We start from the raw sequence: 288,358 nt of genomic DNA on the forward strand, positions 1-288,358 counted from the left end.
AACTCTTAGCAGCCTTCACAAACTACGCTTTGGGAGAAGCCACGGCTGTTGAAAGTGGAATCAATGTATAGTGTGAATGTGGCCAACATATATTACTGGGCACAAAATTCAGCTTCCTGAAAATCTCATCTTTCATTCTCTGGAGGGAAGCAAAGTTTCTAGCCCATATGGTTAAAGAAATGTTTGGACTTAATTGGGTAATGCTCCTCAGCTGCTGAATAGGATCTTCAGAAGGCAGGGTTTCAGTGCCCTTTATATCTCCTTGCTCATCCACAAGCTGAATAGATGCAGAACGCATTATGCAAAACACAGAAAGCAGAGAGTAGGAATAAACGGACAGTTCTCCCAATGGAGGGCTGTAGAAAGTGGAGTCCCTCAAAGATTGGTATTGGGACCTGTACTTTTCAACTTGTTCATTAATGACCTAGAATTAGTAGTGAGCAGTGAAGTGGCCAAGTTTGCTGATGACACTAAATTGTTCAGGGTTGTTAAAACAAAAAGGGATTGCGAAGAGCTCCAAAAAGACCTCTCCAAACTGAGTGAATGGGTGGAAAAATGGCAAATGCAATTCAATATAAACAAGTGTAAAATTATGCATATTGGAGCAAAAAATCTTAATTTCACATATACGCTCATGGGGTCTGAACTGGCAGTGACCGACCAGGAGGGAGACCTCGGGGTTGTAGTGGACAGCACGATGAAAATGTCAACCCAGTGTGCGGCAGCTGTGAAAAAGGCAAATTCCATGCTAGCGATAATTAGGAAAGGTATTGAAAATAAAACAGCCGATATCATAATGCCGTTGTATAAGTCTATGGTGCGGCCGCATTTGGAATACTGTGTACAGTTCTGGTCGCCTCATCTCAAAAAGGATATTATAGAGTTGGAAAAGGTTCAGAAGAGGGCAACCAGAATGATCAAGGGGATGCATCGACTCCCTTACGAGGAAAGGTTGCAGCATTTGGGGCTTTTTAGTTTAGAGAAAAGGCGGGTCAGAGGAGACATGATAGAACTGTATAAAATTATGCATGGCATTGAGAAAGTGGATAGAGAAAAGTTCTTCTCCCTCTCTCATAATACTAGAACTCGTGGACATTCAAAGAAGCTGAATGTTGGAAGATTCAGGACAGACAAAAGGAAGTACTTCTTTACTCAGCGCATAGTTAAACTATGGAATTTGCTCCCACAAGATGCAGTAATGGCCACCAGCTTGGATGGCTTTAAAAGAAGATTAGACAAATTCATGGAGGACAGGGCTATCAATGGCTACTAGCCGTGATGGCTGTGCTCTGCCACCCTAGTCAGAGGCAGCATGCTTCTGAAAACCAGTTGCCGGAAGCCTCAGGAGGGGAGAGTGTTCTTGCACTCGGGTCCTGCTTGCGGGCTTCCCCCGGGCACCTGGTTGGTCGCTGTGAGAACAGGATGCTGGACTAGATGGGCCACTGGCCTGATCCAGCAGGCTCTTCTTATGTTCACGTCAAAATCATGCACATTTTCTCAATCTGCATAATTTATATAAGTAACAGAATTCAGATCCTCTTGTTTGAGTTTAGATTGTCTTTTTTTTTTAAAGAGAGACCTCATAATATGACACAGCACCGCCTCATTCTAGTATGTACTGCAGTGCTTATGAAAAATTGTACGTTTGGGGGAGACTCAAATTGTACTGATCTCAGCAATATTCCTGGCATTGATGGCAGCCTAATGAATACATGTGACAGAACAGAAGTTGGTACATCAGACAGGGGAGCAGGTATGGGAACCTACCCCACCCCCAAGGCTTTGTAGCAAAGCAAAACCATATGCTTTCTACCGAGGCACCCATGAGAAAACATAGACTTTGAGCTATGTTGATTAAGTGTGATAAAACAATGACACAGCCAGGGATGTATGGAGGATTGTATGAAGCAGAGTGCTCAAACCTGTCAAGCTATGGATCCCCTACACAGATCTTTAGTGTTTCTACATCTGTTCTTCGTTTATGTCATCGGCTCCCTACATTTGACACAACGTCTGCGAAGGATAGGCTCTCAAAGCTATGTCAGGTGGTGGTCATTTACCGGGTTAGTATGGGCTAAAGTCTGGTTATGAAGTTATTTTTGAGACAAGACACATTTTGTGTGTTTTCTGTGGATTTAGGCCTAAAATCAGAGACAGAGGCCTAACTCTGGAATGAGGAACCTGTGGTTCTTCATCTCCTGTCACCCCTATTGGGCATGCTGGCTGGGGCCAATAGGATGGCCACAGATTCCCTCCAAGTCTCTGACATGGTTTACAATGTGAGGCTACTTCAAATGCTGCTTGCAGGATTCTGAAGAACTGAGAGTTGTTGGTTTTGTTAAAGCAGAGTAATGTACTTTTTTTAAAAAATGAAGCTTTTAACAATTTTTTTTTTAAAAAAAACCCACCACTGCTGTGCTTTAACCAAAAACAAACCAGGGTTGTCCAGCACTCCTGAGGCAACATTTTGGACAGGCTCACTTCTTGCAAAGCCCACGAACCTAGAGAAACAGAGGGGTATACAGCACAGAAACAGGAAGATAGAGACAAGGCTTTAGTGCCCTGATTCATTTCAGAGGAGAGGTAGGATTGTTGTCATATTTTGACATTGTACACCCCTAGTATTTACACTCAGAGCAGTACATACTTATATAAATATTATCCCAGAGTAAGAAATTTTGCAAAATATGTGCAATATAGTTCCAGTTGGATATCATCCCCAGCTCGTAAGAGCATTATGGTGAATAATCAAAAAAAATTGGAGCCCCTTTGGCCTATGTTTATAGCAGCGCATATTTAGTAACCTCAGCCTTGTTAAGTGCAGCTTTTGTCTTTGAAATCATAGGCTCCTGGATGACGAATATACCCTGGGTGTATTCTGAGTGGGGAATGGAGTAAGCGCAAATGAGTCACAGGTGCTTATGAATCATGTCACCATTTTGCACAGGGCAGGCCTTAGAAGGAAGGGGTGATCATTTTAGTAGTTAATTCTGTTGTTTATTTGGTAACCAGGGAGAAACTCCAGGCAAGTTGAATGGTTTGTCTGGTGATCCTAAAGGATCAAACTACATTTTATGTACCATGGACATCACAAGCCATAAAGGACACTGATCGTGAGCCAGTGCAATTCACGAGCAGAATGTGGTGCTTGGCAAATGGTCATCTGTGGTCCTCCATCATTAGCAAGGAGCTACAGCTTGAAATATTCTGCAACATGTTCTATTTTAGGGGGCAAGGATATGGCACCTCTGGCCCTACAGATGTTGTTGGGCTACAACACCCTTTGACCCTGACCAGTGGCCATGCTGGTTGATGGGAGTTTGAGTCCAACAACATTTTGAGGGTCACAGGATCCCCATCTCTATGTTAGGGCAACAAACCTGTGATGACCTGGATTGAATTAGTAGTATTCAATGGGAGGAATCTAATACTGTGGAGGACAAAATGCTAGACTAAATGGGTTTTTGTTGAGATCCAGCAGGGTTCCTCTTGTGTTCTGATGTTTGAGAAGATTTGCCTTTCTACCACTGGAAAGCAATGGAGCAAAGGCAGAAGGAGAGCATGGAAAGAAAGGGGAATGGCTAACCATGTTCATCCCTTGATAACTGCAGGATCAAGGGATTACTGGCATGTGTGAATGGGCCATCATTGCTGGAACTCTTAACTACAAATTAGGGTTGCCAGGTTCATGGCTTGAGACTGATCCTGTATCTTTAGGAGAAGAGAAAGTCAGCCAAGTGCAGGTGTTCTTGCAACACGGTAATGGGAAAAACTACAAGGTGGAATTCTCCCTTCCCCCTGCACAACTTTTAAAGATACAGAAGACCTCTTGGAGGTTGGGCCTGGCAACAAAGAGGTCTTCTGTATCTTTAAAAGTTGCGTGGGGGAAGGGAGAATTCCCCCTTGTGTTCTTTTCTATTACAGTGTTGCAAGAACACCTGCACTTGGCTGACTTTCTCTTCTCCTAAAGATACAGGATCAGTCTCAGGCCATGAACCTGGCAACCCTGCTACAAATAGAACTCTTAACTGCTTCACCTTGCTTCCTTTAAAACACAAAGATTTGCAATGGTGCCAGTTCACACATTTGGCTGAGGCATTAAGTGTTGAGGATCTCAGTACAGTGAAATCAAGCAACACATAGATATGTGTGAATCAACCCTCTGAGTAGTGCGTGCCACTGTGGGCTCCTTCTGGGAGGAAGGGAGGGATATAAATCTAATACATAAATAATAAATAATGTAGAAATGCATGAATCAGTCAGTTTTGGTTTCTCCCCCTTTCTCAGGTTTCCAACCTTAAATTCAGTTTGCCACGTTTCCAAATCAGTTTGCAGATTTTTTAAACAGTCTTCATGAAAATTTGGTCAGCACTTCAATGCACATGTTTCCTAATATACACGTTTGCAAAATTCCCTAATGTAATGCATTTTTGTATGTTATTTTTCCACGGATATGTGCATTTCTGTGCACCCTTCCCCCTAATATATGCATTTCTTTGGTTGGAGAACTGCATTGCAAAACTAGGAGAAGTAAGAATTTTGAAGAATACCTGCATTTTGGTCCACTTGGGAAACGCCAGTTAGGTAGGTTTTCATCAAAATGCAAACCAAATCAAATTCCCCTTCTGTCTCTGAGTGCATTTATGAATAAGGACTATTGTAATTCACAGTGGAGGCAGGAAGGGTAAGGAAGAATTGGAATGATGGATGTTCAAGGATCCACGCTGGCAGAACTGAGTCAGTACATGCAAGGGACTATTGGAAAGGTGTGGGGTCACTTGATGAGGTAGAGACTTGACCCCTGTTCCTACAACCCCCCTGTAAATGTGTGGGGGGGAGTGGGACTGCACCTACCACACCACCAGTTACAGAGTGTGCTGTAAGGAGAGAAGGATCAGGGAAAGCTTTAAGGAGGGATTCTCTGGCAGAGCAAGCAGCCTGTTTTATTGTCACGGAAAGAACTCCAAGCCCACTGGTAAGGAAGAAAAGATCTGTTAATTTCAGTTATCACCGTTCCTCATTTTTCCAATCTAAAATTCAGTTCTCCACATTTCTGCAGCAATTTGCAAATTGTTTTTTTTTAAATAAACCCTCATGAAAATTCTCCAGCATTTTAATGAGAATTTTTCCTAATAAATATTTTTTTGGAAGCGGTTTTGACCAATGAACACATTTGTGCAAGCAATTCCTCGTCACATAATGCATTTTTGTTTGTTAATTTCATTTATAGATTCATTTGAATGCACACTTTCCCCTAACGTATGCACTTTTGTAAACATTTTTTGTTTGGCGATCTGTGCTGCAAAATTTGATTAAGTGCAAACTTCGAAGGATAGCTGTGCGTTTCAGTTCTTGCATTGTTTCGGAAAGTGCAGATTGGATAGATGCAGCTTCAAATGTGAAGTGAATCGAATATCTCTCCCATCCCTATCCACTGGGGAAAGAGTTCAAGAAGGGAGTGAATGCCACCTTAGATTTCCAGGCAAGATGCCACTGTAGAGTAATTTTCTGTGGCAGTTACCACAGGGAAAAGTGTAGGAGTGGTGTGAGGCCAGGCCTTAAAAGAGGACCCTTTCTGAGTGAGTAGTGGAGAAGGCCGGCAGCAGGCCACAACCAGATGACCTGTGAGACTGAGCTCCAGAAATAGGAAAGAAGCTCTGCCAGAAGGTGTTTAGAATTTGGAGGTACTCAGGAGAAACACAAGTCGATCCCTACTCCCTTACTCCTATGTAAAAAGAAGAAGAAGCATATCTATCATTCTGCTTGATCCCAGGGCAAGGAGGAGTGGCAAGCAACAATTCTCACGTGTAGTCTGTGCATGCAATAATTCTTGCATGTGTACAAACATGCATGAGTCTTTGTAGGGGGCAGCAGCATTGCCCCCGACATCATGCCTGCACCAGGCCCCATGAACCCTCAGCAAAGCTGAACACAGGGGCGGAGCAAAGGCACTCCTCACTCACGACTCTATAAAATCTTAGGGCCGGCCCTGCCAGACACTCATGTTAGGTATGAAGACATTTTTTTGCATTTTGGTCTTAAATGTCTCACACTGTAAAGTGATTGATGAAAGGCTAGTGGGATGAATTAGGTCCCCAAACGAGATACTAAGTCAAGCACATGCTTTACAAAGCATGCTCAAAAATGGCAGTGCTCTCTGTTTAGCAAAATATCTTTTTACAAGGTAAGCCCTCTAGTCCCTAAAAATGTTGAGATTTTCTTCCCTCCCTCTAAAAAATCCCAGGATTTCCCCTCCCACCCCAAGTTTTGCCTTGGCAAAACTTTGGCCCTAATTTTTGTAATAACAGCTGAATAAAACTTGTAGAATTTGGGGGTGGTAATTGGAAGAAAAGACACAATCTGGACAATATTTTTTCCAGTTTTCAGTATTACAAATACTATGCATGGTTATAGGGTTGCCAGGTTCAGAGCCTGAGACTGATCCTGTATCTGCAGGTGTTCTTGCAACACGGTAATGGGAAAAACCACAAGGTGGAATTCTCCCTTCCCCCTGCACAACTTTTAAAGATACAGAAGACCTCTTGGTTGCCAGGCCCAGCCTCCAAGAGGCCATCTGTATCTTTAAAAGTTGTGCAGGGAGAAGGGAGAATTCCACCTTGTGGTTTTTCCCATTACCGTGTTGCAAGAATACCTGCACTTGGCTGACTTTCTCTTCTCCTAAAGATACAGGATCAGCCTCAGGCTCTGAACCTGGCAACCCTATGCATGAAACACAGCCTAGCTTAAGTTATAACATTTCAAGTGCCATTAATCTCAGTGAGCAAATTAAACAATTGCTTAATTTTGAATAGAGTCTGGTCCCTGGTGCACAGTATTTTTGTTTTTCAAAATAAAGACTTAAAAAAAAGTCTCTCATCTGGTTAGAAACAAGCTTTTCTTTTATCTCCATCCATGTCAGCTTCCTATTGCTACAACAAGGAACTTCCTTGTACAGCATATGTTACACACCTGCAAATTATGGGCTGCTCATTTAATTCCCATAAAGTGACTTCTGCACTACCCTCTCCACATTCTAATTAAATTAAAAATCAAAGCAGTGTCAACGCCTTGGATTGGGTCTGGTGAGAAAGCTAACTGGGAAACAAATCTGTTAGTGCAGCTGTGGGCTAGATTGGTGAGACACATCCCCCAGCAAACAGTAGAAGTGCAAAGATTCATGGGTATTCAGTAGACCAGCTGAGAATGGCAATAGAAGCAACAAACAGAATCAGTCACAAGAAGTCAAATACCTATTAGCATCATGGAAGCTGCAGAAGCCAAGCTACAGAAATTAGAAAAGGTAAGTGATGGGTGGGATAGGAAATAACAAGTGGAGGAGTGTAGTCACCCAGGGTTTGGGGGGTGTCTCAGACCCCTTAATGTTTTGGGAGCAGGGTCCCAGTGTCTCCAGCATCCTATGAGACAAGCAGAATGAAAGGGGAGTGTGTTAGCCACTGAGAAGAGTATTCTAACATGTTTCCTTTACCTTTCCTGCTGATTGGAGCCAATCAGAGTGAAAGGAGGTGAGTCAGCCACTGAGAAGACTCTTCTCAGCTGCTAACACTCTCCCCTTTCATGCTTATTGGATCCTAGGGATGTTTGTTGTTGTGGGAGAAGGCATTAGCAAGGGTTTCATTCTCAACGCAGCAGCAAAAAAGTGGGCCGTGACTGTCATTATCATGAAGAGACCCTGTACTTCTGAATTTGCCATTACACTACTGAAGTGGGACCTGCAACAAAAATGTTGCAGTGTGGATTGCTGCTGTTCAGTGTTCCAGCCCCTCTTCTATGCATTAGGATGGATGGAGCACTGCCCCAACATCCTCTCTTTGCCCTCAGCCAGCCCACACCTGCCTGCCTTCTTGCTTATAACCAATCCAAGGGGTGACCCTACCTGTCACCTTCCTCCTGCTTCATCTCAGGGTTGCTCTTGTAGACCTCTGACAAGAGGAGGATGGGGACAAAGCTAGAATTAGTTGGCTCCACCTAGCATTGGCTCTGGTTCTGCTGACTGTTGGCCTCTCTGCCTTCCACCGTGCCAGTCCCTGTGGGTGCCAGCCCCCACAACTTCTAGGACACTGCATTCCATGCCTCCTCCCATCCAGGTTTTCCTCCCTTCCCCACAACATACATTTATATTCTATGATCACTGAGACTATTCACTGGGCTGTTTGGGGGATATTTTGCCTCCTAAGTGTTTTCTTCTTCTTCTAAGGAATATTTTGTATTTTGGCAAAGCTTGGGGTTCTGATATCTTCCTCTCTCAGAGAACAGGTGTATTTGGAGAAGTGATTACCTTGCCTGTGCTTTGCAGGTCTCAGTGAGCCTATCAAGTGGAGCCAAGCATCACTCCTGGACCTGACACTGCTCTTTGGGAAACAGTTACAAAGAATACATTCTTCCAGCATTGGCTGAGGCTTTCCCTTCTTCTAAACAGCTCAGACCTTGCCATGCTGATCCATGCTTCTGTAACATCCAGGCTTGATTACTGCAGTGTACTGTATGTGGGGCTGCCCTTGAAGTTCACAGAATCATAGAGTTGGAAGGGGGCTATAAGGACATTGAGTCCAACCCCCTGCCCAATGCAGGAATCCAAATGAAAGCACTCCCAACAGATGGCTGTCCAACTGCCTCTTGAATGTCTCCAGTGTTGGAGAGCCCACCACCTCCCTAGGTCATTGGTTCCAAGATGGCATGGCAGGTTCAGTTTGTAGGGAATAATGCAACACAACTCCTAACAGGTATTGAGAGGTGGGCAAGAAACATCCAACTTGTTCTCTATGTTGATTGTGCTTCTGGGCCCAATTCATGGTCCTGGCTTTAATCTTTAAAGCCTCACGTGGCCTGGGACCATCATACTTTAAGGGCCACCCTTCCTCATATGAGCCCACTTTCCAGTTGGTGACTAATGGCTCCATCCCTGCAACAAGTTCAGCTGGGCTTTTGCTTTGATTGCCCTACAACAACGTTGTAGCCTCCTTTCTGAAGAAGTGAAGATGGGTGGTAAAGAGGTGGTGCAGAACCAACTTCTTTTCTTAGCCATTTGGCTGAGAAATTTTCTGTGGCTACTCCTATACTGATGGTCTTGTTAATTTATGTAAACTGCTTTGAGCCCCCTGCACACTGACACTCATACTGGCCACACCATAAGCGGCTGCACATTTGGCCTTACTGCAAAAGGGCCTTACAAACACGTTGATGCACATGTGTACATGCTCCTACCCATGAGCAGAAGGAACCTTGGCTAATCCCTAGGGATGCCCATCTAAACCAGGTGTGGGGAACCTTTTGTTAGCAGAGTGACTGGAAGAGTCCAGAGAGAAAAGAAACTGATAACATTTTAATATCTAAAAGAGTACTTTCCCCACTATCAACCATCTCAGACCCTATGATAAAAGGCAACGCCTTGTTGGTGTGGTGCTGCTGCCACCGAGTGCTGGCTGGTTGACAGGGTCTTTTCAGTGGTGGTTCCCCTTTTGTGGAATGCCTTCCCCAGTGAGGTGTGTCTGTCTCCATCACTACGAACTTTGAAAACATTCCTGTTCACCCAGGCATTTGATGGCTGGACAATATCATCAACAACAATAATGTAAACTGAGCAAGAACTGCTTATATATAATATGAGGAAAAATAAAACAGAGAGGTTTGTCTTTCTTAGGTTAGGCCTACACAGGGGAAAAACTCCTTCACAGTCACTTTCCCTCCAGCTGTCAGATCTCAATAGCCTTCCTCACTGACAGCTAAATCCCAACTGACTAGAACCTCCAGCCAATCTGAGTCTACTGCCTGCCAGACCAATAGCAAAATTAACCCCTTAAGCTACTGATTGAATGGTCCCTGCTGTTGCACCTCCAACACCCTCTGGCCCTCCAGATGTTGCTGAACTACGACTCCCATCAGCCCCAGCCAGCATGGCCAATGATCAAGGATGATGGGAGCTGTAGTTCAGCCACAACTGGAGGGACAAAGGTTCCCCACGCCTGATCTCAGCCCTTCACACTGATGCCAAATGTGTGGCTGATGGGGAGGGCATGGATGGCACATGCTTCAAGATCAGAGTTGTGAGGGCGTGAGGCCAACATCAATGAATAAATGAACATCACAACTTTTTTGTTGTTGAAAAATCACTGGAAAGGGGAGGAGTTTATTGCCAGCATGCGTAGAAAGCGTGAGTAGTTTTGGCTCCATTCTAGTGAACAAGCCACATTCACATTTTTTTTCCCTACACAGAAATGCTTTCTGTATTGGAAATTTGTAATGCTTGAAAAAAGTAACAAGCATGAGGATCACTCAAAGTAATCTCTGGTCTATGACAGATGCATGATGAGATTTAGGGATTTCAGGAGACAGATTTGGGGAAATAAAGTGGTCTGCCTACATTGTAAAGTTGATGAAAATAGCTGGCAAAAGCTCTACAGTAAGCATTGAATGTTTAACTGTGTACACATCAGGGGTGAGGCATGCCAGCTATAGGCGGGGCCAAAGGCGAACGGTGGGTGGAGCAACATATATAGCTCTCACCTTTACATGCCGGCCATGCAAAAGTCAGAGGTTTCTACGTACAGATCTCTCAATCATCCATCCAGGCAAGCAGGGTACATCATTACATTTCAAGTGGTTAGAGTGCTGGACTAGGACCCAAGAGACCAGGGTTTGAATCTCCACTCAGCCATGGGGCTCACTGAGGGATGTTGGGCCAGTCACCTACCTGACAGGGTTGTTGTGTGGATAAAATGGAGAAGAGGGAGAACCATGGAGGAGAAGGTGTGGCCTGCAACAGGAGCCCAGGGGCAGATAGAGAGGCCTGGAGCGGTGAATTGGTTTATATCTTAAGACTTCCCAGCCAACTGGCTAAAATAATGCATTTGGTTTGAGAGAGGCAGGGGGTGAGTAAGAATGCTGGCATCTCTCCATTTTCCCCACGCTCAATGAACCATTAAAATGCATTTTTATTACTGAATTTCTTTTTAGCTGCTGCTCTAGACAACTATATTGAAATCAATAAAATATAATCAAATGTCTTCCCTGCAAATACCCTGCTGCAGATAAAAGACATTCGTTTCATTACCAAGTCACTTGAGTGCACTAATTGAAAGTCTCTCTAGAACCTGAAAGCAAAATTGTACAGGTAATCAGCATTAGGGATGCATAGGCTCCCCGGAGAAATTTGGCTGGTTTTATTGAAATTCTTTTTTTTTAAGCTTCCATGTCATTCTTCTGGTGTTTCAGCTGAGGAAGGGACTGCAAAGGTTCTTCAAAATTTTACTCTGTGCTACCTTTGGTGACAACTTGGTGAACAGGGAGAGGCACCCACCAGAAAAGAGTGCTTTGCTCTCAGCTGGTGCCCATTGCAACTGGTGGGGCGGAAGGCAGGGAGCCCAAAAGTAGGTGGCGCCAGAGTCAATGAGAGGCAGAGCCATCTAATTATAGTTTTGTCCCCATCCTCCTCCCTCCTGAGTTCTGTAAGTGCAACACTGAGGCTAAGGAAGAGGAAGTTGAGAGTGCCACCATCACCTGGACTGGTTGTAAGTAAGAAGGCAGACAGGTGAGGACTCGTTAGGGCAGACTGATGTTGGTGGAGCAGCACCCCACTTGCCCTTATGGACCAGCCTTCGTTGCCCAAGCAGCAGACTCCAGATATACCTTTAAAATTGTTAGGGCTGTCATTCAATTAAAGAAAAACTACAGGACTGTCTTACATGTGGTTTCTCAGAAATAACTCTCATCATGTCCACCTTACTCCCTAATAAGGTGGGCAGATGGAAGCGCTTCACCTGGTGAGATGGCTCCAGAGCAATAGCCTTCCACCAGCAGTGCCCCCCCACTTATTAGGGTGCTGAGGGGGTAAGGTGTGGTGGCAATAGGGTCAGAGCTGTGCTCCAGTGGAGCCAATCAGGCACTCCCACTGGTGAGGTGGCGCAATCCCAAGCTCATCACTGCTTAGGGATGTGAGAGATGGACATGGGAGCAGAAATTGCCAAAATGTACATGTTTGCCCAAGGTCAGGGACAGAAATCACACAAGCAAATAAGAGTAGTATTTGCTATTGTTGTTTCTTTAGTTGGCAAACACTACATAACTATTTTGTGCATTTTTTTGCCATAGCAGACTGCAAGAAGAAGAAGGTAGGTTTTGGCAGAAGCTGAACTCTGGTGGAACAGAAACAGCATGAAGCGCTGATTGTGACAAACACAGGATGGGATGGAATTCACTGCCTCCTTACATTTCTACTGCCGCCTCTCTTCTCCTCCTCACTATCCTGGTAAGAGATATGATAGCACCGTTCAAGAAGTTGAAAGGTTGCCACATGGGGACGGTCAGGATCTCTTCTCGATCACCCCAGAGTGGAGGACATGGAATAATGGGCTCAAGTGACAGGAAGCCAGATTTTGACTGAACATCTGGAAAAACTTCCTGACTTTTAGAGCTGTACGGCAATGGAACCAGTGACCTAGGGAGTTGGTGGGCTCTCCAACACTGGAGGCATTCAAGAGGCAGCCAGGCAGCCACCTGTTGGGGATGCTTTAATCTGGATTTCTGCATTGAGCAGGGTGTTGGACTCGATGGCCTTATAGGCCCCTTCCAACTCTATGATTCTATGAGGGAGTGATGCTGCAGCTAAGAGGCTATTAATGCCGCTTCACCCAACTAAGCAAGCTACTCCTGTGGGCAGATAAATCCTCTGCACATTTACTTGGAGATAAGACCCACTACCTTCAATAGTAAGCTCAATATGAACTTAATAATTCTGTAATTCACACATCGTTCTCCATCCAAGCGAGAGGCATTATCATTATCAAGGGCAAATATTTAATTTATTATGATTGTATTTTTAGGTCTCCCAGGGACAGGCAGTTGTGGAATCCTTTGTTTTAGATACCTTGGGTACTATGCATCTTGATTTGTTGGGGTATGGAGCACTGGACCAGGCCAAAGGCCCATCTAGTCCAGCACTCTGTTCTCACAGTGGCCAATCAGATGCTTATGGGAAGCCCACAAGCAGAACCTGAGGGCAAAGAGCACTCTCCCCACTTCTAATTCTCAACAACTAGTATTCAAAACATGGTACAGCAGGACATAAGAACAGGTGTGGGGAACCTTTGGCCCTCCAGATGTTGCTGAACTACATCAGCCCTAGCAAGTGTGGCCAATGGCCAGAGATGCCATTGGGAGTTGTGGATCAGCAACATCTGGAGGGCCAAAGGTACCCCATTGCCACACCCGATAAGAGCCCTGTTGGATCAGGCCAATGTCCATTTAGTCCCACATCCTGCTCTTACAGTAGCCAACCAAATGCTTATGGGAACCTCACAAGCAGGACATGAGGACAATAGCCTTCTCCCCACTTGTAATTCCCAGCAATTGGCATTCTGAGTGGTGTAGGTAGAACATAGCCATCATGACTAACAGCCATCGGTAGCCTCATCCTTTGTGAATTTGTTTAATTTAATCCTGTTTTAAAACCACCCAAGTTGGTGGCCATCACTACATCTTGCAGGTATGAATTCCATAGTTTAACTATGCTCTGTTGTGAAAATGACGTTCCTGTAAGGGGCGTAATTTGCCTTCACCCTATTTAAGGAAGACGCGGGAAGGTTCTCGAAAGTAAGGCAGGGCACCACGTGAGATCGATCATCCAATGGTAAGGGCGCAGGAGCAGCAGTTATAAAGCTGCTCCTTCCCCCAAGTGCGTGCCTTTTTCGCCTTGCGGCATCTGCGACTTGTCCTCGCTTACCGTGGCTCCGTTGGCGTGTTGAGTGACCGTTCCCACTCCCACCCTACCCACCCTGTTTTCGTTTTATTACCTTTAGTTGCTTTTCCAGATTCCCTTTCATCGGTTGGGTGGTGGGCGTCCGCCCACGCGCACAGCGGATCTTTGTGGGCGGCGTTTTATTTTTTTTTACTGTGTCCTTGCAGTCTTCGAAGCCTTTGCTTCTCCCCGCCGCTCAGCTGGGCTTCGGGCGTCCGCTCACGTGCTCAGCTGCGGCTTGCCGGCTCATCTGCTGTTCATTTCTTTACTGTGCCCCGTTTGCGGTTTAAAGCCGTTGCCTTTTTGTTGTGCATTTAAAGATTTCTTTTGAGGGTTGGAGTTAGTGGGTTCCCTGTTCCTTTATTAATTTTTGAAATTATTGTTGTTCATTGTTCTCTTTCATTTGGTATCGTTAATCAGCCGCTACTTAAACCACCCCCCCTATTTTTCCTTAGGCGTAATTTAAGTTGGTTATTTGATTCGGTTTTGTCTGTTTAAATCACCCCCCACTAATATTTTCAACCTTCCCACCCCCTCCTCATTTATTGCATAATTATAGTTTGCTAGTGTTTCAGTGTTAGCTGTTTGTTATTTATTTCATTCATAGCTAGATTTTTACGTGGAATAAATTTAGTTTTTGCTTACTGTGCTTTAATTGTTAAGGTGTTATATTGATTATATAAGTAAAATACGGTTGGTTAATTTTAAATTTAATTGATTAGATATAACATCAACCCCCCCAACCCTTCCCATTTTCTTACCCCCCCCTTTTTATATAAAAAATAAAAATAAATAAAATTAAAAATAACGATCTAAATATAGTTAGTGCTGGTTATAGTTCATAGTTGTTATATTCTGGGTGATTATTATTACTGGAGAATTTATAGTAGTTGCTTATTCAAATTGAGATTGATTCTGACTTCATTTGCTAACTGTTTATTGGTGTTTATATATATCTGAACATGCCGCCCAAGAAGGTCCAGCAGAAAAAAGGGGTTCGGGTGGTGAAGCAAGCTGCCAAGCGCCCTCCATTGCAGCACATTTCATCTTCTGATGAAGAGGAGGATATGGGGACTATCCGTGCTTTGGTGGCCAGAGTTGAGGTGTTGGAAAAAGAATGCAGGCAGCCATTGGATGTAGAGGCGGGCTCTAGTTCGGCCCCTGCAGGTAAGAAATCTGCTCGTTTGGCGGCCAGAGTCCCTAAATCTAGTATTCTTGCTGATTTGGTTTCCAGGATTGGAGTTTTAGAAGCTGCTGCACCCTTTGAGGAGCCGGTAGTTGCTGCGCCTCCAGCTGGTTTGCCTGCGGTTACAGCTTCCATTTCTTCTCCCGTGGGTCCAGTCTTACCTGCAGTTGGCTCCCTTCAAGCACAACTGCCGTCTCAGCCACCAGCGACCATGGCTACACCTGCTGGAGCTTCAGGATTAGTGGCACCCCCAGTGGTTGCCACTCCAGCTGCGTATGCGGGTGAGCAATTCGTACATTCACAAGCTCTGAACACACAGGTTCAGGATTCCAGTGCTCCTCTTTGGGACACTACAATGGCGGGTTCTCAGTTGTCTGGTGATACTACCCACCTGGTGGTATTTATGTGTGGTGTGTTGGTTCCACAGCAACCCCAGTTACCTTGGCCGACGGCTGCCGTGACTCCTTGGCAGCCGCCTGCGGCTTCCCATGCTCACCCTCCTGCTTATTTGCCTCTCCCTCAAGGAGTTTATCCACATGGTGATATCTCCGTCCCGCTGGGTGACCATTTACTGTTAGCTCCTAAAGAAAAAATTTGGCGTGGAGAGTATATTGACCTGTTCACTCTCCTGTTTCGTGAAAATGAGATAAAGCCCAAGGAAGGTCAGGATATAAGGGAGCGTGAGGCAGCCATGAAAAAGAAGGTGGATTGTGTTTGGCCTAATTGGTTGAGCGCCTATACTATATATATGGGCGTTATGACTCAAGCTTACCCGTCTAGGGGTTTGTCCATGATTAAATATCAGGACATTGTTCATCGTGCCTTCCGTGAATTTTCTGGGACTGCTTGGTTGCTTTACGATGAAAATTTTAGGCAGAGGGCGGCGTTGGACCCCACCCTTCGCTGGGATACTGAGCACGCAGGCCTATGGCTCCGCTCTATGACTCCCGCCAGGCCCACTTCAGGTGATAGAGCTGATAGTGGACACATATTAGCACGCGCGCAGACTTCCGCCTCTGGCTCTGGCCAAGGCGGGCGGTGGGTTCAATCCCAGCATGTCTGCTGGACATTTAATAGCATGGGCCGTTGCCTTAGAAGGCCATGTAAGTTCAGACACGTCTGTGGTTCATGTGGAGGCAACCACCCCAGCTCATCCTGCCAGCGAGCGCGTACAGCTCGACAAGGTACAGGTGAACATCAACAGCCCAAACGAGGCTCTGGCAATAGCGGTGGTACGTTGCAAGGCCAGTAGCCCAATCAAGTTAATTCCTTTGGCTGGGTGGTTGAGGTTTTACCCCAATAGGCAAGCTGCTAGTTTTTTGCTTCATGGTTTTACGGATGGATTCCGTATTCCATTTGAGGGTCCTAGGATTGCTACTTCCTCAGCAAATCCGCCCTCTCTTAGCAGCATGGATTCGGTAGTGTTAGCGAAACTCAATAAGGAGATAATTGCGGACCGGATATCTGGTCCATTTTCTGTTCCTCCCTTAAAAAATTTGAGGATCTCTCCTATTGGTATTATTCCCAAGAAACAGCCTGGGGAATATCGTTTAATCCATAATTTGTCATTCCCAAAAGGCGCCTCTGTTAACGATGGGATTGCTCAGTTACATGCCTCAGTCAGTTATACGTCCTTTGATGAGGCAGTGAGAGTAGTTCGCAAGGCCGGTAGGGGCGCTTTAATGGCTAAGTGTGACATAAAATCCGCTTTTCGCCTCCTACCAGTTCATCCTGAGGACGTGGACTTGTTGGGTTTTAAATTTCAAGGTCAGTTTTATGTAGATAGGGCTATGCCAATGGGATGTTCTGTGTCGTGTGCTGCTTTTGAAGCATTCAGCACATTTCTGGAATGGGCATTGCGGAAGAAAGTCTCCTCTTCCTTCTCAGCTCATTATCTAGATGATTTTTTGTTTATTGGGCTAGCTGGGTCTTCACATTGCCTCTATCTGATGCAATCATTTGTAGATTTAACTAAAGAACTGGGGATACCTTTAGCTCCAGAAAAGTCTGAGGGTCCTTACTTCTCTTATTTTTTTTAGGGATCCAGTTAGATACTGTGTCTCAGTCTTCCAGTTTGCCACAAGAAAAGTTGCTTGCCCTTCGGCAACGGCTTTGCGAGGTTTTAGGACTAAAGAAGATTACATTGGCTCAGTTGCAGGAATTTGTGGGTCATTTAGTATTTGCATCAAAGGTTATTTCCCCTGGGCGAGCATTCCTTAGGCGTCTTTGTGACGCCATGAAGGGAGTTCGCTCTCGCTTCCATCTTGTCAGAATTACTTCCGGTATGAGATCTGATTTATATTTGTGGCTTGAGTTTCTGACAGAATTTAATGGCCTCTTTATTTGGCGTGAGGAATTATTATTGGAAGCTGAATTACAGGTGCATTCTGATGCTGCTGGAGGCCATGGATTCAGAGTAATTTTTAGATCCCAGTGGTGCGCTGCAAGATGGCCTTCCAAGTGGCAGGCCTCCGGGATTACTTCTGATTTGACATTTTTGGAATTTTTTCCAATAGTGGTGGCGGTTTATATCTGGCCGTTGGTATTTCAAAATCACACAGTGCGTTTCTGGTGTGACAATTTAGCCACTGTCAGCGTTATCAATGCTCAGACTTCCAAGTCTCCTCGCGTTATGCGCTTGGTGCGAGCCTTTGTCTTGCAATGCTTGCGTTTTAATATTTTATTCCTAGCCAGGCACGTTCCAGGTTTACAGAATTGCATTGCTGATGCTCTTTCCCGCTTACAGATGGCGCGTGTGAGGCGTCCTTCCCTGGCTCTCCCTGTCAGGCTCCTACCTGCTCGTGGTTACTGCCTGTCTCTAGGCACCACCAGGGACTCCACCAGTCCGGACCGTCCTCTCTTATGGTTTCTCTCCCCGCTCTAGCACAGATCTCAACAGATCCCCCTGCTAGGCAGCACCACCAGTCACGTCCTATAACCAGTATTCCCAGAGACTCTGCCTGAGTCTCCCTCAATCTGGTTACCTCTGTGACTGAGTGCTTAAGCTGTCCCCAATCCCTTTGATTTACTCAGACTGCTTATAATTCTGGTTTGCTCTGAATACTTGTGGTGTTATTCTTCCCTTCCCCGCTGCCACCATATTATCCTTCAGCCTTGGTATTTACCTCACCCTCCCTTCTGGTCTGTGAAACCCCAGCCAAGGATCAGGCCTTTGGTAAACCAAATTAAGTATTTATTAAATAACACAGATAACAAGCTAACAAGATTAACAAGATTTCTTCTTAAGGCACATAAGCATATGGTTTTACTCAATACTAATCCGAACTCCACCCCCCTCCTTCTCCACTCTCTCCTGGCAAACAACTCTCTCAAACCCCACCAAGCAACCCACTCTTTCTCTTCTCCCCTCAGATTCCACTCTCACTCTTCCTTTTATACGTTCAGCCATTTTAAACACTCAGCCAATCATCTCGCATTCTACTGCCCATTCACTCCCCCTCCTCTTTCACTCCACTTACCATGTATCTTCTAAACAACTAACACTTACCATATATACATTAATATAGGAACATCACATTTCCCCCCCCTTAAACAACGGCAGAGTATTATTCCTGTTCCAGGATTTATACGTCGCGTTAACAATATAAACAAGTCTCTATGGGGAAAATGTCTTTCTTTGTCTCTCCGTCTGGTCACGTCACTGCAGTCCCAGCCACTTGCCTGGAAAGTCCATCGGCCAGTACATTGTCCTTGCCTTTTATGAACTGGAAGTCCACTTGATAGTCCTGTAGGGCCCAGGACCACCTCTGCAGCATAGTGTTATGGTTTTTCATAGTCTGCAACCATAACAAGCCCCGATGATCTGTAGTCACTGTGAATCTTCGTCCCCACACGTATGGGCGCAACTTGTTCAGTCCCCACACGACCGCTAGGCACTCCTTCTGGACCGACGAATAGTTTTTCTCCCTCAGCGTCAGCTTGCGACTCAGGTACGCCACTGGATGTCTGGTGCCTTCTCTCTCCTGTAGCAAGACGACTCCCAGCACCAGGTCCGACACATCTGTAGCCACGATGAATGGTTTCTCATAGTCTGGTGCTATTAATATGGGTCCTTGGCACAAGGCTTGCTTCAGTAGATCAAAAGCCTTCTGACATTCATCTGTCCATACCACATGCTCAGAACACTTCTTTGTTAATTCATGCAAGGGGATAGACCACAATTGCACTGCCTCTACCTTGCTCCATAAGGGGGTGACTTTCCCACTCCCCACCTCATGTTCTACACAGATTACTTCACTCACAACTTTCCCATTCACACGGTACGGAACAGATCTGATTGGGGCATGATCTCCAGTATCAATGGAATGTATAACTATACTGGTTCGGCCAGGTTTGTTGCTAAAGAGATTCCTATAAGTTTTCAAAACTCTCAGAATCTCTTCTTTTACTTCCTCCTTCACCTCCTCTGACCATTCCACTTGATCTACCCCTCCTTTGTCTTTGCTTTCCTGTACCAAATCTGGAAGTTCAGGCCCACTTCCCTCAGGGAATAAGGTAACTTGCAACACCTGTACATCCCTGGTATGGTAAGGCTTCAACATATTTACATGAACCACTTTGCTTTTGGTTAATTGGTCTGTGGTGATTACATACGTCACTGTGTCAAGCCTTTCTCTGATGGTATATGGTTCTTCCCAGTTAGCCTGTAATTTGTCATGTTTCCTGGGTATGAACGCCATAACCATATCTCCCACGAATACACTGCCTTGATCCATCAGCACTTCATGAGGAAAACCCAGCCTCATAAAGATTTTTAATAAAGCCTCTGCCACTACAGGGGCTTCTACAGATCTTAGTGCTTCTGCGTCTGGGTACCTGGTGGCAAAATCCACCACTACCAATAGATATTTCTTGCCATGCCTTGTGGGTTTGGAAAAAGGGCCCACCAAATCTATTCCCACTCTATAAAAGGGTTGTCCAATTATAGGAAGGGGCTTTAAGGGTGACTTAGTCTTTACTCCACTTTTTCCCACCTTTTGGCATATTCCACAAGATAGACAATGTTGTTTTACATCTTTGGAGATGTTTGGCCAATAATAGTGTGCCGCCAATCTCCTCTTGGTCTTTTTTATTCCCAGATGTCCTGCACATGGGACATCGTGGGCTACCTCTAGCAATCTGGTTCTGTATTTGCTAGATACTATCAATTGCTTCACTGGTTCACATTCATCCTTTCTCTCAGCGGGCATCCACAGTCTATATAAAATCCCATTCTCACACACAACTTGATTCCTCAGTTTGTCAGTGAAAGGAATCTGTTGGGTCAGAGCTTGTTCCTTTATCTGCTTCAAACTTATATCTTTATGCAGCTCTTCTCTGAATTGCTCTGCTTCTTTCTTATCAGAGACCACTTGATACAGTTTGTCTCCTTCAGCAGGCCTGCTAGTGGTTGCTATGGTGACCTGAGGCTGGTTAACAGATTCCACCCTGTTTGTTTCAGCCCCCCTTAATATGGCTTCTTTTTCTCTGCCAATTTGCTGTCTGGTCACTACATAGATCTTTCCTTGGGCTCCCATTACATCTCTTCCCAGTATTACTGGTTCTTGTTGCTGGGCATTAATGCCTACTTTATATCGGCCCTCTCGGCCTCTCCAAGTCATTTCCACCAGGGCCACAGGCAAACTTTCTGGTTGACCCCTCACTCCTTGGATAGTCACAGTTTCCTGAGGTAATATTACCTCAGCTTTTATTAAATCTTGCCTCAGTAATGTCTGAGCGGCACCAGTATCAAGCAATGCCCAATAATTTGCCACTTGTACACTCACTTACTCTCTCAGACTTGAATCAAGGTCTGTTGCTTCTGTCCAGTTTATCTGGCAGAACTGAACCTTTTTCGCTGTTTCTAAAGCCTTGGGCTCTGTTTTCACTGCCCTTGTCTGAGCAGGATTACTAATGGGGTTGGCAACCTCACATTGAAAACGTAGGTGCCCCGGTCTACCACATTTGTAGCATAATTTCTCCTCACTTTTAGGGTACACAGATCCACTCTGGGGTGTCCTGTGCCCTTCAGATTTTACTGGAGGACTCACTTGCTGTGGTACCACATCCCTTCTGCCAGCATTATATGGCCTGGGTTTAAAATTTCTTGATGTTTTCCCCACCCAGCCAGTTCTGTTGGAGGCGAAGTGATCTGCCATCTCTGCGGCCTCCTGCACCGATGTAGGGGAACGGTCTTTGACCAGGAGCCTTATTTCTGGTGGTAACTGATGGTATAATTGATCCAATATCATGAGGTTTTTCACCTCCTCCACAGACTGAGCTTTTGCACTTGTCAGCCATTTCCCAAATATGTCCATCAGTTTTGCCCCCAGCTCCACGAAAGACCTCCCTGTCTGTATCTGGCAGTTTCTGAAAAGCTTTCTAAAATAATCAGGCCCCAGTCTGAATCTTTTAAACACTGCTTCTTTGAATTCAGCATAGGTGACGGGCCTGTCTGAGGGGAAATATTGGTATACCTCAGCCAATTCCCCTTTAATCAGGTTTGATAAATACTGCATGTATTTATCTTCAGGTAGCCCCCACAACTGAGCTGCTTTTTCAAAGGTGCTGAGGTAAATTTGAGGATCTTGACCAGGCTCATAGACAGCAAAGTCCTTTGGAGTAATTTTTATTTTTGCTCCATCTCTGTCCTTTCTTGTTTCATCAGAATGAAACTTCTCTCTTTCAAATTTTAACTTTTCTACTTGTAATTCGGCATCCACTGCTCGTTGCTTCTCCCTCTCCTCAAACCCCATTGTCATTCTCTCAGTTTCCATCTTCAACTTCTCAGTTTCCAACTCCCTCTGCTTGTCTTTTTCCTCAGCCTCCCATCTTAACTTCTCTCTCAAGTACTCTATATAAGCGGGATTGCTTAAGTATCCTTCTGGGGTCTCTTCTCTGACAGGTTGTTTTTGCTGGGCAGTAGCAAATCCTATAAGTGCTACCCTCAATTCATCTACCCCTTTACCCTCGTGAGGTAAATTGAATGTTATGCACTTCTCCACCAGCTCCTCTCTTTTCATTTTTATGTATTCAGCCATGGTGTTTGAGTTCACTCACTCTTTGCCACACACTCTTTGCCAGTCACTCTCACAAGTAATCTTGTTTTGTTATTTCTGTTTGCCACACCACTGTTCGGGATTCTGTAGTATTCGTACCGCCGCTACAGCCAACACCTGTGACGTAGTCTCCTTTGTCACCACGTGTCTTTGGGACTCTCTTTGGTTCGTATCTGGATTCTCTGTTGTTTGTATCCCACCGCTACCACCACCTGTGAGGCGTCCTTCCCTGGCTCTCCCTGTCAGGCTCCTACCTGCTCGTGGTTACTGCCTGTCTCTAGGCACCACCAGGGACTCCACCAGTCCGGAGTGGTTTCTCTCCCCGCTCTAGCACAGATCTCAACAGATCCCCCTGCTAGGCAGCACCACCAGTCACGTCCTATAACCAGTATTTCCAGAGACTCTGCCTGAGTCTCCCTCAATCTGGTTACCTCTGTGACTGAGTGCTTAAGCTGTCCCCAATCCCTTTGATTTACTCAGACTGCTTATAATTCTGGTTTGCTCTGAATACTTGTGGTGTTATTCTTCCCTTCCCCGCTGCCACCATATTATCCTTCAGCCTTGGTATTTACCTCACCCTCCCTTCTGGTCTGTGAAACCCCAGCCAAGGATCAGGCCTTTGGTAAACCAAATTAAGTATTTATTAAATAACACAGATAACAAGCTAACAAGATTAACAAGATTTCTTCTTAAGGCACATAAGCATATGGTTTTACTCAATACTAATCTGAACTCCACCCCCCTCCTTCTCCACTCTCTCCTGGCAAACAACTCTCTCAAACCCCACCAAGCAACCCACTCTTTCTCTTCTCCCCTCAGATTCCACTCTCACTCTTCCTTTTATACGTTCAGCCATTTTAAACACTCAGCCAATCATCTCGCATTCTACTGCCCATTCACTCCCCCTCCTCTTTCACTCCACTTACCATGTATCTTCTAAACAACCAACACTTACCATATATACATTAATATAGGAACATCACAGCGCGCTTTCAGGAGCTTGCACCTGGAGCGGAACTGGATCCAGTCCCGGTCCCACCGTTCCTGTGGAACCTTGGCAATTAGAAGTCGGGGCCGCTATTGCAGCGGCCCTTGCTCCCAGTACTCAAAAAGCGTATGAGCGTTCTTTTGCGAAGTTCCAGCATTTTCGCACCATTTCTGAATTGCCTATGGCGTGGCCTATTCCTGTTTTGCATTTATTGCAATTTATGATACTTTTAAAAGGGCATAATAATTCTGTTTCTACTATCGCTGGGCACCTTTCAGCGCTGGCCTTTATCTCTAAGGCACGGGGACTGCCGGATCATTCTGTAGATTTTAGGGTCAGAAAGGTCCTTGAGGGTTGGTTGCGTTCCGCTCCCAGGCCCGCTGACCGGAGGAGGCCAGTCACTCCCGATGTCCTCCTCCAGATCCTGGCATTGTTTCATTTTTATGCTCATCTCAGTATGAGTCGCACCTGTTCGCCGCAGTAACTCTGACGATGTTCTATGGTGCTTTTCGCCCTAGTGAAGTATTGGTCCCCTCTAAGCGCGATGTAGCCTATAGAGCCTTATGCTTTTGCGATTGCACGCTAGGTGCCGATATTGTGAGGTTTTCCCTACGAGTCTCTAAGACTGATCAAAAGGGCCGTGGCAGTATTGTGTCTTTGAGCACTTGCCAGGTCCCTGAATTATGCCCTGTCTCTGCAATGCGGCAATTCTTATCTATTCGGCCAGCGGGCCAGCGTTATCTGTTCATACATGCAGATGGTACAGCCCTGACTCAATTTCAATTTTGGGCCGTTGTTCGGCGGGCCTTGTTGGCCAGTGGTCGCGATGCGGGAGTCTATGGGCTGCATTCATTTCGGATTGGTGCGGCTACGGCCGCGGCCCTCGGGGGCTTGAGCGTTAGCGATATCCAAGCGATTGGCAGGTGGCGCTCCGATGCATTTAAGTCTTATGTCAGGTTTTAATTATAATGCATTGTGTTTTTGTTTCCGTTAGGTGTATTGAGCCTCCCAGTTCCAGTGCGGATCATCTTGTGTGGCCACTCAATCTTGTTTTGGGTGCACCGGCGTGCCTCTTCGTCGATACCTGGAACACAGCTGCAGCTTTCGGCCATAGCTATAATTCGATGGGAAGCCCGTAGGGGCATGCTATGGGATGCGCTGTTGCCTTCAGTTTGCCGGATTATGTCTTCGGCGGATCAGCCTCATGTCTTGTTGATTCATTTGGGGGAAAATGACTTGGTGCAGCATCCAGGGATGGACCTGCTTCTCAAGATCATTCGTGATCTCATGTGGCTTAGTCGTTCATTTCCCAACCTCTTACTGGTGTGGTCGGATATGCTAGTTAGGAGAGTGTGGAGGGGCGTGTTTCATCCTAACAGGATCGACAGATCCAGGAAATGGGTGAATAGGAAAGTCAGGGCGCTGGTCTTATCTCTTGGAGGGGCATACATTCCTTATTATAGGATCAGATTCCATACCCCGCAATTGTTTCGTGATGATGGGGTTCATCTTTCAGAGCAGGGGTGTGATTTCTTTTTAGAGGATTTGATGTTGGGATTAAGGGGTTTGTTAATTTCTTTGGGTTGAGTGGACCAAGCTTTAGCTGATCCCCTCTTGTGGCATAGAATTCGGGCAGGTGAGGTATTCGGGGGTTAAATTGAGGTGATTAAGGCAGTCTGGAAAAGGGACACACCCTAAGGAACCATCAGGGCTTCAGGTCTGGTGGGGATCTGGGTAGTGTCCTTGTGGGACCGGCTTGTAAATCATGGTGAACGCCTATACGGTGGGGCCATGGTGTGGAGGTTGGAACCACATAACTGGCTCTAAGAGCAAGGAGGGAGGAATTCACCCATGCCCTTAACTCTGGAGTTACAGATTGAGGAGAATTGTTGCCTTTAGATGGCGAGGGTGTAATCTCTCATAGTTAGGCTTAGCCTCACCTGCCCGAAGTATTTTGAGATGAATAATTGGATGTATTCCATTTGATTTAGTATGTTATATTTAATAAATATAACATTATTCCAGTTTTGTGTCACGAGTCTTCCTTGGTGTGGGGGCAAAAGTTATTTCTTTTCTCTGTCCTGAAGCTTTCAACATTCAGCTTCGTTAAACTGCCCTGAGTTCTAGCACTGCTATGCCACCTTTGGTTATGGTTTCTTTTCACTGAGATCTCGAAAGAAATGTTCCTTTGTGATTTCCATAGGATACTACGGAAACATCAGCATCAGAGCTAGTATATCATCAAGCCCTTTATAAATTTAAAGAGCTCAAGTCTGGTGAGATTTTTTTTAAAAAATCTTAGTTGGATTGTTTGCTCCCAGTTGGATCCCTAATAATGAAATCCTGCGACAGTCGAAGTCAGAGACAAGCAAACAGCATTTGTTGCAGAATATAAACTCCCAGTAATATTGTTGGGCTGCCATTTTGTTTCTCAAAGTGAGAAACTGCAGGAGCTGTTGAAAATGAGGGCTCCAGGCCCTGGCTTGAACTCCCGTGACCCCTTTATATATTCTGATGGCATAGGGCAACCAACCGTTTTCAAAATAACAGAGAAAAGGTATAAAGCTGCTTCACTCTGGGAGATAAAACAAAATACACAGAATAATAACAAAAGAGCTGAACAGAATATTTCAGGAGGGCTTTCTTTTTTTCTTTTTCAGCAAATATCTGTTTAACCTGGATCTTCTGGTTCAAGGGGCTGAAGATCAAAAAATATATGAGAGAAATAAATCTTCACAGGAGAGGGAGAAAAGCTATCTCTGTAATGGCTTAATTTTCAAAGGAGCTTTGTTAACGGGTAGATCATTCTTTAACTGGGGTGTCTGTCACCTCCTTTCTTTGATACTGACTTTAGAAATAAACAACAACCAGAAGCAGGATATGAATCTGTCTGTCTGTCTGTCTGTCTGTCTGTCTGTCTGTCTGTCTGTCTGTCTGTCTAATCTGGGGCTGTGCCGCTGCTTGCTTCGCTTGCCAACCTTGCCTACCTCCATCTCCCCTTGCCACCTACTCCCTCCTTTTACAGGTTCACAAAAAACACCCTTCCTCCCTTTACACCTCCCTGCCTGTCTCCCTCCGTCTCCTTCCTCTGCTGGGCCAGCAGCACCCAGAAGTATGTCATCACAGCGTAGTTCACAGCATCACCTGTCAGCAGCCAAGTGAATTGCTGCATGATGGCAACCTTAGGCAAATATATTATAGCAGATATATCCGAAAATCCATTGTCATGTCTTTCAAATGTGTATGCATCCATTCCCTTCACAACAGATAATGAAGCCTTTATTATTTATTTATTTATTCATTTATTTAATTTGTATCCCACCCTTCCTCCCAGCAGGAGCCCAGGGCGGCAAACGAAGCACCAAAAAACTTTTAAACATCATAACAACAGATCTTAAAATACATTAAAACAAAACAGCATTAAAAACATTTAAAAAAAACAACCTTAAAAAGGGTTAAAAACATACTTAAAAACCATATTTATGCATGACCCATAGCCCTAGTGGCAGCCATTTTGAAATGTCAGCTATGTGGGTCTCTTAACTTCCTCGTCATGGTAAATGGCTCTTGTTCTAAATGTAGACTTAGACATTGCAAGTCAGGCACGGCGGAGAAGGAGGTAACACAATTTGCAATCCGTATGCCTTTCCCTATTCCTATTGGTCTTGGGTGACCTTTGACCTACAGTCTTTCAGCCTAACCTACCTTACAGGGATGTTGTGAGGATAAAATGGGAAGGGGAGAACCATGTACATCATCTTGAGCTGGGATTTGAATGGAAGTAATATGTACATAAATAATGAATATCTAAAGATTGTCTAAAGCTGAGTTCAGGCATAAATGACAAGTTTTTTTAAATTTAACAAGATTTATGTTCCACTCAAGCTGCATACACACCATACATTTAAAACACACTCCCCTGCCAATAAAAATCCTGGGAACTATAGTGTTGTGCGCCTCCCCAATCTCCAAGTGGTGAAATTTCTGGGATCGCTGCGCTCCTCCAGGGTTTGGTTTCCTTGGAAAGAAGGTCAGCAGAGACTGTGGTGTCTTTATGGTTTGTTTATTTACACACATTCCAACCTGAGCTTAAGATGGAGGGGTTCAAGGCATGAGCAGTCCAATATCCAGCTTTTCTATCAGGGTTACAGGAGGCACCCCAAAGCCATGGTGCAGAGAGCCAGTCTCTCTGCCTGCCTCCAGTTCCCAGCCTTTCTCAGACACACTAAAAACACAAGCCTCTCCTTGGCCCCGGGGGGGGGAGGCTCTCCTGAAGAGTTTCAATGACAAAATGATCTCCCTGGCCCATTCACCAGTTGATGGGCACCTGATAGACCCATTCTCCTACCTGGCCACTCTATTAGCTTAACAAAACTCCCGCAGAGCCCGCCCCTCACCCCAAGGCATAGGATTCTAAATCAGAGGCTGGAAAGGAGACCCACAGGGATCACCCATTCCAGCCCCCATGCTTATAACAATAGTTTTAAAGGGTGCTGGAAATTGTAGCTCTGCGAGGGATACAGTTCTCAGAATTCTTTGGAGGCAAATGCATGGTGTGTATGGAGCTTTAATCATAATTTAAAAAAAAAATCTAAGCAGTTCACCTAACATGGCACGAAACATTTATGAAGCACAGCAATAAAAACAGACATTAAAAACAGTAGACATAATAACATTACCAAAATATGGATAAAAATCAATAGATTTTAAAAACAAAGGTACACAGTGAAATTTCATGTCTAAATAGGCTTGCTTAAGCAAAAAGGTGCTTGCCTAATATCAATAGGCAGGGAGTTCCAGAGAATAGGTGCTGCCACACTAAAAGATCAATTTCTGTTTTTACTTTTTTCTTCTCTTACTCTGTTACTTATGTCACTCTGTAAAACAGCATGTACAGAACGGCACCCCACAAAGAAGATGTTATCCAAACAGAGAAACTGAATGCTGCCCTCTCCACCAGGGAGTTGGGGGAAGTGAAGTGGATGGGGAGATATATGTGAATCCAGCTTTGATTGTAGAGGAAGTCTAAACTGCCCTGACACATTTGCCACAACTAGATTCAGCATTTTGCACTCCACTGCTTAATCCATATTGGAGAAAAGCTCATACAGCTGGTATGCAGACCTTCAGGCTCAGCATGAAGCAAATTAAGTCGCATGCGCAGTTTGGAAATGCACCACTGAAGTAGAAGGAGCAGCTAGAGATAAAAATTAAATACCATGCACGAACAAGGCACACTCGCTAAATGACTGAAGCTGCAATCTGATGCCCACTTACCTGGGACTCAACCACACTGAACTCAGTGGCAGTTACTTCTGAGCAGACATTATGAGAGTGCACTGTAAATGTCTGAACTGCATAAGAGAAGAGATAAATGGCTCATCATCTTTACACATCAGTTTCATTTTAGCACCTTTTCTGAAATCAGTTTGCTAGTGTCTTGAGATCTTCCACTGAAGCTTTATTTCAGGTATCTCTTTAATTGTGGGAGTTGCACTGACTGCCAATCTGCTACTGAGCCAAGTTCAAGGTTTTGGTATTAAGAATTCCCAGAGTGGTTGTACAATCAGTCCTTCTTCCCAGGGAACCGGTAGTATAGTGGTAAATTCAGAAGTGCAGGGTTCCTTCATAACAGTCACAGCCATACCCCCTCACAGCCACACACCCTTATTATCTTTTTATACAAGATAATAATTAGATTATACAACCTTCTAAGATTACAGAATAATCTGGCCAGGCTTGAATACTGCTTTCTGCTTCTTTGTCACTGTCACCATTTGACTGTCCTTTCTCACTGTCAGAGATATTGCTTGCATGACTGAATTCAGCATCTACACATTTATTGCCTGCTGCTACCAAACTGAGTGATGACGTAGATGGGATGTTATCATCAGGATTCACTGCCTTTTCTTCTGCAGTTACAGAATTCTCACTCTCCACAGTTTGGCTTTTTGAAGTAGGAACGAATAGGAACTCCTTTCACTCTGACTGGCTCCAGTCAGCAAGAAAAGACAAGGAAGCAAGTTAGAAGACTCTTCTTGGTGGCTATCACTCTTCCTTTTCATGCTGATTGGCTCATAGGATACTGGAGACATAGGGACCCTTCTAGGCCAGGCTCCCCAAAAAAGTAAGGCTCCCAAAAAAAAGACAGCTCCCCCGAGACCCTGGACAATTGCACTGCTGCAGGGAACTCTGGGAATTGTAGCTCTATGCAGGGAATAGGCTGTCCTAAGAACTCTCAGACCACAAACTGAAATTCCAAGGATTCTTTGGAGGAAGCCATAATTGTTAAAATGTTATAATAGTCCGTTAAATGTATGGTACAGATGTGGCCTCTCTCTCTCTCATATGGCAAGCATATGAAAAGAGCCTCATGGGTCCAATGTGTATGTCAAAAAGATATACAAATGACTATATAAGAACATATCTTCTTTTATATCTTATACCCTTATATATTCAAGTGAGGTCTAGCTTGCTGTTTTCTCTTTTATCCAACTGAAACAACAGACAGCACAAAGCAGAGACGTTTCTGAGCTGGCCCTGCTCCAATGAAAGCCTCTTTCTAGAGAACATAGGTTGGCCCCTTCCCTCTGCGGCCCTCCCCATCTCCTTTTTATTGTGAATTCAGGATTATTTGTGCTCATGATGGTATCGTGGCAGTGCTACACACTCCCACCTTTAATGCCATTTGTGCCTGCAGCAATAAGCTCTCCTTGTATGGTTAGAGGCAATATCCAGTTGCTGGAAACCACAAAAGGGAAGAGTGGTCTTGTGCTGAGGTCCTTCCTATAGGCTTCTGGTTGGCCACTGTGAGAGCAGGATGCTTTTGGTGTGATTCAGCAGGCTCTTCTTATGTAAGCTAAGTTGAAGATGTTAATTTCGGTCTTCACAGCCCCAAACAGCTAGGACCGGGTTTTCTGAGGGTCCACCTGATCCCATATAGATAGCTCAGGTCACTGCAGTTCGTGGCTGAGGCTGTCCTGACTGTATGGCACCCTTCAGTGTAGGGTTGCCAGGCTCAGGGCCTGATCCTGATCCTGTATCTTTAGGGGAAGAGAAAGTCAGCCAAGTGCAGGTGTTCTTGCAACTTTGTAATGGGAAAAACCACAAGGTGGAATTCTCCCTTCCCTCTGCACAACTTACAAAGATATAGAAGACATCTTGGTTGCCAGGCCCAAGAGGATCTTTAAAAGTTGTGCAGGGGGAAGGGAGAATTCCACCTTGTGGTTTTTCCCATTACAGCATTGCAAGAACACCTGCACTTGGCTGACTTTCTCTTCTCCTAAAGATACAGGATCAGGATCAGGCCCTGAGCCTGGCAGCCCTACTTCAGTGGTACATTTATGGAAATAGAGAGGAGGGCTTTCCTTTTTCATAAATGATCAAGAGTTGGAGTGAATGCTGTTGTGCTCAAGTCCTGCTTTCAGGCTTCCCATGGGCATCTGGTTGGCCACTGTGAGAACAGGATGCTGGGCCAGATGGGTCATTGGCCTCATCCAGCAGGCTCTTGTGTTCTTAGCTTTGGGAGAGTCATACTGGGAGAGTCAGTCAGTTTATGTCCCATTGCTTTTGCTGATACCTTGTAACTTTTCACACTACTAATGTTTTGGATTTTTGTTTATTCTGATTCTGTTGAGCTCTATAGAGGAGCAAGGATGGAGGAGAACTTTGATTCAGTTCACAAAATTTAAGGCGAACTTACCTAAATCACATTTTCCATAACAATATGCAAACCGAAATGCAGCCACCCTTCGAAATTCGCACTTCTCTGAATTTTGCCAATTTCTTCAGCCAAGTAATAGGTGCAACAATGCACATACGAGGGGACAGCATGCATAAAAATGTATAAATTAGTGAAAATAAAACTTGTGTATATTAGGAGAAATTCCTACTAAAATGCATAGGGATTTTCACAAGGAAAATTTAAAAAGAAATTGTAAACTGATGTGGAAATATCGAGAACTGAACTTAACACTGGAAAAATAAGAACCTTAGACAAACTGAAATTAGCAAATTCACCTGTCTCTGAATTGGAGCTCTCAAGGCAGCAGTAATGCTTAACCTGGAGAAGCATCGCAGAACAATGAATAAAGTGGAATGACGTGTGGATGGTCAAGTATAAATGCACCACTAATGCACTGTTATTGTGTCTGCGTCTGTGCTGGAATTGCTTTTAATATTTTTTTAAAACCTTTTTTCCCCTAAACAATATGTTTTTTTTAACCCTTTTTATTTAAGAAGTTTTTAAAGCTTTTTTAAATTATGTTTTTAAAGTTGTTTTGTTTTAATGTATTTTAAGGTCTGTTTTTATGATGTTTTAAACTGTTTTTACTGCTTTTGTTTGCCGCCCTGGGCTCCTGCTGGGAGGAAGGGCGGGATATCAATTAAGTAATAAATAAATAAATAAATAAAATGTGGCAGAATACATCTGCAACCCCCCCCCCAAAAAAAGGCAAAACAAACTACCAGCCTGCAGGGACCCTGTGTCTTCCATTGGTAGCTTAATACAGTCCACTTCTTCCAGGCATTTGCTCAGAAGTACGTGCTGATTTGTGTACTATTTGATATGGTTTTAAAATAGCGTCGGTTTTTAAAAATCATTTTGACCTTACTTTGCGAGGCCACCGGGCTGGAAAAGGGATTAAGAAGTAGCATAAGTAAATAAATAGCTACATTGCGACTTCACTAAAGCATTAGTGGCTTTTCTCTAAGAATAGCCTTCCCTCTCCTCCCCCAAATCTGTCATATAAATGTTCCAAGCTCTATAGTGGAAGAGTTATGTATCTGCAGCTTTTCCTCCTCCATATGGTTTAATGACAGTGTTCATTCATTGTCAGATGACATTTCCCTTTGATACTGTCAAAAATCCTGCTCTTAAAAAGTCAGAATGTTGGAATTTATGGGTACTTTATAAAGAGAGTAAACCCCAAGGAGTGACATATTCTCATCTCTTTGCACGTTACTGTGTGTACCGAGAGACCCCATAGCACATCTCAAAAGTGGTGTGCAAGTGTGTAGTAATGTCATCTCAATTAAGCACATTTTTAGTAATTATTAAGATATTTATTACGGATTAAGCTTTAAGAACATCAGGCCAGTGACCCATCTAATCCAGCGTTCCATTCTCATAGTGGGAAAACAGATGGCTATTGGAAACTCACAAGAAGGACCTGAGCACAACAGTGGTCTCTCCTCCTGCAGTTTTCAGCAACTGGTATTCAGAAGCGTACTACCTCTGGCCATGGAGGCAGAGCATAGCCATCAGTGTTAGTAGCCCTTTGAAAGCTAACAGTTCACATCATTGTTTGCTCCTCATGAGTTCTAGAAACTTGTTTACTTATACACTGCTTGGGACCACAATACCTGATGGAACACCTCTCCCAACACGAACCCACCCGTACACTAAGCTCAACATCAAAGGCTCTCCTCTGGGTGCCTACTCCGAGGGAAGCTGGGAGGATGGCAACAAGGGAGAGGGCCTTCTCAGTGGTGGCCCCCAAATTATGGAATGATCTTTCATACGAGGTGCGCCTGGTGCCAACACTGTTATCTTTTTGGCATCAGGTCAAGACTTTCCTCTTTTCCCAGGCATTTTAGTATGTGTTTTTAAATTGTTTTTTAAAAATGTGTTTTAAATTTGTATATTTGTTTTTAATGCTTACTGAGGATTCAAAGATGGCGGCGTAGGTAGAGGAGCTTGTGTTTGGAGTTCTGCTGTTTATCCATTTTAACATCTATTTTAACATCTTTTAAACATTTTAAACACTGTGTGGGCTCGTGTGTAGGTTCACGTTGGGATTGTGTGAGTGAGCGAATGTCCTTTTTTCCCTCCCCAGTGTTGCTACCCACCTTCCCTTGCCCTGGTAATTTTGGTGCGGTGATTGAGATGTGGGTGGCGACGGCTAGAACCGGAAGACGCAGACATTGAAGCTGGGGTTGAGTGTGGCCTCTTACCTTCTCCGCTGTTGTCATCGCTGTCATCGCTGCGCTCCGTGCTGTGGATTGTGTCTTTTGTTGCCGCTGTTGCTGGGTTCTGTGCTCTTTGTTGCGGCCTGGGTTGTCCTTGCGCCCCGCTGCTGCCGTGACCTGTGCTCTCGGGGTGGCTGTGCCTTCTCTGTTGCCGCTGCTGCTTGCGGCGTGCGCTCTTCACGCTCTGTGCTTCTCTGTCACCATTGCAGCCGTGCCCTTTGGCGCCGCGGCTTGTGTCGTCTGCTGTTGCTGTGCCCTGCGCCTCTTGTCGTGGCTTGCGCCTCCTGCCGCTGAGGCCTGTGTTCTTCGCTGCGGCCCTGTTCGTTTTGCGGCCTTGTTGCTGCTGCTGCGGCCTGCACTCCCCACTGCAGTTGGTGCCTTCCATCGCTGCTGGTGCGGCCTGTGCTTTTCCACCACGGCTTGTGCCTCTTCACCATTGCCGTCGCTTGGCGTCTCCGAGGGTGGCATTTCTTTTTGGCAATTTTGGGGCGTTTTCTGGTCTGGCGAGGAAGCAGCTAGCGGCGGGTGCGACGCGTTATCCATTGTGCCTCGGCATTTCGACTGTAGTGGAGAGAGGGGAGAGGACGTGACACCAACGATCTGGTCTGTGGCCACGACGTAGGGGCAAGATTCGAGAAGGGGAAGTTAACAAGGCGCTTTGGCTGTTCCCTGCTGGCGATGATGCTGCCTGCTTTATAGAGATTATTTGACACATCTCTAACATCTTTAATATCATCAGACGACGAGGTGCTTTCATTGGGTGAAGAGAGGCTCTGGCGTCGGTGCCTGCCTGTATAGAGTGTGGGACTGTGCTGGTGTGTTTGGTTTTGAATGAATCTTGGTGTGTATATGTGATTGTGTTTGATGTGAGTGAGTACATGTGTCTGTATATAAGTTTTATTATGTGCCTGGGAAAGAGGCTTTTTTACCAATCGGGGGGACTTGAGGGGCCCCCAATTAGTGTAGTGACGGGCAGAGGGAGGTATGGCGTTGTGCGAAGGACGTGCCAGGTAAGGGGAACGCGGCCCAGACATGTAGTGGCTGTGCCTTGTTCCAGTCTTTCTCACACCCGCAGGGTTGTTGGTTGTCCTCCCAGCCAACTCTTGGATCTCCAGTTGCTGCTTTTAAATGCCAGATCGGTACATAATAAAACCTTCCCCATCCATGATTTGATTGTGGACGAGGCAGCCTATCTGGCATGTATAACCGAGACCTGGGTGGGTGAGCAGGGAGGAGTTAGTCTTTCCCAGCTTTGCCCACCGGGGTACTTGGTTCAGCATCATGGTAGATTCGAGGGTCGGGGAGGGGGGGTCGCTGTGGTCTATAAGAGTTCCATCTCACTCATCAAGCACCATGTCCATGTAGTTACTGGCCTGGAGTGTTTGCACCTTGTGTTGGGTCAGAGGGACAGACTGGGAATCCTGTTGGTGTACCGCCCACCTTGCTGCCCAACGGCTTCCCTAACTGAGCTGACGGAAGTGGTCTTGGAGGTACTGTTGAGATCCCCCAGACTATTAGTACTGGGAGATCTCAACATTCATGCTGAGGCTACTTTATCCGGGGCAGCTCAGGACTTCATGGCTTCCATGACAACCATGGGGCTGTCCCAATATGTTAGTGGCCCAACACATGTGTCGGTGCACACTCTAGATCTTATTTTCACTACTGGACATGGACATGGTGATCTGGATGTGGGGAGTTTTACATCTCTCCCTTTGTCATGGACAGATCACCACTTGCTGAAGTTTAGACTTACAGTGGCTTTTCCCCTCTGCAAGGGTGGGGGACTTATTAAAATGGTCCACCCCCGGAGACTAATGAATCCTGAAGGTTTTCAAAGGGCTCTGGGGGATTTTCCGGCTGATAAGACTGGCACTCCTGTCGAAGCCCTGGTCGAACTGTGGAATGCAGAGATGACCCGGGCTGTTGACACGATTGCTCCTGCACACCCTCTCCTGTGTAGAGCTCATACAGCTCCTTGGTACACTCCAGAGCTGAGAGCGATGAAACAAGATAGGAGGCGGCTCGAGCAGAGGTGGAGGCGAACTCCCGACGGATGCAATTATGCACTGGTAAGTGCTTCTACTAAGCTGTACTTAGGAGCGGTGAGGGTGGTGAAAAAACAACATTTTGCTGCCACTATTAAGGCATCTCTTTGCCGCCCAGCGGAGCTTTTTAGAGTTGTCCGAGGGTTACTTCATTCTGGCCCTCAGGACATGGTAGAGTCATCGGTGGCCTGCTGTAATGAGTTTGTTGGACACTTCCAGAATAAGATCTCATGCATCCGCCGGGACTTAGACTCCCAGTTTATAGCAGCTGATCCTAATGAGATGTCCGGAGCACAGTCTTGTCATGTTTTATTGGATGAGTTTCAGTTGGTTCAGCTCGAGGACTTGGACAAGGTGCTTGGACAGGTACGTGCAACCATTTCGGTACTAGATCCTGCCCCTCTTGGCTAATAAAAACCAGCAGGGATGGAACAGTTGGCTGGGCCAGGGAAGTGATAAACGCCTCTTTACGAGAGGGAGTGGTCCCTGGCTGTCTGAAAGAGGCGGCAGTGAGACCACTTCTGAAAAAACCTTCCTTGGACCCAGAAAATCTCAACAGCTACAGACCAGTAGCGAATGTTCCATTCCTGGGCAAGATCTTGGAATGAGTGGTTGCTGGCCAGCTCCAGGCGCTATTGGATGAAACCGATTATCTAGATCCATTTCAATCGGGTTTTAGGCCCGGTTTTGGCACCGAGACAGCCTTGGTTGCCCTGTACGATGACCTATGTCGGGAGAGGGATGGAGGGAGTGTAACTCTGTTGATTCTCCTTGATCTCTCAGCAGCTTTTGATACCATCGACCATGGTATCCTTCTGGAGAAGCTTGCGGAGTTGGAAGTTGGAGGTACTGCTTGGCAGTGGTTCCGCTCCTACTTGGCGGGTCATCTCCAGAAGGTAGTGCTTGGGGAACATTGCTCGACACCGTGGGTTCTCCAATGTGGAGTCCCGCAGGGTTCGGTTCTGTCTCCCATGCTTTTTAACATCTACATGAAGCCGTTGGGTGCGGTCATCAGGAGTTTTGGAGTGCGTTGCCATCAGTACGCTGATGACACGCAGCTCTACTTCTCCTTTTCATCTTCTTCAGGTGAGGCTGTCAATGTGCTCAGCCGTTGCCTGGCCATGATAATGGACTGGATGAGAGCTAACAAACTGAGGCTCAATCCAGACAAAACTGAGATGCTGTTGGTGGGTGGTTTCTCTGATCAGATGGTGGACATACACCCTGTCCTGGATGGGGGTTACACTCCTCCTAAAGGAGCGGGTTCGTAGTCTGGGAGTCTGTTTAGATCCTTCCCTGTCACTTGAGGCTCAAGTAGCCTCGGTGGCACGGAATGCGTTCTACCAACTTCAGTTGGTAGCCCAGCTACGTCCCTATCTGAGCAGGGAGGACCTCACATCAGTTGTACATGCTCTAGTAACCTCGTGATTGGATTACTGCAATGCGCTCTACGTAGGGCTGCCTTTGAAGACAGTTCGGAAGCTACAGCTCGTGCAAAACACGGCAGCCAGATTGATAACGAGGACCAAGCGGTCTGAACACATAACACCTGTTCTGGCTCGCTTGCACTGGCTACCAATATGCTTCCGGGCCAGATTCAAAGTGTTGGTTTTAACCTATAAAGCCTTATACGGCATGGGACCACAATACCTGTTGGAATGCCTCTCCCGATATGAACCTGCCCGTACACTGCGTTCTACATCGAAGACCCTCCTCCGAGTACCGACTCATAGAGAAGCTTGGAGGGTGGTAACAAGAACTAGGGCCTTCTCAGTGGTGGCCCCCGAACTGTGGAATAGTCTTCCCGATGAGGTGCGCTTGGCGCTGACATTGCTGTCTTTTCGGCGCCAAGTTAAAACCTTCCTCTTTTCTAAGGCATTTTAATCTAATTTTAATTTAGTTTTTAAGTTTGCTGTAACTGATTTTAGATTCCTTATTTTTTATATATGTTTTTGTGGTATTATATTATGGAATTCTATTGTATATATTTGTATTTTTGTTGTACACTGCCCAGAGAGCTATGCTAGTGGGGCGGTATAAAAATTTAACAAATAATAAATAATAAATAAATAATAATGTTTTTAGTTGTTGTGAACTGCCCAGAGAGCTTCGGCTATGGGGCAGTATACAAATGTAATAATAATAATGATAATAATGATGATGATGATGATGATGATTTTATTGCAGAATTCTGTGGTGGAACTTGAGGATCACATGCAACTGCATACCTAAGCATCCTCTGTGACATCAGGAGGGATGTGCTGGCTCATCTTTTGGACCATCTTGTGCAGCTCTGCTCAGGACAGAAAATGTCTTGGGCCAGCCCTGAACAGAAGCACAGTAATCACCACAGATATGCCACAAGTGTTGTGTTTGACTTATAGAGTCCAGATGCTGTTGGAATCCAGTTCCCATCAGCCCCAGCGAGCATGGCCAATAGTTAGGGATCCTGACTTGGAGTGGACAGATAGGGCCTTTTCTGTGGTGGTGACTAGGGATGGAAAGATCAGTTTCAGTTCTCTCAGTTTCTCATTTTTCCAATCTTAAATTCAATTCTCCACATCTATGTTTTTAATTCTCATGAAAACTCTCCAGCATTATAGTGTGGATTTCTCCTAATGAACACATTTTTGTAGGCAGTTTTGACCAATGTACACATTTTTACAAGCAATTTCTTGTCAAATAATGCACTTTTGATTGTTATTTCATTTTTATGAACACTTTCCCCTAACCTACACATTTTTGTAAACATTGTTTGGTTGCCAAACTGTATTGCAAAATTCCAATACAGTAAGTGTGAATTTTGAAGGATGGCTATGTTTCGGTTCTCATTGTTTCAGAAAGTGCAAATTTAATAGATTTGGCTTCAAATGAGAACTGAACAGAATTTCTTGCCCACCTCTAGTGGTAACCCAGCTGCAGACCACCTACCCCAGAACAATTCTTCAAAGCCCACCTCTATTAGTAATAAAGTGCCACGTTAGAAGGTTGCACTTTCCTCCAGGGATATGGGAGTCTCAGGTTGATTAAATCTGCTAATTCCTTTACGCTAGTGGACATTTTCTTTGTGATATTTGATGATTTTTTTGTGATATTTTTTTGATAATTACTCAGGCAGTCTCCCATCTAGGCAATGATGTGGCCAATACCTGCTTTGCTACAGCAAGGTTGCTGCATCACAGGACTTCAGATCATACCTTTTGATTCGTAAGCCATTCTGAAAACCTTATTATTGAAAGTTGGAGAAAGCTGAACAAACAATCAAACACTCATTTGAGCCTTGTGTGCAGAGGCCTGGGATTCATAGAAATAAGAATGTGGACTAAGGCTATGCTTCTTAGATAAAGAGGTTTGTTTTAGAGTATTTTTCTTCCTTGCATATAGACTGGTGTTCTTTCTTCCACAGTTCTCTGTAATTTCTGGGGTAGACTGGTCTATGCTTAAACCAGAGCATTCTGGAATCCTGGTCTGGATCAAGGCATGGATCTGCCATAGGCATTGCAATTACCTCCACATACACCTTCCACAGTGTTTGCCTCCAGTTCTGTAACTCTTTGAAAATACACCTGCATAGCCATCTAAGAGCCATAGCTCAATTGTAGAACATACATTTTGCACTCAAAGCACCCAAAGTCAGTCCCAACTTCTCCATTTTACAAGGAGATGCCTGTGACTCCCAGAGAACTGCTGCCAGTCTGAGTAAACGATACTGGGCTAGACAGACAAATAGTCTAACCTGGCATGAGGCAGTTTCCTATGTTCCTGTTCTGTAACCCACCAAGCTGAGCACAGCGTAAAAGCTACATATCATCAGGTGCTTAGCCGTCTGGAGGGTTTTCTAAAAAAACATTTAGAATTGTTTTAATTGTAATTGTGTTTTGTTGTTGTTATGTGCTTTCAAGTCAATTACGAGTTATGGCGACCCTATGAATCAGTGACCTCCAAGAGCATCTGTCATAAACCACCCTGTTCAGATCTTGTAAGTTCAGGTCTGTGCTTCCTTTAGGGAATCAAATGGTAACTGTGCTTTGGGATGCTTTTAACTGTTTTTAGAATGCTTTTCTTTTTGTTGTTGTTGTTGTTAAATTGTTATATTGATATGTTTGCCAGCTAGGGCTCTTTGGGGAGGAAGGGAGGGATATACACTTTATTCATCACCATCATCATCATCATCCAAGGCAGGCTGGCAGCCAAAGGAGAAAGTTGTTCTTCTAGCAGGCCATCACACTTAGCTGGCGGGCTGTGTTTGGACTGATGGCTCAGCAGCACCATAGGTCTAGGCTTACTTGCTCGTCTGTTAGCACTCTGCCATGCCCAGTGATGTGGTGGTGATAGCAAGACCAAGATTAAAAAACATGTTTTTAACTTTTTTCTTTTTTTAAGGTGTCTTCAAAGCTTTTTTTAAACATTTTTTAAAGATGTTTTCTTTTAATGTATTTTAAAGTCTGCTTGTATGATGTTTAAAAGTGTTTTTAGTGCTTTTGGTGTCTCCTGGGTGTCAAGAGCCAGCTAAAGATCACCCCCACAGTGAGTGGCTCAGGGGTTACGTGCCCTGCCACCTGTGCAGCCGTGGGCAAGCTGCAGAGTCCCAAGGACCCCAGTTGCCCCCTGGCTGGCAGTTGCGGACAAGGAAGGGGCTGGCTTGTGCAGCTGTGGCAAGCTGAGCAGGCCCTAGCCAGCTGGGGAGGACTAGCCTCAGAGGGAGGCAATGGAAAACCCCCTCTGAATACCACTTACCATGAAATCCCTATTCATAGGGTCGCCATAAATTGGGAACGACTTGAAGGCAGTCCATTTCCATTTTGTTTGCCCTCCCTGGGCTCCTGCTGGGAGGAAGGGCGGGATACAAATAAAATAATAAATAAATAAATAAGACCTGCACCTTAATGACTGGTGGACTCTGTGAATACGTGGCCTTGTGTCCTACCCAACATAGGACAGTCCTCTGTTTGAAAGTGTCCTCTATTTGAAAGGCTGTTTGACCAGTTAAAGATAAAGAACAAAAAAAAAAAAGGGAGACCAGGAAGTGCCTTGGAGTTGTTCATCTACACCTAATGGTCACATGGTCATAGTCTTCCACACTATGATGTGATGCACCATATTCCTATTTAAATTATCGTAATTATTTCAAACTTTGCACACATAAATTAGCACATGCACATTTTATGCAAATCGATGTCCTCTTTTGTCTGTTTTTGGGGGGGCTATGCATTTCCTCTTTTTTCATTCACTTTGCAAGTGGCTGCTCTGCTGTTGATCCACACTTTGTGCAGACCATTCCATTAACGCAAGAGCTGTGCATATGAGGCCACTCTTGGTGACTCTGCAGCTGCCTTGCCTCTACAAAGATGGTATGAAGTAGCTGGAAAACACCTGCAGTACTAAAGTGGGGCAAAGAATTCTGAGCAGCGTAGGCAAAGCGTTTTGCAATCTGGTGCAATTCAAGCTGTTCTAACATTTATTTTTAGATGTATGTGAAAGGTACTCTGTGAAGAACAGTTGTTAGTTAGGGCTGTCAGTGTCTCTACAAGGGGAACTCAAGGGTTACTGCCGCTTGGAAATTGAGACTTTCACATCCGGCACATTGCTAAGCCTGAGGACAGTGATTCTGAGAAAACAGGACATGCAGCTCAGTCGACTGACCTTCTATCTGCCATAGAGGGACAGGCATGCAAGACTTCCAATATACCCATGTTGCACAACATGGATGAATGGGCTGCTATCTATGGCAGAAAGGAAGTGGTGGCAGACTTGAGTTGATAAGTGCAAATGGGAAATTTGTGAATGTTCAAGGCTGTGTTGAACAAAATTAACCTGAAGATTAACTTTGTGCTGCTCTCTAAAAGTCAAGTTCAATGCTTTCTGTCCTGTAACGCAAAGGACAAACAAGCTGATAAGTGATTACTGGGCAAGCAGGGAATCATAGAAAGAGAGACATAAACAGAGTCAAAGCTGAGTAGGCCGTCCAGTCTGCAAGGCTACCAGATGATATCTGCATTCAGTTGCAGAAACAAATTGGGCATTGCTTTGAATTGTGCATGTGAGAATTGCCCTTGCTTCTGTATAACTGCTGTGAGTATAAGGGGGGAAATGGTGTGTGAATTGCAGACATATGAACACCACCTCTGGCCAGATCTGTTATGCCCTGATGTGCATCCTAGGATGTGGATCCAGCTGTGATTAAGAACTACATGCCAGCCATTGATGGCCTGCATCTCTGTCATTCGTGTACAACATTATAACATACTTTTATTTATTATTCATTTAACAAAATGTATATACCACTCAAATGTAAAGTGGTAAATGTAAAGACCTCTAAGTGCTTTACAAAAAACATTAAAATTGTCAATACACAGTTTAAAACAATTAAAACAGCTACTTACTAAACATTTTTTAAAACAGATCCACATTTATGTGTCTGGATAGGCTTGCCTAAACAAAAATGTTTCAAGCAGGTGCTGAAAGGAATACAGTGAAGGTGCCTGCCTGATGTCAATAGGCAGGGAGTTCCAAAGAGCAGGTGCTGCCACACTAAAAGAACCATTTCTTACAAGCGCAGAATTAGTATTATGTGACATCTGTAACAGTTCCTGTTCCACAGATCAAAGTGCTTGAGTAGGCACATATAGTTTAGGCGGTCTCATGAGTAAACTGGTCCTAAGCTGTTAAGGGCTTTATATACCAGTAGTAACACTTGAATTGGCTCTGTAACAAACGGGAAACCAGTACAGATCTCTGAGCAGAGATGTTATATGCTGAAGAGATTAGAGTTATTTCCCATGACACTCTTCAAAATAACACTTCAACTCAGTGGTAGGAGAGGGACGAGATGGTTAAGGTGATGTCATGCATATGAGACGCTAGGGAGTAGAAATGTTACCATTATGCTAAAGAAGACTGCCTTGGGCACTATATAGCAGAAGGGTGGGATAAAAAACATTGCCCTATGGAGGAATCCTACCAATGGTTTGTAGAGTTCATAAGTGGCATGGGACCCATGTATGGATCTGTTGGCAATTCATGTGTAGCATCTGTAGTGGCTGCTACTTTCAGCACCTGCTACAGGTGCCCACATCTGAAGCACCTTCTTCCAACTTTTCATTCTTGACAAGGCTGGGATGGAGCACCTCCTTCTAGACCACTCTTGCCCCGCAACCTCAGCAAAGAGTGAAATGCCAGATTTATTTCCTCTCACTGACACAGAAGTCTTCCTCTTTCTGCATGGGGCTGCTGTTAAAGATGCCAGGGAAGCTTTAATGGAGGCAGACTGTGGCAGAAAGAACACTTGTAGGAGCTAGACACTTGAATTGTATTACACCTACTATGTGTCAGTTTTGCTAGCCTCTAGGAGAGACTTTCAGACTTTTTAAAAATTCTAGTCCCCGTTTGAGTAATTTCATAATGCTGAGTTGTAACAATTGTTCTGCTTCTATTATCTTTGAGCATCATGTTTATTATGTTTATAATCTGAATTTTAGTATATTGTTGTTTGTTCTATGATTCTTTTTCTGGGCCCAATTTAAGGTGCTGGCATTAACCTTTAAAGCACTAAATGGTTTGGGACCAGACTACAGCCATATGAACCTACCCAAGCTTTAAGGTTGACATCTGAGGCTCTGCTCTCTGGTCTACTGGAAAGAGCTGCCAGGTTGATGAGTAGCCCTGGATGGTGTTTTTGCTCTGGTGGTCTGGCATTCGTGCAACGCCCTCCCCAGGGAAACACAGATGGCCCCTTCTCTATGATTTTATGAGAGTCAGTACCCTCAATCGGCGGTAGCCAATGAGGTTGGACTCCCATCTCCCATCAGACCTAGCAAGCATGGTCAATAGTCAGATATGATGTGAACTGGAGTCCAGCAACCTCTGCAAGACACCGAGTTGGCTACCTTTGCCCTAAAAGTTGATTAAAAAACCTATTTAACAAATAGATGAAGCAATACATAAAATCTAGCTAGAATGAATAAGGAGGTAAATGCCCAGTCTTCTTTTTTTCTGGCATTAGCAGCTCTCCAACTTCCCTGGCTGCAGGCAAAACCAGCGGCGGTTGCAGGAAACTGAGGACAAAGACCAAGAAAACAATAGAATGCTGTAGGGATGGGGAATGTGTGGCCCTCTAGAGGTTGTTGGACTCCCAGCGCTCACCAGCCCTAGGGTTGGGTGGGAATTTCAACTAGGTTCATATTTCAAGCCAAATCTATCACATGCACAATTTCTGAAAGCATATGAGATCTGAAACACAGCCATCCTTTGAAATTTGCACTTATTTGAATTTTGTGATGCAGTTCGCAAAACAATGTTTACAAATATACATATATTAAGGAAATGTGTGCATACCAATGAATATATGAGTGGAAATAACATGCAAAAATGCATTGCATGATGAGGAAATGCTTGCAAAAACATGTACACTAGTCAAAACTGTCTACAAAGATATGTTTTTAGGAGAAATTTGCACTAAAATGCTAGAGACTTTCATGAGGATTTTTTTTAAAAAATTGCAAATTGCTGCAGAAATGTGAAGAACTGAATTTAAGATTGGGAAAATGAGAAACTGAGAGAACCAAAGATGACAGATCTTTCTATTCTCCACATTTCTGCAACAATTTGTGATTTTTTTGCAATCCATTTCTTGTCACATAATGCATTTTGCATGTTATTTTCCTTCATATATTCATTTTTATGCTCGCTTTTCCCTAACATGGGATGGCAAACTGCATCACAAAATTCAGATAAGTGCAAAGTTTGAAGGATGGCTGTGTTTCGGTTCTCAGATTGTTTTGCAAAGTGTGAATTTAATAGATTTGGCTTGAAATTAGAACTGAACTGAAACTCTCCCGCATCCCTAGCTGGGAGAGGCTCCTGACTGAAACCCTGGAGAGCTGCTGCCGGTCAATGGACCAATGGTCTGACTTGGTATAAGGCAGCTTCCTAGGTTCCTAAATGGTTGCTGTGGGGGTATGGGATAACACAAAATGGCTACTGTAAGGGTCTGGCAGAATGGCTGACACATCTAAAAGATTGGAAATAGAGATGGGACCACAAAATGCCCCATCAGTGGAGAGATAGGCACATCAGCCACTGCCACACTCGGTCACAAATAATGTGTTTGCCTCTATTCAGAACAGATGGGAGGGTGGGTGTCCAATCCTGGCTTCCAATGAAATGTGAGCATGTTTAAGGGGGCCTGTTCAATGTAAGAAAAGCTGGGCTACTACAAACAGAAACTGAGCAGAAAGAGCGAACAGTACCTCATGCATGTTTTTAGAGATATATATTTTAAAGTCTGTTTTTATGATATTTTAGAGTGTTTTTAGTGTTTTGGTTTGCTGCCCTGGGCTCCTACTGGGAGGAAGGGGGATATAAATTAAATTGATGAATAAAGAGTGCATTATGAATTTTTGAGGAGATATCTACTGATAGTGTGGCATGGTGGTTAAGGTGTTGGACTACAACCTGGGAGACCAAGGTTTGAATCCCCACACAGCCATGAAACTCACTGGGTGACCTTGGGCCAGTCACTGCCTCTCAGCCTCATGAAAACCCTATTCATAGGGTCGCCATAAGTTGGAATCGACTTGAAGGCAGTACATTTACATTTATCTACTGAGACTTTTCATGGCCACCATAGGAGGTATGGCAGTCACCATATTGGCAACCCCTAGACTATCAGAACTGGTGATTTTCTTAACCTCACTTACCCAGTTTTCAGCTGAAAAGTGTTCTGTTTCTCTTAATTATGTTTTTAAATAAAATATACAGGATAAATATACTTCTGTACAATGACCTGAGGAATATGTTTTATACAGAGTTATATAATTTTGTTCCTGACGTTCTTGTTTGAAAAAGATAGGGGTTGGGTCCCTCCGCCCTCCAACACCATTTATTTCTGGATTTCTCCTTCACAATTACTTCTTAATTGACTTTTGATAAGCAAGTCGAACACTTAATGTTACACTGTCATTAGCACGTTTATTATTCATCTAAATCATACAATTACGTCAATTAAACTGGTTGCCTTTTTAAGCACTTGGTTCATTGATCTTTAATTAGACTTCTTGGAACTGAATTGGACCTGAAAGGTGCTAAGTGCCACAATTTTAGTGAGAGGGATTTTTTTTTCCTTTTCCTTTTGAACTGCCTCACGCATGTTATGGAAACATTTTAGATAAATGGGACTTATGGTACAAGCTGTCACATTTGTAACATTATCAGGTTACCAGGGGATTCAGGGATCATTTAAGACAGTGTGCAAGGCAAGCCAGTATGAAATCCTCTAATTTTAAAGGATCATGTTAAAAAAGATTGTATAATTGGACATTCTGAGCCAGTAGCCAATATGGAAGAAGATACGCAGCACAATCCTATACATACTGACTGAGAAAATGGAAATGGACTGCCTTCAAATTGATCCTGACTTATGGCAACCCTATGAAAGGGTTTTCATGGTAAGCGGTATTCAGAGGGGGTTTACCATTGCCTTCCTCTGAGGCTGAGAGGCAGTGACTGGCCCAAGGTCACCCAGTGAGCTTCATGGCTGTGTGGGGATTCGAACCCTGGTCTCGCAGGTCATAGTCCAACACTCTATCCACTATGCAACACTGGCTGTCATTGACTGAGAAGTAACCCTTACTGAGTTTAGTGGTGCTTACGTCCAAGTAGGGATGGGTGAGAATTTCAATTCAGATTGCATTTCAAGCAGAATTTGCACTTTCGAAACCAATGTGAGAACTGAAACACAGCCATGCTTCGAAATTCGCATTTATCAGAATTTTGGGATGCAGTTTGCCAACTAAACAATATTTACAAAAATGCATATACTAGGGGAAAGTGTGCATAAAGATGAAAATATGAGTGAAAATAACAGGCAAAAAGGCATGATGTGATGAGAAATGAATGAATCTTTATTTTTACCCCGCCCTTTTTCCAAAACTGGAACTCAGAGCGGCTTACAAATAAAAACTACACATAGGTAAAAAAACATACAAAAATATACAATTAGAATTAAACTATTTGCGACATTAAAACCATAAAATATACACTTAAGATACTAAGACAATTTAAAACATTAAGAATAGGACCATAGAACAATACAACAGACCTTATGAGGTCCTATCTTAAACATCTTCTAGTCCAAAAGCCTGTCGGAATAAAAAAAAGTCTTTGCCTGCCGACGGAAGGATAGCAAGGAAGGGGCCATTCGTGCTTCCCTAGGAAGAGAGTTCCAAAACCTGGGGGCAGCCACCAAGAAGGCCCTATCTCGCGTCCCCACCAATTGCGCTTGCGAAGGTGTTGGGACTGAGAGAAGGGCCTCTCCTGAGGATCTCAATGCCCGAAATGGCTTGCACAAATATGTACCTTTGTCAAAACTGCCTACAAAAATGTGTTTAGTTGGAAAAATGATGGAGAATTTTCATGAGGATTTTTTTAAATCCCAGGCTGACATAGCTGAATATAAAAACAGGTGTGAGGAACCTTTGGCCCTCCAGATGTTGCTGAATTACAACTCCCATCAGCCCTAGCAAGTGTGGCCAATGGCCCGGGATGATAAGAGCTGTAGTTCAGCAACATCTGGCAGGCCAAAGGTTACCTATCTCCACACCTGCTAAGAACATAAGAAGAGTGAAGAGCCCTGCTGGATCAGGCCGAAGGCCCATCTAGTCCAGCATCCCACAAGATGCAGTAATGGCCACCAGCTTGGATGGCTTTAAAAGAAGATTAGACAAATTCATGGAGGACAAGACTATCAATGGCTACTAGCCATGATGGCTGTGCTCTGCCACCCTAGTCAGAGGCAGCATGCTTCTGAAAACCAGTTGCCGGAAGCCTCAGGAGGGGAGAGTGTTCTTGCACTCGGGTCCTGCTTGCGGGCTTCCCCCAGGCACCTGGTCGGCCACTGTGAGAACAGGATGCTGGACTAGATGGGCCTCTGGCCTGATCTAGCAGGCTGTTCTTATGTTCTTATCCTCTTCTCACGGTGGCCAACCAAATACCTATGGGAAGCCCACAATCAGGACCTGAGTGCAAGAGTCCCCTCCCCACTACTGATTCCCAGGAACTGGTATTCAGAGGTATACTGCCTCTGACAGTGGAGGAAGAGCATAGCCATCATGGCAAGTAGCCACTGGTAGCCTTGTCTACCAGTGAATTTGTCTAAAACTCTTTTAAAGCCATCCAGGTTGGTGGGCATCACTGTTTCTGAGGGGTCCCAAGCAATACTGGCTCCAAGGCTACTAATACCCTGCACTAAAACACCCTGTTTCAGGACTTTCTGCTTGCAACTACCAGCAGGGGAACCACCAATAATAATTTCCCACTTCCTCAGGTGTAGCTGGACCCTCCCCTGCAATGGAGCCCCACCTCCCAGCAGCAGTGCTCCTACCCCACTCCAGCCATCAACACTGGGGTGGAGATGAGGATTGCACTTTAGGTCATTTCAAGTGGAATTGAAACGATGGTGAGTGACCTTTCTCAGTTACATCAATTTAATTTTCCAAAATTTCACAAATCTATCCAGAGTTTCACTACTCTATAGCATTTGCTTAACTAGGGAAATTTCAAAAAGCTAATTCCTGAATTGAAGCGAGTGCATGCGGCTGCAATGCTCAGTTCATTTGCATGTCCCCTCCCCACATTCACATTGTAGATGTGCACACTGAGAAACAAAAAATGAGAACACCCCTCCTGCAGGCCTATTCTTGGATGGATCGTATGCATGATAGTGCCAACGTTTTCTGTATGCAGCATTTTACTGACATGAACATGTGCCCTAAGGAAATGTGGTTAGGATCAGGCTGTGAAGATTACGGTGCATATCAGTGCCAGATTGGGCAACATTGCTGGGAAGCACACACAACCAGTGGAGGCTGGTCCATTAGGGCGAATGGAGCGCTGCCCTACCAACCTCAGCCTGCTGTCAGCCAGCCTCCATCTGCCTGCCTTCTTACTTACAACCAGTCCAGGTACTAGCACTGGCTGTAGCCTTCCTCCTCCTTCCTCAGTGTTCTCTCTGTAGAACTGAACAGGGATGAGGATGGGAGCCAAACCAGAATGAGTCAGCTCTGTCTCCCATTGGTTCTGGCTCTCCCTTCTGTTGGCCCTCCTCCCTTCCACCCTATGGGCATTAGCCGCCACTGACACACACAAAACCGTTCGCTTACTCCACCTGATTTCTATGTATTTTCTGAATGCTGGAAGATGAATTTCTGCATGTTTTTGCAAGGAACATCAGAACAGAAACCAGCTATTGCAGTCATCTGGAGACTTTGGATTCATATCTTCTGCACTGTGTTTTATGACTATCGTATAAGTATTTGTCCATCATCCCATGTGAAAGGATAACTAATGTGTTTCAGTTTCAGCCATTTTGGCAACATTCTTCCTCCCCTCAAAAGGGGAGGGGGTGTAATATGATAAGATTCAATTAAAAATATGCTAATTTGGCAGGAAGGAAGATTGCATTTTTTGGATGCAGTGCTGTCGCTTACGAAATTACTTTGGCTTCCCTTTGAAAAAAGTTTCATTGTGCTTATCACTGTTTATTTAAGACTTCTCAATCATTCCAGTGGAATAATGAAAAAGAGGAGAAATTCTCTGTGCTGCATAGCTCATCATTTGCTTCACCTAATATTGCTGTCGGTCACATTCGTATCCCACCCTTCCTCCATGGACCTCGGAACAGTGCGTATGGAAGTTGGCTATTTTATCCTCACAAAAATAAAACAAAAACCTGAAGTATTTAGGCAATGAGATAATGACTTTGTCCAAGGCCAGAGAGAACCTAAACTTCCTCACCCCGAGTCCAGTTCAGTATCTACTACAACACACTAGTTCTCATGAAGCAAGGTCCAATAGTAAATTGTGTGGAAACGTGGAGAGTGGCCAGCTGTGAAACTGAGAGAAACCCATAATTGCTCAGCCCTACCTATGAGGAACTGTTGAAAGAGCTGAGTATATTTTTGCCTGGAGAAGAGATAGCTCCCTTCAAATATCTGCCTCAAAGATGGAGAAGATGGAACAGGACTTTCCTCTTTTGCTCCAGAGGGCATGGCTGAAACCACTGGAGGGAAATGGCAAGGAAGCAAGTTTCAGTGAAACTCCAGGGTGGGAGACAGTAGAATAGGCTGCCTGAGGAGGTGATAAGATCTCCTTTGCTGAAGCTTTCTAAGCACAGGCTGGACAGCTCCGTATCAGAGATACTATAATTGCATCCTGCATTGTAGATCCTGCATTGAGGACGGTGTTGGACTAGATGACCCCCAAGGGTCCTTGTGAATCTCCAGTTCTATGAAAGGCTGACTAACTGAGCTCTGCCTTTGGCTGATCGCAGCCCACTTACTTTGCTGCCCAGAACTTAATGAAAAGCATTGAAAAATCAACCCTGCTGTTACCTGCAAAGGATCTGAAAGCCGTGGCAAAGTGCATATACACCAATGCTTTGGGCAAAATTCAGTATGTAAAAGAGAGGATAGAGCTGTCTCGCAAAGAGCTCCTCATCCCCTTCCCAAAGCTGCCTTTTATTGAGTCATATCTTTGGCCCATCTAGCCTAGTCCTGTTTTCTCCATCTGGCATCAGCTCTCCAAGGAGCCAGGCAGACATCTTTGCAAGCCTTGCCAAAGACTGAAACAGGGGGGTTCTGCATGCAAAGCACTGTGCTTTAACCCCTCTCACAAGCCAGCTCCTTAGATCTAAATTTCTGCCAGCCCTCAGTAGATGGAGCTTGACATGAGCAGGACTTGACAGCAAGACACCCGTCTATTCCATTTCGAAGAATACATCATTGATTTCCCCCATCCTCTTGTCTGCCGTTTAACTTCCTGTGTTTTCGTGTTTTGTAAGTTGTTGCTAATAAGGCTTTTGCCTCTCCCCTCTTGACAACCAGAGGATTCACATGCCTTCTCTCCAGCTTCAAACCACTGTAGCCTCTGAGAGCTAGATCCATGAAATTTTAGATGTACATTTCCCATTTCCTAAGATGATTTTCTGTGTGCAAAATACATTAACAGAATTTTAGTGTCATGGCTTTGATACTGTAAGGTTTGAAACAAAAGGATATCCTCCACTGGAAGAGTTCCGAGGTAGTTCAGACAGTTATATGATGTTTTTCTTGGATACTTTCCTACCTTAATCAGCCCACAAAAATGAAAAACAAGGTGAATGGCTCCTTAGAAAGTTTCTAAATCCATTTTGTCCTAGAGGTTTAGAACTCTGTTTGAAGAATAAAGTCGTACAGCAGCTCTTGGCAACAGGAAATTTGCATGGCTTTTTATTTTGTATCTTATTCATTGTACCAGAATAAGTTTTTAGTTATGTGTGATGTGATACAGTGACTCTCCAGGGCCATTATTGGTATCTCATTTTGCAAATTCCGATACAAACTGATCTGAACCACACCTCCTGAACTAATGTATGGCTCACAACTTAGCTATCTATCGCCTTTCCCATTTTCCAAATGTTCTGATGCAGTTCTCTGCTAAAAAGAATGTATCAAACTACATTTAGAAATACATATTTTGATAGAAAATATATTTAAAATACATATGTAAATGTGATTTTAGAAAATGATCACACATTCATGCAGAAACAAGTTGGAATGGACTTGTGGGTGGGCACATGCAAACAGAGACTGATTTGCTTATTTCTAGGCTCCTAGGAGATATGATCACTGAAAGTACTGCCATCACTAAATAGCTGTGTCAGCAGTTGCTAAGTACTTTGGCAGAAAGTAAGGGAAATCATGAGCTCCTACGGTACTATAGCCTTCATACAGCCATTTCAACAATTGCTAAAGCACTCTGGCAGAAGAGTAGAGCAGAGCAGTTATTGAGAATAGGAATGTGCATAATTCTTTGTCTACGTTCTGGACCTGACCTGACCAACCAGAAGACATTTCAATTATTATATGTTGGGGGCACTTAGGTCATTTGTATATATATGTATACTTGAGCAGATGGCATTGATGTTATACTTTGCTTTGTATTCCTTTTACTTAAGATTATGGTACATGGGATGGTTTTATTTTTTGCCTTGTTTGTGGTCTGTTGACTGTAACAAATTGATAATGATAATGATGAGTTATTTCATGTGTAGTGTGATGTGGCTCTCCTGAGCCATATCTTTTGTGAGAGTAAATATTCTATTAAACATTCATGAGTTTTCATTTTAGAAAAAGGAAGCTGTTACAATCAAATTTGCTAGCACGCTTAGCTTCAGGAATCAGTACAGGATTGCAGGTGATTCTAGAAAAATGGAAGGATAGGGTACATGTCTCAGTGGTAGACTGCATGCTTTGCAGAGGGTCCCATCTTAAATCTTTGGCATCTCCAGTCAAAAGGATCAGGATCAGGTAGTAGGTAATGCAAAAATTCTCATCTGCCTGAGATTCTGGGGAGCTACTGCCAGAGTAGACCAGGGACAGCCAAAGTGGTGCCCACTAAATGTTGTTAGACTGTAATTCCCATCATCCTTGACCACAGACCATGCTGGCTGCAGATGATTGAGTTATAGTCCAAGAACAACTAGAGGGCACCACATTGGCTACTCCTGGAATAGACAATAATGGGCAAGGCAGGCAGGTAATCTGATGTGTTAAAATGCAGCCTTCTCTGTACTTAGGAATACAACTTGTGGGGAATGTGTAATTGGGGACAGGAAACTCAAGAAGAGTGTCCATACTTTCATTTGTAGAATGAGACCTAGGCTGTGGTCTGAAGGCACATGAGGCCAGTATCCTACTGAAGCTAAGCAGTGTCAGGTTTGGTCAGTGCCTGGATGGGAGACCGCTTGGGAACCATATGTAAGCCGCCTTGGATTTCTATCATGAAAAGAAAGGCGGGGTATAAATATAATAAATAAATAAATAATAACTATGGAAGTGTGTATGAGGAGGGCAGGCAGTTTTAATATTGTGGTTTTTTACATTGTTACATCCCCTGCCCAAGGACCTTATCATGGTCAGGTAAAAATCTATAATCATAATAATTGTAATAATCATAACAATTTGAAAAAAAGAAAAGAGATTTGAAGTGAACATGATTAAAAGGTGAGGGACATCACAGAAACATTCAGCAGCATTTAGCATGAAGAATGAAAGTTCTTAATGTTTCATGTGACTTTTATTTTTGTAGATTTGCCATCACTCTGTTTTTATGATCTACAGGATGCAACAGGATGTCATCAGACTCCATGCCTGGTGAAGTTATATAAATTACAAATGATAAACTTACTGTTACTGAAATGTGTGCATGCCCACATGGGGACTTTTGGGGAAGGGTCATAGCTCAGTAGAAGCTTCCTCTGTTCCTGGGGTCCATGATTATGTTGTATATCTTTTTTCTATCAAGAAACAAATAGGGCATATCGAATTCATGAGCAGAATTTACTTCTATTAATTATTCTTTGAATTTAGTTTTTTTTAAAAAACATATTAATATTGACATGAACTTCAGCTTCTATGGTTCAGCAATTCAGTAGTTAATACAGCTCATGTAATATTTTAACGGTTTGCTTAACTGGACGTGCAGCTTTGGCTGTTCAGTAAGATCTACTTAGAAATTAGGTTTGATTGGGCTTACTCCTAGGTAAGTATTTATAGGACTGCAGCCTTAGTTTATTGCATTTATTTAATCATGAAGTACTAGATTTAATCATATTGTTAAACATTGTTAAATAAGTAATATTGCTAAATAAGCACCGGGAAAAAATGTTTCCCAGTGCTCTTCAAACTATCCTATGTAGCGCCTGGGAGAGTTTTATAAAAATTTTATTGCCATTTGCAAAGCATACACACTCATTTGGGGACATTATGGGGGCACCTGAAAGACATGTAATGTTTTTTTGGGGGGTCTCCCTGTTGATGTTTTTAATGATATGTTACTGTGCATCAAAGCATTTTTAACAAGCACTGATGCACAGTGGTGAAGTTTTAAATATGAATGTTTGGACATCAATGCAAAGTGAAACACTTAAAGAAGCGTGTTAATTCTGAAAAGGCTTTTCACAACCAGGCCTTTGTTCACATTTTGTTTATGTATGTTTGCATTAGGGATAGGCAACTTGCAGAGCAACCCTAATCTCTCAATCATCTGGCCAGAAGGAATAAACTATGAAACAGTCCTGACTCTCCATTGGCAGAGAAGAGCTTCTTCAACTGAGAAGCACATGGATAGTTCCACTGAAAGTGGCTCTTTTGCCAATGATAGCTGGCATTTGGACCTGAAACGGGGCATTCCGGGGTGGAACAGGGCAGGCTGGATATAGCCTTGGCCCCTTTGTTCATCAGAGAGGCCCCAGGATTGCCCCCCTTTATGCCACCAATATCCCTCTGTCTTAAACAATAGTGAGGGGAGTTAGATCCACTCTCTACACCTTATTTCCTGGCTGCTGCAAGCTGACATTGCTCTGGAAGAAGAGGTTGACCCACCTCATTACACCCCTCACACCCTACTTTGGATTGCAGTATTTATTTATAGTGCATGTCACTTTTGCATGTGCTCACCCATGGGTCAATTATGTGCAATTTCTGCTAGTTTTTTAAATGACAGTTCACAATTAAATACATATTCAAATACACATTTTTAAACATATGTTTTCTTAAAATACACATTTCTAAACACATTTGGATACTCTGTTGAGTTGAGAACTGCATCAGGGCATTGTAGAAGTGGTTACACATTTACTACACATGATATGCTTCACGGTGACACACTTTTGGAAAGACCTATCCAGAGCTAACATAGAATATTGGTATAAGCTGGCATGGAATGAAGCATTGTGGGTCAGGCAGGTGGTTTCAGTCCTTACCATCCTTACCAGGGATTTCGGATGAATCAAGAGTCAGCAACCTGGGGGAGCAAGCAAGCAAGCAAGCAAGCACCGAGATGCTCAAGTACTCACTCCCAGGTAGGGTTACCAGATCTCCGGTTTTTGCCCAGAGACTCCTGATTTTTGGGGTCCTCTCTGGGTGAGTCACCTCAATCTCCGGACTCTCAGCTTTCATTTTTTAAAAACCAGACGTCTCTACGTGGCCTGGGTCAAGAGATATACACCAAAACGTCAGCCCTAACCCCACCCTTGCAGTTTTGTAACCAATAAGCAGTGGTGTAGTGGCAAATTTAGAAGGCCAGGGTCCCTTCATGCATCATCAGGATTGGCCTCACAGGCCAAATTTGACAGGTGACTTGGGGCACCCACCTGTCAATCAGATTAGATCATTATCCAACCCACTTATCAAAACCCCTTGCAGGCCACAACATCCTGCTGGCAATCAGGTGCTTGGAAATTGCTGCACATGGGGTATTGCTAGCTCTGTGCTCGGTGCTTCCCAAAGCACCAAACACAGAGTTAGCAAAGTGGTTGTTTCTCACCTCCCCACGAGGGGTGGAGACAAAGAAGCTGGTAATTTACAGGCATTGCTGCCTGTAAGAAAGGTCCCTCTCGCAGCTGATGTGCAAACAGCAGGTTTCTTCCCCCTGCGTTTTGCATATCAGCTGAGAGAAGGACTTCTCTCTTGCACGTGATGCCTGTAAAATACAAGGGGCATTGCTTGACAAGTGTCTCTTTCTCCTTGCATGACTAACTGCACCCAAACCGGAGAAGGAGAAAAGGTTTAAGAAGAGTGGGTGGAGAGTGAGGCGAGGTGGCATTTCCTCACAAAGAAGGGGGGCAAAGGAAGACTGAAGAAAGGGAGAAGGAAGGTTGCATTTAAAATACAAGGGGAATTGCTTGTAAAGCATTTATTTTCCCCTCAATTGTGCTTTTGCAGATTGTCTGTGAGGAAGTGGGGGGAGCAAGAGAGATACTCATAGAGTGTTATGCTTTTCTATTTGTGAGGGGTAAAATAACTTTACATTTTCCAGGGCTGTTGAAGAGGGCAGTGTTTTGAAACCCTTCCCAATATGAAGCTTTAATCCTGTGCTCACTTTTCTGGGAGTAAAGCTGCAGTACTAATCCCACATACTGGGAGTAAACCACATTGAATTCAATAGGACTTATTTTTGAGTAGACATGGCTAGGATTGTGCTGTAAATCAATAGGACTTTTGAGTGAACATAGCAAAGAATTGTGTTTGTGTTGTAAATCTTGTGTTGGCGAATACCCAGACTGGAGTTTTACTATGCTGCCAATCAATTGGCTCACCTCATTCCCTTTATGGAAAGAGATTCCCTAAAAAGCTGGGTGTCATAGAATCAGTAGAAGTGGAGGGAGTTCCTATGAATGTATATCCCTTCTGGAAGCAAAATTCCATTCGCTAGGGTGGATTAAAAACCCCTTTACCTTAACAATGTTTAAAACTTGGAATATATGGGCAGGCACTCTGACTCCAGAATTTTCACCAGCAATCCCCATTGCCTATCATCCCCTCCTGCTTGTAAAATACACCCTGGAGGAGGCAGAGAATTGGAAATGTAAAGGCCTATACTGACTATGTGATTTTTACAAATCTAATGAAAAGGTCCTCAAATGCAAATGCACATTTGAAATGTGGTGCTGGAGGAGAGCTTTGCGGATACCATGGACTGCAAAAAAGACAAATAATTGGGTGTTAGAACAAATTAATCCAGAACAATCATTAGAAGCTAAAATGATGAAACTGAGGTTATCATCCTTTGGACACAATGAGAAGACATGATTCACTAGAAAAGACAATAATACTGGGAAAAACAGAAGGGAGTAGAAAAAGAGGAAGGCCAAACAAGAGATGGATTGATTCCATCAAGGAAGCCACAGACCTGAACTTACAAGATCTGAACAGGGTGGTTTATAACAGATGCTCTTGGAGGTCATAGGGTCGCCGTAAGTCATAGTCGACTTGAAGGCCCATAACAACAACAACAATAGATTGATAACACAAGAGGACATGAGGGGAAGATTGGATCCACATCGCCCTAAGTGGATGATGCGGACACAACTCCGCTTGGTACTGATGAAGCAGCAGACAGCTGAAGGTGCTTCTAGGCAATTAACCGGGTTTGAAAGGGCAACTATACACTAGAATGGGACAACAAAAGGGATGGTGTCCACAATATATGGGTGGCTGAGGGATTCAGGAACTAATCCCACAGCCACCTTAAAAATGGTATGGGGAAATGTCCTGGAAATAGAAACAGAACCGGAGGACTGGGACTAAATGTGGTCTCAATGTGGTCAAAAACCCCATCTCAGCTGGGATTAGGGAACAATCCTTAAAACTTCTTCACAAATGGTACCTTACTCCAAGGAGACTTTCACTCATAAATCCCCAGATTTCCCCACTCTGTTGGAGAGGATGTGGAGCGATTGGGACATATGAACACATTTGGTGGTCCTGCCCTCGAGTGCGAGAGTTCTGGGCAAAGGTCTTTCAGGGGGCAAGCACAGTCATGAGCGAATGGGTTCACCCATCAGCACAAATGGCCCTCCTCGGACTGTTCATAGATTCAGACTTGGATCTGAATCATAAAGAGATCTTTATGCTCTCTGCAGCTAGGTCAGTGATTGCCCAGAACTGGAAAGAGTTTCAAACAGCCACCCTAGATTCTTGGTACCAGAGGAGCTGGCAGGTGGCCTTACTAGAGAAACTTACATAGAAGATAAAAGAAAGAAAGAGACAAGAAGAAAAAAAGCCACTTTCCTTGAAGTTTGGAATAAATTTATTGATTATGCTAATGAAGCAGAGACAGAGTGTTCCCCTCCTGCACCATATACCCATTTGTGGTTGTCATAGAGTGCATGGGGTAGCAGAGACTTATTCCTATAAAGAAAAGAGAAAGGAGAACATTTGAAATATGATCCTTAAAATGTGGGTAGTCTGCCTTAAATAGTTATACTTATCTGGATTTGTCCTATCACCATCCTTTCTTGAAGTTAAAGATGAAATTCTGACAAGCTGTTTGTAAAAAAACTGACTGTTTTGATGAAGAGTTCAAATGTATATGAATTACTGTGAATGTCAATCCTTGGGGGGGGTGAGGGGAGGGAGGGGGTTAAGTAAAGTGGGATTAAGTAAAGTGGTTTCCTTTATGTATAGTATGAAAAGTTTAATAAAAAGTCAAAGTTAAAAATTTCTCTCACCCTCCAATCCTATTGTTTAAAATAATTAGGCAGGGCTTACTTAGGTGCCACTCTTTTATTATGTAGGAAACTAATATTGATTTTTTAAAAATGTTCTGCAATGACCAACTGGTTTTGACAATAAACTATTATATGGGGTGCATTTATTATACATCTCCAGTGTTTGTGTACATGGAGTCTTTCCAACATCCCTCTGAGGTAGTGCTGCCGATTGGAAACCAAGGCAGCTCACAACAAGAAATAAATCCCTTTAAAATCCAATAACCATAAAAACAAGTATAAACCAGTTGCAAAATGGCTTAAAGTAGCATGATTCTGAATTTTGGGTTGGGTTGAGTGAAGTTCCTTAAAACTTGAGATTGCAGTTCTGTGCATGCTTCTCTGTCTGAGTAAGCCCCATTGAAACCATTGGGACTTGCTTGTGAGTAAACATACATAGGATTGCACTATTTATTTATTTATTATTGCATTTGTATACCGGCCCATAGCCGAAGCTCTCTGGGAGGTTTACAACAATTAAAAACATTAAAAACAAATATATAAATTTAAAAACACATTTTTTTAAAAAGCAATTTATAGGTAAAAAGCAATTTACAGGTTGTGTAAATAATAAATATATTTGACAGTCATGCTTATATAAAAATTTCTTCATACTATGTCCCAAGAGGAAGAGGAAGGCCAAAGAAGAGATGGATTGATTCCACTAAGGAAGCCACAGACCTGAACTTACAAGACCTGAACAAGGTGGTTCATGACAGATGCTATTGGAGGTCATTGACTGCCTGTTTATTTCACTCATATATTCATTGTTATGCACACTTTCCCACACTAATATATGCATTTTTATAAATATTGTTTAGTTGCCAAACTGCATCCCAAAATTCTAATAAATGCAAATTTTGAAGGATGGTTGTGTTTCATTTCCCATATTGTTTTGGAAATTGCAAATTTGATAAATTGTGCTTGAAATGCAAACGGAATCAAAATTCTCATCCCTACCCACCACTGGCATAGGACCATTGGAACGTTGCCGATGGAACATTGCCCACAAGGGAATGTGGTGCTCAGTTTCTCTCTCCCTGTCCTAAAAAGAAATGAACTTCACTGTTTTCTCAGCACTTGTCTCTGTGTAGAGATCAGTCTCTGCGCTGCGATTGTTGGCTATTGAAACTGATTTGTTAACCATTAAACATTTCAACAATGTGAACATGCTGCTGCTGAGAAGCAGCAAAGAAGAAATCTTATCATGCGATAATCATCCAAGGGTATAATGCAGTCAAAAGGAAATCATGTCTTCTCGCATGAATTACCAAGCAGTCCTAAAGTAGCAATAACTAAAACTTCATATTCTTATTTTGCATTTAAAAAAAAAAAAATCAAACAATCGCTTCAAAGCATTTGGGCTGGGATCTTTAAAGGTTTCTTCCTAAACCTGTCAGATATTGGGGTGTCAGATATCGGGGTGGTGGAATAATAATAATAATAATAATAATAATAATTTAATTTATGTGTCGCCTATCTGGCCAGTGGCCACTCTAGGCGACGTACAACTCAGTTACAATAAAATACATCATAATAATACAATACAAACGATAAAAATTATAAAACAATGACAGTTCAGAGTAATAGGCAATTAGTCATAGAGATTAACTTAGTGCTGATAGTGGAACTAAAACCAATACATTAAAAAAAGACGTTTCAGGAATGATATTTTCATGATATTTTTGATGCGTTGACAGGTGTGCATTTAGCCTCCTTGACAACGGGTATTCTGTTTATTTCCATCAACTGACTGACAGCAGGTTCAAGGAAAGACAGATGGCAGCACTTCACATGATACTGAAATAACTGATAGAATTCAGGGCTACAAGACACAGTACATTTAAAGCAGGTTGTAAACAGCCACGGCTTCCTCCCAGAGAATTCTGAGAACTGTAGTTTAAGGGTGCTAAGAGTTGCCTAGAGACCCCTATTCTCCTCACAAACCTACTGTTCCTAGAGTTCCCTGGGAAGAGGGATTGATTGTTAAACCACTCTCTTTAAGCAAGCTGGCTTGTTTAAACAAACCATTTGTTACTTTTATGTGCCTTCAAGTAAATTACGACTTATGGCGACCCTATGAATCAGCAACTTCCAATAGCATCTGTGATAAACCACCCTGTTCAGATCTTGTAAGTTCAGGTCTGTAGCTTCCTTGATGGAATCAATCCATCTCTGGTTTGGTCTTCCTCTTTTTCTACTCCCTTCTGTCTTTCCCAGCAATATTGTCTTTTCTAGTGAATCATGTATTCTCATTATGTTCCAGACAAACTGGAAGAGGTTCAGAGGAGGGCAACAAGGATGATCAGGGGACTGGAAACAAAGCCCTATGAGGAGAGACTGAAAGAACTGGGCATGTTTAGCCTGGAGAAGAGAAGACTGAGGGGAGATATGATAGCATTATTCAAGTACATGAGAGGTTGTCACATAGAGGAAGGCTGGGATCTCCTCTCGATCGTTCCAGAGTGCAGGACACGGAATAATGGGCTCAAGTTGCATAAGCCAGATTTTGACTGAACATCAGGAAAAACTTCCTAACTGTTAGAGCCATACGACAATGGAACCAATGACCTAGAGAGGTAGTGGGCTCTCCAACACTGGAGGCATTCAAGAGGCAGCTGGACAGCCATCTGTCAGGAATGCTTTGATTTGGATTCCTGCATTGAGGAGGAGGTTGGACTTGATGGCCTTATAGGCCCCTTCCAACTCTACTATTCTATGATTCTATGATTCTATGATTCTATGTGTCCAAAGTATGATAACCTCAGTTTCATCATTTTAGCTTCTAATGATAGTTCTGGTTTAATTTGTTCTAACACACAATTATTTGTCTTTTTCGCGGTCCGTGGTATGCACAAAGCTATCCTCCAACACCACATTTCAAATGAGTTGATTTTTCTGTTATCCACTTTTTTCACTGTCCAACTTTCACATCCATACCTTACCATTAATCACAGTGTTGGTTTCAGATGTAACTTCTGAACTCTCCCTTATGGCCACACTGAAGGAGCAGAAGGAGAAGCTACAGGTCTAAGGGTTGCCTGGGTTTCTTCACATCACACTAAACCATTTTTCACTTTTCTACCTTAATTCCATTCTGATCTGAATTAGATGCATCACATAAAGGTCATGCGCATGCTTTACCACACCCCTTTGTTGTATCTCAATGCAACTTCACAACTTTGCACTATATATGCAATATGTAACTAGATCGTCACTGGCAGTGACTCTGTAAATGTGAAGCGAATTAAAATCTGAGTCTATACTATGCAGAGAAGCCGTCACATTATTTTTGTACCATGTAACGGATTAACGGCAAACATAAAACTAATTTGGGAAAACATTCTGAAGCAAATCCCTTCCATTTGAAAGTGACATTTTTATAATTTAAATGTTTTTGAATGCTGTAATGTGAGGTGGAGGCTTTTGCAAAGATGCGTAGTGTTAAAAAGAAAACCCACCACTGGATTTAGCAAGTTGATGGTTCATGTCATTATGTTAAAATCCACGAAGGCTCAAAAGTCCAAGTGATTTTTTTTTAAGGATCACTCAAAGTCCAAGTTCAAAAGTAAAATGTTAAGCTTTTAAACAAAGGCTGGAGTTCTGAGATGTTCATTTTGTGTTTAATCTGTGCTTAATCCCCACCCTGTTTTTGATGTTGGGAGCACAAAATAGGCGCAGTCTAAAAAGAGAGGGAGCTATTAATTTCCCTGACTCTTAAAAGGAAGGATATGTCCCTTACAGATTTGCCTCCTGACTAGTTTGTTGCGGGACATTCTTTCTTTTAGCGCTGATGATCAGAAAGGCAAAACTGCAGAGCCAATCTCCCATGGGAGTACCAAACATACACAATAATCATAATTGAAAATAACTCACAATTTGCTATCCTTTCATGATCCCCATGAGGCAGCCACCTCACTCTGCCTGAGGCCCCGTGGGCCCTGCACATATAAAGCAGCATTATACCATTTTAAACAGTCATGGCTTCCCACAAAGAACTGTAGTTTGTAAAGGTTGCTGAGAATTGTTAGGAGACCCATGTTCCCCTCACAGAGCTACAATCAGGGGTGTAGTCATCTGGGATCATGTGTGTGTGTGTGTGTCATAGACCCCTTACTTTTTTGGGAGTAGGGTCCTAGCAGGGTCCCTATGTACAAGGCAATTAACATGAAAGGGGGAGCATGTTAGCCACTGAGGAGAGTCTTTTCACTTGGCTAACAGCATGCTTCCTTGTCCTTTCATGCTGATTTGTGCTAATCAGAGTGAAAGAACGCGAGACAGTCACTGAGAACACTCTTCTCAGTAGCTAAGACACATCTCCCCTTTCACGCTGATCGGTTCCTAGGGTAAGTGAGAAGCAAGCTTCGTGGGAAAGTACCTTGGTCTCCCAAAACCTAGTCTCAAACTTAGTTTCATTTCAGAACGCTTAAAATAAAAAACACTTCTGGCTACATTTAGCCCCCAAAGAGAGAGAGAGATTGAGTGGTAGTTTTATTCTGGTTCTATAATTCTGTAATTGCAGAAGAGACTGTGAATCCTGAGGCTGTGGCTGTGAGGAGATGTGGTGTGACTATCATCAAGGGACCCTGCTCATCTGAATTTGCCACTACACTACTGGTGGCAACTCCAGAGTTCCCTGGGAAGAGGGATTGCTTGTTAAACTACTCTGTGAACTGGAGCTCTGTAAGAGGAACAGGGGTTAACTTATAGTGCAGATGGGGCCTAATGATAAGGGCCAGTCCTGTGTGCACCTTAGGTAAACAGCCAGCTTTCCTACAGAGCTGCATCTACCAGAGTTGCGGCATTCCACTCACTGACTCTACCCTGGGATCTGCTATGAGCTTCCCCGACCCAGAAAGTTGTGCCTCTAAGTCCCTCCCGTTTATCTGGAGTATTTTTTTAAAAAAATCAAAAGTTGGCAACTCTAGGCTATCTCTGTATGATTTGTTTTAGGGTGGGTTTTTTTGGCAGGGGTCCAGATCATACAACATGTCGGTTAGGTGCTGAAGAGCCAATGAATTTGTGGGTGTTGGGGGGGTGAGGCCTGATAAGGGACTGGGGAGGAATTCAATTCCGTTTGCATTTATAGGCATGCACAGGTTCCCAAACACAGCCATTTTTTGAAATTTGCCCTTCTCTGAATTTTGCGATGCAGTTTTTCAGCCGCATTCCATGCATGACAATGCAAATACTAGGGTCAAGTGTGCATAACAATGCATATATGAGTGAAAATGGCATATAAAGTGCATTATATGAGGGGAAATTGCTTTGCAAAAATGTATGTATTGGGCAAATTTGCAGGCAAAGAAGTGTACATTAGGAGAAATTTGCAGTAGAGTGCTGCTGAATTTTCATGAGGACTTCTTTGTTTTTTAAATGCAAACTGATGTGCAAATGTAGAGAACTGAACATAAGAGTGGAAAAATGAGAAACGGAGAGAAACTGAATTTGACAGACTCACCCATCCCTGGGTCTGATGCCATGATCCTGCTCTCCCCTTCCATGAGTGCAACATCCCCTCTTGAGTTGCATGAAAGGGCTAAAGTTAATCCAACCTTTTAAAGAGAGTTCTTATATTAATAAACAAGGACTGCAGTATTTAAGCTCCAGTGCAGGGGTGTAGTCATGGGGGGGTCTCAGGGGGTCTTAAACCCTTTACTTTCTTGGGAGCAGGGTCCCAGCAGGGTCCCTATGTCTCCAGCATCCTATGAGCCAATTAGCATGAAAGGGGAGTGCGTTAGCCACTGAGAAGAGTCTTCTAACATGCTTCCTTGTCCTTTCCTGCTGATTGGAGGCAGCCACAGTGAAAGGAGGTGGGTCAAACTCTGAGAAAAATCTTCTTAGGGCTAACACTCTCCTATTTCATGCTTATTGGTTCCTAGGCATTAACAAGGATCTCATTTTCAACGCAGTAGCAAAAAAAGTGGGGAGAGAGCATAGCTGTGGCTAAAATGAAGGGATCCTGTGCTTCTGAATTTGCCACTACACTACTGCTCCAGCGTTTTGTCAGCATTTTGAAATGTGATCGGAGGGAGATAAAGAAAAAGAGTTAATTAAATGACCTTTAGTCTTTATCAGAATCAGAAATGAGTATTTGGGGAGGGTTTTGGAAATGCGAAGTTGCCACTCTCTAGCTTGATTTGCTGTAGCTTTGGGGAAAACTGACATAAGGAAGATGTGTGTTTAACATGCCCGCAGTCAGCATTCTTGATGTTCCCTCTGCTCCTGCTTTTATTAACAACGGAAGTCAAGCTGCAGCTTTCTGCAACACATACTTTTGCCACTCCGCAAATTTTGAAGGGCGAATATAGAAACATGTGGTGCTTTGCACAAGAAAAGCCATAAATGGAGAGTCATAGGGCTGTATACAGTTATGGGTTTGGGGGAAGGCTCAAGGCTCAAGGGTAGAGCGCTTGCTTTGTGTGCAAAAGATCCCAGAATCAATCCCCAGCATCTCCAGGTAGGGCTGGATTCCTAGAGAGCTACTTCAGGTCAGTGTTGATTGGTAGATCTTTTTAAATTGAAGACTTGCCTTTAGCTCAGACATGCAGCTGGGGACCCACTTTTTAACAAAACCATAACTTTGTATGATGATTATGCTGCTGCAGTGACCTGCCTGAGGTCAGGCTATGATCCAGATCCTGACCCACCAGCTGAGGACCAATGGTATAAACAGCTCTGAGTTAGATGGACCAATCGCCAGACTCCCTATGCTCCAATGGTTCCCCCCAAATAAACTGAATTCTGCAACTTGTATTCATGATGCAAGTGAATAATGAATAACAGCCATGATCATTTTAGCTTGTCTAGAATCAATGACAATATGAAAAGATCAGAAAAAGAATGCAGGAGTAGTAAATAGATGAAGCCTCGTAATTTAGGGTTCAATTCCAAACCCCACCACCACCAATGCCAACACCAGGTTGGTGGAACTTTGTGGAGTGGCAGAACCACAGCTGCATCTGCCGCCCAGCCAATCCCAGTGATGGAAGCAGAATGTGGGTAGGATAAGTTGGTTGGGCCTGATTCTGACACCATTAATTTCAGTGGGTCTGTTCTGAGTAGGACTTAACTGAATACAACCCAATGTTTACAAAAATGCATATATTGGAGAAAGTGTGCGTAAAAATGAATATATTAGTGAAAATAACATAAAATGCATTATAATGGGGAAAACTGCTTGCAAAACTGTGTAAATGTGGCAAAACTACATACAGAAATGTGTTTATTAGGAGTAATTTGCACGAAAATGCATTGGGTTTCTGTGAGGATTTTTTTTTCCTGCAGAAATGTGGAATTCTAGATTTAAGACTGGAAAAAGTGTAAAAATTAAATTAACAGATTCTTCCATCCCTAGTTGACATCAACACACCACAGAATTATAGTATCTATTAAAACAGTTTTGACAGGCACCTAAAAAGATGCTAATGTTGGCATCTCCTTAATTTGTCTTGGGAAGACATTCCAGAAATAGGACACCATAAATGAAAGGCCAGCCCCCCCAAGTTACCACTTTTTAAAAAATCCTTTCTAAATCACGTCAGAGCCATACTTGGAAAGAGAACGTGAACTTTCTTCCCTCATTGTAGCCATGCTGACAGAGTTCAAGGCAGAAGGAGGAGGATCTTCAACAGAAGATGTCAAAGGGGTGCAGATAGGAAACCTGATTGCACAGGGCTTTTGATCATGTGGAAGAGGTTCTATGTATACAGCTGAACACGAGTACAGCCCCTTTCATTTTTTCATGTGTGGACTCTGGAGGTGAGGCCAGTAGGCATAATTTTCCCCTTCCAACAGGAACACTGAATGGATGAACAAGGGTATGATTGTCATGATGTCATCATGTTGTATGTATCCCTCCCCTCAGTGCTGACAGACAATAATGTGAGATAGGGGTGAAGATTATTGGACAGGTCATCTGTTCCAATGCTGTTCAACCTTGGGTCCCCAGATGTTGGACTAGAGCTTCCAGGATCCCTGACCATTGGCTGGGGATAATAGGGGTTGTAGTCCAATAACATCTGGGAACTGAAAGGCTGAAGAACACTCATCTAGTCCAACCTTCTTTTCAGGGAAGATTTGAAGAACTGAAGCCCTGCCCCTCCTTAATCTTCTCCGGGGGAAACTTATCCAACTCTTTCAAGTGTTCCTCCTAGGACGTAGCGCCTCGTATCATGGCTGGTTCTCCTCCATTTCTATTTTTGTTCTTTGCTTTTAAGAACATAAGAACATAAGAACATAAGAAGAGCCTGCTGGATCAGGCCAGTGGCCCATCTAGTCCAGCATCCTGTTCTCACAGTGGCCAACCAGGTGCCTGGGGGAAGCCCGCAAGCAGGACCCGAGTGCAAGAACACTCTCCCCTCCTGAGGCTTCCGGCAACTGGTTTTCAGAAGCATGCTGCCTCTGACTAGGGTGGCACAGCACAGCCATCATGGCTAGTAGCCATTGATAGCCCTGTCCTCCATGAATTTGTCTAATCTTCTTTTAAAGCCATCCAAGCTGGTGGCCATTACTGCATCTGGTGGGAGCAAATTCCATAGTTTAACTATGCGCTGAGTAAAGAAGTACTTCCTTTTGTCTGTCCTGAATCTTCCAACATTCAGCTTCTTTGAATGTCCACGAGTTCTAGTATTATGAGAGAGGGAGAAGAACTTTTCTCTATCCACTTTCTCAATGCCATGCATAATTTTATACACTTCTATCATGTCTCCTCTGACCCGCCTTTTCTCTAAACTAAAAAGCCCCAAATGCTGCAACCTTTCCTCGTAAGGGAGTCGCTCCATCCCCTTGATCATTCTGGTTGCCCTCTTCTGAACCTTTTCCAACTCTATAATATCCTTTTTGAGATGAGGCGACCAGAACTGTACACAGTATTCCAAATGCGGCCGCACCATAGATTTATACAACGGCATTATGATATCGGCTGTTTTATTTTCAATACCTTTCCTAATTATCGCTAGCATGGAATTTGCCTTTTTCACAGCTGCCGCACACTGGGTCGACATTTTCATCATGCTGTCCACTACAACCCCGAGGTCTCTCTCCTGGTCGGTCACCGCCAGTTCAGACCCCATGAGCGTATATGTGAAATTCAGATTTTTTGCTCCAATATGCATAATTTTACACTTGTTTATATTGAATTGCATTTGCCATTTTTCCGCCCATTCACTCAGTTTGGAGAGGTCTTTTTGGAGCTCTTCGCAATCCCTTTTTGTTTTAGCAACCCTGAACAATTTAGTGTCATCAGCAAACTTGGCCACTTCACTGCTCACTCCTAATTCTAGGTCATTAATGAACAAGTTGAAAAGTACAGGTCCCAATACCGATCCTTGAGGGACTCCACTTTCTACAGCCCTCCATTGGGAGAACTGTCCGTTGATTCCTACTCTCTGCTTTCTGCTTCTTAACCAATTCCTTATCCACAAAAGGACCTCTCCTCTTATTCCATGACTGCTAAGCTTCCTCAGAAGCCTTTGGTGAGGTACCTTGTCAAACGCTTTTTGAAAGTCTAAGTACACTATGTCCACTGGATCACCTCTATCTATATGCTTGTTGACACTCTCAAAGAATTCTAATAGGTTACTGAGACAGGACTTTCCCTTGCAGAAGCCATGCTGGCTCTGCTTCAGCAAGGCTTGTTCTTCTATGTGCTTAGTTAATCTAGCTTTAATCATACTTTCTACCAGTTTTCCAGGGACAGAAGTTAAGCTAACTGGCCTGTAATTTCCGGAATCCCCTCTGGATCCCTTTTTGAAGATTGGCGTTACATTTGCCACTTTCCAGTCCTCAGGCACGGAGGAGGACCCAAGGGACAAGTTACATATTTTAGTTAGCAGATCAGCAATTTCACCTTCGAGTTCTTTGAGAACTCTCGGGTGGATGCCATCCAGGCCCGGTGATTTGTCAGTTTTTATATTGTCCATTAAGCTTAGAACTTCCTCTCTCATTACCACTATTTGTCTCAGTTCCTCAGAATCCCTTCCTGCAAATGTTAGTTCAGGTTCAGGGATCTGCCCTATATCTTGTCCATTAAGCTTGGAACTTCCTCTTTAGACCTAAAAGAATGCAAGCCAAGTAACAAAAATCAAAGCAATCTGTTTTCTTTTTCTCGAGTGTGATGCTCAGATCTTTAATTGTATCAGTGGATAGGGGAAATCACAATGCCCAGAGCCAGCAATCAGCTCTTCTAGGTAATATTTTTAAAAAGAGAAGTCTTTTCAAGAGCCAACCGTGCTCTAATTGTGTGAGCCCAACAAGCAGTGACAAATTATTTGTATTATTTCCAAGAGAAACTGTTGGCATTTGCTTGGTGCAGTGCCTTTGTTACTCTATGAATAAGAAATGCAGTTAATATATTATACACCATGTGTCTTCCAACTCTACCCGGAACCTAATTACACTTTATGGGAAGTTAAGTAGGCAGTAAACTACGTGCTATGGAAAGTGCATGCAGTAAAAAAACAACAACCAAACACAACATAAAAAACCCTCTACTGGCTACCAACACTGAACAGTTGTTTTCATCCTTACACTTCAGAGAACTTCATAATTATACATTTAGTGCCACTGAGAGATCTGCTGCGTAATTATACAGCTCAACTATAATGGCCTCAGTTCCTGTGCAGTTACAAGGCGTACTACAAATGAAAGTGAATTTAGGACTAAACAGGATTGGAAGGAATGTGAGGTCTCTCTCTCTCTCTCCCCCCTCTCTTTCATATGGTCTAATGAAAGCTTAGCTATTTGGAAATCAAATCAAAATAATGTAATCATATAAACTGTATTGTGCTTCCAGAGGTAAAGCCTGTGGCACTGAAGGTGCATCTTCTATGAGGGAAGGAAAAGCTGTTAGTTTGGTTGAGATGAAAATCTCACCCGGGGCAGGCTGAGGAGTGTAGTGGAACTACGGAACAGAAATTTAGGATTAAACAAGATTGGAAGGAACATTAGATCTCTCTCTCTCTCTCTCTCTCTCTCTCTCTTTCTCTCTCTCAGATGAATGGAAACTGTAAACTTCTGTCCCTGCTTATTCATTTGGAATTAAAATTTAGGGACAACCTGGGATTTGCTAACCATTGCAGGGAAATGAACTGATCACAATTCCATCTCTGCCTTCTGTCCCTACCTTCATGGCCAACAGATGGTCACCTTTGTCTCAGCAGTTGTTCTTTTTGATTGTTCTCCCAATGGCTAACTGTTCTAGTCAGCTATGGAGGGAGTCTAGGATTCCACGAGATGGACAGACAATTCCTCCTTTTTTTAAAAAAAACCTTCTTGAGGAGTAATCCAGAGAAAATTGATTAATTTCACAGACATCCTCTAGACCAGGGATTCCCAAGCTGTGGTCAGTGAGCTTCATCCAGGCGTTCTATGGCATGTCTGTGGATTTGTAGTCAAAGGTGGTAGGTGGCACATCCATCACATTAAATATTAACATTGATTTTCATGGTATTTTTATTGCTTCTCTTGTTTCTTATGTTGTACTTCATTGTAATACAGTTCCATAGAATTCAAATTGTAATACAACAAAGTACAATACATAGGAAACAAAAGAAGCAAAAGAAATGCAATTAAAATAATCCAGTATCTATTGTGCATTGCAATGGCTACAATAAGCAGAAAAAACATTAAGTGGTCTGCCAAGACCCTCAGTAATTTGGAAGTGGTCTGTGGGGGGAAAGGTTTGGGAACTACTGCCCTAGACAGATGGACAATAAATCTTGATTCTGGATTATGTTGACAGGAGGCTCCTAGGCTGGATTATACTGACGACATCATCATAGACCTGGAGGTCCTCCTGCCACACCACCCCCTACTTTCTGTTGGCTTGTGTGTTGTTGTGTGAAACAGCATACATTACGTTGGAGTTAAGTTGAGCAAGAAAACGTCTTCAGAGCATGTTAAGAGTCTTTATTAAGACATTAAGGCCAGAGGCTTAAGAGTAAATACATGTAGAGATTCTTCAGTCACCCCCTCTTCTGGTACATCTCTCTCCATAGCTAAACACAAAAGACAGCCTCTCAGCTCAGAGGCATTACTCAGAAGAGCAACAACTCACATAGACTCTGTTACAACTTTCCCAGCTGTTATCAGATGGCTACCATAGCAACGACCCTGGCAGTCCGTTCCCAGACAGAACATAGACATAATTCCCCCTTAACCACAGTTACGTCTTCACACTTGCAGGCTTCATGGAAAACTACTAGAGACAGTAATGCCTACTGGTCACCAGCCCAACACTTTCTTCTGCTTAATGTTTGTGGAAGGGGGAGAAGAGACAGTCAGGAAGCAGGCATGATGTCAGCACCCAACATACTAGGACAGTTTCCTGGCCCCATGTACCCTGGCAAGGCCCACCCATCTGGCCAAGGTTTGTCTGGACCTCTACCACCATCCTCCTCTGGTATTGCTGCTGGGTTTCACCTGAACATGGGCCTCTGGTAGCAAATACACCGAATCTGGTGGCACTGCAGCCCCAGCTCGCCCTCACCCCATGGCTTACCTGTCAATGGCCCTGAAATGGGATGAGAGCAAAGCGAGAGGTCCGCTTTGCTAAGTATTGAGCAACCACCATGTTTTATCATACAGAAATTCAGGAGAATGCTGTGCATTGCATTGGACAGTGGACATTGCATTGCAAGGTAATTGGCATTGCATTGTAGGAAATAAAACATGATGGTTGCCCATTGCCAACTGGCTCGAGCTCAGCGTCAGAGGAGGAGGAGCCAGCCAAGTCTTGGCTGCTGTCCCAACAAGTGGGGAATTTGAGCAGGCTCCTGTTGCTGGTGCTTCAGAGCCACCAGAGACCAAGGCTGGTGGTTTGGAACCTATGGAACATGAACCGGAGCCTGCAGAGCCTGAGCTGGCACCCTCACGGATGCCATCCCCTGAACCTGATCTGTCAAAGAAATCAAGTGCTTTCCATGCTGCCACACCTGCACAATGGCACAGGTAACAGGCTAGGTGGGAGGCCAGAGAAAAGCAAAGAAGGGCTTGTTTGCAGCCCAGAGTGTTGGCCCCACAGTCTTTAGGGCAAGGGTTTCATATTTAGGAAATGTGGACCAGAGGAAGGGTCTTATAAAACCTTATTTTTCCTCTGGCCTAAGTTGGAGCAAGTTGCTCATTTGGAACTATCGTGGTACTGAAACCACTGGCCTGCCATGTCCCCATGGGTACCTGGTACAGATAGATCAGAAACATGGCTGCCAAACACAAACTGGAACCACTTAGCTCCAACCCTATTATGGCACAATTGGCCAGACAAACTTGTACAGGGTGACAGGGTGACTGGTAACTATAGTGGTGCTCAGGGGCCTATTGATGACATTCAAGTCTGGTGCCAGTACTGCCAGGAGGTCACCATTTATACTACAAATTATCCAGGCTTCTTTCAGGTCCTGGGTGCATTCTGCATGCCTGGCAGTGTGCTTCATGGAAGTATTCCAAAAATGTAGCCCATATAGATCTTTATAGCTAAGACAAGTATTCAGAGAGGCAGACATCTTCATAGGCATGTCCATCCTGCAGTGCTGTCTGTCAGCTGAAATTCTCTTAACACCATTTACTACAGCATTCCATTTTGAGCGTGCACAATTTGTTTAAAATTGATCTAGATTGATTGGGAAATGTCTTCCTTGCCTCCAAAATGCCCCCCAAGGTGACTTCAAGATTTTTTTTTTTAAAAAAAGCAATATAAATAATGATAAAACCATCCATTAAATCATTAAAACAGCAGCAAGATAGGGACATAAAGCCACTGGACCCATTTAAAAATACCTTGCCAGAGTAGGAGATTAAAACAGGTTGAATGCATGGTGGAATTTTTTAAAAAGCATTTGCTGCCCTCCTAAAACTCAAGAGACTGTGGAGGATGAAGTTCTTCTGGGACTGGAAAGGCCTTCCCTGTGACCAAGTACACTTCTGAAGGTGATGGAATATGGAGCAGTTGCTCAGATGTTGAACACAGTATGCAATCAGGGTGTTTTTTTTTTTCCTGTGAACCTTTTAGAACTCTGTGGGCAATAAGAGTGAAGTAGAACACAGTTTGGTCTCCATTTGCATGCCATGAGGCTTTCTCCAATGTGGAGAAGGGGCAGTGTAGACCCTTCTTCTTCCAGGCCTTGCACCCAAACCACATTTTATTTCATTCTATGTATATTAAGAGTTAGCTGCTCGAATCCATACTGATTTGGTCATTATAAATTGGCCTGAAAATTCAGAATGGAACTTTGGTTGTGCGCAACATGTAAGTTTGAGGGAAATAATTGGGCAAATCCACCTTCAGCTACATTGCAAGGTACACTCCTATAAATATGTATCGAAGCCGAGACTTCTGTTTCTTTATGAAATAAGTGACATTCTAATTCTTTTAAGGGAAGTGATTATTATTTATTATTATTATTATTATTATTATTATTTATTAAATTTATATACCGCCCGACTAGCAATAGCTCTTAATGGAATGATTAATTCCATTAAGAAAGCAATGGTGTTTATTTAATTAATTTATTTATATTTTATTAATTAAAACTACCCTTCCTCCCAAAGAAGCCCAAGGGAGCATATTGTCAGAGTGTCTAAAAGCTTGGCAGCCAAAGAGCTTGCCAGGCCTCTTGACTGGTCTCCTAAGAATCCCCCATCCTTGTGTCCCTTCTTAAATGCTTTGAAGGCCTCCTCTCTGACTCAGTTTCCTGGCCACCTGGGCCCCTTTTGTCAAGCTCAATCCATCCCCTACTCTACACCCTTCTTTCAGGCCTTGCCTCTGGGACTTCCTGTTCCTTAGTTTCCCTACACTCCTCAGCCTGTCCCTGTGTCAGGTTTTCATTTCACCCAAACTAACAGCTTTTCCTTCCCTCACAGAAGATTATTTTATTTATTTATTTATTACATTTATACCCCACCTTTCTTTTCATGATAGAAACCCAAGGCAGCTTACATATGGTTCCCAGGTGGTCTCCCATCCAGGCACTGACCAGACCAGACCCTACTTAGCTTCAGCAGGGTGCTGGCCTCATGTGCCTTCAGACCATAGCCATGCAACCTCAGGCTTCGCTTCTGGAAGTACAATAGAATTTATGTATTTGTTTGTTTATTTGTTTATTAGATTTATATTCCTCCCAGTAGGTTTATATGATTTTGATTTGATTTCCAAATAGCTAAGCTTTCATTACACCATGTTGGGGGGGGGGAGATGTTAATAAAATTAGTGGCAATATTGCACTGTTTGCTCATTTTTGTGCAGTTATTTTAATTTTTTGTTGGTGTTTGATGTACTCACCGTTTAAATACCAACTGGCTGAGCAATTCATAAATAACAAGGCAGTGTAATTGAAATTCTATTATAGCAATTCTTCCACGGTTACACCAACCACTCACTGGCATTTGGTTCACCTGTATTTTTTAAATTTGTCAAGAAATATGGAAAACTAAACAATGGCCCACAGACTGGAAGCGTTCAAAATACATTGCAATTCCAGAGAAAGGGGAGCCCAGGGAATGCAGTAATTATCGAACTATTGCCTTAATATCCCATGAAAGTAAAGTAATGCTCAAGATTCTACAACAAAGGCTCTTACCATATATGGAGTGAGAAATGCCAGATGTCCAAGCTGGATTTAGAAAGGGAAGAGGCACCAGAGATCACATCACAAACATATGGTGGATAATGGAACAAACCAAGGAATTTCAGAAGAAAATCACCCTGTGCTTTATAGATTACAGCAAAGCCTTTGATAGTGTAGATCATGAAAAACTATGGAATGCTTTAAAAGAAATGGGGGTGCCACAGGATCTGACTGTCCTGATGAGCAACCTATACTCTGGACAAGAGGTTACTATAAGGACAGAATATGGAGAAACTGATTGGTTCCCCATCGGAAAGGGTGTGAGAGAGGGGTGTATTTTATCACCGTATTTGTTTAATCTATATGCAGAACATATCATACGGAAAGCAGAATTGGACCAAGATGAAGGAGGTGTGAAAACTGGAGGGAGAAATATCAATAATTTAAGATATGCAGGCAATACCATACTACTAGAAGAAACCAGTAATGATCTGAAATGAATGCTGATGAAAGTTAAAGAGGAAAGCACAAAAGCAGGACTACAGCTGAATGTCAAAAAAGACTAAAGTAATGACAACAGAAGATTTATGTAACTTTAAAGTTGACAATCAGGACATTGAACCTATCAAGGATCATCAATACCTAGGCACAGTCATTAACCAAAATAGAGACAATAGTCAAGAAATCAGAAGGCTAGGACTGGGGAGGGCAGCTCTGTAGCACTGAACACTAAAGTCATTCAGACCATGGTATTCCCAATCTCTATGTATGGATGTGAAAGTTGGACAGTGAAAAAAGCAGGTAAGAGAAAAATCAACTCATTTGAAATGTGGTGCTGGAGGAGAGCTTTGCGCATACCATGGACCACGAAAAAGACAAATAACTGGGTGTTAGAACAAATTAAAGCAGAATAGTCACTAGAAGCTAAAATGATGAAACTGAGGTTATCATACTTTGGACACTTAATGAGAAGACATGATTCACTAGAAAAGACAATAATGCTGGGGAAAACAGAAGGGAGTAGAAAAAAAGGAAGGCCAAACAAGAGATGGATTGATTCCATAAAAGAAGCCACAGACCTGAACTTAGAAGATCTGAAAAGGGTGGTCCGTGACAGATGCTGTTGGAGGTCACTGATTCATAGGGTCACCATAAGTCGTAATTGACTTGAAGGCATATAACAACAACAACAACAACAATCCTGCAGTTCGTTGGAAAGGAGCCCAAAGAGGCAAACCCATAAACAATAAAAACATCTAAAAGCATCTAAAACAATTCCAGTACAGACACAGACTGGGAAAGATCTCTACTTATAAGGTTTGTTGGGAGAGGAAGGTCTTCAGCAGGTGCTGAAAAGACAACAGAGGCAGTGCCTGTATAACATTTGAGAGAATTCCAAAGGGTAGGTGCCACACTACTAAAGGCCTGATTCCTATATTGTGCAAAATTGACATTCTGGTGAGATGGTATCTGCAGGAGGCCCTCCCTTGTGGAGCACAGTGATCGACTGGGTATAAAAAGGGTAAAACAATCTTTTAGATATCCTGGTCCCAAGCTGTATAAGGCTTTATACACCAAAACCAGCACCTTGAACTTGGCCTGGATAGAAGTTCTATGCAGAGAGGACTAGAGTAAAAATATTTTTGGAAAGGCAGGCAATACATCTGAATATAAACAAAATTATATTTCCCTATAAAATTAGCTATGGCTGCCCTTATTTAGTAGATCACATGCTGAACATTAATACATTATACAGCAGAATCCTACCCATGTTTACACACAAGTAAGCTCCATTATGAGCAATGGAGTTTATTCCCAAGAATATGTGTTTAAAATAGAGATGGGTGAGAAATTCAGCTTGGTCCACTTTTTAATATACCAAATTCACACCTCCTAAAACAATATGCAAACCAAGGGACACATATGCAGCTGTCCTTCAAAATCCAAACTTCTCTGAATTTTGTGATGCAGTTATCCAGCAACAAAATATGTCCAATGCAGAATGCGGCTGCCCAACTGTTCAAGGAGCAGATCATATAACACAATTTTGCCTATACACTTTTGAGCTGTTTTTGACCTATAGAGCTCTTTACAGCTCAGGGCCCCATTATCTTCTGGAACACCACTCCCAATATGAACCTACCAAGACCCTTAGATCTTCTTCTGAGGCCCTTCTCCAAGTCCCTGGAAGGCTTGGAAGGGAGAGGGTCTTTACAGTTGTTGCTTCCCATCCGTGGAACATGTCTGCCTGGCGCCTTCACTGACATATTTTCAGAACAAAGTAAGGATTTACCTTTCTTACCAGGCCTTTGATGGAGTAAGATGAAGTTGTTTTGTTATTAGTGTGTTGCCAAGCTTCCCATAGCTGCTATAGGGCCTGTTTTTATGGTGTAATGTATTTATATTTATGTTTTTAAATGTGTTGTAAGATAAGAACAATACACATTTTTGCAAAAAGAAAAATGCATAAAATGCATATATTAGTGAAAATATGTTGATGAATTTTCATGAGGACTTTTTAAAAAATTGCAAACCGGTGCAAAATGTAGCAAACTAAACTATAAGACTGGAAAAATGAGAAGCCAGGAGAAGCTGATTTGTCCATCCCTAGTTTAAGATGGCAGCCTTGTAGCATTGCTGAATCATTTTGAGGAAGAATCCAGACAACCTAGGTATAAAGTGTTCTTAGTAACAGCAAAACAGGCATAAAAAAATTGGTAACAGTTCTTTTTGACAATGTGGCAATGGAGATAGAAACCCTTTGTGATTTCAGAAACTGATAAATTAACAGGGTTGAAATCCCACCATTAGTACAGAAGGAAGGGCTACACACACACACACACACACACACAGACTCTTTTAATGGAAGCTAAAATCATGCCAGGCAATTAACAGGCAAAAAGGGGGTGAGGAGGGTGAACTGAATCCAGCCCTTCCTCTCTGCTTCTCAGTCAATGGATTGTGGAGATTTTAGCACCCTTTAGAGAGCCAGTGTGGTGTAGTGGTTAAGGTGCTGGACTACAACCTGGGAGGCCATGGTTCAAATCCCCACACAGCTGTGAAGCTCACTGGGTGACCTTGGGCCAGTCACTGCCTCTCAGCCTCAGAGGAAGGCAATGGTAAACCCGCTCTGAATACCACTTACCATGAAAACCCTATTCATAGGGTCGCCATAAGTCGGAATCGACTTGAAGGCAGTACGTTTACATTTTTTTAAAGGCTACACACATGCAACCCTCACAGTTGGATGAGGCTGGAGAATCACATTTGCAGCACCAGTAGTGGTGTGCGTGGTGAGGCAGAGTGGCACCCTGCATTCCTGGATGGGGCTCAGGCAGGGCAGGATCATGACAAGTTTGGGGCCAGGTGGGTACACCAGTGGGATTGCTCTATTGGTTCCACCAGTGTGCTCACATGGACTGGATGTCACCGCCACCCTGCCCCATCCCCATCCAGATAAGCAGCCACAGTGCCGCTGCTGGCCAGATGGCCACACTCCACCACTACTGTGCAGCACCCAACATGTGATGTTTTCTAACTAGTTAGGAGTACATTCATGGAAGTCTGCTTTCACATACATAACTTGGCTCATAACTGGACTGGGCCCAAATGAATTGGTGGTTGCAGACAAGCCGGGGGGAAATTGACTCTGATTTAAATTAATGCAACATTCCCATTTTGCCACCTTGCATGGGTGGGACAGCAGAGTGCATGTGCCATGTACTTGCCAGAGGAGGGGCTGACACAAATAGGGATGGAAGGATCTGTCAGTTTTGGTTTTCTTGGTTTCTCATTTTCCCAGTCTTAAATTCAGTTCTCCACATTTTTGCAGCATTTTTTGATTTTTTTCAAAAAAAATCGTCATGGAAATTCTTCAGTGTGAATTTTTCCTAATAAACACATTTTTGTATGTAGTTTTGACTAATGTACACATTATTGCAAGCAGTTTCTCCTAATATAATGCCCTTTTGTATTATATTTTCATCAATATATTCATTTTTACGCACACTTCCCCCTGCTATATGCATTTTTACAAACATTGCTTGGTTAGAGAACTGCAGCACAAAATTTGGATAAGTGCACATTTCAAAGGATGGCTGTGGTTCTGTTCTCATGTTGTTTTGGAAAGTGTGAATTTGATCAATCTGGCTTTAAATGAAAACTGAATTGAATTTCTCATCCATCCCTAGGCACAAGAAGCCTCCGTCCCTTTCCTGGCCTGTTTACATTCCAGCTCCCACCCTCCTCCCCTGTATTCATTGCATCCTTTGTTGGTCACTGTTGGGGTCAAGGAGAGGGTTTTTTGGTTTTCTGTTTTGCCTGGTAATGAACTGGACCACGTGATACATATATGGGTTGGCAAGTAACCAGGAGTGGAAATGATTAAACAAGTTAATTTGGTCACCTTTGACAGGTAGATGAGAGAATTTATTAGGCAGTATAGGTTTGAGAAGCACTCTTAGGCATCTGGAAGTATAGTCTTGAGACTTGCCCTCAGAGCTATGTGGGAAGTCTCTGGAAGGGGAGGGAGCCCCTTTGAGGCCAACCTGCATCAGTCTGCCCAGAGTTGTGGGGCTCTGAGAGGAGATGAATCAGGAAAGCCTCCTTACTCACCTGAGAAAGTGGAGCCTACAGGACGGGGTAGGTTTAAACTGTACCTCTTCCTTAGCAGGGGTGGCTCACCCACACTTGTTACATTCTAGTTCGCTTTCTGCACGGTCCTCACCACAGGATCCTGGAGGCTGGTCTGTTAGGGCAAATGGGGCACTGACCCACAAAATTGAGTCTGCCCTTAGACAGCCCCTGCCTGCCTTCTTACTTACATCCAGGGCTGGTGCCAAAGTGCAGCCAGTTCAGGCCTTGGCCAAGACCCTTGAAGGGCCCCTCCTTAGGGTGTGGGGGTAGCGCTCCCCTTCTGCGATCCTCGGCAGGGTGGACTCCCCACCCTGCCACAGATCACAGAGACGTAGCTCCCAGCCCCCTTCCCCTACAGACCGTGTGGGCCCATGGTGCCTGCCCACTCCACCTACCTCTCCTCCCTTTCTGTGAATGCCCTGTGAACTGTGTGTGTAGCTGCCATCAACCAAGATGGCAGCAGAGGCTTCTCTAAGGAGCTGATGCCCCTACCACCATCTTGATTGATGGCAGGCATGTGTGGGCATGCAGCATAGCATGCATGTGTGCCATCATCGAAGATGGTGGCAAGGGTATCAGTCCCTTAGAGAAGCCTCCACCACCATCTTGGTTAATGGCAGTGACCTGCATTGCAGGGCATTCACAGAAAGAGAGAAGAAATAGGTTGAGCTGCCCCACACAGTCTATAGGGGGGGTTGGGAGCAGGGGGCCAGGGGCAGGCTGGTGCCCAAGGGCCCAGTCACACCTGGTGCCAGCCCTGCTTACATCCGGTGCAGAGAGTGATTGTGGCTGTCTGTTTCCTTCTCCTTAATCTCAATGTTGCCATTATAGTGGAGTGAAGGGCTGGGGCAAAAAGTAACATTAGTTGGCTTTCCCTGCCATTCATTTACTGTTGGCCTCTCTGACTTCTGCCCCATCAGTCCTAAGGGGTCCCGGACAACATTGCCAATGGAGAGTGGTTTGGTTAAATCAATACATTCACCCAGTTTTTGTGTCTTATCTCCGTATTTCGCTGTTATGGTTGAAATAATTCTACACATATCAGATTAGAGGGAAATTTATTTTGCAACTTTGAAAACTTTAAATAAGAATATTTTAAGATAGATTTGGGGGCAATTAAAAAGCAATTTGGAAAGGTTCAGACACCCTTTCCTTTCATATGTTTCTTTGCAGCTGCACCTGGGAGGTGGAGGGGGGGGACATACGCACAGGCACACGCAAAACCTAACCAAGCAGATCAAAGCCACTTTCCAGGGAATGGACAATTTTCTCTCAAGATTTTGAAATCGTTAGATTGCCAGTTTAAAGAAGCCTCTCCTTTTTATTCTTCTACTTCCCTGTTTGCTCAATTGTATACCTGAATGACGCAGGTATAATTTTATACCTGAATGGATGCACTGTCACAATCCAACAACTGCTCTTTAAAAAAAGAAATCACCACAAGATGTGGCCACATACCACTAACCAGTTAATCAAAAGTCAATGAACTGTACATGATGAGTGCTGTTCCATACTTTCTAAAGGTGCCACATCCATTGTGATTGCCGAGGGCTTGTTTTCCAACTGTATTAATGCATTATTTTTAGAATGTATCAAATCCACCCTGGGCTCATTCAGGTGGGAGGGAGGGATATAAATTGAATAAATAATAATAATTTCTTCATAAGGAAATGCCTCTTTTGACAGTCAATATTCCTGTTTGGCAAAATATTGTCTCGCTGCATATACATCCAACCTAAAAGATCATTTCAGTCCTTATATACTCAACTGATCACTGTGCTCTGCAAGAAGGGGACTCTTGGAGATGCCATCTCATCAGGAGGCTTTCTCCATACATTGGAACTGGGCCTTTACTGTTGTGGCACCTACTCTTTGGAACTCCCTCCCAGTATATTTCAGATAGGCACCATCTCTATTGTCTTTTTGGCAGCTACTGAAGATCAGGTGGTTGAAGACTGGTGTAGATCAGTGGTTCCCAAACTCCCCCCCCCATACTGCTGGGAAATGGCTAATGGCCTTGATGGACCATGATTTCTCTGTCTGTTGGAGCAACTGTAGTGCATTATGTTAGATGCTATATGATTTTTAATTGCATTTTATTGCTTCTTTTATTTCTTATTGTTTTAGTTTCGGTGGCCGCCCCTAGGCTATGGAACTCCCTCCCGAGTGAGGTGCGATTAGCTCCCTCCTTGCCGTCTTGCCGTCGACAAGTAAAGACTGTTTTATTTCAACGGGCATTTGGGATAGAGAACGACTAGGATTAAGTGTCCTAGGATTGGTGACTACATTATATGGTCTTGTTATTTTAAATTGCCTGCTGCTTTTAACGTATGTTTTATGGTTTTAATTTTTCTTAACGTTTAATTCTACTTTTAAGTGTATACTTTGTATGTTTTAATGGTGTGTTGTTTGTAGTTGTAAGCCGCTCTGAGTCCTATTGGAAAAAGGGCAGGGTAGAAATAAAAATTATTATTATTATTATTATTATTATTATACAATTTGTATTCCATGGCATTCAAATTGCAATGCAGGAAAATACAATATAAAAAATAAAAGTAGCAATAAAAATATAGTGAAAAATCTAATACAGACACGCTGCGGACCACCTGAATGAAGCTCACAGACCACTGGCGGTCCACCAACCACAGTTTGGGAACCCCTGGTCTAGATTGAAGAGAGGTCATCAATCCATCAGAGGGCAGTAACATTTGTCTTTGTTTCGGTGTAGGGCCTTTTTCAAATGTTTTTCAAGGAACTTCATACAGGGCAGTGACTTCCCAAACATAGCCACAGCTGTATCCCTGGAGTGCACTATAATCTCTTCAAAGAGATGTAAATATGAGATCTTTTAACATTCTCCGCTACCTGGAATTAGGGATGGGGAAGAAATTCAATTTGGTTTGCACTTAAAGGTGAACATATCTAATTCCCACATTCCGAAACAATACAAGGACCAAAGCACAGCCATCTATTGAAATTCAGTGCAATAAGTTCTCCAGTGAAATAAGGTGTATAAACATACGTATACTAGGGCCTATACAAATGCATACATTAGTGAACATACAAAAATGCATTATATATGCAAAAATGCTCAGCAAAAAAAGTATATCAAGCAAAATTGGAGGCAAAATGTGTATCGTAGGAAAAAATCACACTAAAATGCTGATGAATTTTCATGAGGACTTTTAAAGAAAAATTCACAAACAGTGGTGGTAAAACGGAGAACTGAATTTAAGACTGGAAAAATGAGACACTGCAAGAATTACAAATTGACAGATTTGCTCATCCCTACCTGGCAGTGAGGTGCAAGCCACTGGAGTCCTCAGAAAGTTCATTGACTGACCTGAATGTCCATATAGATTCTGGTCCATGAATATTTCCCTTGGACTGGTTCCATGGCACTTATTTATGTTCCTTCTGAAGGTTTCCACTATTTGCTTCCTTGATTATATGTTGAAAGTCTATTGCAAGCTTCCCTTTTCAGCCCAACCCTTCCCCAAGTCTGGAACAAAGTGGAGATTTACCAGCCATGTCATCTAAACAAGAGCTCCTTGAGGTTTACTTTACCAAGCTATAAGTCTCAAATCCCAAATCAACATCATTCTGCCACATTCCTTCTGCTCCTAACATAAAAAGGTCTGATGATTTCTGCCAAGGAAACAGGATAAAATACTGCTATAAATATGATCCACTAAATTCTTGCCTCTACCCCTTACTACATTATGGTGGGGGCATTCACCATGTAGTAATACTAACTGCTTAGACTTACTGGCGAGCGATAGAATTTCATGCTTGCACAGAAAGACTAGGGAAGTTCTGAAATTCTGAAATTCTCATGTGAATTTCTTTCTCCGTTCCAGACGTCTGAATTGCATTATCTGGTTTCTTAAGCGGAACTAATTGTGGACTGTGCATCCTCCACTGTAACATAATAACATGCCCCATTACAGATTTTCTTTCTTCAATCAATAAAGTTGTGTTCCCTTCTTAATCCAAAATACTTGCATCGTGCCTTTTTATTCTGTCATCTATGTGTAATAGTATCAACCAGAAGCTGTAAAGAAAAGTTGATAGGCTTTTTTCCCCAATTAAGTATATCTTCTAGAGCTGAAATAGATCAATACAAATATTAAACATTTGCCATACTTTAAAATATTTCCATTCAAATTTCCAATGCAAATGCTAAATTTTAAATAAGAATGTAATTTGCTCTCACACAAATTTTGAGTGCTCTAGATATTTTGACATCTCAGCTGTTTTGATTTTGTATGCATCAGATCAGAAGCTTCATGATAATCCATTTTAAGTATTGCCAAAAGAATAGGCACCATTGCTTAACAGCTATATATGCATTTGAATGTTCAGGGATAAATATTCAGAGATGTCCCCCAGCTGTGGCTAGACTACAACTCCCATAATCCCTAACCATTGACCGTGGCGGCTGAGGCTGATGGGAGTTGTAGTCCAACAACATCTGGAGGGCCACAGGTTCCCTATATTACAGGAATGGGAAACATCAGGTCTGGGGGGCTGAATGAAGCCCTCTGGGACTCTGTCTGGCCCTTGGAACTCTCCACAGTTCATGGCCCTCTCTGGACGACATCTAGCCCTGCTCTGTGCCCTCCTTGAGTGCTTTTGCCTGGTTGGAATGTATCATTGAACTGTGATAATGCCTTTTGTTTTCCTGGATGGAGGATGGAGGTATGTCTGTGTTTGAAGAAACCTCTGACTTTGGTGTAGCCCACTCTACAAAGGTAAGAGTCACACCCACTGATCTGCTCACTTTTGCCTCTGGTGCCACACACCTTTGCACCTGGCCCTATACATCCCTGGCATGTGGCCCTTGTAAGGTTCCACACAAGGGAATGTGGCTTTGAGCTGAAAAAGATTTCCCACTGCTACTATATTAAATACTATTGCATGCCAGCTATGTCATACTGGCCAGGATCAAAAGAATCATGCAGCTAGGTACACCTGGGGTGGGTGGGTTTCAGCATGTTTCTTGAAGAGCTCTTTCTTATGCCACATGGCAAACTATGAGGGCTGGCACCAGAAGGCAGCCAAGTCAGGCTCTGGCCAAGGGCCCCTGGGGCCCAGAGGAGCCCATGAAGGGGCCCTCCTTAGGGTGGGTAGGTAGCACTCCCATTCTGCAATCCACAGAAGCATTGGCTCCCAACCCTATTACCGATCACAGAGAGGGAGCTCCCAGGCATCCCCCTACACTAGTGCAGGCCTGAAACGGCCACCTGCATGCCCCACCAACCTCTCCCATTGTGGTGAATGCTTGCTGTGTGGCGTACATGCATGCCATCAACCCAGATGGCATTGGAGACATCAGCCTCTTATTTATTTGTTTGTTTGTTTATATCCTGTCCTTCCTCCCTGTAGGAGCCCAGAGTGGCTTATGGAAGCATCAGCCACCATCTTACCACAGCGTGGTGAGCATTTACCGCAGCGGGAGAGGGAAGTGCAGGCGGGTGACTTGTGTCAGGGTTAGGCTGGTGCTCAAGGGCCCAGTCATGCCTGGTGCTGGCTCTGCAAACTACTTTTCATCCGTGGAGGACTTTGGTGATATATTAGGCTGGGTAGTTCGATATTCAGTATCGAAAATTCCACCAGGCATCCTCAAGCCTTTGAACATCTCTATTACAGTTCTTTGGCCCCTGAAAAATAATACATATTGCATGCCAGTAAATATTGCAAAATATTGATTACCATTGTATGCCCATTATCAAATATTCCCAAATCTAAATAAAACTTAACTTCCTGTCAGCTATCCAGTACTGCTAAATCCAAACACTATTGCATATCAGCTATCCAGTTCTAATTGCCAATGTATTCCAACTACCACAAATTGCCAAATATACACCTATATTAGGTGCCAAATCACCCAAAACTAAATCCCATCAAATGCCACCCAATACTAATACCATTGCATGTCAGGTGTTAAACGTCAACCATCAAATATTAAATATATGGAATTAGCCATCAAAATTAAATATATTCAAATTAATTATCATTGGATGTCAAATACAGTTACCAGGGACTTGACAATTCGGAGAATATTTGGCAAATATGTAACATCCACATTTGCTGAGGAGAGGTTTGAGAAAAAAATATGGGAACAAATTTGTTGCAGATCTCTCATATCCATTCAGTGTTACACATGTTAGCGCCTGCATTATGAATAGCCAAAGAAGCAGCAACTATTTCTGCTTCTTGAATAACTAAGCAAGCACAAATGATAGGTGGCCTAGGAGACAAAGAAGCTGGATTTTGCAATTATCACATCTGAGAAGCTGGTTATAAAATTAAATAAAATCTTTGAATGGCAGCCAGTCTACTCCATTTTTCGACTCTGTGGGGATCAGTGATGAACAGCTGCAAGGCACCACCTCCCACCAGGCAAAACAAGACAGGTATGATGAGAACACATGTGAGAATAATTATACTAAACACATTTCCCTCCAAGAAGCTGCTACAAACAACATCAGGATTCTAATCTCTGTGGCTAGAGACAGATACAATTTTAAAAAAGAGAGCTGAAGTTAGCATGAAATATGGGCCTTCGACAATAGGGGTAGCCAATGTGGTGCCTTCCAGATGTGGTGGACTAAAACTCCCACCAGTTCCAGTCAGTAGCCAGGGATGATGGGAGTTATAGTTCAAAGCATTTGGAGGGCACCATGTTGGCTACCCTCCTTCTGCATGCAAGAGCATGTGCTTTACTGTAGTGCTGCAGAGACCTCTGTCTGAGGCTCTGGAGAGTAGTTACAAATCAGGGTAAACAACATTACGCTAGGCACATCAACAGTCTGACTCCATATAAGCCTAAGATAGGTCCATGTGTTCCTCAAGAGGTAGATTGAACTTAATAATGACATGAAATGAATTTTTATTGCTCTGAGCCATAGGCTACCACAGTTGAACACATGCAAAAGGAAAATACAAAATACATATTAAAATACAAGTCATATTTCAACAAAACACCGTTCAAAACTTAATAATGTAAGAACTCCTCCCTGGATCAGCCAAAGGCCCATTTAGTCTAGCACTCTGTTCTCACTGTGGCCATTCAGATGCCCATTCCAGCAAGGAGAATGTGGATAATATGCACATGGAGATGTATTATTTATTTTCTTTATAAGTGACTGTGAACAGGACTTGTAGATCTGCTTTCAAGGACAGATCCAGACCAGAAGCCTTCAGCTGGCCAACTCTCCGCTAACTGGATCACTGATTTTCTTACTGAGGAGCTTGGCCGTACTACAATTTTAAATATGTGCCTAGCATCTTGGTGCTAAGAAACTCCATCTTGTCTGGAAAAGAAGTAAGTGGAGGCTTAGGGAACCAGGAGAACATCTATCTTCCTCTGTCTCCAAGGGTGACTGTTGCCAGTTATGCAAAGAAGCGTGAGAACTGCAGAAAATGCAAATGCCTCCTTCTACACCTGGCCTCATAACATCAAGTCTCCTAAGGCATTCCTGCTGTTATTTGGCCATTTCAAGGTCTGTGACAGAGGAGTCTCCATGCCTGAGGCACTGTGAAACCCAATGGGAAACACATTATAAAGATTCTTAGTCAGACATCGGTGACACCCATTAGCAGTCATCAAGGTTAAGAACCACTTCCCAAATTATGCACATCAGGACCCCTTTTGCACCATCAATTTTATACTCAGCACCCATGGTGGGAAAAACTGGGTCCTCTTCTTCTCCCTCTGATTCAGGAAAACTCCTCTCTGCATAATCAAACTTTTAAAAACAGTTCACCACTGAAAGTATGCACAGTCCTTTGAGGACCTTCCTTTCCCTGTGCTTCCCTCAATTCCCCCTCCCCACTTCTGTCTTTCTACTCACTTTAATCAGGGTTGTAAAAGGATGCCTTCCCTCTCCAAGCCTCTGTCCTCCAGGGAAACCTCTGTGGGAAGGGTTTATTTATTATTTATTTATTATTTGATTTATATCCCGTCCTTCAGCCCAGCAGGTTGGGATGTAACTCAGCTTGTTGGGGTTTCCATGGGGTTAAGGGAGATAGAGAGGGGAACCTCCAACCTTCCTAAACTGTCTCACTGTCCTTTGATCTCTATGATGACCTTCAGGTGTAAACTGATACTCTTAGGGTTGGTGACCTCATTCCCAGCTCCTCCCTTTTTTCTTTGTCTGCCCTTGGAAGAGAAGGCATCTTTCCTTTCTCTCTCTCCAGCAGCAAGACAGCAAAGAGCAAATGTGGCTCTTTGCATTTCCGACTTAGCTAGAACTAGGAACCCTTTTCTATCAAGCACATATTTCCTGTAACAAACCAAACTTCCTTCTTTTTATTTATTTATTAATTATTTAATTTATATCCCGCCCTTCCTCCCAGCAGGAGCTGAGGGCGGCAAACAAAAGCAGTAAAAACACTTTAAAACATCATAAAAACAGACCTTAAAATACATTAAAACAAAACAACGTTAAAAACATTCTTTAAAAAAGCTTTATAAACATCTTAAATAAAAAGGGTTAAAAAACATATTATTTAGAAAAAAAGATTTTTTTAAAAGCATATGCATTAAAAGCAATTTCAACACAGATGCAGACTGGGATAGGACTTAACTTAAAAGGCTTGTTGAAAGAGGAAAGTCTTCAATAGGCGCCGAAAAGATAACAGAGATGGCGCCTGCCTAATATTTAAGAGGAGGAAGTTCCACAGGGTAGGTGCTACCACACTAAACGTCCATTTCCTATGTTGTGCAGAACGGACCTCCTGATAAGATGGTATCTGCAGGAGGCCCTCACCCGCAGAGTGCAGTGATCAACTGGGTATATAAGGGGTAAGATGGTCTTTCAGGTATCCTGGTTCCAAGCTGTACAGGGCTTTGTACACCAAAACTAGAACCTTGAACTTGGCCCGGTAACAAATGGGCAGCCAGTGCAATTCTTTCAGCAGCAGGGTGACATGTTGGCGATACCCTGCCCCAGTGAGCAGTCTTGCTGCCACATTTTGCACCAGCTGCAACTTCCAGACTAACCTCAAGGGAAGCCCCACATAGAGTGCATTACAGTAATCCAACTTTTTCCTAAAGCCTAGAAAAAACTAAAACCGGTGTGATTATATCCAGGGAAAGAGTGGCTGCTTCAGGGAGATTCACACAAATACAACTCAGCTGCTGGTGCTGTTTTGCTGCTCTGCCAACAGCCTCTAACCACCCAAGGCTTCAGGAACCTGCAAGGCTTCATTTGAACATAGGGCTCGTTCACACAGTGACTTACTGTGAGATTGGTGCTACTTGCATCCCTGTTTAATTTGCATAGTTCACATGATTTTGCAGGCAAGCAGAAGCTATCACACAGTTTCCCCCTTTAAATCTGTATTAACCCGATCCGCTGAAAATGCAAAAAGTGAAGGAAAAACTGTCTTTGCTTTGCTGCATTCCTCCATGTAGGCACTTTGCTTCAATGTTTTTTGCTGGGCGGGTGGATTGCCACTTTCAGATACTCCCCTTTCTCACCCACTAAACTCTCCATGAATTCCATTTTGTTTCCGACAGCTTAACCAGCCACTTCGGCTTGCTCTGTCCTCTAATCAGTTTCATGTCAATTGCACCCCTATGCTCGGAGCGGGAGAGGCATGCAATTGACAAGAAACAATGAAACTGACAAAAGACCCTCCCTTTCTCCAATAGCAAAATCAATACTCCGGAGGGAGTAAACATGTAAAATTGGGGGTGGGACCACAAGGAAACAGTGATATTAAACCTTTCCAGAGGAATGCCAACTAGTATGAATGGATTTGATGGTAGGAAGTGTAAGCCTTGCAAATCTATCGCAGTGACAAAAGCTGCATCTTTACTATGAAGTTCAGTTTCCATATGAATGAACCCCCAGTTCCTCATCACAGATAACCAACATGGCTTGGCATCTAGGACAATCCACATGCATTTCTTCTTCTTGAAGAAGAAGACTCACTTCCTCCCTGACTCTCTTACCCCCAGTATGCTCTAAGAAAAGTAATACTGTAAAGAGGTATGTATAAAGTGGGGGTTTTATTCTCAGATTTATCTCAATGGATCAGAGGATAAGAATCTATAATTTGGATGACCTCTATAATACAGGCCCAGTATTGACCTCAAATTTCAGGATGGTTAGAACTGGTTTGCTGATCTCAAGAAAACATGTACCAACAGAGTTAACATGGAGAGTTCCAAATTCCAGGTTTGCTCAGGAATAATCCCTTTAGCTAAACAATAGTCTGTTCCCAGGTTAAAGCTCAAGTCAGCTGAAACTCACACAAGGTAAGGTTTAGATTTAATTAATTCGTATACAATTTTTCTGGAGGCTGGAAGTAAAACTCCGGTAGGTGGAACAATTGTATCATAGGAAATTCTGTCATGTACTGAATTGCTCACTCAGATCCCCCCTCCCAATTTACATTCAGTGCAATGAAGGGTTCAAAATATATTTAATCCTAGTATTTTCAGGGAGTCGGTAGGACCTCTCAGGGCTCTTCCGCCCTCTACAGAATGCACTCTAGGAACAACATCAAGCTTTCATGGGAACCACAAGAACTAAGGAAGGGTGAGATCTTTTATATCTGGCGAAGGTTACAGTAAGGGCAGAGCTTTGGCTCATGGCTAGATGATGTGAAAGTTTCGTTCTGACCTAGAGCCTCACTGCATTCTTCAGAAAAGGTATATTCACCCCCCAACTTTTTCTCTTTTTCTCTGTGTATGACTTGGTGCAACTTTGAACCTGATTAGGTTTAGGGTCTTGCCTTCTTCTATTAATAAAGTTAGGGAACAAATAACTGGATAAGGTTAGATGCTGCTTGCATTAATTGCAATTGTAAATGCTACATTTTTCCTGTTTCCTTTTCCAGTAAACCAGCCTTTGTTTTACTCTTTGTGTGCTTTATTGGGGTTAAGGGTAAGGTTATACATGCCTATGAGTGGTGTGCGGGTTTAATTCCAACAAAAGGCTCTGCTACACTCTCAGGGGTGGCGTTTGAATTCCCAATGGGTATATACATATGTGAGAATTCACATGTACACATGTAACAATTCCTGCACTCTGATTTTCTCTTTCTTACCTTGCCTCTCTGTTTCTTCTTTTCCAGTTTCCCAAGCAAGTTGGCCATACTATTACCAGCATTGTTTGGCTCCTCCTTCTGCTCAGTTAGGGTCTCCATGTGTCTGTCCTTCATCTATTGCCCTCCAATCTCCTTATTTGGTACCAGAGGTGTGGGGGGGAATTTGGTTCAGTTTGGACCAATTCACACTTCCCAAAACAATGGAAATGGCAAGGGACTGCCTTCAAGTTGATTCTGACTTATGGCGACCTTATGAATAGGGTTTTCATGGTAAGTGGTATTCAGGGGGGGTTTACCATTGCCTTCCTCTGAGGCTGGGAGGCAGTGACTGGCTGAAGGTCACCCAGTGAGCTTCATGCCTGAGTGGGGATTTGAACCCTGGTCTCCCAGGTCATAGTCCAACACACTAACCACTATACCACACAAACCCAAATACAGCTATCCTTTGGAAATTCATGCATCTCCAAATTTTATGATGCAGTCATCCAACCAAAAAATGTGCACAGAAATGCTTAGATTAGGTGAAAGTATGTGTTAAAATGAGTATATTCATGAAAATAACATATAAACTGCATTGTATGTGTGTTATGAGGACTTTTTAAAAAAAGAAAAAAAGGCAAACTGATGCAGAAGTGTGGCAAACTGAGAGAAACCAACATAGACAGATTTGTCTGTCCCTATTTGATACTAGGTCTCTCCTTGGGCTGAATTCAACTAAGTTATAAGAGTAGACTCAATGACATTAATTGACTTAAGTTAGTCATGTCCATTTATTTTAATGGCTCTCCCTGAGTATGAGTATCAACCAAGTAATTGGTTCAGGGAATGCTTATCAAATTTGCAGATGATACAAAATTGGGAGGGGTAGCTAATACTCTGGAAGATAGAAGCAAGATTCAAAGTGATCTTGATAGATCAGAAGGGAATTTCACAGGGATAAGTGCAAAGTTCTATACCCAAGAAAAAGAAACCAGTTATAAGACGGGGGATACTTGGATCAGCAATACTACATGCAGAAGGATCTTGGAATTGTTGTTGATCACAAGCTGAACATGAGCCAACACTGTTATGTGACTGTAAAAAGGCAGATGCTATGTTAGGCTGCATTAACAGAAGTATAATGTCCAAAGCATGTGAAGTACTAATTCCCCTCTATTTGGCACTGGTTAGGCCTCATCTGGAGTACTGTGTCCAGTTCAGGACACTTTAAGAAGAATACCTACAAAGTGGAACAGGTTCAGAGGAGGGCAACAAAGACGTGCTGTGAGGCTGATCGGGCATGAGTAAAACATCATAACCATGTCTACTGTGTGGTGGTGAGGGCATTGAAGAAGGCCCACTTCTCTGCCTCCATTTCATCCTCAAGTAGCCGTCCGATGGAGCTTTTCTGTATTGTCAGGAGTCTGTTGACATCAACTCCAGGAAATGGAGTTTTAGACCCTTCGGAGGCCCACTGTGAATTGTTGGCTAGGCACTTTGAGGGTAAAGTTGCTCACCTTCGTAGCAGTCTTGATGCCCCATCCACATCTACTGTAGTCCCCAATGAGGTGTCCAGTGCAAAGTCTGCTGCAACTTCTTGGGAACGGTTTCAGTTGATGCGGCCTGATGACATGGACAAGGTGCTTGTGATGATGTGGCCAGCAATGTTTCCTCTCGACCCTTGCCCTTCTTGGATTATTAAAGCTTGCCGAGGGGGTTTGACCGAGTGGATCCTGAGTGTGGTCAACACGTCATTGCAGGAGGGAGTCATTCCAGGTGCCTTGAAGGAGGTGGTGATCCGACCACTCCTGAAAAAGCCCACCCTGGACCCATTGGTTTATGACAACTACCAACCGGTTGCAAATACCCACTTTTTAGGGAAGGTGATTGAGAGGGTTCTGGCGCAGCAATTGCAAGTACTCTTGGATGAAACAGATTATCTTGACCCATCCCAGTCTGGGTTCAGGCCTGGTTATGGCACTCAATCGGCCTTGGTCACCCTGATGGATGACCTTTATCAGGAGAAGGACAGGGGGAATGTGACCCTGTTATTCTTACTTGATCTCTCAGCGGCTTTTGATACCATTGACCATGGGATCCTTCTGGGCCGACTTGGTGAGCTGGGTATTGGAGGCACTGTTTTACAGTGGTTCCGATCCTATCTTCAAGGTCGCTCTCAGAGGATAGCATTGGGTGACTGTCTTTTGGCCCCCTGGAAGTTGTGCTGTGGGGTGCCACATGGTACCATCTTGTTCCCCATGCTGTTTAACATCTATATGAAGCCCTTGGGAGCAGTCATCAGGAGATTTCAGGTGAGGTGTCAGCAGTATGCTGATGACACCCAGCTCTATTTGTTTATAACATCTGAATCCGGAGAGGCCGTGCAAGCCCTGGACCAGTGCTTGGACTCGATGGTGGGCTGGATGAGGGCCAATAAACTGAGTCTGAATCCTAGTAAGACGGAGGCGCTGTGGGTTGGTGGTTTCCGAGTTTGGATAATTGGTCAGTTGCCTGCTTTGGATGGGGTTGTACTCCCTCTGAAAGAGCAGGTCCATAGTCTGGGGGTGCTGCTGTATCCATCTTTGTTGCTAGAGGCCGAGGTGTCCTCAGTGGCTAGGAGTGCCTTTTACCAGCTTCAGCTGGTGAGACAGCTGCGGCTGTTTCTGGACCGAGATAGCCTGACCACTGTTGTCCATGCACTGGTAGCCTCTAGGCTGGATTACTGTTATGAACTCTATGTGGGGCTGCCCTTGAGGTTGGTCTGGAAGCTGCAGCTAGTGCAAAATGCAGTGGCGAGACTGCTCACTGGGGCAGGGTATTGCCAACATGTCACCCCACTTCTGAAAGAACTGCACTGGCTGCCCATTTGCTACCGGGCCAAGTTCAAGGTTCTAGTTTTGGTGTACAAAGCGCTATACAGCTCGGGACCAGGATACCTGAAAGACTGTCTTACCCCTTTTATACCCAGTCGATCACTGCGCTCTGCAGGTGAGGGCCTCCTGCAGATACCATCTTATCAGGAGGTTCGTTCTATACAATATAGGAAACAGACCTTTAGTGTGGTGGCACCTACCCTGTGGAATTCCCTCCCTTTGAATATTACACAGGTGCCATCTCTGTTATCTTTTCGGCGCCTTTTGAAGACTTTCCTCTTCCAACAAGCCTTTTAAGTTGAGACCTATCCCAGTCTGCATCTGTGTTAGAATTGCTTTTAGTATGTCTTTTAATATTTTTAACCCTTTTTTAAAAAAAAAAATATGTTTTCAATTTTTTAAAAATATGTTTTTAATGTTGTTTTGTTTTAATGTGTTTTAAGGTCTTTTTATGATGTTTTAAAGTGTTTTTAGTGTTTCTGTTTGCCACCCTGGGCTCCTGCTGGGAGGAAGGGCGGGGTATAAATAAAATAATAAATAAATAAATAAATAAATAAATAAATAAATAAATAAATAAATAATAAACAAGGATGATCAGGGTACTGGAAACCAAACCCTACGTGGAGAGACTGAAAGAACTGGGCATGTTTAGCCTTGAGAAGAGAAGACTGAGAGAAGATAATGATAGCACTCTTCAAGTACTTGCAAGGTTGCCACACAGAGGAGGGCCAGGATCTCTTCTCGATCTTCCCAGAGTACAGGACACAGAATAATGGGCTCAAGTTACAGGAAGACAGCTGAACCTCAGGAAAAACGTCCTAATTATGAGAGTGGTACAACAATGGGACCAATGACCTAGGGAGGTGGTGGTCTCTCCTAGAGACATTCAAGAGGCCGCTGGACAGCCACCTGTTGGGTATGCTTGAACTTGGATTCCTGCACTAAGCAGGAGGTTGAACTCAATGCCCTTACAGGCCTTATAGGCCCCCTCCAACTCTATGATTCTATGAAGTACCAGTCCAGTCTGGATACACTCCATGTAATTAGTTTATTCTTCTGATTTTTCTAATAAACGACATACCCCTTTACTCTTAATTCTGGGTTGATGCTTGAGTTTTAGCTCCGTCTGATTTAACGACAAGTTGCCCTGTGTCACACCATGACTCTTCGCTAAAGACCCACATACATACATGGGCCAGGTACATGTGCACATTTATGTGCATGTGTATATGCGGAGATGCCATAATAACTCTTTTAAATGTTTTCTTTGGAGGCGGAAACAGACAGGCATGCACAGACAGGTAGAGTGACTAATCGCAGTGATTGCATGATGTTCTGATTCCTCTCTCTGTCTAGTGGAAAAAGGAAGCCAGTGGGGAATTCAACATTAGATCCTGTTGTTTCCTGCAGTTTTGAGCCTCAGCCCCAGGTGTGTGTGTGCTTCTGATTAGCAGGGAAGCATTCAATAACCTGTCCAGCACGATACACGGGAATTCAGCAACAGTGCATTTCCAATGGAGACCACTGCACACTGAACTGAAATCTTATCCCCCCAATTATAACTGGATGTTTGTTTGAAATACTTTAAGCTGTTGTTGAGCGTACAGAATTGAAACACTGTATTCATCTCTCTCTCTCTCTCTCTCTCTCAAATTATTTTTGGTCTATATTTGGAGTCTTGTTGTTATTGTTGTTGTTGTTACCCAAGACATTCTGCATGCAATGTGGAATGATGCAATCATACAGTAAAAAACATATTGCTTTGAAGTCACGATGCCTACAAAGATTCTTAACTTATTTCATTAGGCTTTCAACCATATGGTCCACACTGGCCACATTAACACTGTGGAGCTGTATGGCATTCTGCTTCCTTAACTGCACAATATGAGAAGTGCCATTTTTCTTCATTATGAATCACTGTAAGCTGTACTGATGATGATGATGATGATGATAACAATAACCACAAAAATCATACTGAGAGAGAGAGAGAGAGAGAGAGAGATTCACCTTGCATCTGTGCATGCTAAAAAATTCCAATCAGTTTCTGATTGGCGCTCTCTCCACTTCAGTCTGTAATTTGGGCACTGAGCTTCTCTATATAAAACAAAGCTCTGTGTTCACCATTCATTATAATGGGGAATCTGAACATGGATATAACATTTTCCTCTTTTAGCCAGAGTGGATAAAATTCACTGACACAGGAGCCTCTCCAGAGTGGATTAAACCAGCCTAATTGCAGACAAATAAGTCCAAGGGTTTTTTGGGAAGTAGAAGGGGATTTCTTACCTCCATAATCACTTGGGAGGGGAGCATGGGGTTATCTCTTGCTCTTTCTTACCTTAAAATAATTAAGAGGTGACCAAGTGATAGGTATGTATTTATGTATGTATGTATTTTTAAATTTATATTAGTTATTTATTTTATTATTTGATTTATAACCCGCCCTTCCTCCCAGTAGAAGGCCAGGGCGGCAAACAAAAACACTAAAAACTCTAAAATGTCTTCAAAACAGACTTTAAAATATATTAAAACATCTTTAAAAAGATCTTTAAAAAAAAAGCTTTAAAAACATCGTTAAAAGCAATTCCAACACAGACGCAGACTGGGATAAGGTCTCTACTTAAAAGGCTTGTTGAAACGAGGAAGGTCTTCAGTAGGCGCCGAAAAGATGGCAGAGATGGCTCCTGTCTAATATTTAAGAGGAGGGAATTCCACAGAGTAGGTGCCACCATGCTAAAGGTCCGTTTCCTATATTGTACAGAACGGACCTCCTGATAAGATGGTATGTGCAGGAGGCCCTCACCTGCAGAGCGCAATGATGAACTGGGTATATACGGGATAAGACGGTCTTTCAGGTATCCTGGTCCCAAGCTGTATAGGGCTTTGTACACCAAAACCAGAACCTTGAACTTAGCCTGGTATGCAGGTATTCTTGTTTGCATATTTTTTAAAAAAAACTTTGCAGGTTCACACTGGCCTTTTCCTTCTTGTCCTTGAGTCCTCCAACAGGCCTTACAACATGATGTTCTCCAAATGCTGCCTGAGGAGTTTATGAAGACATCTGTTTTTTGTTTTTGTTTTTTGTTAAAGCAGAGGAATATGGGATTTTTTTAAAAAAAACCTTAAGCTTTTAATTTTTTTTTTAAAAAAATCCATTGCTGTGATTTAACAAAAATAAAATTCAGAGCTGTTCAATACTCTGCAAGCAACATTTTGGAAAGTGTCACTTTTTGCAAAATCCATGGAAGAGAAGCATAGAAATACAAGAAGGTGCACAGCTAGGTACAGAAACAACAGAGTGACAATACAAAATGAGGTTTTATGGGAGCCCTGATCCAACTCAAGGGAGCATTGAACCCATTATTTAACTTGGGAGAGTGGAAGATCCCCCATTTTACCTCATTATTTAGCCCCCCACAGGACCAATGCACACACACATTGTATTCAGTGCATGCCCATGGTGGCAGTACAGGTATGGAGTGTGGCATTTGCCAGGGAACTTTGCATCCTGAATATTTCAGCTTTCATTTCAAAAATAAACAAGTTTGTCACTCTTGGTGCAGAGTGAAACTTGATCACGTACAGGTACCATCTGATGAAGACATCGTTCATGAAGATCTGGGAAGGCATTCCAGTAATCAAGTCTAGTGGATCTGCTCTGTTCCTGCAGCCTGTTCCCCAGATGTCTGCTACTTTTTCATGCTGCTTGGCAAACACATCCTGGTGATAATGTCACAGTAGTCCTGTAAAGTTGCATAGGTAAGAATCATGAATAAGGAGTGAATGAAGATGAAATTCAGCTTAGATAAATGTTAAGTCCTAGACTTAGGTACAAAGAATCAAAGTCACAAGTACAGGATAGGGGGAGACCCAGTTTGACAGCAGCACACAGGAAAAAGATCTAGGTGTCTTTGTTGATCATAAATGGAATGTGAGCCAGCCTTCTGATGCAGTTTAATAAGATCATGCAATCTGATGCTGTATAAACAGAAGCAGAGTGTCCAGATGGCAATAGTTCTGCTCAATTCTGCACTGGGCAGGCCACATGTGGAGTACTGCGCATGGAGACTAGTGCCTGTGATGTCAGTAAGGCTCTGGGTTTTAGTCTTCCCAAAATAGGTTCAGCACCTTGGACAACTCCCAGACTAAAACCTGGAGCAGATTCACTGCCCCACTGACATCAGAGCCTCTAGCCCCCACTGGGACTGTGCCCAGTTCTGAGCACCACATTTTCAGAAGGACATTGATAAACTGGAGTGTGTCCAGAGGAGGGCAGGCAGGATGGCCAAGGTCTGAAACCAAGTCCTAATGAGAAATGGTTGAAAGAGCTGCATTTGCTTAGCCTGAGTAAGGAGAGACAAGCTAACTTCAAATATCTGAAGAGCTGTCAGAAGGTGGAGCACACATGTTGCTTCAAATGATGGAAATTGCAGAGAATAGCACTTGCATAGACTCCCATGTGTCTATTTCTTTGAAGAGACAAATCTCTAGCTTAGGTTCAGCACTCTGCCATCGACGGCCATCCAGATACAGGTAGTAAAATTGGAACTAAACACAGCATAGGATACTATACTATAGCTGTATTGCCTAAATATCATGGTCCTTAGCACGGCCCTTAACACCTATAATTTCCCAGCATATTGGACCTTGAGTGAACATGGAAGGCCCTTACCCAGCATGTTAATGTGAAAGTAGGGACGGTGGAGAAATTTGGTTCAATTCACATTCACAAGAGGATCTGTGCCAAGATGGTGGAGCAGGAGGGTGTAATGTGTGGAGCTCCGCCGTCTTTGGAAATTTAACATCTTTAACATCACTGGGGGGCTGGATGAAATCTTCCACCCCTTTTATTCTATCTATCTGGCCACCCCTTGTTGTCTCCTACAACTTGGTGAGGTAGGTGAAGACGTGAAGACTTGCTGGCAATAAGAACGCTGACCCCAGGAATGCCGCAGACTTACCTGGTGCTGTGAGGCTCAGAGGGAGATGGGTGAGGTGGGCGCTGATGTCTGACTGGTGCCTTCTGCTGCTGGCGCGTTCCCCCCCCTCCCTTTTGTTGCGGTTGTTGAGGCTTGTCACTTGTGGCTTCTGGTGCCTTGCTACCGCTGCTGAGGCCTGTGGCTCTGCCGTTGCTTCTCTGCCACGGCTTGTGTTCTCACCGCGGCTCGAGGGTTTCTGCTGCCGTTTTCCGCCACTGCCGTTGCTGCAACTGCGGCCTGCTTTGCCGTGGCCTGTGTTTTTGGACGTCGTCGCTGCTGTGGCTGTGCTCCCTGCTGCGGCTGTGCTTTTTGCTGCTGCTGCCTTCCTTTGCCGTCGCTGTCTGCTTGCTGCGGCTTGTGCTCCGTCGCTGCCCGGCGCTGCCTGCTGCGGCTGTGTTTTCTTGCCGCTTTTGCGGCCCTCCATCTCTGCGGGCTGTGCTCCTGTTGCGGACTGGGCCTCATCGGCTGTCGTTGCTGGGGCCTCCCGTTGCCGCCGCTGTGGCCTACATTTTTCCCCGCGGCAGTTTGCTGCTTCTCGGGTGGGCCGGTGTCCCCTTGGGTTGGCGACCGGCACGGATGTGGTGCGGGGACTCGGGTTGTGGAGTCAGAGGCGAGGGTGGAGCGCTGGCGGTGCTGGAGAGGCAGCGGGGGAACGGAGACAGCAGTGAGGAGATCCGAGAAGCAAGAGATCCGAGAAGCAAGAGGGCAGAGACTTTTTCCAACTGTGGGAGATCTGGCTGCAGGTGAAACCAGCCTCACAACACGAAACAGGAAGGACACTTTTACTTATATTTGTTGGGGGTGGTGGGCCTGCCTGAGCGATAGACAGGGGGGAGGGCATGTGTAAACCAGGGGGAAAGTTGTGGGAGGAGTGGGAAGCCACTATATCAAACGGCTGGGTGGCAGATCCTGGATGGGGGGTGGCAGGCCATGCCAATCTAGGGGAACAAGGGATAGATACGTTATACCCATCCCTTGTTCCGGGCCTGTTCACAACCAGACAAAAACTGGGGGATGCAGGACTCCATCCAATCTTCGACTGCTGTTATGTAATGCCAGGTCTGTGGTACAGAAGACATCTCTCATCCATGATATGATCTTGGATGAGGACGCAGACCTGGCATGTATTATGGAAACCTGGCTGGACGAGGCCTCAGCTCCCATACTTGAGGCCATGTGTCCAGCTGGGTTCCGATATGCACAGCAGCCGAGGATTGGTAGGCGGGGAGGGGGGGTGGCAGTTATCTATCGGGAGTCCTTGATTTTTGCCAGACCTCCCCTCCACGAGACCAAGTTTGTTGATTGCATGTACTGGAGGTTGGGCCCAAAGGGCAGTTTAGGGATTCTACTTGTGTACCGCCCACCCCGCTGCACAGCAGACTCCCTGGCCGAGATGGTTGAGGTGGTCTCGGCTGTGCGGTTGTTCTCCCCCAATTTATTGGTTTTTGGAGATTTCAACGTGCATGCTGAGACCACTCTCATGGGAGCCCCTCGGGATTTCATTGAAACCATGACTTCTTGGGAACTGCACCTTAGTAATATAGGGCCCACCCATGTAGCCGGTCATGCTCTTGACCTTGTGTTTATCTCGGGATGCATCCTTAGAAAAGGGTGCAATGCCATCAGCCCTCAAGGAGGCAGTGATAAGGCCCATCTTGAAAAAGCCCTCCTTGGATCCCCAAGAGTTGAAGAACTTTTGCCCAGTTTCTAATTTACCATTCTTAGGCAAGGTGAGAGAGCGAGTGGTGGCTAAACAACTACAGACGCACTTGGATGAAGCGGATTATTTAGATCCATTCCAGTCGGGCTTCAGGACTGGACATGGAACTGAAACAGACTTGGTCGCCCTGGTAGATGATATGAGGAGGGCGTTGGATAGGGGAGAATATACCTTCCTCGTCCTCCTGGATCTCTCAGCGGCTTTTGATACCGTCGACCACGGTATCTTGTTGAGCTGCCTAGAGGGACTGGGGATGAGGGGCACCGTTCTACGGTGGTTCCGTTCCTATCTCTCAGGCAGGTATCAACGGGTAGCATTGGGGGATGAGGTTTCGGACCCTTGGCCTCTCACTTGTGGAGTGCCACAGGGTTCTATCCTCTCCCCCATGCTATTTAACATCTATATGAAGCCGCTGGGAGCCATCATCAGGAGTTTTGGGCTGCAGTGTCACCAATATGCGGATGACACTCAGCTCTATCTCTCATTTAAGTCCTCACCAGAGGTGGCTGTGGAGACCATGTCCAAGTGCCTGGAGTCCGTTAGTGGATGGATGGGCGAGAACAGGCTGAAGCTAAATCCTGATAAGACCGAGGTGTTACTCGTGGGTGATAGGAGAAGGTTAGGAGACATCGACTTGGTGTTTAACGGGGTAAGATTGCCCCTAAAGGATCAGGTCCGCAGCCTCGGGGTCATTCTTGACTCCCAGCTGTCCATGGAAGCTCAAGTTTCGGCAGTGAGCCGGGCAGCTTGGTATCAATTACATCTGATACAGAGGCTGTGACCCTACCTTCCTGTACAGCTTCTCCCGCGAGTGATACATGCCCTGGTCTCCTCTCGCTTAGACTATTGTAATGCGCTCTACGTGGGGTTACCCTTGAAGACGGTCCGGAAACTTCAGCTGGTGCAGAATGCGGCGGCACGCTTGATTACACATAGCCATCGCCGGGAACACATCACCCCGGTGTTGATAGATCTTCACTGGCTACCAGTGGTTTACCAGGCCCAATTCAAGGTGTTGGTATTGACCTTTAAAACCCTATACGGTTTCAGCCCGGTTTATCTAAAGGACCGCCTCCAGTATCACCAATTGAGCCGCCTTACAAGATCAGCCACGCAGGATCTCCTCTCGGTCCCACTGGCCAAAACAGCTCGGCTGGTGCGGACCAGAGAGAGGGTGTTCTCAGTAGTGGCTGCCACCCTCTGGAATTCCCTCCCCTACGATCTTCGACATGCCTCCTCCCTGATGAGCTTTCGACGAGCGTTAAAGACCTGGCTCTTCAGGCAGGCCTACAGGAATTCGAGCTAGATTAGTTGTAATGTTTTAACTGATGTTTTGATGCTAGTTTTAAATTGATGAATATGGTTATTTATTGTAGTGTGTAATGTATTTATTGAATTGTATATTGTATTTGTTGCTGCTGTAAGTCGCCTAGAGTGTCCAAAAATTGGACAGATAGGCGACTAACAAATTAAAGTAGTTTATTATTATTATAAAGGCGAACCTACCCAATTCACACTTTCTGAAACAATTATGAGCATCACAACTCAACCATCCTTTGAAATTCACACTTCTCTAAGCTTTGCGATGTAGTTCTGCAACCAAACAGTGTTTACAAAAATGCATATACTAGGGTAAATGTGCATAAGAATGCATGCATTGGTGAAAATAGCAAAGAAAATGGATTGTATTAGGGAAAAATGACTTGTAAATTGTATATATGAGACAAAAGCGTACACAGCGATTCAGGGGCTGGCACCAGACTGCAGCAGGTCCTCGAAGGTGGTGCTGATGGTGACAAGGCAGCAGTACCGTTGCAGCTTGAGGTTTAAATAGGCCTGGTCACATCAATGCCCTAGTGCACTGTGCGCACACACCTACTGTCACTCAAGATGATGGCAGGGGTGTGTGGATGCTCCACTGCCATCTTGGATGATGTCAAGCATGTTTGTGTGCTGTACAGTAGCTCACTGATGTAGCAATGTGGAAAGTGGCGCAGCCAGCCTGTTCTAGCAGTGGGGATGACTGTGTTGCCTGGGAGAGTGGGTTCCACTGCACGATCCGCACCAATGTCAGGTCACAGGGGGCATGCTCAGAGACCTCGTGCTAGCATGACTCATGGAACAGAAGTTATATCCACCCAGCTCCAGCAGCAGGGGCCCTCTCAGCTGCAGGGGCCTTCACCCAGTGCTTAACTTGGCCACCTGTTGGTGCCAGGCCTGCAAAGATGTGTCTGTTAAGAAAATTCCACACTAAAAGGCTGCATTTTCATAAGGACTTATTTATGAAAAATTTGCAAACTGATGTGGAAGACTGAACTTACAGGTGGATAAACTGGGAGAAATTCAAACTGATAGGCTTGCCCATCTCTATATGAAAGGTCTCTTGTTAAGTGAATATTCCATAACTGTGTTGCCCCTATTGCCAAAGCGGAACTGCTTGACCACGTACAGAATTTAGAAAGCAGAGAACCATGGTTCAGTAGCAGAGCACTTCCTTTCCATGTAAAGGGTGTCCCAGGTTTAGTCTCCAGATAGGGCTGTCTGAACCATGGAGAGCCATACCCAGTCAGTGAAGAGGAGAGTACTGAGCTGGATGGACAAATGATCTGGTCCAACAGAAGCCAGTTCCCTGTTCTCATGTTCTGCCTTGATCAATGTGACTACCACAAATCAAGCAGCCATCATAATTATGATCTTCACCCCTCTTTCTTTCCTCAGCTGTAAAAGTGCTTTCCTTTTAATACAGATTAGTTCCTCAGCCACCGTTTGGATCAGGATGCTTAGGAAATTTGCTTAACGTTACGGCATCACAGGGATGCTGACAGAACTCATTAATGCAAAGGACTAAACACATTAAGAACATAAGAACATAAGAAGAGCCTGCTGGATCAGGCCAGTGGCCCATCTAGTCCAGCATCCTGTTCTCACAGTGGCCAACCAGGTGCCTGGGGGAAGCCCGCAAGCAGGACCCGAGTGCAAGAACACTCTACCCTCCTGAGGCTTCCAGCAACTGGTTTTCAGAAGCATGCTGCCTCTGACTAGGGTGGCAGAGGACAGCCATCATGGCCAGTAGCCACTGATAGCCCTGTCCTCCATGAATTCATCAAATCTTCTTTTAAAGCCATCCAAGCTGGTGGCCATGACTGCATCTTGTGGGAGCAAATTCCATAGTTTAGCTATGCGCTGAGTAAAGAAGTACTTCCTTTTGTCTGTCCTGAATCTTCCAACATTCAGCTTCTTCTTCAGTCCTTCCATGGTCTGATAACATGTGACTTTATCTTGGATTGTGTTCCCTTATTTGATTATCCATGGATTGGGAAAATCCTTATATTCCCAGTTGATTGCTGAGCTCTGCTGGTGAGGGCCTCCTGCAGACACCATCCCACCAGGAGGTCCATTCCACACAACATAGGAAGTGGACCTTTAGTGTGGCGGCACTGACCCTTTGGAATTCCCTCCCCTTAAAGCCCAGTACCTCTCACATGTTGTGTGATTGGAGCCCACATAGATTGCATATATGAGCTGCTGTTAACACACTATATTTTGTATATTTGTTGGCGTTATGACTTCCTTGAATGCTTTGGGAACAGATTAGCATGACTAGTGAAAGGAAATATGATGGTAATTCCCTAGCCAAGGAGCTAATGTTTAATTGGGGAGAGCTGTGAGATACTGAGAGCTTAGAGCAGCTTTCCCCAATCTGGTGCCCTCCAAATGTCTTGGACTACAACTCCCATCAGCCTCCTGCCAGCATAGCCAATAATCCAGAAGGGTGGGCGTTGTTGTCCAGCAATACATGCTGTGGGATCCCACAGGGTCCATTCTGTCTTCTATGCTATTTAACATCTATATCAAACCATTGGGAGGTGTAACCCAAGGATTTGGTGTATTTATTATTTATTTATAAATTTATATCCCTCCTTTGCTCCTAGAAAGAGCTCAGGGCACCAAACTGACAAAACTCTAAAAAATCTATAAAATACCATAAAAATGAAACATCTAAAAAAAACTCTTAAAAAAGCAGCTTTAAAAAATCTTAAAAGAAACTTTAAAAAAATGTGTTAAAAACATTTTAAAAAGCAATTCCAACAGACGCAGATTGGGATAAGGTCTCTACTTAAAAGGCTTGTTTCATTCAAAACATTGTTTCATGCATCTGCTTTATATGCAGACGTTGACTATCACCTGGTTGGGAAATGTGAAGGGCTTATTGACTGGCGAAGGTGAATAATTTATCCCATCTGGATGTGATGGAAGTTGAGTTGCCTCTTGAGCAAATGAGATGGAGAGCGGTGGAATCTGTGCTGAAGCAGAAAGGATAAAATTCACAAAGATGAGCCGCATGAGAGTCTTCCATTCCAAGTTATAAAATCTACAAAAGCTCTTGCCACAATAAACTACTTTCCCTCTGAAGCCATGGTTTTCGAACTGTGTTCAAAGGAAATCCTGAAATTTCTTCTCAGTGTTCTTTTTAAAGACAAGGGTGGGGAACCAGTGGCCCTCCAGATATTGCTGGACTACAACTTCCATCATTCCTGATAACTGGACTTGCTCGCTGGGGCTGATGGGAGGTGGAATCAAAAAATATCTGGATTGCTGCCCTTTCGGGCTCAACCTCACTCTCCAAAATTTCTCTTGGAGAATAGCAGCACTGGTTGGCAAATGGAGGCACCACACTGATCTCACTGATCAGCGCTAGTGAGACTGTGGGGAATGGGTTGATTTACTGATACCAAGGAAGCTCTGGGTGCATCCGCTATTCATTTCATTTATTTTATTTTACAAATTTATAAACCACTTCATAGCCTGAAGCCATCAAAGTGGTATACAACAAGATAAAAATAAGACAAAGTGCAAAACCTACAAATTCTAAAAACAAATATTCAAAAAATTAAAACTATTTGTACAAATTCCAGAAACAGTAAAACCATTTCTACAGATGTAGAGCTAATATTCCATAACATGGCAAGGTCAAAATATCTTCAGTAAGTGCCGAAACATTATGATGCTGGATGCCTGTCTAATTTCAGCTGGTAATTGATTCCAGAGGGCTGGAATTCCAATACCAAAGGCCGGTTTCTGGTACAAACTGAGTGCACTTCTCGGGCATGGGATAGTCTCGGTAGTGCCCCATCTGCCAATCCCTTGTGAAACTTGATGTATGTGTAATCTTGTGTTCAGTCACTCTGATTAGAAGCAACCCAAAGCTTTGCCCATTTGTTTCTTCCAATAATCAATTCAATGAGATTAATCTGCCAATAACTAATGTGGAATTAGATCCACATTTCCCATAATAGACAGCAACAATCATAAGCTAATGAGCTAGCTCCAGAAAGTGCCAGAGCAAAACTAAATGTAGATGAACCCAGAGCATGCTGGGCTGCTGCAAAGAAATATGAAGCTGCCAATAGATGCTACCACGATGTGGAAATGCTCAGCGCGTTTAACTGGAAGGGAATGTTGGAAACAAATTGGCATAATTTTGTCAGTTCTTTGAGATTTAACTCCTTTCGGTTTCAAGGGAAAGGATCTCCACATTGAACTAATCTCCCATTGAACTAATCAGGACTTCTTTTTTTTAGCCTACCTTTAACCGGATTGTGCCCATTGATTCTTCTGGCTACAACGCCCTTTATTTAATGAATTTCTATGATAAACAAGATGCTTAATCAATTTATTCGTTACATTGATTACAAGCTTTTTGATTCATCCTGTTCTCAAAGAGGCCAAGCAAATGCCTCAGTGGGAAGCCTGCAAGCAAGACTTGAGCAGAAGAGCACTCTCTCATACCATTTAACAACTCAGATTGCATTCACTGGGTGACAACTTAGGGATCTTTACAGGGTAAATTGGCAGGCAATGTGTCAAAATGGCATAATGCGAGGCAAGGTTGGTTCAAGGCAAGTGGGCAAAAGTCTAGTGCCCAGTGGGCAGGGTGCCACTGCAGACCTGGCCTCTTGGTATTGGCATCACTGCCACTTACCAGGATGGTATGGGGAAGGGTGACAGTGACTTTTGGGCGGTGTGGGGGCACAGGTGGGAGTGCCAGATTGGGTCTTCTGGTGCACCTGCACCGCCCTAACCATGCCACTACATCCTGGTATGTGGCAGCAATGCTGCTGCCGGGAGGCCTGGGCCATGGCGCCTTCCCTCCCCACCAGTCACTCCTGGTCTAGGCAAAGGGGATAACTAACCAGAAGGCAGCTTCTCTGGAAGCCAGTTGCTCAAATCAAAGAACCAGAGGAGTCTTGAGGGAGGCTGGTCTATAAGACAAAGTGAAACCCCATCAGCTCTATTCATTGACAAACGATAGAGTCAGACTGAGAATGTCAGATAAAATACTTCAGTACGTTAAGTGCATCAGATTTCAAAGTGCCTTACTTTGACTGGATCATGCCAAATAATTTAACAAATTATTTCATCATTTAACTATAATAATGATGATGATGATGATGATGAAAATGGACTGCCTTGAAGTCGATCTCTACTTATGATGACCCTATGAATAAGGTTTTCATGGTAAGCAGTATTCAGAGGGGGTTTACCATTGCCTCCCTCTGAGGCTGAGAGGCTGTGACTGGCCCAAGGTCACCCAGTGAGCTTCATGGCTGTGTGGGGATTCGAACCCTGGTCTCCCAGGTCGTAGTCCAATTCTCTAACCATTACTAATAATTATAATCATATAATAATAATAATTTCCCCACCATTTCCCATTATTCTCTTTCCTGTATGTTTTGTTCTCCCCCCATTACTACCACCACCCATCCACATTTTAATGGCTCCTCCCATTCCCCCTTGCTGCTTGTTGTGCCTGGAATACCCTCCCAGAATACCTATGCAAAGCTACCCTTCGTTATTCCTTCAAATCACACCTTAAAACCCACTTTAACCCCCCCCCAAAGTCTTTGACTTAGGAATAGAGGAGACTGCCTTATACCAAATCGAATCATGGGTTCACCTCACTCAGTATTGTCTACAGCAGTGTTCCCCAACCTGACGCCCTCCAGATGTTTTTGACTACAATTTCCATCAGCACCTGTCAGAACTCACCCCAACGTGGTGCCCTCCAGATGTTTCAGACTAGCCCCCACACACACATTCAGCATGGCTGTGTTAGCTGGGGCTGATGAGAGCTGTAGTCTAAAACTTCTGGAGGGCACTAGGTTGGGGAAGGCTGGTCTACACTCACTGGTAGGAGCTCTCAAGGGTTTCAGATGGGAGTTTTCCCCAGCCCTACCTGGATATGTTGGGGACGGAACCTGGGACTGTTTGCATGCAAAGCATGCGCCCCACCACTCAGCCGTGGTCCTTCTTCATTTAATTCCTTAGGCTTCATTCCTTAGTCCCCTAAGTGAAATGAAACACAAGTACATGTACTGATCTCCTTCCTCCCTTCAATCCCTTTCTTGTCTTCCCGTGTTGCAATTTAGGTTGTAAGCTCCATAGGATAGCACTTTATGTTGTTTTTCTGTGCCTGTCACTCTAGAATGTGTCATGAACATGGATGGATGGTGTAACACATACACACAGGGTTGTGTTGTTGTTTTTGGTGATAGTATTCACTGGTATGAACTACTGGCACCTCTTTTTCCCCTTTTTTCTTTTGCTACCCATGGCTGGCATTTTGTATTGGCACCCAGAGCATTTTTCTCAGGATATGAGTACCACCACCTCATTTTTTTTAACAAAAAAACACTGCGTGCACATGACTAAGGTAAAGGTAGAGGTGTCCCCGCACTTGTAGCGTGAGTCATTTCTGACTCTTAGGGTGACGTCTTGCAACGTTTGCTAGGCAGACCGTATATATGGGGTGGGATTGCCAGTTCCTTCCCCGGCCTTTCTTTACCCCCCAGCGTATGCCGGGTACTCATTTTACCGACTACGGATGGATGGAAGGCTGAGTGGACCTCGACCCCTTTTACCGGCGATTCGATGTCCTCCTTCCGTTGGAATCGAACTCTGGCCTTGAGCAGAGCTTCGGCTGCGTTACCGCCGCTTACCACTCTGCCCCACTGAGGGTCTATGCACATGACTACATACATACAAATCCATGCGTGCAAAGTTTTGCAAAGGGGATAATATTCAAGCTCAGCTTTATCAGACTTGTGGAGGGGTTCAGGTGCTACAGTATCATACCTTTACCCTTTGAAAGAGGTTGCAAAAGGTCAGTGAGCCTTCTAGACAGGACAATATCTCAGAAAGGTTACGTTGACTCCATGCCTCAAAGCAGATGTACTCTTTTTCCCCCCTTGTAACAATGGTGCATTATGGTAGCTTTCAAACTGCACACTTTGATATATTCCTGTCGTCAAACCAGACATAAGGGTAATTTTGTTAACTACAGACATAATGAAATACACTCATGGATTTGGACTCTTTGCAACTGGGAAATAGCGTTGCTTCCATGAAGTCTGGAAATGATTTTCCATCGGTAATTAGGTTCTGGTTTATAAGAGAACTTCTTCTCTTTAAAGGTGTGTTTACTCTCCCTAGGATTTCAAGAATTTTGGACTATATCCCCCCAATCAATTTTTGTTACCAGACAAATTTTTTTAAAAATGCAGTGTTTGCATGTTGTTTAATGAAAGGAGACAGACAGGAAGCACCTTGTCCAAAGGTAATAGACACCACCTAAATGTGTTCCTGCATTAGAAACAGAGGGGGAATGGAATCAGATTGCTACAACTGGATGGTGCAGAGGAGGGCATGGCTGCTGACCAGCTGACAGTGGGGTGGGCATGAGATACTGACTGAGAGAGAAGGCAAGGACTAGACATGATGGCTATGCTCTGCCTCCATAGGCGGAGGCAATATGCTTCCAAATACCAGTTGCTGGAAACCGTGGAGGGGAGAGTGCTGTTGCACTCCGGTCCTGCTTGTGGGCTTACCATGGGCACCTGGTTGGCCACTGTGAGAACAGGATGCTGAACTAGATGAGTCTCTTCTTTCATTATCCTTTGAACCATTTATCTCCTTCTCTTTTGTCCTCCAAGAGGGACTAGCAGAAAGTGGATGGAAGACGAGACAAAACGGAACTCCTAAATTTTTGATTACCATCCCAGGGAAATTGGAAAGTCAGCCTGTACTGGACAGGATAACAGTCCCGCTTGGGAGAGCAGGTACACAGCTTCAGGATACTCTCGGTACTAAACTCTTTTTAGAGGCACAGGTGGCCTCAGTGGTAAGGAGTGCTAACGCCCAGCTATGGCCATTCCTGGACTGAGAGAGCTTGGCTTCAGTGATCCATGCCCCACTAACCTCCCAGATAAGATGACTGCAATGCACTCCACATGGGGCTTCCCTTATAGATGGATCAAAAGCTGCAGATAGTGTAGAATGATGCTGCCCATTTATTGCATGGTTCTGCAAGAGAGGGTCATATCACTTCTCTCCTCAGGGCACTGCCCTGGCTACCAGGCCCAGTTCAAGGTGTTAGTAGCAGAGTTGAACTACAACTCCCATCAGCCCAATCCAGTGGCCATGCTGGCTGGGGCTGATGGGAGCTGTAGTTCAAAAAAGTAACTTTTCCAAGCTCTGGTTAGTAGTGTACATAGCCCCAAATGAATTTGGACCCAAGTATTTGGAAAAATGCCTTCCTTAGTACCTTCCAACCTGAAATTTGAAAATTGGGGGAGAGACCCTATTCCTGGTCCCACCAGTAGGAATAGGACAAAGAACAATGATCCACAATGGGGCCTTCTTAGTAGTGGCAATCTGACTATAGTGACCCGGCTATGGAACTCCTTCTGAAAGGAAATTAGGCAGTCCCTCTACTTGCCTGCATTCAGGAGGGATGTAAAGACTTTTGTTTTAAAAACCAAATCCAGTCTTTTGAACTTTTATGAAGTTTTTATAGTGCTGGTTTTAACTGCTCTCTGTAATATATTATAATGTTGTTTTCATTTTGAAATAAGTATTATTATTAGCGGTACTATTATTGTCAGTAAGTAAGCATCTATTTATTTATTTATTTAATTTATATCCCACCCTTCCTCCCAGAAGACCCCAGGGCAGCAAATAAAAACACTAAAACACATCAAAACATCTTAAAGACAAAAGACTGGTGCCTGTCTAATATTTAAGGGGAGGGAATTCCAAAATGTTGGTGCCACAACACTAAAGGGCCACTACCTATGCCATGCGAAAAGGATGTCCTGTTAAGATGGCACCAGCAGGAGGCCCTCACCTGCAGAGTGCAGTGATCGACTGGGTATATAAGGGTATATAAATATGACCACATTCACACCATACATTTATTCCATCATTATTCCATTGTATAACAGTCATGGCTTCCACCAAAGAATCCTGGGAAGGGTAGTTTGTGAAGAGTGCTGAGAGTTGTTAGAAGACTCCTATCTCCCCACAGAGCTACAATTGCCAGAGTGGTTTAACCGTCAGTCCCTCTTCCCAGGAAACTCTACACTTCCAAAGATTCTTTGGGGGAAGCCATGACTGTTTAAAGTGGAATGATAGTGGAATAAATGTATGGTGTGAATGCGACCCAAATAAATAAAGACAGAGAAAACCTTTTCATTTTCTGGAGTGGTCATTTCTTGGTTCCCACTGAGATGCTATTTTGAAATGTCCCACAAGGAAGTAAGTAAGAGCTGCTCATAGGAAGCTATGGAGAAGCCCAAGCTTTTAAATTAGCAAGGGTTGGGCATCAGTTTCCAAATTAGGAGAGGTTATTTTATTTCCCCACCAAGTTTGTTTGATGAACTTTATCAGCTTCTGTTTTCAAATGATATGAAACTTCCCATCTGTCAGATGGACGTGAACAGGGATAAACCCTAGAGTATATGAAGGCTCCATAGTGCCACCCATTAACAGTATCAAACTTGAAGCTGCCGTGAATAAACAGCTGGATTTCAACATCAGCTTCCTTTTGTGTGTATGTGCCACATTTTCTGTTCCCAACAATACTCACAAATGAAGAGCCCTGCTAGATCAGGCCAATGGCCCATTTACTTCAGCTTCCTGTTCTCACGGTGACCAACCAGATGCCTATGGGAAGCCTGCAAGCAGGACCGGAGCTTAACAACACTCTCTCCACTTGTGATTCCCCAGCAACTGAAATCCAGAGGCATGCTGCCTCCAAAAGTGAAGGTAGGACATAGCCATCATGGCTAGTAACTATCAATCACAAAGACAGATATATACACAGATAGGTTACAACAAAAGCAGCTACTACAGTGACAGGGCTTCATCAACCAAATGCCTATCAGGATTTTTGATGTTTGGATTGCAATACACGCAAGGCCAAATGCTAGACAGAGTGCCATAAATCCTCTGGCTTCAGATAAGAAGAGAGTTACGATCTCCTACAGATCTTTGGCTCTCCTAACTGGAAGAGGCTCCCTCTCTCTGTTTCTCTTCATTGTCATAAAACTGTTACATTCCAAACAAAGAGGCCTCTTGTGCCTGTGATTTATGGCAAATTATCAGGTCTTAAAAACTCCTTTTGATTCAATATTCTCTTGGTCCCCTCTATGTGTACTTTTAACTGGGGCCCCTGTTGTTTAAAGAAGACAATGTTTTTTGGAACAAATGGGTTTGACACCCTTCCAGGAAGCTGTGATGCAGAAGCCATTCCCGAGTCTCCTCAGGGAGGTCATTCCCACAGCCTTATGCCATTACTCTAGAAACATAGTGAAGGGACTTGGAGCAGGGCCCGACCTACAGAATGCAGACAGAAGGGATTTATAGGTAAGTGCCAGCAGTTGGGCCTGGAAGCAAACCAGCAATTGCTGCAAGGCTGGTTGAATATGTACTCACCTTCCTGAATCCCAGTAGCATTTTGCAGCAACTGTAACTTCTGCACTGTCTTCAAGGGGAGCCCCACCTAAAGCACACAGCAGTAGTCAATCCTAGAAGTTACAGAAGTATGCATGCACCTCTTTAACCTGGCCTTTGACACCTGAGATGTCAAAGCACTCACCCTATTTCTGTGACTGTAATTAGTTTCAGCTATTCTTAATACTGGATTTTAGATTGCTGTAACCTGCCTTGGGATCTAGAATCATCACCATCATGATCACTCTTCTTCTTCTTCTTCTTCTTCTTCTTCTTCTTCTTCTTCTTCTTCTTCTTCTTCTTCTTCTTCTTCTTGTAAAGTCCCTCCTCTCCAGAGCTTGCTGAGCAATTGTAGCTATGAAAGGCAGTTGTCCACTTCCACTATATGTTTATCCAGGGGAGCACTCCCAGACTCTAGACCTGGTAGATGACAAAATTGCTACCCATATTTATCATAGAGCATTGGAATTTCCTCACCAGTGCCACTTCCATCTTGTCTGAATTTGGTTCAGACCATTGTTTAACCCTAATTCATTTGCCCATCACAGTTTCAAACAGGGGTTTAAAACTCAGAAGGCCTGTCTTGAGTGCTTAGTTATACAAAATAGGTCATCAAAAAGAGGGTCATTAACATGTTGATGACACCCAACCTGGTAGATCAGGACAACCTCTATGAGATTGTGAATGGCACTAGAAGTAGATTTTTAGATTCCTAGTGATATTGAACTTGGAGTGAAGACCTTCCTCTTTCAACAAGCCTTTGAAGTAGAGAACTTATCCCAGTGCATTTGTGTTGGAATTGGTGTTTAAGTTGCTTTTAAAGCTTTTTTGAAAAGATGTTTTTTAAAATGTTTTGTTTTAATATATTTTAATGTCTGTTTTTATGATGTTTTAGGGTGTTTTTGTTTGCCACCCTGGGCTCCAACTGGGGGGAAGGGTGGGATATAATAATAATAATAATAATATAGTTTAATTTAATTTAATGTAATTATTATTGGCATTTCAATGGACCTATCCTGTAACACAATATTTTCTAGGCAACTTACAATTAAAAAATGTAAATATATAATCAAACTTAAAAGCATAACATCAAACCTAAATAAATACACAGAAAAGCAGAGCACACAACACCCCTAAAATCTTTTAAAAAGCAAACCACCAGATTTCAATTTGTGGTTCAGTGCCTGCTCATAATTTTGCTGAGGTTATCTATGTCTGATTATCTTAGTTTAGTAATTTTGCTTGTGACAGCAATGCAAGGCTGTGATGTGAAACCAGTTTCTGCATACCTTTCTTAAAATACAAAATAATAATAATAACAATAATAATAAATTGCTGATTCCATACAGCATGAAAACTTTACATAGAAATAAGTTAATCTAGTACACCTAATTAAGCATTATATATTGAAGCTACGCACCACTGAGCAGAATTACATCAATGGACCTTTCCATTTATTGAGTCTGACACTCTGAAGTTCGTAACTACAGTGATAAATGGCTTCCCTTCCCAGGATTGATACTTCACCTTGGCAGTTGCTTTCTCTCCCCCCCTGCCCCCCCACCATCATACACACTTTCCTTAATGTTTTGAAAGCAACTTCACATGACAGTTCATAAACATTTTTAAGAAGCATTCTTCCACTTGGTCAGCCTCAATAGCACATCTGTTTCATTAAGTCTTCTGAGGTTATCTGAAAAGGAAACATTTTCCTTTGTAGTTCATGGTTGGTGGCTCCGATGTCATTCATCCACCGGTGAATCCGCTCCGGGTTTTAGTCCAGTCTTTCAAGGAGCTGTCCAAGGTGCTTTCAGTTTAGACTAACACCTGGAGTGGATTCACTGCCCCACTGTCCTTGGGGCCACTAGTCTCCACTGTTTACCATCACAATAGACTTGTCAATAGAATGCCGTGATAGCCCACTATTCTCCTTCTGTGTCTAAAAATTGTGGTGCACGTGGCTCTTTGATTATACAAAGTGGCCTTTGATTCAGGAATGCCCGGGGAGGGGGGAAAGCTCAGCTCCGGAGACTGAATATTGTCCTCCCTGACTTGCTATCTGGCCCTTGAGACTTTCAGCAGGCCAGGCCCCTTTACCAACTTGGCTCTCAGCTCTGTGTACTTCCCTGGAATGGTTTTGCCTGGCTGGAATGTATCACTGAACCATAACAATGCCTCTCCCTTTCCAGGATGGAGAAAGGTATGTGCATGCATATAAATCCCTGACTTTTTGGATGGCTGGAATGTAACCTATTTTACGAAGACATTACTGTTGCTCTGGCCACATTTGACCCCAAACCCATCCATTCTTTGACTCCAGACTCACCCACCACTAGAATGTGGCCTTCGCATAGGGATGCCCACAAGGGAATTTGGCATTTGGTCTGAAAAAGACACCCTTCAAATGCCGTTAGTCAAAAAGCTTGCTTACTTACTCAGATTGCCCTGAAGGACAACTGTCTTTTTATATTCATTGGATTTTAATGAACTCATTTTTGAGATTTATTTCTCTCTTGTCATACATAATGCCTTCTTTCCTTGCTTCTAACTCTGCTCTCTGTAGCTTGGCATTTGATGGTGAACAGTAAGATTAACAATTAAAATAACAAGAGCCAGTGTGGCCTAGTGGTTAAAGTGTTGGACTATGACCTGACAGACCAGGGTTCAAATCCCCACACAGCCATGAAGCTCACTGTATATTTCAAAGAATAGCTGTGTTTCAGTTCATATGTTGTTTTGGGGAGTCTGAAGTAGGTAGATTTGCACCATCTCTGTTACCTTTCTGGTGCCTACTGAAGACCTTCCTCTTTCAACAAGCCTTTTAAGTAGAGACCTTATTATACAGCCACGAGAGTGGCTGTATACTATAGTCAGCAGGGATTTTTCGTGTTCTACCGTGTTAAATGAAAATACCCCCCTCACCCCTTTCTGGTGCTTTGTATAGTCCCAATTCAAAACAAACACTTACATGTCTTATACTGCTGGATTCAGAATTGCTTGCTCTACAACTCTGGAAGTTTTCTTGGTGATACACAACCCCCCTACGGAGAATCCACAGGTTAAAGTGAAAAACAGGAGGAAAAAAAACTAGAAGCCGTTTGGACTTTTTTTTGAGAAATTGACATAATCTGTTGAAATTCATTAAAAATCAGAGATGACTGTAAGGTATCCCTAATCAAATCCCTGAGCTTGCCCCATACACAGTACTTCATCTGTAGTAGGTTTAAATTTAAAAAGTGGCATGGTTTATTTTTAATCAATTTTTTAAAAATGCATTGTAGTGGGTTATAACATACCGCATGCATAGAAGAGTTCTTTCTTTCACTCCCCCTCCCCCTCCCCCTCCAGTTACTTGGAGGAAGCAGGGGAAGTCTGCTCCTGTGATTGGTGGGCAACAGACATGTGACTCACACCGGCCTTCTGCTGAGCTTGCTCTGTGTGAGGAAGCAAGAGAGAGAAAATGGTCGATGGAGGGAGAAAGCAGCAGCAGAATGGAGGTGTATGGGAAAGTTTAGAATATTTTTTTCCAGTCTGATGTGCTTCAGAGTGAACAAACAAGAAGACCTAGAGCCCAGCTAAGTCTTGCCAGCTGGATCCTCCAGAAGGTCACATTAACCTGCTTTTCTGATTCTGCCTTGTGTAATTATAAGCGTTAAACAGTGCTGTGCTTCTATAGCTAGAATAAATTTCCAGTGTAACATAAGATTGGTTTGGAGAAATGTACTGGTTTCCAAAGTAAACTCTCATGACACCTACAGGCTTCTTTTTAAAACATCAAAGCTTCAGCTATGGGGCAGTATATAAATACAATAAATAAATAAAATAAATAAATCAAGTAAGGAAAATTGTGGATTCCCATGTTAACAGGTTTAAGTAATTGGGATACACCTATAAATCATACCAGCAACAGAGGATACTGTGTTTTAGCTTGCATATTGTTTTGGAAAGAGCAAATTAGGTACATTTCCTTTTAAATGTGAACTGAATCAAATTTCTCCCCCATTCCTAGCTGAACTGTGGTCTTTGCATGATTTGTCTTTCTTGTGAATATACACACCTTTAGCCCTTCCCATGTTAGACACAGATACTTATTTAGCTGTGTTTAGGCATTCCCCTTAACACATGAAGGGTTAAACCAGGGATGGGGTCAGGAACACGCCTGCAAGCACAGATGCAACCCAATATATCTGGGTGCAGCAGCTACCGTATATTCCGGCGTATAAGACGACTGGGCGTATAAGACGACCCCCAACTTTTCCAGTTAAAATATAGAGTTTGGGATATACTCGCCCTGTCGTTTTATACATAAATGTGTGCAACTCAACTAAGGGAAAAATGCAGAAACAGAAAGTATTTCCCCCCTAAGCATAGAAGATAGGGTTTTATTTTTCCAAAGATACAGTTCAAGCAACTATTATATGTAAACGGACAAAGAAAGGGGGGAGAGATCAACAAAGAAACATAGCTATGCCGATGCCTTGCTTGCAAGGTAAATCCTGAGGTCAAGAGAGATGTGCAAGGCAATCCTAAACAAATTTATTAGAGAGTATCCCCACACACTGAACTTAATGGGACTTACTTCTGAGTAAACATGCATAAGATTGCACTGTCAAGGGCCTGCCTAATTCTCCCATTACAATCAAAAGGACATAAAAGTGGATTGTGCCCATATTTTAAGATTATGGGTGCAATCTGAGAATAATTTACCCCCGTTTCTTAGTAGGAAAGGATGGGCGGGGGGAGGCTGCTGTCCTTCAGGCGTGCATAAAGGAGTAGTCCGGTACTATGCATCCAAGGTAGGTCCCAGTAAATTCAGGGAAGTTTTCTCCTAGGTAAATGTCCTTAGGATAGCCGCGCGGGGGGAGGAGCAGCCTCGAGGACGAGCAAAGGGCGCCCTCGGGCGAGAAGACTACTCTGTGGCTGGCAGGAGGAGGAGGGAGGCAGGCTGCCGCTGCCGCCGCTCCCGCTCACTCCTCCAGTCTGGCGTCTTTCGGCAGCAGGATATGGACTGGGGGGGCACAAAGAAAAGCGGAGCCTGGAAGCTGGCATCACTCTACACTTTCAGTGCCTCTGCGGCGAAAGACCCCGGAAGGAACGGAAGCTGGAAGCTGTTCTACCTTTCCCTCTGGGGAAGGAAGGCGCCGCTCGCCCCGCCCCTCCTGGCTTGAAGCTCCTATTGGGTGGCCCGCTGCCCCGGAAGTGCTGGCCTGCGCTCGCCCTCGCTTCCGGAGAAGAGGGATGTCTGCGGAGTACGACGCCGTCCAGCGGGGTCCTCTGCGCCTGAAGGGCGACGCCGGAGTGGCGCCCGCAGGGAAGCGGTAAGGGGTGTGCGGTGGAGCCCCGATGTTCTATCGGTGACGCTGAGACGCCGTTTAGATAGTCCTAGAAGGGAAACTTCCTGTATGCGGAGGCAGGAGTTCCTGATACTCTTGATGCATTTGTCTTCCTTTGAGTGGCAGGCGGGTGTTCAGCATTTATAAATGCTCGTTCGATCTCTCTGGACCACGACACTCTCTCTGGACGGCGGCTGCGACTGCTTCCACTCCCGCTGCAGCTTTTTTTTTTACTTAATTTTCCCGCTCTTTTTCAGCACCCGGTGTATAAGACGACCCCCGACTTTGGAGAAGATTTTCCGGGGTTAAAAAGTCATCTTATACGCCGGAATATACGGTACATTTTAGATTTTTGTGCAATTATTGTGAAAGTTTTTAAAGCTAAATTGATTGCACATGATTTTGAAGGGAAGGAGGAAAAAGTCTACTCAGAAGTAAATCACACTGAGTTCAGTGGGACTTACTCCCAGGTAAGTGGAGCAGAGCATGTGTGTGCTAGCAATGAGCTTCAGGGAAGGAAGGAGGAAAATTGTCTATTCAGAAGTAAATCCCATTGAGTTCAGTGGGGCTTACTCCCAGGTAAGTGGAGCAGAGCTTCTGAATAGACTTTTAAAAAATCGCAGAGTCCTTCAAAGCTCCCCCCCCATTTTTTGACTCTTTCCTTCCCGCAAGCTAGACTCAGCGAGTGGGGAAGGCAGGCAGTGGGAGAGAGTGTAGGTGGGGGCAGGGCGATTGAGCCAATGGAAAGGGCAGGCTGTGGGAGACAGCGGGGGTGGGAACACACATATACACACACATCACCACTGAGTTTATTCCACTGAGTTTATTGCAGCTTACTCCTGAAGTGAAAGTGAACATAGAATTACAGCCTTTAACTTCTAAATTCAGTCCTTTCCTTTAAATACTAGGTGATTTATCAATAAATATTATAAAATTTATGTCTGTTAAATGTTCAGTGTGTCATCATGTGACTCTTACTGTTGTTTGTTAAACACATGCTCTTCAGGATAGTGCCACAAATAGATTCCAAAAAGTCTGCTTTAAATTGCTCCAACCCCCCTGTGGCATGTAATGAATGTTCCAGTTTGTCTGCATCCTTCTTGAAGTGCGGAGACCAGAACTGGAGGCAGTATTCAAGATGAGGTGTAACCAGTGCTGAATAGAGGGGAACTAATACTTTACGCGATTTGGAAACTATACCTCTGTTAATGCAGCCTAAAATTGCATTTGCGTTATTTGCAGCCACATCACACTATTGGCTCATATTCTGCTTGTGATCAATGACAATTCCAAGATCCTTCTTGCAAGTATCCCCCATCTTATAACTGCATTTGATTTCTTTTTCCCAAGTGTAGAACTTTGCATTTATCCTGGTTGAATTTCATTCTGTTGTTTTCAGCCCAATGCTCCAGCCTATCAAGGTCCCTTTGTTTGTCTTCCACGGTATTCACAAGGTTTTCCCAAGGTTTTCCATTTGGAAAGGAAAGGGGGTTCCCCTCTGCCCAGTGCCCACCCACCCAATATCCTCCCCTCCCCCTACTCTTCCCCTCCCTGCCCCTCCCCTGGGTCAGTGTTGAACTATGAACTGGGAGACTGGGGTTCGAATCCCCACACAGCCATGAAGCTGACTGGGTGACCTTGGGCCAGTCACTGCCTCTCAGCGTCAGAGGAAGGCAAAGGTAAAACCACCTCTGAATACCATTTACCATGAAAACCCTATTCAAAGGTTCACCATAAGTCTGGTCAACTTGAAGGCAGTCCATTTCCATTATCAAATATGATTGCATAGAAATAAATCCCACTGAACTCAAGAAGTATGCAAATGATCAAACCCAACCTCCCTTCTCCTCCCTCCTATCCTCTCCCTCTTGCCCCTTTGCCCCTCACTTCCCATTCCCATCCCCTTCCAATCCCCTCCTCCCCCTCCCCCTCCCCTCCCCTTCCTCCTCCCCTCCCCTTCCTCCTCCCCCTCCCCTTCCTCCTCCCCTCCCCCTCCCCCTCCTCCTCCCTTCCCCCTCCCCCTCCCCTTCCTCCTCCCCCTCCCCTTCCACATGTTACCAAATTCTTCCAAGCTACACAGCAAGTGGATTGGACTGTGAAAGACCAACCGAAATGGTGTTTGCATTTTGACCAGTTTGTAGGGCAGTCCAATATCTCAGAGAGGAGGTCAGGTCTCCTGCTCCCCTGGTGCATTCACTATAGCTGCCCGATTTCCCTGCTTTTTAAAGTTTGATAGAAATAGCTGTTGGCTATAGGTACATTCTTAAACCGCAAGGTTTTTTGCCTATTAGTGAATCCCAGTCTGCATCTGCGTTGGAATTGCCTTTAAATGTGTTTTGAAAGCTTTTTTTTTTTTTAAAGATGTTTCTAAAGATGTTTTGTCCTAATATGTTTTTAAGGATGTTTTGTTTTAATGTATTTTGAAGTATGTTTTTATGATGTTTTAGAGTGTTTTTAGCACTTTTGTTTGCCACCCTGGGCTCCTACTGGGAGGAAGGGTAGGATATAAATAAATAAATAAATTTCTCCCCCATCCCTAGTGGCAAGGAAGGAGGGGCAGGGAAGCGGCTCAAGTTGGGGAGGGAGGAAAAGGGATAGGTGAAAAATTTGATTCTATTTGCATATAAAGGCAAATCTACTTAATTCACCCTTTCCAAAACAATACACAAACTGAAATTCAGCCATTCATCAAAATCCACACTTCTCCGAATTTTGCAGTGCAGTTCTCCAGCCCAGTAATGTGTACAAAAATGCACACAGTAGGGTAAAGGGTGCACATGAATGCATGTATTAATGACAACAGCACACACAAGTGCAATATATTAGGGGAAGTTGCTTGGCAAAAGCGTGCATATGAGGCATGTATATGTTGTGGGGGAGAATCACACTAAAATGCTGAATTTTCATGAGGATTTTTTTTAAAGCTGCAAAAGGATGTGGAAAAGTGGTAAACTGAACTTAAGACTGGAACAATGAGAAATGGCGAGAAGCTAAAATTGACAGAATCACTTATTCCTAGCGTCAGCCTCATCTTAGTTTGATTCTCATACAGCCCCTAGCAACTTACTGCCAAGGGAATGTAGCCCTCGACAGAAAAAAGGTTGTCTCAAACCCCATTTTAGGCAATGTGTGAGTGTTTCACCTTTCCCACCCTACATATTTTTGCACTGGTGGCAGAAATAAATGGTGGACTGAATATTTGCTGGATGCAGGTGTCTGGTTTCAAACATTTCTTTACAACCTTTTTCTAATTTTTTCCTCCATACTTTTAACTACAATGCTTTCATTGATCTCAGTTTTGTGCCTTTCAATTTTCATATTATCTTGCTTTGCTTGCTTTTTTTAAAAAAAGTGTGAGTCCTCCTGAGAATGTTTATATTGAGGTGCAGCATAACAGAAATATATTAAACAAGTAGTAAGGACTAGAGAGTTGGAAAAGAAAGCAAAGATTCTAGACTGTTCCGTTTATCAGATACCACACATAATTCCACCTGGGCATATGCATGGTTAATCACCACCATTCTCCATATTTCCTAAAAGAAAGTGGTAAAAGTTTGTCAACTACCTGCCCAGGCATGGTGCCAGGGATGAACGGGCCCTTGGACACCAACCACCCCATGAAGCTGTAGTTCCAGGTTTAATTGGCCCAGCCACCCCACCTCACTTCAACACAAGAAGTGGCAATGAAGGATGTGGGGCTGCACCAGGTGGATGTCTGGGAGGGTGGAGCTCCCACTCTGTGATCGGAGCCAGCATCGGGTTGTGGGATGTGATTTGCAGCACACATCAACCCCCTACCCCAGGCCACAAATCACAACCCGCTATCCGCTACTGGCACCCTCCGAGACCCAGCCTATAGATTTAGGCAGGGGACCTTCTAAGATGCAGGAGCACTTGGGCCTGTGCCTGACATGGCCATCTGCTGGCACTGGGCCTCTAGCAGCCCATGTTTTGTTTCATATTTAAAGTGGCTTTGTTTCCTGCCATATATTTGTATGGGGAGGGGGAACCCCAGTCTTCTGGCAAAACTTGAATTTTATGCTATAAACTGTCCTTCGCAGAAGAGCAGTTAGAGAAATGTGGAATTCCCTTTGATGTAAAAGATGAACGAGGCATCCGCTAACCTCAGGAACAGTCTATATGTAATTGCAGAAGAAGAGGCAGTGAATCCTGATATAGCATCCCATCTACATCATCAAGCAGCTTGGTAGCAGCAGCAGATAAAATGTGTAGACCCTGAATTGAGTAATTCAAGCCATATCTCTGACAGCGAGAAAAGACAGTCAAATGGTGACAGTGACAGAGAAGCAGAAAGCAGTATTCAAGCCAGGCCAGATTCATCTTAGAAGGCTGTATAATCTTAGAAAGGACCCTGCACTTCTGAATTTGCCACTGCACTACTGTCTGGAGGGCTACATTTGGTTTCCAGGCCTGAGGCTCCTTTCCGGAGGTGCTGCTTTTACTGCTCACTTGCTTTTTAGGATTGCTTGGGTTTTGTAAGCTGCCTTTAATTTCATTACTATAAAACAAACAGTTTTTTTTTATATAGATGATGTAATGCTATCTCCGACCCATTTCCCCTGGTTTCTGCAACAATCCACTAAGAAGCAATGGCTTGCCCTACGGCCTTGACCCCTGTCATTCCTCTTACGCTTGTCCCATACCTATTTCCCACCCGCGCCACACCATGACTGCAAAACGGTCGAAACACAACCCCGTCCCCTCTGACTGAAATTGCTAGCATTAAATTGCTGGCATTGTAGTTCTGCGCTAGGGGAGATGGGGAAAGAGCTCTTGGGGAGCAAACGGCTTTCATAAGTAAAATAGCTTTATCCAGGAGGGGGAAAAAAAAGCTTACAAATTGGTAGCAGATAGTATGTGATGTTTTATATATAACGGTGTCGAGGTGACTAGTCGAGGGAATTTTCCACAGTTTGAAACAGCAATAGCTTTTGTCTTTCTGACTAGAATATTTTGACCGGGAGGATAGCAAATAGATTTAGGCAGTGCATATACAAAGAACGTGCTGTTCTCTTCCACTCCCTCCCTCTTCAAGTTAAGTAGGTGGAATTTAAGGAGGCACGCACAGTCCATTTATTCAAAGGAGAAGAGAGCTGAAGGGAGGGGGTAAAAATACAGGTGAGGGACATAATAGGGTATATTCCTCCCAACCAGTAGAGAAGAGTGTTTCAATACACAAGCAAATGGGGACATTGCACTGTCTTGGGGATCATATGATATCCACTTGGACCAGGTGTGGGGAAACATTGGCCCTCCAGATGTTGCCTCCAATGGCCAGTTGGGGAATTGTTGTTCAGCGACATCTGGAGGGCCAAAGGTTCCGCACAACTGGTGTAGGGGAACCTTGGGTGCTACTAAACTTGTGTTTATATGCAGGGCATCCAGAATGGTTGGGTGTCTTGGGAAATATCATTCCCCTGATACCCAAGTCACTCTGGATATGCCATGTATGTACAGTAGCATTCAAGGTATTCCTCCACTGCCAGCACTCTTCTTGGCATAGAGGTCATCCCTGACCATTGACCATGCTTGTGGGGCTGGTGGAGGTTGCAGTTCAGCAACTTCGGGAGGGCCAAAGGTTCCCCACACATGACTTGGATGGCACAGACTTCCAGGAGTGGCAACTGCAGAATCTGCAGTTTTGCCTCATTTTGGTGAGGGGATGAAAGAAAGGAAACCAACCAGAGTCTCATTTGCTGGTTAGCTCAGTGATTGCCAGTGCTGTGCCCACGGGTGCCAGTATGCTTGCTAGTACCTCCTACGGCACCCACGAAAGGTCTCAATAAACATTCCTTCAAAAAAATCACAATATACAAGAGACTAATTATTATCATTATTATTAACAACAACAACAATGACATTTATGTACCACGTTTCCTCCAAGGAGCTCAACATGGTGTACGTGGTTTCCCCTCTCCATTTTATCCTCACAACAACCCTGTGAGGTAGGTTAGGCTGAGAGGCAGTGACTGGCCCAAGGTCACCAAGTGAGCTTCATGGCTGAGCAGAGATTTGAACCCTGGTCAAATATTTTATTGGATGTCAGAATTGGGTACCCACTTTCACACCCATTCTGAACAGAGGAGAGGTGTAAAGAGCTTCTGTCTGTGAGTGGGTGTGGAGATGGCTGATACAGGTACCTTTCCCCACCTCCCCTGATGAGGAGGGTGATGGGGGGCATGAGTGCATCATGTTGTGCCCCTGTCTCCTCTTCTGCTCTTGTAGATGTGGCAGCCACACCCACAGCAGCCATTTTTTTTATGCGACAGATTCCATGGAAGCAAATTTATGACTACCATCCATGCATTTTCTCAAACTTCCCAGTGTGATCCTTGGTCCCAAAATGCTGGTTACCCGCGTTTAATTTATGCTTCCAATTACAATCATTTTACAGCTGCTGCTGTAATTTTGCCCAGTTTGAAGTGAAATTGGGGACAACTTAGGCAAAACATTTGAGGGATTTATAAAAAATATTGAGGCAAAAAAGGGGTCAGAGTATAGAAATCTGTATTTATATAACACTTTTTTATTTCATTCTTCAAATATTACGTATGTACATTATGTTTTTTATTAGATCACTATGTTGTAAACTGCCATGTGGCCTTTTGATGAAGGACAGTATATACATTTCTCAGATAAATAGGGAACTTGGGATGGAAAGATCTGCTTACTTGGTTCTCTCAGTTTCTCACTTTTCCAGTCTTAAATTCTGTTCTCATGAACATCCTCCAGCATTTTAGTGCAGATTTCTCCTAATAAACACATTTTGTAGCCAGTTTTGTCTAATCTACACATTTTTGCAACCAATTTATTGTGATATAATGCAGTTTTGTATGTTATTGTCACTCAAGTATTCATTTTTATGGACACTTTCCTTTAACATATGCATTTTTGTAAACATTGGTTGGTTGTTGAACTGCATTGCAAAATTCAAATAAGTGTGGATTTTGAAGGACGGCATGTGTTTCAGTTCTTGTATTGTTTTAGAATGTGCAGATTTGATAGATTCAGATTGAAATGCAAAATGAATTGAATTTCTCACCCATTCCTGCTCTGAACACAAATGTATATGCATAACAGTACCTTTTTGTTATTGTTTATGACTGGCCTTAACAGCCATTGCATTTCTTCTTCTACTCTAGGACCATTTTTAAAAAACACATGGTCCCAGCTCATTAGGGATCACATAATGGCTGTAATGATGTCACAACATCACACCATGTAGCCAATCAGATTTGACTATGTGTTAATGCTAGTATAGGCAAGCAAAGCCTATTGCTGGACCTCATTCTGAACAGACCAAAGGAGGGGAGGGACATGTCAGCTTGCTGCTGAGGCAGTCAGCTGATACATTATCTCCACTCTGCAAACAATTTTTTGTACCCCTGTAAATGGGAGAATGCCTTTTCAGAAGAATGAAAATATCGGTGAAGCTCAACTCCTCTCTCAGCTCATTAACTGTTCACACAAGATTGCCACTGGCTTTTGCTAAAGATGAAATTCAGATGAAGTTTTGGAGTTCCTCCTCAGGTGGACCATCTGAAGAATTTTGAGGGAGGCCAACTAACTAACAAGACAAGCGAGGTGGGGAGTGTCTACACATCCCTAAATCACATGTGAAACTTTGGCTGTTATGCTCATTTTTTCCTGAGTGGCCATTCTAAGTGCTCTGTTCCTCCTCCACACACATTTACTTGAAGTTATCAATTCTAATTCATTTCTGCTCACCAAGGCTATGTATATTTGCTACGACAGTTCCCCGAGGCTGCTTGAAAATTAACAAATCGCATAAGACATGGCCAACTTTCTGCTTTCTGCTCTACCTTTGTTTGAAAAGAGATGGTTGGATGGATGGGTAGACGAATAAACATGTGTTCTACATGATAATTAATCTTGCATAAAGAGCCATTCAAAATGTAATCCTAGCTCTTACTCCTAATGTAGCCTTTTGATTTCACACTCCACTCTTCTGATTACAGCCTCTCAGTCTCTTTTAATGCAGATAATCACAATCTAGGTTGGGGGTCATAAGTGTTAGTGTATTAACCACCCAAGAGGGATTTTTTTTTCATCCTTGCATGCAGACCCACGCAAATTACAGTTGGGAAATTGATGCCTGCTTCTTGCTTTCTGTGCAAATATAGTCCAAGTATGTCCAATTCCTTGAAAATAGCCGAGGCAAGAGTTTATTTCTTTTAAGTTCTGTTGATTTTAATATTTTAATATTTGCCTTCTATCTTTAAGTGTGTATCTATGCATTTTTTAAAAAAATCTGATGTCTTTCTGAGTTGCTCTGTCTGCTTCTAACTATAATTTGGGTTCTGAGCTACTCTGTATAAAACGTAGCTCTGAGTTCCCCATTCATTCTTATGGGGAATGTAAAAATAGCAATAACATTTTCTCCTTTCGGCATATGTAGATTAAATATGCAGGCTCAAGAGCCCCTCCTGAGTGGATTATGCACGCCAAATAGCAGACAAATGCATCCAAGGGCTTTTGTGGGGGGAGTAAAAACTATTCTCTTTCCTCCATATTCATATTAGGGCAACACCTTTTTTAGGCCAACTAAAAACTCAAAATTGATGTTAGTTTCATGTTTTCAAGAGGGATGGGGACAGGGGTCTGCGTCTTGCTCTTCTTACTTTAAAATAATTAAGAGGTGGATGGATAATATGTGCCCTGCTTGTACATTTTTTAAAAAAAACATTACAAGCTTTACATCAGCCTTTTTCCTGTGTTCGTTGTGTTGAGAGAGGGTGTTCTTCAATATTTATGTATTTATTTATTTACTACTTGATTTACATCCCACCCTTCCTTCCAGTAGGAGTACAGGGCGGCAAACAAAAGCACTAAAAACACTTTAAAACATCATAAAAACAGACTTTAAAATATATTAAAACAAAACATCTTTAAAAACATTTTTTAAAGCCTTAAAACATCTTTTTTAAAAAAGAAAGGAAATGTTTAAAAACATATTTAAAAGCAATTCCAGCACAGACTCAGACTGGGATAAGGGTTCTACTTAAAAGGCTTGTTGAAGCACTAAAAAGATAACAGAGATGGCACCTGCCTAATATTTAAGGGGAGGGAATTACAAAAGGTAGGTGCTACTACACTAAAGGTCCATTTCCTACGTTGTGTGGAACGGACCTCCTGATAAGATGGTATCTGCAGGAGGCCCTCACCTGCAGAGCGCAGTGATCGATTGTGTATATATGGGATAAGATGGTCTTTCAGGTATCCTGGTCCCAAGCTGTATAGGGCTTTGTATACCAAAACTAGAACCTTGAACTTAGTCCAGTAGCGAATAGGTATCCAATGCAATTCTTTCAGCAGTGGGGTGACATGTTGGCGATACCCTGCTCCAGTGAGCACTCTCACCACCCCATTTTGCACCAGTTGCAGCTTCTGGACCAACCTCAAGGGCAGCCCCACATAGAGCGCATTACAGTGATCTAGCCTGGAGGTTACAAGTGCATGGACAAGAGGGGTTAGGCTATTCCAGTCAAGAAACGGCCACAGCTGTCTTACTAGCAGAAGCTGGTAAAAGGCACTTCTAGCCCCTGAGGTCACCTGGGCCTCTAGAAACAAAGATGAATTGAGGAGCACCCCGAGACTAAGGACCTGCTCTTTCAGAGGGAGTATGACCCCAACCAAAACAGGCAACTGACTAATTACCTGTCCAGGGCTTGCATAGCCTCTCTTGATTCAGATGTTTCAGATAAATAGAGCAGGTTATCATCAGCATGCTGCTGACACCTCGCCCCAAATCTCCTGATGACCGCTCCCAAGGGCTTCATACAGATGTTAGCATGGGGGACAAGATGTTACCCTGCTGCACCCCACAGCACAACTGCCAGGGGGCTGAAAGGCAATCACCCAATGCTATTCTCTGAAAATGACCCTGAAAATAGGATTGGAACCACTGTAAAACAGTGCCTCCAATACCCATCTCACCAAGTCGGCCCAGAAGGATACCATCATCAACGGTATTAAAAGCCACAGAGAGATCAAGTAAGAATAACAGGGTCACACTCCCCCTGTCCTTTTCCTGATAAAGGTCATCCATCAGGGTGACCAAGGCCGATTCAGTCCCATAATCAGGCCTGAACCCAGATTGGAATGGGTCAAGATATTTTTTTCATTCAAGAGTACTTGCAATTACTGCGCCACAACCCTCTCAATCACCTTCCCTAAGAAGGGGGTATTTGCGACCAGGCAGTAGCTGTCGCAAACTGATGGGTCCAGGGTGGGCTTTTTCAGGAGTGGTCAGATCACAGCCTCTTTCACGGCAGCTGGAACCACTCCCTCCCACAATGATGCATTGACCACACCCTGGATCCACTCGGTCAACCCCCTACAGCAAGCTTTAAAAAGCGAAGAAGGGCAAGGGTCAAGAGATCACGTTGCTGGCGGCATCCCTGCAAGCACCTTGTCTTCATAATGTAGGCTTTACAAGATGAGGCTCTCCTTAATGCTGCCTACAAAGTGCTAAAAAGCTCCAGAGGATTCTTTTTCAATCAGAGTGGAAGATTTATTTATTTTTAAGTTAAATAAAACATTTAATTTTTTTAAAAAATATCTCTACTGTTCTGCTGCTACAGCAACAACAACAGCAGCAAATACAATGCTCTGTAGGCAGCTGTGATGTTCCTATATTAATGTATATATGGTAAGTGTTGGTTATTTAGAAGATACATGGTAAGTGGAGTGAAAGAGGAGGGGGAGTGAATGGGCAGTAGAATGCTAGATGATTGGCTGAGTGTTTAAAATGGCTGAACGTATAAAAGGAAGAGTGAGAGTGGAATCTGGGGGGAGAAGAGAAAGAGTGGGTTGCTTGGTGGGGTTTGAGAGAGTTGTTTGCCAGGAGAGAGTGAAGAAGGAGGGGGGTGGAGTTCGGATTAGTATTGAGTAAAACCATATGCTTATGTGCCTTAAGAAGAAATCTTGTTAATCTTGTTAGCTTTGTTATCTTTAATAAATACTTAATTTGGTTGACCAAAGGCCTGATCCTTGGCTGGGGTTTCACAGACCAGAAGGGAGGGTAAGGTAATGACCAAGGCTGAAGGGGAACTGTAACAAATGGTGGCAGCAGTGAAGAGAATAACAATACCAGTATTCAGAGTCTCTGGGAATACTAGTATTAGGACGTGACTGGTGGTTGCCTAGCAGGGGATCTGTTGAGATCTGTGCTAGAGCGGGGAGAGAAACAATAAAAAAAAGACAGTCCGGACTGGTGGAGTCCCAGGTGGTGCCTAGTGACAGGCAGTAGCCACGCGCAGGTAGGAACCTGACAGGGAGAGCCAGGGAAGGGCGTCACACGTGGTGGCAGTAGCGGTGGGATACGAACAACAGAGATTCCAGATACGAATACTAGAGAATCCAGAACAGTGGTGTGGCAAACAGAAATAACAAAACAAGATTTCTTGTGAGAGTGACTGGCAAAGAGTGTGTGGCAAAGAGTGAGTGAACTCAAACACCATGGCTAAATATATAAAAATGAAAAGAGAGGAGCTGGTGGAGAAGTGCATAACATTCAATTTACCTCACGAGGGTAAAGGGGTAGATGAATTGAGGGTAGCACTTATAGGATTTGCAACTGCCCAGCAAAAACAACCTGTCAGAGAAGAGATCCCAGAAGGATACTTAAGCAATCCTGCTTATATAGAGTATTTGAGAGAGAAGTTGAGGATGGAAACTGAGAGAATGAGGATGGAAGCTGATGGGAAAGATATGCAGAGGGAGTTGGAAGCTGAGAGATTGAGGATGGAAGCTGATGGGAAAGATAAACAGCGAGAGTTGGAAACTGAGAGATTGCGGATGGAAACTGAGAGAATGAGAGTGGATGTGGAATTACAGGCAGAAAAGTTAAAATTTGAAAGAGAGAAGTTTCATTCTGATGAGACAAGGAAAGACAGAGATGGAGCAAAAATAAAAATTACTCCAAAGGACTTTGCTGTCTATGAGCCTGGTCAAGATCCTCAAATTTATCTCACAACCTTTGAAAAGGCAGCTCAGTTGTGGGGGCTACCTGAAGATAAATACATGCAGTATTTATCAAACCTGATCAAAGGGGAATTGGCAGAGGTATACCAATATTTCCCCTCAGACAGGCCCGTCACCTATGCTGAATTCAAAGAAGCAATGTTTAAAAGATTCAGACTGGGGCCTGATTATTTTAGAAAGCTTTTCAGAAACTGCCAGATACAGACAGGGAGGTCTTTCGTGGAGCTGGGGGCAAAACTGATGGACATATTTGGGAAATGGCTGACAAGTGCAAAAGCTCAGTCTGTGGAGGAGGTGAAAAACCTCATGATATTGGATCAATTATACCATCAGTTACCACCAGAAATAAGGCTCCTGGTCAAAGACCGTTCCCCTACATCGGTGCAGGAGGCCGCAGAGATGGCGGATCACTTCGCCTCCAACAGAACTGGCTGGGTGGGGAAAACATCAAGAGATTTTAAACCCAGACCATATAATGCTGGCAGAAGGGATGTGGTACCACAGCGAGTGAGTCCTCCAGTAAAATCTGAAGGGCACAGGACACCCCAGAGTGGATCTGTGTACCCTAAAAGTGAGGAGAAATTATGCTACAAATGTGGTAGACCGGGGTACCTACGTTTTCAGTGTGAGGTTGCCAACCCCATTAGTAATCCTGCTCAGACAAGGGCAGTGAAAACAGAGCCCAAGGCTTTAGAAACACCGAAAAAGGTTCAGTTCTGCCAGATAAACTGGACAGAAGTAACAGACCTTGATTCAAGTCTGAGAGAGGAAGTGAGTGTACAAGGGGCAAATTATTGGGCATTGCTTGATACTGGTGCGGCTCAGACATTACTGAGGCCAGATTTAATAAAAGCTGAGGTAATATTACATCAGGAAACTGTGACTATCCAAGGAGTGAGGGGTCAACCAGAAAGTTTGCCTGTGGCCCTGGTGGAAATGACTTGGAGAGGCCGAGAGGGCCGATATAAAGTAGGCATTAATGCCCAGCAACAAGAACCAGTAATACTGGGAAGAGATGTAATGGGAGCCCAAGGAAAGATCTATGTAGTGACCAGACAGCAAATTGGCAGAGAAAAAGAAGCCATATTAAGGGGGGCTGAAACAAACAGGGTGGAATCTGTTAACCAGCCTCAGGTCACCATAGCAACCACTAGCAGGCCTGCTGAAGGAGACAAACTGTATCAAGTGGTCTCTGATAAGAAAGAAGCAGAAGCACTAAGATCTGTAGAAGCCCCTGTAGTGGCAGAGGCTTTATTAAAAATCTTTATGAAGCTGGGTTTCCCTCATGAAGTGCTGACAGATCAAGGCAGTGTATTCATGGGAGAAGTGATGCAATGTATGTGGAAATGTTGTGGTCTAAAACATCTAAAGACCACTACTTACCATCCTGCCACTAATGGGCTAACTGAGAGATTCAATGGAGTTTTGAAGGGCATGATCAGAAGCTATGTTCAAGATCACCCACAAGACTGGGATGAACGGTTGGGATGCTTCTTATTTGCATACAGAGAAGTCCCTCAAGAGTCAACAGGCTTCTCACCCTTTGAACTCATGTTCACTAGAAAAGTGAGGGGACCTTTGGAACTATTAAAAAATTCATGGGAAGGAACCCTGGGAGAGTACAAAACATCTGTAGTAGATTTTGTATTGGAATTCCGCAATAAATTAACATCAATGATGGAGGTGGTGGAAAAGAATTTGAGTCAAGCACAGGAGAAGCAACGTTACTGGTATGACAGAACAGCCAGGGAACGTGTGTATGATGTGGGAGATACGGTTATGGCGTTCATACCCAGGAAACATGACAAATTACAGGCTAACTGGGAAGGACCATATACCATCAGAGAAAGGCTTGACACAGTGACGTATGTAATCACCACAGACCAATTAACCAAAAGCAAAGTGGTTCATGTAAATATGTTGAAGCCTTACCATACCAGGGATGCACAGGTGTTGCAAGTTACCTTATTCCCTGAGGGAAGTGGGCCTGAACTTCCAGATTTGGTACAGGAAAGCAAAGACAAAGGAGGGGTAGATCAAGTGGAATGGTCAGAGGAGGTGAAGGAGGAAGTAAAAGAAGAGATTCTGAGAGTTTTGAAAACCTATAGGAATCTCTTTAGCAACAAACCTGGCCGAACCAGTATAGTTATACATTCCATTGATACTGGAGATCATGCCCCAATCAGATCTATGCCGTACCGTGTGAATGGGAAAGTTTTGAATGAGATCAAAAAGGAGGTGGAAGATATGCTGGAATTAGGAGTGATCAGGGAATCCATCAGTCCCTGGGCCTCAAGTATTGTCCTGGTTCCGAAAAAAGATGGAACGACAAGGTTTTGCATTGATTATCGGCTAATCAATAAAATTACTGTCCCAGATGCGTATCCTATGCCTAGGGTAGACGCAATGTTAGAGTTATTGGGGGCAGCAACCATTATCTCTACACTAGATCTCTGTAAAGGATTTTGGCAAATGGAACTAGACGAGCAATCCAGAGCCAAAACTGCCTTCAGTACACCAGATGGGTTATATGAGTTTGTGACCTTACCCATGGGACTAAGGAACTCACCAAGTTCATTTCAGAGGCTAATCAATACTGTGTTGCGAGGCATGTCAGATTTTGCAGTGGCCTATATCGATGACGTGGCCATTTTTAGCAAGTCGGTGCCTGAGCATGTCCAACACCTGACAACAGTACTGGAGGCCTTAAGAAAAGCAGGCCTCACAATAAAAGCTAAGAAATGCCAGTTTGGACTAAAGGAAGTAATCTATTTAGTAATTTGAAAAGATAGCGGCGGAGTAGGAGGTTGTGGAGTTGGAGCTCCTCCGACGTTTATTAATTACCATCTTAAAACCATCTTAAAATGACTTTTAAAACATCCTAACATCTTAAACATCCCTGGATTGTTGCAGGAGGTGAGCTAGAAATTGTCTCCCTCCCTTTGATACTATACCGGTTGCTACGTGTTTCTTCTTGTTGCCGCTGCGGTCGTGCTTCCATCTTGGCGTGGGCTGGCTCCTCCGGCGTTGCGGCTACTCTGGCCCAGGGGTTTGCTGCGGCCTACGGCTGCTGCTGTGTTTTTGCTGTAGCTCGCCACCCCTTTGTCGCTTGCTGCTGTGGTCGGGACGCCGTTGCCGTCACGTGTGACCTACGTCATTTTGTGTCGCCGCGGCCCCTGCTTGCTTGCTTGTTGTTGGGGGTTGTGCTGCCCCGGGGCCTGTTGTTTCTCCTTCGCCGCGGCCGTGCCCTGCCTGCCTGCTTGCCTGGGCTTCCTGCTCATGCGTTGTGGCTGCCATCGCGGGTTGGCCGCTACTGGGGCATCGGGGCGTTGCTGTGTTGCTGTCGCCGTGCCGCTTGCCGTTTGCCTGTTGCCTGACGCCATCATTGCAGCTGTGGGCCGTCCTGATCCCGGGGTGCGCTGTTGGTGGGACGCTGTTTATATCGCCATCGTGCTGTCGTCGTTGCCATTACTTGCCTGCCCAGGTTGGCTAGGACCTTATCGCCGTGACTCGGACCAAGTATTCCACAGTTAATACAGCTTCAATGATTCTGCTCTGATTTATCATTGTGGCCGGCTGCGACCACCATTCTGGCCGGCTATCACAACCCGGTTCCTGTTTTAAATTGGTGTATGTATGGATGTATAGTTGTATGAATGTGTGTGTGTGTATGAATGTGAATTGGATTGAAATGTATTGATTTAGTTGAATTGTATTGATTTAGTTAATTAACTTAATTTGATGTAAATTGATTGGTTTAATTGATTAATTAACTTAATTTGATGTAATTTAATTGGTTTAATTAATTAATTAATTGGTTTAATTAATTTATTTTAAATTGGTAAATACTGCTGCTATAGGGTACGGAGGCGGGTCTCCGGACGAATTTTATTAGGTTGGGTGGCCTGCTGATAAGCAGTTAAAGATAGAGGCATGTGCAAGCCGGAGAGGGAGGTGGGGGCCAAATTATAGGAAGTTTGGGCGGCAGGCGCCGGAAGGGTGCTGCTAGCAGACCACACCGGAATAGGGGAACACGGGACAGATGCATTATATCCATCCCATGTTCCGGGTCTGCTCAGAACCAGACAAAAACTGGGGGATGCAAGGTTCCTACCGACCTTCGACTGCTGTTATGTAATGCCAGGTCTGTGGCTCAGAAAACCTTACTCATCCATGATATGATCTTGGATGGGCGCACAGACCTGGCATGTATTACGGAAACTTGGCTGGACGAAGCCTCTGCTCCAATTCTTGAGGCCATGTGTCCGCCAGGTTTCCGTTACGCACAGCAGCCAAGGGTGGGAAGGCGGGGAGGGGGTGTGGCAGTCATCTATCGAGAGTCCTTGGTTTTTGCCAGACCTCCCCTCCATAGGACTCAATTTGTTGATTGTATGTACTGGAGGTTGGGCCCGAAGGGCAGTTTAGGGATCTTGCTGGTGTACCGCCCACCCTGCTGCACGGCAGATTCCCTGGCCGAGGTGCTGGAGGTGGTCTCGGCTGTACGGGCATTGTCCCCAGAGCTGCTGGTTCTGGGTGACTTTAACGTGCATGCCGAGGCCGCTCTCATAGGAGCCCCTCGGGATTTCCTGGAAACCATGGCTTCCTGGGAACTGTACCTAAGTAATACTGGGCGCACCCATGTAGCCGGTCATGCTCTCGACCTAGTATTTGTCCTGGGAGAGGAGAGAAGTGGTCTGAAGTTGGGAGTGATTCTTGCCACTCCTGTGTCATGGTCAGACCACTACCTGGTAAATATGGACTTCTCGTTGCCATGCCCCCTCCGCAGGGGTGAAGGACCTATTAAAATGGTCCGCCCCAGATGCCTGATGGATCCGGATGGATTCCTGACTGCGCTTGGGGAATTGGAACCTGAGGAAGGTCGCCCGGTCGAAACCCTGGTGAAGGAGTGGAACGTGGGGATCACCAGGGCATTAGACCGGGTGGCTCCGAAACGTCCTCTCCCCCTGAATAGAACTCAGCTAGCACCATGGTATACACCACGGTTGCGTAGTCTGAGACAGGAGGTGAGACGACTAGAGCGCCGGTGGTGGAAATCCCGCTCCGAAGATGTCCGGACACAGGTCAGAGCAGCAGTAGCTGCCTACCAAGTGGCAATAAAGGTAGGAAAGAAGGCCTTCTTTGCTGCCTCTATTGCTTCTGCGGAGTGCTGTCCCAGGAGGCTGTTCCAGGTGGTCCGAAGCCTGGTCGGTCCAGTTGCTCAGGAACCCTTGGAACAGTCAAAGGCCTCCTGTGACTTATTAGCAAAACACTTCGCCGATAAAATCGAACACTTACGGAGCTCGATCCCGTGCGCCGTGGACACAGTGGATGAACCAGAGTTGGCCAGTTGCATGCTGGTAGATTGGGATCGGTTTCGGCTTCTCCCTTCTGAGGAAGTGGACAAGGTGCTTTCATCTGTGAAGCCAACCACTTGTCTTACTGATCCTTGCCCTTCGTGGCTCCTTGTGAGCTGCAGAGAGAAATTGGGCGAGGGGATCAAAGCGGTGGTAAACGCATCCTTGAAAGAGGGTGTGATGCCATCAGCCTTCAAGGAGGCAATTGTAAAGCCCATCTTAAAGAAGCCCTCCTTGGATCCCCAAGTATTCAATAACTTCCACCCAATTTCAAATCTGCCATTTCTGGGCAAGGTCATTGAGCGAGTGGTGGCCAACCAGTTGTCAGCACACTTGGATGAAACGGATTATTTGGATCCATACCAATCGGGTTTCAGGACTGGTCACGGAACTGAAACAGCCTTGGTCGCTCTGGTAGATGATTTGAGGAGGGCATTAGATAGGGGAGAATCCACCTTTCTTGTCCTCCTCGATCTCTCAGTGGCTTTTGATACTGTCGACCACAGTATCCTTCTGCTTCGCCTGGAGGGATTGGGAATTGGAGGCACTGTATTACAGTGGTTCCATTCCTTTCTCTCCGACAAGTACCAACAGGTAGCGTTGGGGGAGGAGGTATCAGACCCTTGGCCTCTCAAGTGTGGTGTGCCACAGGGCTCTATCCTCTCTCCCATGCTATTTAACATCTATATGAAGCCGCTGGGGGCAATCATCAGGAGATTTGGGCTGCAGTGTCATCAATATGCGGATGACACTCAGCTCTCTCGTTTAAATCTTCACCAGAGTTGGCTGTGGAGACCTTGTCCAAGTGCCTGGAATCCATGAGTGGATGGATGGGAAGGAACAAGCTGAAGTTGAACCCTGATAAGACCGAGGTACTACTTGTGGGGGACAAGAGAAGGTTGGGTGACATTGACCTGAAGTTCAACGGGGTGAGTCTACCCCTAAAGGACCAGGTCCGCAGCCTTGGGGTTGTGCTTGATTCCAGGCTGTCCATGGAGGCTCAGATTTCGGCAGTGAGCCGGGCAGCCTGGTACCAACTACACCTCATACGAAGGCTGCAACCCTACCTTCCTGTTCATCAGCTCCCACTGGTGGTACACGCCCTGGTCACCTCTCGTTTGGACTACTGTAATGCGCTCTACGTGGGGTTACCCTTGAAAACTGTCCGGAAATTACAACTGAAACAAAATGCGGCGCCTCAACTACTTATGAATAGCCGCCGCCGAGATCACATCACACCAGTGTTGTTCGACCTACACTGGCTACCAGTTGTTTTCCGAGCCCAATTCAAGGTGTTGGTATTGACCTTTAAATCCCCACACAGTTCCGGCCCAGTTTATCTCACGGAGCGCCTTCAACGCCACCAATTATGCCGCCCGACAAGATCGGCCACACAGGGCCTTCTCTCAATCCCGCCAACAAAAACAGCCAGATTGGCGGGTACAAGAGAGAGGGCATTCTCAGTGGCGGCCCCCACTCTTTGGAACTCCGTCCCACAAGATCTCTGGCACGCCTCTTCCCTAAATGTGTTTCGGAAAGCCTTAAAGACCTGGCTCTTTCAGCAGGCCTTCGGGGTATCTGGGGAGGGTTAATTGTTATAACTGAAATGCCTCCTGCCCAATTTTAATATTGTTGCTGCAGATGTGTTGCTTTTATATTGTATTACTGTATTTTATCAAATGTATTTTAACAATTTTGTAAGTCGCCTAGAGTGGCCATTGGCCAGATAGGCGACGAAGAAATTAAATTTATTATTATTATTTATTATTATTATTATTATTATTATTATTATTATTATTATTATTATTTAGGACATAAGGTGGGGAGTGGGAAAATCACCCCCTTATGGAGCAAGGTGGAGGCAATACAAGCGTGGCCGATCCCCTTAACCAAAAAACAAGTAAGGGCATTTCTGGGTGTGGCTGGATTTTATAGGAAGTTTGTGAGAAATTTTGGGGAAATAGCAACCCCCTTGCATGAATTAACAAAGAAGAAGTGTTCTGAGCGTGTGGTATAGACAGATGAATGTCAGAAGGCTTTTGATCTACTGAAGCAAGCCTTGTGCCAAGGACCCATATTAATAGCACCAGACTATGAGAAACCATTCATCGTGGCTACAGATGCGTCGGACCTGGCGCTGGGAATCGTCTTGCTACAGGAGAGAGAAGGCACCAGACATCCAGTGGCGTACCTGAGTCGCAAGCTGACGCCGAGGGAGAAAAACTATTCGTCGGTCCAGAAGGAGTGCCTAGCGGTCGTGTGGGTACTGAACAAGTTGCGCCCATACGTGTGGGGACGAAGATTCACAGTCACTACGGATCATTGGGCCTTGTTATGGTTGCAGACTATGAAAAACCATAACACTATGCTGCACAGGTGGTCCTGGGCCCTACAGGACTATCAAGTGGACTTCCAGTTCATAAAAGGCAAGGACAATGTACTGGCCGATGGACTTTCCAGGCAAGTGGCTGGGACTGCAGTGACTTGACCAGACGGAGGAACAAAGAAAGACATTTTCCCCATAGAGAGTTTTATTTGTTAACGCGACGTATAAATCCTGGAACAGGAATAATACTCTGCCGTTGTTTTAAGGGGGGGGGAAATGTGATGTTCCTATATTAATGTATATATGGTAAGTGTTGGTTGTTTAGAAGATACATGGTAAGTGGAGTGAAAGAGGAGGGGGAGTGAATGGGCAGTAGAATGCTAGATGATTGGCTGAGTGTTTAAAATGGCTGAACGTATAAAAGGAAGAGTGAGATTGGAATCTGGGGGGAGAAGAGAAAGAGTGGGTTGCTTGGTGGGGTTTGAGAGAGTTGTTTGCCAGGAGAGAGTGAAGAAGGAGGGGGGTGGAGTTCAGATTAGTATTGAGTAAAACCATATGCTTATGTGCCTTAAGAAGAAATCTTGTTAATCTTGTTAGCTTTGTTATCTTTAATAAATACTTAATTTGGTTGACCAAAGGCCTGATCCTTGGCTGGGGTTTCACAGACCAGAAGGGAGGGTAAGGTAATGACCAAGGCTGAAGGGGAACTGTAACAAATGGTGGCAGCGGTGAAGAGAATAACAATACCAGTATTCAGAGTCTCTGGGAATACTAGTATTAGGACGTGACTGGTGGTTGCCTAGCAGGGGGATCTGTTGAGATCTGTGCTAGAGCGGGGAGAGAAACAATAAAAAAAAGACAGTCCGGACTGGTGGAGTCCCTGGTGGTGCCTAGTGACAGGCAGTAGCCACGCGCAGGTAGGAACCTGACAGGGAGAGCCAGGGAAGGGCATCACAGCAGCATTTAGACAGCCTCGCTTCTTGCAAAGCCCTTGAGCCTAGTCTACAGAAAAATTGACCTTTAATGTACAGAAAAGTAGAAAGTAAAGAAAAAAGTGACAGAGTGATATGAGGCATTGTGGGGACCCTGTTCTAACTCAGGGGGTTATTGACATTGTGGTTCGATTCCAGAAGAGAGAAATCATGCCAAATCATCCCATTTTACCTCATCATCTGGCCCTAGCAGAGAACATTTGTACACTACTCTTTAAAATAATTTCATTTTTGGTTGTATTGTGTATTATGTCCTTTGAATGGCATGTCATCCAAGTGTCTGGTAGCCGCTGAATCTATAAATTTGGATCTGGTGATTGTCACCTCAGATTAAGGACGGAGGAGAACTTTGTCCATCTGCATTTTAAAGTGAACTGACCTAATTCCCTGTTCCTGGACTTCTGTTAGAATTGGATTGCTATTATGAAGACAATTACATACTCCATTGACTTTTGAGACAGTTCCAATAAATTGTATAGAAAAATGTGAATTTTATTGGGGGGAAAACATACAGAAATTCATATCTTACAGGTAAATACATAGAAAAGGGGCAGAAATTCATACAAAATATGTATTTTAGGAGAAGTGCAAATAAAATTTGAAATGTGGTGCTGGAGGAGAGCTTTGCGGATACCATGGACTGAGAAAAAGACAAATAATTGGGTGTTAGAACAAATTAAACCAGAACTATCACTAGAAGCTAAAATGATGAAACTGAGGTTATCATAATTTGGACACATCATGAGAAGACATGATTCATTAGAAAAGATAATAATGCTTGGAAAAACAGAAGGAAGTAGAAAAAGAGGAAGGCCAAACAAGAGATGGATTGATTCCACAAAGGAAGCCAACAGACCTGAACTTACAAGATCTGAACAGGGTGGTTCATGACAGATGCTCTTGGAGCTCGCTGATTCACAGGGTTTCCATAAGTCGCAGTCAACTTGGAGGCACATAACAACAACAACATTAAATGCAATTTGTGTATGGATTTTTTAAAAAAATATCTCTGCAGAAAATGGGAAGGAACAGACATGACTAAACAATAAGAAAAGCAAAGAGGTTGATCTGTCCATCCCTACCTGGGATAGTGAACAGAACTGCAAGCTGGCATTTTCTCTTCCTACATTCACAACCTGGCCACTGACTCCCTTAGATTTTCCTCTTCAGGGCCATTTCCCCCTCCATCCCTATACAGGACTCATGCTAGAAAGCCATTAATTCCTTCCAGAAACTGGCACTGTTTCTTCCTCCAAGAAGAGGGTACTCCTTTTGAATTTAGAAAAAAGAGGCTTCATGATTAGGGTTACGTGTAGGGATGGGAGGGAAATTCAGTTTAGCTTACATTTATAGGCAAGCCTACCTAATTCATACTTTCCAAGACAGTGTTATACTGCTTTTCCCATTGGTTATAATGGTCAATGGATCAATAAACATTTTTCATTTACTTTCTAAAACAATACATGAACAGAAATGCAACCATCCTTTGAAATGCACACTTTTCTGAATTTTTGCAGTGGTGTTTACCAGCCAAGTATTGTGCATAAAAAGGCATATATTATTTATTGATTGATTTATTAGATTTATTAGTTGCCCATCTGGCTGGTTGTCCAGCCACTCTGGACGAAGTACAGAATAAAAACATACAAATACATTAAAACATTAAAATCTCAACAGTAGTAATAAACCTCACCCACCCCAAAAGCCTGTCTGAAGAGCCAGGTCTTCAAGGCCCGGCAGAAGCTCATCATATTAGTGAAAATAACATACAAAAAATGCATTGTATAAGGGAAAATTGCTTTGCAATAATGTGTATATTAAGGAAAAACATATACAATAATGTGTATATTAGGAGCCATGCACACTAAAATGCTGATGGATTTCCATGAAGTTTTTCTTTTTTTAAAAAAGTCACAAACTGATATGGAAATTTGGACAACTGGAACTTAAGACTGGAACTTAAGACAGGAAAAACAAGAAATAGAGACAAACTGAAATTTGGATGGGTTTGCCCATACCTCTTACCCATACACACTATTTGGGATTAAAGCTGTTCTCCTATGAGAACACTGTGAAAACATCTCCTTTGTGAGTCACATCCTCCACTTATTTCCTGTTTGGTTCCCCGCCCCCCACCCTCCCCAAGAGGTTGCAGTAGGTTGGTAACTAATAAAGGTATTGAGCCTTCATGTTGTATGTTAGGGTCATTAATTTGAGTCCCCAAGATGGATAGCTCTCCTATCCACTTCCTTCCCCTGTGCTGTATTTGTGATTACCCCAGGGGATCGAGAGAATGAAAAAGTATCTTATTTTCTGTGCTTTCCTGATTATTACTCCAGAGACGGCACATCCTTATCAGTCTCAGTGCTGATAGAATAGGGGCCCTTGGGTTAGGCTAAGAACCAACAGTTAAAAACAACAGCAAATGCCTCTAGCTTTATTATTATTGTTGTTTCATATTACACTTGACAAGGTTTATCTTATGCCGTTGCCCTGTTTCTCAGGAGAAAGTGGTGCTCCAACAGCCGGGAGCATTTGCAGATTGCATATATAACAGTCATTTTTTAAAAAAGCGAGTGCATTCAGCATGGAAGGCGGATTTCCCACTGTGCTGGGGTCAAGGTATTATGATAATGTACACCTTTTAATATTCTGATCTCATTCACATGTTTATTAGTTTTCTCCCATTTCCATTATGCAAAGTAATTAGTTAGGAGATAACAGCACCTTAATGGCAGGACAATAAACAGTCAATATAAGCAAAGAAGCTATGCGGGATTTGTCGCCGTGGATTCCCATTTTTCTTCCCAGCTATCGCTACTGTTACCTGCACCTGAGGCTTGTCCTCATTTTTGTACTGGCAAAGAGGAAAAGGAAACAGTGAAATTGATTGCAGTTTCGGGTAAACCACAACAAATGACAAGGTGGCTTCTGTGCAGTTTGCTGGCAAAGGAGCAGTCATGTATCCTTGCCCTTCGTGGCTCCTTGTGAGCTGCAGAGAGAAATTGGGCGAGGGGATCAAAGCGGTGGTAAACGCATCCTTGAAAGAGGGTGTGATGCCATCAGCCTTCAAGGAGGCAATTGTAAAGCCCATCTTAAAGAAGCCCTCCTTGGATCCCCAAGTATTCGATAACTTCCGCCCAATTTCGAATCTGCCATTTCTGGGCAAGGTCATTGAGCGAGTGGTGGCCAACCAGTTGTCAGCACACTTGGATGAAACGGATTATTTGGATCCATACCAATCGGGTTTCAGGACTGGTCACGGAACTGAAACAGCCTTGGTCGCTCTGGTAGATGATTTGAGGAGGGCATTAGATAGGGGAGAATCCACCTTTCTTGTCCTCCTCGATCTCTCAGCGGCTTTTGATACTGTCGACCACAGTATCCTTCTGCTTCGCCTGGAGGGATTGGGAATTGGAGGCACTGTATTACAGTGGTTCCATTCCTTTCTCTCCGACAGGTACCAACAGGTAGCGTTGGGGGAGGAGGTATCAGACCCTTGGCCTCTCAATTGTGGTGTGCCACAGGGCTCTATCCTCTCTCCCATGCTATTTAACATCTATATGAAGCTGCTGGGGGCAATCATCAGGAGATTTGGGCTGCAGTGTCATCAATATGCGGATGACACTCAGCTCTATCTCTCGTTTAAATCTTCACCAGAGTTGGCTGTGGAGACCTTGTCCAAGTGCCTGGAATCCATGAGTGGATGGATGGGAAGGAACAAGCTGAAGTTGAACCCTGATAAGACCGAGGTACTACTTGTGGGGGACAAGAGAAGGTTGGGCGACATTGACCTGAAGTTCAACGGGGTGAGTCTACCCCTAAAGGACCAGGTCCGCAGCCTTGGGGTTGTGCTTGATTCCAGGCTGTCCATGGAGGCTCAGATTTCGGCAGTGAGCCGGGCAGCCTGGTACCAACTACACCTCATACGAAGGCTGCAACCCTACCTTCCTGTTCACCAGCTCCCACTAGTGGTACACGCCCTGGTCACCTCTCGTTTGGACTACTGTAATGCGCTCTACGTGGGGTTACCCTTGAAAACGGTCCGGAAATTACAACTGATACAAAATGCGGCGGCTCGACTACTTATGAATAGTCGCCGCCGAGATCACATCACACCAGTGTTGTTCGACCTACACCGGCTACCAGTTGTTTTCCGAGCCCAATTCAAGGTGTTGGTATTGACTTTTAAATCCCTACACAGTTTCGGCCCAGTTTATCTCACGGAGCGCCTTCAACACCACCAATTATGCCTCCCGACAAGATCGGCCACACAGGGCCTTCTCTCAATCCCGCCAACAAAAACAGCCAGATTGGCGGGTACAAGAGAGAGGGCATTCTCAGTGGCGGCCCCCACTCTTTGGAACTCCCTCCCACAAGATCTCCGGCACGCCTCTTCCCTAAATGTGTTTCGGAAAGCCTTAAAGACCTGGCTCTTTCAGCAGGCCTTCGGGGTATCCGGGGAGGGTTAATTGTTATAACTGTATTGCCTCTTGCCCAGTTTTAATATTGTTGCTGCAGATGTATTGTTTTTATATTGTATTACTGTATTTTATCAATTGTATTTTAACAATTTTGTAAGTCACCTAGAGTGGCCATTGGCCAGATAGGCGACGAAGAAATTAAATTTATTATTATTATTTATTATTATTATGTAGTGGCAAATTCCCTTCATGGTAGTCACAGCCACACCCCCTCCCATCCTTTTTTCTCTTTTGCTGCTGGGTTGGGAATGAGATTCTTGTTAATACCTTCCCCCATAACAGATGTCCCTAGGAACCAATCAGCATGAAAGAGGAGAGTGTTAGCTACTGAAAAGAGTCTTCTCAGTGACTGACTCGCCACCTTTCTCTCTGATTGTCTCCAGTCAGCAGGAAAGGACAAGGAAGCAAATTAGAAGACTCTTCTCAGTGGGGAACATACTCCCCTATCATGCTGATTGGCTCATAAGATAGTGGAGACATAGGGACCCTACTGGGACCCTGCTCCCAAAATAGTAAGGGGTCTAAGACCCCCCAAGACCCCAGACAACTACACCCCTGTAAAGGAGTGGTCATACAATATGTGACACCACTTTTAAAACATCTGCCCTGGCTGCCCATCTGCTACCATGCCAGGTTCAAGGTCCTTGTATTAATTTTCAAAGCCCTGAACCACTTCGGTCCAGGATATCTTAGGGATCGCCTGAACACTTATATCCCAGCTCAATCACTGAGATCTTCTGCAGGAGCGGCTCTGGTTGCCCCCCGAATTGGTGAAGCTCATTTAACATTGACACGAAATTGAGCCTTCAGTGTCATCAGCCCAGTTCTCTGGAATGCTCTGCTAACAGAGATTCAGCAGTCTGTTTCTGTTTTAACTTTTAAGCACCTGCAGAAAACCTTTCTGTTTCACCAGGCTTATGCAAGCAATTAAGAACATGCCTTTTTCACAACTGACCTTTGTTTTTCTTGTATTTTTCACTTTTTAAAATTGTATGGCTTTTGTTGTTTTGAACATGTTGTAAACAGTTTTGATGTTTTTAACGCAATAGCGGTATACAAATATTTTTATAAATATAAATAAATAAATACTCTCGACTACAGGGTTAAGCCATCAAAATAGCAAAGATTATGGGGAAATAATCCCAGAATATGAACTAGAGTGGGCAGCTGGGTTTTTGTTTTTTAAAAATCTTTTTCATATTTAAGGCAGTCATCAACCAAAATTGAGACAATAGTCAAGAAATCAGAAGAAGGCTAGGACTGGGGAAGGCAGCTATAAGGGAACTTGAAAAGGTCCTCAAATGCAAAGATGTATCACTGAACACTAAAGTCAGGATCATTCAGACCATGGTATTCCCGATCTCTATGTATGGATGTGAAAGTTGGACAGTGAAAAAAGCAGATAAGAGAAAAATTAACTCATTTGAAATGTGGTGTTGGAGGAGAGCTTTGCACATACTATGGACTGCAAAAAAGACAAATAAGTGGGTGTTAGAATAAACTAAACCAGAACTATCAGTGGAAGCTAAAATGATGAAACTGAAGTTGTCATACTTTGGACACATCATCAGAAGACATGATTCACTAGAAAAGACAGTAATGCTGTGAAAAACAGAAGGGAGTAGAAAAAGAGGAAGACCAAACAAGAGATTGATTGATTCCATAAAGGAAGCCACAGACCTGAACTTAGAAAATCTGAACAGGGTGGTTTATAACAGATGCTATTGGAGGTCGTTGATTAATAGGGTCGCCATAAATTGTAATTGCCTTGAAGACACCTAACAACAACAAAATATTTAAGGTCTTTATAATATACCAAACTGATACCAAACAATATCTGTGCTCATATTTATGGCTGAGGAGTACGATGATTGAATCAGTCCATTTGGGTTTCTCTCCATGTCTCCAGTCTTATGTTCAATTCCCCACATTTCCACATCAGTTTAGGGTGGTGTTTTTTAAGTCTGCGTGAAAATTCATCAGCATTTTAGAATGAATTTCTCCTAATGCACAATTGTTTGTATGCAATTTTGCCCGACACTCACAGTTTTGCAAGGCAATTTCCCCCTAATAAAATTCATTTTGTATGTTATTGTCACTAATATATGCATTTTTGTACATACTTTATTCCAGGATATGCAATTTTTGTACACATTACTTGGCTGGAGAACTGCACTGCAAAATTTAGAGAAGTGTAAATTTTGAAGGATGGCTGCATTTCGATTCACATAGTGTTTCAGAAAATGTAAATTAGGAAAGCTTCCTTTTAATGCAAACTGAATTGAATTTCTCCCCCATCCCTAGCTGAGGATTTTAACTGCCATCACGTCAGCTGCTCGAGGAAAGGACTATGTGGGAGGAGCTGTCCTGGACTCTTGGCCAGACATTATCACCTCTTCTGCTCCCAGAACTGATCTAGGAAGAAAAGTGCTGTGGCGGGAAGAGGGGGACTGCACTTTATCAAGGGCAAGATAGCCAAAATCAACACTGAGATCAGCAAGATGTTGCTGCTCTTCTAGACAGCCTGCATCCCATAAACAGGAGTATATGATGGTATTATAAGAACTGTACATGGAAGTTGTGCTTTTTCCTCTTCCCTCCCATTCCCTTTTCCTTGTGTGTCATGTCTTTTTAGAATTTGAGCCTGAAAGCAGGGACCGTCTTAGTGCTGAATTTTGTAAGGCAGTTTTGTAAGCCTTTAAAGAGAATATATGATGGGTATTATATCCTCCTTTTATGTCACTGTTGTAGCAGGTCATTCATTCAATTGGTTCCCTTGTTTTCTTGGCAAGGGCTGAGCCACCCAAGCAAATGAAAAAGCCCACAACCATTGGGTAGCACGAGGGGTACACATAACCTTTCAGCACATCATCAAGTAGGCCTTAATCCCATCATTTTAAAATGGATTTTCTTGCTTCTACTCCTGATTTGTTCTTCTCCTCATTTTAATGAATTGTTGATTTTATTTTGTGATTGCTCTGTTTTTAATCTGTGAGGCACCCTGGGAATTTTGCAAACTGAAAGGCAGCACATGAGATTCTTTTTTTTTTGTTGAAAAAATGAAATATATATCCTTTATTAATTTTCAAGCGATGTACAACAATATAAAAAAAACCAATAGAGACAAAACCACTTGTTCCCACATTAAGACAGCATCATACATGAATGGTTTTGCTTCCCCTGTCGCTTAGCCATGCAAGATGGAAGACCTAACAAGCCTCATTTTTATATATATGTATATAATTATGTATATATTTGCATTGTTTTCCCACTTAACATAGGAATGTAGGGAACAGAGGAAGCTGCCTTCTACTGAGTCAAGACCATTGGTGCGCCTAGGTCAGTATGCGCTGACTGGCAGCAGCCTGACAGGGTTCTCTCCCAGCCCTACCTCGAGATGCCAAGGACTGAACTTGGGACCTTCTGCATGCAAAGCAAATGCAATACCACTCAGTTGCATCCCTTGCCCAAGTGGGGAAGGAACTGCAACAAAATGTTACAGTGTGGAGTGTTTCAGCCAGCCAGCCTGCCTGCCAGTCATGCCCTTTTCCAGGATATTCCATTCCCCAGGGGTTCAGTCCCCCCCCCCAAAAAAACCGCACCACAACCCCAGCCAGCTAGCATTCTGTGGCTCCTGAGCATGATCAGGCACCAGTGGGCTTTTGGGGATTTTTCCTGATAGCTTTTCCCCCAACTAAAGTCTTTGCGTACTTCTGCAAATGGGGTTCCCCCGAGACTGCTTACACCCCCTATTGTGTGTGGAATACACTGTTTTGGCAACATAAAGTTTAGCACTCAGAGAACTGAGCCTTCCCTCCCGCCCCATCTCCTTTTTACTGTGCATTCATGATTATTTGTGGTCATGTTGGTGTCGGGGTGATTATACGTGATGCCTCTTGCAATACCGTTTAAGTCTGGCCGAAGCTTTGGGGCAGACATACTGCTTCCTTTTCAATCAATGCATGTCCCCAAACTTCCTATTGAAATCCTGTAACTTTTCATACCACGAATCTTCTAGGGTTTTCTTCGTGGCACTTTTTTTGTCCTACTTTTGGTGCACAGAGCAACTAATACAGCAGAATTATGTGCAGACAGTCCAGTGTAAATCCACTGCTAATGCGCTAATATTGCTTCAACGACCTATTGCAGAATATAAAACATGCAGCGACTGCTGGGGGCTCCACATCAGCGGGGCAGTAGAATCTGACCATGAGTCTGGAGGGCCCCCGAGTCTGATATTAGTATATATGATGTGGAAGGAAATATGTAAAACTCCTTCTCTTTTCTCTTCTTTGTTTTGACACTCGTCTCACGCACAGTATATATTTTGTACATGCTATACATACAATGGCCTTTGCAGCCAGCAGCATAAATTCTAACATTTTTGTTCTTGTTTCTATTAATTGCTCTTGGAGTCTCCAATGCTGGAGTTTTTCCTCCTGCCAACATTCTTTCTCCATCCCACATTTCAAGGATGGAAAAAGAGCAAATTTTACAAACACAAAGAGAACTCGCAAAAGTCAGCTTCTGTGGCCTCATTGACCCACTCTGTTCCAGCTGGCTCTCGCATGTAAACAGACAAACCTTCCTGCAACTGATAAAAAAAGAAAGAAACAGGCATAAAAATAGGATTGGAATGCTTAAATGGTTGTGTCTGTCTCCTTTTTGGCAAATATACCCATGGCTCAGTTCTACTTAATTTTGCAATGGTGCAGTTAGGTAATTTTAGACTCTGGATTTAATGGCCACACATCGCCCTCCCCCCTCAGATAGTAATGTGCATTACTTGACTTGGTTCAAAATGTGGTAAGCCAGCTCTGCTAATTTGAGAAGAGAGGGGGACTTGCTCATTCTGCTGAGTGGGGGCCTCGACTTCTGCCCCAAAGTCCTGCTCTTTCTTGTTCATAAATGATCTAGAGTTAGGAGTGAGCAGTGAGGTGGTCAGGTTTGCTGATGATACCAAATTGTTTAGTTAAAACAAAAAGGGATTTGGAAAGAGCTCCAAAAGGATCTCTCAGACTGGGAGAATGGGCAATAAAATGGCACATGCAGTCCAACATAATCAAAGATAAAGTGATGCACATTGGGGCAAAATATATATATCTAAATTTCACATATATGCTCAAGGGATCTGAACTGGTGATGGCTGACCAGGACAGAGACCTTGGGGTTGTTGTGAATAGATCAGTGAAGATGTTGAGCCAGTATGTGGCATCTGTGAAAGAAGTGAATGCCATGCTAGGGATCCTTAAGAAAGAGACTGAAATATCTGCTGTTACATAAATCTATGGTGTGTAGGCGCTTGGAATATTGTGTAGAGTTTTGGTTGCCTCACCTCAAAAAAGCTATTGCAGTGCTGGAAAAGTTCAGAAAGGGGCAACCAGAATGTTCAATGGGTTGGAGCAATTCCCCTATGAGAAAAGGTTACAATTTTGGGAGCTTTTTAGTTTAGAGAAGAATCAAGTAAGAGGAGGCATGATAGTGGTGTATATAATTATCCATTGAGAGGAGGAAGCAGATGGAGAGATGGTTTTCTCACCTCTCTCACAGTATCAGAAATCAGGGGCATTCAATAAAGCTGAAAGTTGGAAGGTTCAGGACACATGAAACCATAATTATAGAATTTCCTCCTACAAGAGAGAGTGGTGGCCATGAACCTGGATGGCTTGAAAGAGGATTAGACAAATGAGTGGAGGATAAGGCTATCAATGGCTATGGGACATGATGACAATGTTTCACCTCCACTGTCAAAGACAGTAAGCCTCTGAATGCCAGTTGCTAGGAAGTGCAGGTGTGAAGAGTGCTGTTGCACTCAGGTTCTGCGTGCAGGCTTACCTTGGGCATCTGGTTGGCCACTGTGAGAAACGGATGCTGAACAAGATGGTCTGATCTAGCAGCTCTCTTCTTATGTTCCAACAGCACCGCTGATTATTTGAAATTCAAGATTCCAAAAGCTGGTACCTTGAGGCAGAAGTCCAGGGCAGAAGAATCATAAACTCTCACTGTCATGGGAGGAAGTGTCATGGCCATGGGGTCAGGTTCCCCTTCTTCAGGGGACAAGATTGAGCAGGGACTGCATACAGGGCCAGCTCCAAATGCACTCTCACAAGATTCCAGTACCTCTCCAGCCCAAGCATGCTGCATTGCCAGGGGACTCGTTTGCAGGCAATAACCATCACCATAAAAGACTGCTGGAACAGGCTGGGCTTCTTTAACTGAAGAGGCCTGTCAGTGAAGGTAGAGCTTGCAACTGGGACTGAACTGCTGCTGCTGCATAAGGCTGAATCTAAAGCTGACTGTTGCTTAAGCCTTTCTGCTTTCCTAAAGCATTCAGTCTGAGCCCTGTACAAGGATGCTTCACCTTGCCCAGCCTTGCTCCAGTGGGGGTCAGTGCTTGCAGCAAGACCGTAAGAAAGAAACAGAGAACAATAACTGGGATTAATTAGGACACAGCTTTATCAGAGGGACATGGCATACCTGCATCAGGTATGATCAATATGAATTGAATAGTTCTAGCCCCTCTCTGTGCGATGGCTGGGGAAGAGTGGCATGGATCGTTGCCTGTGATATCGTCCTGGCACTGTTGAGGTCAAACCTGAGCTACACCTGATGGGTGCAGCACAAGCCACCTTCCCACTTTCACCTTTATTGGTGCCATTTCAAACATCCAGAATGGTCCTTCTACCATACGAAGTTCTGCTCTTCACCTTCCCCTGTAAGCCGAGGTGATGATGATGATGATGATTTATTAGACTTGTTAGTTGCTTATTGCCCAAAGGTCTCCAAGTGACTTACAACACATTAAAAACATAAATATAAATATATAATAAAAGCAGAACGAATGGCTCCCATAACAGCCACAGGAAGCTTGGCAGCACACTAATAAGAAAATAACATCTCCCCACTGCCATGTTCCTTGAAGAAATAATATGACCTTCCTGAACAAGCAATTGCGAGCCCATCTCGGAATAAAGAGATGAGATGCCAGAGCAATTGAGTAACTAGGGCTACAATTTTATTAACATGATTTCTTGTAAACAACTCGGGTATGGGTGGTTATAGAAGTCATCACCATCATCATATCTGCAACTCTAATATGAGTGGGGCAGCTGGGCTTAGCTAAAGTAGCAACTTGATTTGTTGACAGGTCAAGCTCACCTGACCCTTGGATTGACATTGACATAAGAATATACGATCATAAGAAGAGCCCTGCTGGATCAGGCCAAAGGCCGATCTAGTCCACCTATCCTTTGAAAATGCTCTTCTCCGGATTTTGCACTGCAGTTTTCTAGTCAAGTACTGTGTATAAAAATGCATAGACTAGGATAAAGTGTGCAGAAAATTGCTTGCGTTAGTGAGAAGAATATACCAAATGCATTCTGCATGGGGAAATTGCTTTGCAAAAATGTGTACACTAGGCAACATTGCATACACAAATGCATATGTTAAGAGGAATTTGTAATAAAATGTCAATGAATTTTCATGAGGACCCTTTTTAAAAAGAAAATGCACAGTCTGATGCGGGAATGTGGAGAACTGGACACAAGCTTGAAAAAATAAGAAACTGAGAGAATCCAAAACGGACAAATTCACCCATCCGTACTGTAGAGATAGCTTGTAGCTCCATTAGTGTAATGAAGGAACAAGCCAATAAGGATGGCAGGGCTGGTGAGAAATCGTGGCAGGATCTGGGTGGGGTTTTCATCCTGCCACCAGTTGACTGTACTCGGTCTAATGGGCGGGAATGGAGAGGAACATAAATTTGTAGATCTGGCCTGATTAGGTGTTGCACAAAGAAAAATAAACTTTATCCAACTTTTGGAAAAGATGTCCCACAAAGATCCTAGAAGTCTGGAGTCTCATGGACTGAAGCCACACTGAAGTCAGCTGCAAGCCAGATGGAAAGAAAAAAAAGTAGATGACAGTTGCTCAGACCGGGGTGGTGAAATAGCAAATTAGTCCCTGGTGAAGGTATCCAATTCATCTTTAATTCGGCCGAGGAGGGTGATGAGAGCCACACTTTAAAACGTAGCAGAATCAAGAGGGAGCTCATACGCCTGCTGCAGAGTTTTTACAGCCTGATAAAGCTTTTCTTTCCGAGCTACCCTTTTTTCCTGCTGCTCCAAGCCAGAAGGCAACAATAAAATGAAATAAAAATGGTTTTCATTTAGTCTCCATATGTGGAAGGTGGGTGGCTTTCACACAAGCTGAATGTGAAGCGAGTGAAAATGGGGTGGTATAGTGGGCGGTAGACATGAGGTGGCAAGAATGGGGAAGCAGCAGAATGAGCTGCAGATGAGACAACCCTGCTTTGGACCTGAGCAGCTGAGCAAGGGCAGTAGCTCAACGGTAGAGCATCTGCTTTGCATGTAGAAAGTCCTAGGTTCAATTCCCAATGGCATCTCCAGGCAGGGCTGGGAGAGAATCCTGCCTGAAATCCTGAAGAGCCACTGCCAGTCACAGTATAAAGCAATTCCCTGTGTTCCTGTGAAGGTACCAGCACCTGGCATCCTTGGGCAGCTGCCGGGGTCCCAGCATTCCAGTGAGGCCTACCACTGACATCTGCTCTGGGACCTCTTCAGATTTTTTTCCTGGCCTGGGGGTCTGAGCAACAGCTGGTGGCTGAGTCTAACTGCCATTTTAATTTCCTCCAGCACCTCTGACATAGCATCACTCGGGGGCATTGTGGGAAATTTAAATGGCAGCCCCCAGCCACCGCACATTACTGCTGCTCAGGTAAGGCCACTACTAGGCCTGTCAACAGATCTATGCCCAGTGTCTTCTCAAACCTGGAACTAGCTCTGTGAATGTCCCTCCTCAGAAAAACCTCCTTGCAAGTGGAAGGCTAGTACAACAGGGATAAAGGTTCCATTCCAGACTGGCTGTGCTGGTTTTCGGATTGCAGAGAGATGATGATGATGATGATGATTTAAACTTCTATCCAGGGTGGCAAACAAAGAACAAAATGCTAAAAACACCTTAAAACATCTCAAAAACAAAACATCTTTAAAACATTTTAAAAATAAAACATCTTAAAAACATATTTTAAAAAAATCTTTAAAAATATCTTAAAAAGTAGTTCCAAAACAAACACAAACTGGAATAAGGTCTCTACTTAAAAGGCTTGTTGAAAGAGGAAGGTCTTCAGAAGGCACCAAAACCAAAACAGAGATAGCACCTGTCTAATATTTGATGAAGGTTCGACTTGTGCAAAATACAACGGCCAGATTGGTAACAGGGACCAGATGGTTCAGACATATAAAACCGATTCTGGCCCGCTTGCATTGGCTGCCTGTATGTTTCCGAGCTCGATTCACGGTGCTGGTTTTAACCTATAAAGCCTTACATGGGTTAGGACCACAATACCTGATGGAAAGCCTCTCCCAACAGGAACCCACCCGTACACTACGTTCAAGATCAAAGGCCCTCCTCCGGGTGCCTACTCCGAGGGAAGCTGGGAGGATGGCAACAAGGGAGAGGGTCTTCTCAGTGGTGGCCCCCAAATTATGGAATGACTTGTTTGACGAGGTGCGCCTGGTGCCAACACTGTTATCTTTTCAGTGCCACGTCAAGACTTTCCTCTTCTCCCAGGCATTTTAGCATGTGTTTTTAAATTATTTTAAAATTTTAAAATTGTGTTTTTAAATTGTTTGTTTTAAAATTTGTATATTTGTTTTTAATGTTTTTAATTGCTGTAAACGGCCCAGAGAGCTTCGACTATGGGGCAGTATATAAATGTAATAAATAAATAAATAAATAATATTTAAGGGGAGGGAATTCCAAAGGGTAGGTGCCACAACACTAAAGGTCCACTTCTAGATACCTAAGATAGTATCTCACTGGGTGCATATGGGGTAAGACAGCCTTTCAGGTATCCTGGTCCCAAACTATTTAGGGCTTTGTACACTGAAACCAATATAGGTGAGCGTTCAAAAATATGACCATGAACTTGCAGTCTGAATTTGACACAATCCATTCTACCACCGTAACACCCTACAGCTCCTTTCTGTTGCATGTGTAGGCCAGGCTTCAGGAGGTTAACTGGAGAAGAAAGTGGCTTTACAGCACTAAATCTGACATCAGACTCATCCAACAGTGCAAATGGTATGGAATTTAGGAGATTAGCGCAACCATCAGCGTGGTGTGGTTTTTGGAGTAACAACCCAGGGATGGGAAAATCTGATCAAATCCCTACTCACTTATGAAGCTCACTTGGTGATCTTGGGCCAGTCACGATCTCTCAGCCTAACCTACTCCACAGGGTTGCTGTGAGGATAAAATGGAAAGGGAAGAACTGAGCTCATTGGAGAAAGAGTTATAGATTCAGATAATGCAGGCAGAGAAATCCTGTTATGGTGAGGATTGTAATGTAATTCACGCCACTTGTGATGTGCATATACAAAATGGACACCTTCCTCATATTCATTCTAGAACTACTCTGAAAACACATCTGCATATGTCTTTTTGCATATGTCCTGGTTGCACAGGTGTAGCTCATATTGGGTCCTTGCAGTCTGCCTGTTGATATGGCTTCAACACATCTTAGTGTTGCGCCCTGGGCACAAGGGGAGTTAGATCAGGGAGAGGAGTCGCATGAGGATGAGGTCTCCGGGGATGTTGAAGGAAGGGGGAGCACTGCCAGCCCGCAGACTTCTTCAGCCAGCCCTCCCATTCAGGCAGATTCTGCTCTGCCTGTTAGCTCCCCGCCTGAGCCATTGGGAAGCGACTCCTCGCACGCGCCAACCCCACCCCTACAGGAATCCCCGCCTGGCACTTCAAACACTTCCCTGCCAACCAGTTTCCTGCTCCCTGAAGCTGAGCCATCACCTAGCAAAGCCCTGCTGTCAGATGAGCCGTCGGAGGCTTGTCCCCCCCTCACCCCGCGCGAGACACTGCGAGAAGAGGGACTTTCAGAGGGTGACACTTCAGAGGAGCTGTCGCTTATGGGTGGAGACCTTCCCTACTAAAGCAGGTTCCCACTCAGACTCTAGTGCTGAGTCAACTCTTCCCACATGCTGCAGAGACTGTTTAGGTAGCTTAGTTAGGGAAAGTAGTGAGAGTAGACAGGTTTATGAAGTGCACTGCTTTGGATGTAACCATCACCCTAATAAAATGAGAATTAAACCAAGCCTCACCTCCATCTCATGTCTCGGGCTCTGGGCAGGACACTTAGTCCCTCACCCAACTACATGGCAGATACAGACATACAGTAGTCAAGTCCTTGTGAACATTGCTGGCTGCCTAGTGTGGTGACATGGTGGGGATCTCCTGGTCTATGCAGTACCTTTGGCAACCCAGTGCTAAATCAGAATATCCTAAACAGATCCTCCATATTTTCAGGACTGAAGTCATGGGACATGGTCTACCACGACATCAGGTGCTCCAGCAGTGGTCCCACTGTCCTAGGTCCTGGACTGCAAACTGAAGACAGATGATCATTATTTTCAGAGTGTTGAAGCTAGTATCATGAAGTTATAATTGCCCATGATACATGCCCTCATCCCATTCTCATCTTTAGTAAATAGAAGATAACATGAACACTGTTGGTAACGATGCCTCTGTTATAGCACCTCCAATTCTCCTAAAAATTAACGTCTGTTTTCAGAGACAATAATTACCAAAGTCACCTACCCTGATCTTCTAAATGGTGCTTGCAAAAGAAGGAGTTATATATTTTCTTTTCCCAGCTAGTGATTGTACGGCAGTCAAACGTGTTAAATAGCAGGAAAATATTCTCAAACTACCTGCCTATCCAACTGTTAGATTCAGCTTCTGATACATTATTCTTGATAGATGGTAGGAAGGAATAAAAGGTCAACCTGTGATCAGGAGAACCATAATAATCTCACGTATCAGTGCCCATTTCTTCATGTTTGAAAAATGAACATCATTTGTCCTGAAGATTCTGTGTAATGCATGACACATCTCTTTGACCTTGTGATCGATAAATAATGTATTCTTGCCAGTCGGATTGAAAAAGCTTGCTTGGTAAGAAAGTCTCAAGTACCAGAAGATCCAGGAGACAGTGAAAGATGATTTTATGGAGAGGCACCCACCTTGTGGTTCTTCTTACAGTAGAAGATAAATGTCCATGGCAAACTCTGTTTTGACCTCAGCTTGGCTTTACTGTGTCAAAAGCTGTGCAGTCCATTGAGTGTCAACGCTTCAGCTATGGTGCACGTTCATAATGAAGTTTGGGAGAGAAGGGAGCTAAATGATGGGGAAAACCAGCAGCTGAACCTGGAGTAAGTTGATTTAGATTCGGAAATGGTTTAGGTTTACGAAAGGTCAATCAGAATGATCAAGGAGATGGAGAAAATCCCCTGTGGGGAAAGGTTGCAGCATTTGGGGCTTTTTAGTTAAAAGCAAGTAAGAGGTGGCATGACAGAAGTGTAGAAAATTATGCGTAGCACAGAGAATGTAGACAGAGAAAAGTTTTTAGCCCTCTGGCATAACACTAGCTCTCGTGGACATCCAATGTAGCTGAATGTAGGAAGATTCAGGATAGACAAAAGAAAATATTTCTTCACACAGTACATAGTTTAAACGATGGAATTCGTTCCCACAAGAGGCAGTGATGGTTGGATGGATTTAAAAGTTAATTAGACAAAGTTCTAAGGTATTTAGGATTTGGGTCATTTAGGGTATCTAAAGAATTTTACTTCTTTGTCTGACTGGAACACGTATGCAGCCAGTCTATGTCAGGGTAACTGAAGTCACCCATTACTATAATGTTTCCTTGATTTCAATTTTCATCTCAAAATCTCCCTCAGCATTTTGGTCAGGGGGATGATAGAACATCCCTAGTACTACATTACTCTTGGGGCCCAGTACACCACCCACAACGATTCTGTGGAGGAGTCTGCCTTTTGGAGGGTTTCTAGATTACTGGATTCAATCCCCTCTTTCACATATAGAATGACACCACATCCTATACGCCCTTCCCTGGCCTTCTGAGTTTATATCAAGGGATAACCATGTCCCACTAGTTTTCTCCATTCCACCAGGTTTCAGGTATGCTGTCCTCTAAGGCCAGGCGCTCCAGTTATCCCATCTTGGCTTGGAGGCTTCTGGCATCAGTGTATAAACACTTGCAGTGTATATAAGCCTGGCGCCAACGTTACTATCTTTTCGGCGTCAGGTAAAAACCTTCCTCTTCTCCCAGGCATTTTAACATTTAATATATAATTATTTTAATATTTAACATCTTAACATCTTAATATTTTAACCAGTTTAATACTTTTTTAACAGTTAATATTTTAGTATTGAGTTTTGTACTCGTCTATCTGTTTAATTATGTTTTGATTTTTGGTATAATTTTTCTTCATTTTTAGTTGTTTAATAATGTTTTAATTGTATTGGATGTTTACATGTTGTGAACTGCCCAGAGAGCTTCGGCTATGGGGCGGTATAAAAATCTAATAAATAAATAAATAATAAATAATAATATTGCATACAGTGTCTCTCTTCAAGTGTCTTTGGCACTTTTGGTTTGGTCTGTGGTACTTTGGCCTCTCTAAATGGCTTTCCTGTGCCCCCGCACTCACAATGCCTAGTTCTAGACCCACCCCGTTTAAATTGTCATCATTTTTAGTTCTTTTTCCCAGAGGGGAGATCTGTCCTGAACAGGACCCTCCTTAGCTCCTTTCTCGGCCTTTCTCCTTCGATTAGTTTAAAGGCTGTTCTGCCACCTTTTTGATTTTATACAAGCTCTTTCAACAAGCCTTTTAAGCAGAGACTTTATCCCAGTCTGCATCTGTGTTGCTTCTTAATAGGTTTTTAAACCTTTTTTTAAAAAACAATATGTTTTTAACCTTTTTTTTAAGATATCTTCAAAGTTTTTTTAAAAACTGTTTTTAAAGATGTTTTGTTTTAAGGTATTTTAAAGTGTGTTTTTATGAGGTTTGAAAGTGTTTTTAGTGCTTTTGTTTGCCGCCCTGGGCTCCTGCTGGGAGGAAGGGCTGGATATAAATCAAATAATAAATATTACACACACGCACACACATATACACACACACATACATACATATATATATATATATACACACACAGATACACACATATATATATATACATATATATATATATATATACACATACACACACGCATATATATACACACATACACACATACATATAATGTATATTTAAAAATGTTTTTAAGATGTTTTGAAAGATGTTTTGTTTTTAAGATGTATTAAAGGTTTTTTAAAAAAATGTTTCATCACTTGTTTGCTGCCCTGGACTCCTTCTGGGAGGAAGAGTGAGACATAAACAAACAAACAGGGTCAGGCCTCTAGTCCAATAGCTCTATACTGTCTAAATGCAAAATTAGTCATCTGAAAAGTGAAAACATCTTAGTTGAACAAGGTGGACCCTCAGAATTCAATCTCTCCAATGACTTGTGTCTTATCGACAGGAAAGCTTGGTTCACAAAGTACTGACTTAGAGAGCCATCCAACTTGTGTTTCTGCTGGGCTGAGGGGAGTTGCATGTGGTGGACCCCTGGCTGAGCTGGCAGGCTCCCAGCATCCCTGAGCTCTGCCAGGCTCCACCAGCAGAAGCCCCCCATCCCGGCTGGGTCACGGCAGCGCTGGGAGTCTGTTGGCATCGCCCAGGGTCCACCAGAGACAGCCAGCCTGGTGGATGGAGAGCTGGCAGCTTCTGAGCGGCAAGTGGATGCCGTGAAACTTCACACCAGCTCCTCCTCTGCTGGCTACCTGTTAGAGAGCTATTCCAGTTGTTTAGTTCAAAAAACAACTGAAAATGGAACCATCATTTTGAATTGCCAATTTCTCTCTCTGTATATCTTCCATATATATATGGAGAAGAAAATGCACAAGTCAAGCGCAAGTCGATTGCGTGTGATGCAATCAGAGGGTGTCGTTTCATGACAGACTGCTGGGTTGTAACTGAGCATTCCCTCTGGCCCATATGGGGGAAACATACCATTTTTCCTTGTCTTTCTAGACCATTCTCTCTCTCTCTCTCTCTCAGTTTCCTAACAGAAACTATAGCTGGATAGTGCTAAAACATGAAGCTCTCAGGAAATTATGCTGAAAATGGAAATCTCAGGGAAATGGGCTTGATGCACGGCACACAGAACTTTTCCAGATAATTTTAATGTAGGACTGTGGCTTATGTATGTAGCACATGCTATCACCATTATGCAGATGTTCTGCCCCACATGAACAAGCAGTGATCAATGGGTTAGGACCAGCCTGCATGCTCATATACACCCCTGCATTCAATCGGCTAAAGTGTCCCTGTGGGGATCATCCAAACTGGCCCCTTACTACACCAACTTTATTGTGAATTGTCTAGACCTTTCACTAGTTCATAGAGAATAGAGTAGCCCCATGAATCAATAATCATGGCCATCCATTATATATATCAGCTGTGGAGAACCATTGGCCCTCTAGATATTGCTGAACTACAACTCCCATAAGCCCTAGAAAGCAGGCTAGGTATTATGGGAGTTATAGTTTAGCAGCAGCTAAAGGGCCAAAAAGGAAGGCAATGGTAAACCACCTCTGAATACCGTTTACCATGAAAACCCTATTCATAGGGTCGTAATGAGTCGGGATCGATTTGAAGGCAGTCCATTTCCATTTTTGCAAAGGGCCAAAGGTTCCCCACATCTGATCTATACCACAGATGGCCATGATTACTAATTCATGGGGCTACTCTATTCTTCATGAACTAGTGCAAGGTCCAGACAATTCACCTGGTATAAATGGAAGGGAATTTTTAGAAAAATATGCATGACAATCTAATGATGTCATTGGGGATCTGTTTCCATGTGGATAGCTGGTCCCCATGCACATCCTGGTGCTGACTCCATTGGTCATGCATAAACATTTCAAAAGCACTGTCAAAAGTTCAAAACTCAGCATCTGCCAGCATTCCTCCAAATCCATGTCAAATGTTGCACTGGAAAGAAGAATCCATTGCCATCCTCAGGGTCATACTAGACGTGATGGGAGTAGCCAGGTAGATGTGCCACCTTTATGTACGAAGTGGGAGGTAAGGCTCTACTTTTTTACAACAGAAGGTGCATGTGAGTGAGGGGAGTTGAATCCTCCTCCTCCCGTCACCTTCACTTTCCATACTTTGTTTCTTCCAGCACTTATTTTCCTAGCTTTGCATAGGAGCCAGGCTGAGAAAAGAGTGCCTGATGCAATGCAGCATGGAGACAGAAGGAGGAAGGGGGAGGGTTCATCTCCCCTCCCCCTCAAACATTTTTCATGGTAAAACTTTGGACTCTGTAACTTTTTACGTGAACGAGACAGGCACATGGGCACAAAAGTGGCAGCCCCGGCATGTCTAATTTCTTAGAACCTAAGAAGCTGCCTTATACCATGTCAGGCAATTTGTTCATCTAATTCAGTACTGTAGTGGTTCCCAAACGTTTTTCCCCCCATGGACCCCTTGGAAATTCCTGGAGATCTTAGTGGACCACTTAATGGTTTTTCTGCCTGTTATACCAGTTGTTATGTGTTGCACTAGGTGCTGTATGAGAACTCATAAACTGTAAAATTACAATTAGAACTAATTTTACAGACACATGGCAGAGCATCTGAATGGCACTCGTGGATCACTGGTGGCCCATGGACCACCGTTTAGAAACCCTTGGTCTACACTGATGGGCAAGAGCTCTTTAGGGTTTCAGACAGAAGTCTTTTCCATTACTAGAGATGCCAGAGACTGAACCTGAGATTTTTCACATGAAAAGCATGTGCTGTACCAGTGATCTATGATCCTTCTATGAGAAAAGGCATTTGTTTCTGGATTCCTGGTCTTAAATTACAATATATATGTATTAACCCCCTGCCTCACATTTTTACCCATCTACAGCCTACAAAACTATAACGTAGAAAATTATTCCTCAAAGGTGTAAATGTATACTGAAGTGAAAGGAGTTCCCAGCACAAAGGACTTGCATTGGTTTACACACCAAATGATTGCTCCTTGTCTGCTTAAGAAAATCAATTAGTCGCTTTAATCTTCCTGCAAATTCTGATCGGAAATTTAATAGTCACCTCTCACTTGCCCTGTTTGAAAGCAGACTGATAATGCTTACAAGATGGCTTCTGTTTCATCACTGCTTTTACAACACTATATATAATATATATATATAAGACAGTTTTGAAAGCAACTGATGAAGGCGGAAGCTGAAACGTTTTGTTAATACAATAAAAACCTCTGGTTAATCACAATTACGTTCATATATATATATATATATATATATATATATATAATCACACCCCATCTCTTGCTTTCTACCACTTACCTCTGCCTTTGCAATTGACTACCTATATGCTGACTTTTACAACACCTGTGAGTGCAAAGCTCATCTGAACTGCAATATGTAAATCTCCTTTCAGGATGCCATGTGAGAATTTAAGTAAGGCACGTTCTAAGCAAGAATAATGAGAAAACATTGCACCTGCGGAAATATAGGCTCTTGGGTCTTGGGTCTACCTTTACTTCCTTCTTTCCCACTCTATACATTTCAGGAAAAAGGGGGCTTTGGGCTTTGGAAGGGGTCCTTTTTAAATTAAGGGGATCAATGGGGGTCTGATTGCGTGTGGGCTCATATCAGTTGCTATATGAAGACTGCAGACTCTGAGAGGGACCCCAAGATAACTGAAAATGTCTCCTTGTGCTCCCTATAAACATCACCCTAGTTTCTGGATCATTGGGACTTTCTGCCTTTCTGGAGTTAGGAAGATAGATCCTATGTATACCAGGAAGAGTGCTGGCTGTATAGGAATACTTTTGATGCTAAGGTACATGTGTGCCTGCCATATCCAGAGTGATTTGGGTATCAGGGGAACTATATTTCCCAGGATCATTCTGGGGGCACTGCGTATAAACACAAGGGCACCCAGAGTTGTGCGGAACTTTTGGCCCTCCAGATGTTGCCGAACTACAACTCCCATCAGCCTTGGCCATTCTTGCTAGGCTGATGTAACATCCTTATCCCTCTCTTAAGGAAGATAGAGCCCTTCTATATGTTTGCCTGTATGCAGCTTTTCTCTCAGGCATACTGTATATGGACTGAGTTCACAGTTCTGATGTCTCTCCTCTAATGTAAAGCCACAACTTTTAATAGGCACTGAAGAAAGCAGTGCTCTTCATGTGCCAAAAATATATCTATGTGCGCTGCTGGGAGGGCTGCTGGGAGTTGTATTTCAGTGGAGAGTTCCCCACTTCTGCCCTACACCCTGCACAAATGACAAGTGACAGAGATTTTAATTAAGAAAATGGCATGGGAGAATGGCCTCCCTCAGTGCTGGAGTCCCATTTTGATTTCATTCAGTCCCTCATATGAGGAAATCAAATCATGGATCTTCTTCTGGGGCCACATCTAGTTTGTCCTTTGCTTAGAATTTGTTTTTGTTTCTTTGTTATGTTTTGCATAGTATTTTATACTGTATCTTATTTCCCTAATTTATACTGTATCTCATTTCCCTAATTTTAAAATCAGTTCTGCAGCAATTTGCATTTTTTTTAAAAAAAAATGAAAATCCTTCAGCGTTTTAGTGTGAATTTATCCTAATAAACACATGTACACATTTAACAAGCAATTTATCCAAATGTATCCAAAATTTATCCAAACATTTTGTAAGTTATTAACACTGATATATTCATTTTTATGCACGTTCTCCCCTAATATATACATTTTTGTAAGCATTGGTTGGTGAAGCGCATTGCAAAATCTGGATAAGTACAAATTTGGAAAGATGACTGTGTTTTGGTTCTCATATTGTTTTGGAAAGTGTGAATTTGATAGTATTGGCTTTAAATGTGAACTGAATCGAATTCCTTCCCTATCCCTACCCCAGACAGATTCTGCATAATGACGCTTTTGACGTGCAAAATTGTGGAACAGGTACATTGTCCTGATGATAAAACTAATTGTTTCATTCGAAGGGGGTGCTCTTTTTTAAAAAGATCTGCACAAATTGCAAAACCTCACCTGTGCATGTAGAGCAATCCAACTCCCTCCCCCAATTATATTGAGAATGTTGGGGGAATTCAACCACTGATCATTTTTAACATTATTAAAAATATATGCTTTGGTGCTTGTGAACTTAAGGATTAAGCTTCAGAAGTCTGTGTGTGCACGCGTGCGTGCCATTGGGGTATAACACAAACAGCAACTATCAGAAATATACAGCCCAGCTTGAAATTTGTTAGAGCTCATATGTGCAAAGAAATGTGATAGCTACTCTTCAAACACCGCCATCTCGTTAACACCACTTCACTGAACAGCATTGCTAATTTATCCTCCTTCTCAACTCATTAGCATATGCCAGACCTACTTTTTTTGCTAACTTCCAGCTACTGGGGAGATGTAGGCCAATTTGACGTGTCGTTTATCTCATTTGAGTGAACAGGATTAGCTGTGGTTTCCTCCCGCTGTTTGTGTTCTCCTTCTAGGTGGGAGAGATGGCTGTATGGATTAACTGCATTGCGAAGCTGATTACATTTCACTGGGTGCACCCACAGGCACCACTTTTGTAATGAGAAGAGCAGGGCTGTACATCCCGTGGCCTAGCACAAGTTGAATACTGAATGCAGTCCACCCAGCCATGTATTTTGTTCTGCCTGGTGCTTGACTTCTCGTGTGCAAACCAAAAGTTAGGTCCAAAGGCCAACCAACGAATACAGAGACTCACCAGAGCTCAGGAAAATCTTGCTGCTCAAACAAAGGTCATATGGAACAGGAAGCCCTCTTATACTCCTTCCTGTCCAGGAGAATCCAATGACTTACCTGAGTGGGTGGGGTTAGTCCAGGAACTGGTCTAGGGCCTAAATACTGATAAGCTGTCACCTGTGGTTCAATTAGGGTTGCCAGGTCAGAAGCATCCCAAAACCTGAGATTTTAGGGGCGGGCCCAAGTGATGTCATGGGGCAGGCCCGAGTGATGTCACGAGGCGGGCCCAAGTGATGTCATTATGCATGATAAATTAAGCATAAATCACAGTTGCTTGGAGCGTACAATTAAAAATAAAATCTGACTGGAAATTAAGCTAGACATCTTAGCTAAAAGATGGAGCCTGGGTAGGCAACATTTAATCTAGTCTACTTGCTTTCGGCAAGAAGGGTTTAAGTGCCTTCAGGCCAGGCCAGTCACCAGAAGGTCACTGTAGGAAGAAAGGAGCCTAGTGTTGTGGAGATGTTAGATGGGAGCATTTGGGAGTAAAGGTGGATGCCCCTGAAGGCTCCAATTCTAGACATACGTACTAAGGGACTAAGCACCCATAGAACTCAACAGGACTTACTTCTGAGTAGATACAGTTTGGATTGTGCTGTTGGTAAAGCTTGACTAGGGATCCTCTGCAAAGACATCTATATCCAAGCAGGGTTGGCAACCCCCTGCCTGGAATGCCCTGCCCTTATCTTTTAATGTGGCTGCTCCAAACTTCTTTACAGATTTGACCCTTCACTTCAGAAAGAGGTCTGAGAAATGAACAAGAGTAAGAAGATTCTCTTCCCTTTCTGTCTGCATAGATGCCCTCATCCTTCCCCTGCGCCCAGCAGAAGCTCTGGGCCAGGCGGGACACAGTGGCATCTCATGGAGGACACCCTCCCCTTTCCTGGGGTGTATGATTTGTCCTGGCCCAGAGCAGATTTTGGGGTGGGCACCGCCAATTACTTATTTTTTCTGTATGTCTTTTTCTGCTTTGATTTTGTATAGATGCCTTCTTCTGTGTCCTGCGCCCAGCAAAAGCTCTGGGCCAGGCGGGACACAGTGGCATCTCATAGAGGACACCCTCCCCTTTCCGTCTGCTTTGATTTTGCATAGATGCCCTCCTCTGTGCCCTGTGCCCAGCAGAAGCTCTGGGCCAGGAGGGACGCAGTGGCATCTCATAGAGGACACCCTCCCCTTTCATGGGGTGTATGATTTGTCCTGGCCCAGAGCAGATTTTGGGGTGGGCACCCCCAGTTACTTATTTTTTCCTATATGTTTTGGTCTGCTTTGATTTTGCATAGATAACCTCCTCCGTGCCCTGCGCCCAGCAGAAGCTCTGGGCCAGGCAGAACACAGTGGCATCTCTTAGAGGACACCCTCCCCTTTCCTGGGGCATATGATTTGCCCTGGCCTAGAGCAGAGTTTGGGGTGGGCACCCCCAGTTACGTATTTTTTATGATTTTATGACATCTTATGTATTTATGATATCAGAAGCCTGATGATTTTGATTGCATAAATGTATTGTTATTCTTGACGGGGAGAGTCCCCTAATCACAGTGATATATCATACAGGGTACCCCAACATATATTTTGGGGTTCAGAGACATGTTAAGTTTGGTTTGAAGTTGCTGTAGTTGTCAACTCTTCTTCTTTTTTAGTGTTTTGAACTTTCAAGCAAATAAGGAACTGGGAACTAGGAACCAACTTCAGCGTCGTATCAGTTAAATAGATTAAACAGTTGCGGGGGCGGCTGACATTTTGGTGAATATTTTGGGAACCAGACCACCTAGAAACTTAATTGTTTTTTTAAATTGAAGCTGAGAGTCCGGAGATAAAGGGGTGCTAGCTGGAGAGCCAGAGGGGCCCCACAAAACTGGAGACTCTGGCCAAAACCCGGAGACCTGGTAACTCTAGGTTCAATAGCTCACCACATGGAGAATTGCACACACATCTCAGTAGCTCCTGACAATCAAGATCTTGGTGGACTACCATACTTGATTGGAGGTCAGAGTTCAACTTGACTGGTTGGAAGTTGTACAAGACTGATTTATGGTAGCTTCAGGATAGGGATAGACAAATGTGACAATTTTGGTTTCAAAAACATTAAAACAAATACACAATTTAAAAACATATTTTAAAAACAATTTAAAACACAATTTTAAAATTCAAAACAATATAAAAACAATTTAAAAACACATGCTAAAATGCCTGGGAGAAGAGGACAGTCTTGACCTGGCACCGAAAAGATAACAGTGTTGGCGCCAGGCACACCTCGTCAGAAACATCATTCCATAATTTGGGGGCCACCACTGAGAAGGCCCTCTCCCTTGTTGCCACCCTCCGAGCTTCCCTTGGAGTAGGCACCCGGAGGAGGGCCTTTGATCTTGAACGTAGTGTATTGGTGGGTTCGAGGCATTCCATCAGGTACTGTGGTCCCAAGCCGTGTAAGGCTTTTTAGGTCAAAACCAGCACCTTGAATCGAGCTCGGAAACATACAGGCAGCCAATGCAAGCTGCATACAATTTTGTATGTTATCTTCCGTAATATGCACATTTCCCCTTTATATTCACATTTTGTACACATTTTTGGTTGAAGAATCCATTGCAAGATTTAGACAAGTGCAAATTTTGAAGGATAGCTGTGTCTTGATTCACATTGTTTCTGAAAGTGTGAATTAGGTGGGTCACATTAAAGGCTAAGCCAAGATAATTTCACCCCATCCCTAGTCTAGGATTGACTACTTCCCTAATTTTGCACTATCTGCATATTCAGGGACATAAATGTAACAAACTCTAAGAGGGTAACTAGGCCTTTACAGACCTTCTCCACATGTAAACATTTGTAGAAGACAGGGAGTGGGTTATGCTGCTGGCCCCCAACATCACACGTGCCACTGGTACCACCCCCTGACCTCCACATGTTCAGTGTTCATATGTAGGCATTCCACACAAACAAGAACATGTGCATAGGGACAGTTTTGCAGATGTCACACTGAATACATGGATGCTGAGGCTATGGGACCAGTCAAGCATGTGGGATGGGGATGAGGTCAGTATCACAGTCTGGTTCCCCCTCTCTATGCATTTAGATACACATGGAGAATTTTTGAAAAGGCCCTCTGTGTTTGACCAGTTTAGAGTTTCAATTATTGGATGTGTTGACTGACCAGCCATGGTGCCTTCTGCAGATAAGCAGCCACAGATATATTGTATAAACTCACCTTAATTGGCAAAAAGGCCCTCTATGTTTGACCAATTTAGAGTTCCAGTTGTTGGGTGTGATGACTATCCATCCACGGTGCCGTCTGCAGATAAGCAACTATCGATACACTGCATAAACTCACCTTAATTGGCAAAATAGTCTTTCTGTGTAAAGAAATCGATGCAACTAGTTCCTTTCAAAACTAATTAGATCCAGGCCCTGTTCTGGAAACTATTGTAATATTAACTTGGCTTATCAATGCATCATCACATTCCTTTTCTAGGTCAACTATGCCCTAAAGATACAGCATAGCATTTGTATGATGCTAATGTTGTACAGTGACAGCTATTGAGCAGGACTACATCTCATTTATTTCAATTGGATTTAAGCGTACATGTGTTTAGAATCAGGACAGTTGTGTGATCTTTAATACACATTCTTTGGAAATAACTCCCATTACAAGAACACTTACACCCATAAATGGGACAGGGGGGAACTAGTAGTTGTAAGCAAATCCCTCAAAACAATCTCTGTCTCCAATATGAACTGTCCAGAGGCAATTTTGAGTTAAGGCCATTTCTTTTCAACTGATCATCTGAACAAGCCTCCAGGCGTCACTCTGATGAGTTTTAGATGTTCCTTCTCAAGTGACTCTTGCTTGCACACCATCTAGAGCTCACACTACATCTGCTGGGAACGTGCATGCCTACTATATTTGTAACAGCGTTTCGCTTTTCCCATAACTTGGAAGATTTTGTATGGTTTTGGATTGTCTCTGTGCTTTGTTTTGCATCTTTGGGGGATCATTGTAGTATCTGCCTGATGGTGCAAAGTGTGAAGGGTGTTAATGGGTTTTTACCCCTCAAAAGGAAAGAACAAAAGGTTGCAAAGTTATTCAAAACTTCTTGGTTGCAAGCACATTTTCTCAAATGCAATATATCTAAATAAATAAATAAATCCTCTAGTAGTACAATTCCTCCCCCCCAAAAAAAACTAAGTGGCTCTCAACATTGTCACATGGTGAATGAAATGCACACCTATTCACAGGAATTCATTTCATTTATTATTTTACTTCCCATTAAACATCCCAAAGAATCATAGAATCATAGAGTTGGAAGGGGCCTATAAGGCCATCAAGTCCAACCCCCTGCTCAATGCAGGCATCCAAATCAAAGCATTCCTGACAAATGGCTGTCCAGCTGCTTCTTGAATGCCTCCAGTGTTGGAGATCCCACTACCTCTCTAGGTAATTGGTTCCATTGTCGTATGGCTCTTAACAGGAAGTTTTTCCTGATGTCCAGTTGAAATCTGGCTTATGCAACTTGAGCCCATTATTCCGTGTCCTGCACTCTGGGATGATTGAGGAAAAATCCTGGTACCTTTCAAGTACTTGAAGACTACTATCATATCTCCCCTCAGTCTTCTCTTCTCCAGGCTAAACATGCCCAGTTCCTTCAGTCTCTCCTCATAGGGCTTTGTTTCCAGTCCCCTGATCATCTTTGTTGCCCTCCTATGAACCTGTTCTAGTTTGTATCTATCCTTCGTAAACTACAGTGTCCAGAACTGGATGGAGCAGTCAAGATGAGGTCTAACCAGTGCCGAAAAGAAGGGAACTAGTACTTCACATGATTTGGAAACTATACTTCTGTTAATGCAGTTGAAAATAGCATTTACCTTTTTTGCAGCCCTATCACACTGTTGGCTCATGTTCAGCTTGTGATCAACAACAATCCCAAGATCCTTCTCGCATGTCGTATGGCTGAGCCAATTATCCCCCATCTTAAAACTGTCATTTGGTGTTTGGCTTATCCCTGTTAAATTTCATTCTGTTGTCAACATTAAAAACATTAATAACAATAAAAACATGTAATACTGATTTCAAGTCCAATACAGATACAAAAGGGGAAATGATTCTCCACTTTTTTAAAACAAGGGATTTAAAGGGTCTGTCTGTGACCACATTTCTCTTTCTGTTTATTTATTTATTGTACTTACAATTATATATTCCATTTTTCCTCTAATGAGCTCAAAGGGGCATGCATGAATCTTCTGTCCACCCTCACAATCCTGTGAGGTATATTAGACAAAGAGAGTGACCGATGCAAGCTCACTCAGTGAGCTTCATGGCTGGGGATTTGAACCTGAGTCCCTCTAATGCTAGTCCAGCATCCAATGTGTTTATTATTAAGACATCTCTGGCAAGATTGAAAGGGCTGCATGGCAAGTTTAGGAGGACCCACCGAGGGCCTTCTGAACCTCATCTTCCAAAAGCAGATAAGTGCTCCTGACAACAGCGGTGCCGTCAACATTTCACTTTGATGTGACCTGTGAGAAAGAGGAGAGTCCTTTGGCCTGAACCAAGTCTTGGGATCCCTGAGCAAGACAGCCCTCGGTGTCCCCCTCAGTGCCCGTCACCACTTGGGACTGCTGGTGGCACCGCTGCAGCCACCAGCCGCTGGGTCTCTCTTGCCCTCAAGCAGGCTTACTCATGAGTAGTGCTACAGTAGGCCAGGAGCCAAGCGGCGATTCGGTCTGACTGGTGCTTGTCAGCTGCCATATTTTATCTCCCACAACCTCACCACCACTGCTGGGTCATCCTGCTCTCAAGCACAAGGACAATTCAGCATCGCTGTAGCTCAGTGGTCGAGCATTTGCTTTGCATCAGAAGATCCCAAGTTCAGTCCGCAGCAGCTCCAGGTGGGGCTGGGAGAGAGCCCTATTTGAAACCCTAGAGGGCCACTGCCAGTCAGTGTAGACAATACTGAGCTAGATGGACCAATGGTCTGACCCAGTATTATAAAGCAGCTTCCTAGGTTCCTATGGCAAGGGTGCAACAAGGTGGCACCAGTACTGCTACTGGGGGGGGTTAGGAGGCAGTGACTGCTCAGGGCAGAGCATCAGCCCTGTGGATTGTAGCAAACTTCCCTTTATTCCGTTGACCCCGGGCCTGGGCTCAACCCTCTGCTGAATTCTGAGAAGGAAAAGAGTAGCATGCAGCTAGTTTGACACTCTTTCTCAGTCTTAGAAAACCTGTAATTTATCAAACCAATAAGAATGTGTCTGTGACGGAGAAAAGGATATGTTTACGACCAGGAGAAATAACAAACAAACAATGGTTCTGCAATTTGTGTAAAATGTAAACTAACGGCATGCCGACGCTTCCTTTCCTGACGTGAGACCTGGTAAAAGCATCATACAGTTAATGCAATTTCCATGCAGTCTCCCTCAGCCGTTAATGCTTTTTCTACTGTATAAAAATCCCCATTCCCTAGTTAGCTTTTACTCAGGAATATGACCAGCCTTTAAAAAACAAAAACAAAAAACACACCTTGGGATCCCCGTGAGAAAACTAACCAAAAACAAAACATAAAAGCCCTTCCTGCCCATATAAGCCATGGGGAAAATTGCAGCAAATCCCATTTCCTGCACACACACAGACACGCATGCATGCACACACGCACGCATGCACACACAATCCAAATCCTGGCCTGCTAAAGCCGGCTTCATCAATGAACAATACATATTAATAAACACATTCATCAAGATCCTCCTTCTCCAGGTCTCTCCTATTAACACACTCAAGTTTACTCCTACAGAATTAAAAGATTGAAAATAAACTAATCACCAAGAGTTCAGCCTTCTGAGCAACTGGATCTAGCCACCTGGTTCCCAGCTGTGACGGGAACTGCTCCATTAATCAAAATCTGTCTCAGTAGGTCTTGAAAGGGGAGGTGAATGCAGACAGACTAGACTAGACTAAGCTAGAGGGAGTCACAATCTGAAACCCTGAAAACTTTGGTCAGAAAACAGGCTTCCAAAATACCTATGTATTAATAGGGAGATAAAGGTACATTCATGCCACAATTCATAACGCAAGAGTGGCTTTGTAAACTCAACTTGCAGTGAGTGGTTATCCAATAAATAACTCACTGCAACTAAGGGGATGCTGTTTTTGTGGGTTCATCCCCCGGCACTGATGTAGCATTTAAAGGCTAGCCATCTTGTAACCTCCCCCCCCACTTGGAACTTTATAATCTTATGTCTTAACAATCTTATAATGTTTTAACAATTTTATCTTTTCTTATCCCATTTTATTGCATCTTATTCTTCTGTATATTAGGATAACCCTCCTCTTATGAGAGTTTTATGTCTCCATTTTATGCTGGTCATTGACTGTAACAATAAAGATTTGATTTGATTTGAAAGGCTTGTCGACAGGGCTGCATACACACTTTACATTTCAAGCTCATTTCAAGCACACGACTTCTTCCAAAGAATTCCCCCAAAGAATCTTGGGAACTGCAGTTTACCCCTCACAGAGCGACAGGTCCCAGTACCCTTAACAAACTACAGTTCCCAGGATTCATGGGGGCAGAGATGTGCTTTAAATATGCTTTAAATGTATGGTGCGTATGCAGCCCATATCATTCTTTCTACTTCCAGTGGTCCAGGCTCAGCACTGTAGTTGCAAATTCAGAAGTGTAGCGTCCCTTCATGATAGTCATGGCCATGCCACACACACACCATTTTTTTGCTGCTGGGTTGAGAATGAGATCCTTGTTAATGCCTTCTCCCACAATGTCCCTAGGAGCCCAATCAGCATGAGAGTGTTAGCTACGGAAAAGAGTCTTCTCAGTGGCTGGCTCACCTCCTTTCATTCTGATTGGCTTCAATCAGCAGGAAAGGACATGGAAGCATGTTAGAAGACACTTCTCAGTGTCTAACATGCTCCCCTTTCATGCTGATGGGTTCACAGGATGCTGGAGATGTTGGGACCCTGCTCCTAAAAAAGAAAGGGGTCTAAGACCCCCAGAGACTCTGGACGACTACACCTCTGTCCAGGCTTCAGCAAAGATAACTAAAAATGCTGGTCAGCATTCCATGGACACTGAGCATGTTCAGTCCCCATTGGGGTGGGGGTTTTTTTGAATGGTGGGTCCCCCTTATGGTTCTTTCTAAATATTTGTTTGTACATCTGCAAACTTGAGATGCTGCCTATGTACAACAAGAAGGCACCAATCATCTTTGTTGCCCTCCTCTGAACCTGTTCCAGTTTGTCTGCATCTTTCTTAATGTGTGGTGTCCAGAACTGGATGCAGTGCTCAGGATGAGGTCTAACCAGTGCCAAGTCCTACTCAGAGTGGAACCATTGAAGTTAATAGGTACAACTAAGATCCATTACTTTTAATGGGTCTGCTCTGAGTAGACTCTGAGTCCTCTGAGCAGGACTTAGTTGAACACAACATGTGTTCTTATAAGCTGGTTGGAACTGTATCAACCACAGAAAAAGCAGACCCAGGGTGGTATTGAATACAACCCATTCCAAGTGTCAGATCATTGGCCCACCTAGACCGCATCAGGGTAGCCAACCTGGTGCCTTCCAGAAGTTGTTGGACTATAACACTCATCAACTCTGAGCACTGGCCATGCTGGCTGGGACTGATGGGAGTTGGAGTCCAGCAACATCTGGAGGGCACTAGGTTGTCTACCCCTAGGCAATGCATTGATTGGGAGTGGCTTCCCAGGATTTCAAGCAGGTATCTTTCCCAACCCTATCATGGCCTCTTCCTTCCCTTCTGTAAATGAAATGCAAAATGTGTTATCACTTAGGGTATTAGGGAAAAAAAGCAAAGTTTTCTCCATGTTCAATACCATGAGCTGCAGTATTTGCTTAGCACTGGGCCGGAAAGTTCTGCTCTTCAATCATAATCCATAATGGTAAAGAACTATCTACAGATGCTTTATTGCAGCTGTCCCTTCCTCTTGGCTGAGGCTTCCTCATGTTGAATGATCTAACAATAATAAAGTATAGTCTTGAGATGAATCAAGCTTGCAATGAGTTTCTGTTGTGTTCCTGGAGGAAAAGATCTCATCTCAAGATGCTTAGCCTGGCCAGCATGAAAGGAGACATTTTATTTTGCTCTACAGAACGATATCTTTACTTCCTAATATGGTAAACCCACTCATGTCTATGAGCTACCAAACCCCTAGAGCATGTACCTCGATTCCAAGCATCTTAATAGGGATGCTTGAGGATTTCAATCCTGGTGAACTGGATACAATTATGCTCTCCTTTTAGAGAAGTAGCAGCCAACAAGATAGGGCAATGTTCCAGTGTAAAGCCAAGAACAAAAGCTCTTGAAACATCCATGGGTCCAAAAAGCATATTCTCCAATAGATTCCTCACACCAAGTAATTTGGTGCATGCAAACCATAACAGCACAGGAAGCTGCCTTATACCAGGTTTCAGACAATTGGTCCATGTAGCTCAATATTTTCCATATTGGGGTAGCCAATATGGTGCCCTTCAGATGTTGTTGGACTATAGCTCTCATCAGCTCTAAGCATCAGCCGTGCTGGCTGGGACTTATGGGAGTTGTAGTATGCCACAGTTAGGGATGGGTGAGAAATTTGATTCAGTTCACATTTCAATCTGAATCTATCAAATTCACATTTTCCGAAACAATATGAGAACCAAAACACATGCATCTTTTGAAATTAGCACTTATGTAAACAATGTTTACAAAAATGCATATGTTAAGGGATAATGTACTTAAAAGTAAATGTACGTGTGAATAGAACACAAAAAATGCATTATATCAACATAAATTGCTTGCAAAAATGTGTACATTAGTCAAAACTGCTTACAAAATGTGTTTAGTAGGAGAAATTTGCACTAAAATGCTGGAGAAAGCTCATGAAATTTTTTTTTAAAAAAACCCACAGATTGCTGGACAAATGTGGGGAACTGAATTTAGGCCTGGAAAAATGAGAAACTGAGAGGACCAAAATGGCCAGATCTTTCCGTCCCTAGCCACAGTAGATTCCTTGCTATTTCCTTCCCTCCCTTCCATTTACTCATGGCTGTCTTATGAATTTCCTTGATGCTGGTGTGAGGCCTCTTCCTAGAAGGACATGGCTGCCAATCAGGTCACAGTAGGTTTCTGGAAGATGATTACTTCGGATACAGTCACTGTTGTGACTCTTGCACAGGGCCGGTTCTAAAGGGTGGCCAGGTTGGACACTGGCCTGAGGGCCCCAGAGCTACAGGAGCCCCTGAGGGGCCCTCCGCTCCCATTCCACGATCCGCGCCCCCCACGCCCTCCACTGACCTGTCAGCCGGCTTTTTAGCATTGCCCTTAATGAAGATGGCGGCTGCAGCTTCCCTAAGGTACTGAAGCCGCTGCCGCCATCTTAGTTGAGGGCAGTGATGTGCATGCGTAGCACACACGTGTGCCATCAACAAAGATGGTGGCGGAGGCTTCATTCCCCTTAGGGAAACCGAGGCCGCCATCTTCATTAAGGGCAATGGTAAAGACTAGACAGGTATGGGGGCCTTGGGGGGCCGTGTGTGGGGGCTGTGCGCACGGCCGGGGCAAGCTGATGCCCAAGGGCCCCTGCATACCTGGAGCTGGCCCTGCTCTTGCACTTTCTCCACTCCTTTTTCCAGAATTAAACATCCAGTGAAGAGACTGATAAGTTCTGTTTGCTTGGGTTTCAGACAAGCTCGATACACATTTTGCTATCATGTGTGGTGTTGGTGGTGATGAGGCTGGTAAGTGAGCTACGCACCCATCAGTGAATTTGACAGTTGCTGCTTCTACTTTTTAGCCCTGTGGCCATGTGCTGCTACGCCCTGCTTCCAGCGCAGAAGAGGGAAAGAAGAATATTGTCCTGGGAAAAGGCAGCAAAGCAAACTGAGAAAAGCAAATGATTTAGAAGGCACCAGAAAGGTACATAAGAACATAAGAAGAGCCTGCTGGATCAGGCCAGTGGCCCATCTAGTCCAGCATCCTGTTCTCACAGTGGCCAACCAGGTGCCTGGGGGAAGCCCGCAAGCAGGACCCGAGTGCAAGAACACTCTCCCCTCCTGAGGCTTCTGGCAACTGGTTTTCAGAAGCATGCTGCCTCTGACTAGGGTGGCAGAGCACAGTCATCATGGCTAGTAGCCATTGATAGCCCTGTCCTCCATGAATTTGTCTAATCTTTTAAAGCCATCCAAGCTGGTGGCCATTACTGCATCTTGTGGGAGCAAATTCCATAGTTTAACTATGCGCTGAGTAAAGAAGTACTTCCTTTTGTCTGTCCTGAATCTTCCAACATTCAGCTTCTTTGAATGTCCACGAGTTCTAGTATTATGAGAGAGGGAGAAGAACTTTTCTCTATCCACTTTCTCAATGCCATGCATAATTTTATACACTTCTATCATGTCTCCTCTGACCCGCCTTTTCTCTAAACTAAAAAGCCCCAAATGCTGCAACCTTTCCTCGTAAGGGAGTCGCTCCATCCCCTTGATCATTCTGGTTGCCCTCTTCTGAACCTTTTCCAACTCTAGAATATCCTTTTTGAGATGAGGCGACCAGAACTGTACACAGTATTCCAAATGCGGCCACACCATAGATTTATACAACGGCATTATGATATCGGCTGTTTTATTTTCAATACCTTTCCTAATTATTGCTAGCATGGAATTTGCCTTTTTCACAGCTGCCGCACACTGGGTCGACATTTTCATCGTGCTGTCCACTACAACCCCGAGGTCTCTCTCCTGGTCGGTCACCGCCAGTTCAGACCCCATGAGCGTATATGTGAAATTCAGATTTTTTGCTCCAATATGCATAATTTTACACTTGTTTATATTGAATTGCATTTGCCATTTTTCCGCCCATTCACTCAGTTTGGAGAGGTCTTTTTGGAGCTCTTCGCAATCCCTTTTTGTTTTAACAACCCTGAACAATTTAGTGTCGTCAGCAAACTTGGCCACTTCACTGCTCACTCCTAATTCTAGGTCATTAATGAACAAGTTGAAAAGTACAGGTCCCAATACCGATCCTTGAGGGACTCCACTTTCTACAGCCCTCCATTGGGAGAACTGTCCGTTGATTCCTACTCTCTGCTTTCTGCTTCTTAACCAATTCCTTATCCACAAGAGGACCTCTCCTCTTATGCCATGACTGCTAAGCTTCCTCAGAAGCCTTTGGTGAGGTACCTTGTCAAACGCTTTTTGAAAGTCTAAGTACACTATGTCCACTGGATCACCTCTATCTATATGCTTGTTGACACTCTCAAAGAATTCTAATAGGTTACTGAGACAGGACTTTCCCTTGCAGAAGCCATGCTGGCTCTGCTTCAGCAACATCTGCAAGTGACAATGACATACGCATTCCTTTGGCAAATCAAACCAAAGGTCCATCTTGCTCAGCATACTGTTTCCAAGAGCAGGGCTGGCACCAGGGATGACTGGACCCTTGGGCACCAGCTTGCCCTGAGCACACAGCATCAGCACCCTCTCCTGATGCAGGTGGTGTGGGGCTTAAATAGGCCCTCCTGCCCCACCTGCCTCCTGCACCTGTGCTCATGCTCCATGCGCTGTGTATGCATGTCGCCACCACCCAAGATGGCAACGGGAGTGTCAACTCCTAAGAGACCATCTGTATCATGCATGTGTGTTGCCTGGGAGCTCCCACTCTGTAATCCGCAGCAGCACCTGGTCACTGGGTCCTGCAACCAAAATATGGGGTGAATTGCAGAGTGGGATTTCCACCCTCCCAGTCTAAGGAGGGGCCCTTCTGGGTTGCTGGGATCCTCAGCTGGAACCCAACCTGGCCGACCACTGGCACTGGGCCTGTTCAAGAGTAGCCAGTCAGATTTGGATTCCTGCACTGAGCAGGGGGTTGGACTTGATGGCCTTATAGGCCCCTTCCAACTCTACTATTCTATGATTCTATGTCATAGGAGTTTACAAGCTGGACATAGAAAATGATGGCCTTCCCAAGTCCATAAGATATGTGGAGGATGTTGCTATGTTGGATTGTAGGGCTATGAATTATATGTGGGAACGCCTGTGAGCAGTGTGTTGTGGGGTGCTGCGGCTGCAAGGACCTGAAATGCCTCCCTGCCCAACTCAACCAGCATGGAAGAAATATGACAGATCCAGGAGTGGACAGCAGCTTCTCCCACACTCAGCTCCTACCCTAAAAAAGGGGCTGAAGCCAGGAAGATTAGGAGATCAGTCAGAACACAGGAGGAAAGCAGCAGGAATTTGAGCAGAAGGGGCTGACTTCCTGTCAGCATCGCTCTAAGCACCCTGTGCTTCCTAGCAGCAGCAGACCCAGACAGAAAAACAAACCGTTCTGCGAGAACTTGTCTCAGGGCCTACGAAGGGTCTCCGTTACAGAAGAGGCCAGTCCCAGAGGTCAGATGAGGCATTGCCCCACCAACCTCAGTCTGCCCTCAGCCAGCCCCTACCTGCCAATCTTCTTACTTCCATCTAGTCCCAATGTGTGGTCCTGCCTGTCAGCTTCCTCCTCCTTAGCTCAGCGTTGGCCTTGTAGAACTCAGCAGGCAAGAGGATGGAGACAAGACTAGAATTAATCAGCTCTGCTTGTCATTGGCTCTGGTGCCACCTACTGTTAGTCTTCCTGCCTTTCACGCTGTTGGTCCCAATGGCAAGAGCCATCACTGATTGATAAGTACTTTTAATGATTTATTGATTGATGTATTTACTTTAAAAATTTATGCCTGATTTCTTGAGGAACATCTTCCATAAAGCAGTTTAAGATCTCTGAGTAAAATAAAGAAGCCTACCTGATATTTAAAAAAACACAGTAATACAGTACAACTAAACAGTAAACAAGCATAAAAAGTGAAGTACAGAAACTTTAAAATTACAGATAATCCACAGTTTTAAAACATAAAAAACAACAAGAATTAAAAGCTGAAGAAATAAAATAGACTAATTTGGGAAGGTTTGGGAGAAAAAGGGAAGCTTTCAGCAAACTTTGAAAACATTACAGTGTTGGGCTTGCTTGGCTTCTGTGGGTACAGAATTCCAGAGAAGTGGTGCCGCCACACTAAAAGCACATGTCCAAGTCACAGCATGCTTTAACCATAGGGATATGTGGCATAATCAACACATCTCCATCCAGATGCAGAGATTAGACAGGAAACTCTTGTAGAAGGGGGAACTCTGATGATCATCCAGTTCAAAATCCTGATTTTCAATTAAAAAAAGGATTCATTTGGGTCCATTCAACCTTAATTTATATGTTGCTCATAAATGAAACTCAGATGCTCCATCTACTTGAACAGAGGAATGAAAGTTAAGAAATGGACTTGGGATAAAAGGGGGGGATGCAAAGATAATGAGCATCTAAACCTGTGATTAATGATACATTGGGAAGTTCCTCTAGGGAGTCTTGTTGAAATCTTCCTCATCAAACTCATTTCTAAACAGACGACTTCGATTATTCCTGATCCCTGAAGAAGTCCCCTCCCCCTCTGGACACTGCTAAATCAAACCTGCCAGAGGTGACATCCCTGGGGCTTCTGGAAACAAATATGAACAGCCATTTGTTTCCTTCAGGTGCAACTTGATTATGCCAGAGGGCAAGTATTTTTTAATTGCTCTGGGACTCTCCCTTGGATTCACCGTCCAGATCATTAGTCACTGTTCTCACCTTCAGATTACACTAGTAAGCGCCATGCTCTTCTCATGACTATTGTTTTGGAGCTTCTAAGATGTGGCACTACAACAGAAGCAGAACTGCAAGAGGAGATATAAGCCAAACCTAGCATGGGAATACAAAACAACAAGGAATAGATTGGAGCATTTATGTGCCAAGGACTTGCTAGGGAACTGCCTCCAACAACCCGTCCTTCTTGCAGCTGATATAAGCATCATTACAGGAAGCTGCATGATGACCTATCAGCAGGACCCTTGGAAGAAATGTTCAGCTCCCGGGGAAAACAGTGGCCAGGATCCAAAGAGTTATTTTAAGCATGTTGAAGGGTTTGTGTGCACGCAACAAGATTTTTCATCCATCCCCCTCGGAGTTGCAGACCTCCGTGCTGTATTACATAAATGGCATTTTGGAACTCATCTCAGATTGAAGAATGGGAGTCACCTGTTCAAAACACACAAAAGGAGGGAAGGGAGCTTTCCCTACAGAAGCTCCTAGATTCAGTCCCTGAAATCAGGGCTGGCTCCAGGATTTTGGAGAGCCTTGCGCATGACACCTGCACTGGGCCCCCCAACTTCGAAGCGGTGCCTAGGAACATAGAAATCTGCTTTAGTTCCTTGGTCCATGTACATCAGTAGGGTCAACACTGATTGGCAGCAACTCTCCAGGATTTCAGATTGGTCTCTCCTGTGAAGTATGTTAGGCTCTGAGAAGTGTTGTGGATGGGGAGTGATTTTCACCCAGGTAGGACATTCTGCAAACTAAGAATTGGTATTGGTAGCCCTGCAAGGGCAATGGGCCCTCTAACTGGTTCTTGGGGTCCTGGCAAATGTCCAACCTTGCCACCCTCTGGAGCTGGGAATCTCTCTGTCAAAGGATATGAGGTTTCAGACAGTGGGAAGCATCCTGACAGAGACCCTGAAGAACCTCTGAGACAGCAGAAGGTACAGAGATGGATGGACTAGTGATCAGTAAATGATGGACAATAAAAAGTAGTTTCATGGGGCTAATCCCCCTTGGGCAAGCAGAAACAGTTGCATAGTTGCTTTGTCAGATTGTTGTCAGTTATAAGTGCTCCACCTCTCAGTGTGGCTTTGCACATCATGCAGAAGCACCTTTTCCTCCTTCAATGCTTCCAGGGAAGGGAAAGTCATAAGAATATAAGAGCCCTGCTGGACCAGTTTGTAATGTTTCTGACAGATATGTTCCTTGCTCTAGGCCAGGATTTCAGAATGTCCTTGGTTGATGACACAAAGAGGTCTCCTCCAGAACTTAGTCTGGCAGGGCAAAGGGGCTCCTGGAAGGAAGAATAGGAGTCAGCTTGTAGCTGCATGCAGAGGAGGAACGATAAAATAAAGCTCTAATGGAATGCTGTTTCCATTAGTGGCTAACTAGATGCATCTGGGAAACCCACAAGCAAAACATAGAGGCACCTGCCTTCCCTGTGTTCAACCCGTAGCAACTGGAATCGAGTGGCACATTGCTTCTCAGCCTGTCTTAGTTATCATGACCAATAGTCACTGGCTTCCCATAGACATCTGGTTGGCCACTGTGAGAACAGGTTGCTGGACTAGATGGGCCTTTGGCCTGATGTTCCTTATGTTATTATTTTTCCGTTATCCCTTGGTATGAACTTGAAATGCAAAGGATGGACCATGTCAAAGAATTCTATTCATAACCTGAATAATGGAAGGCTCAAATCTTTATCCTCCCCAGTCATCATAATCTGCTCATATGCAACCCCAAGGTTGGAAGGAGGATGACAGCTGCAAACAGTGTAGGGGTGTGGGGAGAAACAACCTTGCAGTGCTTTTTTGTTATGACTTGCAGTCCCTGGCACAGATCCAGAGCCAGTATTACAGGAGACATGATGAAGTGTGAAAAGTACCGGGAGGCGTTTTAAGACAAATGAAAGATGGGAAGCAGGGGAAAATCAGGACCATGAGAGATTCAAAATCGGCAAGGTTTATAGGAAGGGAGGGAAAGCAATAGGAAGTAAAGCAATCCCTTGGGGGAGAATTTCTTGCACTGGCAGCACATTAGAAATAGCTTGGGCCCTACAGAGGGAGGTTATGTTTCCAGCCGTGCCTTCTAGCCAGAGCCCCCAAATTAGTGACCAAGCGGTAATAACAATGCAAACTCAATTTGGATTGGTCTTTCACAGTCCAATCCACTTCCTGTGTAGCTTGGAAGAATTTGGTAACATGTGCCTCTGAGCATATGGAGAGTGGTGGCAATACCTGCCATCTCCAAAGATGGAGAATTACATTTTTGTATGTTTGTTGATGTTATTCTCTCTTTGCTTCATTCCTGTGTTACTATTGTTTCTACAGAGAATCTAACCTTGGAAGAACTTGGTAACATGTGCCTCTGAGCATATAGTGAGTGGTGGCAACACCTGCAATCACCCCAATTAATAGAAACAAACATATTCTTCCAAGCTACACAGGAAGTGGATTAGACTGTGAAAGAACAACCCAAATTGTGTTTGCATTTTGACCAATTTGTAGGGCAATCCAATATCTCAGAGAGGAGGTCAGTCTCCTACTCCCCTGGTGCATTCACTATAGCTGCCCAATTTCTCTGCTTTTTAAAGTTTGATAGAAATATCTGTGGGTTATAGGTACTTTAATAAATTGCAAGGGTTTTTGCCTATTAGTGAATATACATCTCAGGTGTCGAAGGCAAGCATAAAGAGAGGCGTCTGGCAACTTGAATGTACAACTTTTGGCTGAAGATGCACCTCTTTACCCTGGCCTTCCACTCCTGAGGTGTATATTTTTAGGACCCATCCTATTTTCTATGATGTTGTTTAGGTTGTTTTTAACCATTTTTAATTGTGGGTTTTAAAAGTGTTGCAACCTGCTCTGGGATCTCTGGGTGAAGGGAGGGATGATGATGATGATGATGATGATGATTATAAGTGTTATGCTGATCAAAACTAGTGGTGGGGCAATGTCACGTCTCCCATTTGTAGTGGTGTCTGGAGCCCCACAAAGACCCTGCCATGAGCACTAAGTTTGGAAAGGGGAAGGGGCCACACAGGAGGAGGAGGAGCAAGGCTTTGAGCCATTAACATAAGAGAAGGAAAGGGATGCAGGGCCACAGTCATCTCTCCTGAGAAGCCAGACACCTTCTTCAGTCTCACTGGGCTGCAGAAAAGTATGGAAGAGAAGGAGTGGGATGTCGGGCCACTCTATTGGCACAGCTCAGAGGCCAGCAGCTTTGGGGGGCTCCTGTCCTCCAGCATTTCCATCCCAGCTGCAACTAAGAACTTGCATCTGACTTTGTGTATTTCTCTCTCCCCCACCACCACCAATGTTTTCCTTTTGTATTGTGACTTTTTAGATTGTAAGTCTGAGGTTGGGTGTTTTGATTATTTGCTGCTCTGGAAGACTTTTTTAAAAAATGAATTCAAATATTCAACTAAGATTTAAAAAAAAAACAATTTTTTTGAGAGCCCTAAAAAACAAACATTGAGAGCAGATCTTGTAGCACTGGGGGAAATTCTATTGAGAGTTAATGTGCTTCACAACTGAGTGGGCACATCTTTCTGTGTCATGAACAAAAGCTTGGTTTGCATGCTGGCAAGTTCTATCATTGCTGAGCTATTTAGTGGGATTGTAGCAAAGCCCAACAACTTTGGGTCTGGATTTTTGATCAAATCTCCCACATTACCACTTAACAATTAAAACCTGATCCTTTATTAGCCCTGTTGTCTATGGAGAGCGACGTTAACCCTATGGTGCATCATAGTGAGTTAGTTTTTTATTCTCGTGACAGTGGCTTGCTTGGAAATAGCCAGTAAGTGGAAAGGGGAGTCTGGGCCTTCCAAAGAGGGTTGGTGGTCTTCAGTGTGTGACATAGTGCTATCTGAGCATCTAATTCACTACCAAAAAGCTCTGTATGGTACAGCAAAGCATGATAGGTTTAACAGAGTTGGTTCCCCTTATATTCTTTGTCAACAACAATGCTCCAATGCATCATCCCCCATCCTCCATTCTCTCACATGGGGCTCTGGGAAGGTTACTTCTTAGAGTGCTTAGATTATTTGCTCACTAGTGGCTCATATTGTCTAGTGATCTTCTTATGACTGATTGCTGTAGCCACTTATGTTTTGTGCATATGTTGGCTCTACTTGTGCAAGTTGTTTTTTTAAAAATAATTAGTAAAATATTTTAAAAAATATTGTTGAGCTGCAAGTCTATTGATGGGGGAGCATTTGTGTGAGGAGATGTTGGAGATGAGGAGAATGAGCCAAGAAATAAATTTGCTTTTAAGAAAATAATCAGTTTAGGCAGAGACTGCCAAGCATGGAGCTTTGGGAAAGTGTTAATTCTCCAATCTCCAAAATGAAAGTAATGACTTGTGGCTCCTGGCACCAGGATTCATTGTTTTATGGTAGGTACAGTTCCAACAAGCTTGTAAGATCACAAGTTGTGTTCAGCTAAGTCTTACTCAGAGTAGATCCATTGAAAGTAATGAACCTGTTAGTCATGTCTATTAACATCAGTGGTTCCACCCTGAGGACTAGTTTCCCTCTATTCGTCACTAGTTATGCCTCATCTTGAGTATTGCATACTGGACACCACACTTTAATAGGGATGCAGACAAGCTGGAATAGGTTCAGAGGAGGGCAACGAGGATGACCATGGAACTGGAAACAAAGCCCTATGAGGAGAGACTGAAAGAACTGGGCAAGTTTAGTCTGAGGAAGAGAAGACTGAGGGGAGATATGATAGCACTCTTCAAGTACTTGAAAGGTTGTCACACAGAGGAGGGCCACGATCTCTTCTCGATCATCCCAGAGTGCAGGACACAGAATAATAAAGTTGGATTCCTGCATTGGACTTACATGCCCCTTCCAACTCTATTATTTTATGATTCTATGACTATTCTTTACCATTGTTTTTGTCCCACAATGCCCTGGAAGTATGCTAGGAACCAAGGGACGTGAGAAGCTGCCAAATGCATAGTCAGACCATTGGTTCATCTTGCTGAGCACTCAAGGGTTTCAAACAGGGGGCATTCCCAGCCCCATGTGGAGATGCTGGAGACTGAACATGGGACCTTCTGCATGCAAAGCAGATGCTCTACTACTGAGCCATGGCCCTACTACTGAGCCATGGCATTTTGGGGGGTGTAGAATGGTGAGGTAGTAAGAGCATGAATGAACCCAAGACTTATTGATCCTAGTCCAACACTCAAGGCTGCAACTGCATGTAATGTGCATAGGTCAGCCTGATACAACTCCTCTTTCTGTAAAAGGTCATTGGGGAGGGGGGTACTGTAATTGTTGTTTTATTGTTGGTTTCAGCGGCTAAGCCAGAGTGAGTGGGAAAGAAAGAGGGAGAGATTCCCTTCATAGACATGTCTAAAGAATCTCTCATGGTTACCTTTGCTTGGCATCATAATTGCTGCCTTGCACAAGATACTTCTCTCGCTCTCAAGCACTCCTGCCCTGAAAAGCTTATTATTACAAGGGTATTCTTCCTGGTTGCAAAAAGACGAGGATTCTTGCGCTCTCCTAGGAGAGGTTGCTCAAAGGTTAAACCTCTTCAAAATAAAGAAAGGGCAGCTTGTACCTGTTTGCAGCCTTTATTTGAAGTATGAAAACAGCACTCGAAAGAAGAATGTAGACGGGAAGAAGTAGAGAATCAAGCAGAGGCAATGAGAGAACTTCTAAGGCACCCTGTTTTTGTTCTGTTCTGTTCTGTCTGGCCTTCCTAGGTATGGGGCTGGGGTGAAGGGTTTGGAAGAAATTCACTCCACACAGGCAGTGAAACAGGAGCTTGAGGGGATGGGAGGCCAGAGAACAAGCAGGGATGCTGATAGCAACACACTAATCCAGTGTATTGAGGCTAAAAGCATGACTGGCCCAAGATATGGATTGGCAAATCCAACCATTTCAGTTCCTCTCAATTTCTGATTTTTTCCAACTTTCAGTTTGCTCAATTTCCCATTGGTTTGCAAGGTTGGTTTTTTTTAAAAAAAAGTCCTCACAAATGTTCATCAGCATTTTGGTGTGTGTTCCTCAAAAAATAAACATTTCTGCAAGCCGTGCCCCATAATATAATGCATTTTTGTATGTTCTCACAAATATGTACGTTTGTATGTGCACGTTCCCCTAATATACACATTTTGTTCCCAGTTTTTGCTTGGAGAACTGCAAATGTCAAAGGATAGCTGCATTTTGATTTGTGTGTAATTTTGGGAAATGTGAACCAAATGGAGTTTCTCCCCCACTCATAGCTCAATGTCAGCCACAGAGTTTTGCAGCTGAACAGAGAACCTAAGGCTACAGTATGAGGTGCACTTACTGGGGAGTCAGTCATTGATGTTAGTAGGACTTATCTCCAAGTACAGATACTTAGGGAATCTTCTTGGTCAACTGGCTAGTCCAGCCATCCCTCCAACTCCCATCATCCCTGGCCCTTAGCTATGCTGGCTGAGGCTGATGGGAGCTGGAGTCCAACAACATCTGGAATGGACAAGGCATGCTACAGCCAGTATCATACTCCCTCTGAAAGAGCAGGTTCATAGTCGGGGGGTGCTCCTGGATCCATCTTTGTCCCTACAGGCCCAGGTGACCTCAGTGGCTAGGAGGGCCTTTTACCAGCTTTGGCTAGTAAGACAGCTGGGGCCATTTCTGGACTGGGATAGCCTGATCACTGTTGCCCATGCACTGGCAGCCTCCAGGCTGGATTACTGTAATGCACTCTATGTGGGGCTGCCCTTGAGCTTGGTCTGGAAGCTGCAGTTGGGGCAATGACAGCTCACTGGGGCAGAATATTGCCGCCCTGGGCTCCTGCTAGGAGGAAAGGTGGGATATAAATGAAATAATAAAAAATAAATAAACATTGTTACCCACTTCTGAAAGAATTGCACTGACTACCCATTAGCTATGGGGCTAAGTTCAAGGTCCCGGTTTTGGTGTACAAACCCCTATACAACTTGGGACCAGGATACCAGAAAGGTCGTCTTACCCCTTATATACCCAGTCAATCACTGTGCTCTGTAAGCGAGGGCCTCTTGCAGATACCATCTGATCTGGAGGTTCATACAACAGACAAAATGGACCTTTATCTTTGTGGCACCTACTCTTTGGAATTCCCTTCCCTTAAATATTATATAAATAAATAAATATTAGACAGGCACCATCTCTGTTGTCTTTTGAAGACCTTCCTCTTTCAACAAAGAGGAAACATGGTATCAGGCTATGGTCTGAAGGCACATGAGGCCAGCACTTAGGTCTGGTCAGTGCCTGGATGGGAGACAGCCTGGGAACCATGTGTAAGCCTCCTTGGGTTTCTGTCATGAAAAGAAAGGCAGGGAATAAATAAATAAATAAATAAATAAATAAATAATAAACAAGCCTTTTAAACAGAGACCTTATCCCAATCTGTATCTGTGTTGAAAATGTTTAAATTATTTTTAAAAAGATGTTTTAAAGATTTATAATTAAAGATCCTTTTAAAAATGTTTGTTTTTAAGTTGTTTTAAAGCTGTTTTTAGTGTTTTTGTTTGCCACCCTGGAATCCTTCTGGGAGGAAGAGTGGGATGATGATGATATTAATCATCATCATCATCATAGTTTCTGAGCCAGAAACCTTTGGAATGTTTTATTTCTATTAACCTTACACCCTAACCCATCTCTGCCACATGAACTATCTAAACTTGCCAGGCCCTGCAAGCCATTTTGGCAAGTAAGCAATTAAATAACAGCAACAGCAACAATGGAATATAAGAAGCCATATATTGAGTCAGACCCTTAGACTATCTGTCTCAGTATTGTCTACGCTGACTTGGCAAAAGCTCTCCAGGGTTTCAGACATGAGTCTCTCCCAGTCTTACCTGGAAAAGCTGGGGATTGAACCACACAAGCACGCACTTTAACCACTGAGCTACACTTCTTCTCAGCCTTCTGTGCCTGCCCTGTTTCTAACTCTGTCCTGCTAAGGAATTGCTTTGGCAACCCTGCTGTAAGGTTTGGAACCCAGCGGACACCCCTTTTCTCCTCACTGTTATACAGCCGCAGTCCTAGAGAGAAGAGAGTATCGACTGCAGCCAAATTGAAAGGCAACTGTTTGCAATAAACAGCCTCATCTGTTCCCAGTGTTGTTAAACCACCTACCTACCAAATTGCAAAGTGACTCTGGGAGCAAATTGCTCTGTGAGGTGTTGGGGTTTGGGGAAACATTTTGTAGCTCGACACATTTTAACAAACTAGAACATAAGCTCCAGTACATCCATATAATTAAACTAGGGATCCTGCCTGGGGAAGGCACGCCTACATCCCAATTCCCTTTTGACTGCTCCAAGCAAGACCTTGTAGCTTACTCAGAAAGAAGCAGCATGAAGGGAATTAGCATTATTAACATATGTTAACTGCCACTTTGTACTCAGCACAGTCTCTTTGAAATATCTGTTGAATGAGGACGGCAAAGCCTTTCATATCACTGAACACCTGGAGAACAGTTCCACGTTTTCCTCTGTAAAAGAAGCAGTCAACCCCCCCCCCGCACAAACTTAACAGTGACCTCTCCCTTTTCTCTCTTCAAGAACATTCACTTTAGTTTCATGCTAAGTTCTTTCTTTCTTTCATTCATTTGTTCGTTCATTTGTTCATTCGTTCTCTCTCCCCCTTCACAAAATGGAGCCATTTTTGAATAACTTAGGCTAGTAGTTTTCAAAGTGGGGTTCCTTGGAAACTCATCAAAGATGCCTCAAGATTAGCAGCAGAGGACAGGATGTCCTCAAACAAAGCTTGCCCATCATCACGACTCTTTCCTTGCAACATGCAGAATTTTGTTTTCTAGGTCACGCACACCAGTTCATGTGAGGCCACAATGAGGCCCAATGTACCTGATGAAGCACTGTATGAGCTGATGGGAGCACAACCACGGTACCTGGGGCTGATGGGAGTTGCAGTCCAAAATATCTGAAGTGCACCAGGCTGACAAAGGCTGGTTTATATACAACGTGCAGGGAACCTTCTGTGTAATGCTCATGCATCAGAATTCTATATATGATTACTCAGAAGTAAGTGTTTCCAGTGAGGTTTACTGTCAGGTAAGCGTGGCCAGGATCAGAATCATCCCATACATGCTTTCTCAGATGTAAGTCCCACTGTGGCCTTACTCCTAGGTCAGTGTGAATAGGGTTATGGCCTTAGAAAGCTACATCTGTATGTTATGTTAACTTTAAATGGAAGTAGTCATTATACCATGTAAAGCTGGTGTGTATGTGTGAGGGGGGAACAAAATGGATAATTAAATTCATACATTTTGACATGCATGGACATGTGCTTATCAACTTTACCCCATTTCATCCCTAGTATTAATCACAATTCTTTCTAGTGACAGAAATCAGACCCTCCCCTTTCCTCTTAGTAAGCCCCCTTGCTGTCAGAAAACTCTCTGGAGCTTTTGGTAAGCTCAGAGGTAATAAAGTGTAAGAAAATTACAGCTATTAGGGTTGGGGATCTTTTGAAATCCCATCTAGCCAGCAAGCTGTGTCTATGGGGAATAACCTCATATCTTCATGCGCAGCTAGTCTAACATTTAGCTCTCATTAACAAACCAGCAAATAGATGTCTGATTAAGGTGATTTCACAGGATTCAGCAGTGTGCACAAATCAACTCCCGTTCCTCCAACAGGCCTTCTCTAAGAGGCGCTCCCTAATCAATCATTGTTTGCTGCTGATCTCCTGATTTTGTGTTCTTATACAGATTCATTCAGAGATTGCGGCAGATCAATAATTACCCTTGAAAGAAGAAGGCAGAGGCTTTGGGGTGGGTGGGTAGAGTGAGCATCAGGGCATCAGAGCTGGGACCACAAAGAGCTCCAAAATGGCCTCTCTAAACTGGGTGATTGGGTGGTAAAATGGCACATGCAATTCACTGGAAACAAGTGTAAAGTTATGCATATTGGAGCAAAAAAAATCTTAGTTTCACATACACGCTCATGGGTTCTGAACTGGTGGTGACTGACCAGGAATGAGATCTTGAGGCCATAGTGGACAGCACGATGAAAATGTTGATCCAGTCTGCAGCAGCTGTAAAAAAGGGAAATTCCATGCTAGGGATCATTAGGAATGGTATTGAAAATAAAACTGCCGATATCATAATGCCGTTATATAAATGGCATGTGGCCCTTGGAAGCAGGGCTTGCCCCAGGCATGCCAGGGCCCTTGGGCACAAGCCTGCCCCGGGCCCCAGTGCTCCCCTTCCGTGATTCACGGCAGGATCGCTGCTTTGGAGCCCCTGCCATTGCCTCACTCATCCTACCTTTCTCAGCTGTGTTGTGTGGCTGTGCATGCAGGGCTACCCTTAACCAAGATGGCAGCCGAGTTTTCCCTAAGGGGCTAAAGCCTCTGCCGCCATGTTGGCTGATGACGCTTGCATTCCATCAGCCAAGATGGCGGCAGAGGCTTCAGCCCCTTAGGGGAAACCTCGGTCACCATCTTGGTTAAGGGCAGTGCTGCATGCGCTGCACGTGCAGCCGCACAACACAGCTGAGAAAGGTAGGTTGAGTGAGGCAATGGCGGGGGCTCTGAAGCTCCCACCCTGCGATATGCGGCAGCGATCCTGCTGCACATTGCAGAAGGGGAGCAGAGGGCCCCTGTAGCCCCAGGGGCCCTCAGTCAGGGCCCCACCTGGCCACCCTTTGGAGACGGCCCTGCTTGGAAGGTTGCCTAGAAGGTAATACGGCCCTCAGGCTGAAACAAATTCCCCACCCTGGTTTAGGATAATATTGTAAAGCTTAGTTACTATGAGGCATAAATACCCACATGACTAATGCTCTTAACACACATTCCTTTTTTCTTTTTAAAATCTTGAATGTGTCCTAACTGGGTTCTTAAACCTTACCAGGAATCATGCTTCTCCACATGTCATCCTGAAGTATGAAACAGGAAAAAAGGTCAAATAGTTTCCTCTTTTTATTTCAAGTGCCTTTACCATATGCATACCTAGTATATAGTGCAATTAATTTGTTATAACAGTAGTCACTCAACATGTAGAGCCAGTAAACTGGGCAGAGATACCAGGGCTTCTAAGGAATGGCCACATGTCATGTGAAACACTGTATGTATGTGTGGAATCCATGCTGGGTTTTAGTAAGATCTTTCAAGGAACTGTCCAAGGTGCTGAAACCTATGCCCGAAATAGGTTCAGCATCCTGGACAGCTCCTTGAAATTTTGGACTAAAACCTTGAGTGAATTCCACTTCCCCACTGAACCTGGAGCCATCAGTTCCCACTGCGTTAACCACAGCTGAGAGGAAGCTACGTAACTTTAAAGTGATTTTTAGTGTTGAGTTAACCTACATCAGCTTATTTTGGAATCACTGTAAACTGCCCAGAGAGCTTCGGCTGGGGGGGGGGGGAGTGTATATAAGTACAATAAATAAATAAATAAATAAATAAAAATACAATGAAAAATCATACAGCATCTAGCGCAGCACATTACAATCGTTACAACAGGCAGAAGGAACATTTAGTGGTTCCCCAAGTCCATCAGCGATGTTCAAGTGGTCTGTGGGGGAAAAAAAAGTTTGGAAACCACTGGCCCATACAAATGCTGCATCCATTAAAATGGAGCTATTAAAGCCCATGTGCCTTCTGGCCAATTCATTGCTCTTCGTCTCTAACATGGTCATTTTGAGAAGCAGCAAAGCTGTCGTGGAAAGTACGGAAAGGGAATCTGTTTATTTATTTATTTATTGTACTTATATACTGCCCCATAGCCAAAGCTCTCTGGGCAGTTTACAGTAACAAAAAACATTAAAACAAATACACAAATTTAAAAAAAAATCTTTTAGAAACAATTTAAAACACAATTTAAAAATTTAAAACAATTTAAAACACATGCTAAAAAGCCTGGGAGAAGAGGAAAGTCTTGACCTGGTGCCGAAAAGATAACAGTGTTGGCACCAGGCGCAACTCATCAGGTAGATCATTCCATAATTTGGGGACCACCACTGAGAAGGCCCTCTCCCTTGTTGCCAGACTCCCAGCTTCCCTCGGAGTAGGAACCCGGAGGAGGGCCTTTGATATTGAACGTAGTGTATGGGTGGGTTTGTATCAGGAGAGGCGTTCCATCAGCTATTGTGGTCCCAAGCAGTGTAAGGGAAGGCACTTACTGGAGACTTTCCATCAGCGCTTCCAAGAAATGACCAAACATGGGCTAGGATTTTTTTTTTTTTGCATGGCTCTTTTAAGAACTGCCACAGGAACACAGCACACAAACAAAAAAATTCACCCACAGGCAAACTAATTAAAAATCGCACTAATCAAATCTCTGCCAACATAAAATAACTGAATCCTGAGGGAAATGATTCCTCTTCTTTGTTCTCTTTGCTCAGCCTCACATACATTAAATTGGTTATCGGTTGCAAAGATGTGCGTGCCTGAGTATCTGTTTCTATCCCAAGCCCAACTCCCTCCCCCCCCCCGGTTAGTATCTATTTTTAGGCTGAGAGTCTCCATGCTTGGTGTCTCCTTTGAAAGGTAAAGAGTATTCTTGAGGCCAGTATCAAGACAATCCTTGTAGCTACTTTATAATTTGGATGACAGTTTGAATAAAATAAGCCTTTTCCGTCTAACAGAAGGGGGCTGATTCATAAACCACACTTCCAACGTGGAATGATTAGAGAAGTTCTTTTCATCTCACCCACACACACCTTTTTATTACAAAAACATAATCTGCACATTTAGCAGCTTTCTGACAAAGGTGGGGGGGTGTTAACACTTTAGCTTGCTGCATAAAGGTTCCCCTTTCAGTATTTTTTTCAGGGGGGAAAGAGAAGAAGCTCACAAGTGGACAAAAGTCGTAGTCAGGCACACTATGCAGAAAGAAAAGTCAAGGAAGAGGTGTCAGCATTGTCTACCAGATGAAAAATGAGGGCAGTATTGTTACAGTCATTGTTATTGTATACTGCCAGCCTGGGCTCCTGCTGAGAGGAAGAGCAGGATGTGTGTGTGTGTGTGTGTGTGTGTGTGTATATAAAATATCCCTTAAATAAATAAATAAATAAAACATTCCTTCCAAAAATTCACAATACACGAGAGACTGTGCTGTTCCTGTTCATTTCTTGTTTGCGTTGGCTCCACCTCTCCTACTTGGAACAAACTTCCTTATACATTATCATCATCATCATTATCATCATCATTAACAACAACAACCATTTCATTTATATCCCACCTTTCCTTGAAGGAGCTCAAGGCGGAGTACAAACATGGTTCTCCCCTTCCTGATTTTGACCCCACAACAACCCTGTGAGGTAGGATAGGCTGAGAGACAGTGACTGGTCAAGGCCACCCAGTGAGCTTCATAAATGAGCAGGGATATGAACCCTGGTCTCCCAGGTGTCAGTACGACTCTAACCACTACACTACACTGGTATCCAGTGCCCTCATTCCATTACATGTTCACCCTGTGGGCTCCCCAAAACTGCTCTGGAGGGTTGAGGAAACCTCCAGAACAGATTTAGGGGGTGTGCAGAGGGACGGGAGGAGGGGAAGTTCCTTTGCACAAGTGTATATCCTTGTGCTAATTGGAATGAGAAACTTAGCACTACTTTGGATAGCAGCCTAATTTAGTACAGAGTATTTCAGCCCTCCCCAACCTAGTCCCCTCCAGATGTTCTGGGCTACAATTCCCATGATCCTTGACCATTGGCTGTGCTGGGTGTGGCTGATGGGGAGTTGTGAGTCCAAAACATCTGGATGGCATATTTAAAGGCCCCTCATACTTACATTCTCTCAAACAGGAGTGGAAAATGTTTAATCAGGAAGCCAGTCAATCAATTGATAAGCTAGAGTAGCATCCCTGTCGGGTATGCTTTAATTTGGAGTCCTGCTTTGAGCAGGGGGTTGGACTCAATGGCCTTATAAGCCTCTTCCAGCTCTACGATTCTATGGTTCTATGATTCTGTGACAACAGCAGTTTTCTGAATATTGCTTGATTTGATGTATTACAGTCCCTTTGAGCTGTCCTATACAGAAAAGGTCAGTTGCAGCTAAGGTTGGTTCAAAAGTTACCTGGGGATAAGTCTGAGCTCAATATTTAGGAGGGAGATGTTGCCTTAAAACTGATCTCTAGAAAAACCTTCACCAGCTTGGCACCCTCCAAATGTTTTAGAGTACAACTCCAAAACATCTGAAAGGCACCAGATGGGTGAAAGCTGCTCTGGGTCGTTTTTTGTTTGCCTGCCTCTGCTGCCGCTTTTACAGTGTGAGTTTCATTGGGAAGGGAGAATGAAAATGTGGCCATTACCATTCCCTGCCTGCAGAGCACTACTCAGTAGTAGTGCTGGTCTGAAGGTCCCTCAGCCAGTCTTTGTCTGCTTTTTGGCTTGCTTTGCCCTATATGTATTATTAATATATAGATGAATGGAGGGAAAAATGATGTTTGTTGCTGTTACTTTAAAACAGAGGTGGAGAATCTCAGGCCTGTGAGGTGGGAGAATGTGGCCCTACAGGACTCTCTATTTGGCCCTCAGGACCAGAGCTTGGAAAAGTTGCTTTTTTGAACTACAACTCCCATCAGCCCAATCCAGTGGCCATGCTGGCTGGGGCTGATGGGAGTTGTAGTTTAAAAAAGTAACTTTTCCAAGCTCTGCTCAGGATTCTTATTTATTTATTTATTTATTTTATTTAATTTATATACCGCCCTAAGCCCAAGGGCTCTCTGGGCGGTGTACATAAAATAAAACAGTCAGGAATATATAAATACAATAATACAATAAAATCAAGCCAACAAAGGTAAACAAAAATAATCAAACAGCAGCAAAATACAATACATATAATAAAACGCATTCTACCTAGGCCACGTCCCTTCCCAGGCTACACACCCTATTTCCATGCCAAACACTTCGCTGACCCTGCTCAAACATGCCCTGGAATGGAATGTGATGTGAGCTTCTTGCTTGTCTGCATGGTGGATAGAGAGATGTTTGTATACGCGTATAGAAACCTCTGACCTCTGGACAGCTGGAGCGTTGCCTTGTGTGCAAAGATAAAAGTCACATCTTTTGCCATGCCCTCTTGTGCTTCTGGCCCCACCACTGCTGGCATGCGGCCCCCAGAAGATTGCCTGGAAAGGAATGTGGCCCTCAGGCTGAGAAAAGGTTTCCCACTGCTTTAAGAGACTAAAATATTTCTGAGTTGTGTGTTACAGTTAGGGATGGAAGGATCCGTCAGTTTCAGTTCCTGCAGTTTCTCATTTTTCCAATCTTAAATTCAGTTCTCCGCATTTCTGCAACAGTTTGCGATTTTTTTTTTTAAAATCCTCATGAAAATTCTCCAGCATTTGAGTGTGAATTTCTCCTAATAAGCACATCTTCGTAGGCAGTGTTGACTAATGTACAATTTTTTGGAAGCCATTTCTCATCACATAATGCATGCTTGCATGTTATTTCCACTCATATATTCATTTTCATGCACACTTCCCCCTAATATATGCATTTTTGTAAACATTGGTTGGTTGGTGAACTGCATCACAAAATTCTGGTAAGTGCAAAATTTGAAGGATGGCTGTGTTTCGGTTATCATAATTGTTTCGGAAAGTGCGAATGTGATAAATTTGGCTTGAAATGAGAACTGAATCAAAATTCTACCCCTTCCCTAGTTACAACACACGGAAAGAACTGGAACACTGACTTGATGGCTACATTACGCTTTAGCTCACGTGTAATCAAGGTGGTTTGCAGTTGTTGTATTACAAAAGTAAGACAGAGATTATGCCATTTCTGAGTTTCAGCACATGGCACTTTAAAAGTAGTGGAGGCTGACCCATTAGGGCACATGGGACATTGCCCCACCAACCTCAGTCTGCCCTCAGCCAACCCCCGCCTGCCTGTCATCTTACTTACAACCAGTCCAAAGTGGTGGCATTGTTTGTCAACTTCCTCATCCTCAGTCTCAGGATTGCCCATATAGAAATCAGCAAGGAATAGGATGGGGACAAAACTAGCATTATTTGGCTCTGATTGTCATTGGTTCTGGCTACTGTTGGTCTCCCTGCCTTCCAGTCTGCTGGTCCTGATAGGAACCAGTCACCACTGCTGATAAGGGGGCAGTATTTTGCTACTCATTCCCTGCCCTCATTTCTATGAATTTTAAAAATCAAAAGAATATTTAAACCTTTGTTACTGTGTATCATTTCGGTCACCCCCATCTCAAATCAGTTTTAGAGCTGAGCCAGTAATAGAAAAAGGCCACCAAAATGATGAAGCTGTTGGTGCATCTTCTCAATAAGGAAAGGATGAAGATCTTGAAGCATTATAGTTTAGAGAGAGAGAGAAAAGATTACTAATGAGGATATGATATTGGTTTATAAAATTATGAGTGCTATGAATAGAGTGGCTAGATAATTTTTTCTCTCCATCGTTCATTCATGACACTTTGATTCAGTCCTGGTCAGGATTGCAATCTCTGTTCCGTTTCTATGGAGTATTGTGGTTGCTAGACTTGCAAATAGGTCTGAGAGGGGCGAGATTAATGGCTGTTGACATCACAAATGTTCCCCTAAATCAGGGGGAAGCAGTGCTATTGCACTATACAGTAGGAATGCAGAAGAATCTCATTATGTTACGAAGGGACCTTGAACTTCCTCATGAGCGTAGCTCACTAGAAATCCAAGTCCCCAAAAGAGAGCAGCAGGATCTTTTTGCTGGAGTTAGCCGCACGTCACCCCCTGAGCATGTATAATTTTACCCTTAACCCAATAACATATACACTGAAAGTAAAATAAAGAGTGGTTTTATTAAGAGAAGAAACAAGGGAAAATATTGCAGTATACAGTTGCAGTTAACAATGAGCAGCTTTCTAACTATTATTCATTCATTCAACAACACTGGATAGACTAAAGCAAAGAGACTAACACTATGAACACTTTCACATTAAGCTCACCCACACAGAAAGAAAGAAAAAAAGGAAAGAAAAAGGCCCAGATAGTTGCATATACCTTTCCTGGAGAGTTGCTTCAAGCCTAAAACTGAGAGAGACCTTTCGTATCTAGCCCAATGAGCAAAAGCTCCACCCTTTGTAACCAGCGCCAGATTTGAAAGTTCTCACCCAAATCCATAGCTCTGAAATTGTCCCAAAGATGCTAGCGTGCGTTGATAAGAAAAGCAGTTGTTGCAGCCCCCCAGAAGATGAACTGCCTTCCCCTTCTCACTCCTCATGTTTTATACCTTTTCCTAACTAAACTGACCCCAAAGTAAACCTAAAGTAAATGTCTCCAGGAGGATGTGGACCCACTCATTTCCTGATAAGTTCCCAGATGATAGGTGTGATCTCCCTGCTGTAGATTCCTGATGATTCCTCAAAGTTAAGATTATCATAATCCTTGTGTAAAACAGTTTCTTTGTTTGACAGGAGTTTATCCTGTCTTCTCCAAAGGCTTAGAAATGCACAACACCTCCTAGTTTGAAAGGAGCTATTCTGTTTCCTCCTGATGGCCTAGATTATCATATGCATTTCCTTTGTTTGAAAGGAGCGCCTATTCTTACTGGGTAACAAATCCAAATTTCCATGGGAGTCAGGAAGTCTATACCTTCAGGCATTGCAAGATATGTACTCAGAGGTCACAGAGGGGCTGTTTCCCAGGAATCTTTGCTGTTGCAGGCCTTTCCAAACTTTGGTTCACTGAGATGAATCAAAGATTAAAAATTCCAAATATTTGATACCTCATAACAATTATTCATCCTTCCCAGTCAGGGATCCTGGAGTGAACAAGATGACTTCATAATACTATGTACGTAGCCAATCAAATCTGACTATGTGATGACATTGCTAGGAACTAGGTGGTTTCTAGGGAGAAGGAGAAATTCAAGGTCTCTCCTCTGACAAAATGTTATGGTTTCTCCAGACACAGATGTATTATGTTCCCCTCCTACTCAGCTTTCTGATGGTCTCTCTCTCTCACTCAGTTGCACCAGCAAACATCTAGAGGAAAAGCAGGCAGACAAACAGATGGGCGGACTTGCATCAGGGTAGAGAAAAAAGCTTGTTTATTATATGTGACCTGCATATTAAGCACGTCTTACTTTATTTTCCCAAGAAGGATTAGACCACCCAATGTGTTGGGAGTATGATATTTTGCTGGTATTGGATGAGAAATCTTCTGCATTGGGAGCTGCTCCTGCCAGCACCAGTGCCACCTTTGCCCCACCTGCCTTCCAAGCTTTTAAATATGTGTGAACAAACTGGAAAATGGTTGCTCCTCGCTTGATGCTGCAAAGACAAAGAAGAAACTCCATTCATTTACATATAGAGTACAGAGTAAATCGTAATTAAGCCACCCTCCACAGATGCACTATAATAGAAGGAAACAAATACGGAGGGGGGGATAAGAAAGAAAGGTTTTTAAAAAAACAATTACAAGCTGGCATACTTACTGCTTTGCATTTCAATAATAATGTGAACTATTAAGTAAACCAAGGGATAATGAGCTGAGGTTCATTAACTTATCTTACTGTAGGAGCAGTAATGCAGTTTGGTATAATTAGCAACTTGGAAATCAGTGGAAACGGTGCATGGATAATGTTGCTGAGTTGCTCCCAAGGACCATCAGGACAGTGCACTTTGTGTTGTTGGGTTTTTAATTTTTTTTATGTTTTAACTGTAAACAAGTAAACAATGTACAAAACAAGAGTGGGCATACATTATCAAGCAGAAAATTATAGTTCTCTTAGGCAAAATCTGCACTACACATTTAGAGGAGTATCAAACCACTTTAAAGAGTTGTGGCTTCCTCCAAGGAATCCTGGGATTGGTAGTTTGTTAAGGGTGCTGAGAGTTGTTAGGAGACCCCTAGCACTCTCACAGAGCTACAGTTCCCAGAGTTCACTGGGAAGAAGGACTGGCTGTTAAACCACTCTGAGAATTGTAGCTGTATGAGAGGAACTCTCAGCACCTTTAACAAACTACAATTCCTAAGATACTTGGGGGGAAGCCATGACTGCTTAAAGGGGTATGATACTGCTTTAAATATATAGTGCATATAAGGCCTTATTATTGTGTAGGTATGAATGACTTTTTCTATTTCAAATCTTTGAGAGTATGTCTGATTTCTTTGCCAGAACAGGGGATCCAAACTTCCAACATTATATTTTTAAGAGTTGCCAAACAGAGTGTACTTAGGCAGTGTATGCACCATACATTTAAAGCACTTTTAAAGCACATGACCTCCCTCCAACAATCCTGGGAAACTGTAGGGTGTTAACAGGGCTGACGCCAGGCATGACTGGGCCCTTGGACACCAGCCTGCCCCTAGTGCACGGCTCCTGCCTGTTCCACCTACCTCTCTCCTATGTTCTGCTGTTGCGCATGCTGAAACCAAGATGGCAGCAGAGGCTTCTCTAAGGGGCAGATGCCCTCGCTGCCATCTTGGTTGATGGCACGTATGTGTGGTACGCTACGTGCATGCACATACCTGCCATCAACCAAGAATGCGGTAGGGGCATCAGCCCCTTAAAGAAGCCTCTGCTGCCATCTTGGTTAATGGCAGCCCTGCACACGCAGTGCATGCAGCAGCAGAACACAGGAGATAGGTGGAGTGAGTGAACGGGCGGGCAGTAAGTAAAGGACAGGTGTACAAGTCCTGTCCCGCTGAAAGAGCCCACCGATAACTGAAACCCCACACATTAAGGGCCAAAAGCCTGGGTGAAGAGGAAGGTCTTTGCCTAGTAGGTAAAAAGAGATAAAGAGGGCACCAGGGAGAACATTCAATAATCACTGGACCACCACTGAAACGGTCTCTTCTTATGTTGCCACCCTCTGAACCTCCCATGGAGGGGGCCCAAAAAGAAGGGCCTCAGATGATGATCACAGGATCCATGTTGGTTAATGTGAGGCAAAGTGGTCTTTGAGGTACTGGGGATCTGAGCCACAGGCTTTATGAATCAAAATGAGCCTGGAATCTAATTGGTAGCCAGTGCAGTTGTGCCAGTATTGCCAATATTGGTGTTGTATGTTCAGCAGGGGCTATAGCAGTAGGGGCAGTAGGTGGGCAAGTGAAAAGGCTTGCTCCTTCCCAGAAAAGATTTTAAAATGATGCCACATTGATCCTGCTCAACCACGAAATAGAGAATTATAGCAACAGCAGCTACCAAAGCAGTGTTATAGCTTCTGTTGTTACTCTCATATAATGAGCTAGCAGCTTTGTACCTGGCATTGCTTGAGAATTCTAAGAAACTACCCAAAAAATCAGTGTAGCTTATTGTTATTGTTGTTGTTGTTGTTGCTTTCCATGCAAAGCAACCCAAACCAGTTGTTGTTGCTGTTGCTGTTGCTGTTATTGTTGCTGTTATTGTTATTGTTATTGTTGTTGTTGTTATTATTATTATTATTATTATAGTTGCTTTCCATGCAAAGCAACCCAAACCAACTTACAACATTTGATGGGTTCAGCCCATCTTGATTCAAAATTGTATCCAATAGTTCCAAACGTAGAGCAAAAACCTGCTCCATTATCTCAGGAACCAAACTGCGAAAATTGGTGACAATATCTTAAGAGGAGTCCACGCATAGAGAAAAGACAGACAGGTAGTCAACTTTCCAAAATACAGATATATAAAAAAAGAAGACAGAAAATAACTCATATGCCAGGACTCTGAATCTATCACTGCTTCTTTAACTACTGCTGACGTCCTAAAATTCCTTTTGCATTTCACCAGATTGCTAATCTCCTGCTGTTATTTCCCCCTAAACACTCTGCTATCTGCCTGCTGTTTCAGTAAGAGCTTGGAAAACAGGGGGAGGGGAAGGATGCTAGACAAATAGCTACAATGAACATCCAGTTCCCAAGCAATCTGTAGCCATCTATTGTCTGAAAATATTGGTTAAACAATTGCTAATGTCAAATATTTGCTGGAGGAGGGAGTCATGCATGCACACACGCGCGCGCAAACGCACACACACACAACACATTATGTTTGTGGACAATTTGTTCTGAGAAAATTAGGTTAAATTAGTCAACTAAATTATTCATTGTAAATTGTTCACTCAGCTGTATCCAGAATGTTACAGAATCCAAACGCAGTGCATCAGGCAAAGCCATCATATGTATTGACTTTCTCTTGCTCCCTCTGCCTCCCCAGTATTCAATGGTTCTTTGCATCATGAATTAGCCCAGAATCAGCCCATCAATGGTGCTGCTATGCTGCTGTGGCCAACTGCCTGTAAAGCCTGTTGAAACAGGAAATGACAGAGTACTCAGGTGGCAGACAGGAGTGCACTGAGTCAGTATATTTTAACCAGGGGTGAAAAATCTTAGTCCCAGGGACCACATGCAGCAGTGGTGGCTGGTGCCTACTGAGATTGGTGGGGTGAAATAGAGGTATCCCAAACAATAGTTTGAGCCACAGCCGACAACAGGCAGAGCCAACTAATTCTAATTTTGTCCCCATCCTCCTCCCTGCTGAATTCTACAAGAGCAACACTGAGACTAAGGGGCCAACATTAGAGTGCAGCCGGACCTTGCGCACCAGACTGCAGGGGTCTTTGAAGGAGGTGTCGGTGACATCAATGGTGTGATGGTTGTGTCAGTGGCTGCTGGGGACTTAAACAGGCCCAACCACATCAGCGGATTAGCGTGCTGTGTGCACACACCAGCCATCACCCAAGATGACAGGAAGAGAATGTTGATGACCTCTCCACCATCTTGAGTGACAGCAAGCATGCACACACAGTGCAGTGATGTGGTGCTGCAGCAGCACAGGAAATTGTGTGATCAACCCTCACCAGCAGTTGGGCGGTTGTTGCCTGGGAAAGTGGTTGCTGGTCCACAATCTGCACCAGCATCGAGTCTCACAGAGAGAAAGCTATACTGCCCAGCCCCAGCAGCAGGGGTCCCTCTCAGTGCCAGGGGCTCTTGCCCAGTGCCCAATCTGGCTGTCCACTGGTGCCGAGCCTGAAGCTGGCATTCACGACCACCATTACCTGCACTGGTTGTAAGAAAGAAAGCAGACAGGTAGGGACTTGGTGATGGTTGAAGTTGGTGGGGCAGTGCCCCACTGGCCCTAATAGGCCTCCACTGCCTCTTTCTGGCCCCCAGGACTCTCCTCAGGATATTGCCATCACTTGAGACAGTCATGGCTCCCCCAAACAATCCTGGGAAGTGTAGTTTGTGAAGGGTGCTGAGAGGAGACTCCTATTCCACTGGCAAAGCTCCAGTAGCCAGACTGGTTTAACAGTCAGCCACTCTGATTGAAGGTCTGTGAGGGGAACATGGGGTCTCCTAGCAACTCACAGCACCCTTCACTAACTACACTTCCCAGGATTCTTTGAGAGAAGCCATGATGGTCTAAAGTGAAATAAATGCCTGGTGTGGATGTGGCCAGGGACAGCTTTGGTTTAAATTTTGGTGGGAGGCTACATGTGCCTGCTGTAGAATAAAAAGGTGGGGGAAAGGCTGAAAAGCAACGATACTGTTCACAATGTTTGGGCAATCAGCCCAAATAATAGAAACAAGACATGTGCTGTGCTGATCTTGCTTTAGCAGGGAGGAACCAACATTATTAAGACAGTTGATATAGTTCAGATAGTCACTTTAAATATGTCTGATTTCCTTTGCAATTTTAGTGAAATTTCCTATAGGAAATCATTTTCTTTTGCTTCTATTTCTCTGAATATGTGAAGTACAGCAATGCTGTGCAAAAGTTACACTAAAAAACCTCCAAAAATAATTGTGGAATAATGGCACTGACTATTCTGCAGAATAGACTCCAGTGGACATCAGGAGTGTCTCAGTTTGCACAAGATAAAAGAGTGGGAGGTGAAATATATTCTAGGTGTCCTCTTTATTTTTAATTGACCATGCCTTAAATGAAGTGGTTTAAACATAGCAGGCTGAAAACATGCATATTGGGCAGGCAAAGTTTGTTTTTTTCCAACAGCTAGAGTAATTGCTGAAGTAGCAACATACTGTAATCAGTCTGATTTTACATCAAACTGCAGTTTCAGATTCAACTGTTAACGCACCCAAAATAGAAATAGAACATAACCTTCAATTTGAAACACAAAAGGCTGTCTTCACCATGATATGTCACTGACCAATAAAAAAGCTTTGGAATTAATAAAAATAAAATTGACATAGGTTTCTAGGATGAATAATGAGAGAAATAAAATGTTCTAGATTAGATTCTCTGTAGAAACAATAGTAACACAGGAATGAAGCAAAGTGAGAAGAACATCAACAAACATACAAAAATGTAATTCTCCATCTTTGGAGATGGCAGGTATTGCCACCACTCACCATATGCTCAGAGGCACATGTTACCAAATTCCTCCAAGCTACACAGCAAGTGGATTGGATTGTGAAAGACCAACCCAAATTGTGTTTGCATTTTGACAAATTTGTAGGGCAGTACAATACCTCAGAGAGGAGGTCAGGTGTCCTGCTCCCCTGGTACATTCACTATAGCTGCCCAATTTCCCTGCTTTTTAAAGTTTGATAGAAATATCACACCTCTAAACAGAGCTTGGAAAAGTTACTATTTTAAACTACAGCTCCCATCAGCCCCAGCCAGCATGGCCACAGGATTGGGCTGATGGGAGCTGTAGTTCAAAAAAGTAACTTTTCCAAGCTATGCCTCTAAAGAAAGAAAGAAAAAAGTGGTGATGAAACTAGCAAAATTTATCAGGTGGCTTTCCCATGGCCTTTGAGGTTTGCCCAGAGCAGTGTTCAAAGCTAAATGTGAAGGCTTTTGCCTCGGTAAAATATTCAAGACATTTCAGGGGAAGCAAAGCAAAATTTCACTAACACCAATCAGATTTCAGGATATTCTTTTTGAAACTGGTTCACCTGAAGATAAGAGACCAACATGAAATTCATTAAGATGGATATACAGAGCTCAATAAACCTTTGCTGAGCTTTTAGACTAAAATGGGAAGGGGAGTCACTGTTCTACTCCAAAAAGAACCCCCAGAATCAACAAATTCGAGTCCAAAAACTCGTAGACTGTGGTGCTAATTCCTTTCATATACTGAAATGGACATGTGGCACCGAGGATTGATTCGGGTATATTAAGGCACCTCTTAAGGGGTTCCCTGACATGCAGTTGTCATCATGTGATGGTGGAGAGCGTGCCCATAAGAACACAAGAACAGTTCTGCTGGAACAAACCAAAGGCCTTTCTAGTAAAGCTCTCTTGTCCTACAGTGCTAACTAGTTGCCTCTGGAAAGTCCAACAGAGCCAGTGTGGTGTAGTGGTTAAGGTGTTGGCTGTGACCTGGGAGACCAGGATTCGAATCCCCACACAGCCATGAAGCTCACTGGGCGACCTTGGGGCAGTCACTGCCTCTCAGCCTCAGAGGGAGGCAATGGTAAACCCTCTCTGAATACCCCTTACCATGAAAACCCTATTCATAGGGTTGCCATAAGTCGGAATCGACTTGAAGGCAGTCCACATCATATCTGGAAAGTCCACAGCAGGACATGAGTGCAATAGCACCCTCCTGCACTTTGCTCCTCAGCTGGCATTCACTGACACACTTTGTCAGACCGTATCTCCCTATACGAGCCTGCCCGGGCCCTGAGATCTTCAGGAGGGGCCCTTCTCTCAGTCCCAACACCCTCGCAAGTGCGATTGGTGGGGATGCGAGATAGGGCCTTCTCGGTGGCTGCTCCTAGGTTCTGGAACTCCCTTCCTAGGGAGGCACGAATGGCCCCCTCCTTGCCATCCTTCCATCGGCAAGTAAAGACTTTTTTATTCCGACAGGCTTTTGGGATAGAAGGTATTTAGGATTGGGCTTTGCAAGGCTTGTTTTATTGTTTTATATTATTATTTGTATTATTTTAAATTGTTTTTAGATTTTTAAGTACCTTTCACGGTTTTAAGGTTGTGCATAGTTTAATTGTATTTTAATTGTATGTTTTTCTATGTTTTTAACTACATGTAGTTCTATTTGTAAGCCGCCCTGAGTTCCAGTTTGGAAAAAGGGCGGGGTAAAAATAAAGTTTCAGTTCAATTCAATGCTAATACTTGAGGTAGTATAAATAGGCATTGATAGCTTTATTCTCCATGAATTTGTCTAATCTCCTTTTAAAGCCATCCAACTTAGTGGTCATCACCACATCATATGGTAGCAAATTCCATAGTTTTGCCTCTCTTGTAACTCCCACCATTCAGCTTCTTTAGATGACCCAGACTTCTAGTTTCATGACAGAGGAAGAAAAACATCTCTCTGTCTTCTTTTTCCACACTATATATAGTTTTATACATCTCTATCATGTCCCTCCTTATACACTTTTTTTAAAAAAGCCCCCAAATCCCAAATATTGCAACCTTTCCTCATAGGGGAGTTGTTCCAGCCCTTGTTCATTTTGGTTGCGCTTTTCTGCACTCAGGAAAATCAGGGTTCTAAATTGTGTGGGGAGCCTACACAAATAAGGCTCCCTAAGTCAGAACCAGTGTGGTGTAGTGGTTAGAGTGGTGGAGTAGGACCTGGGAGACCAGGGCTCCAATTCCCTCTCACCAATGAAGCTCACTGGGTGACCTTGGGCCAGGCATTGCCTCCCAACCTAACCTACCTCACAGGAATGTTGTGGGGATTAAATGAGGAGGAGGAGAACCATGTATGCCGCCTTGAGCTTCTTGGAAAAAAGGTGGGATAGAAATGTAATAATAAAATAAATAAGTTATCCCGCTAACTTGTGGAGGAAGTGGAAAATCTGAAAAAAGCCTGAGGTAAACTAGTTTTGATATATAATGTTAATATAAAAAATAAGAATGTCTTTTGAAAGGCAATGCCCACTTGTAAACAACAGTAGCCGTGAGAGATGAAAAGGTCAGCTCTGGCTGAAGCCTTTGTGTTCTACGTTTACTGGGTAGACAGCCTGTAGCTGTCAGCTGCTATAATGTAGCTGTTTGGGGCCTTAGGAGTTCACAGGTCTGCCTGTCAGCTTATGCACTCAACAGAATAATTCAAAAAGGTCAAAATTTGATGGGCCAACATTTAGCAACATTCTCTTGCAGCCTTCAGCAGTCCCCAGTTGTTTTGAACTACAATTCCAATCAGCACCATCCTGCATGATCATGCTGCCTCGGGCTTGTGGGAATTGTAGTCCAATTTGATTGGGCTAGAATCCATTGATTGGATTGTAATATCAGCTCCCATTCCTCTTTTTTATGTACAGTTTATTGGGGTTTTCACATTATTACAATAAAATAATGTGCTTCCTTATTTCCTCTCCCCCTTCCCACTTCCCCTACCTCCCTTTGCTCTCATGCCCCTTTTCTTTTTCCTTACATACATTTTCATTTCTGATGTTCAGTTGTTTGACATGTTACACAGTGTTCAGGTTCATATGCTCAGATAAGATGAGTGTCAGTGTTCTGCTGGGGTCTCAGATTAACAGTCACTGAGCTGGAGAAGAGTCCACCCCTGCGTTGCACTGTGCCTCCCTCCCACTTCTTCTAGTTGTAGGTTTTAGTCTGTGAAGAGTTCCAAAAAAGCGATCCAAATCTCTTGGAATTTTGACTTTTTGTGTGGTTTATATAACATAATTGCTTAATTGGCTATTAGTTGCAGAAGGTCTTGTATCCAGTTTTCTGTGCTTGGTGTGGTCTGGGCTTTCCATTGCTGACGGACAATTCATTTTGCTGTTCACATGGCTTAGTTAGGGATGGAAAGATTGGTCAATTTTGGTTCTGTCCATTTAATAATAATAAAATAAATAATATATTTAATTTATATGTCGCCTATCTGGCCAATGGCCACTCTAGGCGACGTACAAGTAGGCAATTAAAACACAATACAAAAATACAATAATATGATATACAACAATACAGCAGCGAGAACAATAATAATACCGGGTACGAGGCATTGCAATCATAGCAGTTAACCCTCCCCGGAAATCCCGAAGGCCTGCTGAAAGAGCCAGGTCTTTAAGGCTTTACGGAATACATTTAGGGAAGAGGCGTGCCGTAGATCTTGTGGGAGGGAGTTCCAAAATGTGGGGGCCGCCACTGAGAATGCCCTCTCTCTAGTACCTGCCAATCTAGCTGTTTTTGTCGGCGGGATTGAGAGAAGGCCCTGTGTGGCTGATCGTGTTGAGCGGCATAATTGGTGGCGTTGAAGGCGCTCCTTTAGATAAACTGGACCGAAACCGTATAGGGATTTAAAGGTTAATACCAACACCTTGAATTGGGCCCGGAAAACAACTGGAAGCCAGTGTAGATCGAACAACACAGGCGTGATGTAATCCCGGCGGCGGCTATTCGTGAGTAATTGAGCCGCCGCGTTTTGTATCAGTTGTAATTTCCGGACTGTTTTCAGGGGTAACCCCAAGTAGAGCGCATTACAGTAATCTAATCGAGAGGTGACCAGGGCGTGTACCACCAGTGGGAGCTGATAAGCAGGAAGGTAGGGTTGCACCCTTCGTATGAGGTGTAGTTGATACCAGGCTGCCCGGCTCACTGCCGAGATCTGAGCTTCCATGGACAGCCTGGAATCAAGTACAACCCCAAGGCTGCGGACCTGGTCCTTCAGGGGTAAACTCACCCCGTTGAACTTCAGGTCAACATCTCCCAACCTTCTCTTGTCCCCCACGAGTAGCACCTCGGTCTTATCGGGGTTCAGCTTTAGCTTGTTCCTTCCCATCCATCCACTCATGGATTCCAGGCACTTGGACAAGGTCTCCACAGCCAACTCTGCTGAAGATTTAAACGAGAGATAGAGCTGAGTGTCATCCGCATATTGGTGACACTGCAGCCCAAATCTCCTGATGATTGTCCCTAGCGGCTTCATATAAATGTTAAATAGCATGGGAGAGAGGATAGAGCCCTGTGGCACACCACACTTGAGAGGCCAAGGGTCTGAAACCTCCTCCCCCAATGCTACCTGTTGATACCTATCGGAGAGAAAGGAACGGAACCACTGCAATACAGTACCTCCAATTCCCAATCCCTCCAGGTGATGTAAAAGGATACTGTGGTCGACAGTATCAAAAGCCGCTGAGAGATCGAGGAGGACAAGAAAGGTGAATTCTCCCCTATCCAATGCCCCCTCATATCATCTACCAGAGCGACCAAGGCTGTTTCCGTTCCGTGACCAGTCCTGAAACCCGATTGGTATGGATCCAAATAATCCGTTTCATCCAAGTGTGTTGAGTTGACAACTGGTTGGCCACCTGTCGGGAGGCAGAGCTGGGGTCCCGGGGAGTTGGGAGAAGAGGATTCATATGGATGGCAGAGGGGAGGGGAAGGAACTTCTCCCCTTTGGAGTGAAGACGAAACAGAGGAAATGCCAGTGATAGGGTCGCCTAGCAACGGGGAGCCTGAGAGCTTTGAAGTTTCAGAATCCTCCCTGGACATTCTCACGCCTCCCCTTGTCCGAAGCTCAGAGCAAGAGGGAGGGTTGCCCACAGCAGAAAAGCGGTGAGACAGTTTACCAGGCAGTTTACCATCAGCCCCTCCCCTATGCCCCATACTGGAATCGGAAACTTCAGAAGAGGAGGGGCCGATGCTTCCCCCCTCACCGCGCACACGTAGACAGCTAAAAAGACAGGAGAGAAGGGGGGAAGGCGGGCAGTACCTGAGGAGCAGTTAAGGAGAAGCGAAAGGTTGCGCGCCCGTTTGGCCCCTTCTTAAAGAACAGGCGGGAAGCAGCCCTTTGCTCTGTCAACTTTCTCCCAATGCCGCAGGACCTGTATCCTTGTATTGCTTCATGTGAAGACACAGTCTTTGCTTGGACATTACCCTAATAAAACATGAATTACTTACAACCTCTGGTCTGGTTCCTGAGTCTCATCCTGGGCCTGACAGCTTGACAGAGCCACCTAAATCACCCTCAACACTCTCTTCACTTGACTGGGACAAGATGTCAAAGGGAGCAGCGGGGGGGACGAACCCCACTTCTGAGACGGAAGAAGTGAAACTCTTGAGGACTAAGGTAGCTGATTTGCAGATGGATGTTCAAGCCGTGCTAGCAGCAGTCAAGGCGCTGAAGACGGATAATCAAACCTTGAAGGCCACGATAGACCAGATGCGAACAGCCCCTCCAGCTGCCGCAGTAAAAGTTCCCATTGGACTGCCCCCAAAATACGCGGGACAAAGTGATCAGTTGGCAACCTTCGTGGCTCAATGTGAGTTATATCTGGATGTCAGGCACACGGAATTTCCAGACGATGGGGCTAAAGTAGCCTTTGTGATTAGCCTCCTGGAGGGAGAAGCTGCAAAATGGGTGACTCCGTATCTCGTGAGAAAGGATACTGTCTTAAGAAGGTACAGAGGATTTATACAGGAGATGACCGAGATGTTCCAAGACCCGCAAAGAGCTGAAACAGTAGCGCGGCAGCTAGGCGCTCTGAAGCAAGCTAAAGGGACGGTTTCCGAGTACACTAACGCTTTTAAAATTCTGTCCCAGGAAACTGGTTACAATGACGCTGCCCTGATGTTTATGTACTGGAGTGGATTAAATGCTGAAATCCTGGATGAGCTGGCCAGGACCTCCCCCCCCGCTGACCTACCAGGGCTCATCTGGCTATGCCTACAGATAGATCACCGGATGGAAGGGAGGCGCCTGGAAAGGAAGCAGGAGGTCCCGAGATACTCAGCCTCGGCATCCCGCAGCAAGACCCTTCCCGCTGCAGGGATGGCAGTTAATACAACTGAGGGACAGGGAGGGGCTAGGCCAAGACTGTCGGAAGAAGAAAAGGAAAGATGATGCTGGGAACGTTTATGCTTTTATTGTCCAAAGCCGGGCCATGTGGCCAGAGACTGTAGACTAAAAGGGGGGAAAGCCAAGCCGTCGGGAAACGAGAACACCCAGTCCACGTGCAGGCTGGTGGACTGGGGGCAGCGTTGTATAAAGGCCCCCCAACAACCCAACCTCCCTCAAAAGGGGTGTTGGTCTTGCCTATTCGGATTACAACTTCCAAAGGAGTGGTGTTTAACTCTACTGCCTTAATTGACAGTGGAGCCTCCACAAATTTTATTGATGCAAAGCTAGTCAAGCGTCATGGAATTTCCCGGTGGAAACTGGGTGCTCCCCTAGCTGTGGAGACCATCGATGGGAGACCCCTGAAGTCAGGAGGGGTGACACAAGCCACAGAGGAAGTGAAACTTCAAATCCCTGGGCATGAAGAGTTCATTTTGCTATACGTGTCAGATCTCTCGAACTTTGAGGTGATTCTGGGAATGCCCTGGCTAGCAAAGCATGAACCCAAAATAAGTTGGAAGGAGGCGATGGTGTGGTTCACCTCACAGTATTGCCAGGAGAACTGTCAACCTGAAGGAATTAAGAATACCTTAGCGGGGGCAGTGCAAGAGATCGAGCAAGTGACCCTGCTGCCGAAGTATGAAGAATTCAAAGATGTGTTTGATGAAAAAGAGGCAGAGACTTTACCCCCCCACCGCCCTTACGACTGTGCGATTGATCTCGTGCCAGGAGCCAGCATCCCATCGGGGAGAATCTACTCTCTCACAGAGATTGAGAGGGAGGCCCTGAAGGAATTCCTGGATAAAAACCTGAGGCGAGGATTCATACGCCCCTCACAGTCCCCTGCTGGAGCGCCACTATTGTTTGTGAAAAAGAAGGGGGGGGACTCAGACCTTGTAACGACTACCGCGCATTGAACCAGATCACCATCCTTAACAGCTACCCGTTGCCCCTGATTTCAGAGCTGCTAGACCGACTGCGCTCCGCAAAAGTCTTCACGAAGCTGGATTTGAGGGGAGCGTACAATCTGATCAGAATGAAGGAGGGAGATGAATGGAAACAGGATTCTTGACCGCTTATGGTCAGTTTGAGTACCTGGTCATGCCGTTCGGGCTTTGTGGAAGGCCAGGAGTTTTTCAAAAGTTCATGAACGACGTGTTTAGAGACTTGTTGGACACGTATGTAATCTGTTACTTAGATGATATCCTGGTGTTCTCAAAGAACCAGGAAGACCACGACCAGCATGTGAAAACGGTGTTGAAGAGACTGAGAGAAAATCACTTGTATGCTAAGTTAGAGAAATGTGGATTTGACCTCAAGTCTCTAGACTTCCTTGGGTATCGAATCTCAGCGGAAGGCGTGGAGATGGACCCAGGGAAAGTAAGCTGTATATTGGACTGGGGCCAACCTGTCACCAAAAAGGATGTGCAACGTTTTTTAGGGTTTGCCAATTATTACAGAAAGTTCATTCCAGGGTTTTCCAAATTAACAGCTCCTCTGACTGACTGTTTAAGGGGGAAGAAGAAGTTTCAATGGACAGAGAACGCCACCGAGGCCTTTGAGGAGCTGAAGAGAAGGTTTGCTACCGAGCCCATTCTGCGCTTTGCTGATCCGAACCGCCCTTTCATCATGGAAGCAGATGCTTCGGATTTTGCCATCGGGGGGGTCCTTCTGCAATTAGACCAAGAAGGGAAGGAGCTGCACCCCTGCGCGTACTTCTCTCGGAAGTTAAAGCCTGCAGAGAAGAACTACACGGTATGGGAGAAGGAACTGCTGGCCATCAAGGACTCTTTTGAAAACTGGAGACAATACCTAGAGGGGGCCTCTCATCAGATTGAAGTGCGCTCCGACCACAAGAATCTTGAAAGCCTCCAAACAGCCAGAAAGCTGAACCAGAGACAGATAAGATGGTCCCAGTTCTTCACTAGGTTTAACTTCCAGATTACTTACCATGCCCAAGCCAAAAACCAGAGAGTGGATGCCTTATCCAGACAGCCACAATACAAAGAAAGTGAATCCGAGGACCAGCCTCAGTACGTGATTCCGCCAAAGAAATTAACGTTGGGAGCATGCCAGCCCTCATGGGAAGAGGAACTCAAAAAGGCACAACAAGAAGATGCGGACATGCTAAAATATTGGCAGGAGACGGGACAAGGTCAAGACTCAGAAGTAACCTTTCACTGGAGAAATGGACTGTTATGGTTCAAAACAGCCAGATATGTGCCAGAAGGGGAATTAAGACTCAGAATCCTATGCCAGTGCCATGATTCCATCACAGCGGGGCACTTTGGGATTTACAAGACCATTCAGAACGTGGCCAAGGACTTCTGGTGGCCTAAAATGCGGCGGGATATTGAGAGCTATGTAAAGTCCTGCTCTGTCTGTCTGTGGACAAAAACACAAACAGGAAAACCAGCAGGACTGTTACAACCGTTACCTGTCCCACACGAACCCTGGAAGGACCTCTCCATGGATTTTATAACTGATCTACCCAAGTCCCAAGGAATGACAGCCATCTTAGTAGTGGTAGATCTACTTACCAAAATGGCGCACTTTCTTCCTTGTGCAGGGGCCTTAGAGGCTAAAGAAACAGCCAAGTTATTCATCAAAGAAGTCTACCGGCTGCATGGATTGCCAAACAGCGTAGTCTCAGACCGAGGAACTCAGTTCACAGCCAAATTTTGGAGAGCAATGTGGAAACAGTTGCAGACGGAACTAAAACTCTCCTCCGCCCATCACCCCCAGACAGATGGGCAGACGGAACGCTTGAACGCCGTTTTGGAAAGATATTTATGAAGCTATGTGTCCTATCAACAGACTGACTGGGTAGCATATTTGCATTTTGCAGAGTTCGCCTATAACAATTCTCTGCACTCCAGCACTCAACAAACCCCGTTCTTCGCTAATTATGGATTCCATCCTAAAGTCTTTCCAAGCAGCTCAGAAGGAATGCTGGTACCGGCAGCTGAGGACTTCCTTAACGAATTGCAAGCGGTGCAACAGAAACTGAAACAGCAGTTAAACGAAGCCAAAACGGAGTACAAGCAAGTTGCTGACCTGCACAGGAAGGAGGGCCCCCCCCTTCAACCGGGAGACCAGGTATGGCTGTCCACCCGCTTCCTCCAGATGCCGGGCAAATGTAGAAAATTACAAGACAAGAGGGTGGGTCCTTTCGAAATAGAAACTCAAATTAATCCCGTGGCGTACCGACTGAAGCTACCTGACACGTTTAAAATACATCCTGTGTTTCATCGATCCCTCTTAACGAAAGCCGCCCCTCCCAGTGAGTTGCGGCCGGAGGAGCCTCCCGGAGCTCCACTCCTAGTAAATGAGCAGCTTGAGTTTGAAGTTGGGGAAATCTTAGATTCCAGGATCAGACGCCACAAGCTGCAGTACTTGATTCACTGGAAAGGCTATGGAGTGGCTGACAGATCGTGGGAAGATGCAGCTGATGTGCATGCTCCAGAATTGGTAAAACTTTTCCATCAACGTTTTCCCCACCGCCTCAAGCCAGACAGGGGGAGGGGGGCACAGCTTGGGAGGGGGGATGGTGTCGGGAGGCAGAGCTGGGGTCCCGGGGAGTTGGGAGAAGAGGATTCATATGGATGGCAGAGGGGAGGGGGAGGAACTTCTCCCCTTTGGAGTGAAGACGAAACAGAGGAAATGCCAGTGATAGGGTCGCCTAGCAACGGGGAGCCTGAGAGCTTTGAAGTTTCAGAATCCTCCCTGGACATTCTCACGCCTCCCCTTGTCCGAAGCTCAGAGCAAGAGGGAGGGTTGCCCACAGCAGAAAAGCGGCGAGACAGTTTACCAGGCAGTTTACCATCAGCCCCTCCCCTATGCCCCATACTGGAATCGGAAACTTCAGAAGAGGAGGGGCCGATGCTTCCCCCCTCACCGCGCACACGTAGACAGCTGAAAAGACAGGAGAGAAGGGGGGGAAGGCGGGCAGTACCTGAGGAGCAGTTAAGGAGGAGCGAAAGGTTGTGCGCCCGTTTGGCCCCTTCTTAAAGAACAGGCGGGAAACAGCCCCTTGCTCTGTCAACTTTCTCCCAATGCTGCAGGACCTGTATCCCTGTATTGCTTCATGAGAAGACGCAGTCTTTGCTTGGACATTACCCTAATAAAACACGAATTACTTACAACCTCTGGTCTGGTTCCTGAGTCTCATCCTGGGCCTGACACCACCACTCGCTCAATTATCTTGCCCAAGAATGGAAGGTTCGAAACTGGGCAAAAGTTATTAAAAACTCGGGGATCCAAGGAGGGCTTCTTTAAGATGGGCTTTACAATTGCATCCTTGAAGGCTGATGGCATCACACCCTCTTGCAAGGATGCGTTTACCACCGCTTTAATCCCCATGCCCAGCTTCTCTTTGCAGCTCACAAGGAGCCATGATGGGCAAGGATCAGTTAGGCAAGTGGTAGGCCTCACAGTCAAAAGCACCTTGTCCACATCCTCAGAAGGAAGAAGCCGAAACCGATCCCAACTTACCGGCCTGCAACTGGCCAACTCTGGTTCATCTACTGTATCCACGACGCACGGGATCGAGCTCCGTAAGTGTTTCATTGTTTCAATCTTAAATTCAGTTCTCCACATTTCTGCAGGAATCTGCTAATTTTTTAAAAATCATCACAAAAATTCTCTAGCATTTTAGTGTGAATTTCTCCTAATAAACATAATTTTATAGGCACTTTTGACTGATGTACACATTTTTGCAAGCCATTTCTCATCATACAATGCATTTGAGTATGTTAATTTCCCGAATGCATTCATTTTTATGCACACTTTCCCCTAACATGCACTTTTGTAAACATTGTTTGGTTGGTGAATTGCAGTGCAAAATTCAAATAAGTGCAAATCTGAAAGGATATCTGTGTATCAGTTCTCATACTGTTTCAGAAATTGTGGATTTGATAGATTCATTTGAAATGAGAACTGAACTGAAATTCTCACCCATGCCTAGGCCCGGTGAAACCATACTTCCTGACTTTTTGATAGCCCCCATCTGGCAGGAATGTAGCCTTCCTCTAAGAGGGGGTGTAGCTTTCTTCATGGTCCAGTTAGGACATGTTATTGTTTTGCTGGAGTCTGCTGTTCGTAGATAAAGAAGGTTCTTGACATTTGTTTATCTGATTTCTATACTGCTCTTCCTCCCAACTGGAAGCTCAGGGGCATGTACAATACAATTAAACCCATCACCACAAAGTATTTCATAGCAGTATTAAAAATCTGAACAAAAAACAAATCCACAACTTCTAAAACTGCAATCTAACATTTACAGCTGTAGGCCACTGGGCATTTTATTCCCAAAGGTCCTGGTGAATAAATATGTTTTTCACTGGCATCTTAAGGCCAGCCATGAGAGGGACAACCCTATTTTGTCAGAAAGGGAGTGGGGCCCCACACTGAGAAGGCCCTGTCTCATGTAATCACCCCAGCTGATCTCACCACATGGGCTGACCAGTACTGGAGGAGATGATCTGTCACGTATTTGGGCCCCAACTAATTCAGGGCTTTGTATGTTAGTACCAAAACTTTGAACTGGGCTCACTTAACAGTTGAATACACACATACTACACCAGCTCTCAAACTGTTTTCAATGGTAGCTCCATGTTAAGCAAACTGCAAACCAAACATGTGGTTATCAGAGCATGGGCTACTGAAGCCAAGCTATATTTACTCCTACGTCTTCTTCTTGGTCTTACGTGATGCTAGTTGGAAATAACCTCACAAGGTGAGTACTCTCTTCCATACCTCCAAAAGTATTTGTGTTTATTTATTTGATTTATACCCCACCCCTCCTTCCAGAAAAAATAGAGGAAACATCACAAAAGCTGCTGTTTGGTGGTAGTGGGAGCTTTTCTGCTGATGTAAGTTACTTTTGAGGACAAGTTAATTGGAACCATGGTGGGGGAAAAGGTTAAAGTCACCCCCTGCTCTCCAATCCCAGTCCTGGTTGCCCCCCTCCCCACATAGCTGCTATTTGAATTTGTAAAAAGATTCATGCAACTTAAAACACTGCTTTCAGTGTCAGTTATAGTTGGCCATACTCATTAGATCTTCCTGGGTAAAAAACCTCAGCATTATTTATCTATTGCATTTTATATCATCTTCTCTCTGTGCACAGAGGAGTTGTCCCATTTATCTTCACTAGCCTTTCAGAAATATTTATTTATTTATTTATTAGTAGATTTATATCCCGCCCTTCCTCCCAGTAGGAACCCAGGATGGCAGGCTTAGCTGAGAGGTAACTAATGCCCCAAAGTAGCTCAGCGAGCTTCATGGCCGACTAGGGATTTGAGCACAGATCTCCCTAGCCTAATTCTCTCTAGCCACTCTACCATATTGCTCACTCTCATTAGTGAAGTTCATTTCTTTCTGGGCAATTGGCTGGTCCATAATCCAATGAAAGTGCTTCCTTGATAGTGTCAACAGGCATGAAAACCTTAGGCCAAACACAGAAATATTTCAGGGACTTTTAAAGCAGCAGGCAATTCTCCCAGACTGTCGACTGCACAATGCGCTGCTCCTAACTTGCTTCAGCGACGTTGTGTTCAAAATGCATTTAGCAGGGCTCCAAGGTCCCAAAGGAGATTACACACACACTACTGAAAGCCGAATACCCTTTCTATGGTACATTTGTGAAGCCAAGTGTTTAATTAGGTATAGCCTCATAACTTCAGAGGTAAGTTACAGGCAATTTAAAATTGGTCGAAGTCCAATTTATCCACAGCAGCGATATACTTGAAGAGTTTGCTTTATCCATTTGGTTTTTCCTTCTTCTTCTTCTTCTTCTTCTTCTTCTTCTTCTTCTTCTTCTTCACAAAGCCTGTAAATGTTTGGCCTACTAATTTCCAGAAACTGTAATCAGGGCTGTCACAAGACATTTTACTGCCCAGGGAGGGCAAAGTGGTGTCCCTCCCTGTTTGATGTACAGAATCCAACCAGACTGGCTGCTGAACTGTCCTTCAACACTAACAATGGGACAACATCCTTTATGCTGTCTAAGGAAAGCAGGCTAGCTTAGGGGGCTCAGAACAGGCTAGCTTGGGGATAAAGGTGGACGGGGCTGCTGCTTGAAGCTGCCACCTCACTTTACCTAAAGAATCCAATAAATATTGGTAGGGTGTACCATCACCAATTTTTAAAAAGAAGAAAAGAAAAAGTGAATCTAGTGACATGCAAAATTACCCATCGACTATATCTTTTGGAAGGTTGACTGTGTGTTTACACTCCTGTGAGAATCGGATGCTGGACTAGATGGGCCACTGGCCTGATCCAGCAGGCTCTCCTTATGTATTTATGTTGCATTTGGGCACCTCTTGTAACCACATTTTGCAATGGTTCCTGAGTTCAAGGAGCAAGTTTTCACCTAATATGAATACAATAGTGTGCCATTTTGAATCAAGAAGGCAGACTGAAACTTTCAAAACTGCACTGATTTTAACCAAAGTTTGCATGAAAATTCCTTAGATCAAGGAGCAGATTTTCATTGATGTTTAGATAAAATTGGGTGCCATTTTGAACTAAGATGGAGGGCTGAATCTTTAAAAACTGCACTGATTTTAACCACTGATTTCAAAACTGCAATGATTGGGGGGGTGTCCTTAGAAGGGCCTAATCTATTCCAGCATCCTCCTGTTATTCACAGTGGCCATCTAGATGCCTACGGAAAGCCTGCAAGCAGAATATAAGAGCCAGTATGGTGTTAGCTCATAGTGTTGTACTATGACCTGGGAAACCCTGGTACAAATCCCCACTCAGCCATGAAGCTCAGTGGGTGGCCTTGGGCCAGTCGTTTCTCAGCCCCAACCTATCTTGCAGGGTTGTTGTGAGGATGAAATGGAGAGGGGGAAAGCCACATACACCATTTGAGCTCCTTGAAGGAAACGTGGGATATAAATGTAATAAATACATATGAGGACATCTCCCTAATTTTATTTCCTAGTGACTGGGATGTAGAGACGTGTTGTCTCTGATCCTGGAGGTCCTATAGCTGTCATAATTAGTAGCCATTGATATCCTTATCTTCCCCTGAACTTGTCTATCCTCTGTTTAAAGCTGTCCAAGTTGGTTGTCATCACTGCATCTTGTGGAAGCCAAATTCATAGTTTAACAACATGCTGTATGGAGAAATACCCAGAAATGTGATTTGGGGGCTCAGTAATACTCCCCTCATGAAATCTAAACTGGAAACGCCCAGTCTTTGAAGCACCAACCAACCAGCATGAAGCAATGGAAACATTTCTTCATTGCTTTGCTAGGAGGCTACTTTGAAAAGGTGAGGACCAAAAGCCCACCCTGCCATGGGGGATTCCTGGAGTAAAAGGGTTCTCTGTGGGGGTGACCTTCTGCCCCCATCTGCAATTTTCCAAGGAGAAGCAATAAAAAGCCAAGAAACAGAGAGGGCCTGTTTTTTAACCCGACCAGTCTTGCTCACAAATGAACTGAGCTGTTTCTCATATATTTAAAAACTTGTTTCACCAGTTCTTTGGTTTGTTTTTTTTAATGGGAAGTAGTTCATGAAATAAATGCATAAAATGTCTGACTCTGTATGAAGTGACCAAAGAAAAGCTCACCCATCTCTAACAGTATAAGCAAGTTGATATTTTGTTTTTAGTCATAGCCCTAATATGTAACAATTCCCTCCCCTCAATATTTTTTCTAGCAGACCTCTTCTTCACTCTTGTTTCAATGCACCTAATGTTATCTTAATCGGCTTTTCACAGGCATAAACGTTCAACACAGGTGCAGCCCTAATCACCTTTTATAGATTTCATAGATTTGACACAGGTGCAGCCATAATCACCTTTTATAAACCCACAAACTCCCATTGGTGAAAATCCCAGCGCTGTACATTATGCTTAAAAAACAAAGATCTTGTCAGAACCGGTGGCTTCAGACTGACTGGTTAAGCCAGAGTTTCCAAAAAAAGCAGCCCCAAATGTTGCTCCGCCAACTATACATTTTCAAAATAAGCACTGGAGCCACAACAAACATCTGTGGGTAGAATGAAATGGACAGTTTCGATAGGGGAGGAACATTCCAGATAGATTAAGGAAGATTATCTTTGTTTTCGACGCTCTTCAGAGCCACAGTTGCCACTGACTGCTGCTTTTGGGAGGGCCTCCCTCCCAGTTACTGCATCTTGTTCCTTTCTACCCATCTAGGATCCTTCCGTGTACAAGATGACATGACAAGATGATGGAGCCAGACAGAATTGGTTGACTAGGAAGGCCGGCCCTACCATTAGGCAGAGTCAGATAATCATCTCAAGCACCAGATTCTGGAGGGCAGCAGTGGCAGCCCCGTGACTTCCCCTCTGTTGCAAATCAGAGCCATCTGTGATGCAGGCCCATCATAAACTAGCTTGCTGCCCTAAGGTGCACTGGAGGATGATTTATGGGGCACATCTGCACTATACATTTAAACTTTAAAGCACTACGATACCACTTTACCAGTCATGGCTTCCTCCAAAGAATCTTAGTTTAGGAGATGTCTGTTCACCTCACAAAGCTACAATTCCCACAGTCGTTTATCAACCAATCCCTCTTCCCAGGGAGCTGTGGGAATTGTAGTTCTGCGAGGGGAATAGAGGCATCCTAACAAACAGACTACATTTTCCAGGATTCTTTGGGCAGAGCCATGACTCTTAAAGTAGTATCATAGTGCAATAAATGTATAGTGCTGATGTGCCTTAGCTAAGTATACTGCTTTTCCCCAAAATTTGCTGAATTATTGATTACTGATTTACACTGTTTTACACAGCTTAGAGGGTTTTTTTAAAAAACAGTGGCTTACACATTTCTTAAATAAATAGATAAATAAAATATCCCATTGTCAGTGATGAGGTAAGAGTCACAGGCTTGTCCAGTCAGCTTCTATACTTGGAATGGGAGGTACCATCTTGTCCTTTGCCTGAAGCAACAAAACATTTTGGGCTCGTCCTGGGCTTTGTATGCAATGGTGGCTGGTGCCCATTTGGACTGGCAAGATGGAAGGCACAGAGGCCAACAGTAGCTGGACCCAGAGCCATTGACAGGTGGCGCCAACTAATTCTACTGTTGTCTCCATCTACAAGAGCAACACTGAGGCTAAGGAGGAGCCAATGAAGAGCCAGGGCCACCCCCTGGTCTGGCAAGCAAGTGGGGGCTGGCTGAGGGCTGACTGAGGTTGGTGGGGCAGTGGCCCATTTACCCAAACTGATCAGCCTCCATTGGCTGTGTGATAACATAATTTATTTATTTATTTATTACATTTATATACCACCCCATAGCCAAAGCATTCTGGGCAGTTCACAGCAATTAAAAACAATAAAAACAAATATACAAATTTTAAAACACAAAAAACAATTTAAAAACACAATTTAATTTAAAAAAATTTTTTAAAAAAACACATGCTAACATGCCTGGGAGAAGAGGAAAGTCTTGACCTGGTGCCGGAAAGATAACAGTGTTGGCGCCAGGGGCACCTCGTCAAAATGATCATTCCATAATTTGGGGGCCACCACTTAGAAGGCCCTCTCTCTTGTTGCTATGGGTGGCAAGTGAGGCACATTTACCAATACCCAAGACTAGGGCCTTTTCTGTTGTGGCACCCACCCTGTGGCATTGTTTTAGATAGCTAGTTTAAAAAAAGGTGTTTAAAAGGCTTTTGCCTGATTACTCTTTTCTTTTCTGGTATCTTTGATATCTTACTTTTATCAGCCCTTTTGGGGATTTTTTTTCATTCGAAGTTGGCCTTGGCATCAATATTTGTGATTTTATTTGTGGGCTGTTACATATTTTGTTTCTCTGTTATGCTTTGGATTGCGTGGGTGACATTCAGTGCTGGTCCTGCTCAGAGCAGACCCACTGAAGTAAATAGACATGACCAACTAAAATTCATCACTTTCAATGGGTCTGCTCTGAGTCAGACTGAGCTGAATACTAAGCCACCTTGAGTTTCTTTGACAATGGAAAGGGTTGATTTTTTTTGTAATAGGTGAGAACAAATGAATGTGATGTAAATGAACAAGTGTATGCAAAATAATAATAACCAAAATGTGAAAATAGTAAATGAAATGTGGGTTGGCTTTTAAAAAAAACATATCTGAAAATGTTTGTGACCAACTGTGAGCAGGTTTTGACTGAGCTCAATGAAGAGGAGAAAACTGGCAAAGGCCAATGCCTCATATTCAAGGCTACAAATACTTTATTTTTTTGTATCATTACATTCCAATTACAGCATGGCTGTGAAAGCCAGGGTGTAATGAGATTGCTAGGAGAGATGATTTCCCATTAATTGATACAGTTGGTTTTAAAGTGACAAGACGCCAAAGAGTGATGAAGGACTCTTTGATCTTAAAAAGCTTGACAAGGGGAAGCTTTATTCTGTTCAAATATTTGCAGGCAACTGTACATAATCCGAATTGAGTTTCAGATCTGCAGGGCTTTGCATAAGTAATGCACACAACCGAAGGGGTCTGAATAAACATGATGTTGAACCTATAATAAAGTGTTGTTGAGAAGATGATCACCTTCCCCAAGAACTTGGTTTATTTAGTTACTTAGTTATATTATTAAATGCATTTAGTTTCCATAAAAGATGCCTTTCTGCTCTTCTGGAACCCTCAATGCAAGTTAGAAACCATAATGCAAGCTAGAGTTTAGAAACCAACACTGAAGCTATGAAACCCAAACATAAGCCTTCAAATAAAATGCAATTGTCAAGTACATGAATAGTCGGTGTCTTATTACAGGCAACCGACTGATAAAATAAAATATAAAACCACACCCTTAGTAAAACCCATTGCTATACAACCACAAACTAAAAACTAAAAATCATAGAAAGTCTAAGGAAAATATCAACATTCAGATATTTTCCCACTAGTTCGGTAATAAATGTATTGCTCCCCTCTAGAAAGATACTCAGAAGAGTCTCTAAAGATCAACCAGGAAACTCATAAGAGAGTATATTCTGTGTTTGCCAGCCCTCTGATAAAAAAAACAACAACCTACAGTTAAGAACACATGATAGACAGGCTGCATACACAGTACATACGAATCCATTTGTAGCAGAAAAATTTATTTTTTTCTCAATCAGAAATCATTAATGCTCATCCTCAACAGGATGCTTTCAATCTAGATTGATTCTACATCCTGCCATCCACAAGGATACACATTTGAAATCCCGCCCCTTGGTTAGCTGATCCACACCTTTTCCTCCCTGCACATGCCCCAGGCGGATGAAAGAGGAAGTGGTGATTGCAATCTTGATATAAGCCCACCCACAAGCTCACTGGGCAGGTGTGGATACATCCTCCATTGCTGGGACTGCCGACATCTGTTGTCAAATGGACACACTGTGGAGAAATTAGCTTTATTTTTGGAATGAAACAGTTTCTCCAGAAGCACTTTTCAGGGGCAAAAAATATGCAGTTTTAGACTTAGACTGGGGAGGGCAGCTATGAGAGAACTAGAAAAGGTTCTGAACACTAAAGTCAGGATCATTCAGACCATGGTATTCCCGATCTCTATGTATGGATGTGAAAGTTGGACAGTGAAAAAAGTGGATAAGAGAAAAATCAACTCATTTGAAATGTGGTGTTGGAGGAGAGCTTTGCACTTGGGTGTTGTTGTTGTTGTTGTTATGTGCCTCCAAGTCGACTACGACTTATGGCGACCATATGAATCAGCAACCTCCAAGACCGGAACTATCACAAGAAGCTAAAATGATGAAACTGAGGTTATCATACTTTGGACACATAATGAGAAGACATGATTCACTAGAAAAGACAATAATGCTGGGAAAAACAGAAGGGAGTAGAAAAAGAGGAAGACCAAACAAAAGATGGACTGATTCCATAAAGGAAGCCACAGACCTGAACTTCCAAGATCTGAACAAGGTGGTTCATAACAGATGCTATTGGAGGTCACTGATTCATAAGGTCTCCATAAGTCGTAATCAACTTGAAGACACATAACAACAACAAATGCAGAAAAAACAAGTATCAGGTCTAGAATAAAATGTTGTGTGTAGGCAGCCACAGTTTCAGCCTCTGCTGGTTTCATTGGGGTAGCCAATATGGTGTTCTGCAGATATTGCTGGACTACAAAGCCCATCATTCCTCACTACTGGCTATGCTGGTTGATGGGAGTTGTACTCCAACAACATAGTTAAAACAAAAAGGGATTGTGAAGAGCTCCAAAAAGACCTCTCCAAACTGAGTGAATGTGTTGGAAAATGGCAAAAGCAATTCAATATAAACAAGTGTAAAATTGTGCATATTGGAGCAAAAAATCTTAATGAAAATGTTGACCCAGTGTGCGGCAGCTGTGAAAAAGGCAAATTCCATGCTAGCGATAATTAGGAAAGGTATTGAAAATAAAACAGCCGATATCATAATGCCGTTGTATAAATCTATGGTGCGGCCGCATTTGGAATACTGTGTACAGTTCTGGTCGCCTCATCTCAAAAAGGATATTCTAGAGTTGGAAAAGGTTCAGAAGAGGGCAACCAGAATGATCAAGGGGATGGAGCGACTCCCTTACGAGGAAAGGTTGCAGCATTTGGGGCTTTTTAGTTTAGAGAAAAGGCGGGTCAGAGGAGACATGATAGAAGTGTATAAAATTATGCATGGCATTGAGAAAGTGGATACAGAAAAGTTCTTCTCCCTCTCTCATGATACTAGAACTCGTGGACATTCAAAGAAGCTGAATGTTGGAAGATTCAGGACAGACAAAAGGAAGTACTTCTTTACTCAGCGCATAGTTAAACTATGGAATTTGCTCCCACAAGATGCAGTAATGGCCACCAGCTTGGATGGCTTTAAAAGAAGATTAGACAAATTCATGGAGGGCAGGGCTATCAATGGCTACTAGCCGTGATGGCTGTGCTCTGCCACCCTAGTCAGAGGCAGCATGCTTCTGAAAACCAGTTGCCGGAAGCCTCAGGAGGGGAGAGTGTTCTTGCACTGGGGTCCTGCTTGTGGGCTTCCCGGAGGCATCTGGTTGGCCACTGTGAGAACAGGATGCTGGACTAGATGGGCCACTGGCCTGATCCAGCAGGCTCTTCTTATGTTCTTATGTTAGCGACCATGGTTTACATGGGCAGCATCTATCTTTAAAGGAAACACCAGGAAAGCTGTCATCTAAAATCTTTAAAGATAAAGCATTAAACTAGGGCAATAAAACAGTGATTCCTATACTTAGGTATTGTTGGAAAAATGTAACATGACACTCGTTCATTAGATCAGGCCAAGTTAGACTCAGTGACCATGGAATACATGGCCTGTTAGCTAGTGCATGTAGCCCATCCATATTTTTTAATCTCTTCTTTGATTATAGATTTAGCTTCCACTCATGTCAATGATGGCAGATCAGAGGGAGGAAAACCAACAGCACAACCTTGTCTCATTAACTCACATTTCCACATAGACACAAAATAGTCAACCAGCACTTGATAAGCCAGAGACATTGAAGAAGCAGAACAGCATATTTGGAGCCAATAATGAGTAGAATATATCCATGCCAAACTATTTAATGAGCTCAGACTAAATTCCAGATCAAGGGGAGCACTGGCCATGCATTTAGATGTACCCAATATAGCTCTAATAAAGAAGGATTGCATTCCTTAAAAAAACAAAAAACACACCAGGGTTGTATCTGGCTAAATCATTGTGCCCGTGGAATAACCTCCACAAGTGCAATGGAACTTCCACTCCCTCTTCTATCCCACATATTTCCCCAATCGATCTGAGTTTTTCTCCCATTCTCCCGAACAGATGTGGGGTGGTATTCATTCATTCATTGGCGATCACTTGCGGCCGAGTAAGATTGTCTTCCAGGGTAAGGTCTTTAACGGTGGGTCCGTAAGTGACTGTGGAGGCCAATTCTGGATCCACACAGCCTCCCACAGTGAGGACATAGGTTTCCAGATGGAAGATGGTAGGAAAGGTATGTGGGAAAGGAGGAATGGAGAGGAAGGGGAAGTTCCATTGCTCTCACAGAAATCATTCTTCATTTGCAATGATTTAGTTGGATATAACCCTAAGTCTACTAGCCATGATGGCTATGCTGTTCCTCCATAGTCAAAGATAGCATGCTTCCAAATACCAGTTGCTTGAAACTGCAGGAGGGGAGAGTGCTGTTGCGCTCAGTTCCTGCTTGCAGGCTTCCCATGGGCAATGGGTTGGCAACAGTGAGAACAGGATTCTGGACTAGATGGCCCATTGGCCTGATCCAGCAGGATCTTCTTGTGTTCTTATGTTCTTGAAACCATATTGAGACTCAAAACGAAATCAGGGTCACAACTTTGGCAAAGCACATCCGCATGACTAGCACCAGATTAGCCTCTCTAATTTCTTCATCTCTGGATATGATTATAGCTGAGTCTGTGAGACGCTATTATATGCATTGGTGCTGAGATTTAGAGCTTTACAGCTGACATTTATTGTGCTCAATGTTTGTGTTATCTCCCCATGAAACATATTGGGTTGGATGAAGACTGCCATGAAGGAAGTTCCACTCATGGGACATCCCCTCTGGAGAAAGGGGGCAGCCATGACGGCTATGGTCTGCCTCCACTATTGGAGGCAGTGTGACTCTTTATACTAGTCCCTGGGATTCAGGGGAGACAGTGCTGTTGCACACAGGTTCTTCTTGTGGGCCTCCCACGGGCATCCGCTTGGCCAATGTGAGAACAGGATGCTGGACTGGATGGGCCTTTGGCCTGACCCATCAGAGCTCTTATGTTGACTATTTATGTTTATTTATTATTTATTTATTTATTTATTTATTGCATTTCTAAACCGCCCTATAGCAACAAGCTCTCAGGGCGGTGTACACAAGATAAAACCACAATTAAAATACGAACAAGTGTGGATTATAAAACATATTTAAGAACAGAATTAGAATACAAAATTAAAATAAAAATTACAATTATAATTAAGTTTAAAATTAAAATTAAATTTAAGCTTAAAATGCCTGGGCAAAGAGGTAGGTTTTTACCTGGTGCCGAAAAGATAACAAAGAAGGCGCCAGGCGTATCTCATCTGGGAGGGCATTCCATAATTTGGGGGCCACCACTGAAAAGGCCCTAGATCTAGTTGCTGTTCTCTGGGCCTCCCTATGAGTTGGGACCCGGAGAAGGGCCTTAGACGTCGAGCGCAGTGAACGGGTAGGTACATAGTGAGAGAGGCGTTCCATCAGATATTGCAGTCCGATGCCGTTAAGGGCTTTATAGGTAAGAACCAACACTTTGAATCTGGCCCAGAAACATATTGGTAGCCAGTGCAGTTGGGCCAGAATAGGTGTTATATGGTCAAATTTCTTCGTCCCAGTAAGAACTCTGGCCGCAGCATTCTGCACTAGCTGAAGTTTCCGAATTGTCTTCAAAGGTAACCCTACGTAGAGTGCATTACAGTAATCCAATCTAGAGGTTACCAGAGCGTGAATAACTGAGATGAGGTTTTCCCTGTCCAGATAGGGTCGTAGTTGGGCTACCAGCCGAAGCTGGTAGAACGCATTCCGTGCCACCGAGGCTACCTGAGCCTCAAGTGACAGGAGCGGATCTAATAAGACCCCCAAACTACGTACCTGCTCCTTTAGGGGGAGTGTAACCCCATCCAGGGCAGGTCTGACATCAACCAACTGGGCAGAGTGCCCCCCCACCAACAGCATCTCAGTCTTGTCAGGATTGAGTTTCAGTTTATTAGCTCTCATCCAGTCCATTATCGCGGCCAGGCAGCGGTTCAGTACATTGACAGCCTCACCTGAGGAAGATGAAAAGGAGAAGTAGAGTTGCATATCATCAGCATATTGCTGAAAACGCACTCCAAAACTCCTGATGACCTCACCCAGCGGCTTCATATAGATATTAAAGAGCATGGGGGACAGAACTGAACCCTGTGGGACCCCATATTGGAGTACCCAGGGACTCGAGTAGTGCTCCCCAAGCATCACCTTCTGGAGACGACTCCCAAGATAGGAACACAGCCACTGCCAAGCAGTGCCTCCAATTCCTAAATCCGTGAGTCGCTCCAGAAGGATACCATGGTCGATGGTATCAAAAGCTGCCGAGAGATCAAGGAGAACCAACAGAGTTACACTCCCTTTGTCTTTCTCCCGACAGAGGTCATCATACAGGGCGACCAAGGCTGTTTCTGTACCAAACCCCGGGCAAAAGCCGGATTGAAATGGATCCAGATAATCAGTTTCATCCAAGAGAGCCTGGAGTTGGTGAGCGACCACGCGCTCTAGAACCTTGCCCAGGAATGGAACATTTGCTACTGGTCTATAGTTGTTGAAATTATCGGGGTCCAAGGAGGGCTTTTTTAGAAGCGGTCTCACCACCGCCTGTTTCAGGCAGAGTGGGACCACTCCCTCTCGTAAAGAGGCATTAATCACCTCCTTGGCCCAACCGGCTGTTCCATTCCTGCTAGCTTTTATTAGCCATGAGGGGCAAGGATCCAGAGCAGAAGTGGTCGCCCGCACCTGTCCAAGCACCTTGTCCACATCCTCGAGCTGTACCAACTGAAACTCATCCAATAAAACCGGACAGGACTGTGTTCTGGACACCTCATTAGGTTCGACTGCTACAATATTGGAGTCAAGGTCCCGGCAGATGTTCGTGATCTTATCTTGGAAGTGCCTCGCGAACTCATTACAGCGGGCTATTGATGGTTGTATTGCATCCGGAGGACCAGAGTGTAGAAGTCCCCGGACAACTTTATAAAGTTCCGCTGGGCGGTTACAAGATCACTGAATGGAGGCAGCAAAGTACTGCTACTTTGCTGCCCTCACCGCCTTCACATAACGTTTGGAAGAGGCCTTCACAAGTGCATAATTACAGCCGTCGGGAGTTCGTCTCCATTTGCACTCAAGCCATCTCCTTTCTTGCTTCATCACTCTTAGCTCCGAGGTAAACCAAGGAACCAATTGAGCTCTGCAGCGGAGAGGGCGCACCGGGGCGATTGTGTCAACTGCCCGGGTCATTTCCGTATTCCACAGAGTGACCAGGGTTTCGACAGAATCGTCAGTTTTATCAGCCGGAAAATTCCCTAGAGCCCTTTGAAATCCCTCAGGATTCATTAGTCTCCGGGGACGGACCATTTTAATTGGTCCTCCACCCTTGCAGAGGGGAGAAGACAATGTGAGTCTAAATCTCAATAGGCGGTGATCTGTCCATGACAAAGGAATAGATGTAAAATTCCTCACTCCCAGATCACCATCCCCTAGCCCAGTGGCAAAAATCAAGTCTAGAGTATGTCCCGACACATGCGTAGGGCCAGTAACAAATTGAGACAGCCCCATGGCTGTCATGGAGGTCATGAAGTCCTGAGCTGCTCCAGACAAAGCGGCCTCGGCATGAATGTTGAGATCCCCCAATATCAGAAGTTTGGGGGATCGCAACACCAAATCCGAGACCACCTCCACCAGCTCAGTTAGGGAAGCTGCGGGGCAGCAGGGTGGACGGTACACCAGCAGTATTCCCAGTCTGTTTATTCCCCTTCATCCCCCTACTTTCCCTCCCCTAGTGGTTATGGTCTTTTCCATGCGCAGGTCCAACCCAGTGTTTGTTGTTCACTACTATTTAAATCATTTGATCCTCTTTTTCCACCCAACATGGCTTGCAGCAAACAATTTTTAGAAAAGGACAAATTCATAAACATAAACAAAACCAAACACCCACCCCCAGCCAGTTAAACCATCAGAATGAATATGTCATCAGAATAAAAGCAATCAGAATTTCATACTGCTAAAAAGTTGTGGTGTGTGTGGATCCTTTAGGTCTAAAAACAATTACACAGATACCTAACCAATATTTGGGGTTGAATCTGGATGCCACCATAGAAAAGGGTCCTCTCCACAGTAATGACTGCTCCCTAATCTCTGAAAATGAGGATACCCGGAGAGAGGCCTCTTAAGACATCTTGACTAGTAGTGTAGCAGCAAATTCAGAAGTGCAGGGTCCCAGACACAGACACACACTCTCTGAAAGCCACACCCTGTTCTAATTACAGAATAATCTGGCAAGGCTTGAATACTGCTTTCTGCTTCTCTATCACCTTCACCATCTGGCTGTGCTTTTTCAGAGAGCTGTTACTTAAATTACTGAATTCAGTGTCTACATGTTTATCTCCTGCTGCTACCGAACAGCTTGATGATGTAGATGGGATGCTATTATCAGGATCCACTATCTCTTCTTCTGCAATTATAGAGTTCTCACTCTCCACAACTTGGATTTTTGATGTAGGAATGAATAGCAACTCCTTTCACTCTGATTGGCTCCAATCAGCAGGAAATAACAAGGAAACAAGTTAGAAGACTCTTCGCCATGGCTACAGCACTCCCCTTTCATGCTGATTGGCTCATAGGACACTGGAGACATATGGACCCTGCTGGGACCTGGCTCCCAAAAAAGAGGTCTAAGACCCCCTGAGACCCTGGAGAACTATGGTCTTGACTTCTTGACACATGGGTACATCCACAGAAGCAGGAAGTCTGTTTGATAACCTGGAAACATTTACCTGTTTCTTTATTTCTAAAATGTATGACCCACTGAGTAGTAGCTCAGTGGTAGACTGCTTTGCATGCAGAAGGTCCCAGTTCAATCCTAGTCATCTCCAGGTAGGGGTGAAATCTTGTCTAAAACCCCGAAGAGCCACTGCAGTACTGAGATAAATGGACCAATGGTCTGACTCAGTAACACAGAGCTTCCTACGTTCATCTCTTGCAGATCTGAACACCTGGAGAGGTAACCTGCATTTTGGCTGCCAATCCAATGACAATCCACAATGACAATCCACAATGACAATCCATCAGCATTTTCATACATATTTCTCCTAGTATAAACCACTGACTGCAGTTTTGCGTAATATATACACATTTTTGCAAAACAGTATCCCCTGACATAATGCATTGTGATATTTTCACTAATATGTGCATTTTTATGCAGACTTTACCCTAATATGAGGCATTTGTGGGGGTTTTTTTGCACATTTACTTGGTTGAAGGAGAGCCAGTGTGGTGTAGTGGTCAGTTGTCTCCTTGTAGGTAGCACTTTCTGAGGAACTACCTGCAACCCAATCTTTTTCTTGTTGCTTGCAACTGTTTATAGCCACTGTTTCTCCCTTCTGCTGCTCCTAGTACGTCAATGCCATGTTTTTTCTCTGTATTATGAGCCAGTGTGGTGCAGTGGTTAAGGTATTGGACTATGACCTGGAAGACCAGGGTTCAATTCCCCACACAGCCATGAAGCTCACTGGGTAACCTTGGGCCAGTCACTGCCTCTCAGCCTCAGAGGGAGGCAATGGTAAACCCCCTCTGAATACCCCTTACCATGAAAACCCTATTCATAGGGTCGTCATAAGTCGGAATCGACTTGAAGGCAGTCCATTTCCATTTTCACTGCATTGCAAAATTCAGGAAAGTGTGAATTTTGAAGGAAGGCTGTGTTTTGATTTGTGTATCGTTTTGGAAAGTGCAAATTAGGTAGATTATCCTTTAAATGCAAACTGGATTGAACATATTCCCCATCACTAGCATTGATCTACCAGATCCAAAGTCTGCCCCCCACCCTACCCAACACACCAAGGAGCTGGGAAAACCACAGATTCCAAACCCGTTGGGATAGGGAGAAGGGAAATGCCACCTGTTGCTCTAGCCAAATCAAAATGAGAAGGCAGTGGATTTGGTAGTTGTCCCACATATGCACATCCTTGATGTCAGTACAAGGTAGGGTCTCTTTGCCCATAAATAACCGCAGCAGTGGCCTCAGAGTCACAAAAAAGTAGAGTTCACCAAGTATCCTTGAGCATGCCTAAGCTAGCCAATGTACCCAAATATTTAAAAAGAGGGAAGATGGGAATAGCAAGACCCGGATTCCAGCTTAATGATTTGTGTAATAATTTAGCAGATAGTGCAGCTCAATAATCATTCATGTATAATTCATGGATCATGAAACATTTACAGAATCCTCTCTGTCTCTCTCTTTCCAGAGAGATGAAAAGGATTTCCTGAAGGAAAAGCTCACTTTGATGCAGAGTGCTTTTTATCTCCCCATGTGATATTCTGTTGTACGGCATCCATGCTTTTCTCCCCAATTTGCTCCTGCATAGGCGATCACTGGATCTCGTAAGCTGCATGGTTCAAAGAAGAGAGGCACTCTGGGGATTTGGACTCACTTCACACACTAGAGTCGTAAGCATCGCACAAAATAATTTGCGATCAGTGCCAACTGTTCCTGGAAAATGCGTAATGATGATGATGATGATGATGATGATGATAATAATAATAATAATAATAATAATAAGTCTGTTTTTAAGAATTTATCCTTGTTGACAGGGTAATGGCATACAACAGCTACCATCCCCCCTTTTTGTTTTTTAAAAAACAGGATATAAATATTTCAAGAATTTTCCTCCATGTTTGTAGTGTCAGTATACTGAAGGAGCTGGACAAATAAGTTGTAATGATTTGTTCCAGATATGTTGGATCTTGGGATTTTTTCCCTGTTTTCAAAAACAAAACAAAGCAAAAGCTAAAACAAACCTGGGTCTCAATCTGCATGGCCTTTAGACTTAATTTTATAGATGTGGAAAATATCATGGAGCTGAGCCAAAAGGAACTCCTTTTCATAAATCTTTTCAGCAACAGGAGCATAAAGTATTCTTCCTTTGACAATTTTTCATAGCTGATAATTGAAAGGGGAAAAGAGGAGCAGGAAGAGCTACAATCATTCCAAATTGTCCCTGTCTGAGTCTGTATTGGCATTGTTTTTAAATATGTTTTTATTTATTTATTATTTATTATTATTTATTTATTAGATTTATACCCCACCCTTCCTCCCAGCAGGAAGCCAGCATGGAGTAGTGGTTAGAGTGTTGGACTATGACCTGGGAGACCAGAGTTCGAATCCCCACACAGCCATGAAGCTCCCTGGGTGACCTTGGGCCAGTCACTGCCTCTCAGCCTCAGAGGAAGGCAATGGTAAACACCCTCTGAATACCGCTTACCATGAAAACCCGATTCATAGGGTCGTCATAAGTCGGAATCGACTTGAAGGCAGTACACACATAATCCTTCCAGCAAGAGCCCTTGTTTTATTGTTTTAGCATTTGTCGTTGGGTGTCCTGAACTCCTTTGGGAGGAAGGGTGGAATATACATTTAATTAATTGATATATAATTGTCCTCATTTGCTCTCCGTGGCATCATCAAACAACCAAATCTGAATAGCTACATGGCAACTTGAATATATATGTGTGTGTGTGTGTGTGTGTGTGCGCGCGCACGCATGTACACATATATATTGGATCTCCAGATCCCTGCCAATCAGAGTACACAACAATGAGCTATATGGAGCAATAATCTGGCTCCTAACATTATATTGTTAGAAGGGGGATTCTAGCCCAAACCACAACAAAATCCTCTTCTAAAAACAGTCAAGAACTCCTAAAATCAATCAGGTATTTTCAAAATAACTTCAGGGGTGCAATGGACAGGATGCACAAATGTTGTTAAATTCCTCCTAAACGTTTATAATGAGGGAGACTGATGCACTTCACTAGGGACTTCATTCAACAAATGGGGAACCACCACTTAGTAGGCCCTGTCACGGGTCACTGCCAAGCAGGCAACCCCCAGTTGTGGCACCACCAACAGGGTGTCCCCTGCTCATTGTAGGACCCAAGATGGTTGATATTGGGGACAGCATGTGCGCTACCACTGAGATGCAGCAGCATCACTCACAGTCCCTGATTTGCTGGGATCACTTCAAGAAAGAGAAGAAGCCATTTTAAAATGGTCTGATAACACAGAAGAGGAGCAATGGCTGCAAGCAGTGCTTGCACCAGGCATGACTGGGACCTTGGGTACCAGCTTGCCCCAGACCCACAGCACTGTAGCCCAACACCCTCCAATACAGATGGCGCAGGGCTAAGAAGCCTGCCCGTGCCCCACCTATCTCTTGTGTTGTGTGAATGACATGTGCAGCTAGCCCACATGCCTGCCATCACCCAAGCACAAAGCCCACATGCCTGTCAACCCCTTAGGGAAACCCCTGCTGCCATCTTGGGTGATGGGAGAGGTAGGTGGCGCATACGGGTGGGCTTATTAAAGCCTGCACTGTCTGTATTGGGGGGGTGCCTGGGAGCTCCCTCTCTGTGATCTTTAGCAGGGTCAGGTTGTAGGACTCAATGGTGCTGCAGATCATGGAATGGGAGTGCCATCCTCACACCCTAAGGAGGGGCCCTTTAGGGGCCCCTCTGGGTCACAGGGGCCCCTGCCCAGTGCCCAGCCTGGCTGCCCTCTGGCACCAGTGCTGGCTGCAAGCATTCCCAGGATTTTTTCCAAGGTCCATTTTGCCCTCCACTTCCCCAAAGTCAGGACTGGCATCAGCGGGCAGCCAGGTTGGGCATTGGCCAAGGGCCCCTGATGCTGTGAGGGGTCCCTGTTGCAAGGGCTAAACAGATGTAGCTCGCACTCCATGATCCACACTAGCATTGGATTGTGGGGTATATGTCCTGCGACCCAATGCTGGCACAGATCACTGAGCGGGAGCTGCCCTCCCAGGCAACACCTCCCTCCTGTTGCTGTCATGATGCAACTTCCTGCAGCACTGCGGTGCATCAGCACACCATGCACATATGCCTGCCATTACCAAAGATGGCAGCAGGACATCAACATGCCCCCACCATCTTGGGTGATTAATTAATTAATTAATTAGATTTCTATCCCACCCTTTCTCCCAGTAGGAGCCCAGTAGTGATGGCAAGCATGTGCATGCAGCACAGTAATCCACTGACATAGCTGGGCCTACCTGAGGCACCAGGCGGTGGCAGTAGTGCCTTCAAGGGCCCATGCAATCTGGTGCCAGCCCTGCCCAAATACATGGCCAAAATCTAAGCAGGTAAACTTTTTGCATAATCCTACTAAAAATACTGGGACACAGAGCAATATTATGTTATCATACAGCTTGCAGCACTCTTCAGGAGTTCACTGAGGAACATGCATTCTCACAGACATTATCAATAGGTTCATTGCAGGGAAGGTTTCCCCATGATTCCCCCATGAAAATGGTGGGGAAGAACTCTTATGTTGGTAAAGTGTCCCAAAGTTTGTCACTTTACTCCTGTGATTTAGACTCCTGTTATTTGGACAAGGGGAACCCTGTTGGTTACCCCTGTCCAAAATAATTCCAAAGGGTTTTACTCTTAAGCACCTTAGCCACCATTTTCAGCCATCACATCTGGAGGGCCACAATCTGCCTATCACTTGCTTTGGTAAGGCTAATTAGGCTGCAGATGGTATAAGCTGGTGTGTGTGTGTGTGTGTGTGTGTGTGTGACTGTAGATTTGATGAATCTAGCTACTTCCCTTTTTCTCAATGGACTGAACTATTGCTCCCTTGCACCATATGGGCCCACATTCATCTGTAATGTGCAGAGTTATTGCATTACATGGTTATTTGTGACCTGTAAAATTGATACCAAGCTTATTACACTGCAGCTGAATTCATTTTGGATTGCAGATGTTATTAATCATAAAGGGAGAGGAGAGGAACAGTGAGCTTAAGTTGAGGGAGGAGAGTTCAGACTGAGATCTGCGCTGTTTGTAAAGCTGGAGATAACTAAAGAGAACTGTATATCTTGAGCGTAACTCTGACATTGTGAGGCTTTGCTGCTTTATCTAAAGCCGTCCAGCGAGTTGCATAAAGACAGTATCATTAAAACTGGGACTGCATAAGTCAATGTGGGCTTGGCAGGCATATTCTACTCATCATCCTCCACAGGACATTAGGTTTGCTCAGTGGTAAATCTTAAAGGCTGTGATCATCTGGCCCCTGGGGCCATAAAATATATTGTATATGAGGCTGTGAACACAAATTACATTGAAAACAGTATTGAAAGCACATGAACTCCAAAGAATCTTGGGAACTGTAGTTTGTTAAAGGTGCTGGGAACGGTAGGTCTATGAAGAGTAAAATATAGTTGCCAGGATTCTTTGGGGAAAGCAATGCACTTTCAATGTGCTTTAAATGTATGGCGTGTATGAAGCCTCAGTCTCTAATGTCAGTGAGAGAGCACTACCACCAGAGAGGGAGAGCTGATGTAGGCTTTTTTGGATAGAGGATATGGGGGGAATGAGTGTTCAGATACTCACCTACTATACAGTAGTAACATTTATATTTGTTACTCTGCCCAGTTTTGCCTCTGGCCCTGCCCTTCCAGGGCATGTGGACCCTGGAAGATTGCCCAGAAGGGAATGTGGCCCTTGGCATTTTAAGATGGAAGGAGCTCCCTCTCTTTCTATTTTAAGGTGAACACTCTCCCATTTTGGAAGGATTTTGTATCTCTTTGGACACCATTCTTCTGTAGTGCACTGTTAGTTCTTATGGAATTCTTTTTACATTTTGACACTATTTTTGAACACACCTATGTTAATGGGGTTGCTGTGGACCTCAGAAGTTGTTTGAAATATTTACAACTCTTTTTCTTTTCATTTTCTTTTTAGCAATCTGAAGCACCTCATACTCCATTTACTCCTCTTCAGTTATGGATGTTGCATCTCCCCTTCTCCACTTTTGTTTTAAATGCATTTAACTTCCTAACCTATCAGGAATCCAATATATCCCTATAGAAAACAATGATGAAGTGAAACTACCAAATGCCAGGCCCTAAGTCAGAAACAACCAGTGTTGGTCTCTCCAAACTTCACTGAGCTGCAACTTCCATCGTGCATGACCAATGGCTATGTTGGCTGGGGTTGATGGATCCAAATCATCTGGACGGCACCACATTGCTACCCCTGCCCTAACTGGGGGCTTTTCTATTCCCAGAAACATCTCAAAATAGGTTAGGAAAACCTTAGCATTCCACTTTTATTTTTATACTACTTCCAAGACTACTTCAGTAGTTTTATTTATGGTTTTATTAAAAAACAACAACACCCCACTATACATTCCTGTGGATACAAAAAGCGAGAAGATGTAAAGGACTTCAGGAGTAAATTTTACCCCAAGGAGTTAATTCTACTCCAGAGTTGGCTTTTTCTAGACAAAGGACTGAAGATTCTCATGCTGCAAATTTGTATATGCAATGTCGTTTTGAAGCAAAAATCTAGTAGACTATTGGGTTATATTGGAACCATCCCATTATGTACTATGAGTCCAATATTTCACCTAGGCATGTTTTGTTTCCATATTTTTATTTTACAAGTAAACTGGAGTTATTTTAAAATCAATCAGAATCATTATTTCTAGTGAGGATTTCAAAAGTTACCCACTGGACCCCAATACAGGTTGTACAATGGAGGATTGTCCTTAAGGGTAAATGGGGCACTTCCCCACCAACCTCAAACTGCTCTCAGTCTCCCTACTTCCTTACTTGCAACCAATGGAGGGATGACTCTGCCTGTCATTGGCTGCGGCTCTACCTACCGTTGGACTCTCTGCCTTCCGCCCTACCAGTCCAGATGGGCGCCAGCCATTACCGCAGATTCATACTGCCAAAAAAAAAAAAGTGGATGAGAATGAATTATATTGCGAACCACTTTGTGAAGGCTTGAAAAGTGAGGTAAAAATAAACGACATTTAAAAAATGCCTGGACCAGGTCATCTGGCTGAGTGTGTCAGACCTCTGTGGCACCCTACAGCAAAAGTGGACCACAGATGTAGCAATATAGGCATCGTAATCCTCTGTGAAGATCCAAGAGCATATGTTGGTATATCATGCTTTAAAACGGGATACAGTTTGTGCCAGAATAATGTTTAGCTTCCCAAGCTGTTGCTTGAAGGCAAGCCCCAAGTCAAATAGTCATCTTATCGTGATGGCACAACCCATGAAGAAAACTGAATTATGTCACAGCCAGCACAAATCTGATTTCAGACAGATGGAGCTGTTGTGAACGGCTGGAAGGAAAATGGACTCAGGGTTTTTTATACTTCGCAGGATACAATTTTTCTTCTGTGTTACAGGATAGTTTCTGCTGACAGTGCATCTCAGAGCGCAGGTCAGAAATTTCTCAGCCTTGTATTTAACTTTTAATCTCTGAAGAGTTAACCTGTATTTATTAACTGTAGCTGTTGGTGTCAGTATGTCTGTAACCTTTGCTGATTCAGATAGAGGCACTGTGTGATACAATATAGAGGAGAACGATGGGAGACGACGATGAGCAGAAGGAGGCAGCAAAGTTCACTTCCCCAAATGATTTAAGTGTGCTCACCAAAAAAGGAACAGCAGAAGCAAAAGAAGCAGGGTTTTGAGCAAAGATCCGAAAAAATCTGTTTAATCCCTAGAACACAGGGAAGAAGCAAAAAAAAAAAAAAAAGGATTTCCAGTAGCAGAGTGCAAAAACATTGCTTCTGACCAAACACCTTCAGATTTTTTCTCCTGAATTTTGGAGTCCAAAATGGCCCAGACTTGTATCCAAAGCAGAAATGAGCCATGAGGAATTCCCCTCCATTCTTCCTTTTGTTATTTCTCAATTTTGTTCGGAGGGCTGTGTAATCACAACTCCATCAGTTCAGAGGAAGCTGCCTTATACTCAGGCCTTTGGTCCATCTATCTCAGTGTTGTCTACACTAAATGCAGGGGTGTAGTCATCCAGGGTCTCAGGGGGTCTTAGTCCCTTTCCTTTTTTGGGAGCAGGGTGCCAGCAGGGTCCCTATGCCTCCAGCAACCTGTGAGCCAATCAGCATGAAAGGCGAGTGTGTTAGCCACTGAAAAGTGTCTTCTAACATGCTTCCTTGATTTTTCCTGCTGATTGGAGCCAATCAGAGTGAAAGGAGATGAATCAGGCACTGGGAAGACTCTTCTCAGTAGCTAAAACTCTCCCCTTTCATGCTTATTGGCTCCTAAGGATGTATGTTGTGGGAGAAGGCATTAACAAAGATCTCATTCTCAGTTCAACAGCAAGAAAGGGGGAGGGGTGTGGCTGTTGAGCCTCCGCTTCCCCACGAGGGCCAGGGAGGGGGAGGCACGAGTTCCAGGTTTCCCAGCTGTCAGAGGGTGCGGAAGACCAAGGAATTGTTGAGTCTGAGCAAGACCTGGGGAGGGGAGGGGAGTTTGACTCTGGACCAGTTCCCACAGATGGCGCGGCCTCGGAAGCGGAGAGCGCACCACCCCCCGACAGGTTGGAGGAGCCGTTGGAAGATGTTCCAGAGGGGGCGGTGACTCCTCCTTTGCCAAGTGGTTCCCAGGATGCCTCGAGCGCATCACTGCCCCCTGACCTCAAGCTGGTTGCTAAGGAGACGGTTCCGTCACCCCGCTCTCGACATCAGAAGGAGCAGACAGGACAGAGGCAGGACTTGCGGAGGAGCCAGAGATTACGATCTAAAAGTTTCCCTACTTAAGACTGCCACGCTCTGCATTAAGTTGCTGAGTCAACTTTCTTCACGCGTTGCAGAGCATGTCTAGAGTGCAGTTAGGGACTTCTAGTGAGCTAGCTTAGAGATTTCTATGAAGCGTACTGCTTTTGATGTATCCATTACTTTAATAAAACAAGATTTGATTGCACCTGCGTCTCAGCCTCATGAATCCCGGACAGTGGCTGTGACTAACAAGAAGGAACCCTGAACTTCTGAATTTGCCATATACTACTGACTAAATGGCAGCAAACTCCCCAGGGTTTCACGCAGGGGTCCTTTCTCAGCCCTATCTGGAGATGCCAGGGATTGAACCTGGGACCTTCTGCAGATGTTCTACCACTGAGCTACAACCCTTCCCATTTTCAGTGTTGGTCTATTTGTAATGTTAGCGGTTACAATCTAAACTGAAGAAGAATTCAAGGGTTCCAATGCTTGCCTCTTATTATGAGTCCAGAATGTATCACAGTGACATCACTAGATGAAGCCTCTGTAGACATTCCAAAGGAAGTGAATATAATTATAAGGTTTGAAAAAATCCTTAAAGGGATTTTACCCATCTCTAGGTAGCTCATTTATTCATTTTTCTGGGCAAGGCATGCAAATTTTATTGTCCAGATTTATCTGGAATAGTCTTAAGCCAGTCATGATTTGAAGGAGGGATATCGCCTAGATATTGAAACCTGATTGTTGTTGAAGACTGTGGTATCTGGAATACGAGTTATACATGGAGCTGTTTATTCAGTGTGGACAAGAATTTATCCCTTATGACAACTTTTTTTTAAGTGTCTGTCTGAAGGACAGCTGTGTATATATTGGCTGGATTGTGTATTTCTCCCATAATGTTAAGAGTGGTGTATGTGTGTGTGTTAATTTTTTTTAAAAAAAGTATGGCTTTGGCAACTTAACGAATGTAGAAACAAATGTAGTCAGTTTTTACCGTATTGACCTCTGGGTCAGTCATTATACTGGTGGTTTGTGTGTACAAAGGGGAGGATTACAACTATGTATGCCATAGAGTAGATTCCTAGTCAAAGTAAGATCTTTGGTGCAGTTTATTTAATATCATTTTTTGTTGGCCAGTGGGATGGGTGGCTGGAAGACCTGGTAGACAAGAATAGTTAGCCTTTGTGCCAAGTTTTTTTTTTTTATGTCTCCACATTGGCTAGTTGAAGCCAACGGGAAATTTCAGAACATCTTTAAAATCCCAGCACAAAGACTATAATTGTATTGAGAGGATGTATGCTATGGAACCATTTGGCAAAATATGTTGAGTTTTGGTAATACAGAAAAGGCCCAACTGTCCAGGAAAGCATGGGGATTGTTGATGGATGTGTGTGTGTTCTAATTCTTTAGTAGCTACCCTGCTGCTGAATTTTTATTCTGAGATTTTTTTTCTCCCGCTTCTCAGGAAAAGCTGTCAGGGCAGCTAATAAATAAAAGTTATAAAACAATAAAACTTAAACGACTATTACCAACGGCATATCAGCTGCAACATGCAGCAGAATAGTTGTATACATATCACAGATGCTTCCAGATGTAAAAGAAAGAGGACAACAGAACAGGTCTAAGAAGACCAATGTCTTCCTAAGTAGGATGGCATTTTTTAACCAACTTTTATTTACCAGCTTTCAAAAGGACAGCAATGGTTGGGCAGAGTGAGGCTCCCTTTAGACAGGCCTGCTCCAGCCCCACCACTGAGGGGGTCACACTGGTCACACTTATGATTTTCAGAGGCATCCTACCGCTGACACTGGAGGTGGAACAGAGCCTTTGTGGCTAGTGGCCACTGATATCCCTGTCCTGGATGAAACATGATAGGGTTTGATGGACAGGTATGAGTGGTTGGTAGACACCTCACTGGGTGTTAAGGCAGGCTGGTACTGCAACATAGATGGCACCACTAAAATACTATAACTACGGGAAGCCAGTGTAATTAATGCCGTCTTAGAAGTTAAACTGGCTAAGAGTACACCAGATCCATTCAGGAGCGAGGCTACTGCTGGCTGAGCCAGCGGAAGCCTGGCAGAGGGGAAAACAAGCTTTTAAAGTAAAGTTTAACTTACACTACCCTTTTTGCTGGTGTAACTTCTGCCAGGTTGCCAGGTCATGTGACTGAGCTGAACGGAGTTAGGACCCATCATAAGTCCACCCTGCCCAGTCCCGCCCCCCTGCACACACAGGAATCCCTCTTTTTAAGGACATATGGTGGCCTTAGCTGAACCAGCTTCAGCTAAGCCGGCTGCGCAAAACTAACTCATCCCAGCAGATTTTGGGTTTGGATTGCTCCCTTAGTCTGCAAGTCTTGCAGTGGAAATGCAGCGAAATGTGGTGGCTCCTGGAACCCCTGTCTAAGATCCCCTCTGCCATCTTACACCCATGTTCATGTGCCTGATTGGGTTATGCTTTCCCAAAAATGCATGCTTTTTTCTTTTGCTCCTAACTACTAACAGTGTGAGCTTGTCACAACACAGCACTCACAGCAAACAATACCCTAAGCAAAACAAGAGTAAAAGCGAAATGGCAAGAAAGAAAGAAAGAAAGAAAGAAAGAAAGAAAGAAAGAAAGAAAGAAAGAAAGAAAGAAAGAAAGAAAGAAAGAAAGAAAGAGCTCACCTCCCCACAGAAATCAAACATTTTGAAAAGCCAATGGATTTTCTCTCTCTCTTTTTTTTCCACAGGAGGTATGCAGAAACAAAAGCACCAGACAGCAAAAACTGATGTTAATGTCACAGAAGCTGAATGAAAGTAAATTTCAAATGTTTAGGGAGATGGAGAAAGGAGTCATCACTAAAGGCACAAAATTGGAGAGAAAATGTTAAAGCTCAATTGAAAAGACAGCTTTGATGAGTACAAGCGACCGACAGGGGAAAGGGCTGAGGTGTAGGAGTGTGTGATTAAACCTACTCTTCTCCTTTGGGTGGGATCCAGATCAGCAGCCTAGCAGCTGCTCATGTTAGACAATGCTCTTGATTAATAAAGGGAAAAGGAAAGCCAGGTATAATCATCTCAGTCGTTCATTATGAATGCACAAACCATAGATTCATCAGCTTTGGGAAAGAGCATGGCACATACGATGAAATAGGTTTCAGGTGCTGAGATGGCCTCCCATGCTTTGTCCCATTGAACTGTAACAGGATGTCATTTTATACTTCTTTCTCAGGAGGATCCAATGACCAGCCTGGGTGGGCAGAGGCAGTACAGGGCCTGCAGTTCAGAGGTTCACACATGGGGCAGCCACACATGGATATAGCATGGGTAACTGACCGGCTCCCGGTAGTCCCAGTTAAAGATATCCCTCTTCCAGAGCAGGGTACAACCTTCTGTAAGCATGTCCAACCCACCTTCAAATATATGAAGTAGTGACAACAATGAGGTTCATAATTCCCTGGTTTGGGAAACAAAGCCTGGTGGGTTGTGATGCTCATCACCAATCTGAGGTAAACACGAGGATCCCATAGTTCTTCTCTGGCTTGGATTGTAACCTGAACTGGAAAAGTACTCTTCCCATCCCCAGCCACACATTTACTTAGGCAAAAGCGGCATCACCTACCGCAGAGAGACACACATCTAGGCTGAAATTTTTCAGAAAACAATTTCTGATGATTTGTGGAATTTTTCATTCTTTTTCCAGCTCCCCTCCGCCGCCCCCCCCAAAAAAACTGTTGGAGAACTTCACATATGCTCAGGGAAATGGCTCCTCCAAGTGAAGAATTTGGAGTGCCACTGTGGACCCACATCTGATGTTTAATATTATGTGGATATTGTTGAAGGAAGCAATGGGCTTGCCTCCCTTTTTAGTCCAGTGCCTTTTTCATCCACTTCTGCATTCCAGGACTGAGGGGAGAGAAGCAAGGTAGCATTGCGGGGGGCATGGTGCCAACAAACTGGAAGGCACACCAGATTGCCTTTGTCGGTGCATTTGCACCACACTGAGCCCACTGCCGCCGCCTACATCCTGATATGCAGCAGCAATGAAGGTGTGACAGGAGGTCAGGTGAGTGCTGCCACCCCATCCTACTATCCATCGCTGCTGAATCACTTGGAATAACCAAACCTGGGCGTGCTCATCCCCCAGCCTTCCCTGCAACCCTCACAGGTAAGCTTATATTAGTGAAGGAGGGGCAGCAGTTATAAAGGCTTGTGCTGGGATGCAAGGGATTTTTAAAAGAGCCTCTCTGCTTCCCAGTTCAGTGCATTAGACTGTCCTGGCCGGCTGCAAGGCCTCTAGTGAGCCCTTCCTGCCATCAGTTCCCTGCACTTTACAAAAGTAAGTTTGCTTGAGGGAGGGGTGCAGGATAAGGAGGCCAGGGATAAGTTGGATTTCAGCTTTGGACGCTGTCTTTCCTTCAGTGAAGGTTCATCCATTAGGGCACATGGGGTACTGCCCCACCGAGGCAGTCTGCCCTCAGCCAGCCCTCACTTGCCTGCCTTCTTACTTGCAACTAGTCCACTGGCTGTTGGCTTCTTCCACTTCCTCAGGCTACGTGCACACTAGTTGTTTCAAAAGCAGTGAGACTTTTGTCTGGCTGAGGTTTGGAATGTATTTGCCCACGGCTGGACACATGTCCGTTCCCCACTCCTGACGTTGGTCCTTTTAGGACCGTCTGCAGCAAAGCATTGGGTCAACCACTGTCACTGCTTGAGCCTACAGGAAAGCGTTTCCATTGGACCAGAGCTTGGAAAAGTTCCTTTTTTGAACTACAACGCCCATCAGCCCAATCCAGTGCCCATGCTGGCTGGGGCTGATGGGAGTTGTAGTTCAAAAAAGTAACTTTTCCAAGCTCTGCATTGGACACACCTTGGAGCAGCAACAGGGGGGCTGGCCAATCAGTTCTGAAGTCTGTGTGAAGCTGACTTCAAGGTCAAATGCACCCAATCTCCAGTTTTCCAGGTTTTGGAGTAAAAAGGGGCAGAGGTTGACTAATGTCATGTGTCACCAGTTTCAGAAAACAGAGGTGGAGACGTGCTGAAGCCAGCACAATCGCAAATGTGTCTCCAGCCTTTGTCTCACTATTACCCTTTTAGAACTCAGGAGGGAGGAGGATGGTGGCAAAATAGAATTAGTTGGCTCCACCCATCATTGGCTCTAGCTCCACCTATTATTGGTCTTTCTGCCTTCCACACCACCAGTCCTAATAGGCACCAACCACCACTGGTTTCACTCATGGGCTTCTGAATCCAGATGGTTCATATTCTGGAATTCGCTGCCATTGCTAATAGTTCTTTTGTGCTGCTGTAGAAGATAAAAAATTTTCAGCCACAACTTCTTTCATCCTAGTGGTAAAGCAGTGGGGGAAGTTGCATCAGACAAAAGTATGCAGCACAAAAATTGTGTTTTTGTGTATGTGTATTGACCCTGGCAACCCCTCCTAGCTATCAAATCCTTCTTGGCAGAGATAATGCTTAGCCAGCTAGACCAAGTCATTTTGAGATAAATTGTCTGGCTTTAATTTTCCATGTGCCGCGGCGTGTGGGCAAATGAAAATGGCTACTTCCTTCTCAGAGATGAGAATTCTGCTTTGTTTCTGAAACCAGATCTGGCCCTCTGTAAACAGTGACTTCACCCAGCGCTACTGTTAAAATGCTGGTGTACCATAACACAGTCTAGTGGGAAAGTACAAGGATCTAAAAATAACTAGCCTCTGACTGATGCTCAGATGCCTTCTGTCAGGAGCCGTGCTGCTTAAGCCTTCTGGAGATGTATCACCTGGAATGTCATTATATAGCCACAAGAGTGGCTGTGTACTATAGCCAGCATGGATTTTTCACATTCCCCAATGTTAAATTGAAAATAGCCCCCCATGCCATTCTGATCCTTCCCATAAGCTCATTTCAAAACAAAACCTTACAAAACTTATAGTCCTGAAATCAGAAACGCTTGCTTAACAACTCTGTTACCAAATCCTTCCAAGCTACACAGGAAGTGGATTGGACTGTGAAAGACCAACCCAAATTGTGTTTGCATTTTGCCAAATTTGTAGGGCAGTCCAATATCTCAGAGAGGAGGTCAGGTCTCCTGCTCCCCTGGTGCATTCACTATAACTGCCCAATTTCCCTGCTTTTTAAAGTTTGATAGAAATATCTGTGGGTTATCGGTACATTCTTAAACCGCAAGGGTTTTTTTGCCTATTAGTGAATATTATTATATTTAGCATCCATGACCAAAGCTTCCCGTGGAAGATTAGGGAATGCAACTTTCCCTGCCATCTTTGCATATGCTGTGTGACTTTCAGTCTGGATATTATTTTTATTAGGTATTCAAAGCTAGTCCTACTTGGAGTAGACCCACTGAAGTTAATAAACATAACTAACTTAGGTTCATTAATTTTAATGTTGTCTTAGTTGAATACATTAGTATTATTGGGTTGTATCCAATGATAGTCTACTCAGAGTAGACATACTGAAGTTAATGGACAGGACTAACAGGTCCATACATTTCAGCAGGGCTACTTTGAGTAGGCTACAAATACAACAACAACAACAACAACAACAACAATAATAATAATAATAATAATTTCTTTATACACAACATTATATTGTTGTTACTCTGGGCTCCTTCTGGGAGGAATGGCAGGGTATAAATAAATAAAATAAACATAGTACTTCACACCATAGATATGCCCCTAATGCCTCACAGATACTTCATGTGGTAACCGAGAATTCAAAAGGGAGAATTCAAAAGAGGAGGAAGGGGAGGGCAAAGCAATAATCAAACAGGAAGTTACATCACAGCAAACCAAACAGTTTTCCTGAGTCTTGCTAGCAATGGTAATTTCCCCTTTAAAGCATGCATAACCTTGCTCCTTAGTGGCAGCATGCAAGGTTGCCTATTCCCAATTATTACTTGGCTTGAGAACATCATTGAAAAATAGATGGCTATATTTCAGTTTGCATATTGTTTTGGAAAGTGCAAATTTAAATTCACCTTGGGAAAGGGCCCTGGCTCCGTTGTAGAGGATCTGCCTTGCATGCTGAAGGTCCTAGGTTCAATTCCTGACATCTCAGGGTAGGGCTGGAAAGAATCCTGCTTGAAAACCTGCAAGAGCCACTGCCAAAAAATGTAGACAGCCTGCCCTGGGCCTGTCAAGACCCAGGGGGCCCTGGATCCAGGGCTGGGGGAGCCCCAGGATCCCTTCCCAGCTCAGAGTGACTCTGGGGGGAAGTGCACACCCCCAGCTCCACAGATGGGAGAGATGTCAGATGGAGAGGATGCTCCTGAAGATCTGAGGGGAGGAGACATGCCCACCTGCTCTCCGATTCCCATGGGAAGGTCGCCCACTCACGCAGAGACCCCTCCTTTGCCGAGAGTTCCAGGAGAGCTGTTGGAGCAAGACCTCTCGCGCGCAGCAACTCCACCCCCCCAAGAGTCCTTGGCTGGCCCTTCAAATGCCTCCCCGCCAGAAACGTCTCCTCCCCCTTCAATGGAGCAGGCACCTGAGGAGTCTAGACTGTCTGATGAACAGACGTGTGCGCGCCCTCTGTCACCCTGTGTGCAACGCCGAGAAAAGAGGCTTGGCCAGAAGGAGGCACCGCGCAGGAGTCAGAGGTTGCGAGCGAAAACCTTCCTTATATAAGCCTGCGCCGCCTGGTGTGGGTGCTGAGTCAACTTCCCTTACATGCTGCAGAGTAAGCCTGAGTAGTTAGTTAGGGATTATAGTGAGCTAGTTAGTGACCTCTATGAGACGCCTTGCCTTTGATGTTACTTTAATAAAACAAGAATTGATTCCAGTCTCGCCTCCGTTTCATGATTCTTACTCTGGGCAGGACAGGGCCCCAGCACCTGATGAATGCTGGTCACGCTTTGGCTCAAGCCTGCCATCAACCAAGAGGGCGGCCTAGGCATCAACCCATTAGAGAAACTTTGGCTGCCATCTTGGTTGATAGCAGGCTTGAGCCTACAGCGCAACCAGCATGTACGTCATGGGAGAGGTAGTGTGGGGCATGCAGGCAGGCATTGTGGGTCTGTGTGGCAGTAGGGGGTGCCTGGGAGCTCCCTCTCGTGATCCTTGGCAGGGTCAGGAGCCGACACTGCCGCAGATCATGGAAGGGAACCCTTCCCACCCACCCTAAGGAAAGGCCCTTCAGGGGCCCCTTGGGCCCCAGGGGCTCTCGGACAGGGTCTGACCTGGCCACCCTCTCATGCCGGCCCTATAGACAGTACTTAGCTAGATGGAACAAAGGTCTGACATAGTATAAGGCAGCTTCCTATGTAAATGTGAACAGAATCAAATTTCTCTCATCCCTATCTTTGAGCCAGAGGGGCCAGGCAAGGTCACATTCTCTTGACCAGAGGGCCTGAAAGTGTGAGACACTGGCTTCCCATGCACTGACTCCTCTTCCTTGAAGTCCTTTTCTGAGCTGGACTGCAGTTTAAGACCTGAGAACATGACATATAGTATGAGAGGTAAAGCATTGTTGATGAGAGCTAGAGACATCACCACGCTTCATAATGCCTTGGCTCAGAGTATGAACCTTGGCAACTTATAAGGCTAGTCTTGGAAACAAAGTGAGCGTTAGCCCCCTCTCCTCCCCCAAGTTTTTCCTCTGGCTCAGATATTAATTGGAGATGGAGAAGAAGCCCACTGTCTGCGAGCCAACATATAATGTTTGAAATCCAGGGCTGAGCAAAACATTCATCAGCAATCTGGGAAATTTGGTTCTGCACCAAATATCTAGTTCAAAGGTCATCAACACAGCCAATATCCCTTATATACCCAGCCGATCACTGCGGTCTGCAGATGAGGGCCTCCTGTAGATCCCATCTTATCAGGAGGTTCGTTCCGCACAATATAGGAAACGGACCTTTAGTGTGGCAGCACCTACCCTGTGGAATTCCCTCCCTTTGAATATTAGGCAGGCGCCATCTCTGCTATCTTTTCGGCACCTTTTGAAGACTTTCCTCTTCCAACAAGCCTTTTAGGTTGAGAGCTATCCCAGTCTGCGTCTGTGTTAGAATTGCTTTTAATATGTCTTTTAATATCTTTAACCCTTTTTTAAAAGATGTTTTTAATGTTTTTTTTTAATGTTTTTAACGTTGTTTTGTTTTAATGTATTTTAAGGTCTTTTATGATATTTTAAAGTGTTTTTAGTGTTTCTGTTTGCCGCCCTGGGCTCCTGCTGGAAGGAAGGGTGGGGTATAAATAAAATAATAAATAAAAATAATAAAATAAATAAATATCTAATCCGGGGTCGTCAACACTTGGGGCCCTGTGGACACATTTGGAATTTTTAAGAAAGTGGCACTCCCTTGCTGCCTCAGGCAGAGAGAAGGCACAGGCACACTGCTTTCTCAAGTGGTCAGAGCCAATAGAATTAAAACGGATCCTCCTGAATTTGCATGATTTTTGCACAACTGGCATTACATTAAAGCTTACTTTGCTGTCTATGCACTGCACAGTGAAAATGACAGATCCTGTGTTTGCTAGGGCTGCCTAGTATCCAACTTTCTATGCCATAAATCTGTGATTTTTATAGTTCAGTGTATGGAAGGACGTGTGATTTGATGCTGGTTTTGGGGGCGATCCCACAGAAAAATCATGGAAACGTAAGAGGATCCATTTTAATTCTACTTGCTAGGCAGCCCACACCCTCGGCTGTGCCATAAGACCAAGTGGCTCCAGAATATGACAATTGCCCTTCAAACAACAAATTATTTCCATTGCCTCTGCTCATTCTCAGGAGGAGCTATTAGGACAGTGAGCCTTCGTAACACCTTAGAAGGCATCAGCAGGCTGCCGAGGGAACATCTCACTGACAGAATGCTCGCTAAACATATTTAATGACTATTTTATGTAAACCACTTAGAGGGTTGTTTTTTTTAAATTGAGAAATATATAAAACTTGCTAAATAAACAACTTTTCTGGTAATCTTAACTAATTCTTACCTTGCTACATTTGAGACCGAACACTGCTGAAATCAGGGGCATTTTCAGTGGAAGACAATACATGACTGCTCAGAAGTAAGCCCCAATGAGTTCAATGGGACTTACTCTCAGGTTAGTGGGTTGAAACTTAACATCTACGTAATATGTAAAATCTTAGAAGCAGATTACTACTCTGCATGTTCCATTAATCGTCTGTTTTGCTTGTCAGCCAGAAGCAAACTCTCTTTCCTTCATGAATTAGCACTTTCCTATGTCTGTGTGTGCATGCTCATGAATTAATCATGTTCATAAATGCATTGTAACTTATATATGTTGACTTCTTTTCCCCCCAGTGGGATTGTACAATTTTAAGCATTACTTTTGATTATGCATTCTGGCTTGGCTGAAAACTTCCTGTACTATTTCTTTGCTTTCTCTAGAGGAACATTTAGATCTATTTCTAATATTTGACCGCCCCCTCTCTTGAAAAAGTGAAGCCATGAAATAGCAATGTCTCCTATCAATATCTGACCTTTATCATGTCTTTCCGTGAACTCCTAACCATGTCTGTTTGGAAGTAAGTCCTATTCAATTCAATGTGGTTTACTCCCACGTAGGGATGGGGAAGAAATTCAATTCTGTTGTACACCGCCCTGAGAGCTTTCTGCTATAGGGCGGTCTAGAAATGTAATTAAATAAATAAATAAATAAATAAATTCAATTTGCATTTAAAGCTGAATCTTATCAAATTTTCACTTGACATTCTGAGATTCTTCAACCAATGTTTACCAAAAAAACATGCATGTATTGGGGGAAAATGCATAGAAATGAAAATAAAATATCAAATACATTATATTAGAAGAAACAGCTTGCAAAAATGTGTACATTAGTAAAAATGGCATACAAAAATGTATTTATTAAGAGAAATTTGCGCTAAACTGTTTAAAAAATTTCATCAGGATTTTTTTAAAAATATAGCAAATTGCTGCAGAAATGTAGATTGGACATATTAGATCGGAAAAAATGAGAAACTGAGAGAACTGAAACTGACAGATGCTTCCCTCCCTACTCCCAGGTAAGTGAGGATAGGATTACAGCCTTAGGTAGTAATGTTTTTATTTCTTGATCATCTTGGACACCCAAGGTATTTTTGTTTTATTTTAAAATAAATAAAGCTCTAGTGATGTTATTTGCCTTCAAACGCAAAGAGTAACTATGCATGTGGGTCAAGATTGAACCTTCACTCACCAGCTGATGAGCAGAGAGTTCAGTCCTGCTGGCGGCTGCTTCACGAAGCAGACTTTGCAGAGGATGCCTGCCTCTCCTTCTCTCCCCCACCACTTGCTGAGCAAGTGCCCTAACTTTTGAGAGTCCCAGAACACTCCAGGTGAGATAATCTGGCCAGGGGCAATCCAGGGCTATCTCAACCCAATCCAGCTGCATTCCTGGTAGACCCAAACTGGCCCAATTTGGTTTGTTATCCCGGATTCGGCTGGATCTGCTACAGAACTAGAATACAGTATACAGAACATACAGAATAAAACAGCCCCATTAAAATGTTAAAATTCCATAATTAAAAACTCAATAAAACAATCCCACTGAAAAAAGGGGGCATTAAAACAGGAGACTCAGGAGAACAGGTACACGTTCAAAAGTTGGGGGAATGTCAATACAGATGAAGCCTCGGATTTCAGTAGGGAGTGCTTTCCATAGCACCAATGCACAGTGAAAAAGCTCATCTCTGCATTGCCACAAGCCAATAGCCATCAGGCTGTAGGGAGACTATCTCGTTTCCATTTGTTACTCTTATGTTACTTTTGAGATGTGAGGTGTGTGAGCGCTTCTGCTGCTGTCATGGGGAGTGGCCTCCCCTTCATTGTACAATGTACATTGTACCTTCTCCGGTAGCTTCTGAGCTTCTGAGGAAGACTGTGGTCCTGCCAGGAGTGGTGGTGAGGAGAACAGTCACACGAGACAGGGCATTCTCATCTGGGCAACCTTCTGAGTATTGGCTACATGCCCGTGGTGGGCAAGGGCAGAGGCATAAGTGGGCAGAGTAATAAATGTGATTTTGACGTCTGTACAATAGTCATTGTTGATAGAAACACATGCTCAGGGCTGGTGCTAGGCATGCCGGGGCCCTTGGGCACCTGCCCGCATGCCCCACCTACCTTTCCTTTGAAGTGAATGCTGGCCACGCTGTGCACCCATGCCTACCATCAACCAAGATGGCAGCAGGGGCATCAGCCCCTTAGGGAAGCCTCGGCTGCCATCTTGGTTGATGGCAAGAATGCACCTGCCGCACGGCCAGCATTTACTTCAAGGGAAAGGTAGGTGAGGCATACAAGTGGGCTTTGCAGGCCTGTGTGGTTGTAGGGGGGTGCCTGGGAGCTCCCTCTCTGCGATCCATGGCAGGGTTGGAAGCTGACATTGCTGCGGATCTTGGAAAGGAGCGCTACCCACCCACCCTATGGAGGGGCCCTTCAGGAGTCCTTGGTCAGGGCCTGGCCTGGCCCCCCTCTGGTGCCGGCCCTGCACACACTCACACACCACCTGTGACAAGCTATGTCTGTAAAAAAATTATACATTTCATTTAAAGACAGACAGATAAATAGTATGCCTCTAACTTTGTGCCCCCTCCCAGTGCTAGAGTTTGTGCTAGCACAATGGGGTTTCCCCCTTTTCTCTCCCTGCGCAAAGCCACAAGAAGGGGAACCACAGATAAGTTGCTACAGAGACTGAAAAAGACAATAAGCTGCTTCATGTGTGTTCAAAGCACAAGAATTTCAAAATGATGCTGATCAGACAACATGTACAGGTCAAAATAGCTAATTTTTTTTATAAACAACATTTTTATTTGTATTTTATTTTTATCTTATTTCTGTGCAATGTTTGATAATGTAATGCCATGCTGTCTTCCATTCCTATATGTGAAAATAGTTATATATGAGTGGGCATATATGTATAATATCTATATAAAAGAATTCCTAGGCACTGAGAAGGCCCTGTCTCTTGTTCCCAGCACCATGCTTCCACCATACTTGCTACTGTTGTTTATTTATTTATACCCTGTCTTTATTTCATCGTAGAACCCAAGGCAGCATATATGGGGTTCCCAGGCAGTCTCCCTTCCAGACACTGACCAGACCCACACCTCCTTAGCTTGGGGAAGTTGGTGGCCTCATGTGCCTTCCGATCTTAGCCTAGTTGGGACACAGAGAGGAGCCTCCATGATTGATATTCATGAGGAGACAAGCTCATTGGAACAATGGAAGATTCCTATTATTTATTTATTGAAAAGCATTTATAAACTGCTTTGTGTTTTAAAAAAATCTCGAGGCAGTGTACAGCATAAAAACGACAATATCGTTAAAACAAAAGTGCAACACAAAATCAGTTTTTAAAATGTATAAAAGATTATTAAAATGCATACGGGCTAGCCAACATGGTGCCCTCCATATGTAGTTGGATTACAACACCCATCAGCCCCAACTGGCATGGCCAATGTCAGGGATGATGGAAGCTATAGTCCAACAATGTCTGGAGGGCTTTATGTACCTGTACTACATCAATTCCACATTAGAAACTAGGCCAAGACCACATTAGAAACAAGACCATGTCATCCAGATCTTCAAAACTGTGTCAAAATAAGGAGATTTTTGGAAGCACCCTGAACAATTATTAGTATAGCCAGTACTACTGCTTATATTTTCCCTGTGAGAATCCCCATTTTCCCCTTACTGATGATGTAATAACTACCAAACATTGGCCTTTTAGCTTGGCAATCCCTGTCTCATGGAGCTCAACAAGTCAGCACCCCATATTCATCTAATTCTCTCTTGATGTGTTCATCCAGAAGAATATTACATCTTTCCCTCCTCACCCATCATATGTTTATTCTTGTGATGGTTGCCTAAGCTTTCAGTCTCCCCAACCCTTAATCCCACCGTCTCCTACATCCCATCCAGAAAAAAAGGGAGGAAAGAGACCTATGAGGGAAGAATAAAAGCCGTAAAACAAAATATAGACAGCAAGTAACCTGCAACTTTTAAAAAACCCAAATCAAGGCCAGCTGTCATATGGCCAAGCTCAACCACGTAATGCAAAACACACTCTTGTCTCCCCTCACCAAATTTGTTTGCTTGCAAATGTTTGGGGGCTTTTCAACAAAAGCCTGTGTCTTTTCTTTCAAGGCTACAGCAGTGCCTGCTATGCAAGACTGAGCTTCAGTGACATGTTTCTAATAATAATACACTTTAATTAATAATAAAGATAAATAATTAATTGCAGGGTCCTCGTGGCACATAGCTCCCTCAAAGCCTCTGATGTGTTTTCTGTTGTTGTTCCCATTGACGTCCCACCCAGCAGGAAGTGACCTTCTCAGCTCTGCAAGAAGCAAAAATTATCTTTTCTCAAGGGAAACAAACCCTTTCAGGTGCTCAGGTGGGACCGATACCTAGCCCTCGCCAGTTGATGTCAATGAAGAATATCTAGCAAGTCAATTGATGTGACCAACATTGAAAACCAGCAGCAGAACCAGAATCCATTCAGTTGCCTCTGAGTCGTGTTACCATATTGTAGAGGACTAACAAGCTTCATAAAATGATTGTGTAAAGATAAATTTTATTTATTCATTCATTCATTCAACTTACACGCTGCCCTTTCCTCCTAAGAACCCCCAGTGTGGCAAAAGTAACAAAAACAATTTAACAGCAACAAAAAGAAAAGCATTCTAAAAACAGTTAAAACACTTTAAAACACAGTTACAGTTTAAAAACATTCTTCTGTTCAGTGATCTCCAGGTTGCCAGGAACAGTTCCTTTTAGCCATCAAATGCTTAGGTAATAGAAATGTTTTCAACTTCCTTCACAGTAATGGAGATGGACACATCTCACTGTGGAGGGCACTGTCACTGAAAAGGCCCTATCACTGGTCAGCACCATCTAGGCAATCCCCAGTGAAAACGCCACCAACAAGGCCTTGTCTGCCAATTGTAGAGTACAAGATGGTTGATACAAGGAAAGGCATTCTTTTAGATACTTGGGTCCCAAGCCATTTAGGGACCTAAATTCTAGTACCTGAATTGGGCCCAGTAGCTCACTGTTAGCCAGTGTTGCACTTTCAGGACTGATGACACATGGTCCCATTAGGACACCCCACTTATCAGCCTAGCAACTGTATTCTGCACTAACTGCAGCCTCCAGACTATCTTCAAAGGCGTACAACACATTACAATCATCCAGATGGGAAGTCACCAAAGCATGGACAACTGAAAACAGCCCATCCTGGTCCAGGAAAAGCTGTAGCTGGTGAATCAGTCTCATCTAGGCATAAGCACTCCTAGCCAGAGAAACCATTTGGGGCTCTAGTGATGAGCTAGAATCCAGGAGTACTTCCAGACTATGAATCTGTTTCTTCAGGGGGAGTTCAACCCCTCCCAGAACAGGCCATACATCTAATTCCCAGCCATGGAAACCACCCACCCACAACACTTACATCTTATCAGGATTCAACCTCAGTTTGCTGGCCTGCATCCAGGCCATCACTTCAGTTCTGACATTCAGTTCCTAACAGATGCTGGGGGGGGGAGTAGAGAAATACATCCACTCAGACTCAGTTCAAGACACTAGATCTCACCTTTAAAGACCTACAAAGTCTAGAACATACCATCCTTGCCCAGTGTATGTTGAATTTGAATTCATGGTAAAGAGAACCCAAGGAATGCAATCGAAGAAATGTGCTCATCTGGTGAGGACTAGCAATACTATCTACTTCGAGTGGGTTAGGAAGCCCATCTGCTGGTGCAACTTTGCAGCCACAAAACAGAAGAGGCCTATAAGCCAAGTAATCCCCCTCCAGTTTAACAGTTGTGAAAAGGATGCTGCATATACTTCCAAGGTGCAAGTGCTAGAGCTGCAGGCATCGTCCGCATGCTCTCCCAGGCATACCTGGAATTGGACTTACAGAGTGACTCCAATAACATGACTTCTACTCTCTCCAAGGAGAAACAAATAAGGTGTGAAGGGGGTGGTGGTGGAAGCATCCATTTCCACAGGTTTATAAACCGTTGCATAATGACATTGATGTACACAACACTTTGCAGTGCCATGTAAGCGAAAAGGGAGGTCCCTGCTCTGAAAAACTTGCACTTTACATTTTGCCAGAGGGAAAGCAGGGGAAGTGAAGAAAGACAAAATGGAAATGAAATGGACTGCCTTCAAGTCGATCCCGACTTATGGCAACCCTGTGAATAGGGTTTTCGTGGTAAGCGGTATTCAGAGGTGGTAAATTACCATTGCCTTCCTCTGAGGCTGAGAGGCAGTGACTGGCCCAAGGTCACCCAGTGAGCTTCATGGCTGTGTGGGGATTCGAACCCTGGTGTCCCAGGTCATAGTCCAGCACCTTAACCACTACACCACACTGGCTCTCTTGGACTTTCCAGAGGCAACTAGTTAGCCACTGTAGGACAAAAGAGCTTTACTAGAAAGGCCTTTGGTTTGTTCCAGCAGAACTGTTCTTGTGTTCTTATGGGCATGCTCTTCACCATCACATGATGACAATTGCATGTCAGGGAACATGGCTGTGTGGGGACTCGAACTCTGGTCTCCCAGGTCATAGTCCAGCACCTTAACCACTACGCCACACCGGCTCTAAAGAAGAAAGACAAAGGGAAGGGTAATTAACAAGGGAAGAAAAATGCACAAAGTAAGTTACATGAATTGAGGCTTAGAGGCTAGGATGAAAGGGATTTAGTTAGAACTTAAAATGGTTTCCCCATCCCATATGTATATGGGATGGGGGAACCATTTTCACTCGGAGGGCCACATACCCTGCTGGGCAACCTTCCAGGGGCCACTTCCCAGTGGTGGAGGGAGCCAGAGGCAAAAGCGGGCAGAACAATGAATGCAATTCCCCTTCCCCTTTGTACACTAGGCTAGTTTCAACACACTTCGGTAGCCCACTCTATCCTCCATCCAGGCAACCCAGAAGCATGATCAAAGTTCAAGGACATCTTCCAACCAGGCAAAAACACTCAAGGAGCATGCAAAGCAGGGCCAGTAAAGGGTGTGGGCCTGGGGAGAATCCCAAGGGCCACACAGAGAGGCCTGGAGGACCACATTTGGCCCTTAGGCCTAAAGTTCACCATGACTACTTAGTGTATGTGTGTGTTTTACACTGATACAAGGAATTTGGACATTTGAGAAGAAAGGAGAAAGAATTCATTTCCATCATCTGCTCTCTTTCATGGAAAAAACAGATGGCTGCTTTCAACTCCATTTTGCTCCTAGTAGAAGGAATAATATTTCTAAATCCTGGAGATTATGTCTGTGTAGAGTTGGCCCGTTGGAGGGTCTACAACAAAATGGAATGCAGCACACTAGTAGGATAGATCTTTTGTTTATTGGGTTTGCAGACAAGAGGAGTCATTTGGCTTTACTCAGTGCTGGAAAAAGAAAGTATATCACTCTGTCTGTGCGCGCGTGCGCGCGTGCGCACGCACTCACGCAAACACGCACACTTAAGGGAACACGTTTGCAGTTTCTTTCTGGACCAGGCTTCAAGGGCTTAAAGCTCTAAATTGGAGCCAGATCTCTAACTTTAGCATAGTATTTGGAAAAGACTTTGGGAAGTTTTATGGTCCCCAGTGTAGATGTCTGTTATGTATGTAGAGAAGAAAAGGAAGCCTATTCCTTTCCCTGTATATGTGTAATGTATGCATCAGGCTTCAGCTATGGAACCAGTGTCCAAGCAAACTTAAAGAAGCACCTAGCATTGTTGCTTTTAGGTGGCTCTTGAAAACATATCTTTTTAAGAGGGTTTTCCCTGCAGAGTGACTCAGCAATTAGAAACTTGTAAATTAATGCTTTTAAGATCTTTTTAAAATGTATACTTAACTTTTATATATATATATTTTTAGGGCTGTACACAGACCCTCTCATATGCTTCATGGCTCCAATCCTGAAGGGGATCATCAGGCTGACCTGCTCTAGGTCAACCTGGGGACCTCCTGCCCTGGCTGTGAAGCCACTATCAAATAGGTTCAGGGGTCGGGCTCCTGTATAATTGGGGTAAAAAACCTAATTAAACATATAGGGTGGGGGAAGGAGACATTGTGTCTCCTCCCCCCCCCCCAACTGAGATTGGGGTCAATTTACCCTGCTCGATGCTGATTTGCAAAGAGCTTTCCTGCAGAAATCTTCACTGGTGACTTGTGCGGGGGAGGATGGCTGTGTTTTGGTTCTCATGCTGTTTAGGAAAGTGCAAATCTGATCAATTCGGCTTTAAATGCAAACTGAATCGAGTTTCTTCCCCATCTCTAATATGAGCACTGTCACACAAGCATACATTTGGAGGTCTGTCAGAGCTTGGAAAAGTTACTTTTTTAAACTACAACTCCCATCAGCCCCAGCCAGCATGGCCACTGGATTGGGCTGATGGGAGTTGTAGTTCAAAAAAAGTAACTTTTCCTGTAATGATACACATGTTGAACTCACATCTTCCTCTCACTTTAAGCGTCAGGGCTGGACCTACCATTCCAGCCATGAAGCCTGATCTGCATCCCCTAAGGTAGCCTGCTGTTCTTGGGAACAGGAGAAGATGCCGTCCCATGGCCAGTGTTGACATAAGTTTCAGTCCTCTTGGAATCTACATGGAATGGTAGGATGCTACCCTGTACCTTTCCTTCAGACAACAGCCCTATTAAGTGTATTGTGGATTCATAATCTTGTTTTCTTTCTTTCATAATATGAATATTAGAAGAAGAAAAAGAGGACAGATAAAAGAAGGTAATAAAAAAGCTTTGAGAGATTAGTAATTTTAAGATTGATGAGAGACTTTGAAAAAGAAAGGGAAAAATCTTAAGAGAATGGAACCCTCTAAATGAAGTGCCAATTAAAACTGAGCCTTATTGTTGAAACAACACATGCCCTAAGCCTGTTCAGATGAAGGGGAAATCTCTCTCTCTCTCTCTCTCTCTCTCTCTCTCTCACACACACACACACACACACACACACTCTGAATGAAGAGAAAAAGAATAGAAACATATTACAAGGAAACACACCCTTTGAAACCAAAGAGGCTAGTAAATTACAGTCTGGGTGGGGAATCCATATACTTCACACTTTTTTATTATTAAATTACCCCTTAAGCCAAAGTTAAAGCTGCAATTTGACTTTGGAAAGGTGTTGTCATTTTCCTATGAAGTGTACTTAAAATTCCCACATAGTTATTGCATGAGTTGGAACAGTGTGGAGAAAGATAGTTAAGTCTCACATGAAATGTGTGAGACATTTGGATATTGCCTGCGTGCAAGAGAAAGGGCTCCTGTTGTGTGGCTGGCTGTGCAATCAGTGGCAGCTGGTAGCTCCATGTCAGTGGAGCAGTGGAATCCTCTTCAGCACCTTGGGCAGCTCCTTGGAAGTTCAGACTAAAATCTGGAGTTGTTTCCACTGCCCCACTGACATGGAGCCACTAGCCACCACCAAGTGAAATCCTATACATGTGTGATTCCCAGAGAAGTGGGTATAGGATTGCGGCCTAAGTGAGTTTTGATGCTAGATCTCTGAGAGAGATAGAGGTTTCCTGTTCAAGGAGACAACCACCCAAATAGGTTCCAAAAAAGTTACTGAAAAGAGTATATAGAGAAATATCCTGGCCATGGATTTATATTTGTTTCTTGCATCAGAAGCATTGGAAGCTGCCCTATAATGAGTCACATCACCAGTCTATCTAGCCTAGTATTGTTGACACTGACTGGCAGTAGCTCTCCAGAGTTTCAGGAAGGGGATATTTCCCAGCTGTACCCACAGATGCCAGGGATTGAACAGGGGATTGAACCTGGGGCCATCAAATGCTCTAGCGCTGAGCAACACCCCTACATTTTGTTACTGTGATTTCCAGAGGAAAAAGGGAACAGTGTCCTGAAATCACAAATATAACAAAGGAAGCTGCCTTATACTGAGTCAAACCCTTGGTTCCATCCAGCTCAATATTTCCTACAATGACTAGCAACAGCTCATTAGGATTTCAGGTAGGGGTTCCTCACAGCCTTACTTGGAGATGCTGGGGATTGAACCTGGGACCTTCCTGCATCTGAAGCAGATGTGCCACCACCAAGCTCTGGCCCTTCCCCACTAAAGAAGAAGAGATCTGTTGGACTGAGCCAAAGGCCTATTGAGTCCAGCATCTTGTTTCTCATGGTGGCCAACCAGATGCCTCTAGGGTGCCAGCAAGCAGGATATGAAGGCAATAGCTCTGTCCTTAAGTTGTTCACTAGCAACTAGTAATTCAGAGGCAGCCAGATACACATTGCATTGCAAATCACCAGAGCAGCAGAGTGGCTAGGGTATAGTGAACACTGTCCCACCAGCCTCTGTCTGCCGTCAGCCAGCCCTCACCTGCCTGACCTCTTACTTATGACCAGTCCAGGGGGGGATCCTGGCTGTCATTTTCTTCCTCCTACTTAGTCTCAATGTTGCTCTTAGAGAATTCAAGAGGGAGGAGGATGGGGACAGAGCAAGAATGAGTTGGCTCTGTCTGTCACTAGTTCCACTGCTGGGCTCCCTGTCATGCTGAATCTCTGCAAGCACCCTTGTGTTTCAGTCATCTCTCAACAAGTGGAACACCAATTGAAATGTCTTGCTTCCATTAAAGTTCGCAGTTAAGTATGCTGGAGGAGAGTGATAAGTGCCTATCATTCACGTGTTCTGCGTCAACTTCCTTTCCTTATTATACTGCCATGAGAGCATGGATCTTTTGCATTCTCCAATGTTAAATTGAAAATACCCCCATGCAATTCTGCTGGTTCCCATAAGCTCATTTCAAAACAAACCTTACAAAACTTATAGCCCTAAACTCAGAAATGCTTGTTTAACAAGCCTGTATGTTTTCATGGTGATACACAAAACATTCAGAGAGAATCAAGAGTTCAAAGTGTAAAGCAAGAGAGAGAAAAATCCAGACCCCTGTTGGACTTTGTTCTGTCAGAGTTCTCATAATTTGTTGAAATTAATTAAAAATCAACCATGTGCACAGAATACCTGTAATCCTATTACTCACCTTGCCCCGCACTCTGACCTTCATCTTCTGCAGTTTAAACGTTTTTTAAACATGCCTGGCTGATTTTTAATTAATTTAAGAAATTTAACATTAAAGTCAATGATAAGCACAGGCATGCTCAGTAAGAATCAACTGTCAGTGTTCTGCCTACATCCACACCAGATCTTTATTTCACTTTAGACAGTCATGGCTTCTCCCAAAGAATCCTGGGAAGTGTAGTTTGTGAAGGGTGCTAAGAGTTGTTATGATACTTCTATTCCACTGACAAAGCTCCAGTGACCAGAGGGATTAAACAGTCAGCCCCTCTTCTGGGGATTGTAGTTCTGTGATGGGAATAGGGCCTCTCCCACCAACTGTCAGCACCCTTCACAAACTACACTTCCCAGGATTCTTTGGGGGAAGCCATGATTATCTGAAGTGAAATAAAGGTCTGGTGTGGATGTGGCCAAGAACAGCTTTGGGTTAAATATGGGTGGAAGACTACATGTGCCTGTTGTAGAATAAAAAGGCAGGGGAAACCCTGAAAAACAATGATATTATTCAGAAAGTTTTCCTTTTGGAAAGGAAAGGGTCTTTCCCTCTGCCCAGTGCCGCCCACCCAATCTCCTCCCCTCCCCCTCCCCCTCCCCACCCCCTTCCTCCCTACCTCTACCATTCCTTCCCTTTTCTCCTGTTCCCCCTCCTTGCCACCACTCACCATATGCTCAGAGGCACATGTTACCAAAATCTTCCAAGCTACACAGGAAGTGGATTGGACTGGGAAAGACCAACCCAAATTGTGTCATTTTTACAAATTTGTAGGGCAGTACAATATCTCAGAGAGGAGGTCAGCTGCCCAATTTCCCTGCTTTTTAAAGTTTGGTAGAATATCTGTTGTCTATAGGTATGTTCTTAAACTGCAAGGGTTTTTTTTTTGCCTATTAGTGAATAGGGCTTCAGGCAGGCATCGTTCTAACAGCATGATCCAGAGTTCTACTGATAACCTGCCTTGAAAATGTAAGAATGTTATCAAGGAGAGGGGGGAAAAGGAGCCAGCAGGATCCATTCAGTGTGACTGTCTCCAAGAATTCAGAAGCTCTTCTCCCAAAGTTTGCTTGTGATCAGTGTGCCCAATGATTTGCAGCAAGGAACAATGCAGCATCAGTGGAGACTGGTGGCTCTGATGTCAGTGGAGCAGTGAATCTGCTTTTGGTTTTAGCCTGAACTTTCAAGGAGCTGTCCAGAGTGCTAAAAGGGTTTTGGGGCTCAGAAGAGGGCATTCTCTGTGGAAGCCCCTAAGCCACGGAGACCTCGTCCCACCTTCACTGTGTAGCTTTCATCATATACTGAAGACATACTTCTTTACCCTTACCTCTGATATCTTTACATACATACGTACTTTAGCATCCACCCTATTATTCTGATTTTAAATTATTTTAACTGATTACAAGCTTGCATTTTTATATTGTTCTAACCCGTCCTTGCACCTTAAGGTGAAGGACGGGTAAGAGATGAGGATAAGGATGAGGAGAGAAAATATTTTTGGAATAATTTCTATTTTTCCAAATCGTGTTGGGGGAGAGGAGTGTTTTTTTAAAAAGAAATCTCAAATTTTCCAGTCTCCAACATCACTTTCGATCTCCTAGATCAGCCTTTCCCAACTAGTGGACCACCAGATGTTGTTGGACCACAACTCCCATCAGCCTCAGCCAGCACTGCCAATGGTCAGGAAAGATGGGATTTGTGGTCCAACAACATCTGGTGGCCCACTAGTTGTGAAACACTGTCCTAGATGCTTTTACTGCCAAAATGTATTACAGCAGGGGACAGCAATATGGTGCCCTCCAGACTTTGTTGGACTTTAACTTCCATCAGGCCTGGTCGTTGGCCATGCTAGCTGGGGCTGGTGGGAATTGGCTGTCTCTGCATTGCACTGTTGATTGTGCTACTCAGGGTGCATACCACTGATTTTTTTTTAAAGGTGTCATAATGATAAAATAACAGCATTGAAAGTCCTGATTAACAACTGTAAGTTCTTGTTTCATTATTGGCATTAATCTTCCTTAATTCTTATCTTAGGCAATTGACTTTGTGTTGACCATGATATACTAGTGAGAAAATCAGTATTTGATCCAGGCCAGTTGCGAAGTATATGAGGCAATAAATAGTGTTTCCAAAGTGATTAGACACCAAAGCAAAGTCTTTCTCTGCCCTTCCCACACAATAAACATAAATGTAGTCCCATGAATGGACTCTGTTCCTCACCTACACCCCTTGCATGGAAAAATGTTATTTGCGGACTTAGTGATCATGGATAAGGCCAGAAATTATTCCACTGATTGTAGCAGCTTTCTCAGCCCTTGGGAGAGGGCCAGCCCAATATCTCTGGATGCCTGGATCAAAGCACAAACACAGTTGAACTTGCTCCCACAAAAGGCAGTGATAGCTGCCAACTTGTAGGGCTTTAAAAGCAGTTCAGACAAATTCATGAAGGATAAAGCCATCAGTGGCTACTAACCATGATGGCTATGTTCCATCTCCACTCTTGGAGGCAGCATGCTTCTGAATGCCAGTTACTGGAAACCGCAGGAGGGAAGAATGCTCTTGTGCTTAGGACCTCCTTGTGGGCTTCCCAAAGGCATCTGGTTGGTCACTGTGAGAGCAGAATGCTGGACTAGATGGGCCATTGGCCTGATCCAGCAGGCTTGTTCTTATTATGATTTATGCTATGCATATCCTGGCCCAGAGGCTGATCTTAAAGCATGGACAGGTTCATGCAGGACAGGGACAGTCCAATGAGGATGTGGAATAAGATAATTTCCTCTTGTGGCAGATATGAGGACTGGCAAATTGGCACCTTCCAGTGCTCACAGCTGTCTCATTATTAGCTTGGATGGATGGATGGATGGATGGATGGATGGATGGATATGCATGATATGCATATGCATGATTGCATTTTATGTATGTATGCGCATAATGCATTTTATGTATTTTAATAGCAGTTTATGCATTTTAATCTACTGTAATGTTTTTATTGTGTATTTTATTATGTATGTATGCGTTTTTATTGTAGCCGCCCTGAGTGCCCTGTTGTAGGGTAGAAGGGCGGGATAGAAATATTTTAAATAAATAAATAAATGTTCCACATTTGTTTGCAGGATTTTTTTTTAAGTAAATCCACATGAAAAACGATCAGCATTTTAGTGTGAATATCTCCTAATGTGCACATTTTTGTATGCGGCTTTGCCTAATATGATGCATTTTTGTATGCTGTCTTCTTCACGAATATATGCATTTATAGGCACACGTTACCCTAGTATATGCATTTTTTTTGTATGCAGTACTTGGCTGGAGAGCTGCATTGCAAAAGATGAAGGGTGAGTTTTGAAGGTTGGGTGTATTTCAGTTTGCATATTGTTTCAGAAAGTGCAAATTAGGTATGTTCGCCTTTAAGTGTGAATTGGGTCAAATGTCTTCTCCATCCCTAGTGGAACAATGCCCTAAATTTCTCCATTCTGTACCCAGGGTTTGGAAAAGTTACTTTTTTGAACTACAACTCCCATCAGCCCAATCCAGTGGCCATGCTGGCTGGGGCTGATGGGAGTTGTAGTTCAAAAAAGTAACTTTTCCAAGCTCTGTCTGTACCCCAATGTGGTTCTCTATTCGGCACCCCACTTTTGAGTCCTGGCTGATTATTATCAGAGCCTCATTGAGGTGAGTCGTCTGAAGCCTTCAAGTTTCCTAAAGTTAGTTGACTGACTTGACATGATGTAAGCAATATTAGCCAAATTTGGCAAAAAAAAATGCAATCCAGATTGTAGCACTATTGCCTGATAGTAAGCCTTTCCCTTGTTCACAAGAGCACCTTATTATTAACATCGATCTCTTCGTCTCTTCTTTACGCTTCATTGCCAAAGCTTGTCTTCTACATGATGCATCGTTCAGTTTAGATCTGTCAAAACAAATTTCTTCCAGACCTTTGCTTTGAAAGACGAATAATCCGAGACATCTCATAGCCAGGAGGAATGGCAATTGCACTTTTGAGCTTTGGAAATATGGAGAATATACGTCATGATGTCCACTGCTGTAGCAAACTTCTTATTAAGAATCTGAACCTTTCTTGTATAAAGCGGGGGGGAGGGAACAATGTGACTGAAAACTAAATGTAGAAAATAACATATATCAAGCGAGTGCATTGGCAGTAATTATCTCTCTGCCTCAGACTATATCTTACAGCAAGATCAAGGTTACATATATGTCATCTTGTGTTTTATAGCTAGATACAAGAGAAACTCAAGAGTTACAAGCAATTCATCTTCCCGAAGTTTTCATAACTCTGAAATGCTCTCAGCTGAATATCTTCATCAGCATCTGCCTCTCTCTTTGCCACTGGTTAGCTTTCTCAGGACATATGTTACGCAAGGTTAAAATCATGCAAAGATCACATTTAAAAAGGGTAAAATTGCTCACCTCCATAGCCATCTTAATGCCTCATCCACATTTACTGTAGTCCCCAGTAAGGGATCAGCTGATGTGACCTGATGATATGGACAAGGTGCTTGTGATGATACGGCCAGCAACATGTCCTCTTTTCTTGCCTTATTAATGCTTGCCAAGGGGGTATGAGCAAATTGATCCAGGGTGTGGTGAACAGATCTTTGCAGGAGGCAGTGGTCCCAACCTCTCTGAAAGAGGTGGTGATCCAACTGTACCTGAAAAACCTCACCCAGGCCCCATTGGTCTGTAAGAACTATCGCCTGGACACAAATACCCCCTTTTAGTGAAGGAGATTGAAAGGGTTGTGGTACAGCAATTGCAAGTACTCTTGGATGAAAACAGATTATCTTGACCCATTCCAGTTTGGGTTCAGACCTGGTTATAGGACTGAATTGGACTGGGTCACCCTGATGGATGACCTTTGTCAGGAGAAGGACAGGGGGAGTGCAACCCTGTTATTCTTACTTGATCTCTCAGTGCCTTTTGATACCATTGACCATGGTATTCTTCTGGGCCGACTTCGTGAGATGTGTATTGGAGGCACTGTTTTACAGTGGTTCCAATCCTATCTCCAAGGTCATTTTCAGAGAATAGCACTGGGTGACTGTCTTTTGGCCCCCGGGCAGTTGTGCTGTGGGGTGTCTCAGGGTACCACCTTGTCTCCAATACTGTTTAACATCTATATGAAGCCTTTGGGACAGGTCATTGGGAGACCTGGGGCAAGGTGTCAGCAGTATGCTGATGATACCCAGCAAGCCTTGGACCAGTGCCTGGATTCGGTGATGGGCTGGATGAGGGCCAATAAACTGACTCTGATTCCTAGCAAGACGGAGGCACTGTGGGTTGGTGGTTCCCAGATAAGTCCAAATCATTGATCAAATGCCTGCTTTGAATTGCACGTGATGCCCATTAGCTACCGGCCAAGTTCAAGGTGCTGGTTTTGGTGTACAAAGTTCTATACAGCTTGGGACCAGGATACCCGAGAACCATCTTATCCTTTCTATACCCAGTCAATCACTGTGCTCTGCAGGTGAGGACCTCCTGCAGATACCATCTTATCAGGAGGTCCATTCTTCACAACATAGGAAGTGGACCTTTAGTGTTGTGACATCTACCCTGTGGAATTCCCTCCCCTTAAACATCAGACAGGCACCATCTCTTTTATCTTTTCAGCGCCTACTGAAGACCTTCCTCTATCAACAAGCTTTTTAAGTAGAGACCTTATCCCAGTTTGTGTTTGTTTAAGAATTGCTTTTTAATATGTTTTTAAAGCTTTTTTTAAAAAAAAGATGTTTTTAAAGCTTTTAAAACAAATGTTTTTAAAGATGTTTTGTTTTAATATGTTTTAAAGGATGTTTTGTTTTTAATATATTTTAAAGTCTGATTTTATGATGTTTTAAAGTGTTTTTAGTGCTTTCGTTTGCCGCCCTGGACTCCTACTGGCAGGAAGGGCAGGATAGAAATCTAATGAATAAAATAATAAAGTAAGATGTTTGGCCATTGCTGGTAAGGGATAGGGAAGTGCTTTATGCACTGATGTCAAGGTATGATGCATGTTGGACTAGATGTCACAGGGTGTGAATGGGGTAACTGAACACGTGGGTGCTATTTCCTCTGCAGTCTTGTGTTTCTTTCAACGTGTACCTATAAGAATAATTAGATATGGTGAAACAAAGACATTAGAAACTTGATCCTGAGGTTTTGAAGCAGAATCTATACTTGTTCGTTCATTCTCTTGCAATTTTTTTCCTATGCTCCATCTCTGCTATCTTTTCAGTGCCTATTGAAGACCTTCTTTCAACAAGCTTTTTAAGTAGAGACCTTATCCCAGTCTGTGCCTGCTTTGGAATTCCTTTTAAAGATGTTTCTAAAAGTTTTTTTATATATAAAATAAGTTTTTAAGACATTTTGTTTTTAAGTCGTTTTAGTTTTTTTTCATTTGTTTGAGACCCATCTCCCTGACCACTTACCATCATGGCTGGGGCTGATGGGAGTTGCAGTCTAACAATATCTGGAGAGCATCATGTTGGCTATCCTGGAGTAGGCCAATAGTTTGACTCAATATAAGTTTGTATGTGTCCTTTTCCCTCCCTGCATCTGTTTTCCATCCACATTGTCTATTGTAGTTTGCAAGCTCCTTGTGGGCAGAGACCTGTCTGACAGAGTAAAGCTGATTTTTACACACACACCCTAGAAGATGTTATTCTGAGAATATTTCTAGGATTTTTTTATTTCTCACACCCCTAGGAAAAGATGGCCACTTTGCAGGAATGTATCCAAATATTATCTATGTTTTGGGGCTGGATAGTCCACACTCCCCTGGAATGACACTAGGAGTGGGGCACTGTGCAGGGTGGAAGAAAAAACACTTAGGAGCAGAAAAAGAAGCTGAGCTACTACTGGTGATCCCCAGATAATGGTGATCCCCAACCCTGCAAAATCTTGGAGAATTTTTCCTCCACAGAAAAATCCCTCTACCTGTTTCACTGTCCACAGACAGGGTGGAGAACTTCAAGAGGCCATTTCCACACAGCTCTGCCTTTTGCTAGGAACATAGAAAACTGCTTTATACCGAGTCAGATCATTGGTAAGTGGTGTCCACCCTGATTGTTCTCCAAGGTTTCAGACAGGGAGACCAGGGTCTTACCTGGATATGGATTGAAACTGGAATCTTCTACATGCCAAGCAGATGCTCCACCACTGAGCCTGTAAAAGCACTGGTATACCGATGGTGTCATCTAGATAAATAAAGGAGCATTGACCCTCTTAAATTATGGCATAGATTTAGGCTGCAATCCTATAACCACTTATCTGGGCTGAAGCCCAATTGAACTTAATGGAGCTTACATCTGAGCAGACATGCATAGGATCGGATTGTTGGGTGATTTTTGGCTGCTTTGGAATTGCATGATTTATTTATTTTATTTTTGTATTGAATGGCTAATCTGTTTAAAATCTAGACGCCATTTTGCTTTGTGTGTGTGTGTGTGTGTGTGTGTGTGTTAATTGACAGTTTTAGGTTTTAATTGTTAGCATGCCCTGAGCCTTTGGAAAGGCACTGTTTAAGTTTGGCAAATAATTAAACAAGTTCTCCCCCTCCCCTTCTCCCCCCCTCTCTATATAGTGTAGTGGGAGTAGATGCTGGAACACAATAATGAGCTCCCAAGTAGTTTGCTGCCTGGGGAGTCAAAGAGCACATCCTCCTGGCCTGTGAAGTCTGAGGGGGTGGAGAGAATTTTAAAAAGGTCCATAACCTTGAGAAGCAGGAGGTTAATAATTCTAATTATTTCTGAGTGTGTCTCAGGAATTTGTTGCATTATCCCATTAGATTAGTCAAAGAGAACATGAAGAGAGGGGAAAAACAGGAGAGGAGGAAAGTGCATTTAAATAATAACAAAATGTAAGAACGCTCATTGTTAATATGCTAATTTGTTTAGAGTTTCTGATAGCTGGGGACTTCAAATTATAGCTGAGGAGTTCAAATTAGGCAGTAAGGCGAGGGCAGAGTTTGCATGATTCAGAATGCAGGAGGCTTTGAACCCTTGCATTAGGGTTATCATAATGCAAGAGAGGCTAACCCCTGGATCTAGAGCCTGATCTGGCCCTCCAACAAGGATCCCACATATTTTGGCAGCAGTGGCAACAACAACAACAACAAAACCAGGAGACACAAACAGGTAGAAAAGTTGAAACTTCTGTGCTCAATCCCAGTATCCTGTTGGGGATCCAAATTGCCCCTTTCCCAGCCATCAGATTGATCATTTGATGAGTAGGAAGGGGTGTGTGCAATAACCTCCACATCTCAGCCGATCTGCACAAATCAGCTGATCTGCACCAGTCAGCTGAGGAGGAGTGGGGATGTACACCTCTGTTCCCTCAGGCCAAATAACGGTTAGCCACACCTGATGTCACATGAGAATTGTGTATCACATGGGCCTCTCTTCAAAGCCATGATGGCACAGGCTACACCTATACTTTGAGAGGGAGGGGGGCATGTAGAAAAGCGAACCAAGCCCCTCACTTCTTCACACGGCACATAGTTAAACTAGGAAATTCACTCCCCCAACGTATAGCGAAAAGAGGATTAGAACAAATTTGTGGAGGATAAGGATATCAGCGGCTACTAGACATGGCAGCTTTATTTATTTATTTATTTGTGAAAGTATTGATATACCACCTTCTCGCAAACATCAGAGCAGTGTACAGCAGCCTAAAAATAATTAAAAGCAATGCAAAACCATCATTAGAAGGACTGGCTGCTCAAAAGACATTGTAAATGGCTGCTATATGCATGTTGGCCCCAAAAAGGTCTTCAAGAGATGCCTGAAAGTCATAAGCGAGGGAATCTCTGCTGGAAGTAAATGCCTGGCTTCTGGTTGGGACTCTGTAACATGGGGGATAATTACCTCCACAGCCTAAGACTGTATGCCTCTGAATGCCATCTGTCGGGAATGCTTTGATTTGGATTCCTGCATTGAGCAGGGGGTTGGGCTTGATGGCCTTGTAGGCCCCTTCCAACTCTACTATTCTATGATTCTATGAATGCCAGTTGCTGGGGAGATCTCTGTTGCACTCAGCTCCTGCTTGCTGGCTTCCCATGGGCATCTGGTTGAGTACAGAATGATGGACAAGATGGGCCTTTTAGCCTGATCCAGAAGGGCTCTCCTTACTTTCTCACTACTGCAACCAAGTAGGTATGTTTATCTCTTGGTTTCCTCCGCTAAACATGACTTTAACCTCTGAGATGTATCTATTGGCCCAACCAATTCTCTGTAGTGGGTAGGGTGGCAAGTCAATGAATGCTTAGCAATTTGGCCCTAAAGGACAAGCAGTTAATTTGTTTTATGTTGGTTGCAGCCCAATCTCTTATTGCTCAATTTTGGAAGGACTTGAAAGGCATCTCCATCCTCTTGTGGCACAACAAAATTTGGCAGTGAGCATGAACAGAAAAACGTACACAACGGATAAAAAAAACGGGAAAAGGCAGGGAAAAAAGAACACATTTCTCGCAGAATGGTGGAGTGTTACTTCTTATGAGGTTGATGGTAATACCAAGGTTCCTAAGGTTTTCTGCAGTAGGAGTTTGTAAAGGTAACTCCTTTTTGTACTATACTTTTTCTTTGTGTCTAGGTGCAGAAAACATGCAGTTTATATATATATATATATATATATATATATATATATATATATATATATACACATTGGATGATTCTTAATACGATGTTAATATAGTCTTAATTTCCTGTTTGTGTTCCCCATTGCTCAGTTTGTTTTGTTAAAATTAAAAACAACCTAAAATCACAAAATAGGGTGGGTTCTAAAAATATACATCTCAGGTGTCAAAGACCAGGGTAAAGAGGTGCATCTTCAGCATTTGGCTAACACTGTATAGCGAAGTTGCCAGACACACATCAGTGGGGAGGGAGTTCCACAACTAATGGGCCCTCACAGGGAATGTCCTCTCCCAGGCCACCACCATCCAAGCTTCCAAGGGTGGTGGAACTACCAAAAGGGCCTCCTCTGCTGATCTTAATACCTGAGAGGGTCTGTAGGGAAGGAGGAGGACCTTCAAATATTTGGGACCTAAGTCATTTAGGGCTTTAAACACTAACGAGAGCACCTTAAATTCAGCCCGGAAACAAACTGGCAACCAATGCAGGAATTATATGAGATCTAAAGGGAATCCCAGCCAGTAATCTGGCTGCTGCATTTTGGACCAGCTGAAGTTTCCGAGTTGTCTTCAAGGACAGCCCCATGTAGAGCGTATTGCAGTAATCCAGTCTGGAAGTTACTAGAGCATGGAGTACTGTAGCCAAGTCATCTCTGTCCAAAAGGGGTTAAAGCTGACAAAGCTGTCTGCCACCCCTCTGAATTTGTTTGGTGGGGTTTTTTGCCCTTCAGTTTCATCTTCTTGGGTTGAACTTTTGAACTTCCGGTGACCTTTTTAACTTCCTGGTTCCAGAACAGCCACTAAAAAAGTGAGCAACCATTTTTTAGCACAAGCACAAAATGTTCAGTTCTTTCACACTCCTGTAAAATCCAGAACCCTCAGGGTGACTTCTTAAGACCTCAGATTTGAAGCCCTCACAGTCTTGGAACAAAGGTCACATCCACATAATACATTTAAAGCATGTTTAACGAAAAAAATTAAGGTATATGGTTTCCCTCAAAGAAACCTGGGTTCTTCACAGGGCTAAAACTCCCGGCACCCTTAACAAAGTACAGTTCCCAGGATTTTTTTGGGGAAGCCATGTGTTTTAAATGTGCATGAAATGTGCTTTCAGTGTATGGATGTGTATATAACCTTTGTTCCAAGACTGTGAGGGCTTCAACTCTGATATGGCTAAACTCTGCTCCATAACTGTTTGGTTCCCTGTTTTAAAGACAGCAACTTCTTGCCTTCCCATGGCTAGTGATGACATCAGGGAAAAGATCACAAGGCGCTATACAGCCAGTCTGCTACCACAAGGTTGGGGAACCTGTGGCCCTCCAGATATTGCTGGACTACAGTTCCCATTATCCCTGATTGTTGGCCGTGCTGGTTAGGGCTGATGGGATTTGGAGTCCAATGATACCTGAAGGGCACCAGGATCCCTATCCCTGTGTTATCCAGTATCAGGGCTGAGCAATGGGTAACAGCCTGATGTGGGCCAGGGTCCATGGGGTGAAAGACTAGGAAGTCCTCTTACAGTCCTTCCTGTTTGCATGCATCCAATGACCAGCCTGGGTTAGCAGGGTCCATAAAGAGCCTGAGGATGCTAAGATGCTACAACATGCAGCTTGGTGTCTCATCACAAGAAGCAGCTGCACACAAACCCAGAGGCTCCCAGTCCAGACCAGCTCCTGACACCCACGAGCAAATATTACATGTAGGTCAATGCACCTAGCAACAATGCAGCATGATGCTACATTACAGGCATAAGGCAACATCAAAGGACCGCTGATGGCCACTTCTTGTAAACAACTGAGAAAAATAAATGAATATTTTGAAAGAGGCACCAAAAACAACATCCCAAAACAATGATAACAAGACGACCAGGGGGAAAGTGCAAATGAAATAATTAATTTCAAATACAATTTGAGATTGTCATGTTGTGTGCCACACGTGCGTTTTTCCTTTCTTACTTTGGGGGCCAGGACACCCATCGACCTTGATCCATGTTCTCCTTCTGAAGCAAATGCACTGCACTATGCCGGAGTTGGCTGAAACCATCACTCTTTCACCCTTTGTTTTAGCTGGAAGGTTTCAATATCTGTTGAAGATACTTGACTTGTGCAGAGATCAAAGTGAAATGCCAAGTATAAAGGCAGAAGTCTGCTTTTGAGGGAAGCTGATTTTATTGAAGAAAGAACACTGGGACGGAGAGAGGAGGCAGGCAGACAGTGTTTGCTCTCTCATTACAGCCATTGTGATCTCCACAGTCACTTGCTCTCCATTTTACCTCGCAAGATGGGAATGAACGGCCAGATTGACACCACCCACAGGCCTAGCTACAGGATTCCACCTGAAGTTGCTCAGTCTTCATCTCAGAGCAATGAAAAAATTGCATTGATCACTGACTGAGTGATGTCTCGAGGTTCCATTACCATGTTACACCAGCCTTGTTTAGCTCATCTTCAAAGAGATGCCAGCTGTTTCAAGGGCAATGTTTCAAAATTCATCTGGGAAGGAGTTAAAGGCAGGAGGTGAGAGAGAGAAAGAGCTTCCATCATGCATCGTTACATGCTATTCTTACCAAGTAATCCTTTTCCAAGTTGTGCATCTAGGCTCTAAAACAGAAGCAACGTTTCTGTCGTTGTTATGTGCCTTCAACTCAATTGCGACTTATGGCAATCCTATGAATCAGTGACCTCCAAGAGCATCTGTCATGAATCACCCTGTTCAGATCTTTTAAGTTCAGGTCTGTGGCTTCCTTGATGGAATCAATCCAACTCTTGTTTGGTCTTCCTCTTTTTCTACTCCTTTCTGTTTTTCCCAGTGTTATTGTCTTTTCTAGTGAATCAGGTCTTCTCGTTATATGTCCAAAGTATGATAACCTCAGTTTCATCATTTTAGCTTCTAGTGACAGTTCTGGTTTAATTTGTTCTAGCACCCAATTATTTCTCTTTTTCGCAGTCCATGGTGTTCGCAAAACTCTCCTCCAACACCACATTTCAAAAGAGTTTATTTTTCTCTTATCTGCTTTTTTCACTGTCCAACTTTCACATCCATACATAGATTGGGAATACCATGGTCTGAATGATCCTGACTTTAGTGTTCAGTGATACATCTTTGCATTTGAGGACCTTTTCTAGTTCTCTCATAGCGGCCCTCCCCAGTCCAAGCCTTCTTCTGATTTCTTGACTATTGTCTCCATTCTGGTTAATGACTGTGCCAAGGCATTGCTAATCCTTGACAAGTTCAATGTCCTCATTGTCAACTGTAAAGTTACAGAAATTGTCTGTTGTCATTACTTTAGTCTTCTTGACATTCAGCTGTAGTCCTGCTTTTGTGCTTTCCTCTTTAACTTTCATCAGCATTGGTTTCAAATCATTACTGGTTTCTGCTTCTGATTGATATTTCTCCCCCCAATTTTCACACCTCCATCTTGGTCTAATCCTGCTTTCTGTATGATATGTTCTGCATACAGATTAAACAAAAAATACACCCCTCTCTGACACCCTTTCTTATTGGGAACCAATTGGTTTCTCCATATTCTGTCCTTACAGTAGCCTCTTGTGCAGAGTATAGGTTGCACATCAGGACAATCAGATGCTGTGGCACCCCCATTCCTTTTAAAGCATCCCATAGTTTTTCATGATCTACACAGTCAAAGGCTTTGCTGTGATCTATAAAGCACAGGGTGATTTCCTTCTGAAATTCCTTGCTCCGTTCCATTATCCAATGTATATTTGCGATAAGATCTCTGGTACCTCTTCCCTTTCTATATCCAGCTTGGACTCCTGGCATTTCTCACTCCATATATGGTGAGAGCCTTTGTTGTAGAATCTTGAGCATTATTTTACTTGCATGGGATATTAAGGCAATAGTTTGATAATTACTGCATTCCCTGGGCTCCCCTTTCTTTGGAATTGGGATATATATTGAATGCTTCCAGTCTGTTGGCCATTGTTTAGTTTTCCATATTTCTTGACAATTTTTTGTCAAACTTTGGACAGATTCAGTCTCAGTAGCTTGTAGCAACTCTATTGCTATGGCATCTGTTCCTGGTGATTTGTTTCTTCCAAGTATTTTGAGAGCAGCTTTCACCTCACATTCTAAAATTTCTGGTTCTTCATCATATGGTTCTTCCGTGAATGCAACTGTCATCTTGGCATCTCTTTTATAGAGTTCTTCAGTGTATTGCTTCCATTGTCCTTTTATTTCATCTTGGTCAGTCAGCGTGTTCCCCTGTTGATTATTCAACATCCCTTTCATAATAATAATAATAATAATAATAATTTAATTTATGTGTCGCCTATCTGGCCAATGGCCACTCTAGGCGACGTACAAATCAGTTGCAGTAAATGCAGCACAATAAAATACACATAAAATACAATATAACAAGGAAACTATAAATAGGAATGATAACAGTTCAGAGTAATAGGCAGTTAGTCCTGAAAATTAACCCTCCCCAGAAGTCCCAAAGGCCTGTCTGAAAAGCCAGGTCTTCAAGGCTTTGCGGAATACATTCAGGGAAGGGGCGTGCCGAAGATCGTACGGGAGGGAGTTCCAGAGAGTGGGGGCCACCACTGAAAATGCCCTCTCTCTAGTCCCCACCAACCTAGCTGTTTTAGTTGGTGGGACTGAGAGAAGGCCCTGAGTGGCTGATCTTGTCGGGCGGCATAATTGGTGACGCTGCAGGCGCTCCATCAGGTAAACTGGTCCGAAACCGTGTAGGGATTTAAAGGTTAGTACCAACACCTTGAATTGAGCCCGGAAAATAACTGGAAGCCAGTGTAAATCGAATAACACTGGAGTGATGTGTTCCCGGCGGCGACAATTTGTAAGTAGTCGAGCCGCAGCATTTTGTATAAGTTGTAATTTCCGGACCGTTTTCAAGGGTAACCCCACGTAGAGCGCATTGCAGTAGTCTAAACGAGAGGTGACCAGGGCATGTACTACCAGTGGGAGCTGATGAACAGGGAGGTAGGGTTGCAGCCTACGAATGAGGTGTAATTGATACCAGGCTGCCCGGCTCACTGCCGAAATCTGAGCCTCCATGGACAGCCTGGAATCAAGAACAACCCCAAGGCTGTGGACCTGGTCCTTTAGGGGCAATTTTACCCCATTGAACATCAGGTCAACATCTCCCAACCTTGCCTTGTCTCCCACAAGCAGCACCTCAGTCTTATCGGGATTCAACTTCAACCTGTTCCTTCGCATCCATCCACTCACGGATTCCAGGCACTTGGACATGGTCTCCACAGCCAACTCTGGCGAAGATTTAAACGAGAGATAGAGCTGAGTGTCATCCGCATATTGGTGACACTGCAGCCCAAATCTCCTAATGATTGTCCCCAGCGGCTTCATATAGATATTAAATAGCATGGGAGAGAGGATAGAGCCCTGTGGCACACCACAATTGAGAGGCCAAGGGTCTGAAACCTCCTCCCCCAATGCTACCTGTTGATGCCTATCAGAGAGAAAGGAATGGAACCACCGTAATACAGTGCCTCCTATTCCCAATCCCTCCAGGCGATGTAAAAGGATACTGTGGTCAACAGTATCAAAAGCCGCTGAAAGATCGAGGAGGACAAGAAAGGTGAATTCTCCCCTATCTAATGCCCCCCTCATATCATCAACCAGAGCGACCAAGGCTGTTTCAGTTCCATGTCCAGTCCTGAAACCCGATTGGTATGGATCCAAATAATCCGTTTCATCCAAGTGTGTCGACAACTGATTAGCCACCACTCGCTCAATGACCTTGCCCAAGAATGGTAAATTCGAAATTGGGCGAAAGTTATTCAAAACCTGGGGATCCAAGGAGGGCTTCTTTAAGATGGGCTTTACAATTGCCTCCTTGAGGGCTAATGGCATTACACCCTCCTTCAAGGATGCATTGACCACCGCCTTGATCCCCTCGCCCAGTTTCTCTTTGCAGCTCACCAGGAGCCACGATGGACAAGGATCATTTAGACAGGTGGTAGGCTTCACAGTCGAGAGCACCTTGTCCATATCCTCAGAAGGGAGAGGCCGAAACCGATCCCACTTGACTGGCTTGCAACTGGCCAACTCTGATTCACTCACTGCATCCACGGCGTACGGGATCGAGCTCCGTAAATGTTCGATTTTGTCAGCAAAGTGCTTTGCTAACTTGTCACAGGAGGTCTTGGACTGCTCCAAGGGTTCCTGAGCAACTGGACCGACCAGGCTTTGGACCACCTGGAACAACCTCCTGGGACAGCACTCTGCTGACGCAATAGAGGCAGCAAAGAACTTCTTTTCTGCCTTTATTGCCACTTGGTAGGCAGTTACTGCTGCTCTAACCTGTGTCTGGACATCTTCGGAACGGGATTTCCGCCACCGGCGCTCTAGTCGTCTCACCTCCTGTCTCAGATTACGCAACCGTGGTGTGTACCATGGTGCTAACTGAGTTCTGTTCAGGGGGAGAGGACATTTCGGTGCCACCCGGTCCAGAGCCCTGGTGATCCCTTCATTCCACTCTAACACCAGGGAGTCAACCGAGCGGCCTTCAGCAGGTTCCAATTCCCCAAGCGCAGTCAGGAATCCTTCTGGATCCATCAGGCGTCTGGGGCGGACCATTCTAATAGGTCCTTTTCCCCTGCGGAGGATGTGAGGCATCGAGAAGTCTATATTTACCAGGTAGTGATCTGACCATGACACAGGGGTGGAAGAAGCAACCCCCAACTTCAGAGCACTTCCCTCCCCTCTCAGGACAAACATAAGGTCGAGAGCATGACCGGCTACATGGGTGGGCCCAGTATTACTAAGGTGCAATTCCCAGGAAGCCATGGTTTCCAGGAAATCCCGAGGGGCCCCAGTGAGAGTGGTCTCGACATGCATGTTGAAGTCACCCAGCACCAATAATTCTGGGGACAACGCCCGTACAGCCGAGACCACCTCAAGCACCTCGGCCAGGGATTCTGCTGTGCAGCGGGGTGGGCGGTACACCAGCAGGATCCCCAAACTGCCCTTCGGGTCCAACCTCCAGTACATGCAATCAACAAACTTAGTCCTATGTAGAGGAGGTCTGGTAAAAACTAAAGACTCCCGGTAGATGACTGCCACACCCCCTCCCTGCCTTCCCACCCTTGGCTGCTGTGCATAACGGAAACCCGGTGGACACATGGCCTCAAGAATGGGAGCTGTGGCCTCATCCAACCAGGTCTCCGTAATACATGCCAGGTCTGCCTGTCCATCCAAGATTGTATCATGGATGTGTGATTTTTTTGTACTACAGACCTGGCATTACACAACAACAGTCGAAGGTTGGTAGGAAACCTGCATCCCCCAGTTATCGTCTGGTTTTGGGCAGACCCGGAACATGGGATGGGTACTAAGCATCTATCCCGCATTCCCCTAATCTGGCATGGTCTGCCCTCAGTACCACTCCGGCGTCTGCCACCCACTCTTTCTATAATTTGGCCCCTCACCCTCCCTGTCACATCCCCCCCTGACTTACACATGCCCCTATCCCTGACCGCCAATCAGACAGGCCGCCCACCCTAAAGCAATAGTAAACTGGAGACCCGCCTCTAAACACTCTGATAACTGTTAAATTAATTTCTCTAATCTTTTGGAATAGCGCCCTTGTTCTTCCCTTTTTGTTGTCCTCTTCTATTTCTATACAATAACTATTGTAATAGTTCCCTTTGTCCCTACGTACTAGTCGCTGTATAGTTGCATTTAGGGTTCTGACCGTGTTTCTGTTGCTTTTGCTTTCCTTCTCTCTTTAACCATTTTAAGAGTTTATCAGTCATCCATTGAGGTCTTTCTCTCTTTTTAACTAGAGGTATTGTCTTTTTGCATTCTTCCCTGATAATGTCTCTGACTTCACTCCATAGTTCTTCTGGTTCTCTGTCAACTAAGTTTAAAGCCTCAAATCTGTTCCTTATTTGATCTTTATATTCTTCTGGGATGTTATTTAAATTGTATTTTGGCATTATGATTGCTTTGTTGTTGTTCTTTAGATTTACTCTGATTTTCGATACGACCAGTTCATGATCTGTACTGCAGTCTGCTCCTGGTCTTGTTTTCGCAGAAAGTATGGAACTTCTCCATCTTCTGCTACCAATTATATCATCAATTTGATTCCTATGTTGACCATTTGGTGATGTCCACGTGTACAGTTGTCTTTTCAGTTGCTCAAAAAATGTGTTTGCAAGAAACAAATTATTGGCTTCACAGAATTCAATAAGTCTTTCTCCCATTTCATTTCTGTCTCCTAAGCCCCATTTCCCCACAATTCCTAGTTCTTCTCTGTTCCCTACTTTTGCATTCCAGTCCCCCATGATTATCAGAACATCTTGTTTTGGTGTGTGATCAACTTTCTCCTGTACTTCTGTGTAAAATCTCCCCAATTTTTCTTCTGCGTTTGCCATTGGAGAGTAGACTTGGATGATGGTTATGTTAATAGGTTTCCCATTTCATCTTATTGATATCATTTGCTCAGACCTTGCATTGTAGCTCCTAATTGCTTTTGGTACATCACTTCTCACTATTAAAGCAACCCCTTTTCTTATTAATTTCTCATTTCCTGCATAAAATATTTTGTACTTGCCTGATTGAAAATGTCCCATTCCCGTCCATTTTAATTCATTCACGCCAAGTATTATAATGTTGATACGTTCCATTTCTTGCTTGACAATTTCTAACTTTCCCTGGTTCATGCTTCTCACGTTCCATGTTCCTATTGTGTGCGTCGTACAACACTGGACTCTCCTTTTGCATCTGTGCACATCAGCCTCTGGTCTTCATTTCGGCTTTGATCCAGCTGCGTCATTAGTCACAGAACTACTCGTACTTGTCCTTTGTTCTTCCCTAGTAGCTCGGTGAGTGCCTTCTGACCTGGAGGTCTCATCTTCCAGCACTATCTCATGTTGCATTTTGGATACTCTGTTCAGAGGGTTTTCATGGTAAGAGGTATTCAGAGGTGGTTTACATTGCCTTCCTCTGAGTTTGGATGCATCTTAGTCTTGTGCCAGCTTTGACCATTCCACCCTGGGTGTGGGGAATGAAAACAGCATGTGAAGGGTGATCTAGATGCTTGCCTCCCCCTCTCTATGCCTTCACATTGCATTAGAATAAGGTGTTTGCCAGCACAAACAACATGAATGTTGTTGTGGTGGTGGTTTTCGTTGTTGTGTTTTAGGTGTTTCTCCATGCTTGCTCAAAAAGGTCAAGTATGTGGTTAGATTACAAATAACTGGGGACTCATTGCCAGGGATCGCCAAATGTATCAATTTTTTTATTAGCCTATTGAGGACTAGCAGAAGAGGGATGGAGAGCCACATCCCTTCTCCATCAGACCACTCACTTGCCTCCATGGAATTTCTTGTTGCCTATGGCCACTAGGCAAGCGCTTAAATGCAATGTTGTAACACAAGGATGGGGAGCTTGTGTTCTTCCAGATGCTATGGGACTCCAGCTCCTGTCAACCCCAGCCAACATGAACAATCATCATGGATGGTGGAAAAATTTGAACAAAAGCTGGAGAGCCATAGATTTCCCTATATCTGGTGTCAAGGTTCTGACATTTTCCTTATAAAAGATGAAATTTTTATGAGGCTTATTTATCATCTTCTCTTTCAAAACCTTCAGGCTCTACTATATAGCCACCACACGTGGTACAAATCTCCATCTCAATGCCAGTATCTACCTTTATCAGCCATATAGATCTTAAGATAGCTTCCAGAGCAGTAAATGTCATTGCATTGCCAGTTTATGGCAGTTTTTTCCACTGATGTTAAGAGCTACTGAAAACTTAGGGTCTTTTGAAAAAATGGAAACACTAGACCTCATCAGGAATTATAACTTTCACATATCCCCCTTTATCATATATAGCTTATACCATTCTGTTTGTGTATCAAGCGGGATATATTAAGGTGTTGTTGTTTTGCTTTCTATCCGTGCTAATTTTCTCAAAATTCTCAAGAGTATTTTCTCAGAGGATATTATCTCTCTTTTTTGTGATGAAAAAGATCTTATTTGTAGATAGTGAAGGAATGGAGAATAAAATGGAGGCCCCATTCCCATAACATTGGTGATTTCATCACACGAAAATATCTTGCCCTCCTTTAGGTGGATCTTTGTAGCAATCGAATCCATGTATTTATACATTCCAAAATTCCATCAATGTCCATCTAAACTGAATAATTCACCATTATAGAACCAAGACTGATGGAGATATAGCAGGGGGCATTTTACACCTTTATTTATATAAAACATCTAACAGTATTTAACAGTAAAGTGATCTTTTGAATAATATAAATGACTCTTTGTTTTCCCTTGCCATACCAAGTCTCTCAATAATAATTTACTAGCATCCTGCTCAGATGGATAAAGTCAGCAGTTCCCATTTTCTTTTAATCACTCTAGCTATCACACCACTTTTTTTTTAGCATAACGTTCATACATTATGCTTCTTGGAACACCATTTCTACCACATACAACTAGGCAGTAAACATTGCTCATCTTGTAACACCTTCCGTGACATTTTGACTGGGTGTTTAATGTATACGTGTGCTCTTGTGCATCTGAAACTTGTTAGCAAAAAGCAAGAAAGTTGCAAATTCTGGCATGCACCAATTCTGAAATTAATTTTAGGAATTTTCCAAGTTAAACCAGAAGGCAAGTGAAGAGCAATGCAGGGCTGAGCCAGCCAATGGAATAATAATAGAATAGGGAACATCCACTCATTCCTAGAACAAAAACAGAGGTATGTAAGTCATGTTTACTTTTTATTAGCAAAAGGCACTTTCATGTGGACACTGGGCTGAGGGAGGGTTGTGTATTGGCACAACCCCCTTAGTGTGCACTGCATTTCAGCATCCTCCATGCCCAGAACCAAACTGCATCATCATATGGCAGGGATGACAACCTGTGGCTCTCCAGATGTTGCTAAACCATCAATCCCCTCATTCCCAAGCATTGGCCATGCTGGCTGGGGCTGATGGAGTTGGAGTCTAACATGCCAATTTAAGTTCAAGATGCTGGTAAAGTAGCCTGAAACCAGGATACCTAAAAGATAGTCTCACCCCTTATATACCCAATTGATCATTGCACTCTGCAGGGGACTGTCTCATCAGGAGATTGATTCTGTACGATATAGGAATCAGGCCTGTAGTGTGCTCACACCTACCCATTGAAATTAAGTATTAGACAGGCACCATCTCTGTTGACGTTTGGGTGCCTGCTGAAGACCTTCATCTTTCAACGAGCCTTTTAAGTGTAGATCTTTGTCCCAGCCCCCAGCTGCACTATATATTTAAAGCAGTATCATGCCACTTTAAACTGTAGTTTGTTGCGGGTGCTGAGAATTTTTAGGAGACCCTTATTTCCCTCCCAGAGCTTCAATTCTCAGAGTTCCCTGGGAAGGGGGATTCACTGTTAAACCATCCCATTCCGTCCTGTGCATCCTGTTCTCTTGAACTATATATATGTATTTGCATAAACACAGAAGCACATAGTTCAATTATCATATATAATATATAGCATATGCATATTCTGTTTAGTTATTTGATTTACATCCTGCTCTTCCTCCCAAAGGAGCCCAGGATGGCAATACCAATACTAAATTTTAAAACAAAAATATCAATGCTAACAATCCAATAGGTATTAAATACTACCTATTAAATACTACCTGTTTCAGGCAGAGGTCTTTCACATCACCTGCTACCTGATCCTTCTTTAATTGGAAATGCCAGGGACTGAACCATGGAGCTTCTGTAGGCAAAGCATGTGCTCTCCCATTGAATGATGGTCTCTCCCCTGGTCTGTCTGACAGAAGTTGGTCTGTTGATCAAATGCATGCATGCCATGCTTATGTGATGTATTGGTGCTCTTTTCTGCTACTCACATATCATTTCAGAATATTAGCCTTCATTACACAGAATAACCTTTCCATCATTTTCTTGGAGCATCCTTTAGACGTGCATGCCATAAGACCTTTCTTTCCTAAGTATTCCACTCCATTACCAGGAAATCCCCAGTGTTTTGTAAGTGGGCTGTTTTTCCCTAGACAGTGCCTATTTGTTTAAGGGGTGGGGAAAGAGAAAAACCAGCTCCACTAGTTTAAGATGCTTTTAATGTACTATGTTAGGTTTTCAGAATGCACCTGAGGTTCATGAAAGGTGGCAGATCATGAGAGTCTTAATGCCAGTCTCCGGTTTATGGAAATAAATGGTCTTTTTACAGTTTTACTATCCATCATCCTGCCTTCTCCTAAAGCACATGTTCTGTGGTGTGAGCCAGTTTGTGAGGTGAGGAAGGTTGTGTAAGCAAGATATCTGTAGGCTTAAACTGTCTCAGAGACCACCATTGCTCATCTCCTGATATGCGAGTTGGGTTAATGGAGTCTCCACTGGTATCACTTACATTTTCTGAAGTTGAATGGAAGGACAGGAAAGAGAGTGAAAATTGCAACGGAGCTATATTTCAGCTTGTCGCCCGGCTCCATCTTCTTGCTCCTCTCTCTGCTCTCATCTCAGCATTTGAAGCATGTATCAACATGCACAAGCTGAAGAATGATTCATATTATCAATGTGAGGCATGTCATGCTGTGCAGGACTAGCCAATTTCTCAGCAGAGCTGTTGACTGTGTAAGGAGGAAACACAGCATGCTCACAGATGCCATGAGATCATTGGTGCTGGTGGGTGCTAGTCCGGGATAGGGATTGGGGGATTCAATTCAGTTTGCATTTAAAGCAGAATCTATCAAATTCACGCTTTTAAAAACAATATGAGAACCGTCATTTGAAATTTGCACTTACCCAAATTTTGCAATGAAGATCTCCAACCAATGTCTACAAAAGTGTAAAAATTAGGGGCAAGTGTGCATAAAAATGAATATACTAGTGAAAGTAACATAGAAAAATGCATTATGTTAGGAGAAATTGCTTGCAAACATGTGTACATTAGTCAAAATGCATAGAAAAATGTTTATTAGGAGAAATTCACACTGAAATGCTGAAGAATTTTCATGAGGATTTTTTAAAATAAATGCAAATTGCTGTAGAACTGTGGAGAACTGGATTTAAGATTGGAAAAATGATAAACTGAGAAAACCAACATTGACAGATCCTTTCATCCTTTACTATGCTGCCAATAATAAAGGAGAGAGAAAAGCATGAGAGGTGGGCAGCCTGTGTGCTCTGCTACTTCTATAGAAGGGCTCCATAACTAGCCTTCTAGAGAGAATACGTAAATGAATGAATGAATTCCAAAATCCCCAGTTTGGCAATATGTTTATTAGGGCCACTGAAAGTGTCACAAAATTGCAAGCTTCTCTTCATCAAGCTGGATGTTATGCAAAGTTCTGGAGGACATGGAACTTTGCTCACTATTTTGTGACATTTTGGTTGGAAATGCTCACAGTTGGAAATTTTATTATACATCAATAGGACTTCCTTTGCTTTGAATGAATGAATGGCTCTGCCCATATCCCCAAGACCAGGAACCATTTGCTTGTTGTACTGAGGTCTAATCAAGATGACTGAATGTCACTCCATCTCAGTGAGCCATTTGGTTGTGATGAGAGGTCTACCATTGATTACTGGTTGAACTGGGGCCAAAGCAAGGTTTGTGACATCTGAGGCATTGTGTTCGGTAACTCTTACCTGATGTAGGTACCTCTTCATTCAATATCTACAAAACTGCACTGATTTATTCCAGGGAAACATTAACACCAAAACTTTCTAAAAAATGCACAATCTCAGAGATGGAACCACACCCAGAGAGGTATTTTCTTTCCTTGCAATTTGTAAAATACCTGTGGAATTAAAGTTGTGATTTGCATTTTAACTACATATAGTGGAGTTAATTGTCCCCATGGTGCAATCATTTCACAAGGGACTTCACTGTGGATGTAGGAAGAGCCCTGCTAGATCAGGCCAAACACCCAGCTAATCCAGCATCCTGTTCTCACAGTGGCCAACTAGATGCTTGTGGGAAGTCCACAAGCAGGACCCAAGTATAATAGTACTCTTCACACTTGCAGTTCCCAGTGATCACTATTCAGAGGCATACTGCCTCCAATAGTGTAGGCACAATGCAGCCATTGTGGCCAGTAGCCACTGATAGCCTTATCCTCCATGAATTTGTCTAATCCTCTTTTAAGGCCATCCAAGGCGGTGGCCATCACTGCCTCTTGTGGGAGCAAATTCCAGAGTAACTATATGATGCGTGAAGTACTTTCTTTTGTCTGTCTCGAATCTTCCAACATTAAGCTTCATTGGATGGGCCAGGGTGCAGTGAGTGAGAGAGAAAAAAGTCACCCAATCTATTTTTTCCATGCCATGCATAATCTTATAAACCTCAATGTCATGTCTCCCCTTACTTGCTTTTTTTTTTCTAAACTAAAAAGCCCCAAATGTTATAAGCTTTCCTCATAGGGGAGTTGTGTCAAACCCTAAAATCATTCCTGTGCAGCATCCTATGGACAGCTTACTGATGTGGCTGCCAAGATCAGTCCAAGACATTTTGCTGCACTTCTCCATAATACCAATGAAATGAATGTACTGCCTTCAAGTCGATTCCGACTTATGGTGACCCTATGAATAGGGTTTTCATGAGGCTGAGAGGCAGTAACTGGCCCAAGGTCACCCAGTGCACTTCATGGCTGTGTGGGGATTCAAACCGTGGTCTCCCAGGTTGTAGTCCAACACCTTAACCACTACGCCACCAGATCAGCTAAATTATCTTGGCATCAGTGGAAGAAAATCACATAAGCACCTCCCTCCCTCTAGCATTAAAAATGCAACAATAATAAATAATAAAGCAGTCCAACCGTTCTTTATGCCAGGCTGCGTGTGTGTGTGTGTGTATGTCTATTGGGTGGAGGTGTCCTGTTGTCCAGGTCACCAGGCTCTTTTGGCTTCCCACCAGTTGCCACCTGAAGATGATCTACTGTTGCAAAGCTCCCCCTTCAACTCTCTGAACATGCAGGCAGAAGTGCCAGTGGCAGATCCCTGACAGCAGCCAGTGGAAAGCCCTGAAATGATGCAATCTGCCCGCTTCCCTAACTTCCACCCCGGACACCATGCACCATGCACACCTCTGCTGCTCTGTAAAGCCCCCTACTCCAAAGCTAGGAGGGGACTTAGGATTGCTCCTTAAAATAACTAAGCATTTGCTGCCCTTTAGGACAGCCAAAATCAGCTACCTGAGGTACCCACCTCATTTTGCCTAATGGCAGGGAAGAGCTGCTGCCAGACAATACTGATCAAGATGGATCAATAATCTATCTCCATATAAAGCAGCTTCCTATGCTCCTATATATGTAGAAGGACAATTCCTAAATATCTAAGGGGAACATCTGTAGCTTAATGGTACTGCAATTGCTTTGTGTGCAGAAGGTCCCAGCTTCAGTCCCTGGCACCTCCAAGAAGGGTTGAGAATGTCCTCTATCTAAAACCCTGGAGAGGTGCTGTCAGTCATTGCAAACAGCTCTGAGCTAGTTCGACAAATCCTCTGACTCCTTATAAGGCACTTTCCTATGTTCAGGGCCAGCACCAAAGAGTGGCCAGGTTGGGCCCACAGGGCCCCCTGAAGGGCCTCTCATTAGGGTGGAGGAGTAGCGCTCCCCTTCTGCAATCTGGAGGAGGGTCCCTGCCGTGGATCGCAGGGAGGGAGCTTCCCGGCCGGCCACCCGTTCGCTCGCTCCACCTACCTCTCTCTCCTGTCTTTTGCTGCTGCGAGCGCAGTGCACACAGGGTTGCCATCAACCAAGATGGAAGCAGAGGCTTCTTTAAGGGGCTAATGCCCCTACCGCCATCTTGGTTGATGGAAACCCTGTGCGTGAAGCAGCAGGACACAAGAGAGAGGTTGGTGAAACAGACAGGAGCCACACACCCAGGGCAGGGTGGTGCCCACGGGCCCAGTCATGCCTGGCCCCAGCCCTGGTCATGTTTGTCAAGCTTGGAGCTTAATGGCATGTATCTATTTAGATACATCGTGGCTATTCTCCCCCTAGAAACTGAGATTCTTTGAACATTTTCAGCGTGTGAAATTTAGCACCTTAAGGTGTTTTATCTATTACTAATGGCCTAAATTTAACACATGCCTAACACTGTGTCGGATTTAAGCCTTTGCATTAAAATCTTACAAACTAAAAGAGCAACACTGAGCAACATAAGGTTGATTCTGTCCATTTTATTTAAAGCTTATTCATTAAGAACACAGGAAGTTGCTTTATACCGAGTCACACCATTGGTCCCTCTAGCTCAGTATTGTCTACACTGACTGGCAGCACCTCTCTAGGATTCCAGATTGGGTATAGCCCCAGCCCTACCTGGAGATTTTGTATAATTATAATGATCATGTGGCTAAATCCACAGTTCTACATTCCAATCTGTGCATGGGTCCAATGTGGACAAACTGGGAAGGTTTTCATCAAAATGTGCAACAAACTGGAATTTTCCCCATCCAGCGGAGACTGGTGGCTCTGATGTCAGTGGGGCAGGGAATTCGCTCCAGGTTTTAGTCTGAACTTTCAAAGAGCTGTCCAAGGTGCTGATACGGGCCCCATCCCTACTTACATTACAGTTGGCACTATCTTTTGTAGAAAAAAAAGCACTGCATACCTTTTTTTATGCATGAAGCAGTGTGGATGTATAAAACATACTGTGGTGGCCAAAAGCATTTCCCAAAGTGGAAACAGATAACCGTAGCTCTTCTTGAGAAAAGAAACTTGATTAACATTTCAAATGGCTTGCAGTACAAGCCAACAAAATGCACCGATACCTAATAAATAAAACAGTGAGCTTCTGAAGAGAAAAGTAATTTTGTAGTAAATGAAGGAGATGCTTATTTATGGCAGAAGGGGGAAGCTAGATAGCAGGAAAAGAGAGCAAAGACTGGAAATACCTCACAAAGGCACTATGTATGCAAGCCAAGTCAACCCAAGCTGGCTGCACAGTACAATCTGAAAAGTGAATCCCAAGAGGGAGATGCTGTGCCACACCTGTAAATATATAACTGTTCCATGAAAATAGATTACTGTTTACATGTGGGCTCCCAGTCTGTCAAATATCAGCAATACCTAGCTGAAAAAGCTTTACAGTTTGGTGCTGTAATGGTACAGAACCAGGAGTTCACTTCAAAGTATGTCCTAGCCAAGGGTTGGCTAACCTCAGGCCCAGGGCCAAATGTGCCCCCCTCTCAGGCTTCTCTCGCTCTCTCTGGCCCTGCTTCTGTTCCATGAGTGCTTTTCCCTGGCTGGAACAGGTCATTGATCTGCGATAATGCCTCTTATTTAGACCATAGGAAGCTGCCTGATACCGAGTCAGGCCCATTGGCCCATCCAGGTCAGTAGTGTCTACACTGACAGTGGCTCACTCCAAGATCTCAGACACAGGTCTCTCCTAGCTCTACCGAGAGACGCCTGGGACTGAACCTGGGACTGTGTGCATGCAAGGCAGATGCTTAGAGAAAAAGCGAGTTAGAGGTGACATGATATAAGTGTATAACAATTTTTCCTGACATGGAGAAAGTGGACTGAGAAAGGTTTTTCTCCCTTTCCCATAACGTGAGAACTCATAGACATCTGAATGTTGGAAATTTCGGGATGGACAAAAGAAAGAACTTCTTCACACAGCACATCGTTAAATTATGGAATTTGCTCCCACAGGAGGCAGTGATGGCCACCAACTCTGATGGATTTAAAAGAGGATTAGATATATTCATGGAGGATAAGGCTATCAATGGCTACTAGCCATGATGGCTATGCTCTGTCTCCATAGTCAGAAGCGGTCTTCTTCTGAATGCCAGTTATTGGAAACCGCAGGAGGGGAGAATGCTGTTGCACCTAGGTCCTACTTGTGGGATTCCCAAAGGCATCTGGGAAGGCCCATTAGCCTGATCCAGCAGAGCTGTTCTTATGTTCTCTACCACTGAATTACATCTTGCCCAGATGAAAAGATATGTGTGTGGAAACTTTGGAATTTTTCATGGTTTGAGTGTGGCCTACTATACTCACATCTGTTGCTTTGCCCAATTTTGCCTCTGATCCACCTGCCACAAGTATGTGGTCTCCAGAAGGTAGTCAACAAGGGAATGTGGCCCTCAGACTGAAAAAGATTCCCAAGGCACATTCAAGAAAAGCCAGACTTTCTTATTGGCTTACGCAAGTAGGAGACATCATTCTTGGTCCTTGTGCTAGTCACAAGCTGCCTTTGCTTTGCCCTGTCCCAATCTTTTGAGACCCAAGTCTGATACCTAATGGAATGGACTCTTTGTTTCTGTAAGGAGCTCCCAGATGTGCTTTAGACACAGCATGCCACACATGCAATTGCTCTAAAATGGCAGCAGTAATTTTAGGGCACTATTTTATAAACAGTATTGACCTGAGGAACAAACCACAAAGCAGGTTGTTTGTAGTCATCTCAGGTGCAAAAGAAAACAGGATCATTTATATGGAGGACAAAAATATCTGCCTTACTGCCAGAATGAAGAGGAGGGAGATAGTATCTTCTTAGCTGCATCGATCAATGATTATACAATTACAGCTATATTCCATAGTAATGGACTGAGACATAGCCATGACATGAACACTAGCGCTCATATCAAGTGTACTTTTGTAATGATGGTTAAAGTAGCTTTGGTGGCTAAAGGTTAACTTAGAAAGATGTGTCTCGATGCCATAGAAATACAGGTCTAACACAGACAAGGAATGGAGAAGAAATTCAATTCCATTTGCATTTAAGGGTGAATCCATTCAATTCGCACTTTCCAAAAAATATGAGAACTGAAACACAACCGTCCTTCAAAATTTACACTTGTATGAATTTCGCAATGCAGGTCTCCAACCACTGTTTGCAGCAATGCACATATTAAGGGAAAGTGTCCATAAAAATGAATCTATTAGAGAAAGCAGCATACTACAAGACACTGTTAGGAGAAATTGCTTTCAAAAATATGTACCTTAGTCAAAATTGCATACACAAAGGAGGGAAAGGGTACTATTGTACACCTGACCTCCAGGCTGTGGAGTTGCTGGTGCTTCCCAAGAGGGAGAGCAAGGTGGTGAGGACGTTGGCATCACTTCCCCCTCTCCCCCCGGTAAACAGCAGTGGCTCCACTGCACTGAGGCCAGGTGCGTGTCATCAGCACCCCTCCCCACCAGCTGCTGCTGTCTGGGGGGCCTGAACCACTCTTCCAGGCTCGGAGAGCCTCTTATCCCATCCTTTCCAGTTCATTCTCCCATCCCACAATCTTTTGGGGAAGTAGGTCTGTTTCGCAAGAGCTCCAAATCAGCTTTAATTGCACAGCCTAAATTTGCCAGAATGTGATTGAATCCTACCCAAAACCAGTGCCGGTCTGGAAGCACCCCTAGTCAACCACCCAATTATACTCAGCTTTACAGGGCAACTGTGCACTTTCAGTTCATTCAGGGGTTTTTGGTTTTTTTGGCAGCAATATCTCATGTCTTTCTATATATAACCACTACCATTGCTGCAATATATAAGACTGCTTCAACTGCAAGTCCTGCAAGACCCTCTCCTTGCTTGCTGACCCCTTTCCACCTGCCCTGGAAGCGAGGGGCCCTGACTGATTTCGGCTATGAAAGGAGCTACTGCCTGAAGGTGCCAGAGACCATCTTGACTATGGGATGTTGTTTAGGGGCTTCTGTTTGGGCCAAAATGTACTGTTATTGGGAGTATGTTTTTGCATTTTATTGTTGGACCATATTAGGAATAATTATGGTATTTCAATTCATTATATGTTGCTCGAGATGTTTTCTTTAACTTATTGATTATTTGAATTTTGTCTTGTCACGGTAAATTACGGAAGCTTTTTCATGTTGTGAGCTGTCTTGAGCACAGATTGCTATGGGAAGGCAGCATACAAATAAACCATGATGATAATGATGATGATATAATTATAGTATTTTCCATATGTCTCTTTATACATTACTGCCACTACACATTGTATTGTTTCTTCCATAGTACATTTGCTGTTCCTTACAATGCTCACAGGTCCCATTGACGTCCGTGGTTTTGGTTTACTCAGGGACTCTCTCCTTTGTGTGTATGTGAGAGAGTTATGAGATAAGCACAAGCCAAATCTCTTATTTTGACATCTTCTTCTTCCCTATCCCTTTCCCTGTATAAACATCTGTATCTTCTATCTGTGCAACCTGATACAGCCTTGCCTCCGTGCAGACTTCTCTGTCCCCTGATAGCCTCCATTTGATATAAGCATTTACTGCTCCTGTTTTAGATTGGATTCCACCCCCCTCCTCTTTTTAAAAAGAATTCAGCATGGCCTGCTAGAATATTTATAAGCCTAAAATTGAGAAATATAACTGGGGCAAAACATAACATGTGGTTTTCATAAAGCACACACTGGAATAATTAAGCCGGCAAATCACAATGCTCTACTGTCTTCAGGCTAAAGCAGAAGAAGAATACACCAGAGGGCTTGGGGCAAAGCAGAATATCTCAAGATGATTTTCCTTCTCATTCTGACAATACTAAGCGGGTGGGTCAGAACACCTTTCTTTCGTCCAAGTAGATTGGTTGGTTCATACGTATATGGCCGCCCTGAAGCTTGCTAGACGGGGCAGCCTCACTTGTTTTCTGTGCAGAGCGAGTAAAATCATGTCAGGGTTGGGTAGAGATGTCAGAGAAAAATAGACACAGAAGTGGACATTGCCGGTGTTTGCTTATTTGTTTCCCTGTCCAGAATGGAAATCAATCCAGTGAATATATTCCTTTCGGTTTGCAAATGATACGTAATTGATTACATTCTCCCCCACCCTACCTGTTTGGATTGGGCTTCCTTTGCATTGAAATGAATGGGGTGGAATAACATAATGGCAATGTAACTTATGTAATTTATGCAATTCATTACATATGTTACATAATTTTGCCACAAAGCAGACAGTGAGATGAATAACATTGTTTTGGTGGAAGACGCACTGCAGTGGAACAGAAACAGTGCTGCATGCGATGAGTGTAGGGTGGAATAGAAGTTGATGCCTTCTTATATTCCCTTTTCAAGCTCAAGGGCCACATTCCCTCCTGGCCAACCTTCAAGGGGCCATATGCCAGTGGTGGGTGGGACCAGAGGCAAAAGTGGGCGGAACACTAGAAGTGAATTTTGTAGAGTAGGCTAGTCTATACATGCACTTGCACACCCCTCCCTACCCTCCATCTAGGCAACCAAGAACCATGATCAGAGTTCAAGGAGACTTTCCAGCCATGCAAAAACACTCAAAGAGAACAAAAAGCAGGACTGGTGGGGTGGCTGGCCTGGGGAGAGTCATGTGGGCCTCATGTAGAGGCCTGGAGGGCCACATGTGGCCATTCTTGACTTAAATAATAGCCGATGTAAAAGCTGTGTTAACAGAAAATTCAAAAGGATCATCAGGCATTAAATGACTGGCATATTTTTTTCTTAAGGAATAAGGATGTTAAAGATACAGTGAACAAGTGCATACCAAAGGTGCAAACCAACCCAAATATATAACTTGGACATGAAAAAAATAGTGAAGCTTGCTTTCTCAAAAAATCAGTATTAAACCTGTATCACAAGACAACAAAAGCACAAAAAATGCAGGTCAAGAAACAGAGTAAGAGCACATTACAATGCAAAGTGAAGCATTGAAGGGCAACTGGTACCGAGCATAATATGCATAACTTCCTTGCTGGAGTCAATATGCTATCTCCAATTTTTTCTGCTCAGCATAGACCCAGCTGAAATTAGTGAACATATGTTAGTCATGTCCATTAATTTCAGTGGGTCTACTCTGAGTAGGACTTGAATTGGATTCAACACAATGAGATTAACATCCTTAATTTTGTAAATAGCTTACTGCATAATAGGCTCCTGCCCTAAACTGATAAGAGAAAATGTTTTGGAAACATGCAAGAAATCTTTCCAGATGGTAGGTTCATAATACATCTTTTGAAAGAGAGAGGGATGGAGAGATAGAGATTACATAGCATGTAACAATCATACATTAAACATTGCAGCTTTTGATTTTTTAGATTTTTTTTGAGGACCCTTGAAACGGCCTCATGCTGCTGTGCTCGCATTGAGGGGAAGCCTGGATATAAGGTTTCTCAGGAAAGCCTAGGTAGCCAACTGTAGTGTGCACAGTAGTGTCTCTATTCCTCTAGGGTTTGGTTTCCATCCTTTGTCATCATTAAGTGCTCCAGGGGGGAAAAAGCCACTATGATTTAAAGGAGTAGTGGTTAACTTAAAATAGATATTTTCCCAGATCACTTTCCCTTTCCTCTGTATTATACCCTTTAAGCACCCAAATCTACTCTATTGGCTATTATAATGCTTTCAGCAGAAAAACACTTCTTACTACTTACAGCAGGCATGCTGTATATTGCTTTTATATTGCTATCTGGGTAGAGGATTTTTATATTTGCTTTTACATTGCTATCTGGGTAGAGGATAGAATTGAACCCACAAAGCAGACCAAAGGATAGTCCAATCTAACTCTAGTCCAGAATAGAAAGCTCTTATATTTTCAACTCTTCAAGAGTCATGTTCCTACTACACAGGCTGTGTTTTTGTCAGTATCAGTCAAGTAATCGTAGGGTGATGATGATAATGAGAAACCTACCCCAAATCAAAGGGAATCTTGAGTGAGCAGACTTTCAGAGTCCTACTGCAGTTTTCAGCACCAACACCACCCACTTTTTTTTTTAAAAAAAAGTATAAATGTTCCTGTTCTTAAAACAACCGTTCTTTCAGTGGAGGTTTTCATTGTCAGATCATGAATTTAAAACCCAGTCCCTGCCATTACTTTAGTCAAGTAATGAGTACTAACATGTATATACTAAAGTGAGCATATAAATGCATATGTTAGTGAAAATAACATGCAAGATGCCCGAGTGGTGTGGTGATATACAGGCATACCCCGCTTAATGTTGCTTCACTTAATGCCACTTTGCTATAACGTACATGCTCCATATGTCCCCATACCCCGCTTAATGTTCGCGCGCTTCACAATAACGTACTCTTTATTGGCATGACACCGCTGCCATCTAGTGGTGATTGCATGCAGTACAAGTGAAGACAATTGCTTCACTTAAAGGTTATTTTCGCTTAAAGTATACTCTCCGGTCCCATTGCGAACATTAAAGCGGGGTATGCCTGTAGTGGTTAGAGTGTCAGCCTGGGACCTAGGAGACCAGAGTTCAAATCCCCACTCAGCCAAGAAGCTCACTAGGTGACCATGAGCCCGGCTCTGATTCCATCTATTAAATTCAGGAGCAGATCACCCAGTGAGGCAGAGCTGTCACAATAAACTCCCACCTGCAGCATTGCTGCCACTTACTGGGATGATGATGATGAGGGCCTGCATGGGAGCACCGGATTGGCCCCACTGATGTGCTGCACAGCCCTGACCTCCCTGCCCCCTCCACCTCCTCATTTCTGTCCTGATCAGCAACAACTGCCAAAAGGCTTTTGTTGCATTTTTGCCCCACTAGGCATGACACTCCTGGTTGATAAGGCTTGTTGTGGAGATGAAAAATTTAAAACAACTACTGAAGAGTGTTCTAGCATTTAGAAGTGCAACTCCATTTTCCTTCGCAGCAGCCCCTTGTTTTGGAGGGATCTATGGGTCCTGGCTTAAAAGAGTCCTGTGATGGATGACGGGGAAGAATGCCAAGGTCTCAAAATAATGTGTGGTACCTCCAGCCCTGCATGCTTTCTGGAAACAAGGAGGTGACAACTTAATAGAATATTAATTAAATATTGCAGTATGAAGTGCTTCTGTTCAAGAGTTCCACCCAGATAGTCACATTATCTTTGGACATACTCCATTTCATTCTCCCCCAGTTTTCTGGTTTTACCCGATAGCAGTCTGTCAACAGTCTGTGCTCCTTGAGCATGCTCAGCCTGCATTGGGTTGTTCCCCCTCCCTTTAGGGTCCCCCCAATATATATCCATACTTCTGCAAACCTGGCGTCCCCCCTCCATGGCCAGCCTGCTAATATCTCCCTCTTGTACATGGATGGTGGTGTTTTGCCTACCTAAGGCCAAATTCATCACAGTCGGATTCATTTTTTTAAAAAAATCTATGCTAACCTTTTGGCCCAAACAAGATCCCCCAAGTCAATTTTGCAATTAGAAATCAATACAAATAGAAACAGCGTTCAAAACCACAATAAAACAATCCCCCCCGGTTATGACTTTTTAAAGACACATGAAGATGTAGATGGGAGGGCACCCCAGGGGCCATAGGATACTGCAGGCAGAGGGGAAGATCTGCCCAAGGAGATGCCTTGGTCAGTGGTAGAAAATATAGCTGCTGCAGCTACCCAACCAGCCGTGATCCATGGGTGAATGGGCTAAACGGGGGTGTTCCAGGAGTGTGTCAGAGTGGTTTAACAATCACCTCTTCCCAGGGAATCAGTGGCGGCCGGAGGCTCCATGTCCGTGGAGCAATGGAATCCGCTCTGGAGTTTAGTCTTAACTTTCAAGGAGCTGCCCAAGGTGCTGAACCCAAGGAGCTGACCAAAGTGCTGAAACTTGTTCCCAAACTAGATTCAGAACATTGGACAGCTTCTTGAAAGTTTGGACTAAAACCCAGAGTGGATTTCACTGCCCCACTGACATGGAGCCACCAGCCACCACTGCAGGGAACTCTGGGAATTACAGTTCTGTGAGGGGAACAGGGGGTCTCCTAACAACTCTCAGCTCCCTTAACAAACTACAGCTCTCAGGATTCTTTGGAGGAAGCCATGACTCTCTAATGTGGCATAATACTGCTGTAAATGTATAGGGTAGATGGGGGCTCAGTTGAAGTTCCTTACTACTCTTCGGTTCTGCTACCTGCACTTGTTTTGATGGATGGATTTTGAATGCAATTTTAATTGTGGCTTCATTGCATTTTAATTTGATTATTTTGTTGTAAGTTGCTTTGGGAGGCAGCTGCCTAAAAAGCAGAGTAAAAATGGAATAAATTAAGAGTTTGAAGAGCACCAGCAGCTCCCACTAATTGATTTTAAAACAAACAAACACAGAAATTTGTCTTTTCTGAAAGCAATCTCGCGTTCTTTAAAGGGAAACTGTCATGTCACAATTTTTAAAAGCCTGGGTTTTACCTGAAATCATTGTGCTCAAGGAACCCACAGTAGCACCATCCTGGATACAGCCTCAGTGTACCAACAGCGTTCACCAAACCTCTGTCTGTTCTAGGACTCCTCTCTTCCTTAGGTTCAACTTGCATCTG

The sequence above is a fragment of the Rhineura floridana genome, chromosome 5, assembly GCF_030035675.1.
Source record: "Rhineura floridana isolate rRhiFlo1 chromosome 5, rRhiFlo1.hap2, whole genome shotgun sequence".
NCBI classification, from domain to species: Eukaryota; Metazoa; Chordata; class Lepidosauria; order Squamata; family Rhineuridae; genus Rhineura; species Rhineura floridana.